The sequence below is a fragment of the Astatotilapia calliptera genome, chromosome 7, assembly GCF_964374335.1.
Source record: "Astatotilapia calliptera chromosome 7, fAstCal68.1, whole genome shotgun sequence".
Classification (NCBI taxonomy): Eukaryota; Metazoa; Chordata; class Actinopteri; order Cichliformes; family Cichlidae; genus Astatotilapia; species Astatotilapia calliptera.
Window position 1 is genome coordinate 68206036 of NC_137428.1, and position 245295 is coordinate 68451330.

Below are 245295 nucleotides of genomic sequence, written 5' to 3' on the forward strand. Positions count from 1 at the left end.
GGGGTGAGCAGAGAAGCCAGTGAAGTCAGTGATCACTCAGGAGGTCTGGAACTCTGACCTTTGACCCCATAGCAGAGCGGATACCACCATGGTGAAAATGTGAGAGGTTAGGTATGTGAGCCCCCCGAGCCCTGGCGGAAACCATTCCCCCCATGATGAATGGGATGTTAGCATTGACACAAATTGGCCCATAATAATGACACAAGGCCGCTAAGCACACAGACACAAAGTGACAGAGTGGGAATTACAGAATGAAAGAGCGGGCAAAGAGAAAGAGAAGAAGAAGAGATTTTAAAAAAGTTATTCAGGAAAGCATTACCTTACCCAGCGGGACAGCCGGGGAGGGGGAGGGGGAGATTTATGACCCAAGGTATCTTTGGTGTTTTCTCTCCCCTCCTCCGAACGTTGGGATTGCAGAAAGTCCTGGAGTTCAGAGGACTCCAGACACACTCAGAGGCAAATTGTGAGGCTGGCAGAGTCACGCACACTCACACACTTTCTTGCCTTTGTTGCACCTCTGTAATGTCCGTCCTTAACCGCCTTCGCTCTTTTCCTCTCGTCTTCAATCCGTGCCCAGTGACCCGAGAGTTCACGTCACCATAAAATACAGTATATGTCTCGCTGAAAATAGATGCTGCATTTGCATTGTGACAGCAGAAGAAAACACTGGCATCTCTTTTTGTAGCTTTGACATTGCATGTTTTTTTTCCTCTTCCTTTCACTAAACAAGCATCTCTCTGTCTTTTAGGAAACACATGTATTAGATTAGGCATGTTGGGAGGCAAGGGTCACACTCCTGTCAGTAATTGAAATGCGATTATGTATGAGCTAACATGATTACAGGGGTGAGGGGCTGAAGGGAGGGGGGTGATTGAAAGGTGAATGCCAGCTTGTGATGTACGGCTGCTGAGACATTCCAGAGGTAATGGAATATGAATGAGTTCCCCATTTTGATCCTGATGGCGACTGATCGCAGTTCACAGTATTTCTGCAGTCTCCAAGACTGAAAACAAGTATCAATCATCGTGGAATTACTTTAGTTTGGTTGTCTTCTCCAGTCTACTAATTTCCTAGTAAATAACAATTAATCTGGGACTGAATCAATGACGATGAATGGATGTGCTGGGGTTCGGTTGTCAGCACGATCACGTGGGGCAACGCACGCGTCGGAGTGATATCGCACGCTTTCTTCAACGATGCTGATTTAGGTCCCTGTGAGTAGCTCTACAACAACAACGCCGGACCACCACCTCTTTGCAAGATGACACCATTTTTCAAAACGAACAGTTTGCCGCGGTCGTAGTTTGGTTGTGTTTTAACACAGAAATAACCTGATTTGGTTTAGGAAACATCACAGTTGAAGTTCTACAGCTACATCAGAGATTGAGGTGTTTCTACCAGATGTGGAGACAGCTGTGACTTGAGAGGGGTTTACTTCATCAATCACTTCCTATAATGCAAATTGCTAATTGGGTGATGTTTCAAGAGTAGAGGGAGAGAGAAACAGACATAAAAAGTCATGTCAAAGAAAAAGAAAATGGAAGATATTAGTACTAAAGTTCAAACATATTCTGGTCATGTAGTCTGGTCGTTATTTCCTGTGAACGCGAGCCCCAGCGTACTGGGGCTACCATTGGGGACGAGCAGGTACAAAGCCTATATGGGTGTTTCTGAAGAAATGTTATGCTTGTGGTTTGTTGGCTTTGCAGCTCATGGTGCAGCCTCACTACTATGTGAAAGACCAACCCTAACCTGACCAACATTCACTGCATCAGTTACAAGTTAGAACTTGTGGTCCCTGATGCTGTAAAACATCATACGCTGCTGACTCATTTTCATATATTTAATAACTCCAAAGTCCAAAAGCCAAGTCTTGATCTCGGTGAACGGCCTCGCCGTCGCCTCCTGCCCTGCCCGCTTATTTGCAGGGACGAATGTAAAAGAGTATCAGTGCACCACAGATGAGCCGTTCACAGGAAAGCACAAAGTAGAAACTTGATGTTTGTTGTCAGCGCAGACTGTTTTCATAGTCTAGCCAATCAGAATATGCTATGGCCTCTTTACTTATTCATTTATATGACTGACAGCATGCTGTGCTCTTGCATTTTGAGATTATGTCATCTTTAGGTGTCTATAAGTACTGCATCCTGTTTTGTTTTCCCACTTCCACCTTAGCTTAGCTGATTTGCTAGCAGCTGTGCTGGCTTGAGGGCTGAGCCTCCAGTCTTTTGTTCAGCTCTCTTTGTCTGCCTCTCCCCATCATGCTGCAGCAGGACCTTTGCCAGGCCTTTACCATAAACATTCTGGCATTAGGCCTCCACGTTGATGTTGTGTCAACTGATACTTTCGATGTTTCAATCAGCGATGTATGTACCAGCCGGGAAAAAGTAAAAATATTTACGGGGCAAAAACATGTGAGCTGGTAAAGTAAAAGTTGCTCGCAGCTGGTTAACAGAAAAACAACCTCAAGGATAAAAACTCAGTGGACGAGTGGCGTAATTTTGCAGCTAAACTGGAGCTTAAATTAATAGTTTAAGCTGCCACCGGTCACGTCGGATGCGTCTTTTCTAGCGCGATATTTCTGCACGCTAAAACACCCTCGGAGCACTTTTTATTTAAGCGGGGGCTTAATGTGTGTGTGCCAGAGAGGTGCAGACAAATGTGGCATAAGGTAGAAGTCCATGAAAGGAAACTGAGAACAGAGGAAAACTACAAGTTACAGCTGTGTGACGTAGAGATTGCAGTTTTGTAAGAAAAACATATGCGATTATCTTTATTTCCAGTTCCAGAGAAAGCAGAGGAAAAGAAAAACAGACAAAATAAATAAAGAAGTAGTGAGTTAGTAGCAGAGGTTACTGACACACTGGTTTGTCTCTTCAGTTCAGTTTGTTATAGCAGTGTAGGCCTTTTTTGTGGGCGGAGCTGAACTAGCCCCACGTCATAAACTGTGACAGAGCGTGGCGTTCACTTTTCCAGAAATGTAACAACATGTTGCTTTAACACAGACTATAAAGTCTGTTTGTAACCGGCACAGCGACCTCAGCAAATCACAGTCTTACTAGGCTCACCTGCATTATCTTATGGTCTTTACCATTTATAACACAAAGTGACTTAAGCCGGCTGTTGTTGTGCTGTGTGCTGCATAAATAAAGTTGAACTGAATGAACTGTATCTGGCTCGCAGGATGTTAAAGAGTGAGACATGGGCCATGTATAGACTCAGTGAGCTTTGAGGGTTTCTCTTGTTCCTGTGTTTCAGTTTCACTTACTGCAGCTATGATTCAATATTTAATGGCTTTAATGGCACAAAGCACACCATATAGAGCGAGTATAAATGTCACGCCGTTGTCTACTTGTGTAGGCTACTGTGTAGGTTCTCTAAGGAGAAGAATGAGGTTTGGGGATGTCCAGACTCTTCCAGTGTTTCATCTCACTAACCAGAGGCGAAACGCTGGAAAGATTTCTTCTTTTTGTTGATGAGGGAGAAAAAATGAGTTCAACAACCTTGCAAGAATACAAAGGCAACATTAGTATGAGCACGTTTGTCTAGTTTTGGTTTTGGAGATGGATGATTTCACTTTGGGAGTTTTGCAAAACTGAAGCGTTTCCTTGGAAGCTCCAGCTCACCCAACCAGTCTCCTGAAGTGCTCCTTTCATTCGTAAACCAAGCGTGAAGGTCAAGGTTGTTCCGGATTCAAAGAAGAGAAGAGGTGTAAAACTAAACTGCCATCAAGGATCGTTCTGAACAGAACTCACACAATAATTGATCATTCTGCAGCACAAGAGTTGCACCTGACTAACCTGATGACACACTCCCCGTGAGCAGTCAGGTTACAGTGCTCTAGATGTGGCTCAAAGTGCAGCTTTGCTCATATCCGGCACTTTCAGAATCAATACCTTCAGCAGACATTTGTTGCGCCTTATTCTAATTGGGTATAAGAGATCGTCACATCTGCAAAACCCCGAGAGAGCACGCCTGCAGAGGCGCTGCAGATAGTCTGATAAGAGTAAACTCATCACAAGCTGGCACACAACAAACAGGTGCAACCAACAAACACAGGAACTGGTTGTTTTTTCCCTGAAACGGGTCGCCTCCTCCAGCTGTCAGTGCTACGCCATCGACTGATATTCATTTCTCTTCCAGATCAAAAATAGTTTGGCATTTGTGGGGACGGAATTTCCTCAGTAACAGTGGCTGAAGAAAAAGTCCCCAGCATTCTCACAGATGTTTTACTGTAGCGACTTGGATAGCCTTGATAGCTACTGAACAGTTTTCCCAGTCTTTAATTTTTACATACTAGTATATTAGATCTAGTACTCGTAGTACTAGTGTTTGTTTTTAAATCTAACGCTTGCATATCTTCTAAATTGCACTGGATATACACCAATTATCGTCTCCACCTGGCACCACCTTCCAAAAGATTATGCTAGACCACGTATGCCATCATGGCAGTGGCACCGCCTGTTGACTGGAGCCTCCCTCAGTGGGACAGGGTAACCTCCACACCTCCAAAACTCCTCAGGAACCGCTTGATGAATCAGGAAATGACTCCCTATACTCCCCAACGGTCCAGAACTGAAGGGCGAACGCACCAAAGCAAAGCTATCTGCTAAGATTGAACGTTCCAGGATGCTCTTCTGCATACCTCGGCTGCAGCGAGCGGCAGCTTGAAGTACTCTGATCGTTGTTTGATTCCCTCTGACATCAGTAAGACATTTTTGCCCAGAGAACTGTCACTAACTGGATATCTTTTCAAACACTGTGGGTCTGTGGGAAAATCCCAGTCGAGCAGCAGTTTGTGCAACACTCCACGCCTGCATGCCCAAACGCATGGCGCTGCATTAACAAACCACTGAGCAGGTGTACCCAATGAAGTGTCCATGAGGACTGAGAGATATTCTTACACATTGTGAAAAAAGGAGTAAATCATTTAATAATGTATTATATACTTTAATGAACACACCGCTGTTCCCGAGAAATATTTTGAAGGTGATGTGTGTTTGGAGTGTGTGTCGTTTTCCTGTGGCTGATCTGTTGCACAGTATAATTACCTCATTTTCTTGAACTGCACATCCAGTTCAGGGTTGTGGCCGATCGAACACGAGAGCAGATCCACACAGTTGAATAATACGTATGAATATAGAAACATTTTAAAGAAACGAGCGGTGGTCAGTGTGTATTGTTTGAACTCATTTTGTTTTCCCTGTTGCACGTTTGTCTTGAATAATTTCACTCACAGTGATCGGTCAGATTTACTGTCCCACAAATACAAACGGCGTGTTGAAACAGAGGCCACAAGGACATCAAATGGAAAATTTCCAGTCATGCTTGTATCTGCTGCTCAAGTTGCTCACACCCCCCTGGCATGTGATTTCCAACAGCCACAATACTACAGCCACCGACGGGTGGAGTGAAAAACACCGATCATCTGGATACGACACAATTGACCGGCTGAAGCCTCGGGTCCTGGCGTTCACGTGGAGCTCCTTTCACCGTACCAGCAGACCAAACATACGCCCCCGTGACAACGACACATGCTGTTTTGGCTTTCACTGATGTTAAAGGCTTGTTAGCCGTTCACATTTCAAATATAATCACCGACAGATTGCTGCCATCCTTGAAATTCTATAAAAATGATATTAGCGCATCGGTCCTCGAGCTGTTATGTGAAACCTTTTCAAAGCTTCTATTTATTGTCGATGATTCACCGTCACATTTTGGCCAAAGTAGGTCAGCAGGCATCTCGTAAACTGTGTTGTGTTTTATCCAAAATCACAGAGCCCGTGTTTGTTTGCTGTTTTTGCTTCTTGAATAGTTTCAGATTAAAAAAGGCGAGTGAGTATTACGTTAATTTAAAGCGACTGCAGCCTTAATTTGCGCTTCTTCACTCTGCCCTTCATTAATGTCCTGCGTTGAATTTTACAGTCACTGTTATGCAGGCAAGTTTAGTCGTTTTCCTCTGAGAACTCCTCAAAAGTGGGAGTCAGCAGCACCCCACGTACCAGTTGTCCCACATTAGACGTACAGTATAGATACTCTGACCTCTGCCACTTATTGTGGACGAGGGATTATTCCTAGTGGGTCTCCTTCCTGCTCCCATTTATCTTTCTTTCACCTCCTGATACCCCCAACCCCACGCCTTTGCTCTCTTTCCTTCTGTAATGTCTCAGCTGTTGCCTGCAGGCAGGGCTCTCTGACTGAGTGCCTGCTCTGTTATGGGTTCATTGGGCTGGTATGCAGCAGGAATCTTTGGATCAAGGTAATTTCACACTGTTCAACTTTTTCCCAGGCTGTTAAGCTTCCCTTTACCTTTGTGCCACTCAGAGAGCGAGATAGGGAGCGACACATGTAGCCGTTAAACATACACAGCGGCTCAGAGGCTGACGCCACCGGCAGAGCCGAGGGAAAGGCTCCACAGATACGGCCTATAAATTAAAGTCCGACACCTCAGTTTCCCAAAAGGATCAGATTATTGCAGGCCGATCCAGCGTGGTGGTGGGGAGTGCAGTGCACATTCACGTACGCCCCCTTCATTCGTCTCTATCACTGATCACTAAGAAGATCAGACACTCTGTGAGCGTGGGTGTGTGTCGTGTCTGCTTTCCTATTTTCGTGCATTTCTCATCAGATGTTTCTGCTTCCTGCAGCTTCTCTCTCACACGTGTGATTTCTGCATGAAGCGCTTCATCCCAAAGCAGAGCACTTAGTGTTGTTGTTAGTGGCAGCAGACAGACGAGCACCTGATGGAGCCGAAAAAGGAGGGAAACCCTCTAATTGTTGGAGCAATCTTGTGCTCCTGTGCCATCTGTTACCATCTGCAGGAGAGATATAGAAACAAGGGCAACAGAAAGCAGTACTAGACGCATGTGAGGGCTGCGTACGCTCAGGTGTTCAACATATTTGTGTTTTGGGTTTATTTTTAATGGCTTGGGTTATTTTTGTAATGGTGTAGTTATGTTTTTTCATGTTTACGAGCTGTGCCATCTGTTTGACAGACTCGGCGTAAAGAGGCAGATTTTCTTTGTATTGGGAGCAGTGTGTGAATCATAGGTTAACTACTTACTGGGTGATACTTATTGACTCGCTCTGTCTGTTTGTTGTGCATTTGTGTATTTTCTAATATTCAAACGCATTCGGGCTTTGCTGACGAGCTGTGAAATCTCTTTGACCTCTAGTCCTGTGTGTTTTAGTCTAAGCTTGTTGTGATCTCAACTGGAAGTCCACAGGATGTTGATCCTCCCGAAGCACCAACAGACACAATTTTAAAACATTTTTGGGCAGAAAGTCCTTGCATTCTGTTTGTATCAAGGCTGGATTAGCAATGCCTTTGTTGTTGCTGGGCATAGTGAAAAGGGGGGAGCGATAGGATGGAACAGTGATGCAGTATCAGCAAGCAGCTGTTGAATGAGTGACAAAGTCAAGGGCTAGTGATACGAACATGGGAAAATCCTGGAGGAGCTGGAGGGGAAGAGAGCGGCAGCAGCTGAGGCAGCCTGAGTGCATAAGAATTCAGTGTTGCTGTTACGCAGAGAAACAGACGAGAAAGTCATGAAATATTCACATTATTTAGGAGCTGGAGCTCAAGACCTACCTCTGTAGCTGGCTTATTTTTCCCCAGGCTTGATGACAGTATTTGAGGTTGTTGGTGGGGTTCAAAAGACGGGTCAAGCATGTGAAGGGGGGAGGGATGGAAGCAGGGATGGAGCGCTGGGGTGGAGGAGTGGAAGAAAGATAAATGAATACCAGACGCTTCATGTCTTGTGTAAACTGAAGGTCTGCCCAAATCTGCCAGACCTTATTGTTTCGGTGACACACCTTCCATGTCACAGATTCTATAGAGAAGCGTTTCAGTCTCATGGCAAGCTGTCACTCATACCTGTGATGGGTTTAAAAGTAAGACGGTGTTTAGTTATTAATGGTGCTTTGGCTTTGTATTTTCAGCTGTCCTGCATGGCTGATTGTCTATGAAGAGATAAGCAATCTTTTTCAAAGGGGAAATGTCACTGTATTCACCCGAGTCTCTCACCCGAGTCTCTCACCCGGGTCTCTCACCCGAGTCTCTCACCCGAGTCTTTCACCCGGGTCTCTCACCCGGGTCTCTCACCCGAGTCTCTCACCCGAGTCTCTCACCCGAGTCTCTCACCCGGGTCTCTCACCCGAGTCTCTCACCCGAGTCTCTCACCCGGGTCTCTCACCCGAGTCTCTCACCCGGGTCTCTCACCCGAGTCTTTCACCCGAGTCTCTCACCCGGGTCTTTCACTCGGGTCTCTCACCCGGGTCTCTCACCCGAGTCTTTCACCCGGGTCTCTCACCCGAGTCTCTCACCCGGGTCTCTCACCCGAGTCTTTCACCCGAGCCTCTCACCTGACTGTTTTGTGTCGCTGCTTTGGCAGGACAGACAAAGATGATCTTTTTCACATTATTACCTTCTGTACCTGCTCTATTTTAAAAACGGCATCCAGAAAGTACATTAGCCTGTGGCACAGGTGCCATACGAATACAGTTTGGTGCCTGATGAGACGAGCAAGGTTGTAGTAAGAAGAGAAGAGAACATTTCCCTTGGTCAGTGTGTACACCTGAAGTGGATGTCATCTTTCCAACATGTGCCTTGTTTAAAGTAATGATAATTCCTGCTGTCTGCACTCACTATGCAGCCGTAGCTGTGACGTAAGCCTTTGGGTGGAGAGAGATTTCAAAATGATTTTCTTTTTCATGTTGTCCTTTCAAGTGCCCAAGAAACACTTTGACATTGTGTTACTCAAACTAAAAGGATATGTTTCACCTGAAGGAGCTGCTGGTGGTGAAATCATCTTAAAAATGACCGTTATTGGTGTTACAGTGTAATAATAATAATAATAATAATAATATAATTCTTATACTTATTAGTGCAACAGACAGCGTAACAGGGAAATTATTCACGAGTGGATACAAATACTAAAGCTGATAATACACTCTTCAGGGTTACTCTGTTTGAAAATTCAAGATGGCTGCCCTTTTAAAGATGGCTGCCCTTTTAAAGATGGCTGCCCTTTTAAAGATGGCTGCCCTTTTCACAATGGCCATCTACTCGCTTTTTTGTGTATTTTTAATTCAAAACAATTAAAAAGATTTACTTAAAAGGACATCGTGGTGTCGTAGCAGAGGGAGCACTTTGTTTCCTCGCTGTTTATCCGTCGTTCACTCTTGGGTTGATCGTTAAAGGTGGCTTACAGGAGCCAATATTTAGAGCAAGTTGTCAGCTGTTCGGTTAGCTGGTGATGCTGGTTCCTCCAGTCTGCATGTTGGACAACATGCTAAGATCCAAACCGTCCCTGATGCATTCAGCAAGGTGTGCAATTTTCCTTGCATGTAGTGCAAGTCCAGTTTATAAAAAGTGCTTTGAGTGCTTGGTAAGAATCCGGTCTTTAAGTGATGACGTATGAACCCTGCTTCCAGGTCCAAACTGTTCTGCGTTTATTAAGGCTGTTGTGTTTTTAACATGCTTTGTATCTTGTTCTATTTAATCTGAACAAGCTCCTAAAAACAGTCAATGATCCCTGTCAGCCTCTCACTTTTTATTGCTGCTATTCATTTTAAAGCTCAGTGTTTAAACCCTTACGATGTAACTGCAGCCCAGCCCATGCAGCAGTATATTAATGACTAACCTCGTATTGTGGATGGATTATCTCAGTTGTTCTCCTGCTGAAGTTTGGTCCGTTTACAGCATCCTGCCATGCGATTGCATTTGTCCCTGACCACCAGAATCCCTCACGTTAACTTTTATCGAGTGGAAAAAAGTTAGTGTTCATCCTCCAGCTTCACTGTGTTTATGCTAACATAGCTGTGTCGCTAGCAGTCACGTAGTGCATCATTATATACCAGGTAGCCAAACTTCAGTAACCCTACAAACATCACTGCTGTTTAGTTTTCTGTCTTCATTTATGTTGGAAGTGATAGCAGAGCTGTACGTTTGAATGCTTCAGAAATCTCCCAGTCAGAACTAGAGATGGCACGATACCACTTTTTTATGTCCGATACCGATATCATAAATTTGGATATCTGCCGATACCGATATGAATCCGATATAGTGTTTTTTAATCAACAAAACTGGTTTTTTTTAATATCTTGCTGCATTTTGTATAAGTTCATACTCAAGTTTAAAACAACAACTACACTAAAGCTATTCTGTTATACCTGTATGCAAAAAAATATATATTTCATAGTTCAGCAATACTGATCAATCTAATAAACCTACACCATCCTCCCTATTCTGGTATTTTAAAGAGCACTTAGCGTAAATATTAAGCAACCTAACTAATAGGGTTCCAACTCCCAGCAACAACAAAAATAAATAAATAAAAAATAGGGAACCACCCCTCACGCTCCACCTCATGATGCTTAATCGACGTAATCAACCTTAATTTGATGCAGTGTGGAAAAAAAATGCACAGAAATCAATTTTTTTTCAAGAAATATTAAATAGATTCAACATCTTTCTTCAACAAAATTGCAGACTGCACAGATGGTACCTTCCCAAAGGAAAAAGTACTATAGCTTACTAGGGTATATTAGACTTAATAGTTACTATATACAGTAATTGACTTCTATTCATTTTACATCAAATTAAAACTTTGGGTGTCAGATTCGGATAATTATTTATTAAAAGCTCGACATTTTAAATGAGAATAAGAAAGAAAAGTATGTCTTTGTGCCCCCTTTTCCCTGTTAATGCCCTATCGGCCCCCCTGGCTAAACTTTGCTAGATCCGCCCCTGCACAGTTACCAGCCGTCAGCTACGTAGAAAAAGATCCTCGAGTAGAAAGTAATATTAAATAAATTCTAACAACAGCTGATCAAGCTTAAACGTGCTGCTGTTGTTCAGCCGCTGGTTTCCTCTTTCTGGTGCAAAGTGGGCCAAAAACAAAGACGGACTTCATGATTGAAGTCGCAGCAAGAAGAGGCAGTCGCTTGTTAAGCTTAACGCAGGAATGCTTTACAAACATTCAGAGATGGACTTACACACTTGCTTTACTTCTCTCGGGGATAACTTTGTCGGAGATGAAATGCCGGGTTGCTAGCGAAGCTCCACATGCTATCCAGACCACCGACAGGTCCCGCATGCCACAGCTGCTCTATCACGTGATGCATACTGCTCCGACGTGCTAACGTTCTGAGGTGAGTTACGGCGTGTTGCAAGTTTTGTGAGGTGCTTTTGTGATATTTAATGGATCGGATTACATTTTTTATTTTTCTCCGATATCCGATCCAGTAATTTAGGTCAGTATCGGACCGATACCGATACGTAATATCAGATCGGTCCATCTCTAGTCAGAACATGCTATATCATCTTTAGGTGGAAACTAGCGAGCTAACTTCCTGCTAACTTCTAACTCTGTTAAACTTCATAAATTCTGTTTTGCTGGATGCCTGGATGTTAAACCTGGTAGAGCAGCCACACTGATCATTTTATTAAAGATGAAAGAATTTAGACAGTTTGTAACTCTCAGTGATGCTGCAGTGTTCGTTTGACTTTGGGACCTGGAAATGGCTAATGACGTCAGACTTAAAGACCGGATAGGAAAAATAGGATTCCATTCAATTCAATTCAATTCAATTCAGTTTTATTTATATAGCGCCAAATCACAACATAAGTCGCCTCAAGGCGCTTCATAGATACAGAGAAAAACCCAACAATCATATGACCCCCTATGAGCAAATGAGATTCCATTTATGTTCCGGTAAATCACTTGACTGAATGGCTGATTCAATTCAGTTTTATTTATACAGCGCCAAATCACAACAACAGTCGCCTCAAGGTGCTTTATACTGTAAGGTAGACCCTGCAATAATACATACAGAGAAAAACCCAACAATCATATGAGCCCCTATGAGCAGCACTTTGGCGACAGTGGGAAGGAAAAACTCCCTTTTAACAGGAAGAAACCTCCAGCAGAACCAGGCTCAGGGAGGGGCGGGGCCATCTGGATTATTTATGAATTTACACAGACAATTAACAGATGTTGTTAAACCCAAAGCTGTAAAACTCAGCTTTGGGTTCAGTATCGACTGTTTTCGCTCAGTTGATGCTGATTCTGTGCTGGAAAAGTTATCTGAAGGCAGATAACTGGTAAAAAACAGTTTAAGCTTTACCCAAGGTAAATGTGTAAAGCACTTTGGGGTCCTTAGGGACTAGTAAAGCGCTATACGAATACAGGCCATTTACCATGCATTAAATTTTGAATCTGAATTGAATTACAAAGCACTTAATTGCTGCTTGATGAATGTTTAATGTCTAAAACAAACTGTTTGAGTCACAGGTCCATAACAAAAGTAGAAGCAAACAAGTCTTTGTGATTGTCTTGAATTTTCCTCGAGACCAAGAACCAAATTTTTTTTCCCCTAATATAAAAATATAGAAATTAGGAGTAGAAAAAAATTCTGGAAATGATGGCCATCTTTAAAAAAAGGTAGTCATTTTTATAATTCAAGTGGTTAATGAGGTTTGTTTTAATTAATGACACCAGAGGGACAAACACACAAATTTTGGTGCTTATATCCACTTTTATTAGCTCGTTATCTGATGTGTGACATAGTTGCCTGTCTCTCTCGGTCATATTAAATTTAGAACAGCTGATGTTATGAGTTCCTAATCTAGATTATTATTGTAGCTGTATGTGATGTCTGCACAGATACACTGTAGCAAGTCATGTTCTAACTGTTCACAAAGTTTTACACTGCCTGCCGCTGCTGTTCTGTAAGAGTTGTGAATAGCAAAGCATCATTAGGTAAAATAATCAGGAGCTAATGGAGTCACACAAACTGTGTTCACATGGTAGTTTGTAATATCTACATATGTAACAGCCCTTCATTTGGAAAAGGGAACGAAACATCTTCCTTTGGGATCTACCTCGAGTTTCTTTCGATGTTCCTTTTCCAGTAGGAAGGGCTTTCACTTCTCCCTGTCATTATACATGAGCGCAGCCGAAAGATGTCAGAACACAATTCCCGTTTTTTTAAACAGTTATTAATAAGGCAGTGTTTCAAAGAGATGAGGGAAGTGCGGGACAAGCGCTCAATGCCAAACCTGCGTCACTGTAACATTGTGGAGTAATAAAATCCCACAGGTGGTCAGAGGAGACGTTGTGGACAAACTTCAACAGTGACAGCTGCTGGAAATGCATCTTATATTGTTTCTAAATGGGGGGAAATGCCCCCAGCAGATTAAAAAAAAAGAGTTTTCCTTCGTGATGCTGATGCTGCTCATCCTGACTGATGGAGGCTGAGCAGATCTTCACCTCCGATTTCTGATCATCTGATTTAAGATCTGCTGAAATTTAAGGCTTTGTGTATACAAGTCGATTTTTTCAGACGTTCTATGACATTTGTGCGCTTCTAAACAACCTTTTTAGGCATTTTTCATGAATGCAAAATCATTTAGGTTTATATTAGTTTCTGACATTTTAATCTGAAGCTGGTAGCAGTAACTGATGTTTGTGCTTTGTTGTGTTTTTTAACGACCTGATGGGTCAGCGAGATTTAGCAGAAAGCTGGCATTTTTTGATATTGTATCAGCATGTTTCATTTCAGCCAATAAACAGTTTGTGATTTCTGCGACTAGTCGGTTGGATGATAGTTTTCCACAAAGCTTTGCATGCAACGTGGTGCTTTTTTTATCATGGATGAGCAGCTTCTGTCCGTATTGTTGTTCTGGCTCACACATCTGCAGTTATTCAACCACAAAAAAATACTGCCAAAATGGGGAAATATGGGTGCGATAAACAAATGACATGAAGTGATGTATGAGTGATGTTTTCATCAGAATTCAAATGTGATTCGTTGCTGTGACACAGTGGTTGTCAAGTTTCAAACTGAAAGCATGTAAGAAAAACCCTTTTCATGCATGTTTTTGTGTCAAGATTATTGTTACGTAACTCATGTGCTTGGCAGTGTTTAAGGTTGTGATTGGCTCGTGATGCTGCTGTCAGAGAGGACTCCTTGGTTCTTTGCATCCTCTGTCAATTCAATTCAACGTATTTATTTGTAATTAACGGATAAATCCAAAAGGTTTTGTCTCAAGCAGAGAGAGATAAGGATGCTGAATACTCAAGTCAGGACTAATGCTGCCATTTCACCTACTGACTGTTTCTTTTATTATTACAGATTGAACACCTTTGTTATGTCTTTGTGTAAGATAATAAATTTTATAATAAAAATCTAATCAATTTGTTATGCCAAATTAGTTTCTCTTTTCCTGATTTCCATCTTTCTAAACATCCCTCTGTCTCTTCTTCTTTTTTATTTCAGTGGAAATGTATCCTATCACTTCATAACATTTAAATAAAAAGGAAACCAAACTGATTTGATATCCAGAAAATTCAAAAATTAGCATTTGAAAATTATAATAATGAAATGTTTCATTTTATTTGTGTTGTTGTCTTTCAAATAATTAAATCTGTCATCTAATTTTAGAAAAGCTACCAGATTTTAAGCAATCAAAAAATAATCTAATATATTAAGAGTGTTAATACATTATTTAAAAAATAGACTAATAAACATTTTCTGGATCAATTATGTTTGTAAAAAAAAGAAATATATATAATCTATATATTAACAGTTTAAATACAGGTATACAGCTAATTAATACATGTCAAACTAAATAGACGAAGATGGAATTTAACAAAATGTCTTTGTTCCATCACATATGCAGGATTCCTGTTTCTTTAAAGTTTTTACACAAACATGATGATTTAGAGTTACATCATGTCCGATTATTGTCTCATTCTAGTCATTTTTAAATGTTATTTCATTTGACTTTTACAGAAGGTCTCCTGTGTAGCCATTACTGACCTGTTGATGTACATGTGTGTTTGGGGTGTTTTATTTTGTTTTGTCTTCTCACACACCTCCAGAGAGCTCATTTGTCTGGGCAAAAGATTCACAGGTTGTTTTTTTCTTGGTGATTTTAGTTTGGGGTTCATGGGGATGTAGTCTAATTGGACAAATAAAAAAAAAATTTTTTTAAACAGCTGTTTAAGGTATTTTCTGTTGTTTTAAACCATATATATTAGCATTTCTTTGAATAAAAGCTGCCTATAAATATCTGTTATTTCTAAATAAATATTGGTAATAAAATATATCAAAGTTTTGTTATATCTGCTTTAGACTGTTTACACAATATAACACCTGCGATGACTGGCAGGTTAGTAGAAAGCACAGTGTGCCTCATCTCAAAGGGAGAGCTGTTTAATTTCTCACTCGTTGTGTTTTACTCCCAAACTGTCAGATCTCAGCTGCTGTCATTTCATAACTCAGTAGGAACTTGTCAAATTCCCCTCCGACACTTTTCTTGTCTTGTGGGACATTTTTCTGAGCATCAGATTCCCATCTTGATGTCGGTAAAAGAAGCAGATAAAAGGAACTTCGGGGCGCTGTCATTATCGGTTGTTGGCTGCTCTTCTCTGCTTGTTGTGATGGTGATTTAAAGTGTGAAATGCGCGGTGATGACTCACTGGCCGATCCTCGTTACAAAGAGTGACCACGTTTCTTTTAGTGATGAATTAAATGGGGATTTTTATTTGTATTTTTTTTTATGAAAACAAAGGATAAATGACCCGGTGGCTCCTGAAAATTTGTTGTTTTCTGTTATTTTATTTCGGTAAATTTCATAGACAAGATAAATGGGTAGTTCCCCGCCGCTCGCTTCGCGAAAATAATAATGTTGATAAAACGCAAACCACCGGACTTGTCCCGTATCCTCGGGATGTTTTATTTAACTTAACTGAGCCAAACATGACATTTCAAAGTTTGAGGCAGCACAAAAGATTTTTGCTCCGACAGATATTTCCTGCAGTGTGCAGCGCATAATTTTCAACAAACTTTTAAAACATCGCTACTTATTGATCGCCCCCCTCCCGGGGTGCTTTTGCCTGCCTACTGTCGCCACTCCTTAACGTTTCGAAGTTGCAGGGCGGGTTCCCGTTTTATTCTGGTGTGATAATTGAATGCTTCCGGGGAGAGAGAAAAAACACGCTCCTGCTTTTGCTGCTTCTTCTGAACTCACTCAGAGGAGCAGTTGGTGTCACTTTTCGGCAATAGAAAAAAATAGAAACTCATCTGTTGTGTTAACAGAGTAATATGTTGGTACTTCAACCGCGTAAATGATGGAGTGAAGGGTGTGAAATGCTTTTCCACTGAAGTAGATACATGTTTGAGTCATTATGAGTCTTTTTTGGTTATTGTGTGATCTGAAAACACTTTAACACGATTGAATCGACTTCTTTTCAGCCTTCGTGTGTGGGTGGGATTTTTCCCCCCACTTTTTTCAGAGAGTGGTTTTTTAGGGATTGAAGAATGTTTGTGTGGGTGTGTGATATTCAACAGATCTAACCGCTGATTTGAATTAATGCCTCACCTGTAACAAAGAACAATCAGACGCGTGGTGTGCTGAGCGCAGCTGATAGGACTGGAGTACCTGTTTGGCCATATTCTTGTTGCTCGTTCTTATTTAAAACTGGCGTGTTTGATAAGAAATAATGCAACTTTGTCTCTTCTTATCCTGTGACAAGGATCCTTTTTGATCAAGTCAAGAACATATTTGTGAAGGTTTTTCTGCCTTGATGTAACTTAAAACTGTCCATTTTAAGTATGACCCATCATAAAGTGCAGATATTCGCGTTTTTCAATTGAGAATGTCTATCAGTCAGGATCAAACGCCTTTAAATTTGGTGTTTATGATTTTTTTTCTCAAGTGAGAATGATTTGTGGTGATGTCCCTGTGCGCTGACTTCTTTCATTTCAGGCAGTTGTTTAAAAAAACGTGACAGTTTTTAGGGGGCACTAAACACTGCAGACGCCAATGAAATCTGCCCAGTAACAATCGTACAGCCTCATTCGAGGGCTGAGGAGCTATTGGCTATGCAAATAGGAGGAGGAAGCAACTTAGACTGGAAAAAAAACTTTAAAGAGACATTTCCACCACTTTTCTCACAAGCACTGCTATAGAGCCAGCAAGCTTCAGATGGAAATTAACAGCTCTAAAGCTCTGAGGACTTTACAGTCCCCAGTCTTCCCCTGATGCAGCGATGTCTCGTTTCTTTCACGGCTCGCTCTTTGAAGTTGACTAAGAATGGGACGGGGATTAACATATTTACCCATGCAGATTCTCTTTGTGACTGTATGTGAGGCTAAATCATTTGGCAGTCATTTTTTTAATTATCTGCTCAACGACTTACATTCTCGTTTCCACCTGCTTGTTTTTCCATGTAAATGATGACAGAAGTCTAATTAAAAGTATATAAGTGTGTGTGTGTGTGTGTGTGTGTGTGTGTGTGTGTGTGTGTGTGTGTGTGTGTGTGTGTGTGTGTGTGTGTGTGTAAATATATATATTCATATATATATATATAGTGATTTTCTTTCTGTTGATATTATTTGTGTTGTGCAAATCCAGCGCGTCTCATCTTTGTGTTATCTTTAACAGAAGATTATGCAAAAGAAAAAAAAGTCAATGCTGCTAGAAATTTCCTAGAAAGTTATCTCATAAACCACAAGCAGCTTTGTGGCGGCTATTAAAAAAAGTATAAGATGATGTGTGTCCGTCTATGTGCGCTGGCGGGTTTGACGTCTATGCGGACGCGCGCGCGTGTGCGTGCGCGTGCATCTTTAAGTGCTAACTTGTATTTATGGCTGCTTGCCTACAGTATCTACATGCATCACATCTGCACCAAGGTTCACCGAGTCCATTGCAATGCAATGAAAAAAGTGGCAGACATCAATAAATTAGTTCTCTCATTGGCTCCGTAATCTGAGCTAATATACAAATTATTTTCACAAGAGGGCTCTTGAAGCACTTTATCAACTAAAGCTGACTTCTGGGAGCCTTTTGATGCTGAAAATATGTGCAATAATAAAGCAACAATGAACATATTGTAACAATTCTATATCCTGATTTTGTAACGATCATCATAAGTTCATCAGGCACCAGCATCAACAAGAAGCCCCCCAATAAAAATGCACGCAAGGACTGTACCTGAATGCACTGTCAGTAGGCTAAACGCTTTAACGCAGCCACAGGAATAAGTCTAATTGCCTTATTTGAACCCCAGTTAGTAAAATAACGTGGCCATAGTTGGATGGTGTTATTCTGTGCTTGCCCCTACACTGCTGTGCATCTGCATCTAAAATGCATCAAGTTTGGTGAAAGTTGTCTTTCACAGCAGGGCAGTAGAAAGAGAGACTGGAATGCAGCTTGTTGTGTCTATACAGAAGTAATGCAGTTGCGTCAGTGGCGGACGCAGGGCAGGCTAAATGCGCCTGATCTTAGGCAGCGAAAGTAGAGGCGAGCTGTGGGGAGAGAGGAAAAAGTTCTCAACAAGGAGAGGCAGGACTACTCTTACGGAGCCCCTGCAGTCTCGCTTTTTATGCCTCTAAAAGACTTTTCCTGCCATCTTTTTGCATTTTCGCTCTGCAACACGCCTTTGACGTCTCCGAAAGCGAAATCCTACTTTTTAACTTCAGTGAAAACACCAGCACCATGGAGCTGCTCTGCCTCGAAATGGACACCATCATACGAGCTCGTCCCGATCCGAATCTGCTGTGCGATGACAGAGTCCTGCAGCGCTTGTTGACTATAGAGGAGAGGTTTTTACCCCAATATTCTTATTTCAAAGGCGTCCAGAAAGATATTCAGCCGTTCATGAGGAGAATGGTGGCCACTTGGATGTTGGAGGTATAGCGAAACACCGAGTGCTGACAAGACATATTATTTCCGTGCTCGACTTTAAAGCCTCTCGATTTGTTTCATTTCTTTATCGAGCAATGGTTGAAATATTCCGAGGAGCACATATGGCATACGACTCATATTTCCGACTGCTATTTCCTTATATTATTCGTCGGTGCCGTTTAACGCAATTTCTTTCCATTTTTAAAGTCCGATCGCTGCGTTTACGAAAGTGGCAGCTGTGCCATCTGTGGCACCGGAGGATTTCCTTTATCTGCCTCACATGGTGTCTGCACATGTTGCCCGTTGATTATTTGATGTTATTATTTTAGATAGGCTGAATATTTTTCATGCACACGTATGCACTCCCCCAATTCAATGCTGACTTGCGCTGTATCGCCATGTTGGTTTTTATAGGAGTGCTTTTAAGAGGATTTACAGTGTCAAAAGCAAAGTAACAGCGCGTAAAAACCGTCGGTAATGACAGAAGAGGGTCTTAGGTGTCCACCAAATACAGACTCGATCACAAAAAGCGTTGCGATCGCTTTAGATATCTATTTAAATGTCGGGAAGGGCGAGGGCCTTATCGCTTCTTTTGGTCTCCAGTGACTTGCCGAAGATTTCTGTTCATTTGTTGACGATCCGTCAAATATTTCCGGTCAACAGCCTTCTCTAAACAATCTGCAGTCTTTCCTCTTTATTTTCATGTAAATATTGTCAGAATCTGACGCACTGGAGATTTTTAATTAATTTTTGAAATAATTATATCGGCTCGGCGGTGAGGCACGCCACACCAGCCGCTTGCGACTTGCCTCTTATTTTGACATTTTCTTGATATTTATCGCGCATGGATACGGATAGGAATTGTCGGATATGATGTGGAAGAGTCTGCTGAACATTATGGTGTGAAGAAAGTCGCTCCAGATAATTTATTTCTATTTTTAAATATTTTATGAAAATATGACGACTGTTTTAAAAAAAGTGTGTTTCCGTGTGCTGCGCTTTCCTGGTGTTTTTTTGGCTCGGCTGATTGTGACTTGAATTCATTTCTTAGTGAATGAACTGCAGGAATGCGAGTCTATTGAGAGTATGTGTCTTAAAGTTATTTCAGTCTTTGTGAAATAATTTCTTTCGAATTATTTTGTGATGTCGCAACAGATCTGGGCTGGGCGCAAATTCTTGGCTGAGCCCCAACTATGTGTGTCATTGATTTTAAATGTGCTCTTATGTGATCACTCTTTTGTTTCGTTATTTCACAAAAGTTTTATATACGTTTCAAGCGCTGAAAAAGAAGTCACGTGTCGTCAACGTTGTCGCCTTGTGTGCTGTCTCCTTATAGGTTTGTGAGGAGCAGAAGTGCGAGGAAGAAGTTTTTCCCTTGGCCATGAACTACTTAGACAGATTTCTAGCAGTGGTACCCACCAAAAAGTGTAACCTGCAGCTGCTGGGAGCAGTGTGCATGTTTCTTGCATCCAAATTGAAAGAGACTCGTCCATTAACTGCAGAGAAGCTGTGCATCTACACAGATAACTCCATCAGACCACAAGAGCTGCTGGTAAGCGACAGTTCTACGTGTTTCACGCAGTTTGCAGTAACACATCTGCAGACTCACATTGTCACCATCAGCTGGTTAAACATATTACATAACTTCTTCTTCATCAGAGCAGGTTTGGAAGCCGGGATTTGTTCTCGAGTATTTCCTTCTTTAAAGGTTTCAAATGTGAGGTATACTCGACACTGTCCCCATTTCACTGAATCGGTTGTCCAGGCTTTAGACATGAAAGGCGCAGGAAGGAGCTCAGCGCAGGATTGTTCTACAAGGGCTCTCTTTACTGTATAAGACCCTCAAGGCTTTACAGTAACCTTCCAGCCTGTGCGGTGGTCTCCATCGCCATCTGCTGGTAGATATTTTTCACAGATCAGCGAGGTCATATTGAACTGGAGCCAAAGTTCTCTGTTCCTGTGAGCTAGAGAGGGAGAGACGGAGAAATTCAAGTTTGCCTTTTACAGTTTAGCTGGTGTCCAAAAATAACTGTGGATGCACACATTGCTGACGTGAGGTCACGAGTCACTGTTTCTGATTCTAACTGCACATGAAACCCACAGTACAGAAAAAGTCACCATTCTGTGTCCTGTTTAATGAATATAAGCTCTGTTGTGCTGGCAAACCAATTAATTAAGTCAGTTTCACATCAGATAAGTATTTTCCCTCCTGCTCTGTGGCGCTACATAAACATTCCTCAGTAAACAACAGCCAATCCCACCCATGTTGTGAAAGAGGCCACATATTATGATTCAGACGGGGCTGATGGTTGCAGGCCTGCCCCGCTGCCTGACTGGCGGCTCTACCCACTGAGCAGACTGCCGCTGCAGCACATTCAAGCCCCAGACGAGCTGCTGTTGATTTGTTGCTTTCCCGTAATTTTCTGGAATGACAATTTCATTTGTTTAATGAAGGTTCCGACTCCGAGCCAGCGTGTTAAAGTTCCAGTTTCAAACAGCTTATTTTGAAAAGAAAAGCAAAATGCGCTGCTGTGGCTGGAAACTCGTATCATCTGCATGCAGTGCTGCACTTGACAAAAAACCGTCTCTGATACCTTCATGTTCAGACTGCAGACGAAGCCCTCAGTCCTTGAACTGGTTTGCTGAGGCCTCCTTTCTGTGTTTCTGTATAAGGCAGTATTTTGGCTGACACGCAGATACAGGAAACAGATCAGCTGCTCGGGGCATGTGATCGTTTTTTTGTCCTCATCTTTAGTAAGAACTTCTTGTAAAGAGAACCACAATTTTACGAAGAAGGTGTGACCAGAGGAAGGCAGTAAGCAGAAGGAAGTGGGTGATACCAGATTGCCACCCTTGTCAGCATAAAGCATGTGTTGCAAGGTTTGTCGCAGCTATTGCTATAGGCTTTGGTGTTGCGTACTGTCATGGATGGAAAACGCCTTTTAATAGCAGGAGGCTGCTAATGATCAGACAAAAACGTTGCTGTAGCCAGAAGAAGACGGCTTTCACTTTATGAAACTCCAGATTTCATCAGGAACATGTCCTGTTTCTCAGTCTCTCAAACATCAGCAAGCTAGCAAAGCATGACATGACTGACAAAGGTCACTTTGATTGGGACAATGCATGCTGCTAGTAGGGGCGGCCATATTGAATTGTCTCATGACCGAGTCCATGTGGTCTCTCCTTCTTAAAGGGAAAATGAAGAACATCCATCCTCCCAGTCACAAGGCTGCAGTGCGGAACCAAACCGCTGACATTTTTTCCCAAATTAGTCACCAGCTCTTTCGTTAATCACCTCCTCCTCTAGGAAGTGAAAGTAACAATGCAGTCTCAGAAAAGAGAACGCCACACCTAGTATCCTCACCCCGTGTTACAGACGTGCAGATGGATGAGCACGTGTCAGCACATCCTGCTGTGAGATCTAAATGAAAGACTCAGATGCTGATTAATCAAACGGAGTTTCAGTCTTTCCTCAAGACACTTCATGTGGAAAAATATAGTAACTAAGTGCTGCAGTGCATAAATAGGATTCTGATTGATATATTGAGATAAGAGATGACATACTTAATGCTGACTGTGCTCAGCAGACATAGGCTGCTTATCCGTGTTCACTCTGCGCTCACACAGCAGAGCCTCTGATGGGCCTCTTTAGGAAAGTCCCCACATGCCAGACACCAACAGGGAGGGAGACAGTGATGCCGGGTCACCTGGGTTGGTGGCACTGCTGGTGATTCTCTGTCCCAGGCCCAGCCGAGCAGAGACTAATAACAATAACACTTAACCTCCAGATGCTCGCCGTGTATGTCACATTAACACACTTTTGGCTCAAGCGCACCTGGCTAAACAATAAAAGTGCAGAGCTGCAGCTGAAGTTGTTTTTCCGCCATCCCTTTTCTGCTCGCTCTCTCTAGGAATGGGAACTGGTGGTCCTGGGGAAGTTGAAGTGGAACCTGGCAGCAGTAACACCGAACGATTTCATCGAGCACATCGTGAGAAGGCTGCCGCTGCCCGAGGATAAGCTGGCACTTATTCGGAAACACGTCCAGACCTTCATCGCCCTCTGCGCCACAGGTAGGAAACGTTCGATTCGATTCCCTGCAATGAATCGCTGAGCCAGTCTGGACGAATTGAGTCCAAAGATGACCGTATCTTTTCCTCGATCTTTTTTCTGTCGTCTGTGCCAAATCAAACCAAGCACTAATGGCTTACGCTAGCATACTTTGTAGTGTTGTCTTTGCCGTTTCTTCTTTCAGGGCCGTGTCCAAGTCTTCTTTGGAGATCTGTTATGGGCCAGTCACAGCTAGCCTTACCTTCAGTGAGAAAATATTCTTCCTAAGAAAAGCATTAGTCGTAAAAGTGTCAGCCTCTCAGGTCTGACATCCATCGTCTGTCTTCTCCCAGCAGCCTCTGAAGTAACGCTTCAAAGCCTGATTGAGGGGGTCGAAAAGACAAACGGACAAGGGTGGAGGCAGGCAGACCATTGTCTTTTTACACTTGAGCTGAATGGTTCCCGTAAGATCAAACATGCAGGGAGGGATGGAAGGAACGAGAGCCTCAACATGATATGAAGGGAGAGTGAGGTCAAAGTGGGAAAGATGCAAGAGGGGTGAGGGGAGTCGGAGCCAGAGGAGGGTATTGTTTTTGTGCTGCCAAATCTGAGGCATGTCATGTTTTCAAATTTCCTACGTTCTCTCTCTTAACTTCACACGCCTCCACGCCCCGCTGCTGGAGGACATGATGGCGTTTGCAATAGGGCAGATTTCCCTCAGGTCACCACGATCAGAGCTACAAAGCAGGCGGGGCCACGAGCACCTTCTTCCACTGCTTCTGGGCATGCTCGAGGACTTTGTGCGAACGTTTACTTTGGATAACCGCACAAGTCATCCTTAATAATGCTCTTTGCCCCCCACAAACTGGTCAGCGACCAGCAGCTGCTTCATTTTCTCTGCAGGTCACAAATAGGAATGCTAACTAACACCCCCCCACACACACATGGGAAACACCTCCTTCTGCTGACAACATTGGGAGGAGTGTACACAGTTAGATGAATAGATACGTGACAATCGCAGCATGAGGCGATCTCCTGCACCGATTGTGCAATGGATTCAATACAGACAGCAGAGTCTGAGATGACGCTTCATTTTTTAATACTTCCCCTGTGTCCTCAGTCCGGTTCCCTCAGTTTTCTCATATCTCACTTTTTTCCTGTCTCACCCCGTATTTTTGCCAGAGGATTAATGTTTGGAATGACAGCGTGTCAGGGATCGGACCTATTCCCCAAGCAACGTTGCGAAAGACTCGGCGCGCACTTTGTCCGTAATTGCTTCAATGAGGCAGTGGAAATAAATTTACGAGAATCGTCCTCCTGACACTGTACTCTAGGAGAGCCTCGCTGTGGAGATCGCTCTGGACCGTCATCAGCCGTTTATTTGTGTACACGCTCCGTATCCAGGCAAGCACGAAGTGAGGGCAAAATGAGGAAAGATTCAGCACGAGTGAGTCAACGGTTTGGTGCATCGGAGGATCTCTGGGAATACGAGACCCGTTTGTAAAACATTGCCAGCTGTAAATCTTCGGGTTATCTGGTGAGAATCCTCCTCGAAGACGTCCTCTGAGCAGAGTTGAGAAGGTAAAGGCGCAGGAGGATTTCTCTCTCGGGAGGATTTAGGTTTACGAGCCGGTCGACAGCGGGGTCACCTGTGGCCTCGGTCCCACCGCCGCTGTCCCTTTACGGGAAAAGAAACCACGCGTAAAACCACGGCTCTCTGTTCTCGAGAGGAGAATAAGGCCTCTCGTTCCTAATGGCTCCTCTCTTTTGATGAAACAGTTCCGTTCGGGCCACTCGGTGGGATTTTGTCAGGTGGCGCAGGCTGGCTCTGTATTAATTAATAACATTGGCTGGTCCATTCAGGACTATGCAAATGGCTCAGGGGCTCAGCTAGAGACTGGGAGAAAGGAGACAAAAGGCTTGGCCCTTACATTTCATATGCAGAGCCGTGTGAGGGTCAGCGCTGCAGGGCCACTTGATAGGAAACGCCAGCGTTTCCCTCAGGCAGGCTGCCGGATAATAGCCCAGAAACAAGCTCATTAAGGGAGATTATGAACCTCCGTTCCTAGACACAGACACCGAGCACTCTGAGCTTCCTCTTCTATTCTTATTCACCCGAGTTAAAGTGGGAGAATGGACGGGGTGCGTGGGGCAGACAGATGCAGCCCAACCTGTCTGCTGCGGTCATTGAGCCCCATCTTCTTGCCATATTGGCAGGGTGCATTTTTTCTGTAATGGTATGCATGGAATGGTGACAATGGTCACAGAAGCTGATCAAAAGAAATCTCTGGATCCGGGCCAGCAGCGCTGTCCAAGAGAGACTCGACACAATGCAGATTTCGCTACAAGTTGGGATCCAAGTAATGAGCGCTCGTTCTTTTGTCTCCGAATAGTATTTGATCACTTATTGCTGGTATGTGGAAGTGTCTTTCAACTACGTATGAAGGGACTTGATGATTAACTGGTTAGTTTATCAGGACAACTAATGATTCACTAGCTGACAAACACGAGGGAACTGAAGCCGTGCTTACTTTCAACTGCAGTGTAACTTTGGTATTATTCCGTTTATTTTATTCCCAACCTCCATGTTGGGAATGTTTCAATTTAGCTTTCTGGAAACCGGCAGCTTTCGGCCTCTTTGGCCTTTTCTGGGTTCTATGAGCTGCGTCTTTAAATCGGCGACAGCTCAAATGTCGCAGCTTGATTCACAAGCCCTCTTTCTTTTGTTTTGCCTGTTAAGTCTCTCTAGTCCAGAGGCAGGAATGCTCCTTGTAGCTTCGACTCCAAGGGGCCGTGGCACGGAGAATCCCCTCCAGCCTGGGCTCAGCATTGTAAAGATGGATGATTCATCTCAGATGTGTTCAATGAAAAGAGCTTTGCTGGTGTTTGTTTACATAAAATCCCCTCCGTGTTTGATGAGTCAGAACCCGAACAAATTAGCCACCTTCTCCAGCGAATTATCCTTTCCCTGCACGCTCCGCTGATGTGAGGAATCATGTCCGGTCTGCCTGCATTGTCAACAGATGAAGCAGGAAAAGGCTTCCTGACAGTATGTGCCCAGTAACGTGACACACAGGGTGAATCATCGAGTGGCACGTCCTGAGTTCTCCTCTTCACCTCGCTGTTTAATCAGCACCACAGTATAAATCCTGCGGCTGGTTGAGTCACGCCGGAGATCGCAGACATTTTGCTTCGGCTGCTACAATTATCCCAGCAAAAAGGTTTAGAAATCAAAATCTTCCGTGTTTTTCTCGGACGTCATGTTAACCACAAAGACTAATATTTGTACTAAAGTAAATGCTTTGGTTCCAGATAGTTTGACTCAACATTTTTCTCAGCACACCGTCCCCTCATTTTTGTCTTCCTCTTTAAAGGCTACTTGATACGGCCTTTAAATGCTGTCATTGGGATTTAGTTCTTTATTTCAAAAGCAGGACGTGAACAGGGAAATATAACTGTAGGATCTAATCAAAACTACTGCGACAGCACTTTGAGGTTGTTGCAGGAGCGATACACTAAACGGAAGATTGTTTTTGCTATTCGGACGGAAAAACAAGAATCGCTCACATTGATCACATCAGATGAGACTGATGAAGACACAGCAGGCAAAGGGGGTGGGTTACAAAGCAGCTTGCAGATGTGCTACACCTGTTGGCACGCTAATGCGACTTAAATGGCGTGTCATGTTATGACAGTTGCCGAGTAGATGCATAGAAGCTGATGTGAGCGGCCACTGAGGTCAGCTAAACGTCTGACCTGTGGCTGAGCGTCACTTTGTGGCCTGTCGGCGCCGACGCGATGCTTCTGTGAGAGGAGAGCGGTGCATGGTGCCGGCTGTGCCTCGGTTTGTCTGTCAGGCACAGCTGACATCGTGTTTACAGATTGTTTATTCGTTCTTTAACAATGAGCAGGGAATTCGTGGTGATTGGTGAGGTAACGATGGAGCAGCATGACAGTATATTGGGTACAGACACTGAATTACAATAGTCCACACGATGTCATCTGAAAGGGACGAATAGCCCGAGATTTTTGAATGAAGCTTAGTCGATTTAATCTAAACTGTAACTGTGTTCGGGAGAAAAATCGCTCTCCAAATCTGTACGCTCCTCAACACTCAACTCGACCATCTCAACACTGATGTTACTCAAGACTGCAGCTGTGACACAGGATGTGATAGCGAGAGGCTAAAAGGGCAGCTTACAATTAACACACAATTCTGAGCAAGAACGTGCAACTCTCACAGGTTTGGGTTTTTTAGTTTGTTTCCAGAGTGACAGCCAGACAGGAAGCAATGGAAATGACAGAAATATCAAGTTGTTGTTTGTTAGTTTGGCATTTGTGGAAAAAAGCCGGCGTGTGGGCCTCGGCCAGCCGCGGTAGGTGGATTGTCTTCTGAGAAGGTCGTGTTGGCTGACGGTCTGTGTTGCGTTAGTGGTGAAACATACTGTCATGCCAGTCCTAAAGAGATGTTTGCTTTTAACCTTAATCAGTCAACCAAACCCCGCGTCCTCGTAACGGCGCTCCCTTAATAAACACGTTCAATAAGCGCTACATGTATAGAATACAAGAAGCTGATTTATCGCTGTGGAAAGAGAGGTCAGGGTAAATCCGTCTTTTTCTTTGGCTGTTGTTCAACTTTCCAACTTTAATTAACTTACAATTTTAATGTGCGTGGTGTGCGTTGCAGCCACCCAGATGGAGCGGGCCATGTAGGGCAGGAGAATGTGCGACCGGTGGCCCGAGGATGAAGTTTCATGGGGTAGGAACAGGGAGGAATGGAGACGAGGGGGCACAGGGAGGAGAAAGGGCCATTGAAGGGGCTGAGAGGCGTGCAGGCCGGGCCAGCCAGCCGCTGCTCACAGGGAGCTTTCCATCGCAGGCGTCCCCACTCAGCTACATACACTGTTTATCCTCAACATGAATATCAATGAGGGCCTCCTAAAATACAGCCATTCTTCCCCCCACATGCAGCAGCCACCAGGCCCGAGTGTCAGCCCGCATCGGCTGCACGCGCACGTCCTTGTTCTGCTACAGACCTGTCTTGTCTTGAGTGCGAAAAATCAGCTTGCTGCCCACTGCCTGCCACTCAGCTCTCCCACAAACCAACATCTGTGCCGTGCGTGTGTGTGGGGGGGGGGTCAGTGTGTGTCTGCATCTGAAAGCACGCAGGCATCGGCGCATTGTTTCTCGCCTGTGCCGCTGAGGTGTCTGTTGCCTCGCCTGTCGCTCTGCGCTCGCTGCACACTTACAGTAAATCCTTGTATGCCTTTGTCGTCTCAGCCCTCTATAGAAAGTTGTGCTCTTACAGCAGTGATGTAATGCCGGGGGGCTTTGTGCGCTCTTTCCTCTTGGCTCGAGGTAGCCTTTAATAAATCGCCCCCTTGGCAGAGGCCCAGCGGCTAACACAGGGGTGTATAATAAGTTCATTTATTTGTCAACACTGAGCCCACAAGATGAGAAAGCGCCTGGCTGTGCATGTTAAAAAGGCAGTGAGAGGCTGCCTCTGCAGCTATCAAAGGGCCTACCTCTTTGATTCCAAATAAAAAAAAGAAGAAGGAAGAAAAATCTCCTTCAGAGCCATCGCACGCGGTTTGCTTTGCAATTGAATATAGCAATATGTTAATGTGCAGGCTGTTTCTATGCCCCCATTGCTCACTCCTCTAACCCAGAGGTGGCCCAGGAACAGAGAAATACTTGCAGGGAGGGATTGGGGGTGGGGGGTTGGATGGGAGGCAGGAGGTGAGGGTCACTGGAGGGCAAGTCTTTTCTTCTTCCAAAACTTCACAAGGGTCTGGACGCAGACTCGAGAGCGATGTGCAGCAGAGTCGTCTAGCTCCCCCTCCTCCCACCACGCCTGCGACCTTCCCCTCTTTTCTCCCGCTTGCCTCGTCACCGCACCGTCCATCGCTGCCCTCTTCGTCTTCCTCCCCCCCCTGTCAAGCCCCTGTCCTCAAGTCCAGCCAGGGTCTTTGTGCAGCCTGTCTAGCTGAATTGGAATCGGTGGCGAGAGGATGGATGCCGCGTCCCTCATTTGGGTGAAATGAGGTGATGACTCTGGACAATGGAGTCACACTCTTCTGCCTTCCCTCTCATAGGCCCGCCACTCCATTAATATGCTAAAAGATAGGAGGGCCGCCAATGCAAACCGCTGCCTGTTGTAGCAACAAAGACGGCGGCATGTGTGCCATTCACCGGCCGTCCAAGCGGGCCATGTGTTACCCAAGAAGAAAGGTAGAAGTTGAGCAAGACATAAAGAGAGAATGCAGAAGTGTGTGTGCGTGCGTGTGCGTGCGTGCGTGCGTGCGTGCGTGTGCGTGTGTGTGCGTGCATGAAGAGAAAACCTCTCCCTGTCTGTCTGTCTCACTGTATGCCAGTTGCCTTTTCGGGCTTCTGGCCCGTTCACAAGCTGTCTCATTTGCATTATGAATGACAGCGAGGGGAGCTAACAAGGTTATTGGTCTTTGAGACGCACGCCTGTGACCACACGTGGAAAAAGGACCTACAGCAGTGCGCATTGGCAAAGGCACTGAGCCTCTTTATTCCTTCTTTTCCAAGCGCTTTTTTCAGCGAGCACACGATTTACTCAGGAGATGGAAGAAAAGGGGCCGGGCTGGGGAAAGGGGGACTGCATCGGGGTGAGGGTGGTTGCTTTTCAGCTCCTTTACAAGCCCAGTGAACCCTCATTATCCAGGCCCCTGGTCATTAGTGAGCCCAGCGTTCATAGCCGGTGCAATAGAAGGAGTATTTATTAGCTGACTGCTAGATTACTAAATCATACCGTATCTGTACCCTGCGAACTGAAACGTGCAGTAAAGAAACCAGTGGTAAATACATGCACCCACCTGACCAAAGATTGTGCTTCCTGACTTCATACGCTCGTGCTTCAGACTAACAAACTCACATTTAACTCAAACGTTTTTATTCCTCTAACAGATTTCAGATTCGCCATGTACCCTCCATCCATGATCGCTACAGGAAGTGTGGGGGCAGCGATCTGCGGCCTGCAGCTCGATTCAGCCGACCAGTCGCAGTGGGGTGACAGTCTGACGGACCTGCTGGCAAAGATTACAAACACAGAAGTGGTAAGTTCACTGTAGCTCGATCGATTTAAATATGCAGCGTGTTCCAGCGCTAAGAGGTAATACTTACATCTGGAATGTAGGGGATTTGTTGCTGAGTAATATTTTAATCAGTATGACTAAATATTAGTGACTCTGCAGACATCGGTTACATGTTATCTGGTTATCAGAGTACAAGTGTTACAGTAACTATGATTCAGTGCTTAATCAGCTGTTTCCTGCACTGGAAGCTTACTTTTGGAAGTCTTTAGTAGACATTTCTAGTGAAGTGACACATTTAAGTTATCTTATTACCACTGAAACAAACAGGTTTTGCTTTTCTCAAGTAACTGGGTTGTTTTTTTGCCCGACCAAACATGCTACTCTGTTGGAAAGCACATGGCAAGTTAAGAAATGCCACATGTTTGTTGAGGCTGTGTGCGCAACAGACAAAAGTTGAAATGTCACTGAGTTTTGGCTTCACACAGGCATATTTTAGGGGAGATTTACTGCCAATTTTAATAAAAATGAGCACGAGACTGAGCTAAAATGTCTACATTTAAAGAAATGATCGATATTTGTCAGTCCAGCAGCTGCCTCGTGTAAAGGCTCCTCTAAATCGCTCTGTAACTGACAGGAAGGCCGGTGAAGCTGTTGTGCGGCTGCCTGGTACAGTGAATGTTGCACCAGAGGATAAGCTACGTCCAAACACAGGCAGGGCCCCTGCTAGCTCTGAGATTCCTGGCTTTCATCATACACCAGAGAGGATTTTGTCTGTCTGTAGTTCGCTGCTAAGACGAGTAGCTGGGCAGAAGCGTAACCTGTGAAGTTCTTCTTCTTTAGTCCCCGGAGGGTAAGCTGTCGAGCACAGGTCCACAACCACCACCTTGCCAGGAGTGCTGCTAATACCTAACGTGATGAAAACGTCTTTTGGTTGGTAATGGCAGACTTACTCTAAACTGTGTGCAGAGTGCACAGGGGGCACGACACAGATCCCGAGCATCGGCCGTGGCATGTTAAATTCTGCCTGAAAAGGAGGCAGAGGGGGAGGAGGAGGTGGAAGAAAGCTGTTGAAGTGTGAAAAGGACACCGAGGGGGTGTTATGCCTCCCTCGCGACAATCGGGCCTCTCTTGTCTCCTCCTATGGTCCATAATGCAGCGCTGCTGGAGAGCATGGCTCCCTCTGGTGCGAGCTGTGTGAAGTCTCGCTCAGCAGCTGAGGAAAAACAAATAGTTGGCCTCAGCAGCACAGGGCCTCGGTGTGTTTTAGGCTGCTAGGTCTTAGACTCCGGGGAATTAAGTGGCGCTGTGTCTCAGCGATCAACTCCTTACATTCCTGGATTCAGACAAGCCACGGCTCGCGGTAAACACGGGAGAAAAAGCACAAGGCGCCCGTCCTAATTCAACATATAGGGCTTTAGTATGAACTGCCAAGCAAAGCTTAGGGTATTAAAAGATTTTCCTGAGATCCTCGCATCAGGCTCGTGCACCACGTGCAACACCAGCAAAAAATCTCACTGCCCAGAATTACCTGTCAGTATTAATAAGTGGTGTCAGTCCTATTTACGCCCTTTGTCAGTCTCAGCGTGCAGGCTTTGGTGAAAGAGGAAATGCTGTGTCATTTTAGCAGCGACCCTACCTTCATTTAGACTTCAGACACCAGCGAGGTGGTACGAGTCTAAAAGAGTACACGTAACATACCCCGTGTGATTTTGGCACAGCGGCTCGGCGAGCAGCGACTCGTAGCCGCTCGGCCAAAGAGCCAGGCGAAATATGAAGGCCGAGTTTCGCCAACCGCTGCAGCTGCTGCTGCCAACAGCGCCGTGGCCGACGCCACCCCCTGGTACCCCGCTGGCATGTGTGGTATCCAGAAGCTGCGGTTTTCCAGTGGAAATGCGATAGGGCCAAGTCACCATCTTTGGGCCATTGCAGGAATGCGTGTTGCCTCGCAAACACCTGGTGTGGCCTTGTGGGGCGAGCAGACGGGCTGTGTGTGTGTTTGTGTGTGAGATGAGCAGAAATGTAAGAGTTCGGTTTACTCTTCATTGATTAAAACAGGAAACGGCGGCAGGAGAGGGTTTAAGAGCACCGCTTCCCAGATTTGTTTTCTCTCAGTCTTTCATTCATCTTTTTCAGCCGGGGTCACATGCTAAGACACCGGAAACACATTTTCCCATTGCTCCCTTTGTTTTTCTTCCTCTTTTTTTAATCACAGTTATTTCCTGGGGACAAAATGCTTGTAATAAAAGATGCATTTATTACGACGGATTATATCTATTAGCACAGCCTGTGGCATCACTTGTGGTGTTTCAGGCATGCGGGCTAAAGAAAGGGAAAGGTCACATTTCTATTGTAACTTGTGGAAATTCAAGTCATGTGGTGACTTCTTATTTCCAGCGTCAGCCCCGGGATATTTTGTTTTCAGATTCCCTGAGATTCGTAGTGCGTCCCTGCCTGTGTGTGTGTTTCAGCTGTCTGACCACCAAATCCTCCCAGAGTAGCCAACACTGTCTTGTGTGGTACAGTCAGCAGTTAAAACACATTCCACGCTTCACACATTTCTTCCTTTTGGTTTTGTCTGTCTGCACGACTTCCTCCCGCTGCCAGTGTCACAAAGGCCGCCCAGGGATACAGTGCATGCCACGATTTGTCAGACTGACAGGCTGTTGCAGTATGATGCATGTTTGGGGTGGGCAGAGGGAGGACTATGACTACAAGAAAGGATCAGAGGTGGTCATGTGTTTTCCGGTTTGAGGCTGCAAAGCAAGATGCTTAAGTGCAACGCTGTGTCCCGTGGTGAATTTATTCAGCGCTGTTGGCCCCTTCATTGTCCGAGTACCTACAGCTTCTGTGGAAACAGCATCGGTGTTTCCAGTAGTCGCACACTGAAGTCATTAAAGGTTCTCAAAGCCCACGGGGCTTGGCGAGGGATCCGAACTGCCGCTCTAAAGAGCAGCGCAGATGGGGGGGGAATGTCTTTTAAGAAATGAAGGCGTGCATTCTTGCGGTAGGACACAGGCAGTTCCTTTACATGTTCGGCGTTTGAGTCCATTTTCTCACAGGAATTGAGATTTTATGACCAATGAGGCACATGTTGGTGGGAAGACTTTGCATGTGTGCATGAACACACCCCCACATTAGTGGCCACCCTCTGGAGAAGATTAAGGGACAGACTCTGGTGGGGTTTCCTCCATGTCAAAGCCAATGCTGAGGAAAGTGTTTGCCCAGAGGCGTGCAGCCCAGATCAGTCAAAAACTGTTAGAATTAAGACGTCAGGGGAGCTCTCACTTAGTATTTTGGTAGTGGCCTTGTAATGGCTTCTTTTTTCACATAGTATATAAATCCTCTTCCTTCTGTTATGTGTCGTGCTGTTTGACCTTTGACATTGTGACCTTTAGCCACAGCTCCCTGAGAGCAACTCTGACATGAGTGAGGGCCCGGTTCCTATTTCATGGAGGCTCCGCTGCACCAGAGGCTGTAACGGGCTGGACTGAGGCCATCAGGTTTAAATTAGCTGTAAATTTCTAAAGAATGTCTCAGCGCTCCACAAGCGGTACATTTTCACCCGTCTTTTCAGTCATGATTCCCACTGACGTCTCGTGCTATAAGGCGCAGGTCATGCATGCATGTGCGTGCACAGAGCTAAAAGGAAGCAGCACGGCTTCAGTTGTTTTTGAAGTGTTTTACCACCAGAGGGCAGTGTTAGCTCTCTGTTAGGGACAGCATTTTGTTCTCAGGCCAGTTTCTCAGTCAATCAGCTCTGCAAAGTACACTTGGCATCTTCTTCATGTGCGTTATTAATGGTTGGTCACCTGCACCTTATGCTTCACTGTTGTAGTTTTGCAGCAACACAGATTTTTTTGATTTCATATGTCATCATTTTAAATCTGATAATTAGTTTGAGCTCCTGGGACTAAAGATCCTTTGAGGTACTTTAGGTATTTAATGACCCTCCTTAAAACAGTTTGACCTTTCTCTGACGCTAACAGCCCATTCAGCACTCTTTTACACCAACCCCCCCTTCCTACCCCCGTCTTACTGCGCTGCACTGTAGCACTGTCTCCCGGGGAAGGATAAGAGGCCTTGGTGCTGTTGAGGAGTTTGTCTCCCAGGTGGATTCTCAGTTTTCCTTGGTGGCCTTTGATGGTGTAAGTCGATGCGGCTGGGTCTCAGATGGATCCCCTGCAGGCAGGCGGGCGCACAGACTGGCTCTCGTTAAAAAAGCACCACCTTTGTGTTCCCACAGGAGGTGGATGTAATTAACATAGCTTTAATACTACCTGTGTTTTCAGCCGCCGTTGTCAAGACGACTCCTGTTTGGGTTTTGTGTGTTTTGGGGAACAGCAGAGGTGGTGGGTGGCTGGATGGGGGAGGGCAGAGGTATGCATGCGAGTGTGCGTGTGCATGCCGGTGCATGTGCGTAGGCTACATGAGGACGATAGTGATGGTATTCGCTGCACAACCCCGGTGGGCTGATGTAATGCTTGGGTCTGGCCCATGTCTGTGGTCTTTTGGAAGCAGCAACTCGAAAGTCAGCTGTCATTTAAAATCACAGCGAGACGCCGTCATCGTGGCCGAAGCACTTTCTGAACAGCAGATTGATATTATAGGGCATAACATTTGTGTTACATGCTTGATAGAAAATTCAAAGGTTTAACTTCTAAGTTTAAATTGTAAGTAACAGAATTGGTTTGCTCTTTAGTTTCATGATAAAGTCTCGCTTTGAATGTGCCCGATCGTACCAAACTGGAACTCTGAGTTGATGAAGAAGCAGGAAAAACGCACTTCCTTGACTGCAGATTTAAAAAGATTGATGTAACCTCTCGATTGTCTTTTGCATTGCAGGATGTTCTAAAAGAGTGCCAGGAGCAAATCGAGCGCGTGTTGGTGAGCAGCCTACGCGAAGGACGGCAGCAGCAACAGCAACAGCAGCAAACTCAGAGAGGCCCGAGTGGGAAAGGCCTGGACGAGCTGGATCAGTCCTCCACCCCGACAGACGTCCGCGATGTCAACTTGTGAACCACCAGAGGGCATCATTGCACAGGATTTACAAAAACAAAAATAGAAACCAACAAAAAAAACTCAATTTTCTTAAAAGCAGAAAAAAAGAACAAAATGTAAAAATGTTAAAAACAAAAGACAGCAATGCTTGCTAGTTTTTTTTTTGTGTGTAGATTTTCTGTTCTACAAGTCGAAAACACCTGCTCGCAGAATAGATTTTCGATGACGTTATAGCATAAATGCATCAAATTTGATCCGAGATGAAGCTCTGTGATGCCTTGGATATCCAGAAGGGAAGCCAATCATATTTGCATTCTGCCTGATTGTATAGTATGATCTTTTAAGTTATATTCTAACTATAGATTGATAATGAGGCTGAGACGGAAACTATTTGGAAATTGCGGGATCACCCTGGGGCTTCTCTATCGTTGCGTTACGAGTACTGTCACCGTTACGTTTGAGCCGCTGAACGAGCTCCTCGACTGTTGTGTGCTGAGTGTGCGACTGAGGAAGCCGTGAGACTATTTGCCGAAAGTGGGTGGATCGCATTATCAGGGAAGACCCGGGATGATGATAATTATCAGTAGTATTAGTAATTGTTATTATTATTATTATTATTGGACGTCTTTTGAAATTAATAGTAGAGATCAATAAGCTCCTTTTGTCTGGCTGCTTGTGCGTGTCAGTTTGTGGATGCAAGCGTGTTTTTGTGTGTGCGTGTCTGAGTGTGTGCGTGTCTATGTTAACAGTGATTCTACAGCGAAAGGCACTTGAATAAAGTCGCAGGCTTACAGTTGTGTATTTAAAGACAGCGGAGCGAGCCGAGGCTACATATACTTTCTCCATCCGTAGAACTGGGCATCTACGCTACGTCGCTGCCGTCGTGCATTAACAGTGTGTCGTGATTCGTTGTTCTCCAACAATAAACCTGTGTGCGTGGACCACGAGTGAGACGACAGAGGCCGTTATCTTTCTCGGAGGTTATGCGAGCCGTTTGTTCATTACTGCCGTTCCGATAACGAAATATCGCACGTTTCTTGTGTCTGGATGGAACGTGCACAGCATGCGTGGCACATGTGAGAGCAGGAGAGTCTTGAGGAAAGTTTCGTTCTTCTGTGTCGGTGAGCGCAGAGCGAGACGAGCGCAGGCTGAGGGAGAGGCACAGCACCGGGTGGCGGGACAGAGACGGTTTTAGTTTTTAGTGGTGCAGAAGTTTGCTGCTGTGTGGGAGACGTGGGCTTTGTACAGCCAGTGGCTGGAAGATGACGAACAATAAAATTGGTATCCGTGGCTGCGTCAGTAACGGATGCCTACAACGACACACAAAGATGTTCCTGGTTTTCCGTTTACGTGGAAATGACACGAGGAAGTAAGACCGTACGCTGCCAGGTCACGCGTTGGGGAATCTTTTGGGGCGGGGGGGTTGGGGGAGGGGTAGAGGATGACAATAACTGTCAAAGCTCATCTGGAGTACCGCATAGGGTTGTTTTCAACACCCCTGTATGATTTTAATGGCAAAGCACTTTGCAAACATGCTCCCCAGGAGATGATTAAATTGAAATGGACGGTGATTGGAGGTGAACAGATGTTTCATTTTTTTTTCCTCATTAGCCTTTTCTTTGGTTTACTTTGAAGGGCTGGTTTCCCAACATCAGTCATTTGCCTTTAAAGGAGGAGTCAAATTGAAAAAAGGCTTCCCGCGACTTTCCGCATAAGCACATTCCAAACAAAGAAACAACATTCCCAGTCACGCAAATTGCAAGTTGATCCTGAACAAATAAGAGCATGAATTCACACAGCTTTCTGATCTGTGGGCTCGAGTCGATTTTCTTTTACAATGTCAAGAAATGATTTTGTTTTTACTTGAATTTTTCTTTCTATTTATCTGCATCACAGCCAGGGAGGCAGGGCGCTACCAGCAAGGGTGGTCTGAACATCCAGGTTTGCACATGTTCTTTAAAGGGCCATGAGGTTTGCAATGTTAAGATAAAGCAACGCCTGTGTTTAAAAAAGAATTTGTGTCGCAGTGGTTGGTCAGTTGTTGTTTTGTTGTTGTTTTCTTTCCTTTATGTTTGTTTCTGTTTATGGTGCTGGCTTCCGTAGCGCCCGTCCAGGCCAGTTGTCTGTCAGTGAACACATTTCCCCGGTGAGCTTTGCTGCTTCGAATCATTAGCAAGGGGATTCATCTGCCAGGCAGACAGCAGAACAAAGCGAGACGGCTGATTTTGTTTTGTTTGGTCACGTGGCTTTGTCACAGCAAGGTGTCTTTGACTTCTTTTTATTGTTTTTCCATGACCATGTGTAACTTTGCTGAGTGTGAATGTGGGGATCGGATGATTTTCAGTAAAACTGAGCGATTTCATGACCCGTTTGCCAAATCGTCCCCCATCTGAATATTTGGTATGACCCCTTTATTTTGCCTGTTTTCCTGACGTAAGCTCTCTCCCAAACTTGTGATTCCTCCTGCAATATGTTGTTGCATATGTTCTATTTTGAGACCACCTTTGTCAATTTGTGTTTGATAATATTTTACGGGGCGACCAGACCCACAAAGGGTTTTTCTAAGACTTAGAGATACTGTATTCCAAAGTGAAGAGAGGACAGAGGAGGACTGAAGACATCGACAAAAAAAAAAAGTGTCAATATTTTATTGTATTTTTTGCGCTGCTAAAAGCTATGAATTTGTTTCATTTATACAAAAAAATAACATTACTTAGTTGTGATGTGTCACTTGAGTGTGCTGCTATTTTATAAACATTTGTATTATAATATAATTATTTTACTGCTTAAGAGATACATTCAGAAACCGAAGTAGATGGTGATAGAAGAACATGAAACGAGTATTCGACTGGAAATGTTCATTGTACAGTTTGACCGTTTGCTTAGATAGCATGTCTCGTTTTCCCCTTTATCTATTTTTGCTCTCCTTCTTCAGTCACATTCTGCCCATCAGTGGTATTTCCGATACCTCAAGATTACTGGATTTTAAAAAAACGCAAAATTCATCAGCTATACCTCTGCAGTTAGGGAGCCTGAAACGGAGGGGAAAGAAAAGAACGACGTGTTCTGTTGCTGTTTTAGTTGGAAAACGACTCGCTCGGTGAGATGGGGAAACCGGAAATATGCAAGGCTTCCACTTGGACTCTTTTGGAGGGGGAGCGCCGTGACGTTGCAACAGCTTCTTTGAGGATTTTGTACCGCAGATAGTTCGAGCATGTTCACTACTGTCCGTGTTGGTGCTACATCTGACTGTGTGCAAGCGAGGGGCAAAAACAGCATTCCTATGATGGCCAAAGTACAGTTCTTGCTTTATATAACCACAATCACTATGAATGTCATTAAATATCGATTCTGTATGTGAGAAACGTGTGTTTTGGTCTAAAGATATTGTGTGTGCACCACTGGAACTCCCGCAGAATAATGGCTCGAGCTGACCTGTGGCATCCAGTCATACATTTTCTGGAAGTTTCAATGGTGCAGATTTCCCTTCAAATCGCCCGCTCTCCCTCCTCTATAACTCATATCATGTACCTCAAATGTCTGTTGCACAACCTCTGTTCAATAAACGTCTGCTTTAAAGGGTGTGACACCACATCAGCTCACTATTTCCCAGGCCTGTGTTCCTTTTCAGCTGTGTGTCTGTCTCCTGATCAGGACATTAGTTTGTCAGTCAGCAGCGACTTTAACTGCATCAGTGATGATGATGATGAACCTGGGACAATATGCACTCATCCCACCAGAATTTCAAGCAGTTTCTGCAAATGTGTATGAACCTGTTGATCCAGTCATGCATGCATAGTCACAAAACCAAAACGGGTTCTGGTCCTACTCCTCCTTTGGATCTGCTGCAGATTAAAAGAACCACAGCTCATGTGTTGGATGCAGTACCGTGTACGGTGTCTCCGCAGTGGAGCGTCTGAATCCTGTAGGGCTGCAAAATGTGAGGTGTCGTGCATCTCATGGATGCTTGAACTTGGATGCAGTGTCCCTTCAGGGAGAGATGGCAGAGGCGGGGCCTTGGAACCAGTACCAGCGTCTGCTAATAAAGAGGCAGGTAAAAGGAAATACAATTTACATAACTGGTGATTTTAAAAAAACAAAAATAATGCATTGAAAGCCATGCAAGACTAAAGTGCAATATAAGACTGGGATACAGTGTAGCCAGCAGTAAAGAGTAAAGTAACATGAAGACCTACAAATGTGATGCGTTGTGAGCCGTGTGTGTCCTGCTCAGCCAGCAGCTGCTGTTGGAGAATGTCGGAGTAATTAGGGAAAAGGGGAGGGGAATCTATATGAATGTCAGGAGTTTCCCAGAAGAGGCGCACAGTAACAAGATCATAGTAATCACTTCTCTGGTCAGTGGGCTTACTATAAAGGCACGTGTGGCGATATGCTTTTCCACATGTTTTATATTTATATGTTCTAAGAGTCGGTGCAGTCCACATAAGTCTCAAACTCAAGCCAGTATCTTTACTACTTATCCTCCAAGATTTCTAAAAGTCTTATTTTTAATTATTACCATAACTATACAGTTCCCCTTTTAGATATTCAGAGAAAGCAGCTCTTTGTTTAGAACAGTCATTGGACTTTTTGCACTTAGTTCTCATGTAGTGTGTCACAAATCACCTTGCTGCCAAGTGAAGTTCTGCTGAGCAGCTACAGTGCTCAGCAAATGTATTAGACAACCTTTCATTAAAGCAAGAAAATGTGTATTTTAGAAATCTGTTAAAAACTTGTTCAAAATCTAAATATTATATTGTTATTTATCAGGCAAATAACAATCTGACATCCAATCACAACAACAGTCGCCTCACAGTGCTTTATATTGTACAGTAGACCCTACAATAATACATACAGAGAAAACCCAACAATCATATGACCCTCTATGAGCAGCACTTTGGTGACAGTGGGAAGGAAAAACTCCCTTTTAACAGGAAGAAACCTCCGACAGAACCAGGCTCAGGGAGGGGCGGGGCCATCTGCTGCGATTGGTTGGGGAGAGAGACGGAAGACAGGATAAAGACATGCTGTGGAAGAGAGACAGAGGTTAATAACAGATATGATTCAATGCAGAGAGGTCTGTTAACACATAGTGAGTGAAGAAGAAACACCCAGTGCATCATGGGAATCCCCGGCAGCCTACGTCTATTGCAGCATAACTAAGGAAGGATTCAGGGTCACCTGGTCCAGCCCTAACTATATGCTTTAGCAAAAAGGAAAGTTTGATTACTTAACAGAAACTTAAAGAACAGTTTTGGTGTTTATCAATATTGTTAATTTAGGGCAGCTGTGGCATAAACCTTACACACTGTGGTGTTTTTCACACACAAATGTGTCAATGTCAGGGTCACAGGTTTGTTGACGGCAATACAGCGATAGTGTAAAAAAACTGACACAATAAGTGAAGTCCTTACATCGACACATTACCGTTTTTTAAAAAATCTGTCAACTCACGCTTAAAAACAGAAATGTAAAAGAAACTGACACGCAGCTTTACAAAGGTCAATATTTACATATTTGTAACATTTGTAATCAGGAGCATGTTACGTGAAAATTGTAAATGCATATATGCAAGAAATTTTATTACAATAAATTCCTTCCAGTTGTTTTTAACATCTACGCCAAAAAAAATCACGTTCCCAGTTGGTCTTTATTTTAAATGTAGGCATAACATTATTAGTATAAAATAATTATAGGATTTTCGATATACATTGTCCTACTATAATACAATTTTCCTTTTTTTTATAAAATTAAGTTATCAAAAAACATTTTGGACATTGTTAGCATCATATAACTGCATACGTGGGATTTAAGTTCACTCTGTCTTCCTAAAATTATGACAACAGGCATAATGGCTGGTAATATGCAAGGTCAATATTTATGCTAAAAACATGTTTTTCTCAAACAGAAACTCTGACCATCCTTTGCCTTGGATAATATCCTTAGTCCAATCCAGGGCCGTGCAGAGATGTTTAAAGGGGCAGGTGCTCAAAGTTAAAAAGGGGCACCTAGAACCAGGCTGAAGAGCAACAACACGTTCATGAAGAATCTAATATGGAAACGCATCAAACTATATCACTGTCATCAGGTGGGGTCAATGCAAAGCAAATGTATGTTTTTGTCATGGTCCCCGTGTCTGCCCGGCTGACCCAGGTTGGCTATGTTTCTTGTTTTCCTTTCCCTCTCGCTGTGTGTCGCCTGGGCGGAGCTCATTGCGGGCTCCCGCCCCTGGCCCTCGCACCCGTGGCTCATCACTTCACCAGCGTCCACTACTTAAGGCAGTAGCTGGAAACATCTCATTGCTGGACTACTGAGTAACCTTGGATTCTCTTTCCCTTGGAGGCCTGGGCGAGCTGAGTTGCTGGTGTGTTGTGTTTTTGGAACTGTGTGAAGAGCCCCTGTTTCCGGACCTCCCCTGTGCCCCTCTGGATTCCCCCCTCGCTCTCACCTGTATATAGTTGCACCTGGTGTTGTGTGTTAATAAAAGGAACTGCATTTAGCTTCCCTTGTCTGCACATGAGTCCATCCCGCCTTGTGACAGTTTTACTGATGGATACAATGTTGCTGTTGAGGAGTTGCTGCTGCTGGAGGGCAGGGCCGTGTTGATCTGAGAAGGTAGACATTAAAGAGTCCACAGGAGAGATGGTAGCCGATTAAACAAGTTATGAGATAATAATAAAATGTAAAGAATGGTGACAGCACTTGGAACCATAAGACAACAAAACTGTGAGACGTAAACTCGCTCTGCCTGCGACTCACTCTTTGCCTCTCTTCCATCTCCTCGTCTCATCTGTCACTCTCCACTTCCTGTCCATCTGAGAACGAGGCACAAACTGCTACTGAATTAATCTATTATTGAGTTATCCACACTTAAAAACTCCTCCACCTAATCCATAATAAAGTAATGATAGAAAAATGTTAGAGAACGAAAACATTGTGTTTATTATTGTTTTTATACTTGAATGCAATGCAACAACTGGTGCAGGTGTCATTGTGACCTGTGCTCTTTGTAATCCAGCTGCTGACGGATCCGCTGCCTCACACAGCGCCTTCTGTCACTGTTTCCTCCTCGTGTCCTACAGAGCCTGTCTGGACAATATTATATCATGAGTAATAATTCAAAGAAATCTATACACATAAAACACGCACATACAGTGACATTTTATACCTTCTCAATGATTCTGTACATACTATGGCCACAAGTTTGAATCATAGTGCTGATCCAGAATCCTTCCCTTATTGTTTATTCCTAGTGCTACAATAATAAAGTAACGAGTATAAAACAATTAAGTAATAAATATAAAATAATGTATTTATGGCGATTCAGTTTGTTTGACTATCCACTCTGTGCAGGCAGAAAGTTTATTAAATGAGATACAATGTTGCTGCTGTAAAATCAGCATTTTATCATATTTGAAATATAAATGTAATATAATCTGTTTCTTAATGCATTTTCTTTAAAAACACGTGTGTGTGTGTGTGTGTGTGTGTGTGTGTGTGTGTGTGTGTGTGTGTGTGTGTGTGTGTGTGTGTTTTTAATCATAATTATAATAATCCATAATTATGTGGATATGCATATTAGATTATTCACAATCTAATAATTTATCATTTATATTATTTATATTTAGTGAAATATAAGCCTTCCTGAAAGGTTTGAGGTCGCTCAAACGGCAAAAAATGCGCGTGCTCTTTCGAGCTCATTCCCGGCTCGTAACCAGCGCGCTCTGCCGTCAAGTGCGAGGATTGGTTAATGATAGTCATGTGACTGATGCAAACTGTGATTAATTGTTAAATATTATTGTTGAGGGGCACAGACAGGAAAAAGGGCACCTGGGGCACCCATCAGGAAAGGGGCACGTGCTCAAGCCCCTTCCGCCCCCCACCCTCTGCACGTGCCTGGTCCGGTCCATGATGATTTTTTGCAAATGTACCGCTCCTCCTGTCACTGACAGTTGCATTAGGTGCTTTTACACTAATATGCGATCTTCCTTACTGATGATGTTACGCATTAAAGATTTACAGCTCCTACTCCGACTGTTTGAAGTCAGCACATTTTGAGTTAAACAAGTTTGCAGCTTTTCAGAAGCTTGAGGCTTTGACACAAACTCAAAGTCACCAATTTGTTTACAATTCAGCCTTTTTTTTCTGTTGACACAGAAAAGTGCAGAATCTGACAACTTCCACGTGTACATGAAAATATGACCGATTTGCATGTGGCCCCAGAAATAACTGATATCCTACAAACAGATAAACATCCTGTTTGTTTGTTTCTTATTATTTACTATTATGTAATTTTAGCTTTACTTTAGGTACTTGAAATATATTTCGATTAAACAACTTTTGTACTATAAGCTACCTGTGTAGTAGTATAATGTGCACGTCTAAATCTTTTGTAACCTGGACTCTCTTTAAGAAAAACTCCCAATCTCAGTAGCTGCTCAATTAATCTCCCCTGGATGTCGTAGTCAGTGACTGATCACAGGTGTGTCGACACCTTTCCAGAGTTCATCTTCATAATAAGATCTGTACCCTACAAGCGTGCAGTGGATGGTGTCGGGCTAAATATATCTGTGGGGGTGATGCGCTTCTGTGGGCAGCTGTAATTTCACCCTGACGCCATAAACCAGTGTTCCCATGTTCCGTCACCGTGTGAGACTCGTGCAATGAGTAATGCGTCTTTACCCGGTCTCTGCCTTCCGCAGCATGAAAACGCTAACATTTGGGCTGACCCTTGTTCGACAGTAAGTTCATCCGACGATAATATATGAAGTTCAGCACCACAGGGTTCCGAGGAGCGCGACTTGTACTTTGACAGACTTCAGTCTGTCGTGTTTGGAGGGGTTTTAAAACGTGTAGCAGTGACGGACTGTTTATTTCTATCGTGGTCTTAACCGGAGTTCACGGAGAGCGGCTTCTAAGCTGAAACGAGGAATATATGATAAGAATATATGATAAGACTGTGACTCTCCCAGCGGGTTTGTACCGTTTGTTTAGTCTGTGCGACGTTTCACGATGGCCACCAGGGGGCAGAATAAACGCGGAACAATAAAGGTTCATTCATGTACAAAAACAAAAAACGGATTTTTGTGGGTCAAAGGTAAAACCACTTACACACACCACATATTGTCCGAAGATACCATGAAAATAAAATCAAAATTAGCAGTGCAGACTCCAAATGTTTGTTGTCTTTGTAATTTATTTGCAGTTTGCGTGTCACTGGGGTTCAATCTGTAACTGAGAACTTGTGAATTTCTTTTTATCCTGACATTTGTTGATTTATGCATTTATTTTGGCCATTTTGATTAAGTGATTCAAAATAACTGAATCATCAAAAAGACGTGTTAGTAGCCAGTCGCCATTAAAAGTATAAGTACAGCTTTGGGCATACAGAACGTCATGGCTGTGAGCAACACGTAATAAAAGATTTGCATTCATGTGGTAACAGATGTGAAATCAAACGAGTGCCTGTTGAGCACCAAACTCTGTCAGTGTTATCTCCTGTCATTTATTTCCTACAGTGGGGAAACTCAGTACAACAAAGATGGTCTGCTGCAAGGTAAAGAATGATTCTAAATATTTGTTTCATTAGAATAAAATTACTTGTTTTGGGTAAAAAAAAAAATAGAATAAGGGAGCTGCTTTATTCTAATTTCCCCTTTTCCTTCCACCCAGGCCAGGCTATAGACGCACCTTTGTCTGAGGCTGGGCTGCAGCAGGCAGAAGCTGCAGGGCGATACCTCGCCCATGTCAAGTTCACCAACGTGTTTGTTAGCAACATGCTGCGGGCAAAACAGGTAAACTATGAACCTTATACAACAGCAGTGTAAAAAAAAGCGTCTGGCCTTTCAAAAGATCCAGTTTGATTGATTGATTTTATCTTGTGAGTCTGTGGATTTGTTTCTGTGTGTCATAAAAGTTCACAGGTGTGGAGATGAGATCTAAATGAAGGCTCAGTTAGAAGATAAATGCAGTCGGACCTTTGAACACTGAGCACTTATGTAATTCTGACTGAGTACTCGTGGCAGACTTATAAAAGCCACCCTCCTCCTCTCTGTAATCAGATTACATTTTGTTTTTGTTTTTCCATCCAGACCACCGAAACAATAATGAAGCACAACAGCAGCTGTTCCGCTCTAGAAATGGTGTGTGACCCTCTGCTTATAGAAAAGGCGAGTGACCTCAAAACTTACGAGAAAACTTATTGATCAGATGTTTACGTGCCAATGAATAAGTTGATCTTTCAGAGCTTTGGGATAGCTGAAGGGAGGCGGTTACAGGACGTCAAAGACATGGCCGAGGCGGCTGGTCAGACGTTTCCAGGCTTCACACCTCCGGGAGGAGAGACGCAGGAGCAGGTGAGGCTGAGGTTGTCTTATTGTAAAAGGAGAGAGTCTTGGTGAAATTCTGGATCACTGGTAATGAAAATAATATAAAAAATAAATAATATTCAGGCCTATTGCCAAGACTGAATTATTTACTTTCTTTTTATTCTTGGGAAACAACAAAATGCTAAAAACAAAAAGATGAAAAACACTCACAGTTCTATTGTTTTTCCACTCTTCATCTCAAAAACAGATGTGGCACTGGTGATAAACACGGGCCATAAAAGTCACCCTATTGATGTCAGGTCCTTGCATCCCTGCTGATTATCTGGTTTTCTGTTATTTATGTGACATTAATAACATCTGTAATCTTTTGAACCCGACCCCTGAACCATAGAGCGGCTCAACATACCCAGGGTATCTTTCTTTTATCTGGATACACGCTATCATCGGCAGTAAGGATAAGCGGTCACATAAAGCTGGCTGTCAACTCGTTTAGTTACCGAGGGTTTCCCACCCGCATTCACATGAAAGATGTGGTGTTGGCAGCATCTGACCAATCACAGCTATGCATAAGAATACCAGCAGTTGATCAGCTGATTTTACAAAGAGAATTATATAATAGCAAAAACATGAAGAAGTTAAACACAGCACAGCAGCGTGAGTGGAAGAGCACTTTAGTATTAATAGTGCTGAGTTAGTCATCAAAACATGGGAAAATATGATGGATTATAATCAACTGTTTGATTAAATAAATGTTTCATCCTTTCAGCTGCAGCCTTGGTTTGAAACGCACATTTGATATAAGGACAGCAAGTGGGATACAAATAGATGGGATCATGTGTTCATGCTTTAGTTGTAAAACTGTTTGCAGCCAACAGGAAAAAATAAGCTCTATCTAAGAATGTATATTTCGTACTGCTCAACAGGGAAATGCAAAGATATTAGATGCTGCTGAAAAACTTTAGACCCTCACAGTGATGCAAATAGAGAATCGATTGGTCAGCTGGTCAACCGGACCTGCTTTGGAGCAGGTTAGCATAGGTTAGCGTGGACATACAGAAAACCCAGGGTTAGCCCTGACGTTGCCCATATAATATGAAATCTTGCTTCTTAGCACAGGCCTCTGGTTTTATTTATTTATTTACTTCATGTTTGTGTGTTAATGTGGTTCCTGGTAACACATCGTGTATAAAGATCAGTCACAAAGGTGCATTTGAGTACTTGGTTCCAGCACGATATAGCCATAAAGTTTTACAGTTGTTTAGTTAAGATTAAAATGAAGTCTCGAGTTCGAAGTACTCACAGGTCACGAACTACAACATTTTGATTCCATCGCAGAATTGTCTGTAGATTATTTCTTTCCTGAGTTTCCTCGTATCTCTGTTTGCTCTCTTCTTCATCTTCAATCCATCCTCTAACGCTCATCCAGTTCAGGGCTGGAGCCTATTCTCTGGACAGGTCACCGGTCTGAGCAAAGACAGAGAGAGACACAGAACTGAGGCTGCAGTGCTAACCAGCTCACCGCCGTGCTGCCCAGTTCCTTTATATATTCCTTCAAATATGTTTCTGATGCAAAAGATCCCACTTAAGCTTTTTTTTCTAAAGTGGGATCTTTTGCACATATTACACTAAAATTAAATCTTTCCGCACACTCTGGATTGATACCAGGTATCTTGGTGTAATGTACACATACTTCCACTAGGTGGCAGGAAGCATTCACCTCCTAGCTCTATAAAGTTATGATTAGCATATCATTGTCTTCTTTGCATGACTGAATGTCTGAACTGAGTGTGTGTGTGTGTGTGTGTGTGTGTGTGTGTGTGTGTGTGTGTGTGTGTGTGTGTGTGTGTGTGTGTGTGTGTGTGTGTGTGTGATAGGACAGGATGTGAGGAGGAGGAGGGGTTGTTGGAGGGAAGGATGTTCTATTTCCAAGATACCTCGTCAGACTTCGTCCATTATGTTCTAGCTTGGACATGAACTCTGGTCAAATCCAGGACGTGACCAGCACATCGTGATGGTGACGCTGATCTTCAAATATAGATTTGACACAAGCACAGAGCACTCAAATCCTCTGCAAAAGGCCTGCTCCCTCCCTTTTTTAAACAAGTTGCAGGTTGTTGCATCAGAAAGATGTGCAGTTTTTATACCAAAGGACGTGACTATGAAAAAAACGACCTTTAACCTTTATCCCTCAGCGCCGTAGGAAGCCTGGGTCTCATTCTACAGTATGTACAACAATAGAAGCAGGAGAACTTTTCATAACAGATTTTTGCTCTGCTCAGGTGAAGATGCGGTTCAAAGAGTTTCTGGAGAAAATGCTTCAGCAAATTGGGGCCGAACACTTCAGCGAGAGAGGGCAGGACGACTCGTCGTTACCTGCTCCGTCACAGACGACTCCTACTGAGGGGAAGGCCGACGATGGGGTCAAGGATATCCCCGTCCATGCTTTGGTGGTCACCCATGGGGCTTACATGTGCATGGTGGTGCGCTACTTTGTGGAGGAATTGCACTGCCGCTTACCTCTGGGTTCTGATCAAGCACACGTGTTCTCTCTGAGTCCGAACACGGGCCTTTGTCGGTTTATAATAACCGTGAGGAAACAAGACGACGAGTTCATATTATCAGGGATCCGCTGTGTTTTTATCCACAGAGGGGACCACGTGAAACGCAGATCGTGACCTGTTACGTCCTTTTCTTAGGGTTCGTTTAAACAGTAATTAAAGCCTCGGATCGTTTGTGTTGCAGGAAATTTCGTCATCGCGTTGTTATTGTCTGGCTGTTCGTTGCTACATACGTGGGCGACTCTGTGGTTTAGCGAGGCCTCGTTTCTGAATTTCTCCTGTAGGGGTCCAGAAATCTGCACAAGAACTCGGAGTAGTGTTTACTCTTTGGAAATCAGTTCCTTTCCCATTGTTGTGAATTAACACTTGAGTCAACAAGGACGGACGAATGTTACGAGCCCATTAAACTGTGGAACGCGTGAACGGACTCTGTGTGGCTGTTTTTCAGTCCACACATTTATTTAGAGTAAAAGCTGCTGTTTCTTAGCTAAAGGAGTCTGTGGCGTGTGCGACTACTGAAATGCTTTACTGATGTAAAAATGTACGTTTGCACCTGTGATGGTTCTTTCCTGATAAAGTCGTTTCAATAAACTCAGCTGGTTGTTATTTACTCATCTTTTCATGTTGCGTACCTTTAATTTTCATTCCTGTAAGTGGGCTTCATTATTTAGGTCATTTTAGTTGTTTTTGTTCGGTTTTGCTGCCTTCATGAGAACTGTGTGACACTTATTGTCAGTAAGATTTTAAAAGAGTCTTTTAATCTTAAATCACTCAAATGCTTTCAGCTAACTGGGACTTCCACGTTTGCAGATCCCGTTTATTTTCGTTTGACAGGCATCTTAGAGGAGGAGGACGTAATCTGACAATAATGCACATGAGAAATGTCTCAGCCGTGCGTTTGAAAATGACTCATCTTCTGCTTAAAACAAGAAGCAAAAGATGTTCCAGATACTTACAATTTATTTTATTAACATCAGAAATGATACACCAACCAATATATATAAATAATAAAACAGTAGGCGAGCAAGGACGTCATTAAAACAGCTCAATAAATAAATACGTTTGTATTGCTGTGACTGTTGGTGTCCAGCACCTGATACATTTTTGACATTTTTATGGAAGCTGCATACAGGAGATATTTTTTCCCAGTCACAACAGCATCATTCGTCTTTTTGTTGTTCTTGTTGCTGTTTTTCAGCAACACTTCAAGAGTTGTTGGATGATTTAAACAATTATTTGAACAAATATTGACATATCTGACCCAGAGGTTCAAATTCTCCTCACCAAAGAGGTTAAAGGACAGCAGCAAACTGGACCAAACTTATGTCGAGTGTTCCCAGACCATTATCTTCAAACAGGAGACCTGCACGAGCCCCTGTGATGTAACTTGGTTTATGAGTACATACAAAAGGGTTAGCTCCATAAAAACTCCAGGAAGGTCAGTATCTCCCCACCCAGCAAAGCATGACTTTACAAGTGCAAAGGCACCGTTTGAGTTCATTAGAAACGTGATCTTCCTTTTTTGGGACGGTGCAAACTCCTCAGACGACCAGCAGATTCAAAGCCGCTCACTGTTACTGTCAGGCAGCACTGACATGCTGCCCACCCTGTGAGAAGCTCACACACCATGCATCAGACACCGAGACATAACCTGCTTACGTGTAGATATATGCATATATAAATAGCATAGATGTGTTTTAATATTTTGAAAAAGACAATCCACTAATTCTAGTTGTGGACCTGAAGCAGACACTGTTTTACTGTCCAACCATTTCACATCCCAACAAACAAAAACAGACACCTGCATGTGCATCACTGAAGCGACGGCTGTTATCTGTGTCCAATAAACTTTTGCTTTGGAACCGACTTCAGCCTCGACGACTGTGCAGAGTTTAGATGTCAGTTTGGCCTCTAATCAACAGGTCTTTTCAGACCTTTTCAACCAGGTCTAGAAATAAGGGACTACGGTTTCTATGGCTCTTAATGGTCAGCCAGATTTATCCCGGGAAATATCTTCTATGGATGAGTGATGCTGCGCGACTTAGGCTTGGTCTGCAATGTTAGTCTTCACAGGGCTTCCAGGCGCGTTGGGCTGTAAGACAGACAGGGGGTCGTCGCAGGAGGCGATGGTCTCTTTAGACACAGCGCCTGTCTGAGCCTGTTCAGGCCGAACGTGATCTGCATCTCTGAGATCTTTTCCAGAACGTGAGGGATTTGCTTCTGTTCGTAAAGGATCAGAGGGGTTCACCTCTTCGCTCCTTCTCTGTCTTTTAACCGAGGGATTCAAGAGCCTCTTCAGCGGGGCTAAGTAGTGTTCAGGCGGCTCGCCATGTGCCACTCGCAGATGACCTCCTTGTAGTCTGAGCAGCCTTCTCCCGCTTGTAGAGTAAAACACATGATGGTGGCTTACTAAATCTAACCAAATGTCCTGGAAGAGACAGTCTTCTCTGTCCCTTTGCCTCTGTTTGGTAGAAAGAAAATGTTTATGGTCTGTTTTTGGCACTTTGTGACTTCATTCAAACTAAGAACATCTAAAACAATACTCACAGATATGTACAGCTTTCCCTTAAAGTCCATGCAGATGAAATGCTTTCTTCTCAAATCAAATATTGACACAAAGTTGCTGGAAGCTGTTCTCACAGGCAAAGTGACTGAAAAAAAAGCACATTTTCTATTAACAAATGTAACAAGAAAAATTATTTGATTAACAATATTCTGCTTTTAAATTTGAAAATATATTTTGAAGTTTATAAATGTACAGAATTAATCTCAAACTTTCTTTTTTGTTTTGTTTGGTTCAGTTTTTCTCTGATTTTCCTGAACTTCCTTTCAGATCCAAAGCTGATATTTACCCTCTTCAAAATCAAGTAAGCAAAGTCGGTCATACTTAACATTTTCCTTTATTATTGCAGAGGATTGTCTGTATAAGCGGTTCCAGTTGTGTGTTTATATGCAGACTTACCCAGAAAGCCGCTGTAAATGCTGTGTCTCATTGGTCCATTCAGCACAGAGTAGAAGCGTCCCATACCGGCAGATGGATCTGCATTTGTTGCCGCGTTCAATCGACCCTGCTGATGTTGAGCTAGTTGTTCTGAATCCTGGAGCCTTGGCCTACAATCCACTGGTACAGACACATGTCCAGCAATCAGGATGACTAAGAAGGAAGCCAGTTGCATGATCGATGGCAATTAAAGGCCTTCTAAAAGCACGAATGTTCAGGATGGTATGTGGTCCGCTACTGGAGGAGGAGAAAGTCCAACGGGTCTATTTAAACAGAGGGTCAATAAACTGGCTAACTCATTTACCAAAATGACTCCAAGCTTGGCTGCAGCAGTTAAGGGTTGCCTAGATGCAATTGAAGTAAGCTGTATGGAAACACGATGCATCACACATGCATAAAAAACAGTTTTCTCCCCTACGTGGAAGTAAAATTTCTCATGTGTTCAAGTTTAACTAACAAAATCTAGCACAGAGCTTAAAGTCTAGAGATAAGAAAGTGCAGAAGAAGAAATGACTGACGGTCATTCTTTGACATTAATGACGGGTTTTCACAATTTTTGCTCATATTTCTTGTTACTTGACCTCAGGTGTTGTTAGAAATGTAACATTTATGAAAGCGTTATATAAAGATCAATTAGATTCGTCTAAAATTGGTCGTTTCTTAATGACTGGCCCTCTGTTGCGTCACAGTATCAGGCTAAATGATTTATCCTGTGCTTATTATTAAACTGCACACACTTCCGCTGCTCTCGTTATCTTTTACAAGAGTTCCCGCCCTGTAATTATTCCTGGAAAGCCTGGCCTCATTCTTATTCATGTCTATTTAAAATGGAAAAAAAACTTTCAAACTCAAACATCAAAGGAAGATTACATTTGAATACTAATGTAATGTTTATTGAAAATTGTGCAGATGATCTGCGATTATATGGCATATATTTATAGCAGAAGCTATATAAACTAGCAGTATGTCACATATTCATGAGGAAAATGAAGATTCATGTTACTGTATGGCCTTTAATGAAATCACACACTATTCAAACTGATGCTAGTGTTTGTTTTTGCTTATATTGTAATTGGAGAAAAATGATATTTTTTCAGATTAAAATTTAAATGAGATCAACATAAAGGGCTGCTGTATTCTTGACCCATTTTCTTTGCAACTACGCTTCCACACCTGCAAAAAACCAAAAACATACATAGTGTGCCTTCCTCTTCACCAGGAGGGGGCGCTACATACTGACTCATGAAAAAGACTTTGGCTGCAGGTTCAACATTTGCGCTGGTACTCGGATTTTCTCTGGTCTTTGCCGTCATTCCTGTCATGCGCGTGTGAAGTAACTTAGATACAATAAAATAAAAGATTCGCAACAGATTTTACAAAAACGTATTTTATTATCGTCTCAGGAATACAGTTGACTGCTGTGCACAGCACATACGTACAAAAATAAAAGGAAAACCATTTGCAATATATTATTTTACTTACTCATCATCATATTTTTCAGAAACAAATGATTGGAGAAGTCTGTTGTTTCAAACTAATTTACAATCATTTCAATAATCGGAACTAAGGCAGAAGGTGAGGTATATGTTAAAAAAGAGGGGGTGGACTCGGAGGAAGTACTCTCCTTTCAGTGCAGGAATAGAAAAGTGAGAGAGAAACACAAAGGCTGCCGGTGGCACACCGGGAGTCTGATCCCAGAGCCGCCCGCAGGCCTCCGGTTCCCTACGAACCGACACGTTTTGAAACCAGCTGAACAGATATATAATGAGCGCAATGGCAAAACCCAGACCTGGATCCGGATCCTTAATCAAAGGGGTAAGACAAACCTAGTCCGTTCAGAACACTACATGCATAATGAGGACTTGAGGAAGTAAAGGTTGAGGACCTTTTCTCCGTTACTGCGGTATCATACAACCTTTTATGCCTCTGAACAGCAACATGCAAAAGTCGTACAATTGCGACAGTAAATGTTTCCTTAGTCTTAGAAAGTAAAAACCAAGCTTAGTTGGTGTGTGCACAATATCGATTTCAACAGAAAGCATCATGTTGGAGGAACTGCTGTGGCGTTCCTGTTCCTGCAGTGCTGACAGTGTCTCTCAGGGCCGTACAGAAACTACTCGTCATCAAAACCACGTGCTTTTATTCTTTCGCGTCAGCTAACTGCTTCTGCGCTCCATTAAAAACGCACCTTTTATATATTTTGGATAAATTAGCAAAAATAGCTCTCTGACCTTTTCCTCATGTGGTCAGCCAAGAGAAAAAGCTACATGTGATCATTGCTTCGATGGCTGATCGCTCATAATGACAAATAAGATGCTCAAGGCAAAATCCCCCACAGACACTTATAAGTGGTGTATTCAGATACACACATGACATCCTGGGCATTTCAAGTTGCTCTCTTGGATCACAGTATTCAGAAATAAGCATCCCCTCTCCTGGAAGCGTTTGATTCTTTTTCACGAGGCCTTTTGCTACATAGCTGTTGTACAGTCAGCGCTTTTCTGCTGCACGCATCCCTCAACTCACTGGCTTTGCTTCCAGTCGCTCTCATCTTTGTCCTCTCCGTTACTACCGTGCGTCAGTTTGCACGGCTGGACAATGCCTCGTCATTCCCGACTTAAGGTAAATTGATCATCGCTACAGTCGTTCTGGCTGAAACAGAACAGGACAGGAGTGTGCTCAGTCGGACACATGCATACGTGCTTACGCACACATTCGTCTCTGCTACTAGACAGAAGCTGGAGCTTAAAGGGCGCATAAACCATTGCTCACAGACATTCTGTCAGTGTTTAAAAGGGCATGAGGTAAAATATGATAACATATCTACAAGTGCCTCGCTACTTCCTTTTAATCATATTTCACCGAGCTGGCCTTATACTCGTAGCATAATGAAGGTCAAAGCCAGCTTGATAGCACCTCCTTCCAGCATTTAAAATACTTGAGAAGTTGCGAAAATCATTAGTACTTTCATTGCACATTACAAGAGAACTGTCGTTGTTTTCATCAGGAAAATGGCCTAACAGGTTTTAAACTTTAGAAAGCAAAAATGACGTGGCTGAAACGCAGCTACACGAATAACACAGAGGGCAAATCGCCCACGCCTCTGACCTTTGCGCAAAAATGGCTCAGATGCACAGGATTCTCAGGTCCCTGCGATGACCGTCCAGTCTAAGATTAACTAACAGGAGACCCACGAGTCTGCCACGCAGGTATTTCACCCGATATTATCCACATGTTCGTCAACTTAAACACTCAGTGATTCCTCTGTCCATCTTAGCTATCGTTTGCTTTGTTTGCTTCTTGTGCCCTCTCGTTTCTACTATGGAAAATTACAGTATTAGAAAGAGGAGCATGAGAGGTTGTTAAATTCAAGTATGATATGCTGTATATGAACATCACTAACGTAACCCTTTGGTTCAGCTCATATTCGGCGCTCTCCTGTGAGACTCAGTGACCAATCTGAAGAATGCATAAAAACTCTGTCATAAACGATCCGCTTTATCTAAATATCAAAAACGGAGACACCGTAAGGATCGTTTGCAAATCCCAGGATCTTGAACTGAGAGTAAATGTCGCTTTTCACTCGATTTATTTCGAGTTAAAGCAGCAGACCGTGCCTGCTCTGTAATTTTACTCAGCATGCTGCTTTAACCAACTTCATCGTCACATAAACTTTGCAGTGTAGAGTAAGAGGCCTGATGCAACAGACGGCACCGACTTGAACCGGGGGAAATGTACAGTAGGCAGAGATGGAGGGTATTTTGCGTCATAGTGTTAGGTCTATGATATTCTGTCCCTCCGCCATGTAAAGGAAGAAAACAGGCAAATCCGCATACATGATGAAAGCCAATGCATAAACATTCACATTTTCAGTTTGGACTGATGATCCGGCTACAAAAACTGTTCAAACGAACCCCGGGATTGTCAAAGCTCCCTTGGAGGTGATGGCGACTCCAAATCCAGCTTTCCTTTTTAACAAGAGGCTCCACTGGGTCCTGTGCAGCGTAGAGTCTCGCTTACTAAATTGATCTAATTATGGAAAGAAAATAAAGTGAAAAAACTTCTGGCCCTCTAGGAATTGGGCTAAAGCCCCCCCAGTGGTGTCTGAGGGAGTGATGACTTGCGTATCATTCCTATTTCTGACTTGAGCACCACATTTCTCGCATGCAAGGGTAAGGGGGGGCCGCAAGAAGGAATTCAAGGCACCGCCACCTCATGACAAAGCAAGAAGAAAACAACCGTTATTTTTTCAAGTGCTCTAGTTGCCCTGACCGTGACAGAGACACGCAAATGCAACGGGTGGGAAATGTCTATAGTCCTTGATAGATGACGACGACGACAACAAAAACAAACAAAAAAAACCTTAGAAGTAAACAGGCATTCTTCTGTGTAAAAATTTCATGCACACATTTTCTACATCCTTGGGACACGGTGCTTTGAGGTAATAACAAATCCATTTGAAAAAGATGAGCTGTCATCCACCGACAGGACAAAAACTCAACCAATTCCAGCAAGCACCCATAAAACCAGAGGGGACAAACGACGCCTCTCCGTGCCCTTCATATCATAAAAGGATGAAAATCACAAAAGCAGCAAAGAATGGCATTTTTGATCATTTCTAATACAAAGTAAACTACCCAAATATACATATAAAGTTTGAATAAATACTATCAGATATAACTGTGTTTCTTTATTTTATAGTCCATTTTTGTCTTTTTTGTGTTTGTATGTAGTATACGGTATTTATGTTACCTGGGAGATAATCCACATGTGCAAATACGTTTGTTATTGCCACTTTTTGCTCGTCATATTCGGGGTAGGAAGTGCGTTACAGTCATGGCAGTTGTGGCCTTGTTGCCCCTCTTCACGCGGCCATGCTTGCTGAGTGCGATGTAGGATCCTCTGTAAACCAGAGACTCGTAGGCGTTGTAATTGTTCGCGAGCAAGCTCTCCTTGAACTTGCATTCGTCGTGGAAGACTGTCTGGAGGCGACAAAGAGACAGGACATGCTTTACAACGAGCTGCTCGACACAAATGCAAACAGAGACACAAGTTTGAAGCTTAAATAAGACTGTGAGCAATGAACAGTAATAAAAACAGTGAAATCTCACTGTTGTGGGTTTTAAAGAATCATTTTTTCAGTTGTTTGTGTTACTTCGCTGCAATGCTGTGCACTCAAAAAATGATTTTTGGATTTACTTTAAACAGTTATGTCAAATCCAATTCAATTTTATTTATACAGCTCCAAATCACAACAACAGTCGCCTCAAGGCGCTTTATACTGTAAGGTAGGCCCTACAACAATGAACAATGACCCCCTATGAGCAGCACTTTGGCGACAGTGGGAAGGAAAAACTCCCTTTTAACAGGAAGAAACCTCCGGCACAACCAGGCTCAGGGAGGGGCTGCTTCCACCTGACTGTGTTTAGTAACTATAAAGAATTAAACGTGTTTTACTCCAAAATGCTGTCCTGACTAAATGAAAAGCCACTGCAGCTCTGTGGAACCACCCAGCGGAGCTTTTTTAATGTCAGCCGGTAACTTGAAAGCTCAATAAGTCATTGAAGGTTTCAGGTTTTTATTATTACCCATACTAGGCCTTGCTCCTACTTTCTGCTATCAATCTGATCTAACTCCAAATCTTGCAAGTATTGCTTTCTGAGATGCAATATTTCAGACCTAAAACCTCCAGCAAATATTCTCAAATAAATAAAATAAGAACAATTTTGGAGACAAAACTGCTCGTCTTTGAATATCTGACACTGTGAAATATCTGACCCTTCTCTGCTGTGCTGAGCTGGCTATGCATGACTTGCACAGTGTGCAACTGTCACACTCGCCATCAGAGACCATGTGGCCTAATTCAGTCTCTTATCAGATCATCACCATGCTCTCAAGCTAACGCTTCATCACTCATGACCAGATAAGTGATTCACATTCTGTCTGTCAAATATGTTTTCCACAATCACATTCATGTGTCAGCAGGGCTCCACTAAACATAATGTTCCTTCCCGCACCACTCGGAGCTAATAACTGTCATCAATGTGCTTAAAAGCAAACCGATCACGTCAGCTCAAACAAGCACGTGTTTCCTGTCTGATAAGGTCATTAAAAGGATGGCATGTGGGAGAATCTGATAACAGCATCGACCAAGAGTCGTTTCTATGCCCCACTTTTGTTTATAAATAAACACAGAGCAGATGAGGAGTTCAGTGACGAACTAAATAAAAGGAATGTAAACTGTGCTCTAGCTACCATCACATTGGGAATGTGAGGTCATTGGGCAATAATAAGATGCACAAGCTTGAAACTCTGATTAAGACCCAGAGTACTCCAGTTATCCAAGTCAAGCAATGGAGGAGATGATGGAGTTGCAAAACACTAAAAGGAAGAATTATAAAGCATCTGATGAGGTCCTCAGGCAATAAAATGCTCAACCTCAGAGAATCAGAGGATATAAAATATATCAAATACAAGACTTGAGCTGACAGCTATCAATAAAAACCCTGATGAAACTCAGAGGTTTCCATGTGTCACCTTGCTTGCCATGTTGAAAGAAAACCTGCTCTACCTCAAGGCATCTTCAGCGCCTTTAAAACACTGAGTCATTTTGTTTTATTGGATCCTGAATCCATATTTTCAAAAGACCACAAAGGCTGTTGAGGAGAACAAGCAAACAAAGTCATGAGTAATAACTGCCAGGAAACTCTTAAGAACAGATTGTCTTTTGTAGAATTAAATGTTTAACAAGAGAAATAAAGTGAACATGTTTGAAGGGCAGGATTATGGAGGCCTGTGGAAGGTGCTGCCCATGTGCCTCTCAACATGTGTGTGCTGCGCCATTTGCCATTAAAATCGATTTTCAACTGTGCTGACAGGTTTCTTGTCACCAGGGGGGTTTCCCTCCTCCTCTTGCTCTCTTTCTCTCTGACCCACACACACACACACACACACACACACACACACACACACACACACACACACACACACACACACACACACACGGTACAGCCCTGTGATCTAAATCCCTCATCTGTTAACCTCATCATTATTTACCCATCGGCCAACAGGCCTCGCACACTTGCTTTAAATATAGCTTTAGAAATTCCTGATGAAACTGAAATATAGGTTTCGCAGGCCGTAGCGTGCAGCTCCCCTGCAGCCACATAAGGCAAGAGTCTCTTTCCAATTTATGACAGGCAAACAGAAAAAAGGCGGATCGAGCTCCAAGTGCGTCCTGATTTCAGGATCCAATTAACCAACAGTGCTGAACAATAAACGAAATACTGTGCATACCTACCGTTCCGTATAACCTCCCACGGCTGTTCATTGCGACAAACAGCTCACTCTTCACTCCATATAGGCTCACCACTCCTCTCTCCACCGTCGAGATCTCTATTAGACCTGATACATGACAAAGATGCGTTACGTTAGAGTGAGCAGTGAGGTACATACCAAAGGAGCATCCTGGCTAAGTGCGTGCGTTTTGCCACTGTAGCATTGTGCTTTCTCTGCGTCTATGGGTGTAACCTTGCAGGTTGCTGCGCAGCATGCCGAGCCTTTGTTCTGCATCTTTCACCCCATCTTCCATTTGCATCCAGGCGCATTAATTTAGCGCATTGTGGTTATCGCAATAATAGCTGTCCTAATTGCACGGCGTGCACGGCTATTGGTCTCCCGGACCGCCCTCAGAGGGCTGCGTAAAAATAAGTTGTGTCTAAAAGCGTCCATACATTCGTGACATGGTTGAGCTGGAGGAGGAGGGGGAGGAAGAGGGGTTTTCAGTACTGATGGATACGTGCTTTAACAGATTTGTCTTTGCCGTGGAAGAAATTCAGTTCTCTCCCCGACTCGGATGAGACGCGATCATGCAAATGAATAGAGGGGATAGACTAGCCTGCTCATCGCAGATCCATGCTTATTGACCGTCTCTCTTTTATGTCTATTGCATTACATTGGTGGAGATATAACTCACTGTACTGGTTTTCATTATGTACACCGTTTATCCTGCCGTCGGGGAGGATCTGAAGGTGAAACCCGATGCCCACGTTGCAGTAGAGCCTCCGCACTCTTTTGATGCCCAGCAGATAGTCACTCTCCCAATTCAGCTCCGGTTTCTCTCCGGAGATCCCGAGCACAGAGCGCGAGAAGAGGGTCTCCCATCGTTTCTCCAGTAAAGTTGCATTTGTCCTGCTGCTCGGTAAAGGGTACGCTGACACGATCCCCAGCAGAAAGCCCAGGAGAACCACTGCGGTCAGCGTCCAGTGCGGCGTGCCGGCCTCGCAGGACATACTGACGAGGAGCCTTTGCGCAACGGCCATCCGGTTTACCTTCGGGCCACGTGGTCAAAATTAATGACCCTAAAAATACCGCTCTTCTTGTTTTGCTTCCTTCGGCATGCTGACTGAGGGTTATTTTTGGAGCACAGATCAGTGCTCTGGGCATGAAACGCAAGCCCCGGTGCAGACGAGGAGAGGAGACGGGAGAGTGCGCGGCAGAGCTGGAGGTGATGGTGATGGTGATGTTGGTGGTGGTGGTGGTGATTACCATGTTTTGCAGCTCCCCCGCGCCCCTCTCTCTCACACACACACTCACTCTCTCTCTCCCTTTTCTGACAGCCTCTCTCTCTCGGTAAGAGTTCAGAATATTGCGCTCACCAAAAACCCTTCAACCTCGCCAAGACTATCGCATCCCTAGATGACATCATGCTGACTTCACCCGCAGGGTTATTGCAAAGGCAGAAAAAACAGCAGGTCTGTGGAGATGTGAGGGGGATAGCTGCTGTTTCTGCCTAACTGGAAGAGAAGAAAGCTTATTGGCGTTCCGCGGTATGGGACGCGACGGGCACTCGGGCTGCTCCCAAATTGGGTCGGTGGTCATATGTCTACCCGATCGCTTCCTTATTTAGAAGGAAGGTGTAAAAACAGGCCCACTTGTCACCGGAGAGCAATGACAGGGCTCTTGTGCTGGTCGCTCTTCTTTCCTGCCACGTTTAAGACTTTTCCCCAGCAAATCTAGGCTTTTTTAAGCCTAAACTGAAATGTCAGCTGGGCCAGAGAGCCAGCGGGGAGCTCGCACCAACAAACGGCAAAGATCAAGGTTCAAGCCTTCAGTGCAGGCTAGCATCCGCCCCCCTGACCTTGAACAAGACACTGAGCGCCTCTGAACTCAACAGCACGACCGGGTAACGGAGGCCCAACGTGTCATTTTAATCATGTCAGGTTTTTCCACGTATACCCTAAGCCGTGCATTTCTCACGGCGCATTCGTGAGAACTACGAGGAGCACTGGAGAGGCCCGTCACGAAACGGCGCACATTGTCGGCGTGCCATTCCGTGTAACATGAAAGCCTGTCGTCTTTTCCATGTAATGGATAATGCCACCAACAGTATGTCCATGCGTCAGTGAGCCCAACGCAGCTGCGCACCAACAGCTCTCTCGCACACATCAGTTCCCCAAGATTTCCAAAGGATGGCACCATTTCCAAGTTCATTTGTAGCGCTCATGTCTTTAAGCTTCGGCTTTGGCAGAATTGTGGACGCTGTAAACGGCTCATTTAAATAAATGATCCAGAACTTGTTTCAGATTTAATTAAAGAAACGCTTCTGACCTCTGTCATGTAATGTTTGATTTTTAAACACTGTCGCATGAAGGACCAAAGACACCACCTCATTGAAAACGCAGATCTTTTATTTTGTATAAAATCTATTTGGTAACTGCACATTTATACACAGCCTGACAGGTGTACAGTGAAAATGATATAAACTCTGAAATAAGTAGCTGAAGTCATGTGATAAAACAGAAAATCAAACACAACTTCTGGCCTTAAATCACTAAGTCACTTTGTTTTAATACAAGGAGAACATCTCCACTCATCCAGTTACAGACAACTGCAGTTAACGGAAACTGTTTATTGACCACTGATGAGACGTATGACCCCGACGAATCACTGCTGACAAAGGACACGATTTCTTAAATGAACCATGAAAACAGAAAAAGAAACTCAAACCATGTCGCTTGTGTAAAGGGCTTAACAGACCTCAGCAACGAGCTCTGCAGTGTCCCCAAAGCCAACAGAGGGGGTGAAATGGGTAATATTAAAATAAATTACAGCTTTATGAATGCTTCTATAACACATCTATACAAATAATTTATTTTCACAGAAAGAGCCTTCACCCCTGCACCTGTGACAGATGCCGAAAAAAAAAGTCCAATAGTTTTAATACATGCTATATTGTAATAGAAGCATAATAAATAAATACATATGTACAAAACATGTTTGGAAAATGTACAGGCACTTGTAAAACAACCTTTCAGTTAATGCTAGACATGGAGGATAAGTCGATTGCTTGGCAGTAATGTCAACATGACAAATTCTCTGGTCTTCCATGCAGGAAATAGGATCCTTCTGTTGTACCAACCGAACAGTTTGTGTAGGATCAGAAAAGAAGGACTCAACACAAATTCTCAGCAAGAACTGACACAAACATGGATTCTTCATCATTTGGCCAAGATGATGCTCCGTGATGTAAAGCATTATTCAGGCTACTCTTTCCTCTTGCTGTCGGTGCAGCAAGAGAAGAAACAAAAAACTGCATTTGAGTCATACCAACTATTACTCTCACACTTACTCATGACTTCTTGCAATCTGTCCTCCATGTTATGCATACATACAAACACGCACGGCCTCCATCGCCCTTGCTTGCATGATTTTCAGTAACCAAATGTTGACATGCACTGCATAACTTTTTGGGAGATGTTTTCCAGAACGGTTGCTATGACGTGGGCATCCATAAGACATCACTCTGCGTGTTTACCGTTCACGTCTGGGATTATATAACAAGCCCATCTGGATGTCCTAGATTGTCATTTAAAAAAAAAAAAAAACAAACTTAAACGGGGCTTAGGCAACGGGGAAAGTGTGTTATTATTACTCGACAGGATAAGCAGTCCACTAGTCTAGATTACCTCTCTTGATTATCTACACAAAGGACATTTGATGCGATATTCCCATTCAGCTGAACAGCCTAATTGCTAAATCATCACAGTCAGAAACTTCACTTCAGCACGTTGCATAACAAATTCCCATAGGGATTATACAGTAAAAATGTATGCAAATATTCGCAGTAAACAGCACTAAAAGATGGCACTAGACGAGGAAGGGAGGGATAAGAGGAGACTCAGAGTATAGCTCACTGACTGCTGAAAGAAAAAAAGGTCTCCTAATAAGGCTTTGGGCCAGAACAGGCCTTGGCATTGCCGCTCCAAATCTTTGGAAATATACAGCAGGAATGAAACACCCTGACGGTGCACGCGATTGCCGTCTACCACTGGTACAAAATTTCCCATAGGTGTTAAATAAGGATGAGATGCTGTGACTGAAGAAAATAAGTCACATTTTCACCTTTCGGTGACTCCCACATGCCATCGTCCTCCTGGACGTGACCAATCCCAGGAGGAGAAATGGATACTGATGGCCCAACAGAACTACCACATCCCCATATGTACCCCACCCACGTATGGAGTTAGTTTACTTATGGTGGAGACTAGACAAGTGTAATGACGAAAGCACATTTGACAGAAAAAAGGTCGATTATAAAGTAGAAAGATGATGACATTTAGCAGGAAGGGACGGTCTAATAAGAGATCATACAGAGTTGGCAAGACCATCTCTGGAGGCTCTCAAATTAATGAATAAAGTAGCATATTTCTGAAGAAACCAATTTGTCTGTTCTGCCATCTTGCATTAGATTGACTCCCCCCCACGCTCACCTAATTTAATTTTAAATGTCATTATGTAAGATGACCATTATGGAAAATGCCTTAGTGACAGTGAAGACGAGTGAGCAAAGACAAAAACCGACTGCACTGTGTAAAACCGTAGCTTAAGATAATTAAAAAATACGATTCAGAAAAGTTAGTTGGTGTATTCGAGGTTGACGGGTTGTACAGTAAATCTGTTTGAAGGTACCTGAGGAAAAAGGTGGACAGAAATTATGCCGTGACAGTTTTAAAGAGACACGTCTGTTGAATTCAATAGGTTTCAGTACACACTGTACCTCATCGGACCTGAGCAGGTGGTGACTCTTCTGGTAGCAGATAATTCCTGCTATAACACGGCAAACGGCTCCTGACTTTATCTTCGGTAAGCCAGTTTCACATGCCACACGCTAACAGATATACCTTAATGCAGAGTGTCGCTGAAAGCAAAAAATTTTTACTAGCAAAAGGCTTTCTGGGAACAGTAGTGCAGCGAGTACCACTCGTGGAACCTGAAGGGTTGATTATTGGCGATCCCATCACTCAGTTTCTGAGGTCCTTTTGGTCAAAGACAATCTGACTGGCCAGGTAGATGGCGACAGCTCCAAAGATGGCAGAGCAAGCGATATAGGCAGTGACGGACTGAGCAAACTGAACAATCATGCCCATGAAGAGGGTGGGGAAAACCTGAGAGAGGAGAAAGGTGCTGTCTAAGATGGCAAAGTCCAAGCCCACACCGCGTTTCTCAAAGCCCGACTCGGCTTCGTCCTGCTCGGGGGCGTTGGCACTGTGAGACGAACCGTTTTGGCTTTGCGGGCCGGGGTAGTACTCGTAACTGTCCTGGCTGAACAAGGCGTGCCTGTAAGGAGGCCCCGTTTGGTGGTTCAGTCCACCCTCCTCTTCCACAGGAGTCAAATACACAGAGTCCCGCATGGCTGTTACACCGTTTTTATGTCTGCTTTTGGTTATTCTTTTTGGCATGTAGACCTGAAATGAGAAAGGAATCATTGACTGTAATCATCTAAAACATGTCTTTGAATATCCAGTTCTTACTTCTATACTTACCTCCATCTCCTTGTGGTAATGGCAGGTGAGTGTGTAAGGGAGGATCTGCAGTGTCGCGTATGCATAGCCAGTGAGAGCTGCCATTACAGTGACCAAGACGACGCTTTTGGACAGGCAGATGACCAAAGCGGAGACTGTGAAGCTCACCATGCTGCTCAGGTAAACCCACCGGGATCCCAAATGCCGAACCAAACGACTCATAACCAGAGAGAAAAAGGTTGAGGTAGCACACTGCAGGAACAGGCCCATGCTGCCCATACGGATTCCTGAAAGAAACAACAGCGTCCAGAAAGTATAAGAACGAGCAAAACGAGTGAAGGACGATAAAAGATGGATTTATGTCATCAGCTGCAGTCGAATATTCTGCACTGACTCCTTCTAGAAAGCATTCTAGTGAAAAAAAGTGCCTTGGAGTGACGTTTGCTGAACTCTGCAGCACGGACACCTAGTTTGGTCTGACTAATCGTTACACAGCATCAAGTTTAGAATAATGCTGAAAAGAGACACACACAGGCTGACCCAAGGCATGGGCTGTTTGGAGGGGGTGTCACAGGCTGACCAACAGCAAATCTTACTCACTATTGTCAAAGTTCCTGAATCCTTCCTTAGTTATGCTGCAATAGGTGCAAGCTGCTGGGGGGTTCTGGGTGTTTCTTCTTCACTCACTATGTGTTAATAGTAGTGCTGTCAGTGTTAATCTCGTTAAAATGACGTTAACGCCATAACAATTCAATTTTATTTATACAGCACAAAATCACAACAACAGTCGCCTCAAGGCACTTTATATTGTACAGTAGATCGTACAATAATAGATACAGAGAAAAACCCAACAATCATATGACCCCGAATGAGCAAGCACTTTGGCGACAGTGGGAAGGAAAAACTCCCTTTTAACAGGAAGAAACCTTCGAAAGAACCAGGCTCGGGGAGGGGCGGGGCCATCTGCTGTGATTTGTTGGGGTGAGAGAAGGAAGACAGGATAAAGACATGCTGTGGAAGAGAGACAGAGGTTAATAACAGATATGATTCAATGCAGAGAGGTCTGTTAATACATAGTGAGTGAGAAAGGTGACTGGAAAGGAAAAACTCAATGCATCATGGGAATCCCCGGCAGCCTACGTCTATTGCAGCATAACTAAGGGAGGATTCAGGGTCACCTGGTCCAGCCCTAACTATATGCTTTAGCAAAAAGGAAAGTTTGAAGCCTAATCTTGAAAGTAGAGATAGTGTCTGTCTCCTGAATCCAAACTGGAAGCTGGTTCCATAGAAGAGGGGCCTGAAAACTGAAGGCTCTGCCTCCCATTCTACTTTTAAATACTCTAGGAACAACAAGTAGGTCTGCAGAGCGAGAGCGAAGTGCTCTAATAGGGTGATATGGTCCTACTGGTGTTGGCCAGAGGGGCCGATGGCGCGATATGGCAGCCTCGCTTCTGTCAGTCTGCCCCAGGGCAGCTGTGGCTACAACTGTAGCTGCCTCCACCAGTGTATGAATGTGAGAGTGAATGAATAGTGGTATTGTAAAGCGCTATATAAATCCAATCCATTATTATTATTATTATTATTACTACTACAAGTAGGGCTGGGCCATATCATACCGTTCACGGTAATACCGGTATAATTTTGGGCAACGATAAGAAAATGAAATATTGTGATAAAATATGGGTAAAATGTGCAGTGCCTTTGTTTTCATACGCACATGGCGGTGACGCAGAATGAGAAGCGCGAGAGCGGATCGTTGAATGAAACGATGAACCAGAACTGGTTTGTAAAAATGCTGCAGCTTCACTGGTGTGGAACTGGTTTGGCTTTCGTCCGTCAGATACACAACAAAGCACTATTTTTGGTAGAGCATGCTAGCGGGCCGTCGTTATTACCGTGTTGTTTGGAAAATACGGCGCACTTAAAATCAATCCTTTGATTTTTCTGAAAGTCGACAGAGCCCCTTATAATCCCGTGTGCCTTATGTATGAACTCTGGTTGTGTTTACTGACCTCGAAACGATTTTATGTGCACGGCGCTCGAAAATCTGTCAAATGTTTCAGTACGACTTTGCTGAGCTACCAAGCCGCACCGCTTGATGCATTGTGGGAGCATTACGGCTATCGTAGGCGGAGCCTCGCGGAGTGATACGTACTGTGCTTCAACATGATATTACCGTACTGTGTGTGTTTAACCTCTTTTTAAGTGTTGTGGATATTATACATGGTTATGCTGAGGATGTGTCGGCCAGTTTCCACTGGAAACGCCTTTTGGTTAAACTGTCAGCGAGGAATTTGCACTGTTACATTTTTATATAACATTAATGCACATAAAAAACAGCTGCTTGTTTAAGTGAAAATACATTGATGGGTTTTTTTTTGCACTAATAAAGTTGTGGAGTCGTAAAGTATTTTGTCTCGTGTTAATTATATCGTCAGTTATATCGTTATCACAAATTTTCAAATGTATATGGTGATAAATATTTTTGGCCATATCGCCCTGCTCTAACTACAAGGTCATTAAGAGGAGATGGGGCCTGATTATTTAAGACCTTGTATGTGAGGAGCAGGATTTTGAATTCTGGATTTAACAGGAAGCCAAAACAGGAGAAATCTGCTCTCTCTTTCTAGTCCCTGTCAGTACTCTTGCTGCAGCATTTTGGATCAGCTGAAGGCTTTTCAGGGAGTTTTTAGGACATCCTGATAATAATGAATTACAGTCGTCCAGCCTGGAAGTAATAAATGCATGAACTAGTTTTTCAGCGTCACTCTGAGACAGGATATTTCTAACTTTAGAGATGTTGCGCAAATGGAAGAAAGCAGTCTTACATATTTGTTTAATATGTGTGTTGAAGGACATGTCCTGGTCAGAAATGACTCCAAGGTTCCTCACAGTGTTACTGGAGGCCAAGGTAATGTCATCCAGAGTAAGAACGTGGTTAGAGACCATATTTCTAAGCTTTTCAGGGCCGAGTACAATAACCTCAGTTTGATCTGAATTAAGAAGCAGAAAGTTAGCGGCCATCCAGGTCTTTATGTCTTTAAGACATTCCTGCAGTTTAACTCATTGGTGTGTGTTATCTGGCTTCATGGACAGATAGAGCTGGGTGTCATCAGCATAGCAGTGTAAATGTATGCTATGTCTTCTAATGATGCTGCCTAAGGGAAGCATGTATAATGTAAACAGAATTGGTCCTAGCACTGAACCCTGTGGAACTCCATAATTAACCTCAGTGTGTGAAGAGGACTCTCCATTTACATGCACAAACTGGAGTCTATTAGATAGATATGATACAAACCACTGCAGCGCAGTACCTGTAATACCTACAGCATGTTCTAATCGCTCTAATAGGATATTATGGTCGACAGTATCGAACGCTGCACTGAGGTCTAGCAGGACAAGCACAGAGATGAGTCCACTGTCAGAGGCCATAAGAAGATCATTTGTAACCTTCACTAAAGCTGTTTCTGTGCTGTGATGAACTCTGATACCTGACTGAAACTCTTCAAATAAACCTCTGCAGATGATCTGTTAGCTGTTTGACAACTACTCTTTCAAGGATGTTTGATATACCATACCACCTTTATTTATAAAGCACTTTAACATAAAACCAGAGTTCACAAAGTGCTGTACATGCTAAAAGCATAAGTAAAGAAAATTAAAATGAGATAAGATAAAAGAAATAACTAAAAAACTAAAATAAATTGAAACATGTCAAAACAAATTGAGTCAACCCCTCTAATCAATGCCAAAGGCTTCAGCGAATAAATATGTTTTAAGAAGACTTTTAAACTCAGAGAGAGAAAAGGCCTGCCTAACATGCAAGGGTAGATCATTCCACAACTTTGGAGCAACTACAGCAAAAGCACGATCACCTTTAGATTTATACTTAGTTTTTGGTACCTTAAGGAGCTGCTGATTGGCGGACCTAAGGGAACGGGGAGGTGTATATGGTTGTAGTAGCTCCGAGAGGTAGGGGGGGCCAGGCCATTAAGAGATTTAAAAGCAAATAAGAGAATTTTAAAAACAATCCTAAAATATACAGTGGAGTGAAATTAAAATTGGGGTAATGTGCTCAAACTTTTTTTGTTCCAGTTAAAAGACGTGCTGCAGCATTTTGCACAACCTGCAGGCGCCTAATGGACGCATCACTAACCCCAAAATAAAGTGCGTTACAATAATCCAGCCTAGAAGTAACAAAGGCATGGATTACTGTCTCAAAATGCTGTTTCGATAAGATAGGCTTTATTTTGGCTAATTCCCTCAAATGAAAAAAGCTAGATCTTACAACAGCTCTGACCTGGCTTTCAAGTTTAAGATTTGCCTCTATTTTAACTCCCAGATTAGTGATGACTGGTTTAACATACTGTGCCAGTGAACCAAGATCTATAATAGTGGCCTCAGAAGCGCCACCAAAAACCATCACTTCTGTTTTCTGTTCATTAAAATGTAAAAAGTTCAAAGCCATCCAGGCCCTTATATCATCAAGGCATCTGAGCAGCGGGTCTACTGAGAAGCCATTTATCTTTTTAAGTGGGAAATAAATCTGGGAGTCATCGGCGTATGAAAGGAAGGCAAATCTCTGTTAGCAAGTTAGCGCGGATTGCCCCGTGCATGGGGCTGCATGGCACTAATGCATTAACGACCTAACCGCGCTAACGCATCAACGCCGTGCAGCCACACGGCGGGGACAATTCGTGCTAACTCGCTAACGGAGATTTGCCGCATTAAGATCCAGTCATCCACCCATTCACACACACATTCACACACTGGTGATGGCAGCTACATTGTAGCCACAGCCACCCTGGGGCGCACTGACAGAGGCGAGGCTGCCGGACACTGGCGCCACCGGGCCCTCTGACCACCACCAGTAGGCAACGGGTGAAGTGTCTTGCCCAAGGACACAACGACCGAGACTGTCCAAGCCGGGGCTCGAACCGGCAACCTTCCGATTACCTTACCTTACCTTCCGATGAGGCGACTGTTGTTGTGATTTGGCGCGGTATAAATAAAACTGAATTGAATTTAAATAATGTTAACAATAAGTGGAAATTTTTAACAATGTGATGCATCTAAAACCAGAGAGACAAGTCTTGATATTACAGGTCACAGTAGACAGTTTTTCAAAAGCAGTATATAATGATTAGAAACACTGTAAATATAATTTTCTAATAATAGCATTGCCCATTTAATTTCATCCTCTCGCTTTCAAAATATTAAAATGAAAACATTTCCATCTTTATAAAGATTCTCAGAATTGTTTAGTAATGAGATTTGCTGCCCAGAAAAAGGAAAGAAGGGCAAAAACAGTCAGTGGTAAGACTTTATTTTAAAAAGGACTTGCTTTTTATGTTCCCAGTTTGTCCTTCCAAGTTTCTCATGCTTAACCCTTTAAGACCTACCATAGAACCAAGTCCGCCAGAGCTTATATTATATTTTTACATGCTGTGGAGCCATTTTTGGGAGCATTTCAAGTTGATGTACATCAATACAACCATTATAGCCCAGATTTTAATACCGTAATATGTCTGCATTAAGTGCATAGTAATTACATAAATTGCGAAAAAAAAGTGCAATAAACTGCAAAAAAATTTAAAAATCGTTTTTGTTTTTTTAACATATATTTCTAGTTAGAGAAATTTAAGAGGCTTATCCCTCAAAACTGTAAATACAAAAAAGTTGCACAAAATAGTTTCCCACCACAAGAAATTTATTTTGAGTGTCTTCATAGTTTTATTTTTGAAATACACCAATTTCTATATACTGCAGGAAAAACGAAAATAAATATTATAGTGCAAATTTGCAAAAAAACAGCATATACATCAAAATAAACTATTTCCAGCAGTGCAATATGAGTCCTCAGCATCCCAGAAACGACACAGAAAGTCATAAAGTCAAACATAACTTTTGGGGCAGGGATAGCTCAGTTGGGGCAGGGATAGCTCAGTAGGGGCAGGGATAGCTCAGTAGGTAGAGTGGTTGCCCCATGATCGGAAGGTCGGGGGTTCGATTCCCCTTAACAGCTACCCTGAGGTACCCCTGAGCAAGGTACCGTCCCTACACACTGCTCCCCGGGCGCCCAATGGCTGCCCACTGCTTCACTGAGTGAATGGGTTAAATGCAGAGAGCAATTTCCCCACGGGGCTCAATAAAGTACAATAATGTACACACTTTCTTCTTCTAAAAAAAACACCAGTATAGGCTCATGAGGCCCTGATGGTAAAAAACTACATTTCCGCAAAATGACGTCACTTCCGGTTTTGGCCAGGACATGGCGGACATGCGATGGTTCGCCATGTCCTGGCGGAAGTGTAGGAAGTGTTACAAACAGCTGATCGGATCGGCAAAGCGTGTTTCTGGAATATTATGTTTTTGTTGCTGCAAGTGCTTTTTATGCAGTTTTTGCAAAGCTATATGTGGAAGTAAACTGTGACTTAGGACAAGCTAATGGCATAAGATGCAAGTACAACTCCTCCGGTTTCATATGCAAACAATTTTATTGCGCTAGCTCACATGGTTGCAGTGCTACCGGGATTTAAAAATAGTTACGCAAAACGGAGCGTGCAGAACACCGGCTCCAACCGGCTTTAAAGGGTTAAATGTCTTTATTTATTTATTTCTCCCAGCTGTGGTTCTGACCTCCAGGTGCTCTTGGTAAACAGTCAGGGTCAAGTTCAGTAGCATAGCAAGCAGCAGCTAACTTAACATGGAAGAGTATGTTTATGATATTACTCCTGGAAAGCAAAGTTAATGAGCTCCATTTTCAAACACTACCACATGTAATGAGCACTAAACTGTAGCCCTGACAGATAAGGGAGGGAGCCAGAATGCTACTGAATCAGCTGCAGAGGTGGGTAGTAACGAGTTACATTTACTCTGTTACATTTACTTGAGTAAGTTTTTGAAAAAAAATGTACTTTTAAAGTACCTTTTTTGCACAATACTTTTTACTTTTACTTAAATACATTTGTGAAGAAGAAACGGTACTTTTACTCCGCTACATTTGCAAAATTCGACTCGTTACTTTTTGAAAAAGTAATTAGTTTAACACATTAGATAACATGCTGCCAGTGGAGTTTCCGGTAACTTTTTACCAATCAGATGTGGCCATGCAGTCACATGACCAGTTTGAAACTGTGGCGGGCAGAGCGGCCCAAGCGTTTCAAAGTAGCGACACACGTAAAGAAGAAACATGAAAACATGGCAGAGCCAGTCGTCTACGCTAGAGCTGAAGAGGATGAACAGCCTTGGCCTCACATACAAAGGATGTTTCTCTTAAAAGCAGCACAAAAGAACAGCTCTGTCTTCAGTGAGAACAAAACAACAACTTTTCAGCGTGAAACAACTCAGCTCGTGTAACCTGAGTAAGTTTTCTCTAAATATCTTTTAGCTGTGGTTAGCTGGATGTCAGTCTTATGTTACAGTAGCTGTGTCCAGCTCGAGCTGCGAGTCATGTTTTCGGCGCTACGTTGTAGTGAGATAAGTTTGTGGGTGTTTTGTGCAGCTTCGGCTGTCTTTTTAACTGCTCGCTGGTTAGCTAGCGTGAGCTGTAAGCTAACAGCTAACCTGGTTAATGACGCTAGAGTTCCACGCACATGCAAACAGCTCGTCTCTACTGCTTTAACTGTTAAAACAGAAGGCAATACTGCGGCTGGCAGGGTTTATTATGTGAAACAGCAGCTTGTTTAGTTTAAACAGTCTGCATTAAGCTGGGCAAACACTGCGATTTTTTTCAGTCACGTTATTCAGCTCCTGCTCAAACTGTACAATTAAATCGCAGGGGTTAGAAGTTCATAGGTCACGATGCAGGTCTCACACTATACGGCCTGATGCTCTGATGCGACCTGTGCAAAGTTCTCTTTGCACAGTACAGCTGATTCAGCTGTACTGTGCAAAGACAACTTTCTGTGGTACAGATGTTACAGATAATGCACAGTGGTTACTCTTAAGAAAAAAAGGGGGCCATGCAACTGTAATCAACACAGATCACCGTCATCCGGAGGAACATCTGCAGACAGAAGGATGTGGCGTAATAACAGTCGCTGCATTTCGGATTAAACAAATGAAACTCAGACCTCAGATATGTGTGCTTTGGCCGTCTAGTTGACTTGAATGAACACGCTCTTTGTGTGCCGATTCCTTGACATTAATGCTTTTTGAGTGTGACATTCCTCATGGTCCAGCAAGCACCGGGACTAGGAACAGGAGAAAATTAGAAAGTAAACAAAGTAAAGAATGAAAGAGGCGGACAAAGAGGAGTATGAAAAGAATGTGGATGGATGGATAAAAATGTCAAATGAGAGAGGGCAAAAGGTAAAGGGGGGGGATCCCCAGATTTAAGGATACATTTATAGTATATATGGTAGCGGTGTCGGAAGGACAGCTAGACAGGTTTAGCTACCTGTAGTGAACAGGTGATTTCTTACTGGTTTAGAGTAAATTATATTTTCTTTAAGGTCATAATGGTCATTTTTCTGAGCATATTTGTGCTTCAGATAAAATGTTGTACTTTAAGAAAACACATATTTAGAAGCAAAAACTTGTGCGAGAACTCTTAAATATTTATTTGATATTTATTGGGAATCTGCCAAAAAGTATGGGAACATGTACTTTCAAGTTATTTTAAATAGATAATGGCCGCTTTGACCTACTTTACTCAACCAAGTAGGTAAACAGGGGGGGCGGGGTGGAGGTCAAACGCAGGGTATACATTTTTCTGGCTGGATGAATCCACCAAATTACATTCCAGGACTGTCAGAAGTCTGTACACCGTCAGTTGTTGGTTTGTGAAGTAAATGACGAGGAGGTAACTAAGAAATCTCCCCATGGAGCCAAGAAGAGGCAGTTTCAGTTGACCCATCTCATTTGTCCCGTCCCCAGCAGCAAACCATTCTTACACCCAGATTTCTTTGGTGGGACCCCAGCGTTTACGGCTCTTGTCCAGATATAAATACAAGTCAGCTGGAAGACGCTCCGTTCAGGAGAGAAGCTACAGGATTCCAGAGTGATTGGTACCAGTGCTGCAGAAAGTTGACGTTTCCAGTAGTGAGTGGTGCAGCTCTATTGATCTGGTGCCAAAGAAAGATGCAGAGATTTTGTATTGAATTCAGATATTTAAATTCCATGTCTGACTTTGATCCGTGCTTCACGCCTGGAATCGATGATCTGTTAGGAAAAACATCCTGGACCTAAACACATCAGCACTCTGAACTAAAGGATATCGGCAGCTGGCCTCAGCACCAGAGGTAAGAGAACTCACAGCCTTCGAGGGTATGTACCCGTTTAGTTATATCATTGGCCTCCAGGGGGCGCCAGCCACATTTCAGTGACTGAATTGCTGAGCGATATGTCCGAATTTTCAGTAGAATATCTGGATGATGTGGTGGTGTACAGTTGGGACTGGGAAGAGTAAATAAATCCTACAACATAAAGCCTCTTGGGTTGGGCATCAGCCCTCGCCGCTGCACAGGTACCCATAGAGTACCTGAGCTTTGTTGTTAGTTAGGCAGGGTCAAGCTACAAGCTGGGAAGTCCTTTCCTGTTCCACTGAGAGGAAGGGTGAGCTGAAAGGCTTCATATGCCTGGTTGGGTGGTACAGAAAATGTACCCCCCATTTGCAGAGAGTTGAGTGACTTCACCAAGAATTTAGCCCCTAACAAGGTACTAAGGTAATGGAGAAATGCACAAGAGCATTCAGAGATCCAGGCTGTTCTCCACAGCATTCATCGAGCCATTCATCCTGCAGAGATGCGGTCCTCCTACAAAGAGGGAGGCCAGTGTTATTCCTCTGTTGAAAGATGTTGGGCAGAGAGGTGAGGTACTTGATGGTAGAAATGAGTGTTTGGCAATGAAGTGGCATTTGAATCCTTCAGATATCATCTCTGCTTTGATGCCACTTCCTCATGGAGACTGATCATCACGCCCCCCAGTGGCTGTCTCATGTGGTGGCTGACTGACTGACTAGAAAAACTGAGTAGTGAAATCTTTATCCCTGCTGTAGTGAGAGGAGGTAATGAAAATGTATTCCATTACTGCTTTGCTGCATTTTGTTTTAGGTAATAACATTTTCTGGGCACAGCTGCACTTTAGGAAAACGTTTGCACATTAAAAAGCACAAACCCAGACGTCAGAACACGCGTGGGCTTGTATGGTTATATGATCTTAAAGTAAATAATATATTTGTGGGTGATGATGGTGACAGTTTTAATAGCAGGCTATAACAGAAAAAAATGTTACATGGCTTAACTGTCAAATTAAGTAAACTAAAATTAATTCAAATTTCATTTGTAAATTAAATGTTTGATAAATAAAAATAACTAAAGTTGGTTGGCACCAAGTCCTGCCTCTGCCTGGCATGATTGGTCACTCGGGTCCAATCAAACAGCTCAGCAGCTTTCTGTGGTGGGGACCCTTTTGCTGCGTAATTTGCAGTTTTCTGCACAGCGCAGCCCCTCGTTTAGAAACGAGCTTGTCGATGTGTTTGGCTGGTCTTTCTGTGGTGCCGCAGTGACTGTTGCTAACAGTCATCTAAAACAATGAAGAAATATTGCAGTAAATGGCGTTTTACGACAGCAAGAAATAAAAGCGAGACTGTATTATGAAACAATACATTTTTTTATATTGTCATCCGATATATTTCGGCATATCGCACAGCCCTAAGCAGGAGTGGAGCACAATACCTGAAATTTTGGAGTGGATTTACTTGACATGCTTTAAAAAAAAAAAGAAAAAAAAAAAAGGTAAAACTTCACAAAACGCTCACAATCCTATCTGCAGTGTTGTATCGGTGTGTTAGTCTCAGCCATCGTTTCTGTCTATATCAGATACCCTGAGACAGACCAGAAACGGATGCATGATAACAGATACACGGGATTCCAGGTCAGCTGTGTGCCACGATGACAAAAACAGGAGGACACGTCCTGCATCCGATTAGCACAACGAGCACCGGTAATCAGCTATTTGTGCATTTAGGACTTTTTTTTGGCAATGCCATACTGTCTAGAGCTACAAACACATTTATAAAGATGCAAGACATAAATCTTACATCATATGCACGTAATGTAAAAAGAGGAATCTGACCTTCATCATATCTTTGTTTGGACACACTCCCTGGTAATGCACTGGGCACGCCCTCATAAAGGCCTTCACCCACAAAGTCTGTGTAGAAAAGCATAAAAGACATGACAGCCATCCAGCTGCAGAGCTGAGCCACGCACAGCTGCCTCATCACCCGTGGAACGTGGCAGTAGCTCCTGTAAATGGCCGGCGTCATGGACCAGCATGTCCTCAGTAAGCACATCAGGGGTCCAGACTTGAGGAGCCTCAGCTTGCACTTCAGCAGGTAGCAGCACGAGCGTGGCACGCCACACCGGCCGGCCTCCATCACACCGGTCCCCGGCTCCAGTAGAGATCCCGACTCTCCCGCGCCGCTGTTGGCACAAGAGGGTTCCTCGGACACCTTCATGGTGATTAGCACACTGGAGATGAAGATGAGGATGAGGAGGGAAAAGAGGCACTCTGCTTGGCCTCCCAAGTAAACAGAGAGGAGGCCGTGACTCCAGTCCAGCGCAGGTAGCAAATAACCCACACAGCCTCCCAAGCTCACCATGAAGGAGAACATGGCAAAGGCTTGGCTGCAGTCCTCCTCATCCCGATACAAATCTGACAGAAGAGCCTCCAGCGGTGTGAAGCAAACTTGTCCACAGAAGTCAAGGAGCCCAACACCAAGGATCAGGAAGCCCACCTGGAACACGGAGGAAACGCAAGGTTATATGGAGGACACAGTCTTCAAACGAATAAACTCTCGGGAAGAATTTACCCTTTGTCTGAAAAACTCAAATTCAAACAAACATTTCACACACCTGGAGCGTGCGGCCACCCCATGCAACGCGGGCTGCCAGGACGTCAGCGTGGGGAATAATGAAAAGCGCCAGAAGGACTCCCATCGACAACAGCCAGATGAAAGGCCGCCTCCTGCCGTAACTGCTGTTGCACTGGTCACTGGCTGAGCCGATCAGGGGGATGAACAACAGGCCAAGCACTGGCCCGATGCCTGCAGGTACAACCAGGCAAACACAGAAGTCAGAGATCATACTAACAAACCATAAGATGCAAAGACAAAGCATAAAGAAACACAGACAATGTTGGGGAAAACATGTATTCACAGATGTCGATGTGGCGGAAAAATCAAAACCAATCCCTATCAACTCAAACATGTCTTTGCCACAAACACCAGTATGGTTAAAAGATACTAGAACTGGTCGAATGGAGCCAGATTTTTACTGGTTGCCTTAGATTCTTTGTTATCGACCTCAGGGGTGAACTGCATGCGTCTCTGCCATCATTAATGACTGCTGAGGTGACGGTTCCTACAGATGGCTCGCTGCCTGAAGGTAGCAGTCATCCTTCACACGTGGCTGGGTCTGGCTAATTAGAACACACCATGAGACGCTGGTCCACACAAGATCTAATGTGATGAGATCTCAGGGCTAGATTTTGACATTTAAGAAGGTGCCCCGTGAAGTACTCTTACATCATTTCTCATCAAAAGGAATTCGTGCGTGCCCAGTGGCCACGCTGTCCTTCATTTAAGTGTTTACAGAACGCACGAAAAATAAAAATACACAGAAGCCTGTTAATCATGAACGCTGTTCTGCAGCACCTCTAACGTGACACGTGTGTGTTAGAGTCCGGCGTAAAAGTAAAGCAGCAAATATGGGGAAGAAACTTAAGGTCAGAAAGACCCGAAAAGATCAATTCTACCACCAAAGAAACAGGTCATCGCTCTCGTTCCTCCAAACTGATCCAGCTTAACCGCAAGTTCCAGTTTCTGCAGAAAGTCTGAGCTCTGGTGGATCTGTGCCCTGCACCTGGAGGGTGGTTGCAAATAGCGTCTAAGTTTACGCTCGTTTCAAGTCTGATTATCGGTGTTGACTTGGTCCCCATTAAGCCCATCCCCAACGTAAAGGCCATCGCCCACTGAGAAATGCAGACAGGCTCTCAGAAAGGAGCCTCAGACTTGGAAAGTGGATGTTAAACGACAGAGCCCCAAACGTGGGAACACTTTTCCCAAGTTCGCCTGACTCTAATGGCTCTGAAGTCGCCCTGTGAGTTTCTTACCAACGGTGGCACCTTTGTCTCCAAAGAGACTAACGTTCAAAAAGTAGTAAATGGCCTGCATTTGTATAGCGCTTATCTAGTCCATAGGACCCCAAAGCGCTTTACACTACATTCAGTCATTCACCCATTCACACACACTGGTGATAGCAAGCTACATTGTAGCCACAGCTGCCCTGGGGCGCACTGACAGAGGCGAGGCTGCCGGACACTGGCGCCACCGGGCCCTCTGACCACCACCAGTAGGCAAACACGGGGTTAGTATCTTGCCCAAGGATATTTGGCATGCAGCCTGGGATCGAACCACCGACCTTCTGATTAGTGGCTGACCTGCTCTGCCACCTGAGCTACAGCCACCCAACATGGACACACAAGCAAGATCAATTTGCACTCTTTCTGCAGTTTGACAAGAAAGTGAAACATGAAGAGAATTCTTAAAAGCATGAACTGAAAGGAGCCACTTAAACTGGGAAATGGAGACAGGTAGAACAAATACGCTGCTGCCAGCGAGTCTACCCTTGATCACATTTCTCCCTCTGCAGCTGTGGAGGCCCCTCAAAACAATCCTTATCATCTACAGCTGGAAGTGTCACTGCATCACACATTCCCCACTCACTCTTACCTCTCCTAAACACAATGCAAACTCCAGTTTAGAAACACGCATGTGTGCTATGAAAAATAGCCAATACAATGAATAAAAAAGCGTCACATGTGCTCAACTAAACGTACTTACGATTAAATGCTAAAAAGCAGAACGCTCTCTGCCCCAGTAAGAGAAACTAGAGAAAGAAAGTAATTACTGTTGGATGAAGCAACCACAAATGGCTATTAGATACAGCAGACAGCAGCCATCGGAGAACTTGACACTGCTGCTTGGGGAAATTAGCTATAAGCCTCCCAAGACACGATATCCATCTTCATTCAAATAACATCCCAGCACTCCATTATAATACAAGCATATAGGAATTAGGTTGAAAGCCATTTCCAGATTGGCTTACGGCAGCGTGTTTGAGAGCAACGCTACAGTGAAATCATTTTTCTTCATATCACAAGCAGCTGTTAGAGAAGTGCAAGAGTAGGAGGGGATATTGTTTTATACAGCTGAATGGCCATTTCTGTTGTGCACTCTGAGCCTTTTGTTACGGTGGAATTATATCTATCATCAGTACAGTCACAAGGCAACGTCTCAAACAGACGCCTGCAGTGAGGACCACGGGAATGCCATTTGCACTTACAGGATAAAGCAACTATTCATATTAGCACACAGTACAAATGCTAACAGTCCAATCAGACAGGTAAAGTGAATAACAGTGATCGTCTCTTTTTCCTCAGTGGGGATGTTACTTTGTCACGTACGACCCACCGAAACGCTGTTGCAGACTAAAGGTCATGAACTCGTTTTTAGTTCGTAGTCCACATGTCGAACAATTTCAACTAAAGTGGGCCTTCCCTGTAAGCGCAGTCACCGAACCGGCTCATTAATGCAAATATCCAAATAGCCAATGCCATGGCAGCAACTCATAGTATTTAGGCATATACAGATGGTCAACATGGTATGCAGGCAACCCGCTGAAGTTCAAATCACCAAAACTGGACAACAGAAGATTGGGAAAATGTTGTATTGACTTCTGCCTGAATTTGGCGTCAACAACATTAAAGCACAGATACATGGAGCCTTGTATCAACAGTGCCGTTGGTGTAATGGTCTGAGTATTGCTGGTGACCCTGTCTACACCGACTACATCCTCTGATGGCTTCCAGCAGGATGAAGCAGCATCCCGCAAAGCTCAGACATCTCAAACTGGTTTCTTAAACACGACAACGAGTTCACTGCACTCCAATGGCCTCCACAGCCATCAGATGCCAATCCAATAGAGTATCCTTTGGGATGTAGTAACGCAGGGGATTTGGTCCATTTCAGCTTCACCACCTTTGGCTGAAGCTTCCAACGATTCAGGCTACGTCCACACTAATGCGTTTTCTCTCCGTTTTGGCCTCCCGTCCACGCTGAGACGGCGTTTTCACTCAAGGAAAACGCAGCATTTTGAAAACGTATACATTTGAAAACTGTTGCAGTGTGGACAGCGAAAACAGAGACTATCGAAAACGATGACGCATGTTAGTCATGTGATGCAGTCATGTGACTAATTAAACAAAGATAGCGGAGGGCATTATACAGCAGTTGTTTTGTTTGAGTTTAATATCAGTCTGCATGCGCTCCAGAGAGCTTTTCTTCAAATTCTTTAATTCTCACTCGCTTTTGCAACTTTGTACTTTTGTGTTACTCGCAGCAACAACTCCACCTCATTGTGAGTCCATTTAACAAACTCGGTGCTTTTCCTCAACATTCTGCCGCGACGTTTCAAAGAGCCGGAAAGTAAATAAGCGGCAGACAGAAATGAGGCAGGTCGAATCTTCTTGCATTTCACGCATGCGCAGGACTGGAACGTCAGCGTTTTCGGCCTTTTCAATGTGGACGCACAACTCTGAAAACGACTGAAAATGCTAGTGTGGAGCGTTTTCAGACATAAACACAGTTGTCAAATCTATCCGTGCTGGTGTGGACGCAGCCTCAGACCTGTGAATAAATGTATTCATTTGAAGAACTCCTCAAAGGGTAGTGCTAACGATCTCAGGGACTGATTACCAACCGGCTGCCAATCAAGGTGAACTTTTAGCTCGTGTTCCAAGAATAAGAGAATGCTTCAAATCAAATTATCGTTAATAATAGATCCACATTAAATGTAATTTGCCTCATTATAATTTAATAATAGCATCTTGACATTCACCCAACACAGCTGAAACACCTCTGCACCCTTTTGGAAAGAACGCGTTTGTGTGAAGAGCGGTTACATCCATTACCGTCATCATCATCAAAGGGGAAACATAAGCATGTCATCACTGTTTATTAGTTTGATTTCGAAATGAGTGTGAGCTGAAGAAACTGCGGGTTTGGAGAAATGGCCTTTTGTCTACCACTCTGCACTACTGAGCCGTCGCCATCACGCCTCACACCAGAAACGGTATCGGTTATAGGCAATAAGATCATCGAACCCTACACTCGTGACACAACCTATTAATTACTTTCAATGAAATCAGTCCCGGTGGGGAAATTCCTGCTCTCCATTTATACATTTTGCAGGTCCAGTGGGCATTTTGGAAGGTCCTTACACACCGGCGTGAGCAAATAAGCCTCAAATACATACAGCACCAGAGGCAAAGCCAATTATGCTTTAGTGAATTGCAGTGTTCGTCAAGTTACTTGAAAAAAGTAATCAGTAACTAATTACTGATTACTTTTGAAAATAAGTAATCCCATTCCTTTACTGATTACTTATTTTCAAAAGTAAGTTAATTAGTTACTTTTAAAAAAAACAAAAAAACAAAACAAAACAAAAACAAAAAAAACCACGATTTACAACCTGAATAGGTAACAAAGCGATAGATCTTTAAACCCAATTCTATTTTCTGCATAATCCATCATACAAAATGTAATCAAATGGGAAAAGCCTTTTTTTAAAACTTGATTTATTAGTTGTAATCTTTTAACTTTATGCATCAAGCAAAAATTAAATTATCTGCAACATTCTCTGACTGGAAGAAATTAGTTTAACATTTAAACCTATTTTCTGCACATTCCAGCACATAAAATAAAATATTTTTTGTGTTTACACTCAGTCTTTCAAATAGATGCAAGTAAAACACAGCAGAAAATAAATAAAGTCAGCAGCCCTGTTGTTCTATTTTCACCTGTTTAGCAGGAGTGGGGCAGGCGGATGTTTGCCGTGGTGCAGGTGTGCCGCAGCGGTCAGTGGAAGAATCTGGGAGTTTCTCATTCCCCTGGTAGCGCACTTGGTGCTTGTTTTCTTCCCGCGCACAGCGGGCACTAATGTTTTTGTCACTTTTTACAGAATCAAACTCAAAGTAAGGTCAGTACTTCCACGCTTTAAACGCTGCACGCTCATACTCTCTCCTGCACTCCATATATGATCCATTGTTGATCTGCACACAGCTGTTGTCACGAACGTCGCACTCGCTTACGTCACTGTCATGAGACATTCTCGCAAAAAAAAAAAAAAATCAAAAAAAAAATCACGGTTTTAGTAACGCAGTGTGCTTACGGGAAAGTAACAGTAATCTAATTACCTTTTTTGCAATAGTAATCCCTTACTTTACTCGTTACTTGAAAAAAGTAATTGGATTACAGTAATGCATTACTTGTAACTCGTTACTGTATTTTCATGTAAGCAACAAAGTTGGGTTAATATGTTCACATTACAGTGGCTCCAAACACTGAATGAAGCAGCTCTGTGTGTCTGACGGTCTGGAGGACGTGGCTCTTCCTCCCACAGTTCTCCTCCCTGCTGCCTGATTGCCACACTGACAAAACAGGTGAGTTGACCACTTACCTCCATAAAGACCTCAATTATGTTTTTATGACCTAAATGGAAGATGGCTGCCCCGACGCGTACTCGCACTCCCATGCTACACCCCCCACTGTGACACACAAATTTAGCTGCCACTGGATCTTATATACAGTGCTTCTGCAAAAATTAATGCCGATAGCTTTACACTACAGCAAAACCTACGAAATTCACAGAAACCCTGCTTTTTGTCCTTTTGATCTTCCTGCAGATGCACAAAAATTATGTTTATTAGTTTGCAACGTATAAAGTGTCACAGAATCGCTGATCAGTGTTTCCTTACAGTATATCTGGGCCGAAACACCCAGGTACTATTATATAAATTATATACTATATATCATATTATTATTGGAGATAATGTGTCATTCAGAGTTAGTGGACTAGACCAGCGGTCCCCAACCCCCGGGCCACGGACCGGTACAGGTTCGTGAGTCGTTTGGTACCGGGCTGTGAAAGTTATGGTTTTCACGGTTTTTATCGCCGCTAATAAAGTTACACAATTACACAGTGAATTCGCCTTTATTATTATTATATTTACAAAATACCACAGTTTTTGTTTTGGTCGTATAATTTTATTTTTTTATTATTTTTCCGCTGCACCTTAAAGGCCGGTCCATGGCGCTAAAACGGTTGGACCGCTGGACTCGAGCACAGTCTCCTATTCGGTCCTTGCCAACCAACCAGGCCTAGCTCAAGGCAAAAACCAATGTTTTATACTGGTCTGGTTTTTGTGTTTGTTTGGGTTTTTTTGTCAAAAACACTCGGAAACAGGAAATGCTCATTATTAGTCACTCTGAACCAGCCATCGAGGAGATAGACAGGACACGCAGCTGAAACCTGCAGGGTGGGCGGTCCCACCTTTGCCTTTCATGTTTAACAGAAAGAGATGAAACGACGAGAGAGCATGAATACGTGTACGAGAGTGAGGCTTAAGTGCATGCAAACACCCACACCGCGAGGTGCCGAAAAGGCCTAGTAATTAGCTTACCTAGCACCATGGTCATGTACCGCTCTTCTACTCCAGCCTCCAGCAGCAGTGGAGGAACGTATGTGATCCCAGCTGCCACACAGATCTCCAGGCCACAGGTCAGGGAGTTCAGGAGAACAAGACGCCAATGAGACCTCCATCCAGGCATATTTACAGAGGCTGGGTCGCCTTTCCTTCCCTCTGGGATGGTCACTACTGGGGGCAGGGAAGGGGGGAAGGATCTGGATAGGGACAAAGGGGGGGATGAGGGGAAGCAGATGGTGCCCCGGTCGGACCTGAGGACTGTCGCAAAGGGACAGCAGCAAAGACACTTTGATGTCTCAGATGACCTGGAGGATTCATCCTCTTCTCAGCATTCTGGATCTGAAGAGCAAAAGAAAAGCTTTCAGTGCACAGTCACATCATGACCATCGTGCAGAAATTACCAGTTTGAAAGCTGAAATAAAACCTGAGCAAAACCGATTATTCACAGGATGACACCTGTAAAGCCACAGATGTCAGTGGCTTCAGGTTACACAGGGGATTATCAGCATCCTTGTAACAGAACACAACCTCAAACAGGTTGCATTATATGTTCCAAAGACACGGAAATGGCAGCAAAAGTCAAAAAGCAATGATGGATTCTCTGAGCTCTTCACCAACAGCTTCAGGGCAGCACGAACAACAACAGGGAAAGCAGATGAGTCAGCTGGAGCAACGTGGCAAACCATTTGCTATGCAAATTACTCTCTGCTGTTTTCCTTGCTCGCTTTTTTCCGCCTCGTTTTAAAATATGCCAGAGATGTAGAAAAAAATTAACCATTAGCTTTCGGAAAAGTTGAATTTCTCTTTTCTTACTATCCCTCACCACGACACTTGACAGGAGCACCAGTATTAGCACCCACACCTCCCGGAGCCTACACTGTCATTATTGCATTATTGAGCTCTGATTGGAGCTTTAGTCACATATTCTGCAGATTATTGTTGAACTCAATGAGCAATAAAAGATCTTTGCTGGGCAGAAAGGATCAGGCAAGATGATCAGTCGAGTCACCTGTAACGTATACAACACGTCATCCCATCACCTAACATAACGACGACTGAGACAAATTGTCGGCACGTTACGCGTTCTGAGGCGTGAGACGGGTCAGAATGAACCTATACATGTGTTTTACATGTGACATGAAAATCAACCTAACAAATCGTCATGTATGTTAAATCTGTTCACGTCCTGATCCTGAATCACTTTGGAAAACACGATGTAGTAGCGTTAAGCTTACGCGAATGGACAGCTGGAGTCTCTGCTTGAGCGTGCCTTAGCGCCACGAGCGGCTTTCTGTTGGATTCAACTGACAACCCAGAGCGTTTCATAAGGACTTGGAATAGCACCTTTCGCATTAGCATGTGACGCCCAGGGGCGGGGCAAATCATCAGTATGTTACGCGTTGGGAATGATAATGCTCTGACTGTATATGGCAGGGGTGTCCAACTCCAGGCCTCGAGGGCCGGTGTCCTGCAGGTTTTAGATCTCACTCTGGGTCAACACACCTGAATCAGATGTTTAGTTCATTACCAGGCCTCTGGAGAACTTGAAGACATGTCAAGGAGCTAATTTACCCATTTGAATCAGCTGTGTTGGATCAAGGATGGGTCTAAAACCTGGAGGACACTGGCCATCGAGGCCTGGGGTTCCCCAACCCCGGTATATGGGCTCAGCATGCCAGACACTACTACAGGATCCAATGTGATGCCAGATAGAGGCAGACTGACAACACCGTCATCGACAGTTTGGTCAAGTTGGTGCTTTTAGGTTCAAAAGAACAACAACTGTATCCTTATTGATCACGTTGACAGACGACCCAAACACACATTGAAGCATACGTTCTCCAACATGTTTTTAAAAGTTGTTTAATTCTAGTCAAATCATAACAGCCTCGTGAAACTCTCACTTTCCCAATCAAACAGCATGTATTCACTCCATATACCTGAAAGTGCTCCAATCATTCACCCGAACATGCCGATAAGGCGACCAGTCTCTCAGTGTTTTGAACTGAGTCTGAAAACCAAAAGCAGAATCTTACATAAACTGAAATATCTGGAAACAGCAGAAGAGGCAGATTGATGAAAGTCCTCTAAATAGAAAACTGCCATCCATGAACATCCATGTGCAGATCGCACTGCTTCCTGGAGCAGAAAATAAACAAAAACACAACCAAGAGAAACACTGTCGTCATCATCCACCAATGAGACGGTGTGTTCTGTTAAAGCAGAGGGGCAGAGCACGAATGGTCAGAACAGCCACAACCACAAAAACAAGGCGCTATATTTGCATTTAGTGTGACATTTATCTGCCAATGCTGCCCATCTGTTCACTCCCAGCAAACAAAATGGATGTGATCATCTCAGACGAGACTCGGTTAAGCACAGATGGGTTCAGTCGGTATTTCAAGGACTTTCCACTTTGCTGGGTGGGAAAAAAACCCAAAAAACCTCTTTAAAAAACAAACAAACAACAAAACATACAGCATACACTATTATATATTGTACATATATTTATTAGTTTCAGGTTGGCCATTCTTGTATTTTGCTCGTTTGTGTTGTTGTGTTTGCACATCTCTGTTGCTTGTGGGGCTCGCACACAAGAATTTCACTCGCATGTGCTGTGCCAGTGTGCCTGCACATGTGATGTGACAATAAAAGTGATTTGATTTTGATTTGAAACAGCTGATAAAGACATAAAATAGTGGCCAAGCCATTTTCCCCACCAGTGGCTTTTGAATAGTATAAGGTGTTAGCTAAGAGGTCCATTTAAAATCTCTGATGCCTTTCACATCATTACAAATCAGGGACATTAACTGAATGCTATCAACACCACTGCAAGACTTCCTCAGGCATTCATACATTCCCATCTTTGTCATTATGACACTTTTGATATAGAGGCTCTCTGAGAATCTGAAGGACAATGCAACAGTGTTAGCAGGCCGGGCCGATCAGGCGCCCGGGTCACAGGGAGAGAGAGGTCCATTTCACACCCGTCAGATCTTATTCCCACCCAGCCTGGACGCACTGAAAGACACTCATCAGGGGACCAGCCTTTGCCCCTGGGCCTGTCTGGCCACTACAACCCCCTACCAACATTCTCTGTGTGTGTGTGTGTGTGTGTGTGTGTGTGTGTGTGTGTGTGTGTGTATTTCTTCCTCATCCTTCCTCTGAGGTCAGCTTTATCTTTGACCTGCATTCTCAGAGGAACCTTCTGACATCTTTATGGTTCTCGGTGTGAACGCCTTCCACCGCAGCCCCATCTGACTCTGTTAGACTGAAAAAGTGGCAAGAGTACAGAAATCTGATTTTCCCAAATGCGCGTCAGATTACAGTGTTTTGGAAATGAAACTGTGTCGAACTAAAGAAGGACTGCAAGACAGCAGTGCAGAGTGACATTCATTCATGCTCCTTAACCTCCTAGGACCTGCGTCCACCTATATGGACATCCCATTTTGTGTTATTTAGACCAAAATACTTAATTTTGCTCTATAAGGGCCTGATATCCACTTACGAATATCCTCATATGTGGCTCTCATTTTTTTTAGAAACAAAAATAAGGTTAAAAAAATCTCTCTCTCTCTCTCTCTCTGCCCAAATATCAAACAAATTCAGTTTTAAAGCAGAACGGAGCTTTCAAGCTCTCAAGTCTGCATGTTAGGGAGAGGGGACAAAGGAGACACACACACACACACACACACACACACACTCCACTGCTTACTTAATGACACCTGACTCTACAATGCATTGCAGTCATGACCTTCATCTTCACGTAGCCTCGGAGACACAAAGGCACGCTTAGGCTGTTAGACAAATGACTTTCCTGCTGCTCACCTGACAAATAACACAACCGGAGCCAGACAGGTGACGGCGAGGAGATGGAGGCTGGTTTACTGTTGTCAGCTCTCCTTTTGCTCCATTACCAATTCCTATTCAGCCTCGCCCCCTCCCAACTCACAAAAATCAGCCCTAATGACTCCGAGTGGTATTCTTAGAATACAAAACAGCCTTTGTATACATTGTGCCAGGGAGAGTAATTTAATAGAGGGAGGTATTAACTCCAGACTAAATGTTTTGATGCAGGATTCTTATAGACTGTAAGATACAGGAAGCATGTTTGGGTACGAGCGGAGGGTCTCGCAGCAGATATCAAGGTTTGTAAGAGAAGAGCGGAAGGAATTGTTTTGAGATGACATCACAGCCAAAAACACAGCGGAGGCCGTGGCTGCAGAAACAGCAGGAGGCTCTGGTTGGCTGCTTGGCTCACGCTGAATGGCTGCAGCACTATAGCCGCTCTGCCTCTCCGGTTCCTGGACATTAATGGACCCAATCGTCCGCACTGAGAGACAAGCAAGACCAGTCTTTATGCAGACCGCTTGTTTGGCCAGCAAACCTTTTTCTATGGCTCTCTCTGTAAAACAAGACAAAGTTAAGCTGGACCTTTACTTGGTCCTGGAAGCTGCTTAGAGAGGAGCACTGTAGAAAAGTAGCAGGTGAAAAGGAAACAAACAGGTTACACCTGGAAGGTCCTCGAGGTGGGCTCCCATCAGACATGGGATCGCTACAGAAACAAGTATCAAGAGGCCAAATTAGACCCAAATTATTGGATTACCATCCCCGTTTAGGAATTCAAAACGTGCACCAAGATGAGATCAAGTAAAAAAACCAACATACTTTTACTAAACAAATGCTTCAATCTCTTCTTTACACGTCAGTTCAGATGGTTTTGCTGCTTTGCACATTAACTGGCATTTGAGCTGCTTTGGCTTCCTGATTTGCGTGACTTCAACACTCAGCACGCGAAACCAAAGCCTTTCACAGGTCCGCTAGGGTCAGAGACACGTAAAGTTCGTGGCCACACAGTGAGTGCAAGGGTCGTGCGGACATCTGCGTGCCATTTATCGATTTGGTGACGTGCATGTATGAGCTTTATGTTACTACGAACCAGCTGCACATGCGTCACAGGTGAGTACGAGGGAGCGACCGCTCATTCAGTCCTCTCCAACCGTCCACGTCTGCATCTTCCCTCAGCATGTGCATAAGCATACATTATTAATTTGTCTCCAGGGGGTAAATGAGACTCTTCTTCATCCTGGCGTTGTTCCCGCTGGTGCAGGGTCCGCTCTTCGGCAAAGGTTTGGTTCTACATTTGGTTCTGTCCGAAGCGTCCTCAGGCGATGCGTTGACGGTCTTAATGTCTTCCTTGATTTTGTCCATCCACCGTTTGGCTAAGCTAAAGCTAACACCACACCGGCTGCCTTTACCCAGTATTTTTCTCGCCAATGGCCGTTCTCTGGCAAACAAAATGGATGAGATACGGCTCTCCATCACTAACAACAGACGGATTATGGACTCAAATGTCATGTTTTTCACCGAAACATGGCTGAACAACAGCTGCCCGGACAATGCTATCGAGTTAGCAGGACGCCACACACACCGAGCCGACAGGCTAGCAGATGACTCCGGCAAGACCAGAGGTGGAGGTTTGTGCATTTATATTAACAATGCTTGGTGCATGAACTCCACTACTACTGAGAGTCACTGCTCACCTAATACGGAGTTTTTAATGGTCAAATGCAGACCTTATTATCTCCCCAGAGAATTCACTTCGATCATACTCACTGCCGTGTATATACCCCCCGACGCTAATGCTAGGTTGGCCATGAAAGAACTTTCTGCAGCCATTAACAAACACCAGAATAAACACCCCGAGGCTGCTTTTATTGTTGCTGGCGACTTCAACCACACCAACTTAAAGACAGTCCTCCCCAGATTCCACCAACATGTCTCCTGCCACACCAGAGGAGACAAGACTTTAGACCATGTGTATTCCAACCTGGCTGGAGCCTACAAAGCCACACCCCTCCCCCACATTGGACAATCGGACCATCTCTCCCTGTTCCTCACACCTCGGTATTCACCACTCATCCAACGTGTGAAACCTGCTGTGAGGACAATTAAAGTGTGGCCAGAGGGGACAGACGCAGTGCTCCAGGACAGATTTAAAAACAAAGACTGGAATATGTTCACCCACACAGACCTGGACCAGTACGCCTCATCTGTACTGGATTACATCTCCAAAACCACAGACAGTGTCACCACCCAGAAACGGATCACCATGTACCCCAACCAGAAGCCTTGGATGAACCGGGATGTTCGTCTCCTCCTGAAGGCCCGCAACACCGCCTTTAGGTCAGGAGATGCACACGCCTACAGCACAGCCAGGGCTAATCTAAAGAAGGGCATCAAAAAAGCCAAACACCATTACAAAAAGAAGGTAGAAGAACACTTCTCCAACTCCAACCCCCGACGCATGTGGCAAGGACTCCAGACCATCACAGACTACAGGACCACCAAACCCTCCCCCGCATCCTCTGATGTCTCCTTCCTCAACGAGCTCAACAACTTTTATGCTCGTTTTGAGCGAGGGAACCCCACAACCACAACCAAAGCAGACATGACGCCAGACCACCAACCTCTGACTCTCTCCCCCACCGATGTAGGAGCGGTGCTGAGCAGGATCAATGTCCACAAGGCTGCAGGTCCTGATGGCATCCCCGGGCGTGTTCTCAGAGCGTGTTCTGGGGAGCTTGCAGGAGTGCTCACAGACATATTCAATCTGTCCTTGGCCCACGCTGTGGTACCGGCCTGCTTCAAATCCACCTCCATCGTCCCGATACCCAAAACCTCCAACCCATCTTGCCTCAATGATTACCGCCCAGTAGCACTCACCCCCATCATCACTAAGTGCTTAGAGCGACTGGTCCTAGCACACTTCAAATCCTGTCTCCCCCCCACCCTGGACCCCCACCAATTCGCATACCGCCGGAACAGGAGCACAGAGGATGCAGTCTCCATCGCAATGCACTCTGTCCTCTCACACCTGGACAACAACAACACCTACGCCAGAATGCTGTTTATAGACTTCAGTTCAGCATTCAATACAATCCACCCCTCACAACTCATCAGGAAACTGACAGACCTGGGTATCAGTTCCCTCATCTGCAAATGGTTACTGGACTTCCTGACCAACCGCCCCCAACATGTCCGGCTGGATAACCGCTGCTCATCTACCATCACAATGAACACCGGTGTACCACAAGGCTGTGTGATGAGCCCTTTCCTCTACTCCCTCTTCACCCACGACTGCAGACCTGCTGATGGTTCCAACACCATCATTAAGTTTGCAGATGACACCACGGTGATTGGCCTCATCAGTGACAACGATGAGGCCGCCTACAGGGAGGAGGTGGATCGTCTGGCTGAGTGGTGCGACAGAAACAACCTGCTGCTTAACACCGAGAAGACCAAGGAGCTCATCGTGGACTACAGGAGGAATGCTGACCCACATCCACCCATCCACATTAAGGGGACGGCTGTGGAGCGTGTGAGCAGCTTCAAGTTCCTGGGAGTCCACATCTCCGAGGATCTCACCTGGACGACCAACTGCTCCAAGCTGGTCAAGAAGGCTCACCAGCGCCTCTTCTTCTTGAGGACTCTGAGGAAGAACCACCTGTCCTCAGACATCCTGGTGAACTTCTATCGCTGCACCATCGAGAGCATCCTGACCAACTGTATAACAGTCTGGTACGGGAACTGCTCTGCCTCGGACCGGAAGGCGTTGCAGAGGGTCGTGAAAACTGCCCAGCGCATCGCCGGAGCACCACTTCCTGCCATAAAAGACATCTACAGGAAGCGGTGTCTGAAAAGGGCTGGGAAAATCATCAAAGACCCCAGTCACCCATCACATGGACTCTTCACCCTCCTGCCCTCTGGGAGGCGCCACAGGAGCCTCCGGACTAAGACCACCAGGTACCGGAACAGCTTCTTCCCCACAGCTGTCAGACTCCTGAACTCTGCCTCCTGACATCTGACCCACGTTAAACTCATGGACTGAACATACACACACACACCCACAATGGACAACTGTACCCTCAAACACAATAATAACATGGACTGAACCACCATTCACAACCACCAGCACTTTATATAGCCTCTGTAGAAACTATCTACACCCTCACTTATCTTAACTGCACTACTGTATAGCTCTGTGTAAATAATCATTCTGTACATTCGATAATCTTTAATCCTACAACTGTTTACAACTTGCATAGTTCCCATTTCTGTATAACTGTATATCCCAGATTCTGTAAAGTTATTTATTTCATATTCTGTATAGTTTTTCATATTTATATCCTGTTCATATCCTGTACATAGCTTGTACTCACTACAGCCTGTACATACTTATAGTTATAGAATATTCACAACATACTTCATACCGTGTACATTATAACATACCATAATAGACCCATTTCTGTAATATACTCACATATCTATATTATTGCTAATATATATTGTAATATATCTATATCACTAAAGCACTTCTGGATGGATGCAAACTGCATTTCGTTGCCCTGTACCTGTGCATGTGCAATGACAATAAAGTTGAATTCTATTCTATTCTATTCTATTCTTCAGTCTGCCTCGAGGCCGGCGTCCTTCTGGGTCGATCCTCATAGCCGTTTTTGCTACAGAGTTCTCATTGCTTCGAATCACATGTCCGTACCACCTCAGGCTCAAGCATCTGCAGTAAATGATATTGTAAACCTATAAATTAATGAACATACCACAGTCAGTTCATTCGAATTTTAAGCTGCAATCCAACAGTTTGACAGCGAGCCCACACTCGGCACTTGCTCCAGACTATGTGCAGTCTGTGAGCCGTTTGCTGTGTAGCAACAGATGCGTCAGTGACATTTTCCATTCAGCCCAGTCTTCCTCCTGCAGTCGCACCTCAGAAAATAAGAACTCGACAGCAGTGGAATCAAGTTTATTCTCAAGCAAGTTTATTCTTAGCTGGCTGCAAATTTAGTGATGCCACGCAGCTGCATTTGTTAAACGACAGTCCAGCTGTGAACAACAGGATACTCTTCTGTACTGTGAAGAATTAAGAGGCAAAGGAGGGCCAACCCAGTATTAGCTAGGTCTAAGTAAAAAAAAAAAAAAAAGCATGTCATATTTTAATATGTATGACCTAACAAATATTGAACATACAACCACAACATCAGCAGCTATACCCGATCAGGTCGGACGTGAAGCTACAGCACAGCTGTGCAAACGCTTTCAAAATGTACAATTTACAGCACACAGTACAACTCACTGTATTTATAAACCAGGGAAAACGTCTGAATTCACCAAAGAGGCCTAAAAGTCTTAGAACTGAAGTTTGAGACCACTTTACGTAACCGGCTGAAATGAATCGTCGAGCCTTAAAATGCCAAAATGTGATTTGTTAGTCCACATCGCCCAGCTCATATCTCGTGTAAACAATTATTCCAAGACATCAGAGATATTAGATACTCTATGCGATTACAACAACCTCCTTTCATCCCTTCTTCAACGAGCATTACCGGGTGTTGTCATCCAGATTAGCTATGCTAATCCACCGGCATCATTCTCCAACTTCTTTGCGTTTGATTTGGATTTTCAGCCTGTTCCCAACTCTGACCCTCATTTCACTGCAAATCCTGTGACCAACCTCTTCTTTTTATGCAATTTTAAAATTTTAAAAAAGGAACAAGTGCAAAGCTTTGGTGCAAATAACCCCCCCAGTTTTGTGCAGCCTGAGTAAAAATTACAGTCAATCACCGTTATTTTAAAATGCTGGTTTGGTGAGAAAATGTGAGTACGGGACATGCATCTTATATTTCAGCTGGAAAGCCAACCGAGTCTCATTTCTAGAGGGTAAAAATAAAATTCTTTCCGTTCAAATCTCCACATAATTAGGACAATGACTCAGAAGAGTCTAGACTGAAAGGATGACAAGCAGACGGTTCATAGCTCGTGAGAGAACGACGCTGTAGGTTTTCCTTCAAGATTTATTTTAATAAGAGACTAATTTCTTCTGCTAGGAACAAAATATGTCGTCACTATGAATTCTTTTTAGGATTCGTTCCCTCCCAGCACAGGAACGCATCTTCACACCAGTAAGATCCAACCATGGAAAGAGTGGAGGAGAGCACCAGTGCTCACCACACCGAGGCCAAAGATGATTCACACAGCTAGAGTGAGGTCTCACAAACACACTGTTACGACGCGGCTCAAAGCCGCAACATAAAAAAATGAGACGAATATCAGAGTATGGGTTTTATCTTAGAATGGAAAACCAGGTTGGCTAAAATGGCTGCTGTCACCAAGGCAAAGACAAGTGAGCTCCCTGGGAGCTTGCATCAGGTATGCTTTTATCCACACCTGACTAGGTGTGGCCAATTAGCACCAGCTGAAAACATTGAGGAGATTAGGGGCTGCAGAGACGTAACACCTCCTCCCTCAAAAGGGTTCCTCTAGGACCCCTAAATTTATTACAAGCCCCTCTGAAGCCTTCAGGTCCTTGACCCACAAACCTGAAATAAAAGTAAAAGCTACCAGAAGCACAGTGTTCACATTATAGTTGGCATCTTTAAGCATGGATGCCCCTGCATGAGGATTTGAAGTTGCCACACAACAGTCAAACCCAAAATGATGACCTGACCTGCTACAACACAAAACCAAAAGTAGCAACAAATAATCACAACCAAGTGATCTGTTCTCTCCACCACACAAATGGTCACATACGAGTGGCCCTATACCACAACAACTTACTTTAATCCACAAGGTTCAGTAAAGAAAACATACTAGTGACCACCCACAAATGGAGAGCTATGGCCACACGACGACCACGTCAAGGGTGGCTCAGCACCCCTCAGTGTTATTGCCATCACCTGGCCAACAACACTCACAAGTGATCCAACAAAAGTAGCCATATTCCCCACAACACTAAAGGTCACAGCATAAAACACTCACCTCATGAGGATGTCATTAGCATCCATCAACACTGACATTAGATGCGCACACAGTGTACACACTATGCCAACTTAAAAACGACCTACCTGCCTCAGCTACAGACCATAATTAATGAATGGTCTCAAACCTCTTGCCAACCCATATGGAAAAGAAATAGTAAAAACATACATGATTTACTCATGAAAGTGGCCACTTTCATATATTTTTTTAGTAAGTATCCAAAACATACAAGTTTCATTATATAATTTTTCAAGGGATCTTATATCTGTTTTCACCCTTGTATGCTTTTCATACAAGTTTCACACAAGACAGATACAAACTTTATAAAATTATATATCTATCTATCGATCGATAGCTTTGTCCAGCTTTGTTGGGGCCATCGAGATAGATATATATATATATATATATATATATATCTCTCGATGGCCCCAACTGACCGAGTGCTCAGTGAATACCTCAGGCAGCAGAAACCCAAGAAAGAGGAGGGAGACGAGGAACCATCATGGAAGGACAGGCCCCTGCACGGTATGTACCACCGGCAGATAGAGGAGGTGGCTGATATCCAGAAATCCTACCAGTGGCTGGACAAAGCTGGACTGAAAGACAGCACAGAGGCACTAATCATGGCAGCACAAGAACAAGCTCTGAGCACAAGATCCATAGAGGCTGGGGTCTATCACACCAGGCAAGACCCCAGGTGCAGGCTGTGTAAAGATGCCCCAGAGACAATCCAGCACATAACAGCAGGGTGCAAGATGCTAGCAGGCAAGGCATACATGGAACGCCATAACCAAGTGGCCGGCATAGTGTACAGGAACATCTGTGCCGAGTATAACCTGGAAGTCCCGAGGTCAAAATGGGAGATGCCCCCAAGGGTGGTGGAGAATGACCGAGCTAAGATCCTGTGGGACTTCCAGATACAGACGGACAAAATGGTGGTGGCTAACCAACCGGACATAGTGGTGGTAGACAAACAGAAGAAGACGGCCGTAGTGATCGATGTAGCGGTTCTGAATGACAGCAATATCAGGAAGAAGGAACACGAGAAGCTGGAGAAATACCAAGGGCTCAGAGAAGAGCTCGAGAGGATGTGGAGGGTGAAGGTAACGGTGGTCCCCGTGGTAATCGGAGCACTAGGTGCGGTGACTCCCAAGCTAGGCGAGTGGCTCCAGCAGATCCCGGGAACAACATCGGAGATCTCTGTCCAGAAGAGCGCAGTCCTGGGAACAGCTAAGATACTGCGCAGGACCCTCAAGCTCCCAGGCCTCTGGTAGAGGACCCGAGCTTGAAGGATAAACCGCCCGCAGGGGCGTGCTGGGTGTTTTTTTCTATATCTATCCATCCATCCATCTATGATTTTTTTTTTTCTTCTCTCCATATGGGAAGTTTGGTGCCACTGGTTTACTATGTGCAACTCCCAGCCTAAAATACTAAAAAAAAACAACAACAAAACTTTACCTGTCTGGTCTTCAGTGGTGTACCGGGCTTGAGGCAACTTTAAACGCAAACTCAAGGGTAGGCAGCAGAGCGGGGTACAGTTTCCCACCAAACCCTGAAGCGTACCCCCACCCAGGATAACCACCAAACACAAACTAAAACAACAAACAAGTGCTTCGATGGAAGGGCAGCACAGCCACTCAGCTGAAACACACTAAAGGGACGTTGCTCAATCACACACCAGTGGAGATTATTGTGGACTTCAGGAAGCACACAGCTCCACTCCCCCCCATCATCCTGACTGACACCCCCATCACCTCTGTGGACTCATTCCGCTTCCTGGGTACCACCATCACCCAGGACCTGAAGTGGGAGCCCACCATCACCTCCGTCATCAAGAAAGCCCAGCAGAGGATGTACTTCCTGAGGCAGCTGAAGAAATTCAACCTGCCAACACGGACGATGATGCAATTCTACACTGCAATCATTGAGTCCATCCTCACCTCCTCCATCACCGTGTGGTACGCTGGAGCCACTATCAGGGACAAACAGAGACTGCAGCGTGTTGTGCGCTCTGCTGAGAAGGTGATTGGCTGCAGACTCCCATCTCTGCAGGACCTGTACACCTCCAGGACACTGCGGCGTGCAGCTCGGATTAGAGCTGGGCGATATGAGATTTTTTTCATATCACGATATGTTTTTTTCATTTCAGGCGATAACGATATCTATCACGATATCAGCCAAATAACTATATTTGTAAGATTTAAATGTGCCGTTGCTCACAAGTAAAATGTGAAATAATCAGCAGCTTGTTTTTATTTAAATATTTATTTCCCATAATAAGTTCAACAGGGTAGATGTACTTAAGGAACATGAGACTTTTTCCGATAGATAAAGGCAAATATTGCAAACTACACAAAAGGCAGCCGCTAAAGCGTTTAAGTTTCAAAATAGAACAAACGAAACAGACTAAATTGTCAATTCCACTTAGAAACAAAATATTAATTCTAAAAATAAATCTTAGTTTGTTTTACAGAAGAACAGACAAAACTGACTAACTTTTGTCAATATCAAATAAACTGAGAACTAAAAGGAAATTCTCAATCTCTCCTTGTTGTATAGCTGAGCTTTTCAAACAGTTTTAACAGTTACTTTAGTCTGACAAAAGCCGAATGACGAATTAGCGCTTCCAGTCAGAGACTGAGGCTACGTCCACACGTACACGGGTATTTTTGAAAACGGAGATTTTCCGTTTTCGTTTTAAAAAATAATCCCGTCCACACATAAAGGCAGAAATGAAGGAAAACGCTGCTATGAACATGCCAAAGCAGCAGGTGGCGCTAGATTCCTAACCGTGCAGAAATGTTGGCCAATCAGAAGTCTAGAAGCCTCGGTGGGAAAAAGTAAACAAAGCTGGGGCATAGAAGCAGAACCGAGTCGTATGTGTGGAGGGACAGTAACTGTGTATATGTAAGCATTTAAACACTGCAGAGAGTAGAATTAACAGTATTGTAGAAATTCATTTCACCGAAACAATAACGCGGCGCACAGTGTGACGCATGCACCAGTTTATTGTATTTCCAGACTTGCTTTCGGCACAATTTACAGTGCACGCTACTCTGTTTTTTGTCAGACTTGAAATAGCCGAAATACCTTCACACTACGGAACTTCTATGGCTCTTCCGTTCGACAATCTCTCCGGCATTGGAACCATCATCTGTTTTCTCTTCGGTCACGCTCGGTTGATTTTTCTAGTCGGCACACTCATTTCCTCCATTACGCGCTGGCTCCATTACCCGCTGGCTGCTTCCCAAACAAACACACGTGCGGCTTGGCACTTGTGCTGTACGTAACAAGTCACACGACGTGACGCTGCGGCTGTGATTGGTTCGGCTCTGCGCTACTGAATTTGGATCGGCTGACCTTTTTTTTTTTTTTTTTAAGAGGACAAGAGCGGCGAGGTCTATCGCAATAGCTTAATTTCTCTATCGAGTAAAAGTTATATCACGATACATATCGTTATCGTTCTATCGCCCAGCTCTAGCTCGGATCTCAGCTGACCCTTCTCACCCTGGACACAGTCTGTTTGACCTGCTCCCCTCAGGCAGGAGGCTCCGGTCCATTCGCACCAGAACCTCTCGCCATAAGAACAGTTTCTTCCCCTCTGCTGTTGGACACATGAACAATAACCATATGACTGTTCCCACCACTAACACATGACCCTACGCTGTGTCACTGCATCATTCCATGTTTGGCACTGATCACCACCTGCACTCATGTATATATCTATCTACTTAGCACTTTTAATTCTTATTCTCATTTTTATTTTCATGTCTATTTAAGCTTAATTTATAACACTATGTTTGCACTGAAGCACCGCAGCAATTTCCCAATGTTGTAAACCCGCTCAACATTTGGCAATAAAACCCTTTCTGATTCTGACCATGGCAGCCTAACCTAGCCTGCATTCCTGCCATGTTCGCTTGGTGTGTGTGTGTGTGTGTGTGTGTGTGTGTGTGTGTGTCAGTCAGAGGCTGGGGGTGAAGGCTGTGCCTGTGTCCAGAGGAGGAGACCAGCTATGCTTCGGGGAGGTGACCGTTATCTCAGCGGCTCACAGAAACAGCCAAACAAAGAAGTGCGTGAGCGTCCAGCTGTGACGCCTCCTGAGGCTGATAACGTCTCCTCTCAAAGCCATTACAGTCAGAAAAGCTTTTCTGACTGGAGTCAGACCGGAGTCTATCCAAACGCTAATGTGTTGTCATTTAATCTTGATCAGGCGTGTTTACATTCAGTTAATACTGTTGTCATGCTGTAATTAGGTTTCATTAACAGGTAATTAGCAGATTTGGGTTTTTCCCGTTCGACCACGATGCATCGTGTAAACAAAGAGATTTACAAACATCTTGATTTCATCTTGATTTTTACATCCGCACTTTATTCCAGCTTTTCCACTGCATCGCTGCATTAGTGCCCAGTGTTTACCACTTGGTTTAAAGTTTAATTACAATTTTAATGTCATGTATGAACACTTTAACCTACATGCAAATATTAGATTTTTTTAATTGACAAATGTAAATGTAAATTTAAAAGTCAAAATGGAAAGCCTGTAATTATGGATGAAAAAATAAAATAGAAATGCACCTGTGTATTAGGCAGCTGCTGAATATCGTGGTAAAATGGCCACTGAAAACAAGAGCTTTGTCACTTTTTGAAACGTGCCACAAAAAAAACCAACAAAAGAAAGCAAACGTTAAAGATGGAGAAGGTTACAGACACAATGCTCATCTGCTTAAAAATGAGTGGAAACCTTTGCAGCAGTGATCACTAGTTATCAGTTATAGAACAAGCTGTAGTGCCATTAGTCAGAGCCAGCTATCTTCCTAAAGATGTCAACACAGACAGCGCACTTCTTGCACAATTTAACTCTAAAAAAAACAGACAAGCGACGTCCTCGGATTTGGCACAGAGGTCATCAGTGAGAATCAGTTTCTGTGAAAATACATGATTGTGTAACATTAAACCCGCATGCAGAAAACGTCCAGATTACAGTTTGCTGAAGAACTGGAAGTGTGATGACACAGATCAGATGGGGTCTGCCGTGTTCCGTCTGAACTTAACCAGGAAAATCCCAGTGACTGGAGAATTCCCACAGTGAAGAAGAGAAGTGGGAGTGGGATGACATGTGGCTACATGAGTGCAAAAGGTGTTGGAGGGATGACATTTATAGATGGCACCACGGCTGCCTGTGGTTACACAAAACAAAAAACACCCCACAAACTTGATATGTTGAGTTCCAGCGTCACTGACAGAAGAAGATTCCTGAGTGCAAAACACCTCCCGCTGAACAACGGCATCCTTCATACCAACAAGTCAAAGTGAAAACAAACAGGAACCAAACTGACTTCAGCTGCATCGTCTGCAGATCCACAAAGTTTCATGTAGCAAGTCAAATCTCTTTCTTCTTAATTTTACATGAGGGCAAAGATCCTGTTGTTCAGAAGTAACTTCAGAGGATACGCACTTTTGAAACGTTTGACATTTAAGTAACTCTGCGCCCTTTGCTGCACATAATATATATTTTAATAAAAGAATGTTCTTCAAAAATCATAAAAGGTCACCAAGACCTTCAGTCAACAGCATAACTTCAGTTACAGTGCAGCAGAGCTACCATTAGCCAAACAGTAGCTACAGTTTCACTTCACAGACTAACATGGACACAGCACATTCAGCCAGGCTATTAACAGCATCTACAAATCCAGCTGTCATTCAGAGGTGAAAGCACCAATATTACTCACTAGAAGCCCCAAAGACGTGTTCGCTGCCACCTGGCCGGGAAAGGCCAGGTAACAATGCATGAAAAAGGGCAGTAATAGCAAAATAGCATAGCCATAAAAGAGTAGCAATTAGGCAAAATTATACTCACCAGTGAAAGGAGAAAAACCTAAAAAGGTCCATCTGTAGACGTGTATTGCTGAAAATCCATCATCTAACCTATTTTAAAAGCTATTTGCAGGCTTTGTCTGATCAACACTTGTGACTCACAAAGCTCATCTGTACTGATGCTTCCAACCACCTGCTTCTAGCAAGAGTGGGACTTATTTATCCTGCCTCTTCCCATGTCTCCTGTTCCCGCCGCTCTTATTTAGCCCACCTCCTTTGCATCTCTCCCACCCTTCCACTTTTCCGTGTCTCAGTCTATAAGGTGGGAATTTGGAAAATCCCAAGGCACTTGAGGAATCCTGCTGGTCTTTGTCTGCTTGGGTTTGTCCCCAAACTGCTTCTCAGACAAAAACTAAAACCTGAGATGTAGTGTTAACAGAGACGCACAGCAAAAGAGGCATTTAGGAAACAAAGAATGAATTGATATCATCTAACAGCCCCACAATGAAGCCACTCCCCCAGCTCTTCTCTCTCACCGTCTATAACCACTCCCTAAAAGTTGAGTATTATACCCCCTGACCCAGTATCATGTTCAGCCGCCTATCAGGTCAGGGGGCAGCTCTCCCGCCCTCTCTTATTACCACCTTTCAACCAGCCCAGTCTTAGCTGAGCTCATACCCCTGCATGACTACTTGTCTGTGGATTTCGTTAATATTTCTTGCTTCACCAGCTCAGCAAAAGCCTATTTGAGTAGACAAACACACAAAGTGCACATTTTCAGGGAAACACATGATCAGGCGACCACCCGGCCAGTTGCCATGTCTGTACCAAATGCCTGCAAGCCAAGACCAGCCCTCCACAGAAAAGCTTTTAAAACAGTAATGTCATTAGACTCCAAGCGACTTTAAGGAATCTCCATTTTTGGAGCGCAGAGCCTGATCAATAGAGCAGAGTGCAGGAGAATGGCTGCTGGCAGCACTTCCCTCTGCAACAGGACCGGCTTCCCTGGAATTAAGACAATTCTGAAAATCCCATTTTGGAAAGAGGCCTGGCCTCACTTACTCAGCTTCTGTCCCGACTTAAACAAAATATTTTGTCCTCCTGGTTCAGATATATTTAGAACTCCTCACAATGCACACCAACAGTGTCCTTTCTTTAAAATAGCTGCTAAACGTAGACCATCATTACTCTGCAATTACCCACCCAAAGTGCAAACACGCATGGGCTGAAAGCACACCATCCAAGTGGTGTAATAATTAACCGGGAATGAAAAACACCAGAGAAAATGTAGCAAAACACAGAGAGGGAGAAAGGCTTCCAACCCAGGTCCAAACATACCGGACACTTTTTTCTTTAAACAAATGAATTTATCGCTCCACAAGATGATAAAGCAAACTTTGCATATCTCTAACGGTTTTTCCCCTCCCTTTGCTGTTCTGCTCGAATCGCTAACAAAAGTTTTTTACATCTATCTGCAGCTTTGGCTAAAAATGCACGAGTGCTCCGAGCTGACCGAGAAAGATTTAATTCCACAGTAGCCTTTTCCACAAACCCAGCTTCCTCCTGTGCCAGTCAAACCCAAAGTGGCCATAATGGGCTATGACACACGGCGCCCAAAACATTGTTTCAGAAATAGATCTGGAGGGCCACCGCTCTTGGCGTGTAGCAGCAGGTACCCAACAAAGCCTAAATGTCACCCACATTATACATCGCACGAAGGATGGGAGGGATCGATCAGTCACTGTGTGGTCGCACAGCAAATTAACCTTTAAGTAAAGACGCGATGCTGATGTTTAACCACAGAGCGTCCATAAATGCGCGGTAGCTTTTAACGTGTAGAGTCTTCAGGATAAGCATTGCTCCCATCTAAGAACACTAGACGGCTAACATCGCCAAAGCTAAGACAGCATAGCTGGTCCAGATCTGTGTAGTTTCTCAAAGCTCCCACCAGTGTTTCATTTCCACAGAATGTCCCAGCTGCCACGTATGGCAACATTTACATTATAATGTTGGATACCATTAAAAGGCCAATCGCATATTGCAAAAGAACAATTACTCATGTCAGTTCCTGCATCTGAGAAGAGACGTGACACCCAAAGGAAAAAGGTTTCCGTGCTGGAGAATTTCATGACATGAGAGGCAAAAATTTATTTTTCAGGTTTTTTCGAGTTAAAAAAGAAAAAGAAAAAAGACACATTTTCATGCAAGAAGGAAAACTGAAAGATTTAATGATGCTCTTTTAAACATGGATTTAATTTCAAAGAAATCAGAGCAAGTGTGTAACAATTAAAAAGTTTAAGTAACAGCCAAAAACAGCACTGGTAAAGACTTTGCTTACTGTGTGAACAGACAGAACAGAAAAGCAGCAGAGTAGCGATGGATCCAAACAGATCTGAACTTTATACACTGTATTTAATAAAGTGACGATTCATCCATAGAAAAATGCATCTTAATAAATCCACCATCGAAAACGACCCTGAGACCACCACAAACTGCACGACTGAAACGAGCAGGAAGATCACATCCAGAGTTCAGTTCATATTCTGCAATTACGTTTTTTCTTACATCAAAATCGATTTGCAATCAGAATCAGTCGGCGCCAACCAGCTGGATCCAGTCCGTCCCTCTCCCTGTTTACTTAAGGGCAGTCTGGTCAAGCTGCTGCTGCGGCCGCTCTCGATGTCATTCAGCTGCCTCGATTCTCTCGTCCCAGGGTCGAACTAAATCCACCGTCTGCAGCTGGTCACTGCTCTGGGATGTGCTGTGAGCTTGGAAGGAAGTACGTCCAAGGATGAGGATTATTGCTTTGTTATTTATTGTGCTACTTATCAGTTCATCTGAGGACATGCCTTACTGTGGGCACAAAGTTAGAGCAGAGAATGGGACACAGTACTGGTGAGAGCGACAGATCATTCATAGTTAGGCTTAGTTTTGTAAAAGGACAGAAACACAGCAGCGTTTGGATGGAGAGGCTTCACACGAGTCTAAATTCAAGAGAGGAATTTCAACCAGGCTGCAAAAAGCGTACTTAAAGCACGCCAGTGCAAAAGTGTAGCAACAGTGGTGTTAGTGAAATTATACCCTTCACCATCTTTCCTTAAAAACAAAGTGTCATCTTCGCATTCATTTACTTTCGTTCTTGAACACGTACAGCACGTGAAGCAGTCTTCCAGGTTGTACTTTTTACAATGACTAGTATCTAAAGTCCAGCTATTGGACAATAACTCTTACTTATATGTTGCTTTGAACCATTACAGATGCATTTCTTGTTTTAGTGGCTAAAGATGCACGCAAGCACAGGATGCAGAAGGAAGGAAGCATTAACTGCTTCTGTAGTGTGCAATTGTTTTTTTAACAGTCAACAAAAAAAGGGAAAGTCCACATACTTAAATGCTGGGATGGAGTCGGTGACGGACTTGCAGGAAGTCGTGGGCTGAGAGACAGAGCACCAGGAAGCTCCTTCCAGCTTTTTCAAAAACTTTGTGGTAGTTTTGCGAGGAACGCCAAGGTCATGAACCTACAGCTGCGGGGATACAGTTAATGCAGCAGTCCACCGAGGACTGACAGACAAAAGGACAGATGGACACCAACAGGTCCATCTCCCTTTTCCAGCTGTTGTAGGAGCAGCAGTGGCCCCAGGGTGTAATGATTAACGCCTCAGTCAAATGCTGCACAAACCAGATGGTAAAGATAGATGAGAAGGGCAAAGTCCCTCGTCTCTGCAGCTCTGCACCCACAGACAAACCATCACTCTCCACATACGATTAATCCTGTGCGCACACAGTGTTTAAATCATTTTTAATAAACATGGAGCCGTAGTCAGGAAGCACTGTGCCGTAAAACTGTAATCACATAGCCTTTTCTGTGCAAACATAAAAGAGCAGCATAAAAACATAATTACACAAAAGGCAGGCTTTTATAGCATCGCTATTTACTTTCCAAACCTTAAATGATGACTAAAGAGCGAGAGGCGACTTCATATATTCTGGGGAGGAAAAAAGAAAAAGAAATGTCCGGCGTCGACTTGACAAGAAAAATATCCCTGCTAACAAAAGAAACATGCAATCAGGCGAAATCTTTCCTTCCTTCGTTCTAATCGTGCCCTCCAAAGTTCAGTCGGGACGCTCGTTATGAAACGAGCTCACAAACAGGACATTGTGCATCAACAAGGGTGGACGTTTCTGACAAAAACACTGGTGTGGCGAGAAAACAGGCATCAAAGCACTCACATGCACGCTGACTCAAATCATAAGCTGGCTCTTTTCATAAGGCACAGAGCATCTCACATATCAAAGGTCTCCCTCGAACACTCAATAGCATCCCCTTCAGCTCGCTACATGAAAGAGAACACTGTGGTGTCTTATAATACGCCGTTTTCCCCGTTCACAGGGCCCAACTTCAAACATGGACAAAATCAAGTAGGAAGCCTTTCAGTGTCTCTGTGGAACGGAGTTTCCTGGAAGTTTAAGTCAGAAATTATCAGGAGGCAGCAGGCTCATTCATAATTTGGCACACTAAACGCCTTACTAGACGTGCTCCATATAGACCCGCCATCACACACACTCGCCGGGGCTCCTGCTTTGCAGAGTGCGAGTAAGTATCACGAACATCTGGCCAAGCCCTTATCACCATGGGAAAAATGTCTAAGGAGGCTGTGTTATCCCTGCTCCAGGGTCCGATTTAGATTGTGTCTGCGGTTCAGCAGCCATAAACTGTCATAGCTGTGATTCTTGTTAATGGGAATCATGAACAGTGATTGTTAAGCGTTTGTTCGCCTATTTCATGAGAGCTAGACCTGAGGCTGTTTTGCCTTCAATGCCATGCAGCCTCGCTCACGCCTGACCCACGTGGGCAGAACTAAGTCAAGTCAGAAAATGAAATTAAGCTGGCAGAGGAGGCGTTAGAAAGAAATGGCAAACAGACCGGGTGGGTGTCAATATCAGTGACATTCACCTGGACCGAGTGTGTTGGGGGGTTCAGGTAGTTTCATTGGGGCCGAGGTCAATTGCACCAACGAGTTGGGGAATCCTTTTCTTAATGGTACTGCCACGTGAAGACATTCGTGGACTCCTCAGTGAAGACCTTTCATTAAACCGTGGTTTCTCTCCGACTCACATGACACAGGGTGGCAGGTCTACCACCTGAGGTACTAACAGGAAGGTTGGTGGTTCGATCCCAGTCTGCTCCAGTCTGCAGATACTAGCCCCATGTTGCATCTATCGGAGTGTGGATGTTAGTTAGGAAGCACTTTAATAAGAGTAGAAAAAAGTGCTTGGCTGAATGTACAAGTTGTGTAAAGCCCTTTGAGTGCTCAACAGAGTAGAAAAGCACTATATAAGAACCAGCCCATTTACATCACTACAGGATTTATTTATTAGACTTGGCACCTTTGTGATATAATTATAGAAAGTTGTGTTCAGACAAACGACCACCAGCTCAGTGAACAGTTTAAATGATAAATGCAGAAGGTGAAAGAATCTACAGCTGAGCACAAACGTGCATTTCAACATGTGATATAACATGAAGCCGTTTAAAGCAGCGTCGTGCAGACGTACTACGATTCCTCGGACAGGAACCAGGGATTTTTTTAACCTTAATGGCAGAAGATTTGAAGCAGGCTTTCATGTCTGAGTCCTTTTGTCTGATTAGTGCACTCATGCTCCCAACTCCCATTACTACCTGACTCTGACAATACAAGCAATGACTCATTCAGTAGATTAGCAAAGGAAAAAATAATAAAAATATTCGTCAAGCTTCCAAGTGCACCGATTTGTGTTTAATGAGGGGGATCACGACTGTGCACACACTGGTCTTAACTCATCTGTACAGCTGCACCCCACGGTGTCGCACCTCAGCTAACCCCACACACATTACACACATTATTATTAGATACCACTACAGGCCGACGTAAAGTTCAACGCGATAGAACGAAGCTGGAACTTCCAACATGCAACACAAATTCATAACGTCACATTACAGGCTCGAGTTAAAACTCCAGAGAGTCAGTGCACAGAATTCCTTCATTTCCTAACAAGACTTAATTTCACATCTGCAAGCAGGAACATGAAACCTAGTTTTGACATGCAGACACACAATGCAAGACTTTTACATTAATATTACATGAAAATGTTCCGTCCACAAACATGCACGCACAAAGGTTAAAAGGGTGGTTAGCGCTACGTTGTTGTGTTTCCTGTTCAGCTGACAAAGGATGAGTAACATTACTTTAACATAATGATCATTCCTATCAATCAACAGGATCCGAGACAAAAAGGAAATCTCACTAAGACTCCCACTGGGAAATAGGACCAGTGTCCCAGAAATGAGATGGCCCCATCAGATTAACACAGAGGCCTGAGAGGGGACTGGAGTAACAGAAACAGCTTAGACATGACAGGCAGTTTGTGGTGAAAAATCGCAGGAGGCACAAAAACTGTCCAGCAGTCAATATAATGACATTATGAGAGGACAAAAAAAGGGCTTAAATTTTATCTAATGTTTCACAACATCTCAGGAAAGGGAGGCATCAGGAGAATTGTGCTTTGCCTGCCATATACGAAGCGAGAGCCACAATTAGGTTTCCATAATTCACTAAAAAAAAGCCATACAGTTGGCATATTTCACAGTGAATCTGAATGACAAAAATACTGAGCAGCAAATTAGGATTAAAGAGAAAAGCATTTGGCCAAGCAAGCCACTAGAGAACTGAACCAGTGCCAGTGCACCCACACACTCCGGCATGGAGCGATTCCATGCCAGCCCGGAGAGAAGACAGGGAATACTCCTTCCTTTAATCAGACAAGATATTAAAAGAGCATCGATAACCTAGATGCTTGAATTAAATATGTCTTCACCTTCTCAAATCAAGTCAATCCGGCTACACTCCGAGTGAGGTCATGAGAGGACTCGGATCCTTAGAAGAGGACGATAAAACAAACGTGCTGCAAAAACGTTCCCAGCAACATCCCAGAGGAAGCGGCAGTAATGTGAAACACAGTGAACGGGCTGAATGATAACCATGTCACAAAGGTGACATTCCTAGCTGGAGGGAAAGCCGCCGTCTTTTCTGTAACTCGGGCCCATTAAGGTAGTCTGTATGCGGTCTTTCTTTCTGGCCCGGCTCGCTGGGGAGCACCATTACAGGGAAGCAGTTTGGACTTTGACCCCGGTGCCTGCAGAGAGCTGGGAAACACTTCTGAGCTCCTCTGCTTCCTGTCAGTGAGAGATGCAGGAATCAGACAGGTTCCTTAATATTCAGCCTTTTCCCTGCTGTTAGTGGTTACGGGGGCCTAACGATGTGCATTCCAGCACTTGTGCGATTTTCACAGTCTAGGAGCAGGTGTTGCTTCGCTTTTGATTGGTGGTTGTTGTACTCCAGAGAAACACATACCAAATGAAAGAGGGGGGAGAAAAATCTCACACTTCCCCCTCCCTCCCCATCAACTTTCTTTTGCCATTACCACTTCTCTGCCCCCTCCTGTTTCAACAAATGAGCTCACTGTTTTTACAATGATTAGTACTTAAGGGACTTAGCAGTAAATGTACGAGGTGTAAGTGGTATGAGTGTGAAGACAACTACACAATACACAAATTCATGCAGAGACAAAGAAAATAAGACAAATAAGAGCGCCAGCATGGATCCTGTCAGTGCGGCTTCAGTGACGTGAACCCCCCCCCAGGCTATTAGTCCCAACTTAGATGAAGGTTTCAACCAACTTCCTGCAAAATCAAAAGGTTTGTATTTTCCTGTTTATAATGGACAAAACTGAGACAAAGCAAGAACTGGAAACGATCGAAAAACAGTTTGGGATACAAACACACAGAACTTCAGGCGCTGTAAGCAAACACATCCACATAACAACGCTTTCCCAGAGCGTCTCCTCGGATGTGAGGGACGATTTCAGACTGTACCTGTGACTGCTGGCAGCACACGATGCTTTGAAGAGGACAGAGCTTAAGGGAAACAAAACGCCTTCGAGCAAATGCTTTTCAGACTCAAACCATCAGAAAAAAGGTAGGAAATAAATATATGTATCACACCCACCACGTAATCCAGCACTCGTCTTTGAAAGCATATGCAAGAGCTGAAAAGCCAGGTACACACAGGAAGAACAGAAAGCACACCAAGCCGGAGCTAAACAGCCTACGAGCGATTAGAACTGCAAAGCCTTCAGTCTGCCTAAGTAGCTTGGTGTCCTCGACGGTGGGCGATTATCTTGCGCTTGGCTTTGGGGGGATATCAGACTGTCAGGGCGCAGTTAGAGAACAGCCAGCTGGTCGTGGCATGGAGAAGCGTTTCTATCACGGTGGAGCAGATGAGCAAAGCTTTCCTGGGGGCAACAAATAAATAAGAAAGTTGCAAGTACTAAGAATATAACTGCTCTGAGACCAGCCGGTCAACCGTGACGACAGCCTGCCACTGATCGTTAGCAGACAAACTTCTGGGTGATGTCAGTGCAGCAGTAAGAATTTACCGCTACTATTTCACAACCCTTATGTGGCAATAAGCTGCGCACACGTGGACGCAGTTTAATTTGATGCCGTTTTAAAAGCAAAGAAACAGAAATGACGTGTGACAGGATGAAAGAGAAGAGTCCAGTGTCCAAGGCGGAGTGACTACCAGACCTAACGCGCCCAAGAAGCGGAAAGAGGTCTTTGTGTGACCGCAGAGTCACGGTCATGGGTTAGAGCGCTTTAACCTTCTGATCCTCTGCCCTCCTCATGTGGATTCTGAACCTTGAATTTTCTCCAAAAAACCAGACTCACACAACCTCCCAAAAACATGCGAGTGGAAACTTTCAGCACCAAAGAAGTTTACTTGGTATAAAGCGTTGCTTAATTTCCTGGTGCTACATTCCTTAGATAAAGAAATTACTATTAGCGGGCTGTAAAAGTGTGATAACATTGTTCAAACAAAAAAACAAAAAGTCGAGGAATCAAAATCCAATGATGGCTGAAAAACAGGAAACTAAAGAGGAAAGCTCGTGAGGCTTTCAGCCTTAACAGCTGATAAATCAAAGCACACACGTCTAGTTCCTGAGAGTCACCATCAACAAGCTGATGGCCGCACTGTGGAAAATCCCATCTGTTTCAGGCTGAGAACACTTGTCCATACAAGACTTGTCTTAATATGATAGGGCAGCTTTTAGAGTGCCTTTACGGTCCATGACCTCACTCTGTAGCGCGCGCACACACACGCGACATTAAAAAAGGAGTAACGAGAACAAAACCAAAGCCCAGGAGTCATTCTTTTGAACGTTACCAGCCAATGCCACATCCAGCTGGAATACTTCGTAACTTTCCACACGGCGGTGTCCGCAAACGCCTCCTCCCCCATCCATCCATGTGTCAAAGCAGCGGGGTCTCGTCAACACAGCGCCAAACGCTTACGGCGAAGGTTTTGGTGTAGACACGCAGCGTTGTGTCGGCCGGGGAGAGAGTAAAGTTACTGCCACCACGGCACTTGGCACGGCATCGGTGTCCAGGGAGCCCGGTGGCAAAGTGGCGGTCTGCCACGCAGAGTGGAAAAAACTTCCAGACAGCACCACGCTGCTGAACCCTGGCTAACCGCACACCTTTTAGCCGCAGGCTCGAGCACACACCGCCTCACACCTACCTCCGTTTCCAGGTCAGCTGTATCACGGTCTCCGGCGTGGTACGACTCGGGGACGCTTGGGTCAAATTTTAAAGCCGCTGTCTGCAGTTTCGACGCGGTGAACAACGTTGCAAGGCAGCCACATACAAAGAATAAGTTTCAGCACATAGAGCAGCCGACATGTGATAGATGTGTATCACACACGAAAGCCTTACTGAACACAGACAGAATCGCGCTAACAACTCGTTTGGGTGCAAACTTAACCGTAAGTTCCGCGGAGCTCCGAGAAATCCATGCAGCAACTTGCTCGCTCCCGACAGCCCCTGTTGCTTAACTTGTAGCGAGCCAACTACCCAGCTGTGACAACCTCCGTCAAGCCAGTGGCAGCGACAGCGGTAACTTCCGGTTTGGAACTTCGAAATAAATGTAGCAAAAACTAGAATAACACGTTAATGACAATTTATAAAACAAAAACGCCACACAAAAAGAAGATTTCGTTTATTTTATTTAATCAAAGACCTAAAATAACAAATACATTCTTTGCTGTTATTTTTAAAGCGTTTCACAAGAGATATTCACGTTTTTATTTTTTTAAGCAAAAAAAAAAGCATCTTCCGGTAGCAGCACCTGTGACGTATGATTTTTCTACTGGCGCTCTCGGGTTTGCTCGTTTTCATGTTCAGCATTTGTCTGTTAGCATTTTCATATCATTAAAATTTCTGTATATAAATTGTATTTAATTTTTGCCATTTCCAACCAACTGTGGAGAAGCCGAGAAGCTGCGTGTAACAGCTGACTTACCCTTTAAATTCAAATTCTGTCACATACGCAGTATGACACGTGGTGCTTATTGCTGTGCAGCAAGAATTGACCGTAAGATAAAGGGTATAGTACAGTAAGTGATATTTATGTAAATTACACCTTTACTTGACTTTTTACTTTTGCAGAGGATTGTATATTACATCATCCATTACCAATCACCGGTAATACCAGTGTAAAATAATATTTCTGATTGTTATCGCATCAAATAATGATGCATTTTTATGCATGTAATTACATGTTTGTGACTGTACACACACTTTGTACAGCAATTTGGGCAACGTTGTATTTGAAAGCTCATTTAAAAATACATTTTATTTGCTTACTGAATGTATGCAAAAGTACTTTCAGCAGTTCTCTCATTTCTGTGCCTGGACTCTATACACACACACACACACACACACACACACACACACACACACACACACACACACACACACACACACACACACACACGCACGCTTGAGTGTGTAAATTTTCATGCATTTTAAGCTTGTGCACAATCAAAGCCTCCAAGACCAATCCTGAGAATGCTGAACACTTTGCAACACATATTCTTACAGCTTTGTGGCTTCTCAGCCTGGCTGCATGATAAAAACAGTTGCAAGTTTCAACACAGCGCCATTCAAAAATCTCATAACTCTCTCTGGGCACAGCTGATTGCTACACTGTCAACTCTTTTAATCAGCCTAATGCCACCACTGAATGCCGCAGTGGCAAACTTTGTGAGAAACTAAATGGATTATCTGTCTGAAATGGCTCGTAGGCCAACCATTAGACGTGAAGGAATGTAATTCCAATGAATGACATGGATTATTAACTTTAGGGAGATTAGGTCCCCGTGGATAACCAATCAAGAGTAAATACAGCCTGGAGACGAACTCACTAGAAGTGCATCAGTTCTGGCAGACGGGTGGGGGCACAGAAAAACTAATCCTCCAGTGCTGAAGTCTGTCAGAGGCTTATGAGGAATACACCACATCAGTGTAGAGTGTTACTTTATTAAAACATAAAAAAATGTACACAGATAAAGTAAATATACAGAGTGCACATCTAAGTGTTTAACATAAAATACAACCGAGCTGTACTTTCAGTGCCGTTTCCCTCACTTAGAATAGATTGAGATGAATTTCAATAGGCAAAACGTTTCCTCCGATAAGCAAAGCGTTCAAGTACAGTTACTCTTTTTCACATTTTTGTCTTTAGGAACAGTGCCATCTACTGTTACGCAGGTGAGGGGGGAGGGGGACCGTACACATTCACACTCCCACAGAGAGTTAGCGGCAGTCGCCTCAACTGTCTGCAATGCAGTACAAAATCACAAGCACACCGCTCATATGAGCAGCAATGCAATTTGTCACTAGGACTAAAAGAGCCAAGTCCATGTCACTGAAGCCACAGCACCACGACATCATGCTGCTAAATCTCACTCGATGGCTGAACTGTAAGATCGTCTGTCACCACAAGAAATTCTTTAAGAATTAAATATGACAACAGCAAAACTAGCATTCAAGTTTGAGCCCAGATTGGTGATTTTTTCCTGCAATAATCAACATACTGTAAAAAGAAAAAAGTAAAGATATGACAACATGAAGAGTCACAAGTTTTTTACCGTTCAGCCCACTTTACACATTTGGTTGTCTCGTTTTTACCGACTTCAAGCAGCTGAATGTGAACAAAGTTGCAGCTTTAAAGGAAAGTGTCTGCAGTGCTGGCAGCTAATGTAATAAAACGCTGTCACCAGAACCACACCCTGGAGACTAAATGATAACTGCAGCAGCTGTTTTAGCGTGCCAGTGAATCCAGTCCTCTTCCAGTCAGAGTGAGTAGCTTTGGAAGGTGCAATAATAGGATAGTTCATCAATTCTTTTGCACTGAATGCCACCATAACTTAATTGTTTTTAAACAAATGGAAGTTATCTATGTCACAAAGTTTCTATATTCATCCTAGTTTAATAAAAACAACACAAAAACCCAAGACTTTACTTGTCTTCATTTGCCCGAATGACCTGAGGTGCAACCAATCAGTGCTTGGAGGTGAGAGTAAGGGTGGAGGAGACGCGGAAGATCTGCGGCAGCATGTTGCTCAACTGGTAGAACATTTCCTCTGAGATAGTCTGTCAGTACAAAGAGACACACAGAGGGGTGACCAGGGTTAGTGGGCGGTTTGCACGGAAACATCTTCTCTCCCCGTGCTGTGATAATGGAAAGATGCTGTTTAAAGTCCTCAAAAAACAAAAGTACAGCTGAACTCTTGGCGTCCAGTCAAGTATTAACAGCCTCTGTGGCGTCCTGAAATGAAGTGAGCTCAGCAGCTGTGACTGGAACAGGGGACACACTCTAAGCACTGCCACCCGTCAAGTAAGAATGTTAAGTAATCCTAAAGCAGAAGCAGTCCCGCAAACACACGGCTTATATTTAGACACAGTATTTCTTTGAGTCGCAGACAACAATGTCGTTTCAGAAGCTGCTATTTTGAATGGTGTCTGAGCATGTAGCTGACAGGAAGCCGGTACAGTCAGAGTCCTTTGATGCCACTCGTTTTATCATCTTATCCTGTCAGCGGGAGCTCATTCTATAGGATCCACCGCCTTCCTGACAAACCGCAAAAACTCTGCACGTATAGCTTCGCAAATAGTAACGGCCGTGATTCATCCTGCACGGCAAGCTTAAATCAAAATATAACAGAAAACCTCGCTTCAAAGTTAACCCCGAATCTTTTTCCCTTTCCTTTATAACAAATTAACATAAGACCTGGATTTCCAACAAAGTGAAAGTGATTACACCTCAGTGTTGGCAAGCTGCACACTAATCCCATTGCTTATCACACATTTATGTGATTGAGTCTCTGAGCTTTCTTTTATCACAGCAGTGCAAATATGGAGCTAAAATATCCTAAAGCTCTGTAATCTATGATTTATGGCACGCTTTTCAAGCAGTCAACTCTTCGTAGTGTGCACTCGGAGACATGCACTGCAAGGCCAGGTGTGCCTTTTGTTACATTATGTACGTGCGAGGCCTTAAGTATACAATTCTTTAAAAGAAGCATGAAGCATTGCCGGAAGGCAGTCACTCAGAGAACAGCAGTGTATCCACAGGTACACGTTTTGAAGCCTGAATAACTGATCTCACCTTTGGCACTAGAAACTGGACTGTGCGTGATACACCGCCGTCCCACGAGGCCATTTCCATCATAAAACCTGCAAAGAAAATTTAGCATGAATATCACCATTCATTCTTACATTGCTGCATGCAATGTTAAGTGCAATTATTGTGTATTAATACATAATAAAGTAACACAGTATTAAGGATTCTGTATATTTATGTTTGACAGACGGTTGAACAAACAAGAAAAAACCCACCAAATGACCAACAACAGCTATGCATAACATCCATGTTACCTTTGACACATTTGAATACGAGCTCCGCCCTTTTAAGACACCACGGTATGGTCATCTCCTGCAATGAACAGAGAAGGAAGGTTGGTGTGAAATGAGACACACGGCGGTGAACTCAGACTGACGTACGACTTCATTTCAAAGACTTCATGTAGCACCACCATCACCTGCAGCGTACGAGCTCCACAGACCAAACAGGAAAAATAATGTGATCAGTTTTTGTAATGTGAAACAATGTTTCAAAAGACTTTTTGGCATCTTCTTTCATTTCTTTCAAATTTGTAACATTTTTAACGTTCTCGTATTACTTGTATCTGTGCTACAGTTCAAACATGATAAGAGAAAGAAAAGCAAACGAGTTGGTGGTGAATGATGTTACGGGTTAAAGTCACAGAACATTAGTACACAGATACTGTTTCTACAATATTACTCCACACAGAGCTGAATGCCGTCCTACACACTACAGAGCAGAGAGAACCTGTTATATGATGCGTCTTTGTGTCAAATCCAAAGCTTCTTATTAGGCAACTATGTCTAAACTGATGTTGTCAAAATGTTCTTTGTGCTAAATCAAACACTTCTATTTCCTTTCAGCTTTGAGTGTACTCCGCTGCAGTTTGTGCACAGTGATCTCATCTTGCAAACTACCTGTTCTCACTGCAAGGAGTGTAACAGAGAGTCTTTGCCACAACGCACACTCTTGTTTACTTGTACGTTTTGTATTTGGATAAGCTGCACAGGCTTTAGTGAGGGATTTCTGAATATTCATTCAGCTTTTTGGTAGGACTGAAGCGTAAACAGGAGCACTGAAGGCGACTGTGGCGTTTGCCAAACAGTTTGAGGCAAGAACAAAAGTGTTTCTTACAGCCAGGAAAATGAACACAGCAGTCGTGAAACAGTCAACGTCTGCAAAGTGGCTCCAAATGAACCCAGTTTTCAGTTTTATCTGCACAAACCTTTAACCATATATTATAGTGACACTGAGCATTTATTATGTGAACCTCTTTCCAAGAGCAACAGCCGTGCTGGATTTGGACTGTGGTCTGTAGTTCATGTAGACAAACTAAACCAGTCGTTGTAACACTACAATAGACTTGTACAAACAGGCAAACATCTGTGCTCAAAAGGGAAATGCCTGAAAAAGAAGCTGGCAGATGGAAAGTTTTGAAATGAGAAGCCTTCAATCAAGTATCCTCTGCTTCTCGAGGCTTCCAGAGCTCCAAAACTTTAGTTTTATGAATCTAAAGACTGTTGATTAGGCAGCAGAAGAAAAATTAGGCATCTATAAAGAGGCTTGTTGAACTGATTATGTTATTATTGGTAACATTACTCAGTTAAATAACCAACAAAGGACATCTAATGTGATTAAAAACAAAGAAACAAATGTAACAGACTAAATACAAGAAGTTTCACAGGAAAATACTAGAAGTGTCCGCTCGCTTCACGTCGAGGCTTTTTCTGTTATTGACCCAAACATGTGAGCACTGACTGTCGCTGTGCGTATGTGCTCTGTACGATCGGTGACCCAAATAAAGTTGTAGTCTGAGTCTACAGTTCGTGTCCAATGAGTCAGACGTTACCGTACAGGAATAAGCACAAGCTTAAAGTCAGTCTGGGTGCTGACAGTCGGGAAAGTTGCACAGCCATCAGGTTTTGGGGTTTGACGCAAGTGCAAGACCACAGACGAACCTCACAGTTTGTGACGTACCCTGTTACAACATCACTGAGTAACAATGCACTCATAGCAGTTTTTCTGGGAACCGATCCTGATTACTCAAAACCCCTTTTGCTTCCCCCCCACCTGTATCAAATAGCTGACAGTAGAGCTTCAAACAGGTAACACAAGAAAAGAAAGAAGGCAATAAAGCACGAATCCAAGACCAGAGTCATCGAATAACGAACGTTTCAGCCCCAGCCGGCTGAACTCAAACGCCTCCCATCAACATCGGCCGCTTTGAAAACGTTTCTCAGCACCATTAATCACTAAAGACCTGGACGTCTGCTGGTCCAATAAACTTGCAGTCATTTGCTCCACTAAGATTATTATATTACAATATGCAGTTTACAAGCGTTTATTCTTGCAGCTGCACTCATGCAAGCATTGAGAGCGTCTTCTTACCTCGGACATGTCGTGGACGAGCAGCAGAGGGATGGTAACGGTGGTGATGTCGTGAGTGCAGCACACCTTGAGGATGTTTCTCAAGCCCATGATGGCTGGGTCCCGGGCAGTGATGTTCCCTGATCGGACGTTGTCATCCACACACAGATGGAAGACGGCGTGGACCTCCGACAGGTTGGAGTGCCGCGTGATATAGAACTCACCTTTAGGAAGAGATGTCGCCGACAGAGTTAAAATATAAAATGATGCTCTAGAAATAATCTGCTGGATAATCACAAACTGTTTTCTTAATACCTGGTAAGATATTCGAGGGATTTCTTTCAACATTTTTGCTCTTATCATCACCGCCGTTCTTTTGAGTCTCTGTAAGGATACAGGATTGCAGAATAAAGCACAAATCAGCAGGAACAATGCTCATCACACTATGTCAAAGGGACAAAAAGTGTTAGCAGTGGATCTGTGACAGGCTTGGAAGCCAGTGGGCCTGTACGTGTACACCTCTACTCAGTAAATCACTTATGCTGTGATAAAATCAACATCTTCTATTTCCTGACAGCTTAATCCCGCTCTCATACTGCTAGCATAACACTGAAATGTCCCAGCTCCACGAGGAGCCTTTCAGTGTGAGCTTCGTGTAAAAGCCAGACTCGTACAGGCAAGTATACGCGTTTACTTGCGTCCTATAACTTTTATTTTATTGTTTGTTTGAGAAAGGCTTGAATTTTACTCATATGTTATATTATGGTATTAAAACAGGAGATAAACATCTTGTTTTCCTGAAGAATGGCTGAAACTATAAAAAACCAACCATAGCATCAAGAATAATCAAATTTATTCCCCAAGATTTCGGGACCTCCAGGCTGAGCGAAATGTCTCACCAGGCTGGTCTTTGTGCTTGCTGCTCCGCTGGGCTCTGGCGTACAGCACCACCTGCTGCACCTCCTCCAGCTGCTCTTCTAGGCAGGGGAAGTGGAAGTCTGTGCACTCCTTTGCCACAGTTGCAAAGTCTGTGGGTTGACATAGAGCAGGCCCCAGATGAACTCAAACACAGTGGAACCAAATGACTGCTTAGCCTCAAGTTCAAACTTAAAGTTAAATGAAACCCACAGTAAGTGAATAAAACACTTAAAGTTTGGCTTCTCCCAGTAAAAGAAAAGAGAAGGTAAACAGAAACAAAATATCCACGTTACAGCCAAAAACGACTCTTTGCAGGTAAAAGCAGGAATCAACATACATATATGTAACTACATTATACACCGCGTGCTCCCTGACCTCTCTTGATGCCACTGTAGGAGTTGACCCTGTTATCGACCAGGAGCACCAGACCGCACAGTGAGAAGGAGTACAGCGAAAGAGCCGTCTGCAGCCGCCGCAGCTTGGCGCCGCTGCTGCCGTGTCGTCTGTGTTTGCAGAAATCCAGCACATCTGCTCGGACCAGTCGCAGGTTGTGCATCGTCTTTAGCTGCGCTCCTGCAAATTTTTATTGTGTTAACTGTAACAGCGATCCCTGATCTGCGCACAAATACTGGGGAAGCATGTGAAGTACCTAAGTGTATGGTGAAACTCTCCTCCAGCTGAGGCTGTTCCTCGAACATCCTGGCACCCAAATCTGCGGCTTCTGACAGCTGGCTGGGCTGCACCTTAATCTCCTCGCTGGAAAATTGAGAGGGACGAGAAACCAACCCTTAGCACGTCTGCGGATTCAAGGAAATCATTTTATGGAACCGACGGTTATAAAAAGCTTCAGCTTTAGTTGCAGCTGAGGTTTAGTGGGCGAGTGGGCGTGGGTTATACAGGTTAGTAAAGTGAAGAGTTTGATCCCAGGATCTGCTAAAAAAGTTACTTCTGCCGTGGCAGGTAAACGCACACCTTAGCCTTGTTTATCAAGTTTAAGAAATATATTCTAGAAACAGACCCACGAGTGACACGTGCATTGCATTAACTATTCTCACCAGTGTCCGGTGTAAAATTTCATAAACCAGCATTAAACCCAGGAAATCAGCCTGTTTAACCAGTGTTATTATCACAGCACATATCAGATAATGATGCTGCACTCACTGCAGGTTTTCTCCTTTAAAGGAAAGAGTAAGACTCAGCAGCTGACTCTGGTGTTTATCATCTCGAATCGACTGTTTTTGGTAAATGGCCTGTATTTGTATAGCGCTTTACTAAGGACCTCAAAGCGCTTTACACATCCAGTCATCCACACACTGGTGATGGCAGCTACGTTGTAGCCACAGCCACCCTGGGGCGCACTGACAGAGGCGAGGCTGCCGGACACTGGCGCCACCGGGCCCTCTGACCACCACCAGTAGGCAACGGGTGAAGTGTCTTGCCCAAGGACCCTTCCGATTACAAGGCAAACCCCCAACTCTTGAGCCACGATTTTGTTGTACCTCGAAATCCATGAGAGTATTGTCACACACCTGAAAAGGCTAGCTCGGGTAAATGCGAGCAGAAAGTGAGGTTTCATATATCAAAGAACAAACACAAAGACAGGCTGCACTGCAGTGTGCACACACAGATACACAGAGAAGAACTCACTTTATTTTGCTGCTGTTGTTGGATTTCTGCAGGTCCTGGTGCAGTTTGACCACCCAGTCTTGGTATTCATGCTTCTGAATGCCCGTCACTTGTTTAAGCTCGCTTGCCCACTTGTTTTCGAGTACCTGTTCATCGATGACAATGTCAAACATTCAGGGCTTTAAACAAAAAGCTTACTTGAAAAACAAACCACCTGTATCTCCTGAAATGTCACAGGTGAAATCATCTTTTTTTAACCAACACTTCTATTAACACTGAGACAAACTTCCTTTCAAGCTTCCTTTCACCTGTTGTGCATCAAAGTGTTGAGAAGCTACTGCGTTCACATCCTGGTCACTCAGTGTGTTTCCCAGCTCATGCATGACTTTGTCCATTTCTGCCGCTTGCCTACAAAACAGGAAAGCATTTATTGATTTTTAACAGATTGTTGGGAAAGTACATAAACATTCATAAAACATGATAAAAATTATCTCTGTGGTAGGAAACAGATATTAAATCATCTTAAGTGTGGTTGCTTAAAGGGAAAAAAAAGATCTGACCTAATTTTAGTCCATGGAAGAAATTTGAGATGATGATCTATTTGATAATAGTTGTGTAAGAGGGGAGGGCTGAGAACTAACATTGGCCAACAAACTAAAGGCAAAACTGTTGGCAATAAATATTTAGAAATAAGACAGAAAAACATGTTCAGGAAATCCAAAGATCCCAATCAAATGCTGCCTAACACCAACCTCTCCTGAAGCTTCTTAATCTCCATGTCTCTCTCACTGATGAGCTCAGAGATGCTAACAAAGTAGTTGTGCTCCAGGTTGAGCAGCGTATCTGAGGCGGGGGAGTGGATCAGTTCATGGTACACATTGGCAAAGTCCTCATCCCAGCTGGGCTCTTCAGGCCGCGCATGTTCCAGCGTCGTCTGCAACAGTGACGGCAGGAAGCAAAACATCTTCTTGTGAAACGACAGTTGTAAGCAGTTAAAGAAGGGTGGAGGTACAGTGCTTAACCATGATCAGACTGTGAACAAGAACAGTAAGCAAGCAGCTTATTTTCAGCACAAGTAGCCAAACAAAGAAGGCAAAATACAGAGTCGCACTTTCTGTGTTATGACCTGCAAAACATACGAGGCCAGTTGACCCAGTAAATGCAAAATAACAGCACTCTTCAGTGTGAACACCCCTCATTTACACAGGCTCGAGAATGTTTAGGCAACAAACTCCATGCAAGCGGGACTGCAGGCAAACTGCTAAATGTGCGAGTGCAGCGGGAGCTGATCTCAGCGGCCTTCCTTAAACATGAAGCGAGGCATTTGGGTTTAAAGAAATGTCTCAGTGAACACACCATACACGAAACCACAAAGTCTGCTTCTCACAATTGTGTTTGTTTGTATTTATCCACAGCACAAAAGTAATGACTCAATTCTCGGGCATGTGAATATATCCCATCTCTGGTGGGAAATGCATCAAAGTAACCAAGTAAAATGCTTGCGAGAGACATTAAACACAGCGTGAGGGCTCATGTAATGAGATTTTGTTTGTTTGTTTGTTTGGGGGTTTTTCTTCGAGGGGTCCAGAACTCATGAATAATCAATTACTGCTCCAGTTCTGTTTAAATGACTTTAATGATCCATGACCGCTCCAAAGTTAGTGAGAGTGTTCAAGGACGCTGCTGTGCTGCTGCAGAAACATGGAGCTGTATTTATCAGGGTCTGTTAGGCAGCCAGCGCATGAAATGTATTTTTGGAATACCTGCCAAGCTTAAAAAGCACCGTCCATAATATTAACAGATATTTTTAACAGAAACATTTGTCCACACAGTTTTACAAATTTCTGTATTGAATCTAATCTGTTTCCTGTGTCACTGAATGAGACAGTCGCAGCACGATTCTTTATTCTAACGGCCACATGGCATTTTGAAGTTACAGTTTAAACACACAGTGTTATATAACAATAGCGACGCTTATGGAAGATGTTTTCTGTAACTAAGGCTACGTTCACTCTGCAGGTCTTAATGCTCAACTCCAATTTTCTGATCAAATCAGATTTTTTTGTCTGCTTGTTCACACGACAAATAAAATGCGACAGCAAACGTGCTCTAGTGTGAACGCTCAGAGCGGCCGCGTGCGCAAAAGAAGACGTCACACACGACGCGCTCTGTTTAGACCCAGAGCAACAGTATTGTTTGACTGATGGCCTTAATATAAAGACTTGTTTCGTACTCTACGTTTCCCACTTTTGCTTTAAGTTATAAAGTTATTTTGTTATTTACATTTGGCCTAATAATGACCCTGATTGCTGTGTTAGAGGAGCGCTGCTTCTAGCTGCAGATTTCTGTCAGAATCTGCAGATTATACAGAACAAATAAAATGTTCACGTTGTCTTCCCAACAGTTTCACTGACATCTACACGGGATGGTCAGGAAGCGTTCGCGATGTCTTCTCCGGCGCTGATAATGGCGTCTGTCTTGTGTCAGTGACGTAAAAGACGGATTTAATGCGACATGACCATCAAACAGCAGTCGCTTTCTGAAACATCAGATATGTATCGGATTCAGGACCACATACCAAAGTGACCCAGATCGGCTTTGAAAATATCAGATTTGTGCCGTTCACACTGTCAGACCATGATCGGACAGATGGTCGCAGAGGGTCAGGAAAGTCGGATTTGATGCGCTTTCGCCTGCAGTGTGAACGTAGCCTTAGTTATGGTTAGTTATAGTTAGGCACCAAACAAGACTTTACTTTAAGACAAATGATTTGTAACTGTTAATAAAATATCGTGTGTGAAGTTAAATGTTTTTCATTAAAATTATACATCCTTCAGCCTAAAATAGATAACATTAGAAACAGAAACTTGCTGTAAGGTTGTACAAACAACTAAGGCAGTAAAACTTATAATCCAGCCTCAGCCTCCTAGAAGAGCCACCTATGGTTTATATTTGAAAGGTGATTTTCAGAAAGGTTGACCTCTGAACTATCCATTCTCTTAACCACTTATCCAAAATATCTTGGCTGTCACAGAGTAAGCGGAGGGGTGCATGCTGGGCGCTGTACTTCAGCATATCCAAAGGATCTTTCAGTTATCTTGTTTCAGTTAGTCTAACATCAGCAATCAGGCTAAGCGGTCACATAAAGCGGGTTATCTACTCAATAAGTTAACCAAGGATTTATCAACCTAGCTACGATTGCATTAACACAGAAAGGGCGACACTGACAGCATCTGATCGATTACAAACATATTCAAGTTTGCTAAGGAAGATAAAACTATAACATTAGAAAACTATGAAAAGGTTAAACACATAATACAGACTAAATATAACATTTAGGGGTGCAACGATATTCGTATGGATATTGAACCGTTCGATACAGTGCTTTCGGTTCGGTACGCATATGTATCGAACAATACAACATTTGTAATTTATTTTATCAATTTTCCTTCTGACGATGCTGTCTGTGTGGAGCGCTCAGTGAATCTGTGTTCGACTACTCCGCCTAGGCTGCACTGTCCAGCGCAGATCCACTGAGCGCTCAACACAGACAGCATAGTCAGAAGGAAGAGCGCAGGGCAAGCTAGCGAGACAGAAGTTAAGCTCTCCTTGCAACATGGCAAACTGAACCTCCCCCACCCTCATTCAGATCTGGCGTTTGGAATTATTTTGGTTTTCATGTGACGTATGACCCTGAAGGTAAGCGAGTCATGGACTAAAGTAAAACAGTATGTTGGATGTGCCATGCAATGCTCAATTACATTGGTGTGAACTAGTGTGTTAGCGCAGTTAGCTCGTTAACGTGTTGGCCGTCTAGCCCCATGCACGGGGCGATCGGCGGTAGCTCGTTAACGGAGATTTGCCATGTTGTGGTGTTAAGGTCATTTCAACGAGATTAACCTGAAAGCACTAGTGGGAACACAACGAATATGACTGCACATTTACGCCGACATCATCCTAGTGCAAAGACAAAAACAACAAGCATGCTACTAACTTTAGCCGAGTCATTTAGACAGCTGTTAGCACATGATTCTCCTTATGCTGCTGAGAATATAGCCCAGAAGAAGCGGATAGTATAGCTTTTATTTTGGAAAGAGACATTTCTCTGTAATAAACTCTCTTTTCCAAAGATGAGTGATTCCTCAATCAGATACAGGGCTTGCAATATCGCTAGCCCGACGTCCCGGAGCTAGCGATTTTTCCAGTCGGGCTACCAAAATCTATCTCTGCCCTGCCCGTCGGGCTATTGTAGGAAAAATATATGTCAATGCTTTTGCATTCTTTCGGAAATGTAGCTGGGTAATTATGTCATTGGCATCGGTGAGCCACTGTCAATATGTGACATATTGAAATCATGTTTGAATTTGCGCTTGTTTTTTGCTTTCACTTTGCAATCATGCGAACTGTGTATAGAGAGCGACAGCACTGATCTGTGAGTGATGATAATTTGTGCACCAATTCCTCTGACATCGTCTTATTAATCGTTAGCTTACTATGCAAACATGACAAGTGAAATCTCCCGCAGCTTAAACATGTGAGAGGTTGATCGTGCAGAGAATCGCTGAGCTTATGTGAGTGAGTGTGTAAAAGCAGCAGGATATATATTTTAGTTCTGCTGAGCCAAATAAGACAGGTCAGGGTGAAGAAGTGACAGCCAAAGAAAAGCTTACCACAAAACGGAGAAGTTATGACAAATCAGACTATAAGGCAAAAAGAAAGTGCAGCTTTATGGTTTCATGGACAAAAGAATTTCTGTGGCTGCAATATGACGAGCTAAATAACCAGGGCTGCACATAAGTGGTCCGCAGGTGCGCATTCGCTGTCAAAATAAAAAACACGCACAAGGGTTAGGGTTAAATTTAAAAACTGTACTTTTGAGTTAAAATATATATTTATAATTTTAATAAATGACAAATTAAAAATGCATGAACATTTTTTTGTATCGAAAAAATATCGAACCGTGACACCAAAGTATCGAACCGAACCGAACCGTGAATTTTGTGTATCGTTGCACCCCTAATAACATTCATATTTAAAAGAATTAATCAAGGAAGTTACATCTAAGAATCTATGATTCTTACTGATGCCAATCAGAGAAAGGCAAAAACTTTAAGACACTCCCACTCTCCATCCAAAGGGATCTTTCAGAAATTTCTGGAGAACCGATTAGTCAGTAAGAGGTGATCGTGTACCTGCTGATCTCTAATCTATAGCATAACCTGCTCCAGAGCATGTTAGGTTTTCAAGCGTTGCCCCACTGGTAAGAAGTGAACCACCTCCTTAATTCTGAAAACTCAGGGTTCACCGTTAAGGTGCATGGATACAGCGAATTCCTGCTGTGTGGTACCAAGCGTCTGGACAGGTCACCAGTTCATCACAGGGTGGACGCACAGAGACAGACACCCACTCCACACTCACATTCACACCTACTTTTCCTGACGTGCACGTCTTTGGGCCCCAAGCAAACACACAGAAAGGCCCCAGGTGGCTGATGGATTCGAACCCAGGCCCTAGTTCACACAGTGCTGTGTTTAACACGATAAAAGCACAATGAAATGCGTTATTACCTCCACGTAAGACCTGGTCCATGCACTGGTGAGCTTGTTTACATCTACGTCTCCTGTCGTGAGTCTTTGCAGTGCCAGCTCTGCCTCTCTGTCATAATCCAGAATCGTCTCCTTCTCAACGAAACTGGAAAGTGAGTTTTTCAGTTCTAGAGCAACAAAGGACACAAAGTAGATATTTAAAAAAAGAAAGTCTTTCAGGTCTGTGCAAGCAAAGTGGAAAGTGCAACTCTGTAGCTTTGTACAAGAAATGTAACAAGCTCCTGTAATCGAATGCTTTAGTGCAGCTTCTAGCTGTCTTATGTTACAGTTAGGGCCGTGGTTATACTCAGGGAAGGGGAAAGAATAACAATCTCACCACTTTCTAAGTAGCAGGGTATTTTGTGCAGCAGCATCAGGCGTCCGTGAAGGTCACTGATGTTCTCCTGCACAGGAAGCTGCAGGGGCACTTTAAGGACACAGTTGTGTTTACCTGCCCTGAACTCGAACACAAACTCCTTCTCAGTATTGCTGCTTGCCTTGGCTTTGTTCTTCTTCATGGTCACAGCTGAAAAAACAAAACAAGATAGCAGAAAACCATGAATGAATTCAAGCCTCCGGTGCTGCGCCACTTTTACACTGTCGCATCAAATCTGTGACACAACCGATGTTTGCGCACAAAAACACGGTATTCACGAGCTACAACAAAGGCCGTAAATATTTGTAACTTAATCCCTGCTAAATAGCTGCTCAGTTTGTTAACGTGAATCTCAACGTTGGCTAGCAGTGCGGCTAACAACTTAAAGTACCACATATCTAACAATAAATAAATAAATAAACAGAATAAAAATAACAAAACACAAATCTGACAAGACGGCCACAGTATTATTTTTTCAATATCATGTGATGAACATAAAACCTTTCTAAAACTCAAAATTACCTGCGTCTGGATGAATGTAATAACGGTATTTCCTGTAGCCTTCCTGTTTATCGTTGAGCTCGCAGTCAGCTGACTGCATGTGACAGCAGAAGCAGATTCGCGGCGCAGAAGCTCGGGGGTTATTTTTATAATTTTTTATATTTCAACTCTGGGTCACCACTGATAACACATTTGTATGCAGCTCTGATAAAATTTAATTTTTGTATATTTTTTAGTGTTGGACTTTTTAAAAACGTTATTACCGTCACGAATCTGCTGACTTGAAAGATTTAACTTATTGGGATTTTTCCCTTGGGCACTAGCTCCCCCTGCTGGTTTAAAATAGTGTCGGCTGCATGGCGTGGTTATATATCAGCTGCCAAAAGGAATCTATTATTTCTCTTAACAATAATTCCAAGAAGAATAATTATTTATATAATATTCAGTATATTAATATTTATTGAGCTATTCAGAGGTGGACTGACTGGTGTGTTTCAGATCATTGTTCCCCTGCGAATTCCAACTGCGCTTGAGCTTCATAACATGAACCGACGGGCAAACACTTTTCCTCGGTATTTTCTGTTAGGGAGAGAATTTATTGTTCCATCACTTACAGCAAGTAATTCAGGTCCCGAAGCAGCAAAGCAGCTTCAGACCAACAGACTACCACCACCACGCTTAATGGGTGGTATGATGATCTCTTTTATGATCCAAACCTTCCAAAAAGTTCAACTTTTGTCTCATCAGTCTTTTTTTCTCCAAATGTGGTGAGATGACTCTTGTTTTACTTTTGATCAGCAACGGGTGGTCACCGATCTTAACTAGGGCCTGCATTTCACCACTATTCCAAGTTTTCTCCATTTGTAGATAATGACTCTCATTAGCCAAGGGAATTAGAGAATGATTTTTTTATTTATTTTATTTTATTTTATATACAGAGGGACGTGGATAGCTTTTTTTTTACTCCTTAATAAAATATTAATCATTCAAACACTGATTTTGTTGAATTTACTACTAAGAAATCAGGAAGGGATTAAAAAATTTTTCACACGACTATAAACGTCAGCTTGGACTTTGTGTAAGATGCTTGTCTAAGTTGGTGGTAAACCAAAACATTCAAATGAACAATCTGCAGTGTACAAAACTAGCATGCCGACAAAAAAGGAGAAGTACACCACGCCTTTCCCTAATGTTTTCAACCGCATGATCTTTTTTCGCAGATAAACATTTGAATTTGGTCAGGTGCCATGAAGAGTCAAATGATAAATACTAGAATATGAATCACTGATACGTGTACAAGCGCGTTTAATATATAAAAAACACAAGATTGTACATTTAATATACAGACTAAAAATATGTCGTGCAGTCTGTGGGGAAACTTATACTATTTATTTATATAACGTATATGAAGATATTTGTGTGTGTGTAGTTTTAAAGGACTTCTTAATTCTAAATAATTCTAAATACTCTATACTCTACTATCCTAGAAAGTAATTGCCCGCGCGCACGCAAGCTAGCGTAGGCGTGTACGTGCTTTGACGCGTGCGTGTGTTTTCTTCAAGTTTGAGTCAGTAAGGGTGCGTCTGAAACTAGCACTACTACATTAATCCGGAGAAACTCAGTGTTGTTGCTATAAACGAAAATAACAGCGAAAAGAATTTGCAAATTAACCTTTAATTGCGAACAATAGAACGGCGCACTAGAAACAATGTAATGACTGTACAAGTCTTGGCGCTGTCGCTTTATTCCACAATCTTTGACGATGGAGTTTTCGCAGACACTCCCTTGAATGATTGAACCGTCCCGTCATACCTCGCGTGGCCAACGGCTCTCCGCCGACTGTTCGCTCATTGAATTACCGTGTTCAGCCTGTTCGGCTTGATTTGGGGCAATAAATTGGAGAAACGCGGGTTACACCAGCACATTTGAAAGCCGTCGCGCTATCCCGGCCTTCTGCTTATCTGACTGGGCGTGCTTTCCTGGGCTCGCTGGCTGGTTTTGGTCGGGGAGGCAGGGGGAAGTACGGAGCTGGTCCCGAGTGATGATGGAGCTGGAGTCGGCCAGTAACAGAGGCGACCTGGTAGCTGTGGGGGACTCGCTGCAGCCGCAGACCCCGAGCAGGCACGAAAAGAGCCTGGGGCTGCTCACGACCAAGTTTGTGACTTTACTACAGGAGGCGAAGGACGGGGTGCTGGACCTAAAAGCTGTGAGCATGCAACCCGGGGTCTTTGTTGTTAGCTAGCACATGTCATTTGGAGCCTGCCCGCTGTCGTTACACTTTCGCTAGCTTGTTAGCCTAGCCTAGCTGTATGACAGGCTAATTCGAACGGTTTTCTTTCGTGGCACTGCAGTTTCAATACACCCGGGTTACTTTCAAACGCAACTTAAATGTTGTTTTCAAGTTTTTAGCTAGAGAACTGAGCAAAGACAACAAGTGAACTTTGAGAACACCGGTCAACTTTTCAGACTCTGCCCCCTGCAGATTCAAAGTTTAAAAAGTGGGTCAGCTTTTGTCGCTTTCTTTTGACTCGACCCTGCTGCATCTTCACACATGAACAAATTTTCTCTGATTGATAACGTCTTTGTCACTTAACGACATGCATTCACTGTGTTAGTTTCCCCGCAGCTACTCGGAGAGCATGTGTCCTAAAGGACAGTGCATTCAGTCACCGTCCTTGTTATAAGCGCTTCTGATATTACACAATGAGCTGCTTTTAGATTAACCATAAGTAACTGGGTACTTGATAATTGTGCTCTTCTACACTTATAAATAGAACTACAGTCTGAAAAGTCTAATATTGTACTATTTATACTATTTGGCTTCAAAGTCGTAAAGTTTAAAACGTGTGTTTAAAGTGAAAACCAGACTTTACCAAACTTCTCAGCTCGTGTTATAAATAGAAGCCTTTCACAAACTGCCATTCATGTTTTCTTAAACCAGTGAACCAGAAGGCAGCCTGACCAGCCAAGCATTACTTGGACTGTGTCACAGTGGCTGCTGGGTCTTAGCAGATAGATTGGCTTCATAGCTTTTGACACTCGCAGCTGCACTGTGCAATGCTGATAAAGTGCCAACCCTCTTTTTCCCCTCCCTGTCTCCTCAACTTTAATTTTCAGCAGTTTATTAGAATAGAATGGAATAAAATAGCCCTTTTATTGTCATTGTACATTTACAACAAAATTATGTATAGGTTAGTAAAGACATCAGGAATAAATGGCAAACAGAAGAGATGTATACAGTCTATAAATAAAACAATAGAAAGGCACACAATGGAGAGCAAAGTGCTTGGAGGTAGTGCAAAAATGCTATGATAATGAAACAAATTTACTGATTCATTCTGTAGTTGTGTAGTTATACTCTGTAACTTTCACACAACAAAGGACTTTTTTTCATTTTTCCAGGGATCCTGTTATTGAGATATGGAGCCATTACGAAAAAACTGACAGAAATTAGTTTGGTGCCAAAAAACAATTTTCTCCCCTGATTTTTAGGCTGAAAATAAATAAATAAATAAAATAATTGAAAGGCCATTTGCGTGCTGCAGGGTGAAGCATTTTATGTTGGGAATGTATATGAATTTATGTTACGTGAATTTTCAAATAGAGCTGTCATTAAGGAACTTCCATGAGTCCACTTTAGCCACAGGCCCTGACGATAACGCGTGGGCTTACAGTATCAGCACTTGCCATATGGTTAATGTTAGCATGTTGCACATCAGATGATTTGGGCTAGAAAGGAAGGAAGTTAAAATTATGCCACCATTTTTGGTGTGACTTTAAAAGTTTTTTGTTGCAGGGCACCTGTTGGCCTAGATACCACAGTCCCTGTCTATGCGTTAGCTACATAAGTGCTGTCGTCTGTGTTTTAAATGAATTTTTCTTGTCTTTCAGGCGGCAGACACCTTGGCTGTGCGTCAGAAACGGCGTATCTATGACATCACTAACGTGCTGGAAGGTATTGGGCTGATAGAGAAGAAGTCCAAAAATAGTATTCAATGGAAGTAAGTCCACATTTCATTTTGTTCTTCAAGTGATTGACAGGGCTTTCATGACAGAAGGATGATGTGCTTAGGTAATGATGGTACAAGCTATTTGAAACCATAAATGTTTTGCAAGAACTTGCATCACTCCCAAACCTTCCACTCTGCACAAGAGGCATGTGCTACAGATGCAGAGAGAGGCGGGCAGTAGGTGAGAACCTGAGGACTGTGGTGCCTGTTGGTGTTATTCTTTGCATGTTTGCGTTTCATGGAAGATGCTCTCATGGCGTTAGCTTCGTGGTAACGGGACAGAAATGACTAATGAACTGAAAAGTGCACATTCAGACTTTCAGTTTGCATAAATCATGAGGGCTGTAGGACTGACCACAGACCATATGCACTATAAATGCCACCTGAGTTACAATAACACCGCATGAAAAATAGAAAGACCCCGTCTACCGTAGCTGCAACTTCTAGGATATATTATAATAATATATTATAATAATATACATTAACATTTCAGTTTACTCAGGAGAGAAAAGAATATCAAAGCTTTAATTACGCATAAGTAAACTTTCTGAAATTTTCAAATCTTTCAGGTTCGGGCAAATTAATGTGACTCTGAGAGTCCAGGCTCTAATAAAAAACAGATGATCAGTGGCCAAGAGTTTTGTGTGTGCATGAAGGCGTCTTTATCTCCTCTCTGTACATAAACGTGCTATTACCGTTGTGTTTTAGGGGTGTTGGTCCAGGGTGCAACACCAGAGAGATAGCCGATAAGCTGATTGATCTGAAGGCGGAGCTCGATGACCTGGCCCTTCGGGAACACGAGCTGGACCAGCAGAGAGTCTGGGTCCAGCAAAGCATCAAGAACGTGACAGATGACTCCAACAACAGCCCATATCCTTCACTGCACAGTCTGTGGGTTTTAGCTGGAAGTGGTCTGTCCTGTGGTCAGGGATGCTTTAACACGATGGCTTTATTGAAGCTGCTTGTTAGATTGTACATTCAAATTTTATTTGTCACGTACACAGTCATACACAGTACGATATGTAGTGAAATGCTTGGACGACTGCTCGTGACCTAAAGAAAAAAATGAAAAGGCTATGAATAAGATAGGAAATAAATATGAAAATTAAAAAGGGTAAATTTAACTAGGAAGGAATAAAATATAAAAATTAAAGTTAAAAAATAAAATAACTGTACAACAAAATACACAGTATAGAACTATATAAGAATGTATGAAGAAATATAAATATATATATATATATATATATATATATATATATATATATACACACAATAACAGCAGCTGTACATTTTGTGTTTTCTAGTATTTAATTAGAGCAGTGTCAGATCTAGTGCATACCTGTGTGAGAGTTATAAACTAGTGGGTACTGCAAGGCAGGTTTATTTATAGAGCACAATTCAGCAACAAGGTGATTCAAAGTGCTTTACAGAGACATTGAAAACAAAAACAAAAAAAAGCATGATTTAAAATTGATTAAAAAAAACAGTCGATAAAATCAGTAGTTAAATGTAAGTTTTGAAATTTAAGCTTAAAGTGTGGATTTGGTGCTTTATTCAAATGCAGCTGAGAACAGGTGAGTCTTCAACCTGGATTTAAATAAACTGAGTGTTTCAGCTGATCTGAGGCTTTCTGGGAGTTTGTTCCAGATATAAGGAGCATAAAAGCTGAATGCAGCTTCTCCGTGTCTGGTTCTGACTCTGGGAACTGATAAAAGACCGGTTCCAGATGACCTGAGGGATCTGGATGGTTCATACTGGGTCAGGAGGTCACTGATGTATTTTGGTCCTAAACCATTCAGAGCTTTATAGACCAGCATCAGAACTTTAAAGTCTATCCTCTGACGGACAGGCAGCCAGTGTAAGAACCTCAGAGCTGGACTGATGTGGTCCACTTTTTTGGTCTTAGTGAGGACTCGAGCAGCAGAGTTCTGAATGAGCTGTAGTTGTCTGACTGATTTTTTTTAGGTAGACCTGTAAAGATGCTGTTACAGTAATCAAGCCTACTAAAGATGAATGCATGGACTAGTTTTTCCAGGTCCTGTTGAGACATCAGATCTTTTATCCTTGATATATTCTTGAGGTGATAGTAAGCTGACTTTGTTATTGTCTTAATGTGTTTTTCTAAGTTTAGGTCTGCATCCATCACTACACCCAAATTTCTCGCCTGGTTTGTGGTTTTTAGGTGTATAGATTGAAGTTCTCTGGTGACCTGTAATCGTTTTTCTTTGGCACCTAAGACTATTACCTCAGTTTTGTTTTTGTTTAGCTGGAGAAAATTGTGGCACAACCAGTCATTGATTTCCTCAATGCATTTACCAAGAGCCTGTACAGGGCCTCGGTCTCCTGGTGACATTGTGATATATATTTGTGTGTCATCTGCATAGCTGTGATAGTTTATTTTGTTGTTCTTTATAATGCTGCAGGTTCATAAATGTTACTCTGAGCAATGCCAAAGATCTGACGTGATTCAGCTGTGGGTATTGGCATACACTGCCAGTCAAAAGTTTGGGCACAGCTTATCATTAATGGTTTTTCTTTATTTTTATTTACATTGTAGATTCTGACTGAAAGCATCAAAACTATGAATGAACACCTTGGAATTAAGTAGTAAAGGAAAGAAGTGTGAACTAACTCAGAACATGTTTTATATTTCAGATCCTTCCTAACAGCCCTTTGCTTTGATTCCTGCTTTGCTCACTCTTGGCCTTCTCTCCGTGAGCTTCATCAGGTCGTCACCTGAAATGGTTTCCAACAGACTTGAAGGAGTTCACAGAGATGCTGAGCACTTGTTGGCCCTTTGCCTTCCTCTGCACTCCATCTCATCCCAAACCATCTCCACTGGGTTCAGGTGACTGTGGAGGCCAGGCCATCTGACACATCACTGCATCTCTCTCCTTCTTAGTCAAATAGCCCAGACACAGCCTGCAGGTGTGTTTGGGGTCATTGCTCTGTTAAACATAAATGATGGGATGGCATGTTGCTGCAGGATGCTGTGGTAGCCGTGCTGGCTCAGCGTGCCTTCAGTTTTGAATAAATCCCCAAGAGTGTCACCAGCAAAGCCCCCCCCCACACCATCACACCTCCTCCATGCTTCACCTTTGCACAAAAACACGGCAGGTGGAACCAAAGATCTCAAATTTGGACTCATCAGACCAAACCACAGATGGTCTAACGTCCACTCCTTGTTTCTCAGACCAAACAAATCTCTTCCGCTTGTTGCTTTTCCTCAGTCGTGGTTTCTCAGCAGCTATTTGACCATAAAGGCCTGATTCCCACAGTCTGCTCTGAACATGTAGAGATGTGTCTGCTACTGGAGCTCTGTGCGGCATCTATCGGGGCTCTAATCTGAGCTGCTGTTAATGATTTCTGAGGCTGGTGACTCGGATGAACGTATCCTCAGCAGCAGATGTGACTCTTGGTCTTCCTTTCCTGGGCGTCCTCATGTCAGACAGTTTGATCGTAGTCTTGATGGTTTTGGGGGACACATTCAGAGTTTTAGTGTTTCCTGGACTGACTGACCTTCAGTTCTTAAAGTAATGATGGGCTGTTGTTTCTCTTTACTTAGCTGATTGGGTCTTGTCATAATATGAATCCTAACAGTTGTCAAATAGGGCTGTCAGCTGTGCACAACACACCTGATGGTCCCAACCCCATTAACAAGGCAACAAATTCCACAAATGATCGCTGACAGGCACACCTGTGGAGTGAAACCATCTCAGGTGACGACATCATGAAGCTCGTTGAGAGAAGGCCGAGTGTTTGCAGCGCTGTCAACAAAGCAAAGGACGGCTGCTTACAGGAATCTAAAATATAAGACACATTTAGTTATTTATCAGCTTTTCCTTTGCTACATAATTCCATAAGTCTTGCTTCATATATTTGATGTCTTCAGTATTTATATAAAATGTAGTAAAAATAAAGAAAAACCATGAACTGAACAGGCGTGTCCAAACCTTTGACTGGTAGGTTGGACTACAGTCGGACTCGTGTCTGCATTGCACAGTGAGCTGCAGCATAATGAAAGACAACCATAACCCTCTATATTAGTGTTCAAAGGTCTTCAGAGAGTATGAACTACAGGTGAAGCATTTCTTCCGTGACTTTTAATGTCTGAGGAAATTCTCCTAATGATGTCACAAGGTGTTCGGGGACTTTCTGAGGGCGTCTAATAAATATGCAGTTTAGTTACAGATGTAAAGGTTTCTTCTTTCAAGCTTAAACTTGAACTCTTTCAAATACTCATTAAATGTCTGTCAGTCATTGTTAGTGTTTGTGTACAAAGGTGTGCTGTTGAGAACACTTGAGTTTGTGTGCCAGATGTGGTTGCTGCTGCACTTAACACATTCATACTATGGCCTATGTAAAGCACGAAGATCTCTGTGGAGCATTTAAAGGTAATTGTTTCGCACGCTTGGATTTGCAGGCATTTCGCTCTTTCACTCAAAGCAACTGTTCTCACTCGCCACCTCCTTCCACAGGTGACACTCTCCTCGCCATCCGTGCTCCAATAGGCACACAGCTAGAGGTGCCCATACCAGAATCTGTAAGTGACGTCTGTGGTGGATTTTCCTCTCTCGGGTCCGGTTGTTGTTTCGCTCACGTCTCCGACTGTGCGTGTGTGCAGGTTCTCAACGGACAGCGAAAATACCAGATCCGTCTTAAAAGTACATCTGGTCCCATTGAAGTTTTATTGGTCAATAAAGACCCCTCCAGTGCCTCTCCCGTTGTTTTGCCCGTTCCTCCTCCAGATGACGTCCTACAGAACCTCCCAGCTCCAACACCTACCTCCCAGTTGCCCACTGCCACCACACAGGTCCATTTTCTCTTTGTTTAGTGAGTCTGAAGTGCCAATAATAAGAACAGTGATCTTATACTAGAGTACTGGACCACCTTTGTTTGTTTCCTCTGCAGGTCCCTAAAACAGCTGTTGCTCCTCCCACATCGGCCATCCAGACAGCAACGGGTAAGGAGAATCGAGTAATCTTTTAATTGTCCCACACGGGGAAAATTGGTTGTAACAAATGGCGCCTGGAACGTTTCCTCTCAACACCCACACCGTTTCCTATCGTGGTTCACATTTTGTCCAACATTATGTCAAACTATGTTTTTGTTGTGTGATTCTTGCCTTTATCTCAGAGGTGACAGCCACCACAGCGCTCAGCCCAACAACCGAAACGCCCGCTGCAGTTACTCAGCAGCTGCAGTCGTCCGCCTCTCTGGACGGTCCCGCGTCGTCTTCTGCCTCTGCAGGATTCGAACCAATGAAGTCAGGTCCATCTGAGTGTGAGTGTTACCCCTGTTCTAATAAAGGTTTGGTTACAGTTGCCTGCGACACTGTTTTATTATTATTATTTATTTTTTTGGTTGTTTTTGTCTTTTCTCTGTAGTGCTGGACTTCTCTGAAATGTTTGACCCAACAAAAGGTAAACTTCTCCTGAGCTTACGTAGCTACATTATTGGTTGCTGTACATTGAACGAGTGCATTGGAAATATTTACCAGATCCTGACGTTCTGGCTTCTTGCAGAAGTTGACGTTTCCTTAGGAACGTTTCTGCTGATGCAGGCCACTTGTCTTCATTCTCCTGCAGACTTGGTGCTTTAAAAATGTCTCTTGATTTTATTGTTCCTCTGACAGAGATCATGAGTGGTGACCTGCTGGAGGACTTGATGTCATCAGAAGGTATGTTTGCTTACAGACGAGCTGGGATATTTGTATTTCTCAGATATTCCCAGAAAGATTCCAAAGTGGAGCGTTTGTGCAGGAAAATCTTAGCCCGAACGTGTTTGGGCTCATTTGGACGAAAGCATCATTTATCCCTCGAGAACCAGTAGAGCTCAACTGCTGAGATGACTCTACAAATATCTGCGTTCTGTTTGGAATTGAATGTCGAGCTGTTGGAGAAGAAGGAAATTGCAGTGAAGGATTTTTGGAAAAAATGATTTGCTTGTGTATTTCTAATTTATACCACGCTGTAAGGTGCCTGATCTCAGTTCTCTATAATAGGTCTCATGTATTTCTCTCTTTCACCCCCAGTGTTCTCTCCTCTCCTTCGCCTGTCACCTCCACCCAGTGACCACGACTACATATACAACCTGGACGAGACAGAAGGTCTGTGTGACCTGTTTGACGTCCCCATTCTCAACCTCTGACCTCCGAGATTGTCGTCAGAGCAGGAAACAGTTGGCCCAAATATAATCGACCCTCATTTTATCCGAGTTTTGCCCCTCCCTCTCCGTGACGGTGAAGGCGGGAGAAGGTGCAGGACAGCCATCCCCACCTGAGGAGCATTTAGGGGCACCTCTGCACTGACACGATGAGCTCCAGCTGAGCTCTGATAGCAGCTCCATGTGCCGCCTCCTGAAGAAACGCAGGCGAGAACAAAACGTTTTACTTACCGATTTTCCAAGGAAAAAAAGAGTCGGAATTATATTTTTGGGGGATTTTTATGTATCATAAGGGGTTACGTTTGTGTATCGGCTGCGTGGGCACACTTGATGCGAGCGAGCTTGTGTGTCTGTGAGTGTGTTTTTGTATAGACCGATCTCTTAAGTCAGAAGTCTCCGGGATTTAAGAGAAACCTTTTACTATCAGGTTAAAAGTCATGGCACGCTAAGTTCATGCATGACGTCACTGAGTCCAAACAGAGCTGGTTAAAATGCACTGTCCTCATGTACATAGAGAATATATATTTTGTATTACCAGCGCATTAGAACTTCACAGAGAAATCATTTGCAGGTAAACCAAGTCGCCACACTCAGTTAATCATACCATGTAATCTTATATGAACTGCTTTCTTTAGCATAATGGGACATTTTCAAATCCTTCAGAGTTTGAGTGTTTTTTGTACCAGTTTCATGATCTTAATGCAAAACTAAGCCTATTTAAATTTGTGATACAAGGAATCATGGACCAAAAAACATCATTTAATTAAACGGTAAAACTTGGTGCTTGCTAAAATCAAAAATCTTCTGCAAACTTCGCTGTATAACTGACTTCAAGCTGGTACTAGTGCTTCTAAACTTGCAATTTTCTCCTTTTTTAAGAAAATCGGGCTCACTTTAGTCATTAACTCCTGTTTGTCAGAGGACAAACTCCCCTCTCCTTCCAAAATGACTTCTTTCATTCATAACGTATGTATATCAATGGCATCATTTGTATGTAAAAGGCATTTTTGATGTACTTTTTTATTGCTGCAGTGAAACGTGTATTTCTTGAATTATCCTTGTTTTTTTTTTTTAAGTGTATATGTGGCACAGATCCCTTTTTCTGTAGTTTTAATGGTTTTTGTTGTAAGCAGAAAATCTGCCCATCACTCTAAATTACACCTTTCACCTTAGTTTATTCTCTCTGCGCAAAGGACACGTAAGTGCTTTCTTCTGTAAAATCATTTCAATGTGTAACATCCTGTTTTACCCTGGAAGACGTGTGTTTGTACAGTATGTGCTGTGTATATCTCCCTCTACTGCTTGTATAGAATAGCATTTATTTTTTATACCAGCTAGATATATTATTACAGGATTCTTGCCACTGATTCTGAGCTACTCAAGAAATTTATCGACAAAACCTGCTTCAGCAAAGCATCCTTTCCCGTCGTTGCACTTTTGACGTCACTGTGGACAGACTGGTTGCTACTCATCCTCTCTTCGGTCGATATCCAGTTTTCGTGTTTTGGACAGTGTCGTGAGCTGCCGGGGTTCCAGCAGTGGTCGCTGAACAAATTGTATCCATGTAAGACTCGAGTATGCAGTCAGTTTTTAACAGGATCACAATTGCTAAGCTGTAGTTGCATCAAATGGAACACAATAAACACTTAAATATTATTTGCATGTTTTTGAGTGGCTTGTTACTTACTGGTCGTTTCTTACAGTACACACTTGATTTATTCCAACTGTAACTGGTAACCTGATTATGAGGAACTATTGAAGGATAAAAGTAATGGGATTCTGGGATTAGGCTCTTAGACTACTGGTCAACACATAGTGGACCATCTGCATAGAGTATCCTTCTATTATGTATCTGCCATATGGCCTTTAAAGCTTCTGCACATTGTGATGAAAGTAGAGAAACTGAGTCATAGCAGCCATTTGATAAACATACATCCCATTTTATGAGCTTCCTGTTGGCTCTCACTCCCGCTTATCTTCCTCCTCGCATTTCGTGTCAATTTTACTGCCATCTGTAAACAAAGGCAGAAAATCTGTGGAGAAAGTATTTCGCATATAAGGGGAACATAATATCTTGATAGCACTTTATCAGGACAGGAAGGTCTTTCTGCTTCCCTTTTTTCTGACATTAATCCTGATACATACAGAAGTCTTTCTGCTGGACAATGAGGCGACAGCAGGGGGCGGCTGCAACCAGCTGTACGCCACCGGAACTTTGAATTCAATTTTATGTGCTAGTGAAGAAATGTGAAAGAAATATGATAGAAGTCACCATAAGCAGCAACGACACCTCCGGTATGTACGTTGTTTGTGTTTCAAAGTAAAAGCACTGTATCGCTCGAAAGAAAAAAAATGTGACGGTCAAAGGTTTCCTGCATGGACAATAAAGTAGCAAAATATAAAATAAAATATGGCGTTGGTTATTGTTCCCATTTTAATTTTTCTCTTCCTTATCTCTAGTTTTATTTTCAATTTAAACGTTCAATTAATGTGAAACGCGGGAGGGGTATTATTGTGAAAATCCAAATCGGAAACTGCTCTGTTAATCAGAGACGATTGACTCCAAAAAAAAAAAAAAACCCCAGAAAAAAACGCTCGACCAAGAGACTCCAGCCGACCCGGAACTTTTAGGTCAACTTATCACAGTTAAAACTTTCTGCAGAGACGCTGGTACAGATTTTGTCAGCGGTCGGATGTTTTTGTAGGGGAACACACCTCCGCGGACCGACTCGGTTCCTCCTGAAGAGTAAAAAAGGAGCTGCAAATGTTTCTCGGTCCGACTGCGGCGGTTCCTGCAGGATAGTAGCTCTTGACTCGTCTTCTCATACCAGGTAGGAGGCATTCAGGGAAAAAGAAAGCTGTGCTCACATTTCTTTCACGACTGTTGTGTTGACTGTTTCCAACACGCTGTGGCTGCGCTCATATCAGATTAGCTGCACTTTTAACTTGTTGCACTGAGTGGTTTACTTTAACTAAAACATTGTTTAGCTGCTAACTTGATGCATGACTTTACTTAACTGACATGTGCTATATGTAAAGCACAATTGTCTTATTCATAATTATTATAAGAAAAACTCCGAATATAAGTGTTTCTGTGTTTTATTTTTATTTTAGAAAGGCAGCTTCCAGTTTTCTCTACCATATAAATCCCTTTTCTTGGAAACCTGTAGCATTTGAGATTTACCGAGTGTATGTGCGACTCTGTCAGGTCAGGAATTTCAGGCAGCTGAGCTCTTCCCTCCCTACATACACACTTCCACAGTGGGTAGGGGGGGTCTGCCAGTCCAGGGGGTCTCAGACAGACACACACACACACACACACACACACACACACACACACACACACACACACAAAAGCTCTGAGCCTGCTTGTGGTTTTAAGCCTAACTAAGCAAACTGCTCACTGAATATAGACGGTGACAGCTGAATGTGGTGGGACTCTAATCTGTCTGACATCATCTCCTTTAAATGCATTTACGCTTTTAATGGTGCGCAGCTCAAACTCCACCTGTTTCAGCTGAACAGTGAGCGAGTGCACAGAGATGTACTCTTTGAGTTCTCGTCTATTGTAGCAGCTAGAACTTCCCATATTATAACGACCTGTTTGTTGTTGCATTTCTAACAACTTCCGTTCAGAAAAGCAGAAAATTGTATCTGATTGAACCCAGCAAGGCTGATTTTTCTTCTCCTTCTTCTTTGATTTACACATAATTGGGTTTGAGTAACTGCTGGCCTGTAAAATGAACCATGTCTTGTCTTTGGCTGTCAGATGGAAGCAGCTATGATCCATATGTATTACACTGCTGAGGCTTCGGCTTTTTTGTGTCTTTGAAAGATTGGCTAATCTCTTATTTGACCAGTTGTTCAGGTTATTAAAGGATTTTTGTTAACTGGGATCATTACATTTAGAGTACTAAAGTTAAACCTCAACTTCTCTTCTGTTTTAAGCCAGACAGTGGGTGTGGTTTCAGCTTCCACTTGGTTAATTCTGGGGGGCATCACGAACAGGCACAGACAGGTACAGACTGAGGCAAGCACGCACTGGTGGTTAACCTCTGGAGCCTCACATGAAAGCTTCCCTCTTTTCCTGAGTTCCTGAGTAAATGAAGCAGCTTACACAGTTTTGCTGATCAGCAGCTTTTTAACTTTCGATACAAGCAAGTTGGGTTTAGTTAAAAATGCAAAAAACATCTTTTAGTTCATCTTTCCTTGTCTGGGGACGTTAGTTCCCCTAAAGAAATGGTAACTTCTATTAATGAGAGGTTTTAATTTATTCTAATTTGTATTTCTGCCGTCGTGTTCCTGACCACTAATGCATTAAGTGTAAAGCTGTATAAAATCAATTCAGACACTTTAAAAATACTTTGTAGGAAATGCTTAAAGGATTAGCTTAAGTTGATTCTTCTTGGACGACAGGAATGCAGGCTGATCTCCGCCCTGGTCAGGCCACGGTGAGCTCTAGTCTGCTCAGATTATATCAATGTTCAAGCTTCTGATCTAGACGAACTGTACTGTGGTGTTCTATTCCTGTCGCCGGGCCACATTTGTCTACAACCTCTTTTCCTTCTTTCTGATAGATCGTATAGTTTGCTTATAGATGCGACAGCAGCATCGCAAAGCTGTGAGCTCTGAATGCTCTGGTCTACAGATTATCCTTGTACAGTGCCACAGTGTCAGATGAGTAGTACTGGGTTGAAGCCCCTTGTGCCTTCAGAACTGCCTGCAAAGATTCATCAAGGAGCTGGAAACACTCCTGAGGTTTTGGTCCAGCTGCAGATCCATGATGCGAGTGTCGCCTTCGACCACATCTCCACGACGCTGTGCTTGGACTGAGATCTGGTGACTGTGAGGGCTCTTTGGGTGCCCTGAACTCACTGTCATGTTCAAGAAAGCAGCTTGCAATGATTTGACACATGACACAATGTCCTGCTGCAAGCGATCATCACAGGACCTGTACGCTGTGGTCATAAAGAGCTGGACGTGGTCTGCTACAGTACTTGCTGCGGCGTTTAGACGATGCTACCGAAAATATCGCCCACATTGAGACTCATCAGACCGTGCAGCATTTTTCCAATCTGCTGTTGTCGAGCTTTGGTGAGCCTGTGCGAGCCGCAGCCTCAGTTTCCTGTTCTTACCTGACAGGAGCGCCACGTCATCTGCTTCAAGGTCCGACGTGTTGTGCGTTCACAAACTCTCTTCTGCTTACCTTGATTGTGACGTGGTTGTTTGAGTTACTGTTGCCTTTCTGTCAGCTGGAAGCATTGGCCCTTATCCCTGAGCTCTGGCATCAGCCATGCATTTCCTCCCAGAGAACTTCTGCTCTTTGTCTCTTTGTTTATGCCAAGTGGAGACGCTTGAGCAGAAATCATCTAAAAACTGGCTGATTTGAGAGGAAGTGACCCAATTATATCTGATGACGTAAATGATGCCAAGCAGGTAGCGTGTTTACTGTGAGTGCCATCCTCTCTGTATTTATCATCACAACATCGTTATCCTGCTATTATTGTAAATCACGACGCTAGTCAGTGTTGACCTGATGATTGTGCTTACTAGGAAAAAGGGAACTTCTTCAGGGGTTGAAAGACTCTTTGTGCCAAGTTTCACTTTTACAGCGCTTTCTTTGACTGATGTACTCGTCATTTTTTTATTGAAATGTTGGATTTTACACCCAGACCTGAAATTAAGTTCAGTTTCCACTTGCAGGCTGATTAGGAAACTGGTGTAGTCAAAGCTGTACTATATGACGCAACTCATGTGTACTTGTTTGGTTAGTTCTTTGAGCCAAAGCAGTAACCACAGCAAGTAGCCTACATGGGCTCAGTTTCACATTCTTCATTAAGCAGCTTGGACAGCTCAAAAACCGCAGGTACTCTCAGTTATTGTTAATAAAAACCGTAGCGTGACAGGTTGGCCTTTGAATTCGGTCACTCAGAAGCTGAGTAGGCCTCAGTTTCTATAAATCTCTATTAAGATTAATACTTTATTTTCAAAGGGAAGTTGACCTTTGGCACCACACCAGATCCAACATACCCAAACAGGTTTGGCCCTTCAGACTTCTCCTTCCATCTAGTCCATGTCAATTACCCCCAAACAAAGATGGATGTTTGAGAGGTGACATCCAGGTATCGGCTGCATTCTTATCGTCACTTAAAACAGCCCTTTTTTCTCAGACGGCGCCTCAGGGAGGCGAGGAGGCCTCGAAGCATGCGGTTGTTGTGACAGCAGTGGGAGTGTTGCTTTGTTAAAAACTGCGAGCTTTCTTTTTGAGGCTGGAAGTGACAGAATGCAAAAAGCATCCAAGAGATCGAGCACAGGCTGGGCTGTTAATCACACCGAGCCAGTGAGCGCACAGAAGACTCAACATCAGACTGTATGTGTTGTCCATGTGTCGACAGACTGAGGAGGAGGACGAGGAAGGGTTTGAAGCGCAACAGCAGCTTCTTCTTTATCCTCTGGGAAAAGTCTATCGGAGCCGAGGAGGAAGTGAGAAGAACGATGGAAGGACTGGAGGTGCCTGTACGGGCAGGAGGTCACCTGTTTCAGCTTTACTCAGCACTCCATAAATAAACCGTGAAAGAGGAACCGCCGTGTTCTGCAGCTTCACGTGTAAAACGGTTGTTGGATCAACGCGAGGCAGCCATCAGATTTACAGACTGTCAGCTCTCGTTTTCTTATTCCACCTTTCTGTTGTCGAAATGACGGAGACTCGTTTTTTGTGCAAACTCGAGTCCATTTTGGTCACATGGTTTTTATATATGTTCTTAAATGGGACTCAATGTATTTCATATAAATCCCACAGGTGCCCAATAACTCTGTTTTCCCGTTAGCAGCTGAATAGCGGTGTAACCAAGAGGTGCCATCATGCCGCAGCAGAAGGACATAGTGAAGATAGCCATCCAGATGCCCGGGGCCTACCCCCAGCTCATACAACTGGACCAGGTAATGCACACATTTATACAACGTGCACACTTTTAACTGATAACGTCCGTCGCGCTCTGGTTGGTTAAAATAACGCAGTCTGTCACACTGAGTGTCTGATGTGCTTCTCTGATGTCACGTTTGATCTACCTCTAAACCACAAGAGGACTTTGTTTCCCTCTGCGGAGCATCTTACCCAATTTACTTGTCTTGGTAGAGTTGAAAGCCGTTTTCACACGTGCACCGCAGCCGTGAACAATGCCCTGCGATCGTGCAAACGTCTGATGCAGCAGGACTGAACTAAGCTTTCTTTAATGCGTGTGATCTGACTGTTTCTGTGTGAGACAGGTTCAACGAGCTCGTCACTGTGACCAGTCGGCTCGTAGTGACGTCGTCGCTCTCTCGATGCTACGGGACAACTTAGAAGAGTGTCCTGATCTTATGTTTCTGGCATTTTGGGAGTTTTTGTGTGAGAAAAGATGAGATGGTGCAGGAATGATGGCGCATGAGGACCTGGCAGAGCTGTGACCCTCAGCTCACATTTTACACCTCTGAGTTTGTTGCACCGTCAGCATCGTGGTGAATATAAACCTGCTCGGTGGAATCAAACAGGGGAACCTGAACCACTTTGTTCTGCAGCCGTTATGAACACATTTCATCAGAGAGTTGGTCAAAATGCGAAGGCTCTGATTGGACTCCAGGTTGTGACATATTTCAGTCAGGCTGCATCAGGTAATTTGGTCGATTAATTCTGCCCAGGTTGGTTTTAGTCCAGTAGTGCTGAGACTTTCTGGCACGTTCATAGCAGCACTCACGCTAATGAGTCAACGCCAGACCACAGAGACGTGCATTCATCTGAACTATGCTGGGCATTTTCTTGCTGGGGGGGAATAAAAAGGTGTCACCATATTGGCCCGTGCGTCTGTGAAGGCTCCGCCCACTCCTGCTTGTATCAGTTCAGAGAGAGAGAGAGAGGGGGAGAGAGAGAGAGAGAGAGAGAGAGGGGGAGAGAGCGCTTTGGCAAAAGGTTTTAAAAGGGGAGTTAATTATGACTCTAGAAACTGAAAGACACTAATAATACTGGCACTTTTAGGTGTGTGTGTGTGTGTGTGTGTCGATGGTGATGATCCCCACTTCCTTACCGCTGTGGTTTGAAACAGCTGCTATAACATGACATGTTTAAACTAGCTGTCAGAATAACGCTTCGGCTCCCGACTGTAAACGTGATGTAAGACTAACAGTTAAACTCAAATGTTCCCACTTCCTGCTGCATCCTACATAAACTTCATGAAGCACATGTTGATATAATGTCACAGAAGTCACGCCGCTTTCATGCGTTTCTCAGTGATGCTGTGGAAACAGCTGCAGCTCACTTTCTCCACTTTCTCCCTGCGTCTGCCTTCACTTCAAATTTGCACAGTGAACATGCACCGATGTGAGTTTTCAGCTTCCTTTCAGTCGCTCTTGTTGGCGACTCACATGACCAGACTCTGCGGTCTGTCTCTTGCTTGCTCGTGCCTCGGGAGTGACTCTTTCACGTGAACGTGTTGTTATTAATACACTTGTTACTCGTTCTGGGGTTTGTGTTGATATGAGCCATAAAGTGTGAAAGCTTTGTGACTAAAGTAAAAAGTGTTTCATAGCAGTGATGGCTTTCTGTGATTGTGGGGAAGTTTTCCATATGTTTCCCAGAAACTTGGGGGAAGTTGTTTCCTTGCGCAAGACAGTTAAGTCTAGAGTGTACAGCAGGGCCGGCTGTGAGGTCTCTGAGTTGCACACTAGCGTAGGCTTAACCAGGTTCCCAGCCAGCGCCTTTCACCCACTATTTGAACAGCTGATAATCTCATCGGGATTATTCTTAGAGGAACTGTCACAATAAGTTATTCAGGAGTGTTACTTTGGGCCTTTCTTGACACAAAATAGTTTCGTTTTAAATCGCGACCAATTCTACCTCGCCAGGAAAACTTCCCATTGGCCCGAGCGTTTCCAGCAGACGCATCTGATTCGTTGACCCTCTTTGCTGCCACTAATGACAGACTGTCCACCGGGTCAACCACAGAACCTGAAGACATTTTGACAGGGTAACCACAGGGCTGACCACTAATAGCAGGATAGCTGAGAGGCAGACATGGAAGTAGTCTGGCTTTTATTTCCGTACAGAGAGGACTCTGGGCACCGAGGGCAACATTGTTCACAGAGTGTCGGCGAGCTTTCCTCTGCCCAGCAAACAAGGTTTCCAGCCAGCGGGAATAGTTGTGGAACCGCGATCCCATAACAGCATGTCATTACTGAAGCATGAATTCGGCTCCCCGACAGAGAAACATAGTAGTTGTGCAGCAGGTGTGTGTCTTTTATGCTGCGTCTGCATGCATGTGTGACTAAGTGCTGCTTTGTTGTGTCTCTGCAGAAAAAACCTCTGTCTGCTGTGATAAAGGAGGTGTGCGACGGGTAAGTCTGCGATGGAGGTTGTTTTGCTTGACATCATCGTGCTTCATTGGTCACACTGAAGTGTGTGTGTGTGTGTGTGTGTGTGTGTGTGTGTGTGTGTGTGTGTGTGTGTAGATGGAATCTCCCCGGGTCCGAGAACTACGCCCTGCAGTATGCTGACGGAGTGCAGATGTACATCACCGAATCGGTCAGTCGGCAACAGTCAACACAAAAACGTCTGTCGTTGGCTCAGGTTTCTGCAAAAACGTCAAGTACCAGACCCGAGTCAGCCTTCCAGATGTTTCCATGGTTACGAGATAAGCATCTATCTCTGCCACTAGATCAGTGAATCACTACTTTGTCAGCACTTCGCCTGCGTTTACGAGCGTCTCCCTGGAGCTCAGTCATCAAAGACGAGCGTGAAACAGGAAAAACAGAAGCTAAAGCGAGAAGCAGCTTCACTCAGATTCCTCTTGAAAGGTTGCTGCTGAAGCTTTCCTGCTCTCTGAGATAAGACTATCATCCCATCAGGAAAAATGCAGACGAGGCTTCTGCAGCTCCTTTACAGTTAGCGTAGGGATGGTAAGCTTCAGGCTTTTGCAGTGATCACGTAGTTAAACACACATGTTTCAGTTTAAGGTTGGCTTCTTGAGGAGTCTGTGGAACAGAGGCGGTCTAATAATGGTGCTGATTATTTCCTGCTTTTAGTGGCAGACTTCAGAAATGTGCATGTTAATATTATCAGCAGTCAGGTGGTCGGTGGGTTGGAGCCCAGGCAGGGCCCGTTGGTTTTCTCTGAGCTGTTTCTCCGACCACCAAAAACCGCTAACGTGCTGGGTTCATCCTGTCTGCACAGGCCAGGGGCAGCCTCACAAAACACAGACTCGATTGCAAAGATTTTACTTTGTGCTTAATAAATGTTAGGAAGAAGAACAGCAGAAGCTCTTGGCTGCAGCAAAGCTGCACGGCTCATTTGTAAGTGGCACGACGAACAGGGACTGAGACGCTTTATTGGAGATGAGGTGTAAATTTGGGCTGAAATATTTTGTCACATCTGTGATCACGTGCATTCAGTCTTAATGTTCTGCTCTAGACTTAAAAGCCAAACAGGGTCACGGTGCAAACAGCAGCCCGAGCCCCAGACGGCCCGCTAACCCCGTTTTAACGTTGGTCTGTTTGGCCTTTGGTAAATAAACAGTACATATGCAGGATGAGTCATTCTTTGATAATGTGAGGAATGAGCTTCTCGTTGACGTCTTGAGCCTCTGTGCCTGGATGTGCAGTCCTCTGATAGACACAGATTATGTTTGGTGTTCTTCTTAAACCTTTTCTCCGTGTCTGCCTGCTTGTTTGTGTGTCGTAGAATCGTCTGGACATTAAGAACGGCTGCATCCTGCGTCTGACCAAGGCACCGGTGAGTCTGCAGCCTGTTTCACCTTCTTCTCCCTCTAACACAGCGAGAGGCTACGTTCTGCTACGTGCTGACCAACTAGAGCTCCAGAAGTCTAAACTGTCGCATCAGAGCTCGATGGATGACTTTTCTGAGCCGGTGTGTTTCTCTGTGTGTGTTTCGTTGGCGTGGATGAACTCAGGGCCGCTGCGCGGAGGATTTGTTCAAGGGTATCCAGAGCTCAGACGCAGGCGTGCGCTGCGATTCGCTGAAGGAACTGGCGAGCGTTTCAACAGACGTGACCTTTGCTCAGGAGTTCATCAGCCGAGACGGACACCTCTTATTGGTCAAGATTGTAGAAGACTCTAATGAGTTAGTATCCTCGTCAGATATCACCGACTGATTCATTGAAGCTCTTTTCTGTGATGGTAGCAGCAACACGATTGGCTGAGCTCTCAGCGATGCAACGCTTTACTGTTACTGACTTTAAAGCACCAACGGCATCACTGATCGTGTCCGTGTGAATGTCTCATGCTTGCCTCTTTTTACTGTGTCATTCAGGAGTAATGTGATCATGACGCACACGCTGACGGGGTTCATGGAGCTGATGGATCATGGGATCGTTTCATGGGAGAACCTCTCTTCTGTCTTCATCAAAAAGGTCCCCGCTGCTCTCCGCACGCCTCTCGCACGTTTTCCGAGTTTGATTTTCTGAAGCTCACGTTTCTCCCTCAGATCGCCGGCTTTGTGAACGCCAAGTCGACGGACGCCTCGATACAGCAGGTGTGCTTGGACATCCTGGAGAGCATGGTGCTCAGCAGCCACAGCCTTTTCCTGCAGGTCAAACAGGAAATCACCATGGAGAGGCTCATTGCTCACCTGCAGGTGTAAGTAGTTTATCACGCAACAAGTCACACTCGCTTGGTGTCTGTTGCATCTTAAAGTTCAAAATCATTAATCAGCATCATTTGCTTTCGCTTAATCTGGCACAAAGATATAGTGTCATGTGAAACGCGTTCGAGTAATGCAACGAGGTCACAGCATTGTTTCTGTAACAGGAAGTTTTAAATATGTAAACTGTCCAGTTTTTACTGCACGAGTGCAGCAATACGAGAACTGAAATCTGTCAAAGGAGCATGCACGCATTTCCATGTGGCTGCAAAGCTGTAAAAATAATGTTTTGTGTGTCTCTAACCTTTTTCAGGACAAATCAGCAGATACAAACCAAAGCCATGGCCTTACTCATGGCCCTGCTGCAAACAGCCGGAGACTCGGACCGAAAGGTGCCTCTGCTACTTTCAAACCTTTCATGCACTTCCTCTTTTCCACACTAGTAAAACTTCAAAGCTTGCAGATGATCAGGTGTTTTAGTTTGGCTCGCAGTTCGTCCTCGGTGTCTGCCTCCAGGCAGCACCGTGCACACTGTTCATCAGCAGTAACCTTAAAAGTTTGGCTTTTCTATCGCAGGATGTCAGATTCAGGTGCTTCTTCACTGATACTCATACATGTGTCCTAGTGACAGCTTTTAAGGATCAAAAACATTTAAACTTGATGCTTTGTGTGAATATGTGACCTTGTGAATCTGTGGGCTGAAAGTATGTGTTAGTGTAGCTGATGTAGGCGTCCCTCAGGTAAAAGGTGGCTGTAGTTCTGGGCCACAGCAGAACGGAGCTGCACTTGTTCCTGGAATAATTTCATTCTCTTTGTTTTTATCTCATAATCTGAGGAGACTGTAGCTGCACATGTGCCTCGGGGTGAAGGACAGTTGCTGTTCATGCGTGTCAGAATCCCACAGGCACCGTCTGCAGACAGTCGAGTCTTTCTGCGCCTCTGCTCCTCTCTCCATGTGCACAAACGGTTCCTTCATTCGGCTCTTTTCTCTCAGGCTCTCTTTGTTACTTCCTCACTTTTACATCAGGTCAACAAACCCACCCTTCTTATCAGCAAAATAGTTGCGAACAAAAACGCGGTTGAGTCAGAGATGCACGTACCAGCAAGCAGCGATTTCGTCACAGAGGTCAAAGTCCCTCAGGCTGATCCTCCTGCCTTACGCTGCCTGTCGACACTGTATCGCCACCCGGTGGTAGAAGCAGGTCTCTGCAGTCCAGTGACACACGCGCTCTTCTTGTTTTACAGGATATGTTTGATTTCCTGACTAAGAAGAATGTCCGCCAGTACATATATAAGGTGAATCATCTTCACGTGTCCGATCACGTTTCACAAATTCTTTTAATAATGATGAAATATAAAATGTATTCATGTCAAATGTGTGTCTCTGGCAGAATATAATCCACAGTTCTGGTTCAGTCCAAGACGAGATGGCCCACTACCTCTATGTCCTACAGTCGGTTACCTTGAATCTCCAGGAGCCCCGCATGAGGACACCTCTGGACTGTTGCAGCCAGGTGAGCCGCAACACAGCGGGTCAGGTTTCAGGGAGCTCGGAAAGAAACGCGTCCGGACTTTAAGTTTCCTTGAAGACGTTTAATCTGAGAAGCTTCTTCAGGTGTAAGAGTAAGGCTCACGTCCAGACGCCTTTCTTTCCGAGCTCCTTAGACTACGATGACCTTCACAGACATGTTAAAGCCACGCCCGGTCGGCTGCACATTTATGTTTTTACATTTATAATCCTGAAATCTTATGAATAAAATACCGTTTCTAATGTTCTGTCGCGCTCAGAAACGTAAAGATTCTAACAGCCCACTGTGTGTCTGCCTGCTTTCACCTCAGGAACAAAGAGACATCCTTCACGGTCTGAGGCAGGCAGCGTTCGAGACAGAAAGCGAGAACAGTCTGAGTCACGAACGACGGCGTTCGCTCTGTGCTAAAGAGTTCAGGAAGCTGGGCTTTTCTGTAAGCGTGAGATCATACACGGTAACTGTTTGTCTGCCAGCTTTTCTCTCGTTTATATGTGACACTTTGTCTTCCTTCCTTTCAGAATAATAGCAACCCCGGTCAGGACTTGTCACGAACGCCTCCTGGTCTCTTAGCTTTGGACACCATGTATTACTTTGCCACACGTTATCCCGACGCCTACAGCAGGGTGAGCATGACTTATCTGCAGTTTAGTTAGACATAGAAAACCTCTGCTGGTGCATGTTAAATGAAAAAATGATCGAGTACAAGCGGCTTGTTTGTTACATGAGCTCAAAAATCAGGTGACTGCATAATAAACGCTCAGCTTAGTTTCCGTTCTGTCTCTGTCGTCAGTTTGTCTTGGAGAACAGCAGTCGAGAGGACAAACACGAGTGTCCCTTTGCCAGGAGCAGCATCCAGCTCACGCTCATCCTGTGTGAAATCCTTCGGATCGGAGAGCCACGTCAGTCTGATCTCTTACGCGCTGCGATCTCTGCTCGCTCTTGTTCGAGCTCTAATTTATTTTGTCTGTTCACAGCCTCGGAGACGGGGTCCGACTACCACCCCATCTTCTTCAGTCAGGACCGGCTGATGGAGGAGCTTTTCTGCGTCTGCATTCAGCTGCTCAACAAGACCTGGAAAGAGATGAGAGCCACACAGGAAGACTTTGACAAGGTACAGCAGCAGAGGCGCTCGCTTTGCTAGAAGGAACTCAGTCCTTGTACACCGGGCAGTTCTCACATAGACGGGAGAGTTTGCTCTGGTCGTTGGCTGTGGCAGTGTGTGAACCGGTGACGTGGGGTACGTCAGATCCAAACCGTCCACGACCACATGTGGGATCTTTGCTAAATGCAGTGACAGTCAGTCTCATTTTCCCACGGAGTACTTGGAGTCATTTGCGGTACACCCAACCACATAAACGCTTCCATAAATCAGAAAACAATGAGTGGAATCGAGCCGGTGACCAAACTGAAGTGAACGGTGGCTTTTTGTAAATTCTTCTATGCGACATTCGTCGTTTTACACAATAGCACCATGAGTTGGAACGAAAACACAGCTCTTCATGTTATATACGTTAGATGCATGTGTGTGGTCGGGAACAAAACACTTTATTATATTCATAGCACACAGTCATACATGCATACGAGTGATGTGTTTAGCAATCGTGCACTCGTGGATGCATCGGAGGAAACTGTGGTTCAGTGTCCAACCCAAGGATGCTTCATCGTGCAGACCGGAGGAGTCAGAGAGGGAACCGCTGGCTCAGGAAGTTCAAGAATCAAAGAACGTTACCTTATTTAAATATAGTCAGGCAGACAGAGGTCAGTAGTCCCAAAGTAGTCCCCCCCCACTGCGGGTATTTGTGCAAGCTATGCTGGATCTCTTCTGGTGAGCTTTTGTTCAGGAAGTAGAACAAATGTGGTGAATAGACTGCTCCACAGTTAATCCCATTTCTGCCGAACAATACAAATCAGTTGCACTCTGAATAAACGGGAGTTGAAATCAGAGTTCAAAATTTCAATCCAATTTTATTTATACAGCAACAGTCTCCTCAAGGCGCTTTGCATCGTAGACCCCCGACCTTTTTTGTGCCACGGACGGTTTAATGTCAGACAATATTTTCACAGACCGACAAACCCAACAATCATATGAGCCCCTATGAGCAGCACTTTGGCGACAGTGGGAAGGAAAAACTCCCTTTTAACAGGAAGAAACCTCCGGCAGAACCAGGCTCAGGGAGGGGCGGGGCCATCTGCTGTGATTGGTTGGGGTGAGAGAAGGAAGACAGGATAAAGACATGCTGTGGAAAAATGCTAATTCAGAGGGCGGGGAAGCCAACACTTCTTCATCTTGCCCCTCAGTTGATGTTTCTTATTCGAACCGCTGCAGAAAATTGTGGTCAAAGCTAGAGATGACCCGCCAAATTAAAATTGAGGCCAGTGTGCAGCATGTAATTTAAGGTCCGTGGAGAAGCCGCAGAGTGCAGGTGCTCAGAACTGGACTTCCGGGGAATGATCTGAGAATAGCTGCACTTTAATCCCTGTGGTCATGTGGGTGACCTTGCATGGGTTGAATGGGAGACCTTGAATCCATTAAGGCCCACTGGTGGACTGTTTTGATCACACCTCACAGGGTGTTTCCACTCAGTTATCTTAATGAACTGTGACACAAGTAAATAAAAATGCTGATATAGTAAAAATGAAGCACAGAGAGACTGAAATTTAAAAGCAGAATGCTTTAAATTCAATTTTAAATGTACATTTGTCTAAGTTTGTATTTTGGTGGGTTGGATTGGTTCTCCTTCCCCGACCCGCCCCCACACGCACAGTTAGCTTTGTGGTTTAAGCCGAGCTGGCGGCAGAGCGCTGTCATCTGGGAGAAATACTGAGAACTCAACAATCCTTCATCCACACAGTGCTCATAGAACTCTGTGACCTTTTGACCTCTCCGGTGCACGCCAGTGTCCTGTGTGCCAGACCAGCAGACTGGCCTTTTGTTTCTGCTCGTGTCCAACCTCCCAGGGTGCTTTGAGGCAAGGACAAAGCAGCATTAGGTGGACAAAGAGAACCGCGGCGAACGGCAGAAACGGAGGGAGAAGGAAACGAGGAAAACAAAGCGCCCAGGGCATCGGCAGTAATGACACGACAACAGAGGGGAACGTAAAACCTCTGGAAACGATGTGAGAGGGAGAGAAGGAAAAGGTTCGACAGGGAGCAGCAAAGAAGAAGGAAAGCTGAGGCTGTGACGGCGATATCGCTTATTTAGGTTTTAGTTGCATGTGCGCCTCCAACATTAAGAAATCTCCTCAGTCCAGCTGTGTTATGATCTGAACAGCCGTCCTCCGCTAACACACATACGCACACTTAGCGTCCATGAACACGCTGCCAAACAGAGAGACAGCTGCCGTCGCTCCTATTGGCCCGCTGAGCTAAACGACAGAGGGGCCGGACCCGGCTGGGCGTGTGCATGTGAGCACCGGGGTGTCTGTTTACCAAACACTCAAAGGCCTCTGCTGTCATAGGTGATCTCACTTTGACTCCGCGTCATCCCCGTCACGTTTCTGCGACTGACCGAGGGTGAAAATTGAAGCCACGGTTTTAAAATAATTGTCTGTTGAGGAGGAAGAATGGAGGTAAGATAGTAGTTTTTAACTAACTGGTAACACAGAGGCCAATATGAAGTATTCTAGTACAGAAGTGATTCATACATCAAAGGCTAAAAGGTTTTTTGTTTGTTTTCAATGTGTGACACTAGAAGCTGTTAATAAATCGTTACAATGTGTCGATTAGATTTATTGTCGTTACACGTGTATAAACACACGGCAATGAAATGCAGTTTGCATCAATCAGAAGAGCAATAGGAGCAGATTGCATACAGATAAGGGCAGAATAGAAGGTGGGAACAGTTACGTACAGATGCGTACAGCTGAGTGGTAAACAGATGTACAGTGGTGGGAGTGCAGACCGTGTCATGTGATTGCTGGTGGACGATGAGTTTATTTTGGCTCTGAGGACGTGAGCGGGGAGCCGCGCTGTGAAACCGTAGACGCTCGTTTCGTGTTCTGTACGACGGTCTGGATTTCACAGATTGTGTTTCCACTGCTGCGGGACAAAAACGACTTCGCTGTCGTCTGCAGTCACAAACACTTTGGTCACGCTTCACATTCTTGGAGGACATTTGTGAGACCGAGCGATTACTCTGAGCTTTGAGAATGAGTCGAGGCTTATCGACACTTTAGACGCTGATTGTTTGCAGTCAATCAAATTGGGCGTGAACAGGAATGATCTAGGTCAGCTGCGTACATGTGTGGGTGAGGGGGTGTGACCGCAGCAGCGCAGAGTTGGCTCGGTCTTTTAACACTATTGATTTTTATATAGATTTTCCACTTTTACGACTGAGGGAACCATAGATTTAACACGTATGTCACTGCGCTGAGGGTCACCTCCCGTCTCTGTGTGAGCGTCACTTTAACGAGTAGAAACACAGACTGAAGCACGGAGCTTCAGAAAACGCTGGGCAATTCAGTCTGACCACCATCTCAATAAAAACAAAGAATAAAGTAAAAATTGAACTAAAGAAACACTTTACAGGTAACGATAGAAACCAGTCAGTCTGTCATCGAGCAGCACGAACCGTTTCCCACACAAAGACGACGACCTTACCAGTGTATGTATCAAGACAGCTGCTGGGTGGAGACCGCCCTCACTAACTCCTGATGCATGAACATTTTATTCTGTAAGCAGAAACCGAGAGCTCGAGGGGGTTTGCTCCTAACCTCAACCCCCTGAACCCCACACGACCGACAGGTGAGCTGTGGACAATAAGAGACGGGACAAGAACAAACTATTATTCTTCACGTTTAACATTCAGCAGCTTAATAGAAGAACGTGAAAGAATTTGAGGAGCAGTTTTTGTCTCGAGGGTGCGCGAGACTCGAGCTCGAGAATACTGCTAACGCTGTCCCTGTTACTCACATCCTGCTCATCAAAGCAGCGCATACAGAACGTGTTGCAATAACAGAATGATAAAAATTCTATCAAATATTCTTAGAAACACTGAAAACTTTCAGCTTCTGCAAAAATAAATTCTTTGTTGTCCTCGTTTAACCGCAGTTTCTCGTGTTTATATCAGATTTAAGCTGCGAGTCGAGCGTTCCCAAATATTTACACAACTTGGAGTCTCACTGTGTGTGATTCTGGCCTTCGGTTTACCGCCATCTTTCCTGTAACCAGTGATTAACTCCTTAGTCTTAGTCACATTAAGGTCAAGGACGTTATGATGGCACCGTTTGACAAATGCAAGCAAGGCCATCGTGTGAGCGCGTGCGTGGAGAGGATATCGCACTGATGACTGAGCGGCTCTGAGTCTTCTTTTGCCCACATGAAGGAATAATGTTCAACCATTGTGCACAAACGTGTTAAATAGGCAGGCTGACATGCCCTGGTTATGTCAAAGCCAAGCCGTGAAACACCAATCCCTATCACACCAACAGCATGTCTGTGCTCCCATATCTGTCCTCAGGTGATGCAGGTGGTGAGGGAGCAGATCACCAGGACTCTGTCGAGTAAGCCGACCTCCTTGGAGCTCTTCAAGAACAAAGTTAACGCTCTGAACTACAGCGAGATCCTCAAACTGCGGCAGACGGAACGACTGCACCAGGAAGAGACTCTGGCTCCGCCTGTGCTGTGAGCATCAGCAGGTTTACGTGCTGCGTACCGGTCTGTGTTAAAGGAGTTGCCATGTGCACCAACTGTCCTATAGTCTGTATAAACAGATGTTTGTCTATCTGTAGGCAGGAGCCAGGTCTACTGGTTATGGATGAGTGTGTTGTGCAGTCACGTTCGAGTGGGCACACATGGTAAATCCATCTGTACTGCAGGCGAGCCGAGGCCCACCGCGGTGTGATAAACGGATAGGTTGTTTAAAAGCTGCCAGCATTCATCGGATCAGATGAGCGCCCACTGCTTCCCAGATTGACTTCTTGCCTTTTACAGTTGAACTCATTTACTTTCTGCATGTCAGAGAAATGTCGAGGTCTGCAGTTCCCGCCGTGTAGCATCCCTGGCTGAATGATGGTCTCTTATACTGATGCTTCAGAGGTTTTATTGGAAATGTTTTTATTGAAACATTCAGTGAAGACACCGTAAGAGCTAGGAGCAAAACAAAGCCAGCAATATTAATACCATAACATTAAAGGAAACACATTTCCCCTGCTCACATATACATATACATCAAATTTACATCATTCAATTCATTATATCACCTCACTAACTTACAGCTACACATAAAGGTCAAGGTTAACAACACAAACTCTATTAAACGACATGTTGGTTGCACGTAACTTATTCCGTTAAAGGAAACATTAACAAACCTTGTGCCACTGTCAGCCAGGTACTAATTGGCAAAGGAAACGTACATATTTTTCACTTTAAGGCACACTATTTTACCATATCCTAAAAGAAACCTTACTAACAAGCCCTTTAACGGTTTTGCGCCAGTTTCCTGTTTCAAAATAAAAGCCTGGATTTCAAAATAAAACCGAAGTACCTTTCAAACAAACGTAAAAATATTTACCAAATTTAAAGGTCATTTACACGCCGTCCGTACTGATTCAGTCATGCAAAGATCAGATTTGTAACAGAACAGAAGCTTGAAATAAACGAGCTCAGGTTCAGTGTGTTTGTGATCCACACACAGTTCGGCTGAGCGTCCCGTGTGTTGACCCCACATTCTGGAAACGATTCAATAAAAACGGAGTTTGTGGTTTGTTAAACTGTCCGATCAGCTGTTCTGCTGACGACTCCAAATAGTTTCCACCCGTATGGAGCAACCAGCAGGTCACACTGGTGTTTGTCACTAAACACTCAGTGTAACAGAGTTCTGCTCCTTGATTTTTGATTAGATTTGAATAAATGTCATCTGGGCAATAGTGACGGTTTATGTCTTAGAACAACGAGAAAACTGCTTGTGACGTTTTCAGAATAATTTTATAGCTCTTTGCTGCTTTTCTTTCCAGTGAACTCAAAGAGCGGCTGAAGCCGGAGCTGCTCGAGTTGATCCGGCAGCAGAGACTCAACAGGCTGTGTCAGGGCACGATGTTCAGGAAGATCAGCAGCCGACGCAGACAGGGTGAGAGCGCTCACAGGCTCGCGTGCAGCGAACGGCAGACTGGGCGTGTCAGGCTAACCCGCGTCTTTGTCTCTTCAGATAAACTGTGGTACTGTCGCTTGTCGCCCAATCACAAAATGCTTCACTACGGCGATGTGGAGGAAGACACGGAAAATCCACCAATAGAAACACTGCAGGAGAAGAGTGAGTTCAGTTTTTCTACACCAAATGGCTCGAGCCATATTCATGCTTAGGTTTATCCATTAAAATTAAATTGTGAGAAACTGTCATGTGTGGAATTCCAGTTTATTATGCTCATTGATTAATCTTAATAATCATCAAGCATCAGTGCCCAACAAACCCTGATACAAAGTGCAGAACAGTGCAGGTGTGTTGAGCCGCTGATCAATTCAGTTTTATTTACACAGCAACAGTCGCCTCGAGGCGCTTTATATTGTAAGGTAGACCCCACAGTAATGCATACAGAGGAAAACCCAACAGTCTTTTTTGGTGACAGTGGGAAGGAAAAACTTCCTTTTAACAGGAAGACTCCTCTGGGAGGGGCGGGGCCACCTGCAGCTACCGCTTGGCACTGACGACTCTTTGTTATTCAAAACAGAAGAAGGAACTAATATGACTCCGACAGATGGTTTTTATTGTCTGAAGTATATTAACCATATGTGTGTTTTGATGCTTCCTCTTCAGTTCCAGTCGCAGATATCAAAGGCTTGCTGACGGGTAAAGACTGTCCTCACATGAAGGAGAACAAAGGCAAACAGAATAAGGTCAGCTGTTTCACCTTCTCAGTACCATGGTGATCACCTCCTGCTGTAGGTGGTGTGGACAGTCAAGGGAGAAATATGGAGAGAAACTAAACATGGCTTGAGGAAATAAGATGCAGGTCCATCGATGGGCACAGAAGGACCTCCCTCACTCAGGGTATCTGGGGTCACGCTGAGGCGTTCCCAGGCCAGGTGAGAGATGTGGTCTCTCCAGCGTGAAGTCCTCACCCAAGCACACTGGGATGTCTCTGATGCTCTCGAGCTTCTTTCTGTTTAACAATGATTCTTGTTACTGGTGATGATTGATAATAAGTGTGGACGGGGGAATGTCTCACTGAGCTTTCTCTGTAGGAGGTCCTCGATCTGGCATTCAGCATCACGTACGACGTAGAGGAGTACAGCCTGAACTTCATCGCCCCGTCCAGAACCGACGTGAGTCTAAACGCTGCTCCGTTACCTCCTTCAGTTTCTTTGTGATATACGGTGAAGAAACTAAATCTAACCAGCTTCCACTACGTCTTCAGTTCTGCCTGTGGACGGACGGACTGAGCGTGCTCCTCGGCCGGGAGATGAGCAGCGAATCGATGCGGAGTGAGCTGGAGATCCTCCTGTCTATGGAGATCAAGCTCCGCCTCCTAGATCTGGAGAACGTTCCCATACCCGACAACGCTCCGGTCGTTCCCAAACCTCCGAGCAACTTCAACTTCTGCTACGACTTCAGCCAGACGGAACAATGAGCGCGTGACTGTGTAAATATGTGTGAAACGAGACGGTGTGGGCGGAGCTGCGCGTGCACGCGCTTGTCATCTTAATCGCAGATTTATAACTTTGACGCTTGAGTTTTCTTATTTTAAACATCCAAGTGAAACGAGTGAAGCAGGAACAAGGTTGAGACGCCGTCAGTGTTTGTGTGACGCACGTCTGCTCCTCCCTGCACTCAAACCTTCACACAGGTACCGAGCAAAATGTAATTCAATCCTTTTTAATATAACCACTCAAGTAATGGTACTTTACACTTGTTTTACAATCATTTTATATTTTTGAATTCTCTAAATGTGTGTGAGGAATACTGCGTTTTTTAAAGAGGGCATTAACTACAACACGGTACGTCGTTTATTCTCCAGCACATCAGACATACAGCAGGTGTTCAGTGTTACGCAGCTTCATGCACCTGCAGGCACTCGTCTTCATGTGGATCTCAGCAGCTCTGGAGCAGAGATGCATTAAATGATTTTGAATCGTTGTTGCAAACAGGCACACGTCCCTCTGTCACAATCACACGGTACCACATGCGTTGGATGACTTTTGGCTTTTTGGATCAAATTTCATTGTAACTTTAAAACTGATGCTTTTTGTCCACGGCTGGTTTTGTAATGTGAGCACTCAGTGGCGCCACCTGGAGGAGCTACTGGGGAACTGACTGATTTCGTTTCAGCACAGCTGCTCCACACTGACACACTGACCTCTGGGATAATGTCCACGTTGAATCATGTGCTTTGATTTAATTCACATGAATAAAAACATTTGATTTATACAGCAAAAAGCCAAACTTTGGTTTATTTATAAAAGACACCTTTGCACACTTTGGTCCATGATGAGTACTCCCTCTGTCTCAGTGCTACAACAGCGTCCACAGTGGGCTGGAGTGGAAATGAAACTCGCTAGTTTTGGCATGATGCGCCCTTTCCAAGAACATCTGACACTATCATTTTTGAAAAGCAATTAGTGATTAAAACCCTGATTTACTTTGTTTTAATCTAAAAGATGAAGTTGGGGAAACGTTTTCACTCCACAGCTTTAGCAGCATCAAAGTGTCCCATCCTACATCCTGCTTTTAACAACATCACTGAGCAAACAAGCAAAGACTGCCAGCATTAAAACAATAAAGGAAATGGAGCATCGCTGGCATCGGTCTACAACAATCTACGTCTGTGACAGCAGTAATTCATTTAAAAGCACCTCAAAGAATTTAAATATAAAATTTTCCGAACAGTAAATACATGAAATGCTGACTACTTTCTTCCTCCTGTGGTGCTCGTGTGTTGCCGTCTTCGCCTTCCTTTGAAATCTTTAAAAATAACCTTTGGTCCAAACTGGTGATTCCTACTCCACACAGGAGCAGATATTTACTCGAGAGATGACATAATTAGGTCCTGCTGTAAACTTTAAAGTATTTTTCCTCTCTCGCACAAAATACTGACATGTGCCAAAAGCTCAGCTGAGAGCAGACTATAGTCAGCAGGTTTTCTTCTTTTTCAAGTCCCAGCAGCCTCTCGGGATGTTCACTCAGCCTGTCAGAGGCTTAGGCTAAGATCAGCCCCACCTATGAACTTGTAGTGGAGATTCTCCAGGAAGGGCAGCTGTGTCTGGAGGAAGTCCACTGCTGCTACGGAGATGTTGTTGCACCTGGAGATGTCGAGCGTCCTCAGACGTTTGCAGTGCTGCACCAGGAGGAGCAGGGATCTGCGGGGTTTAGAGTGCAAACAGTGTAAGAATTTGATGGCTTTCCGATGAGCTGCAGCTACTTGCGAGGCGTGTGTGCTAATCACCTATCGGTGATGTTATTACAGCAGGAGAGGTAGAGATGTTGCAGTCTGGGGAGGTAGGGCGCAGCATGCGCCACGCCGCGGTCGCTGATACCTGGGCAGTGGCTGAGCACGAGACTAGTGAGACTGCGGCAGTGACGCGCCGTCGACACTAAGCTGTCGTCTGTGATCTCCGGCAGCATGGAGAGAGACAGATGGTGGAGATCTGGGAAACGCATCACCTGAGAGAGGAGAACAGAGCTTTTCAAATATTTTGCATTCCAGACTGGAACCTTCTGCTGCCCGTCCTCCTCCTACCTGAGTGATGCTGCTGTCCGTCAGTTTGGAGCAGGCAGAGAGGTCCAGTTCCTGCAGCCTGCTGAGAGCTAAAAGAGAAGCTCCAGCCTGCTGTCTGAGCTGCTCCAGGTCATTCGGAGTCACTAGCTTGGGTCGCTCCTCGAAAGGCAAGCGAGGAGGCTTGAAGAAGCCCATGTTGCCAAAAGTCCGGGTGAACCTGGGCCCCTTGTCTCCCTGTTAGAGCGAATTATTATAACAACCACACGTGCTTAGAGCAAAACAGACACAAAGCTGTGATTCTCACCGTCTCCTCGTCAGGCTCACATTTGGCTCTTTGCACCATTCCCAGCAGACCCCAGTCTGTCACTTCTTTACACCAGCCGAGCCGCAGCACCACCAGCTTCTGCAGGTAGGTGGCGACTGCGCACACGGACAGGTCAGTCACATTACTGCAGGAAGTCAGGTCAAGCTCGCAGAGAGTGTCCCCGAGCAGCTGGGCGAGAAAGAAAACTGCAGGATCCTAAAAGAAAGGCAGGAAGCTAAGATTTTTCCGTCTGGTTTAAACCGAACGAAGCGACGCAGACAATGACCGACCCTGATGTAGGTGCAGCTCCTGAGGTTGAGCGTCTCTAGCTGTCGTCTGGCAGCATCGGATCCCTTCAAGCCTTTCACCATCTCTGTTCCATTGATGTGCAGACACTCTGACAGGTCCAGAGAGCGCAGGGAGGGCAACAACAGCAGGTCCGACAGGCCTGTTGGTAACACGATGTTAATCACATGGAGGCAGTGCGATGAGCTGCGAGCGTGAAACTAATAACCGAGCATCATAAACTTGCAGTTCTATTCAAATAGAAAAATGCTGATTATTTCGTTTGTTTTCCCCTTAAAGCTGCTTTTAGTTTGTTCCATCATCGTGATTACGGTCACTCCAAAGATAATATCAAATATAAAAATGATCACACTGGGTGACAATTTCAGTTAAATACACAAGAATGTGCACGGGGGGAACCTTTTTCTGTGATCCTCCAGTCCTGCGACAATGAGAGGTGTGTCAGTGACCTCAGACCTCGCGCTATGGCCTCCACAGACCTGCTGGTCAGCTCCGTGCAGCCGCTGATGTCCAGTTTGAGGAGGCTTGGCTGGTGCTTCACCAGAACTTCCACCGAGTAGTTGGTCAGCTCCTTACAGCCGTGCAGGATCAGCTCCTCTAAAAACAAACCCTGAACCTGCAACACAGAATTACAGCTCTCAGTGGAAGTATTCTTAGTGATGCTGAAACTTGTGCTGTGCCAGCATCCCGACCTGTGCAACAGTGCGCAGCGACTCAGGGGTGATGGATGTCCTGCTGAGGTCCAGAGCTACGAGGGTGGATTTCTGCTCCATCAACAACCTCCTCAAGTTCCTAAGCGACAGCAGAGCTGAAGAGTCCTCGACGGCCCCCACCGGGCACCCTCGATACGGGTCAAACTCAAAAGCAATATGGCAGCCAGCCAGCGAGAGCCGACGGAGACGCGGCGTGCATCCGGTCAGCCGGTTGAAGGTGAGGTCAGACAGGTAACGGAGGTCAGACAGGTCCAGCTCTTCCAGACCACACAGTGCTGACCGCACCTGGAAGCAGATTATGATTGCTCACATTTTTATGACACCATAAAAAAATAAAGATTTTTTTTAAATTTCTTGTTTGAATTGTTCAGATTGTTTATTGCCCGTCTCCACCCACCTGCTGTCTGTGCTCCTCCCTGGAGAGGAATGCTCCAGACATGAAGAGGCTGTCCAGACCTCTGAGGTCCAACCTGCGGAGGGAGGAAAGCCGAGGGAGCAGGGCCAGCAGGGAAGCCTCTGTTATGCTGCTTCCAGGCAGGGCCAGGCTCTCCAGTTTAGGGCCCAGGCAAAGGCCCACCTGAGGAGGAAGCAACACAAAACAGGAAGGTTAGCAAAGGTGTGTGTGTTTAGTGGGAAACTCTGTGCTTACACGTTCACACACACAGACGCACATGATTGTGATAAGCATGAATTATTAAGTAATGACCACAGCTGCTCTGAACTTTGGCGTTCATTTATGGCCTGTCACGTGTTTATCCTTATGACAGGAAATTAAAATAATAAGGCTGTGATTGAGATATATATAAAAATGTTAAAACAATGCTAGTGTTTTTCTAAGATGACTAGAGTCCAGACAAATCCACTGTAAAAAAAGTTTCCATTGCCCGGAGGTGTGTGAATTATGTGAGCCTACCAGGAAGCGTATGACTGCTTGTTTGTGGGTTTGTCATCACATGACGTCAGGAATATAGTTTCACAGAAGGAGCAATGGATGCTGAGACATTTTTGGGTACTAAACACAACAAAAAACCACCTGTACCCCTAATATGTGTCAGACAGGAGCTGTTTAATTCGTCAGAGTACTGCACCTCCAGCAGCAGCGATCTGGAGATGCTGAAGCCATCGAGCTGGCTGATTATCAGGCTGCAGCGTGGCTTTCGGCCCAGACCCCTGATGAGCTCCAGGGACGAGGCCGAAGCCGGGAAGCGGAAGGTGATGTTCCTCTGCAATTTGAAAAAAACACAGTTAAAATGTGCAGCCACCTTTCAATTCATCGTCTCTGTTGTGGTCTGGGGAGAGTGACCTGGAAGCGGGGGTCCTGGCTGGCACTGTACCAGCTACGGCAGACCAGCGAGGCTTCCTTCCTGTCTGAAGCGTGGAGAAAACTCAGGATGTAAACTACGACCTGCAGATTGAGACAGAAATGCTGGATTAGATTAAACATCCGCGAAGAGCTCGATCCGAACCAGCTCCAGCGAGAGCACACTCGACAGGTACAGCAGGTCATGCGCAGTAGCTGACTGCCATTAGAACACTGTTACTGTAGCTCACGAGCACTGCGTTTGTATTGCACTCACCTCCACGGGCAGCGCAGGAGTGTCCACTGCGTCCTCCCCATCGCTGTCTCCCATCGTCCAGACCATCTGTGACTCAGCTAGCCAAACAGTAGCTATCGTGAACTAAGTTTAGCCTTTAAGCTAATGCGTCCACAGCACAGAGAAACGGTGTCGCCCGTGAACTAATAATTACAGCTACAGCTTTCCTTTCATTACAAGCTGCGTTACCTGCTGTCGTTCCCCTGAAAGCTCCTTTACGTTAGGCTCTGTGCACGCTCAGTCCCTTCAGGTGCGATCAGCTGACCGCAGAGGAGGCGCTGATGACGTCAGGGGGCGGGGCGCTGTGTTTTTTCCAGCACGCTTGGTACCGACGAGCTTTGATCTGATTTGTTTTTGACGCTTTGACCTAAATGTGTGGAAAGTGTTCTGTTTACCCCACACAGACGATGGTGCGGCCCAGAAGAAGCGGTTAGCTGTTAGAGCCGAATCAGAAAGGCTTTTGTTGCCAAATGGTGAGCAGGTTTACAACAGTATTGCTTCGGTACTTAGTGCAAAACATAAGTAAGATACACTTAAATAAACAAAAATAAAACTTAAAAGTGCAAAGCGGATCGATATATACATGAATGCAGGTGATGATCTGTGCAAAAATGGAACAGATATGACTGTGGGTCAATAACACGCCGTAAAAATACTAAACATCCGCAGTGAAAGTTAACGTTTGGAAAATCTTGCAAAAACATTTAAAATGACTTCATGCAGAAAAATGTCCCCTGTATGAGAGAAGACCGCAACTTTACTGTGGGGATTGGCTGTTAAGAATTAATTAACCCACGTATTGACCTGCAGAAAATAAAATAAAAACAAAGATACTAACTAGATTTATCATTCAAGCCCCTTTCCCCCCAACAAATACTACAAACCTCCAGTTTAATATCAGTAAAGTTAAAATATGTTGGAACAAACACCAGCAAGTAAAAATGTCAAATTTGTTCTTGATTTGAACCAAGAACCAGATCCTGGTCTGTGGTTAGTGTTTCAACCACCAGAACTAACTGGTTTCACGTCCTGTTGTTTCCCGTTTAGTTTCGGTCTTTTTTTCTTTTTACCTTTATGACAAGTCAAAGACAAGAACAGATGCTAAAATATGACGAAAACTCATTTATTTCAATAAAATTTACTCGAAAAAACAGGCCTTTGTCGATGATTCCTTTCTATGGTCTGGCAGTACGGATCGCTGGCTTGTGGCTACAGTTAGCACATCTATACAAAAGTACTGCTGTGCGATTATATTAAGCATTTACAGCACAAGTGAAGCATTTTGCATTTCTACAGTTATTGCAGTCTTGTGACAACACAACCAGCACAGTGACTTAAAATTAAACTGTGAGAGCTAAATAAATACAAAAACAGATATATTTACATTATTGTACAAAACAAAAGAAAACATAAAAAGATCGACCATAGTGAGGTTAATTCCATCAGTAGGCTGGTTCTTAGTACATAGTAATAAACTGTTTGCTTTACAATTACACATGTATCATGTATCAATGTGTAAAATATGCTGAAGTTAGGAGATGTTGCTACAACCTTACCCAGTATCTTTGTTCAAAACAAAACTTACACCAACACAACAGAGTCAGACATGTAAGGCATCTTTCAAGTTTACAAAAAGAATCCGTAAACATTCAGCAAACAACAACAGCAAAAACATTTTCTCCTTTCCTGTTTCACAGAAAGACAACAAGTTCAATCCTGCAGAATTTACTCATCGTAGCTACAATGAATTTACTCACATAAACTCAGTGCAGACGATGAAAATGGGCCAGAAATCGTGGGACTGACAGTTTCCTGTTACATTACATGAGCTATAAAACTTAACTAGTACAATGTGTTAAATGCATTAGGCTATAATTATAGATATTATTATTTAACGATCATTCAAACTATTGAGACCCTCCCTGAGTTTCTTCCTGTTAAAGGGGAGTTTTTCCTTCCCACTGTCGCCAAGTTCTTGCTCATAGGGGGGGAATCTGATTACTGAGGTTTTCTCTCTAATATCATCGAGTCTTTCCCCTAAAGCGCCTTGAGGCAGCAGCTATTGGGATTTGGCGCTATACAATTGAAAATACATTTAAATAAATAGAAAGTAATCACGACTTTTTTTCTTTCCTCTTCCCGTTTCCTTCATCATCACTGATTGGCTCCTTCGTGACTGTGTCGCTGTAGCACTCAGAGGGTGACTGAGGCATCGCAGAGTACCGACACCGGGAAGCAGAGCGAAATGTCGGAGAGCCGGCAGACATGGGTGATGGCGTGTCCACTTCCCTGTCAGGTTCCAAGCTGGAGGCGGGGGATGGAGGTGGGAGGGGGGAGGAGATGGACGGCTGGGAAGGGAAGAGGAGAGTAAATAAATCTTCTATTCAAAGTAGATGATTTGCTGGGTTAGCTCAGGGTTTGAGCATGTTTACCTGTAAGGAGATGCTGGACTTGTTCGTCTTCTCTTTGACTTTTGCCAAAACGCCTTTAAGTCCCGACGATCTCTCCGTCATCTCAAGAGCTGCTTTCAACAGTTTGGGCGTCTCTGCCCTGACAGGAGCTGCTGGTACCAGAGGGGGTTCCTTAGCCTCTTCTTTAGGTTCAGGTTTCTTTCCTTTGTTAAGCATCTTCCTGTGTTTGAGACAAGGATAATCCGGCTAACGACAACTGTAAGCAGAAAAAAGGGGGAACTCGAGCTGCCCTGCATAGTCATACCTTCTTGGGAAAGCAAAATGTTTTAGCGGTTTTCCAATCTGGTTTTAAACCCTTTCATAACACTGAATCAGCCCTTTTAAAGGTTTTCAATGACATATTTTTAGCTACTGATGCTGGGACTGTGCTGCGTTTGATACAGTGGATCCTTTTACTCTCTCCTTTGGAGCACTGGGTGGGCATTAGGGGCACAGCACTGGAGTGGTGAACTTTCTGTGTCGTCCTCCCCTCTTGTGTGGTGTCCCACAGGGCTCAGTTCTAGGCCCCCTCCTCTTTTCTTTATATCTGTTTCCTCTTGGTTCTGTACTGAGAAAGCACAGCATTGCTTTCCACTTGTATGCTGATGACTGTCAGATCTATGTCCCTCTAAAGAAAAAAGGCAGATTCCACACAGCCCAGTGTGTTAAACCAGCTGTCACAAACCTGGGGGTCAAAGTGGACTGTGATCTGAAGTCTGACAGTCAGATTAAGGCAGTGGTAAAATCTAGCTTCTTTCAGCTGAGGCAGCTGGCTAACATAAAGCCAGTTCTTTCACAGCAGCACTTTGAGACAGTGATCCACGCCTCTGTTAGCGGTCGGCTGGATTACTGTAATAAAATTCTTTTAAACCTCTCCATGGCCTTGCCCCATCTTATCTCTCTGAGCTAAGATGTTGTTTTCTTGCTTGTTTTCTTTTAATATAGGGCTGTTTTAATTTTTATGTATTATGTGTTGTATATATTTATTAATTTTTGCTGTTTTCTGTTATTCTTTTGTTTTTAACTGATTTTCTGTACAGCACTTTGGTCCTGTGCTGGGTGTTTTAAAGTGCTTTTGGATTGATAGCTACTTGAACTGATGATGGGTGGCCGACAGCACCGGAGCGTTTGATGAGCTGGCAGTGAGGGGAAATCATACAGTACAGATACAGGACAAATATTATTTCTATTCATATTCAACCTGGCTTTCTTGCGCAGCAGTTTCTTGGACTCTGGATAGTGGACCAGGATCTCATTCAGGTCTTTTTTGTCCAGGATGAATAGATTGGCAAAGCCATGAGCAATCACATTGGCTGTGCGCCTGTTACCACCGCCGACTGCAAGCAAGCTACCAAACAAAGAGCACTGTGGTTAAAAACAGCATTATTTAAAAGAAAGGTGCATTTTTACATTTAGGAAAGAGGAATTTCTCTATAAGTGTAACTGTTTGATTTGATGTATAAAATGGTTCTGGGACCTTGGAGTGTTTGGCTCTGTGCTTGTCTGCATGTGTGAAAACACTGTAACTCTGTTTGAAAACTTTTACTCTTAATTGTGCGCCACGTCTTTACCTGATTTCTCCAAAGACTGATCCTGCTCTAAGAGTGACAAATACAGTCTTCCCATCTGGGCCTCCAACCACCTGCACCTCTCCAGCCTTTATGATATACATCTCCCGACCCACCTCGCCCTTAGACAAGTGAAATACCCGAGCCAGGTGATTAGACAGAGATCAAGCAAAAAACATCAAGCTGAAAATATTTGACATGATTCATACACCAGAACATGGAGAAATAAGCACATGTACCTTTTTGCAGACATAATCCCCCGGGAGGTAGACGACAGAGCGCAGGCTTTTTAGCATGTCGAAAATCATCTGTCTGTCACAACCCTGTCAGGAGGGAGAGCCAAAATAAAACAACCTGGCGTCACTTCTCCAGATGCATAAAAGTATTTTAAAAAGGGAGATTAAGTGAAGCCTACCAGTATGTTCTACATTTTGTATTTCTAATTCCTACCTGAAAAAGAGGGACTTTGCTCACAATGGAGTAGCTGACATCTATCGCTATGTCCAGACGCATTTTATCTGGCAGCTGATTCAGCAGCTCCTGCTCGTCTGGACGGTAAAGGAAGAAGCAAAGGGTCAGGTGTGACTGAAACATTGCATGCGTAAGATGAATGCAAATATATCACGTCCTCCTCACCCAGCATGCCTTGTGATTGCCAGGTATAGTTATACCAGGTTTTGACCCGGTTCTGGACGTCTCTCGGGATGCGGTAGGAGGACATGTATTTAATAGTGCTGTCCATGCAGCTGCGGTAGTAGGTTTGACTTGCTGTAGCTGCACCGACAACATCGCGCATCTGACAGACAAATAAGCAAAATGAGGATTATTAGTGTCCCGAAACAATCACAAGCTTTTAATGTTACACACGTTTGCCCCCTTTCTGATTTCTATTTCGATATTTGTCACATTTAAATGTTTCAGATCATGAGAGCAGCCCAGACCATCACGCTACCACCACCACTGTGGACCGTTTGTATGATGCTCTGTGTTAGTCTTACACCCGTCCACACAATATTTCCCCAAAGTCTTGACAATCATCCAGACTTTTTTTCACTCCTTTGGAAGCTTCACCCGTTACGTCCTGGTCTAGGAGTACAGGAGCGCAACATAAGGGTTAAAAGGAGAGTGACCCCGGCCCGGTCCCCAAAGTATGGAAGCCCGTTTCCGCCACTAAAAAAAAAAAAAAAAAAAAAAAAAGGATCCATAACTCAAAATTTCGAGTTATTTTCTCTTAATTTTGAGTTACTTTCTCGAAATTTCGAGTTATGGATACTAGCTTTTTTGTTTTTATTTAGTGGCGGAAACGGGCTTCCATACCAAAGCCATATCCAGAAGCCAATTTACAAGTTAAGGTGGTTTTATTGCTACCAAAAACCAAAAGCTTTAACTCCGGGGTGAACAAAGGCCAAAATAACAAACAGAACAAGCTATTCCAAAAACGGAGGTGCTAGCAAACACAAGGCAAGCGCTACTGCTAACTCCCTAACTGAATAAACAAGAGAAGGAAGGCAGTCCACGCCTTCTGCTTCAGAGCCTCTTTATAAGTGAAAGCATCTACACACTGTATACAAAACTTAGCAATTCTCTGAAGTCACACACAGAAGTTTATCACAGATAAAGGTTTGGAGGCGGAGGACGGCTCTGCTGCTGTCAGGGGGAACAACTGCTGGAGAGAGTTTTTAAAACAGCCACTTGATGATGGAACCAATCAGCAGCTGCCAGCTCTCCAATCAGGAAGGACCTGCAGAGACTCTTAAAGGCACAGGACACACAGAACAAAATCCAGCCAACGTGATCCAAAATATGGCCAGGGCCATAACACACCATAGTTCCAGGCTCTTTAACGCTGGAGTCCCAAAGCCTTAGAAATGCACTGTAACTCTTTCCAGACTGACAGGTGCCGATGACTTTCTTCATGTTTGTTTACATCGTGCAGTGATGAGCTGCTTTCTGTTAGCGGACTTCGCTTTGTCAGACACGTTCCAGTGTCGGCCTGGGTGCGGTTAGTGAAACTGAACTCAACTGTCAGTCGCAGTTAATTCATCATTTAACCAAGGGTCAAATACTTTTTCACACAGGTGCAGGTAGATGTTGGCTTTGTTTTCATCATTTAAAAACTATTTTATACTTACTCAGGTTATCGTTGTGTAAAATTAAAATCTGTTTGATGACCTGAAACATTTAAGTGTGAGAAAAATATTTGAAAAAGAAATCAGGAAGGTGGGCAAAGACTTTTTCATGGCACTGTACATGAGGCGCACGTGTGCGCCTACCTGTCCAATCATGATTGAGAAAGCAAAGACTCCGATAAAGTAGTTGATGAGTTGGAAGATGATCTCAGACAGGGTGGTGGGATCTGGCAGACCCCCAATGGTAATCAGGGTCTTCACTGCGAAGTAGTAACAGCGAATGTAACTGAGAAGAGAAACACTCTGTTCTTATCTTCAAAGCAGTCATTTGGTTAAAAGACACATGGCCGCTACTAAAAACAGCCCACCAACCTGTTACCCTCGCCATTGTACACCCACTGAGTCAGTCCCAGTCCTATGAAGTCAGAGATCCAGTAGTAGAGACAGGCATTAAAGTGCAGACAGTAAAGAAGATAGGTGGTGGTACGAATCACCCTAAGAGACGGAAAACACAGGAAAATACATGAAATGCATATCTAACAGCAGATTGGTTCTGTGACTCGGTAGCTTTGTATGTCTCTTAAAACTTTATTTCAAAAAGGAAATGAGGACAATGCAGTCACAATTTTTCCTGCCACTCGAGTGCTAACATATCCGGACACGACCAATGCAGTGTGACGCTGACCTGTAGATATAGGCTTTGGTCAAGATGGCCTCTAGACGATCATTGAACTCAAAGAAGGACTTGATCTGCAGATATGGAAGGAACATATTTGTAGAGCTTAGTATTTGAAACTGTGACGAAACTGTAAATGACTGATTCCTAAAACTAAAGGTGATGTGGAGCCCAGGAAATGAGCGAGCAGTGAGATTGTTGGAGGAGACGTTCGGTGTGTGGTGTCAGGGTTTCACCTTCAGCAGCCGTGGTAAGCGGAGCAGAGGGTTGATGCCAGTTTTAAAATAGAAGAGCTCAAGGGGAACAAGGCTGGCCACATCAAACTGAAAGTGAGACGACAGGATCTCACTTTAATGACTGATTCTACCCTTTAAATGCAAAGAAAACACAACCTTTGACATGTACCTCACTTTCTTAATGTTTTACCTTAAAACGTTTGGTTTTCATGTAATTCTTTCTCATCTCCTTTTGGTCACACTGTAACAAAAGCAAAATGTGCACAATTATACTCTTAAACTACAACAAGTGTCCACATTACTCCTTTGACCCACTCACCACTATGTCCCCTCCACGCACAAACTGCAGGCGCGGCTGAAAAACAGCGATGTCCAGGATGTAAATGAGGTCACACAGGTAGTCGGTTAACAGCCAGTAGTGAATGTTGTCCGGGGTTTGGTAGGGGAAGGCCCAGCGCACCGGGATGAACCACACGTTCCAGTTCCAGGCCAGAGACACCAAAAACATCCAGAGCACGTACATCAGGTCTGACAAGAGGAAGAAATCAGGGAATTAAGTGAGTGGACAGTTCACAGAGGTGCAGAGTGTAGACCAGGAGAGACTGGATCGGTAACTAAGAAAGCATCAGCTACCACCATGCAAGATCCAAGTGCTATTAAAGAAAACATGCAAAAGAATAAGAAAAGATAAAGTCTCACAAAGAAAAGTAAATGATTGGAACACAGGTTTCTGTAAAAACAGGACAATGCAGTCGTTTGACCTTTTCCCAAACCTCACATGATGTCATGTTTCTCGTGTTCTTTTCCTTTAAAGATAAGAATCAAAGCACTTGATAAATGCGTGTGGGGTTGTTTCTCAGAAATATCTGGTCCGATTTGTGTGGCTTAGCCTGTGGGTGTGTGTGAGGTATGATTCCAGTAACTGTCCAGCACAACACTGAAGGCGGTAGAGGGTGACGCATTCGCTGGGTTCTCACTGGTGAAAGGGTCGATGCTGGCGGGGAAGCGGAATCGCACACAGGCTCGTATCCACCGAGGTGTTTTCACCTTGCAGCAACGGCCAGGCTGCTCCTCCTCCGTTCCGCTCTCTACTCCTCCTCCTCCTGACGGACCTGCTTGCGTCTCGTTCTCATCTGGCGGCTGAGCTCCAGGAGCAGGCTGAGGAGCTGGAGGCTGAGGAGGAGCTGGAGGAAGGAAGAGCCAAAAAGAAAGAAAACAGTGCCTTCAAGACAGGATTCAGCAAAGCTTTATTACCTTCTTAGCATTTGGTAGACATTTATATAAATACTGGAACAAATAAAGTGTTAAAGGTTTATCCACCTGTAAGCAGACCACAGGACTCTACAGCTGTTTACAGGGTGCCACAGATGACATGTTGGACTTTAGCACAGGTAAAAGTGACACAAAGGGTTAGCTCTGACCAGCTTCTCACTGGGTGCTACAATAACAGATGCTAAATGTAACTAGAAGCTGTCGTGACAACAAAAGAGAAAAATGCGATCAGCCTGTTGTCAGAGGTGTTTGTGGCACACGTGTGCACACAGACCTTAGTTTGGTTTTATTAGGATCCCATTGGCTGCAACATTTTAGCAGCTTCCTGGGGTCACAAATCTTTATACACTGACATTTCTCTGTAAAACAAACCCCCTCGCTAAAAACAAAGCACTGATTTATCTGTTTGTCTTTAAGACTGTGACCTACAGGAAGCTACTTTGGGAAGGGCTTAACTACATAGTGGGATGAATGAGGGACACTGTGGGTAAAACTCTGTGGGTGGCTGAGGAGTGGGTGGCAGAAGCTGCTCACCTGTGTGTGACAGTCACTGGGCAGTTTTATGTAATTTTATCAGTCTTGTGTTTGAGTGGCAGCTTTCATGGCTGTGCAAGGCTCGAGCTCTTCGTACCTGGAAGTGAAGTGCACCGTAACATCCACACACACATGCTACTATCCACATACACTGAAATGTACCGGCAAATCTTTTTGACTTCTTTTGTTTCTCGAACGTGTGTCAGTTCAGTTTGTGTGCGAGACTCACAGGTGATAATGCTGTCTTCATCCGAGCTGTCTGGGTCGATGAGTTTCTCCTTGGCCTTCTCCGTTCTCTCCTTAAACATCCTGACGAGCTCCTGAAGCCTCTCGTTGACCACCGTGCTGGTCTGACTGGCAGAAGATGCTGGACGTTCTTTCAGACTTGGACACGGAGACATCAATTTATTTAGATGATGCCGATTTTTCTTATTGTAAATGTCACTTATTTATCTTGGTGTGTGCACGCTCACACGTCATCTGTGCTGTGCAGGCTGGACTGGCTGGGCCAGGCTCTGACGGGGATGCTTGCCTCTTCATCGTCATCCTCGCTTTCAGAATGAAGCCTCCTGCTGTCAAAGTCAGGCAGACGGGGCAACTTTGAGACTGTGCTGCCTTAGTCACATTATTCTCTTTATTTCACACAGGAAAGCCTAACATCACTGCAGATTATGGAAAAGCTACATGCAGCTATCCATGTCAATGACTGTGAAAATAGAAATGATGACTGAATAAATAAGTGAGCAAGGACTCAGATGGGAAAGTGCACGGATAAAATATTAGAAAGTGGATGAAAAAGCAGCAGGACACCAGTAAGGATCGGATATCTTACATCTTTGTCCAGACGCTCCTGCGATTCCTTCCACTACTGTCAAACAGAAGAACGGCGTTTCAAGCAGGGAAAAACACGGAGTTAATCCAGGACACAGATAAGGAAGTCTAAATCACTCACAGTAATGTGACCAGCAGGTGACACAGTGATGAAGCAGGATTGTGATGCATTTGTTTATTGACTTTTGCTACGTTATGAAAACAACCAAAAGCACAAAGCCGTGCAAAAGTAGAAACAGTGCCATCACAGTTTACAACAGAACATCACAAGACACAGCAACACAAAACAGGAAGCGCTCTTTCCAAACCACTCATAAAACAAACTGTTTTCTGTGTTCTGCATAAACTGTACGTGCCCGTTTCCTTGTGTGCGTAATCTTTTTGGCAGCTTTCAGAGTTTTTACGTGCAGAAAGGATAGGATATGTTTCTGAGTGCACACACATTGTTCTGCAGGACACTAAAATACAGACAAAAGCAGCAGCAGTGACTCTGGAAAGACTGCAGAGCAATAAGATGGACAGTAGGGGGCAGTAGGATGAATCACAGAAAGCATAGCAGACTGTAGGAAGTGTGAAGCATTTCACTCCAAAATGGAAAATGTAACAATGAAAGACATATGTGACAATTCTGACAGCAAACGCCTTTTATGATGAAACAACTGCATTTCTGTTTTTGCTGCTACAAATATTTGGATGAAAATGCTTCACATGACAAAGAGAAGCTCGCACCCAGATCATGTATCCCAGTGAGTCTACTTCTTATTTCTGTGTTATGAGATATAATGGCAGGATTGCATATATGCTACACAAATACATCTATAGTGTCATGGTGGAAGTGGTCACTGTTGGAAGAGCGTGCACAAAAGCCCCAGGAGACAATTCAAACAGGATCCTTACTCTTTATCTCCTTTACTGTAGATGCAAAGCGTAAGGAGAGAGAAAAGGGTTAAAAATATTTAGTTGAGATGAACTGAGATCAAAACGTGAGTGCAAAATGTTAAACGTAACACACACTAGTCTGTTGATAACATACAACCAAAGCTGCATTTACAGACAGAGAAAACAACAATATTGATATTGTTCAGCATGAACGGTACGGCACTAATCTGCCCCCGTACCATCTGATTACAAGCTGCACAGCTGCTCTCCTCTTTAGGAGGACGCGGCATCCACGATTTCCCAACACGGGAAAGACAGCAGGACAGCTTCTTATCTTCATCGTTTAGTGTATCTTACAAAAATAACATCTAACAACGTATTGTTAAATATTTAGTGTTTAATTAAATCTTACAGCGAGTTTTATAGAAGCCAGTCAGTTAAGAGCATAATTATTTTAGTTAGTGATCATATTAAAAATATGGATGTTTATGCAGTTTTACTGCTGATTCAGTCTTCTGCTGTGAATTTGTAGAGCAGTGTTAATCGTGTAAACCATGTCAGTGGATGGTGGTGTTTATGAGGTCAGCGTTTCACATGCGGAGCCATCCATAATGGAAAAATGGAAAATGTTGCCCCTTTAGTTTCCCAGCTCGTCACTCGTTGTTGTGGCCGTGAAATGTTTCAGAGTTTTTTAGGTAAATTAAATTGTCCCTCAAGCTTTTCGGCTTTGCCGAAACAATTGTAATAGCTGTAAGGAAACACCTCCCTCCAGCTGCTCACTGCGTCAACGCGACGTGCAGTTACATCCGTAGGCTTTGCACCTATGGGATAGATTTAAAGTATAAATCCCCTGTTAGCTCACCTTTGACGACCTGAAGGGGTCACAGGAACAGTGAGGGTTGTAAGCTTTGGGTCCTGTGGGGTGAGGATTTGGGGCATTTGTTCTTCCCCTCCTCCTCCTCCTCCTTTTGCTCCTCCTGCCCTCTCATGATCAGAGTCAACATCCTCTACATTAACAGCTGGGCGAAGGCTGATGTTGGAGCTCTCTGGAGAAACAGACATTTATTTTCATTTAGTCAAGGCCAACCGCATCACTGCAAACAGGCAAAACTGATGCTGCAACGTGAGCGTCACGAACTACTGAAAGTACTGCAAAACACAAAACAAGTAAAGCAAAAGACAAAGCAGGTCACGAGTATAAGCAGGAGCAGGGCAGGCTGGGAGAAAGGTCGCGACCTACAGCGGGCTAATGAAGAGGATTCACGCGTGAACTAGGCCATGTATAGACGCCCTGGTAGTGAAGGACTAGTTTACTAATCTTGCAAGCCAAACAATCTGGTTAATCTGGCTCATGATTCACTGGCACACTTCTGTCAACAGTCATTTGACAGACTTCATCAAAGTGATGAAGAAAATAGATGGCATCAGTATATTTCAGTCCTTTGGAACACCTTAGCTCCGTGCGGCTCTTTACCTTACCCGTCTATGATCTGAGCAAACTCGGGGTCAGAGGTGAGCTTATTCGAGGAACGACAAAGCAACACAAAAAGACACAAAAATGTACTTCAACAACACAAAGAGCTACTTTTTTTACCCTGCACAGACTCTCGAGCTAAACATCTGAACTCAAGCATCCTTTACTGATGGTTCGTATTTGATTTAGTGTCAGATACCTGCCAGGTTGATTTTAGAGTCTGTCACATATGACGAGACGGCCGTTTACTCGCATGCAGTATGACTGAGTTCAGGATGTACAGGGAGTGAGAGGACAGTGAACGCTACACTGATGTGGATTCACCTGCAGGTCTTATTGCTGAGATGTCTGAGTCATCTTCGATGAAGAATGCTGGGTTAGATAGACCAGACAGCTGATGTGATAGGGGTCCGGGTTGCTTGGAAGGGGAGCTGACGATGGGCGGCAGGCGTGGATAGGATGGCACGTTGGGCAACTCGAGGATGCTGCCGTTAGGGGAGGAGGGAGAAGGGGATCGGGATCGCAGCTGTGGATGATGAGGAGGAGGGAGAGGGGAGTGTCGCACGAGCCGGCTCAGTTCTACATCGTGCTGACTGTTGTCTTGTTTCTGTTTTTGCTGTTGTTGTTGTTTCTTAGGCATCTTGAGGCATAAGGCTGTTGAGGTGGTTCCGAATGTTCGTGAAATACTGCTGCGCCAAGCTCGGAAACCGGGAGAGCTTCTGCGGGACGTTCGGGAGGCTTTGGGAAATACCGGACAGACTAGGGCCCACTGAGACTTCCGAGCTTTGGGGCAAAAGCTCGGTGAAAGTCTGGGCAATATTTCGGGGAACTTGTGTGAGTCTGATCTGGGAGAGCTCTTGGCGTATCTCTGGGGGTAGGGTGGGTAAGTACTTGGTAAAGTCAGAGAGCCGGGTGGGTAGTTTAGGCACCGAAGGTATTTGGGGAGGAGTGATGCCGTTCTCTTTGAAGAATGCGTTGATGTTGTCGAGGCACTCGGAGGTGAAGGGAATGCGCATCAGGCAGCTCTTAAATGCATCGCAGCTGACTGGAGCTACAGAGAGAGGGCGACAGGCAGATACAGTAGGAGAAGGGCACTGCTGGCAATCAGACAGTCAAGAATGACAATATCAGACTTCTGGTCTCCAGATGAACTCTGCAGTCACACTCAAGCAGTGAATGAATCGACTATTTAAAGTCCAAAGAGATGAACTGGCGTTACAGTCAGATAAGCAATCTGAGACTTTCCTGAAAGACAATAAGAAGACGGTACATACCACCGCAGTCATCCCCAGTAGCTTCCTCCTCCTACAAAAACACACGCACAACAGTTGGGAACTAGTAACCAGTTATCCGATGAACATTATTATTCGATTTCTTGATAGTAACTAAAAAAAAATCTTTTTAGCTGTACTGAGTCAGTCGGGCAGTTTAGCATGACAGAGTCAAGAGTAACGCAGTGATACGGCCCGGGATGTCAAACGTTACTTTTTCAGGAGCCTTGTCAGCGTTAGCAGTTTGACCGACGTCTTCGTTTTTCTGCGGCTGCTCAGTGATGGGCTCAGCTTCTGGAGGAGCTTCTGGGCTCTTGGTTTCTGCTTCTAGTGCTTGTTCTGGCTTAGGCTCAGAAATCTCCACTGGCTCACTGCTCGGAGGCGGTGAGGTCGAGGCTTCTTCCTGCGGCTCTAAGATCCAATAAGCAGGGGTGTCACACTCAAATACACAGTGGGCCAAAATTCAAAACTGGAACAAAGTCGCGGGCTAACGTTAATATGAAAAAAAACTTCCTCCAGATATAAGAATGAATCTTTTCTTATGGACTCAAACAGGTTTTGCTGGAAAACTGAATATGGAACAAGCAAAGCTTAATACTAAACAATATATACATTAGCTGTATAATACCAGTAGGCCAGCTCTGATAGTCATTTGGTATGGCTTCGCAAATGTAATTAGGCTGCGGGCCAAATTTGGCCCGTGGGCCAGAGTTTGACACCTATGATCATACACACAGCACAATGTCCTGCATTTGTAAATACTGTTCAGAAGAGTGTTGACGTTACTTAAAGATGTCACGCTGAATGAGAGAAACTCCTCTTAATGATAAAAACATTTTTAACATATATTTGAATTGCATCTACCTGGCTCGTTGACGGTGGGCTCCTCAGTCTCAGCTTTCTGCTCCTCCTGGTTCTTCCTGCAGAACAGCACAAGAGAACGGGTTGTTGGGCGGCCCAGGGACAGGGAACACAGCTGTCCTCTTATGGTGACCCAAGTCACAGCCAGAGATGGGCAGTAACGCGTTACTTGTAACTCGTTACTGTAATCCGATTACTTTTTTCAAGTAACCAGTAAAGTAAGGGATTACTATTGCAAAAACGGTAGATTACCGTTACTTTCCTGTAGGAACGCTGCGTTATTAAAACCGTGATTTTTTGCGAGAATGTCTCACAACAGTGACGTAAGCGAGTGCGACGTTCGTGACAACAGCTGTGTGCAGATCAACAATGGATCACATATCGAGTGCAGAGAGAGTATGAGCGTGCAGCGTTTAAAGCGTGGAAGTACTGACCTTACTTTGAGTTTGATTCCATAAAAAGTGACAAAAACATTAGTGTCCGCTGTGCGTGGGAAGAAAACTTCTTTTTACAGCGAAAAAAACCCTAAACTTCCAACAAGCACCGAGTAGCTACGACGTAATGGGAAACTCACAGAGAAACTGCCGTATCCTTCCACTGACCGCGGCACACCTGCACCAGGGTAAACCTCCGCCTACCCCACTCCTGCTTTACAGGTGAAAATAGAGCAACAGGACCGCTGAGTCTTTGACTTTATTTATTTTCTGCCAGAGGTGTGGACTCGAGTCACATGACTTGGACTCGAGTCAGACTCGAGTCATTAATTTTATGACTTTAGACTTGACTTGAAAAAATGTTCTAAGACTTGTGACTTGACTTGGACTTTTACACCAATGACTTGGGACTTGAATTGGACTTGAACCGGTTTACTTGAAAAGACTTGATATTTTACCCCAAATATAAAATTTAACATGCATATTATATAGAGATTGAAAATGTGACGTCATTCACGGGTAGAACCGCAAAGGATTCTGGGAACTCGTGGCAAGCGGTACTAGCGCACGCAGACTTTCAATTAAAATCAGTCACACAGCGATAAAAAGAAACACAAAAATGTCAAGAAGCTGTTGTATTATTAACTGCAATAGCCGGTCGCATGACAGCCACGGGAAGCCGACGGGTAAAGAGATCGGTTGTTATCGGATTACGTCGTTGAAGAGAAATTGTTCGAGCCATGTTTCCGAAGTAACAAAGGCGACTGGATTGCAGCCATTCAAAGATCAAATATAACGTCCCAGAACACTCCAGCTCACAGGTTAGTCTGCTCCAAGCATTTACACGAAGGTCAGTGTCTTTTAGTACTTAATGCGTCATTTTCATAACATAATTGGTGATATAGGTTACAAGCAAGTCTGGCGCTGAACAGAAATTGTCGCGCTATGCTCCTTTGTTTATTGTGCATAAATAGTGAATTGTCCTGACACAATATTGCGTTTCGCTTCTGTTATTATGGTACATTGACAAAAACATATACTTTTATTCACAGGATAAAACAGGTTTTTTGTATCACTAATTGCCCAGTACGATTACAGCATACAGTATTATTGTCACTGCTACATTTCTGTGATGCTACCAGAAATTATTTCCACTACTAATTAATTACCGTTGAGCTCAAAGGTCATATTAATAAACGGTTAAGGAATGTGTATTTATGACGACGATTTGTGAGACTGGTAAACTTATGATACGTACGATGGTCTTTCGTTCTACACGGTGCATTTCAAGGTCCTGCACCCATCCGTCGGTAAACTGTACCTGGGCTTGTTGCAGTGACCTGAAGTTACTAAACTTCATGAGTGTATGCACTCACTCCAAGAACCGTATAATTATAAATATGCATATAAATATGCTAAGATGAGATAGCTGACTTCATCTAACTAGCAAATGTTTTCCAGGCTACGTTGGTGATACAGTTTTTTTTAATGTGTATGATATTTTTGTCATGCGATTTTAAAGCCGGTCCTACAACCGCATCCAAGAATAACATGCAGCTTATCTCAGAACTGTCGGTGAAAATTATTCTTGGAGCTAGGTTTAATTGAGCTGCATTTTAAAGAGGTGCAATTTCACAATTTGTGTATATTTTCTAAGTTCACTATTTTGTCATGTGTTGAGAAAAACACAGATTAAAAAATTACATGGTCTAATATTTACATTTAGCATAACTGCAACATTATTTTTTCGTTGTTTTTTTTTTAAAGACTCGAAAGGACTTGAAATTCAAAGTTTCAGACTTGTGACTTGACTCGGACTTTTACACCAGTGACTTGAGACTCGACTCTGACTTGCCTGACATTACTTGAGACTTGACTTGAGACTTGAGGATAAAGACTTGAGACTTACTTGAGACTTGCAAAACAATGACTTGGTCCCACCTCTGTTTTCTGCTGTGTTTTACTTGCATCTATTTGAAAGACTGAGTGTAAACACACAAATATTTTATTTTATGAGCTGGAATGTGCAGAAAATAGGTTTCAATGTTAAACTAATTTCTTCCAGTCAGAGAATGTTGCAGATAATTAAATTTTTGCTTGATGCATAAAGTTAAAAGATTAAAACTAATAAAACAAGTTTTAAAAAGAGACTTTTCCATTTGATTACATTTTGTATGAGGGATTATACAGAAAAAGTAGAATTGGGCTGAAAGATCTATCACTTTATCACCTCTTCAGGTTGTAAATTGTGTTTTTAAAAAGTAACTAATTACTTTTGAAAATAAGTAATCAATAAAGTAATGGGATTACTTTTTGGGGGAAGTAATAAGTAATTAGTTACTGATTACTTTTTTCAAGTAACTTGACCAACACTGGTCACAGCTGGTTGTGTTGGCAGATTCTTACAGTGCTGTTATTGTTAGCTGGACACATACTGCAAATGAGGATTTGGACCCTAATAGGCTGTAAACTGAGTGTGTGAACTGCTTATTGTGGAAGTCAATTTAATCGTAAAGTTTAGGAGAGGTTCTCCTCTGTTTTAACGTTATGAGATTACAGCAAAATCACATTTCATAGACTTCAATTATGATAGTTCCTGCTATTTATTTTTATATTTCAGCAGGTTCCAACGTGACACACATAAACCAGGTTACAGTCATTTAAGCCGTCACGCTTTTTACTGGATATCAGAAATATTTGTTGTGGATGAAGAAACTTCAGCTTCTGTTTTCTCTCTTTGAGCACAAATTTACCGACTTTGTGACCACCTGTAGCAGAAAAGCTCACTCTGTACACGAGTTACTGTTTACACATGAAAAACGTTAGTTATGATAAATAGAAACTCTGTAAGCTTTACCGTCACGTTTTTTTAAATAGGCTGTGTTTACCTTTATTAGTCCCGACAGAAAAATGTCCACCAGCATCGACACGCGTTAATTCGGCTGCTGAGACGCATAAACTGCATCAGGTGGTTTTAGGAATATGAGAAAAACAACGAGGAAAAGGTTCTGTTCCGATATGTCCGTCCATCTTTAATCCAGGGACGCGGAGCAGCTGCAGCAGGTGCGCGGGGTTACCGGGGCAACAGCTGAGAGGAGGAAACGAGGCGGGCGCGCGGAGGTAAGAGGGTCCGCTGTTGCCAAGGGAAGCTGTGGTTGCTACGACACAGTGATGTGATGCAAAGATCACATAACGAGAACCCGCGGGATTTGGACCTGCTGATAACAAAATGACCGCGCTAGTGTCGTAACAGAGAGTGATTATTTATTTCTTTATGTCCAATATCGATGCTTGTATTGATAAACAGACTCTAGTCAACAAGATTTACAAAGGAGTTGAGCTACATGTCACCGTGTCTGCGCTCTGTTCTGCGTTATAATAAACTGTTATGGTAGATTTGTTACTACTTCTATTGCCCATCTTGTACTGCTGCTCACTCCTGCCACTTACATGCAATTACGTGACTCCCCGACACACACACACACACACACACACACACACACACACACACACACACACACACACACACCTCAATACCCGTCACTTTCTATTTCTCTCTGTAAAGTTTAGTTTAGTGCTCAGAATGTCTTTATTTAAACATGTGTACATTTATATGTATAATAGTCTGTTATACTGTTTTATACTGCTGAGAGATTTGTTGTTGAGCTTGACACATTTCATTGCAATGTTGACCCTGTGCTAACTTGCATATGACAAAGAAAGCTGAAACTGAAACTCCCTTAAAAACCACATTTTTAATGTCAAGATCACTTTTTACGCGGATAAATAAAAGGACATAAAATTCACTTTGCTAGAAACTGATGGTAGCACAGGCCTGCAGACGTCCACACATTAAACTGCCCAAAGGTATAGAAAGTAATAAAGTTTATGAAAATGCATGACGTTGCTGGAAGATGCAGTTACACACTATTCTATGTGTATTTATTAGTAGAACATCCTTTATTTCCTATCAAATAACCTAATAAAGTCCTGACTGCAGCTTAAAGTAACCTGTATATTATATTGTTGCATTGCTACTTATTTTTCAACAAGCTGCTGGATCAATCGGGGGAACAGCAGCAACAACATCAGCATTTATGCACATCTGCTATGCACAGCACAAGACTACTATGATATGCACGGTGACACAGACAAAGTCCTACAACGACGTTAACAACCAGGAAGCTCTTATTTGAATTCTTACTCTGGGGCTTTGCTGATCTCCACCTCGCTCTCCTCTTCTAGCGGCACCGGCAGCCTGGTCAGAGTGGACATGGAGCCTCACGTCAAATCACAAACAGGCTCTCGCTGCCAAAGCTAACCTGAGCATATGTTCAAACTTTTGCTCTGGGTACACCGTCTTACTCGGCTTCAGGCTCCTCCAGGAGCTCTTGACTCCCCAGCGAGAGCTTGATGGACTGTCCCTCACTGGCCATCTGTCTAACGGCCATCTCAGCTGTCTGCCTGGCAACCTCTTCAGCCATCCGGGCCATCTCCACCCTCTCCTGAAGCAGACTGAAGGAAAACAGGACAAAATGCTTGTGCTGTGAGCTAAATATCATTTGATGATAAAGAAAATCTCGTGCCTCACATTAAATCAGGTTCATTTCTCTTTGTTGGCTGTTTTCATTGTCTTAAGGTGTTAAATATGACAGCAGAGAATATCTTTAAAAAAGCATCCAGGTGCTACAATGATGGATGTAAACATTCAGTATCTGATAAGGGACGCAGCTGTTTCTCTTCATTTGTCCGCCATCCTTACCGCTCCTCCATGGTAGCCAACGCCACCCCTTCGGCCTCCTTCTTGATGTTTTCAATAAACGGCGTCCAGCGGCCTGTCTGGGTCTCTGCATCTTCCAGAGATACTTTTGTGGCACTCTCTGACGGTTGTGGCTCCGGAGGGGCGGCGCTGCATTTCTGTGACTCCACTGAAAGCGACTGTGAGGGTTGTGTCACTTCCTGTTGCTGCTGGGGTGCAGGTGATGGTGGAACCAGGGATGCGGACGGAGCTTGAGCTTTGGGAGCATCTGCACATTTGTGCTGGCCCTCGTTGTCCGACTCCACGTCTTCCAGCACCATGTCTGGTTTGAGTTTGGCTGATGCTGTGAGAGGGCGATAAGCATGAGAACTGTTTGGTTGGTAAAACTGGGGGATTTAACCTTAACTAGTATAATCCTGTTATAATTCTATTGGGCTGCGAGGATCGTCAGCTGCGATTTCATTGGTGGTAGGAAATGTTGTTGTTGTTAGGATTCGAAGACCTCTCAGTTATCGGTGTTATTGATGAAAGCGCCACAAAATCAGTTCACACACTGATCCTTTATTATTCTCACTTCATGCTTCCATTACAGTGTTTACTACATTCATTTGCATGACAAGCGTGCTTCTCTTAAATCACAACACACCCCCAGGCCACATTTCACAGTTCAAGGCTACACAGCAGATACATACGCAGATCAAACCAGCCTCACGCTGCAGCTCGTCTTACACTGAGTCGTGCAGGCTCTGCTTGATGTTAAGTTTTAAATATACAGCAACATGACCAAGAACCAAACTGAGCTCAACTTTCTTTAAGCAAAAAATCACAAAATATTCTGAAGAAACAGGACTAAAATTAAATACGCAGGTCCTTTAGAGACACAATAATAACTGAACATAGCTGCCATTTAATCATCATATCAAGGATAAAAAGGTGTGTAACTCTATGGTAGGTACGTCAGGATTGTTACAGTGTCTCTTGCTGCTGTTTTTTATAGTGAAATGGCAACACGAACATACGACGCACCCTGACGCAGGGAACGTTACAGTAATGTCACAGCCCGTTTTTGGAGCTGCAAATGTAATCTCCAAACCATGACTGGACATCACTGTTACAGTCATTTAAGAGAAAAAAAGCATTGAAATGATTTTGGGTGCACAGCCTACAGTAATTTCAAGCAAACGGCGACTTCTAAAAGTAATACTGTAATACTCACAGGAAATGTGAGTATTACAGGATAAAACACATTTTCTGTGTTATATTTAGTTTACATTCATATTAAACTGCACAGAGTACAGTAAGGTGAGTTTAAGATATTACTATGTTCATGTGTGTTCATTCACAGCTGCCTATAGTCCCTATTGTCTGCTGACAGTTCAATGAGCCTATTGGTCTATCTGTGCGGGTCAGAGCATCCCCCAGTCGTCTCCTCCTGCTGTTTAAGGGGCTCGCAGCACCTTCCCCCCTGAAACAGAAGGAGAAGAGGGACTGAGTTAGGCTCCGACCGTCCGACCAAAACACCTCTTCATTAACTATAAGGAAAAAACAAGAAGCTGCTTCAACAGAAAGCATGCATGCAAGAGTCTGCAAATGTCACACTGATGCAGAGGAGCTGTTCAAAATCAAAATAGAGTTTTTACTGGTGATGAGACGGGTTCACTCTGTTCTGTTCTTTTCTACAAACTCTACGCTCTTCTCTAGAATTAGAAAACACAGAATAGTAATCCAGCTGATTGAACTGTGAACTGTGGCGCTCAGGATCCAAAAGTACTGACAGGAAAAACTCACCTTTCTGAATGAGTTCAGGTACCGTCTGAAACAGGGGACACATAAATCAGTAGATGGCAGAAGAAAAATCAGGTGTCAGGGTTTTGTTGTTTGTTCCCCACAACTTACAGTAGCTTCATCCTTGGATGGAGAAACAGGCTGCGGCATCTTCAGACCCAGCCCTGACACAAACCAGTTCACCACACTGTGGAGCAGAAACCCAAGTGTCAGGAGTGTGCCGCACACTGTGCAAACACATCTACCACGAGCAACCCCCAAAATGCTGCTTTGCTAAAAAGGAGGCACTCTCAAGTCCCGCTTCATCCACGTGGATGTTATTCAAGACTTACCCAGAGGCCTTGCTTTCAGTATCCAGTGAGATTCCACTGAGCGATTCAGGCGGCGGAGACAGAACTGTGGAGCAGACAACATGAAGCACTTTACAAAAAATATATCCTCAAACAAAGTCACAGTTTCTGGCTGTTAAACTGGGATTTTCAGGCTTTCTTTACTTTTATCCAGAGAGGTGCAGGAGGACTTGGTTGACGGTTCCACGGGCACAGCACCAGGGGGCAGTATGACCGGCTGAGGAACTATCTGCTTTATCCAGGTCACCACACTGAAACAGAGCGTGCAAGGGGGCCTCCTGAACGTCTGCAGAATATTTAACTCGGTGATTTGTGTCATTAGTGTGTATTTAATATTAGGACGCCTGTAAGTGTTTGGGGAGCAATTCAGACAACGCGGTGCAGATTATTCCTCGCTACGGCTGCCATGTGTGCACGTGGAGCAGGAGGTGGTTTACACTCACTTGGGAGGAAAGTGAGGGGCCAAACTCTCTGTGTCCTCGTCGTCTGACACCATCTCCACCACAGGGATGTGGGGAAGTGGATCGGAATCTGAGTTTAAACCCCCCCACAAACATTTCATTCATGCATTTTGTTATTAACTCACTGCATAATCATCAAGGGTGATTTTAGAAACATGCATGCAGTGTGTTTGCATGATTGTGGAACGTACCTGGCATCGTGGCTACGTCGTACACCTGGAACAGCAGACAGAAAGAGATTAAAAGAAGCCGTAACACAGAGACGATGGCAGGTGCAGGATGTCGGTGTTGTTTTGTTTATCAGTGTTGGTGCCCTGGTTTAGATAGCAGTGAAGGTGTTTAACAGGATACCCCCCAACTTCCTTTATACCCTTGATCCTTATATGCGATTAGTCTTTTAAGCCTGTGGGACAGCATCACGCTGCTTCACAGTGTGGCTGATTTAACTGTTCATTGAACTCCATTAAACACTCAGTAAGTTTAGTGTTGGTGTTGTCGTTTCCTAAAGACAAACATGCTGCACAGAGACGATGTGCTCATAGGACAAACTGACACTTTTTAAATGTTAAATATTCTCTGGCTTTGTTTTCTAACCTCCGTGTGCTCCTCGTCCTTCGAGTCCTTCTCAGTCTCTCTGTACTTGTCGTCAGGCTGAGGCAGCACTTTGGTCAGACCCTGAGTGACCCAGGTGATCACTCCAGACCTGACAGGGAGGCACGATTTCATTTGATTTCATGCGAGTTCATTATAAACTCAGCACATGTTCAGTCATACTGTACCTGTCTCCATCTTCTCCGGACTGAATATATAGAAACAAAGAGAGAAGAATAGAAAATAAAATGAACCTTAAATAAAACAGCTCAGAAAAAGTGCATCTTTACACCAACAAAACAAATGCAATGATTGTGACACACTCGTGTGTGTTGGTTCATCAGTCACATGGTTGGCGAGGTGATCATGAGGAGGTCCTTCTGCTTTCTTATAGTAATTTGAACTAATAACTGTACAAGCTGCACAAACTCAGCTGATAAAATAGCTTCACGTGAGGATTTCTTCATGAGAAGGAGCCACAGTGGTGAGTTTATGCATGCTAGTGTCGCTGGAATAAAGCTGTTCATTAGCCTCATTTACAGCAGCTCCTTAGGACACGAGCCCCCGGCAAACTGTGTGAACATTTGGTGTTGGAAAAAAGGTGCTCTGTTAGAAACGCCTTGAATGATGATGTACCTTATAAAATATTATTAAACTGTGCTCAGGACATTTCCACATCGTAAGGGAGACGAGCAGCTTAGATTCTGTGTTTTATAGATCATCTCCTACGACTACGACTTCACAGAAACTCACTCCAGTCATCTGCAGACTTACCTTGGCTTCAGAGTTGGCTCTGCTGAGTCGGGGGCTGCCCGCAGGCTGTGGGAGCGCGCTGACAAACCCATTAGAAAACCAGCCCAATACTCCAGTCTGCGCTTGGCTGTAAAGGATGCGCACGCAGACAGGTAGAAGTCAGCAACTGTGCACGCCGCGAGACACAAAGATGCTGATGGACAAAAACATTTACCCTTCCTCTGAAACCTCGTCTGCATCTTTCAGTGCAGCTGTCTTCACTGCAGCTGCAGGAGAAGTTAAAGACATTTGCTGTAGATCCATGTGCACGTATAAAGATAAAGGTGGAAATAGAATAAAAGGTTACAGATAATCCTCACCCGCTTTATTTTTGGTTGGCTGCAAGGAAAGAAAACAGACTGTTAATTACTCTGTGTGTGTGTGTGTGTGTGTGTGTGTGTGTGTGTGTGTGTGTGTGTGTGTGTGTGTGTGTGTGTGTGTGTGTGTGTGTGCTGTCGTACAGCATCAGGGGTCTTGGCAGCATCGTCTGTCCCAGCATCAGGAGGCTGGGGAACCACTTTCACCACCCAGTTAAACATCCTGTTGAAGTAAAACACAGAAACACACAGTCAGCCTCTTAAAGAGCCGCTCATCAAACACGGCTGATGGTCCTGATGATAATGATAATAAATCAGTAACTCTTTACTGGTGGCTTCATTAAAGCAGCTTCTTCAGCTGCCTGAAAGAGACGTTCAGCTGCTTCATTGTTGCTCACACACTGTCAGCTCACAGGAGAGACACCCAGAAATCAGGATCATGCATGCCATGCAAAGCCCACACAGAAGTCAAGAGTTAGAGGACGTTAGGAGGCAGGACTTTGTTCCAGCAGCAGCAAACCATAAGCTGCTTTAGCGAGAGGCTCCGCGGGGGGTCGATCGCTCAGAAAGGAAGAAATGTGGGAACGAGAACATTTGAAGCGGCCTGTGCGCACGACTGAAGATGGAGTGTCTCAGAGCCTCCAGGAGAGCCACTGTGCTGACTGATCTCACTCATATATGCACGAGTTATCCATATTGTCCTCGGTGACAGTTCATCAGCCCACTGAGATAATCCTCATCAGCAGGGGGGAGACGTCAGGAAAACCGGAGGATGTCCTGCACCGTGATCTCACCATCCAGGACACGAGACAAACGCTGGGATTATTTCTAAATGTCAATCACAAGATTGTTCTTTTAAAACATGCGTTTTAATTTTCCTTTGTCAGCATCACTCGAGCCTGGCTGAGGGGGCAGCTATCAGTGATGGTGAGCTAACGAGGGCCGGTCTTAAAGATTCATTCATTCAGCTGCATCTACAGGTTGGCTCTAGACACATAATACAGCACAACAAAGGTCTGGTAAAGGCTTCACAGCGCTCGGAGCTGTCGCGTGTTTTCAGCAGTGGGAATCGTTTCAAGGAAGAATCCTCTCGTGGATGATCCACGGAGAAGACTTCTTTGAAAAACTGTGTGAGCTGCTGTCGTCCCCATCAGCAGAGATCAGAGGCGCCTCTTCTCAAATTTGTGGCATTAAATAGTGCAACTCTGGCCCCAAGTAATCTACTAACTGTCATCCTCAGTGCCTAGGATCAACTCATATCCTTATTATAAATGGTCCCTTCACTTATAAAAAAAAAGGAAAGAAAAAAGAAAGAAAATAGTTCAAGATTATAATTTAACTTTGATTGTATTTAGATTTTTATTTTTTAAAGTTCAAATTAAAGTCCCGGCTTCAAACGATCTTTAAGGAGGGTCACACGCTCACTCAGCACAGGAAATGAAACCACATTAACTTCACCGGTTGTCTGCTCCATCAGGTTTTAAAGCACCACCTACGTAACCCACAAAGTTCCACATTTCACTGTGTACGTGATAACAGAGCTGCGTTGCTTACCTGCGTGCCTACAGGTGGTTCTGCATGCCGGTGGTACACGGATCTAGAGTGTGGCACAGCCGGCGCAGGTCTGCTGAGATCTTCACAGCGGATGCCCGCGGGGCTAACGGGATTAACCCGCAGCACCTGAAGGTCAAGGCCCAATCCCAGACCGTGAGCAATCGCAGATTAACGGCGAGGAAACTTCTCCGTAACCTATAAACTGCTGTCACGGGAAAACACGGAGCAACCAGCAGGTGGTGGATTGTTTGTAACAGAAAGGGGAAAGGTCCCTTTTCTGTCAGATCACAGTCGTTTAAACATGTGAGCACATGCAGCAGAGACTTCACCTGAATCATAAACGAGTGATGAATTCAATTCAATTTGATTATTAAAGTAACTAAATTTCTTTCATCTTTGCTTTTCACAGGAATGTCGATCATTTTGGATTCGTTCTCACTATTCTGCTGATTAAATAAGCTCCCACACTGCAGGGTCACTGAACTCAGCTGCTCAGCATGTGTGAGTCCTTCATCGTGTCAGTGCGTAGTGAGGGATAAAGCGTCAGGCTTAGAAGTGTATTACTGATGCAGTCATAGATTGGAACGACAGGAGGAAGAGGAGTGAGAGGAGGAGTGGTCAGCTTTAGTCTGCACTGCCCTGCTGGGTGTTTCCTGTGAGTTTATAAAACTTCTTATATTAAGTTGCTCTACATTTGTTACGTCATGTATTTTACTTGGTTGTGTTTCCTCCATGACAGAAACCTATGACACCACGAATGAAGTGAGTCGCTTGATCATCGTTGCCGTGTTGGAGCACTTTCACCTTTTCCCATCCACGTCCGAGCTTTTTCAGCAGTCTAACAGTTTCGCTCTGTCAGCCTAAATGTCACTGAATCAGTAAAAATATGAAGAGAGCATACTGTGTCTTTAGGCCTCTGTCGGCACTTCCTTCCTCCAGACTTCTGTTTATTGAACATTTTCAGACTCAAAAGTTCCACGCAGATGTAATATTTATAGTAATTGTGAAAAGAGTCGCAGTTATCTTTCATAATCTTATTTGTTTCATTATATTCATCACATTTAAATATGTTTGTAAAATCCCAGCTGTAGATCAGACTGGTAGGCATGGATCCACTTCTGTCAGCAGTCAAAGGCGGTGGGGACGCTCTTGCCCTTATTGTTTGGACACCACAGCCTAGCGGACTATTGTTGCTGACGTCCATCCGTCTATGATCAGTGTGGGCATCTTCTGATAGCAGGACAAACACAAGATGTCACAAAACCAAATCATTTAAAACTGATTTCTTGACTGTAACAGTGAATTCGCTGCACTCGATGGCCTGCACGGCCTCCGGCTGTCAATCCAATGGAGCGTCTGGTGAAATAGGAAATTCCCATCACGGATGTGGAGCTGAGAACCTGTGTGATGCTGTCAGTACAGTATGAACCAAACATGTCTGAAAACACCTTGTTGAATAATTAAGAGCCCAACCTGATGCCTGAATGTGTGTTTGAATTAGCAGTGAAGACTTTGAAGTAAAAATCACTCCTTATCTTAGAATAAGGTCAAGATGAGGAAAAGTATGAATCCTTTTTTTCCTATTTCACTATTTTATATCTTTTATCAGCTGGAGCCCAAACTGTACACCGGCCCTGCATGTGGGACTCACAGCCCGATCGAAGCAGTCACATCTATGAAAACGACGCCCACCAGTGAGGCATCATCGGTCGGATCCAACACACTGACACGAAGGTAAGGCGTCCAAAAACAGTTCAGATGCTTCTGGTCATCACTAGTGTACAGTGTAGAGGATGCTGGTGCACTGACACTTGAAATGGGGATATTTCAGCCTTTTTTGCATTATGGTGTCATTTTTACTCGCCAACCTGAGGAAGAGTGGTTGCAACTATAACAGAGGGATTTAAGAATGAAAGCAGAAAGAAAGGAAGGTGGACAAAGCTAATGAGAGGATTGGGAAATAGGTATGAGAAAGAAAGCACGGCCCGATGCCAGAGGGTGATTAACGAGGATTCAGGACAGCCGTTGTTAAAAAGAAAACTGGTAAACAAGACGTGGCGTGTTGGTCGCCCCGGCTGATGGCGTGCGAGCTCTAAGGTGGAGCTGAAAAAGAACAACTGCAGGAAGAGGCAATTTTATGGCTATCAGATTCATTTGGTTCAAAGAGCAGATCGTCGGTCTGATCATCCAGGTAAACAGACTGTCCCTGGCAGGTGGACAAACATTCACCAGTTCAGATAAATGTCCATTTAAAAAAGCCTCGTGCTGCATTTGAGAGTGAAAACCATTTATGGTGCTGATGAAGCAGAAGGCAGCAGGTAGATCTCATTATCAGCTCAGCAGGAGATAAGCTGAGAAAACAGGCTGATGACACAGAGCTGGGCCTTGGCTGGACACAGTACTTCCACACTGTCCTCAATTCTAATTGAACAGCTGGATTAGACCCGGTGAGGCGGCTGGTTTGGGAAAAGATGAGGTAGGAGAGAGCACAGGGATACACAGCTGTGTCCAGCTGGGACACCCCCCCCCCGATTTGTCATATTTGAGTTAATCTGAGAGTCAAAGGAAAAGAGAGAGCAGCTGAGGAGTGGATGATCTGTGACGAAACTAATCCTCATTACCTCTGACATCAAGGTGCTCTCATGTACAAGACAAAGGAAGTCACGCAGGAGCCTCATGCGCACACACGCGCGCTCACACACGCGCGCGCGCGCACACACACGTGCAGAGCTCAATACTTTGGTCCTTTACTCAAACCAACAGGAAAAACACTGAAAAAGGATCAAAGTCAAATTTCATATGCTTAAAAAAAAAAATACACAACTGCAAATTTACTTACTGCGAATATTAGACGAGTGAAACTGTTAGAGGTGGAGCTCGTTTTCATTTCCATCATTTTATCGTTTAGAGCAGCGCTCTCCAACCTTTTTTGCGCCACGGACGGTTTATGCCCGACAATATTTTCACGGACCGGCCTGTAAGGTGTCGCGGATAAATACAACAAAATAAAACTAGTACCGGTACCGAAAAAAAGAAAATTTATTCATAACACACGTGAAAAGACCGAGGAAAACCGAGTAAACGATAAAACGATAACAAAATAACGCTGAAAACCGATAAAAACCCCGAAAACCAGACATTTCACACCTGAGCCTCAACTCTCGCGGCCCGGTACCGGTCCGAGGCCCGGGGGTTGGGGACCGCTGCATTAGACCGCAAATAAAGTTGTGATTTACAAAGTCACTGCTGACTTTAGATGTAAATAAATGCAACAAAGATATTTCATTTGAAAGATTCTTATTATTCAACATCGACATACATTCATAATATTAAAGATTTAAGTAGGAAAAAAAATGCAGTTTTGTGAGATCAAGTTTTCACCATTTCCTGGAGCAACGACTCCCTCTTGTGGCCAAAAGTATGAATAAAACTGCTGAACTTGAAGTTTCAGACACAGCATGGAAACACGCAGCAGCAAAGACGACTCGTGTTGCTTTTTATTTGAGTTTTATGTGAAACCTTTAATGTACTCTACACTGGAGTGCACAGGCCTTATCGAACATGCCCTGCATGCATCATCATCATCATCATCAAAAAAAATCTACTGCTGCTCTAACAAAACATCTGAATGCACACAAAATGTGCAAAACTACAAATGATAATGTAAAAAAAGTAAGAAATCCTTTCCCCGTACTATCTATATAGTTCTTTAAAAAACGCCGCCGCAGTATCCACAGGAGGGAAAACAAGTCACAACGAAACTCGATGCAAAGGTTAACAAGTTTAAAATGCTGATCGATGAGCCGGGAAAGACAATAAGACGAGATCCCGTCCTGCAGATGCTTCTGTGGATTCATTATCTTGTATATGCTTGAGCTGACTTTCCAGAAGAGTGGAGGAGAAAATGAACACACCGGGGAAAATACATGAGTGAAAGAAAGAAAAGCGAGCAGAGAAAAAGCAGACAGTCATCTGTAGCCGTGAAAACAGAGCGCAGCAGAAACAAGAGCTGAAAAGGAGAAGCGGACTCGAGTGGCCCAATGTAGGTCAGGAGGCACAACGCCAGCATTGCTCCTCCTCTAAATCCTTCTAACCTCCCTTTCTCCTTCCTTCCTTCCCTCGCTCGCTCGTCCTTTTATGCAGAAACCTGAGGAAACACTGACAGAGCCCTCCCTCTCCTCATCTCCTTCCCTCTCATTTCCCTTCTACTCTTTACTCACCGCCATCACTTTTTATAACTCCCCCTTCTGCATTTTTCCCGACTCCCCCGCCTCCCCTCATGCCTGACGGCCCTAAATCTGCAACATGTGGCCTTAATGGAAACCAGACCCTCACCCATTCAGGCCTCTCCCTCGTAGACATAATTAGCTTTAACTCTGTTTAGCATTAAAAAAGCAATAGAGACAAAAAGAGGACACAGTTGCTTTTTCACTCTCCACAGGCTGACACTGCAGATTTTATAAAAGACCTCAATAATTCTCGACAGCGCTCATAAAAAGGCGAATAAATCCTAACGCCGGCACCGGCCGTATATCAGCACGTCTCCGCTGGGATCGTGTTTGTAGCGCTGCAGTCTGCAAGAGGCTGCGGCAGGAGGAGGGGAGGCTGGAGCCTAAGTGTCTGTGCACGAAAAGAAAAGAAAAGCTACGTGCTGCGGGTGGATGAGCGAACATGCATGCACAAATCAGTGCAGATACAAGCTGTTTTTGAGCTAATGTGTGTCATGTGTGCAGGAAAGGTCAGACATAATGGGCTCAGTGGGAAGCGGGCAAGTCATGGACACGCAGCTGTCGAACATTCCTGCGCTGTTGGAGGACGAGCTCGGCCTGCAGAGACGCAAACAGCACAACAGAGACGGCAAAGTGCAAACGATCTGTTCTAAACAGAAGAAACGCTGCTGAAGCATCTTCATTAAAAAGCTTGTTCTTATTAATGCAAGCAAACGTGTTTATGTGACGGTGCTTCTAATATATGTGCTCGAAAGACTTGGTCTGCATTTACACTACAAATAATCCCCCAAACGTCCTCAGTCCAGTTGGAATTGATGCAATCACACATCCCTGGTGAAAACTTATTTTAAAGAAAGGGGTTTTTTGGGGGGGGGGCCTTTTCAGACTTTTGGAAGGCACAGAGAGAGGCACAGTAGAAAAACCTGTGGCCGAGCTAAAGCTCCACAGGCGCTGAATTCACAATTTTTTTATCACGTCACACGAGCAGTGAAAGTTCTCCCAATGACTAACGGGCCCATCGTCAGCTTTTTCAAAGCTTCTTTTCCTCTAACGCCAAAAGTAAAAACTGGGCGGCTGCACCAGATGAACGACGGACACCTGAACTCTCTTCGACTCGAGCGTCACACCCAGTCCTGCAGCGAGCGCTTGCAGTGCACCAAGGCCCTCGGTGTCTCTTTGTTCTGAAGAGTCCTGAGGATGGCATAGATTAGGACGAGGATGCACAGGATGAGCACCAGGGGAACGACCACCATAATCAGGGTCATGACCTTTGATTCATTGTCAGCCACAGCCACGACCACGTTCACGTCTTTGTCCTCCTCTTCCTCTGTGCTGTCAGGCTTAGCGGTCTCCTCTCGCTCCGAGTTTGCGTCTCTGTCTGGCTCTTTGTGCTCGTCTTTGCCTCGGTCTGAAGGCTCGACCGGTTTGTCTTCCGGCTCGGCGTCTGCGTCGGGCTTCGGGTCGGGGACCCCCACGCAACCCATGAAGTCCTTCAGGATGGAGCGGGGATAGCCTTTGTCTGCTTCGGATCTGCGATTGTCAAATCTCCAGTAGTTGGTGCCTTTGTAGAAATAGGTGTAAGCTGCACGAGGAGAAGAAAGGAGACATTTTCACTTGATGCCGATTATACAGCATGCACAGTGCTGATGTTTGGGAGCAAGCCCCCCCTCATGTGAATAGAGCCTTTCTGGCTGTAGACCATTATAGAGTCAGATCAATCTAACAGGCAGTGAATGTACGTAGTTATCCGTACAGCTACAGCTAGCTCTCACAAACAAGGAAGAGGCTCCGTCCAAAGATACCAAAATAAATTCACTCATCGCATCTTATTAGTCAAATCATCAAAAACATGAACTTGTGGTTTTCCAGGGTTACGTGCCGACCTCGTCGTGTTCAACAGCGAACCTGCAGAGGCGACCCGCGCAGATTAATCCTGTAACTGTATTTTGTAACTTGGTGCTATGAAAGAGTATTTCCCCCTCATGATTTTGCATTATTGTCACAATGTTTCAGATCAAACAAATTCTAATAACAGAAACTTTTTCAGAAGGTGGACTAATGAATAAACTCATCATTTAAAAACAGTCTTTTCTAGTTACTCGGGTTACTTCTCTCTAATATTGTAAACTTGTTTGATGATCAGAAACGTACGAGTGCGACAAACATGCAAAAGAAAGAATCGCTGCACATTCAAAAGGTCGTGTGCGAAGACTCACACAGTGTGCCGCTTTGGTGACAGCCAGGCCTGACTATATTAGTCAAGTCTGCCAAATTATTGGATAAAATAAAACCAAAATGCAATAAATCCTTTGAAATCTGTCGCCTTTGTGCACTTATTGACAACATGCTGCATGAATAAGCACAGATTCTTCTCTGTGCTGCACAGGCTGCCTGCACAGCGTCTGGGTGGAGATGTGATCCGACTCTTACCGAGTGCATTCAGAGCTGCTCGGACACAAATCTCATTTCCAAAAGGAAGGACGGGCCAACCCACAGACCAGCGCTCTCCTTCCTCTCTCTGCTTTGTTGCTTCACTGCTTCCTCCAACCTTTCCTTCTTTCGCTCCCTCCACCTCCACCCTGCTGCTCTGTCAGGCTGTTCTCTTGCTTCCAACAGTGAAGGCGAAGCTTTTTATGTTTGTTGTGATTCTCATAAACCGAAGCTGTTGGATGTTCCCACTGCTAAAATAAAACCCGGGCAAATTGCTCAATTTAAACTCCTGACTTACCCCCATCATCGCTGAGGAAGGCTCCTTTAGGGGAGGGAGGGATCCTGCCCCATCTGCTAATTGGTTTGGGGAAGTCGCGGTCTGTGGTCCGTGTCTCCTCATTGTATCGCCAGTACCTGCGAGACAATAAGACGTATTAAGATGTCTACGCGGCGTTAAAACCTCCGCGCTCCGTGTAGCCGAATCATACCTGTCTCCAGAGAAGAAGTACGTGTGCCCGTTGGGCTCCCACCAGATCGCTGTGTCGATCCCGTGTGGAGGAACGCCTTTTCCATAGTGATATAAGGGCTGTGGGTACCCTGGCATCACGTCAGCCTCCCTGAACAGCCAGAATCTGTCACCTGTAGGCACAGATGGAGACGACGCTTTGTCCAAAGAAACAAAAGCACACCGAGTCGAGCTTTCTCGCACAGCTCGTGTTTCTGACACGGCCAACAGAGGGAAGAATAAGGCAAAAGGTAAGTCTGAGGAGAAGAAAGGAAGATGAAAAGAAGCTCATGGTCAGCACACATGGTGTACACCAGCAGGTTTACTCACTCCAGAAGAAAAGCAGAAAAGACAGGCGAGGTTGAAATGGCATGCATTCACACATTTTCCAAGACTTCCATATGTGAGGGTTGACTCCTCTCCTAAGCCTAATCTTTGGACACACTTTCAGCCACTTTCCGCTTCTACTGCCAGGCTGCTGCGCTGCGCTCCAGGCCAATAAAATGTACTGAAGTGTCCGAGCCTGATCAGAGATCCTGAAAACGCACAGCAAAGCACCACAGCTGCTCACATCTGGAGCAGCGCAGTCAGAGAGGCTGATGTAAGCCCCTCCACCTCTTTCATGAGGCCGTCCGGGCTCAGCTGGAGCCAATAACAGCTGCCACGCTGCACAGGCCTGTTCAAAACACCCAGTGAACTCACAAACACACATTCATAAATGCAAACTCGGTGCTCTCGTTCAGTTTGCAGCAATCGTGTCGTAATGTTTTATTCTTTTGAGGGGAGTTTTTTCTTTTTCTGTGGTGTTTTAAACATTTTTTACTCAAATCCGTGTGATTCAGAACCTTGTAAATCAAGTTGTGCAGGAGACGAATGCAGAGTTTGCATCGAACAGTTCATGTTACGCTGCTCCTCAGAGAGGACGCGAAATGAGGAACTAGAGCTAAACTAGAATAACGTCGAGGCGTAACGCACTCGCTGCTCAGCAGGTGGGCGACGCTTTGTGGAAGTGGCTGGTTTTATTTGGAATAAGCAGCTGTGACGTACCTTTAAAAAAGACAAATTTGCCGTCGTGACGTTCGTACGCTGCGTCAATGTCGGTGGGGAGACCGTTCCAGAATACAGATATCGGCATGGGGTAATTATCGAGGACGCGGTTCCTCCGAACCCGCCAGAACCAACGACCCTGCAAAAGCAAAACAACGATGCACGTCTTAGTTACTTTCCCTCGCATGACTCGAACATTGCAGCTGTGAGCAAAGCCCTGTTTGTTTACCTTGAAGACAAACATCTCCCCCCTCAGCATGGTCACTGTATCAAAGTCTCCATCGCAGATGTCAGGGGGCTGGTTGTCTGGCAGCTTGGGAGGCCGAGGAGGAGGAGGGATGTCTTTCCGTGGAGTGACGGGTTCTGGCACAGGCGGGGATTGGGTGGTGGTGGAGGTAGGGAGGATGGGAGGCGAGGTGGGACCGGGGCTCGGTTCGGGTTGGGCCGGAGGATCCGGGTCGGCGTCCGTCGGGACGCGTGGGGCATCGGCTGGAGAATAAGTGGTGGGCTCTTCTTCTGGGACAGAAGGGGAGGTGGGGGAGTCGACGCTGGGTTCATCGTCAGGGGCGAGCGGAGAAGTAGGCGAAGCATCTGTGATGAGGGGAGGACCTTGGGGGAAAAAAAGAGGCAACAGGAAAGGCTCCAGTCTGTGTGGCATTAGACATTAATACTTGCTTTTATTCGCTTCCTTTCGACTAAATACTCTGCAGCAGAGCGAACGCAGTTTTCCATTTTGTGACCGACTGTCACTCTGCTGCTGCTCGTTGGAAAAATCTGCTGGTTGCTAAGAGAGGAAAACACACAGATAAAGTCAGTTATGCAATAGGTATCAGCTGATGGGCTCCAAGATGCGTGGGTTACACTGGACCAAAGGCTTTGCTCAGAACACATCGAGGCCAGTATGTGAAGAAATCCACCGTCTGCAGCAAAACAACAAAAGCTCAGTGCTGCCAAACGAGAACTGAGGCCATCGCAGCACAAAGATACTGTCATCAGTTTTCTTCTTTTAAATTCAGCTGTGTTTCAGTGGAATAAAAACTTCACATTTACAAAGACCCTAGTCGGCCGCTATCCTCACAGGAAGACAGCGGGCGTGTCTGCGTCTCTGCACAAAGAAAGGAAAAAGCTCCAGGACGAGGCTGACTGCCCGCCGATGTTACAACATTTTTGGCTCCAAAGCAAAATACATCCCAAACCCAAAGATGTCAGCGAGTCTTCTCAGCAGCATTCACTCGTAGCCAATCAGGAGGAAGCTGTGAGCAAACACCATAACGAGCAGCACTTGGATTTATTCGGGTCGTGTGTCTGACCACACGGTAAACGTTCGCTCTTGCTTTAAGCTCAGTTTTGTATCAACCATCTCCAGCTCAGAGCGCTAAAAGCTCCGAGCTGTTACTCAGAGGCGGATTTATATAAAACAGCTGATGTGAGAGAATCAAACGTCACGGGATGTAAAATCAAAACAAGCGTGAAACCTGCGGAAAATCCTCGTTTTTATCTAAAGCAAAAGAAATGCAAAGTTCATAAATCATCAAGTGTGAACAATTCACGTCTGTGGTTTTAATGCAGCGCGATACGCCGACAAACGGCGTCTGTTAATCAACAACGCCATCTATTCAGGAGGAAGAAGATGGGCTCATCATACTGGAATGCATGACATTCTGCATCTGCTGCTTCCTGCATCCTCTGTAAGGATCCAGATGTGACGTGAGAGCGATGACTGACGTTTGGCTCGCTAACAGCGCAGCGATCAAAGCTCAGCATGGAAACAGAAGATGATGACAGCCCTCTGAGGATGGTGAGCCCGACAACACGGACAATCAAGAATAGATGGAAAGGCTTTCGCTGCAGGGGTAGGGCAGATTTGAAATGTTAATCATGAAAGACAAAATAAAGTTTGGGGCATTTGCTTTTAGATTCAATAGTGTTTTTCCATAAATACTGCTAATATGCATTTAAGTAGCCCCAAACACTGCACTGGACCGCTGTGCAAGGATTCACCATGAGGATAATCAGCATCATTTCTAGTAATATCCATAATTTCCAGAGCACTGTGGGGTTTCACATCTCTTCTGCATACAGAGATTTAGAAGCTCTGCAGCCCAAAGAAAAGAACATCTCATGCTGGTAGAAATAACTCTGTATCACCAAAGACATCCATAGAGCGCGTTCTTCTCACCATATATGTGCTGTATGCCTCTGATGTCATCCTCATGGAGCGTGAAGTTCTGTGTGTGGACCCACTGGTAGACAGGAGCCATTGTGGCTCTGGGGTTATCCGAATGCTGCAGACCCAGAGCGTGACCGAGCTCATGAACCGCAACCAGGAACAGATCTATACCTGCGAGAGAGACAGGCGTAGCTGTGGGTCATCTGCTTTGAGTGTGCACAACAAGGAAAATGCACATTGCTTTGTGGTTGGTGCGCACACAAACGAACACAAAAGGCACTGAGAGCTCTCGGCCCAAACATTTATCACTGCGGAGTCAAAGCGAGTCAGGTCACCGAGTACGACCGCATCCTTCCAGGTTGCCTCCCAGCTGATATCGACCAAAACGGCGACTGTTCAGAGATTAAGTTGAATTTCTCACATAAGCAGAAAAAAACAAACCCACTGACCTTTCGGGTTTTCGTTGTCCAGTGTCCAAGGCTCATCTGAATCAAAGTGCGTGTCCCCACCTATTCCCGGTCCGGGATAGTAGGCGTGGGCCAGAGACCCACCCTCGCCATCGAACAGTGACATATCACCATGGAAACCGGAGGCAAACAGCAGCAGGATATCGGCAAGCTTCGTCTGGCTGCTGTTGACGCCGTGTCCAGGTGGTAGCTCCTCAAAGGTGAGCGGCGTGACTCGTCTCCAAACACCGAAGGCTTTGCGGATCGCATCGTACGTCCGTTCCTCTCCCAGGGACGGGGGCATGTTTTGGTCCATTATACTGAAGTCAGAAATAAAATCGTATCAGAGCTGCGGAGCACTTTGATTTATTGCAGTCTGATTGTTTCATTTGGTCTGGAAACCTGTAGGTGATGTGATCTTTGTCCCAGCGCTGCCCAGTCAGAACGTAGCGCTTCTTCCTGTCAACCAGATCCTCGGGCTTTCTGTCAGGGAGGCCGCAACGAGGCCGCCGCATGGCCCTGCGCACACACACACGCACACACACACACGCACGCACAATAAAGGATTTCTCAGTTCCACATTAAGCTGGATGAGATTAGCTTTCTCATTCTCACCAGACTAACCTAGAAACGTGTACAGTCAGGTCCATAAATATTGGGACATTTTGGGCTGTATACACCAGCACAATGATTTCAAATGAAACGAACAAGATGTGCTTTAACTGCAGACTGTCAGCTTTTATTTGAGGGTGTTTACATCCAAAGCAGGTGAACGGTGTAGGAATTACAACAGTTTGCATATGTGCCTCCCACTTGTTAAGGGACCAAAAGTAATGGGACAATTGGCTTCTCAGCTGTTCCATGGCCAGGTGTGTGTTATTCCCTCATTCCTCCAATTACAATGAGCAGACAAAAGGTCCAGAGTTCATTTCAAGTGTGCTGTTTGCATCTGGAGCCTGTTGCTGTCAACTGCCAAGATGAGAGCCAAAGAGCTGTCACTATCAGTGAAGCAAGCCATCATTAGGCTGAGAAAACAAAGCAAACCCATCAGAGAGACAGCAAAACCATCAGGCGTGGCCAAAACAACTGTTTGGAACATTCTCAAAAAGAAGGAACGCACCGGTGAGCTCAGCAACACCAAAAGACCTGAAACAACTGCGGTGGACGACCGAAGAATCCTTCCCCTGCTGAAGAAAACATCCTTCACAACAGTTGGCCAGATTAAGAACACTCTCCAGGAGGTGGTGCATGTGTGTCAACAATCAAGAGAAGACTCCACCAGTGTGAATACAGAGGGTTCACCACAAGATGGAAACCATTAGTGAGCCCCAAAAACAGGAAGGACAAATTAGAGTTTGCCAAACAACATCTAAAAAAGCCGTCACAGTTCTGGAACAACATCCTGTGGACAGACGAGACCAAGATCTACTCGTACCAGAGTGACGGGAAGAGAAGAGCATGGAGAAGGAAAGGAACTGCTCATGATCCTGAGCATACCTCATCGGTGAAGCATGGCGCTCGAAGTGTCATGGCGTGGGCATGTATGGCTGCCAGTGGAACTGGTTCTCTTGTATTTATTGATGATGTAACTGCTGACAAAAGCAGCACCATGAATTCTGAAGTGTTTCGGGCAATATTATCTGCTCATATTCAGACAAATGCTTCAGAACTCATTGGATGGCGCTTCACAGTGCAGATGGACAACGACCCAAAGCAAACTGCAAAAGCAACCAAAGAGTCTTTGAAGGGAAAGAAGTGGACTGTTTTGCAATGGCCAAGTCAATCACCTGACCTGAATCCGACTGAGCATTTCACGTGCTGAAGACAAAACTGAAGGGAAATGCCCCAAGAACAAGCAGGAACTGAAGACTGTTGCAGTAGAGGCCTGGCAGAGCACCAGCAGGGATGGAACCCGGCGTCTGGTGATGTCTGTGTTCCAGACTTCAGGCTGTGATTGACTGCAAAGGATTTGCAACCAAGTATTAAAAAGTGGTTCTTATTCTGTCCCATTACCCTGCCCTGTTCACCTGCTTTGGATGTAAACACCCTCAAATAAAAGCTGACAGTCTGCAGTTAAAGCACATCTTGTTCGTTTCATTTGAAATCATTGTGCTGGTGTATACAGCCAAAAATGTTAGACTTGTGTCGATGTCCCAATATTTATGGACCTGACTGTATATCGATGCAGCTCTTGGGAACATTCCCCAGCCGGCTGCTGTAACCTGGACTTTTCAGCAAAGTGTGGGCGGTGTTGTGGCGCTTTGCACCATTAATTCACAGTCAGAGTTCAAATCCTCTGTGGAGTTTGCATGATAGTGGGTATAAGGGGCTGGGTTTATTGGCAGTCCTAAATTATACCCTCCCCTCTTGCCCTACGATACCCGGGACAGGCTCCAACCCCCTGCCACTGTAAATTGGATAAGTGGAAGAAGATGCAGATGTATCCCTCAGTTTCCAGGCTTTATGAACAGCTAATCTAAGATGCAGGTCTTTGTAGTTTCACTACAAATCTACCACACAGACACAAACTGACCGTCTTCACACTTGACAAGAAAACCACAAACAGCGTTTCCAGCCGAGAATTTGCAGTAAAATTATTTTGAAAATCTTTGAAGGAAAAGCCATGCTCGTATTTGGGATTTGTGCCTGGAACTGTCATTCCATCCATCCCCCCCCCCCCCCCACACACACACACACGTTGAATTCATAATATGCAAATGAATAGAAAAAAAAGTCTATACAATATCCCTGAGCTCTCTTTGTGGTCACTGCTCTCAGCACATAAAGAGCTTACGCGAGCGTAGCAGAGTCCACCTTCCCGGTCACCTCCAGTCCATACAAGCGCTGCATGTCGCTGATAGCTTTGGACATAATCTGAGCCGACTGCATGGTGGACATCTGCCTGCTGGCTTGAGACAGGTAGCCGAATTTACGGAGCCATGCCTGCGTGGAAGGAAAATAGAAGAGGTCGTCAGATTTCCTTAAGATAGCAGGTCTCTGTGCTTGTGCATCAGGAATGCATGGTGTATACATGAGCGTGACAGCCCCAGCTGTTGGAAGAGCAGCATCTGAGGAGTCGGGAGGAAAGAGAAAGTAGAAACAAACCAGATGGCTTGCATTAATACCAGGACATTCCTGCTCCTTCGTTCCTGCGGTGACAGCCAAGACGGGGAGAGAGGACAGAAACGGGAAAACGGACATTAAATAAATTGCACGTCAGTCCTGTGGGTACACCAGCTAAACCTATAGCTCTGCATGAGTGCCTGAGGCCCCTGCTGAATGAAGCGTCACATGTTGTGAATTATTCTTCTTCGTTTCATGTTTGATGGCACTGAAACTGAGCCACGAAGTCACAGAACAGGCAAAACAGGATGATGGCTCCAGATGGGTGGGGGGAGGGTCCTGATGTTAGGTAACATGTGCCTCAGCAGGAGAACACGAAAAAACCCACATGCAACGCGGCTTCATGCGTGCGCACTGAGACAGAAAATCCTTCGAGGGTCTTTGCTAGCAGGACAAATCTTAACCAATCAAATGTGTCGTTATGAAGCCGGACGGGCCAAACCTGCCAGAGAGAAACTTTCCTACAGCAGTGTGGTTTACGTGACAAGTTTGAATAATGTCCCTATTAAACCTTTAAAAGCTTAAAAACACATTTAATTAGCCTTCGTGTTGCGTTTGGGGGATAAACTCACTAATAAATAATCACAGGTAACACAACACAAAGTCATTTCCAGGTGAGTTTCAAACTTTCACAATGACTGAGTTTCACTCTGCGGTCTAAAGATGCCGCTTCAGACACATTGTTACCACTCAAAGGAAACACTCGGGTCTAATCGTTTCCTTGTTGACGGACGTCGGTCACACCTGCAGAGCTGTTATCTGGAAAGAGGACAAAGGTCAAACGAGCTCCCGCTGTAATCTGTAATTCTGCAGTGAGACTGTTGAAAGCAGGATGATTCGTTTCAATGTGCAGCAACAACGATTTAAATAACAACATGGCAGTCTCCCCCCTACGGAGCCTTCAGCGTACCTCGGCGCTGAAGCGTTCTTCCTCTGGGTCATCTGGCACCGCGCTGCACAAGACCAGGGAGAGTAAGGACGCGGACGTGATGATCTGAGCCCAGGTTTGTTGGGATGTCATCCTTCCCTCGGACGCAAAGACTTGTTGAATGGCAAATATCAAACCAAGCCGCTTCCTCCGACAAGCAGATGCTTTTACATTTAACTCCTGCGGAAAGTGATCTATCGGGCCATTATTGTTCAGCTGAGAAACTTAAGGCACATTTAAAAGCCCGAGAAAACAAAGTGTTTCTACTCCATTCTTGGTCGATCCGGGACAGCTTCCCTCACGGAGCATCCAAGTGTTTGTTTCCTCATACGGAGCTGATGCAGCAGAAGTCCTTGCCCCTTTCTGACGGTCACAATGGCTGATCGGCAGCTGAGGAGAAATCCTGCTGAAAGTCACAACTTCAAGCGTCCGAGCACCGAAATGAGCGCATGAAAAGTAAAGTACTTGTTGCGCCGTTTCTGGGGTTACTGCAAAAACCGACCGCAGTAACCCCGCAAAAATCAACCCGAGGGAGAAACTTCACTTTTCCCCGCTGCAGAAATCGACTTCTTTACGTTTTAACCGCGCAGCATGCCTGAGCCCATCATCGGACAAAAGAATCCGCCATAAAATATCTGTTACCGACTTCCTGTTAAGACCTCCCCCTCATGGCTCAACAAACCTGACCCCAACAAAAGGCCACACAAGGTAATGGTCAGTCTGCCCTCTGCTGCTGTGAATGGGACGCTGCAGCAGGTCCACGTGACCACAGCCATTTAACTATAGAAAACACGCGTCGTGTTATTTCAAGTCCTCAAAATAAAACGATTAAAATTCGCTTTTTCTTTAACAAAATTTCCAGACACTAGAGTGACGCGCAGTGACGTCACAGATATTTGAAGCTACAGGACAGTTTCATCTCATCTCCATACAATTTGCTGCCTTCATTAATAGAGTTACGGAGAAAATTAGACATTGAAATATCTAACATTGCATTTCTAATGTTAAGCTTTCCTAACAACACTCAGCCTCCAGTTCACAAACTTGCCATAAGCCTGGTTGCTTTTGTTAATGATGAGCCCACATGTGTCTGGATCTCAGTTTATGCAAATATAACAGAAGTTAATCTCTTTTGGGCTCACGAGGCATCATCTTAGATGAAACTTGATTTTTGCTTAAAGGTCACCAGTTCCTTCTGCAGCCATGCTTTCCTCAGCTGACACCCACAGTCTGTGAGAACACTTGTTACGGTCGTCATAATAATAAAACAAAGGAAAAAAAATGCACATTTTAATGTTTTATTTGTGCTGCCAGCAGCATTGTCATCACTGCTCCTCTATTTTCGCTAGCCTCTTTCTGCCAGCCTTGGCCACAGTGATGAGGATGACGAGGAAGAAGCCGAGAGTCCACACAGCTGCTACGGGCAGCACCACCGCCAACAGTACGCCTGAAACAAATGTGAAATTTAAAGAGAATGAAGGGACACGTTTCTCATTAGCAGAAACCTGCTGATGCTACAGGAGCAGCAGGCAGAGTGTAAAGATTGATATAGAAACAGGAGCTTACTGGACTGAGATCTGTCTGGTACTTCGATCCTGATGGGGCCATAGGTGAGGAGACCCTGAGCGGGGTCGGCACTCACTGCTTCTCTCTTACTGATCGAGTTACAATTCTGAAAAAGAACGATGCTCCTGAGAAAAGTCAAAGATGATGAGACGGTAAAAACGATGCACTTCATCGTGTCCACACACTCCTAAATCGCCCTCAATAATAATAGCAGCAGCTCACGGGAATGCAGGACTCGTGGTCGTCCAGGTCACACAGCTGTACGGTGCAGTGCAGGTAGAGGTCGTGCGGATCTGCTGAGAAGCGAAACATGTCGAAGCTGTAGCGGACGGTGGACTTCTGCCCATTACGTCCAGACTGTCCCTCGGTTATATTAAGGAAGGAAACCGTTTGGTCCTTCACACACCTGGATGAGAGAAGTCACTGGATGTGAGGAGTTCATCGTTCACGTGCCAGAAACAACACAAAGAGAAGTTCTGACCCATTCTGAAGCAGGAAGTGAACAGATCCCTCTGTAGAGTTTGGCTGGGGATACTGTGTGGCCCAGCACTCGTTTACTCGGAGCAGAAATAAATCTGCAGGCTCCATCATTGTAACCTCGACATATACCTGTGCAAAACAAAACAATTCACTTTAATTAATATTTGGTTCTTCAGAAGGCACTTAAACCAAGACGATTTTCTAAGAATAAATGTCAAAATTCCCAATCTTCTGATTTGATTCTTTGATGGCAGAGAAAGGATTGACCTGCTAATCCCAGTTGAGGTCATCTCTAATGGGAGCGCGTGCTTACAAAGGCAACATCAAAGTCAAAGCCACCATCAGTGTGTAGAACATTAGCTGGGACTAATTTCACCCCGAGCATAAACTCGGCTAAACGTTTCGTCCCTTTAAACCTCATTTTCAGCATTTAGCCTGAACGGTCAAACGCGTGGTTCTCCAACTCAGTGCTGGGAACCAGTTGTGGACAACAGAGCCACACAGGTGAGGTGTGGAGGACCAGAAATATGGTTTTCGTCCAAAAGCCCTGAGCAACCCCTCATTTCTTGATATTTTGTTAGGAAAATAGGACAGATTTATTGAAACGTGCAAACATAAATGGAAACATTTGAGGCAAAGAGAGTTTCTACATCGTCAACCAACCTTCAAGGACATTCAGAGCTGCTCTTTGGATGTTGGCTGCCTTTTGTTCCATTGCTTCAGTAACGTTAAGATCTGGAGGCCAATCACCAACTAACCATGTATACTGTCACTGCATTTGCAGTTCTTGGATTCATGTTGAAAAATGGAGCTGCTGCCAATCACAAGCTTTGCAGATGATAATGTAAATCTGATGGTACTTTTCATATCGTTAACGACTTTGACAAGATCATCAATACTACTGAAACCCAAACCATAACAGCCTCCGTGCTTCACAGATGACTTTAGACATCCTGGTGTGCTGCTCTGACCTCGTCTGTAGAGACTGATGATATTTGGATGCATCGCTCCGTGACGCCTGTTGCTACCGTTCGTGTACCTTGGCACACCTCAGGTTTTCCCTCCCTTGTAAATGCCTTCATGACAGCCGCTCCACCACAGAGGTAAACGGCTCATGAATTACTCAGCTGAAGAACCAGATGCTTCTCTCAGGTCTTCACTGGATTCCCCCATTTTTTAAGGACATGACTTTCATGTATTGTTCATCTGCTGCAGATATGTCTTTTAGCCCGGCCAACTCGTTGTGTCTTCCACCTCAGTACACACACACACACACACACACACACACACACACACACACACACACACACACACCTCCAAGATGTGCAAACCTCCCCCTCAAACTGAGCCTTCTTTTCTGAGTTTGAGGTGACCCTGCACACCACCTCCCCCTTTACCAGGGCGTTTGTGTTGTGTGTCCAGGTGAGATGGACGGCGACGTGGGTGCCCAGAAACCTGAAGGTGGAGACAGATTCCACCACTTCTAATGGGACCGGTCTGTGCCTCCTTAAGTCCATTATGAGTTCGTTCAGCTTCAGGTTGTTTTCTAAACACCAGCGGGACAGGTTCTCTACCTGCGCCCTGTACGCCGTCTCATCTGCATCAGAGATGAGCCCAGCCACGGCCATGTCATGGTCAAGCATGCCAATGAAACCCCCGTGATGTTTGCCATTTATTCCTGTTTTCTACCATCTATATTGCATTCTGGCACCGTTGGTGTGGAGCACCCACAATTCTAGTGTACACATACAATGACAGTAAAGGGCTATTCTATTGCATTTGAACCAGGGCACATCAGCATTGTAACCTGTGCATAATCAAACTGCTCTTGGGCAGCTTCTGTCCAAGATAACAGATCAGCATTTACAAAACCACCACCCAACAGTCTTGGAAAATGGCACCACCATTGCAGCTGGCATCATGAGTCAGACCGTGGTCAGGCGGGCAACAGTGCTCAGGATCTGTAGTTCTCTGTATCAAACAGACTGATTAATAGGGTTTTGTTCATATCTGATGGCAACAAGTAGAAGGGTTTAGTGCTAAAATCAATCTGAGCAATATTTCTACAGCCCTGAGTGCACGTTGACTAGCACTACATGTACCTGCTTAGCTCAGGTGTTGCATAAAGGCAGGCTGCATCACAGCACAGGTGAATTTGAAACCTGCTTCAAAGAACCAAAAGTCCATCCTTGTGTCTAAGCATCAGTTTCATCTGTGACTGGTTAAAATCTTAACCCACCTTGTCTCGGAGCTCAATGGTTGGAGAGCTTGTGTAAGGTTTAGTGTAAGTGTGGTCTGTGTACAACATCATCCGTATCTTGGCTTCAAGTTCGTCTACTCGCATCACCGTCTCGCTGCACGTAAACAGAAGAAAGTCAAGAAAGGCGGGTTGTTCGTGGCTCTGAATACTCAATGGACAGAAAATCATTAACTCATTGCAAAGACTTCAGCAGACGGGTTTCAGAGGTCCATCAATTGAACAGACTTATTACAATGCTCAAAGGCAGCTTAAAAAAAGAAAAGAAATGTGAAGTACCATGGATGGAAAAGATGCGTTTATTTCGCCCCTCACCTGGAGATTGGTGAAACTGAAAAAGGCAGACTGACTCTTCTGATGAATGGATACATGCACGTGAAATCCATCCTGATAACTGGATCTCTAATGATGTTTCCAGTAACCCGAGGGTCTGACCTCACACTCAGGGAAAACCAGATGTGAGTTACATTTTTCTGTAAGGGGACAATAAAAGAAACAAAACATTGAGGTGCTCATCTTTTTCTAGGCTGGCGCAGACATTAAAGGAATTGTGCTCGAGCTGCACCTCAAACGGCAGTCCTCCACAGGTCACGTATTTGTGTTTGGAAACCCTGAACACGTAGTAGGGGACGCCGTCGATATGCTCTCTCTTAGCACCACAAGATTTGTTTGGCAAGTGAAGCGATTCCAGCGGCACGCCGTGATACTCGAAAAAAGCTTCCGCTGCTCTGATTGCTATGTGGTCTTTCCCACACATAACCTTGAGATGTGCATCTGTAAGAAGCAAACGTCAGCGAGTCTCTAACATAAACACGTATCAAAGGAAACGGCTCAGTTGGTGAATCGCATCCATCTGAGATTCCAGATTGTTCGTGTAAATGAGAAGTTTGATGCACACAAAGGTTAGCCATGGAGTCCCACAAGGCTCTGTGCTAGGACCAGAGATGGGCTGTAATCCGATTACTTTTTTCAAGTAACGAGTAAAGGGATTACTATTGCAAAAACGGTAATTAGATTACCGTTACTTTCCCGTAGGAACGCTGCGTTACTGCGTTACTAAAACCGTGATTTTTTGCAGTGTCTCATGACAGTGACGTAAGTGAGTGCGCCGTTTGTGACAACAGCTGTGTGCAGATCAACAATGGATCATATATCGAGTACAGGAGAGAGTATGAGCGTGCAGCGTTTAAAGCGTGGAAGTACTGACCTTACTTTGAGTTTGATTCCATAAAAAGTGACAAAAACATTAGTGTCCGCTGTGCGTGGGAAGAAAACTTCTTTTTACAGCGAAAAAAACCCCTAAACTTCCAACAAGCACCGAGTAGCTACGACGTAATGGGAAACTCACAGAGAAACTCGCGGATTCTTCCACTGACCGCGGCACACCTGCACCAGGGTAACCCTCCGCCTACCCCACTCCTGCTTTACAGGTGAAAATAGAGCAACAGGACCGCTGAGTCTTTGACTTTATTTATTTTCTGCTGTGTTTTACTTGCATCTATTTGAAAGACTGAGTGTAAACACACAAAATATTTTATTTTATGTGCTGGAATGTGCAGAAAATAGGTTTAAATGTTAAACTAATTTATTCAAGTCAGAGAATGTTGCATATAATTAAATTTTTGCTTGATGCATAAAGTTAAAAGATTAAAACTAATAAAACAAGTTTTAAAAAGAGACTTTTCCATCTGATCACATTTTGTATGATGGATTATGCAGAAAAAGTAGAATTGGGCTGAAAGATCTATCACTTTATCACCTATTCAGGTTGTAAATCGTGTTTTTAAAAACTAACTAAGTAACTAATTACTTTTGAAAATAAGTAATCAGTTACTGATTACTTTTTTCAAGTAACTTGACCAACACTGGCTAGGACCACTACTTCTCACGTTAGACAACATTATTAGAAAACACTGCATACACTGAAACAAAATGACATCAGTTGTCTCAAAGGCCTGGATGAACTTCATTTGTATTCCATCGTTTCCATTTTACTTCTCATCGTTTTTAAAACTAGTTTTCATTGCAGTTAGTTTAAATGTCTTCTTACACCAAGCTTTCTGTTAGGTATTTTAGTACCATGGGAGCATTTACTGGATATTGTTTTATAGTGACATTATACAGGAAAACTCTGTCATTCAATAAGGCCCCTTTGTTTTAGTTATTTTTCTCTTTGACCCAAGAATTGATGTGTGAGAATCACAGGCTGGTACAAGGTTGAAATACCACAGAGATCACTCCCTCAGCTACATTAGTTTCTTAATCTTTTAGACGCCTGTTGAAGGCCAGATGGTTTGTTTCAGATTTCACTAATGTAAGAACTCTTTATTTCGTGCCTTGAAAATATGTCGCTGAGATAATCACAATTGTAGCTGAACTGATAAACTACACAAAGGATGCTTCTTCACCCAAGGGCAGGAAGACGCTGCCTTATCTTGGTCTGTACTGGTTTAAACTGATAATCTGCTGTCTCATGAATTTTTCCCTCTATATAAACTGTTGTACTTGAGAATAAAGTTGAGTCGATTTGGGAGGACAATCTGAAGCAGTCTGTTTTCTTGTTCTCCCAAGCTGCTCCCGAGCTCGTACTAACACGCTGAATGGCATGCTTGAATGTTACTTGAGAATATATTTGACTGTGTTACAGACTAAGGGACATTCTCTGCTGATAGACGTCCACGCCTCGGAGGAAGTCGATCCACGGATTAGGCCCTGGAAACCGTTTCCTTCACTTTCGTTAACTGTAATAACCTGGGTTATATCCCACCTCTTGAAACACGTCAGATGACAGGCAGCCCTGTCATTGTTTGCTAGTTACAAATGTGACTATGCCTCAAGTTTCTAGTAGAAAATTAGGAAAAAGTTTTTCCACATCAAACCATAATTTGACTGAAGATTTCTTAGGGGCAGTGCGCAGTACTGTAAAACACCAAGTAAAAATGAGCACACCTTCAGAAGATTAGATTAATTAACATCAGGCTTTGCTGAATGAGATGGCAAGAAACGTCACAGATATTGACTTTGCTACATAAGAAAACACGAGCCTGCGATCAGGAGAAGCACCGTTAACAATGCGGTCAGAAAAAGAAGCATCTACACTAGTCGGGAGAAAGCTGTGGGTGGGTTGTTGCATATCAGCATTTTAAAGTAGAAGAACCAGGGAGGGGAGATCCAAGTTTGTGGCAGTAACAGATGGAGAAGCAGAAGACAGAAGGGTACTGCAGAGTGAAACGTGGTGGAGGAAAAGTTTAAATCTGGGCTCGTTTTGGCTACTCTTAAGTTGTTCGTCCTTCAGAGACACTCCACCCTCTGGTTTGCTTGTTTGTGGATAAGGATTCATACACAGCAGTGGGATAATGAGCCAAACACCTCGATCTTTGTGAAATTGGACTATCACGGGCTGCCCTCCAAAAAAAACAACACTACATATTTATGTTGGAACAAGACGTGGAAGTGGGTATAAGAGGACTTGCAGAACAGTGTCAGTGCAGCTAAATGCATGCTATCACAAACCAAACGCATGATTCGAAAACTCATTTTTCACAATGACAAGCTTTGAAATAATATTCTAAGAGATATTAGCACCGGGATCAATCTGAGAAGCTGATCTTAGACAAGTATACATTTTTGTACTTGTTATGATTTAATCTCCAATTCAAAAGCCCTAAACACAATCAGCCCAACTCAGCATAATTCTGGGGTGCATTCAGTTTCTCTTTGACAAAACTGATGATGAAATGCATTGAAATAAAAGAAAAGACAGGAGAGCCTACTTCGGTCACACTTGTCAGCATAAAAGCCGAGAGCACATTTGCAGCTCCTCTGGTCTTTAGACAGGACGCATCTTGTGGGGTCGGTGCAATGCTCCACACTGCAGGTTCCTTAGAAAGGACACAGTAAACGAACTTGATGAATCTCCACGCTGAAACACATCTCACATTTTTTTTTAACCTTCTTACCCTCAACCCCGTCCAACGTGAACCCGAGGAAAAGCAGCAGAGCCACGGGAAGCTATTTTGGAGGAAGGATATTTCCGCTTTTACTCTTTTTATCCATCTTTCTTTTCTTTTTTACACGAAAGGACAATAAAGCTGTGGATGTTTCACCCGGGCCTACCTTCAAGCCGGTTAAGCTCATTGCAGTAACGATTTGTGGGTATATGCAGGACACGCTGGCGTTATATTTGCAGTCAAACGAGACGTCCTTCTCCGCTCCGTCGTTACTTCACCTGCCGGTCTCCAATCAGGAACACCTGCTGTGTTTTTCCGTGGAGGGTTTTGGAGCTTTAACCCCGCTGTTTGAACCCCGCGAATTAATTCGGCTAAATATGTCATGTTTAAAGTATCAAATAAGTTTGAACACTCAGCCCCACCACGTCGATCTCCTGCGTTTTATTGATTAACATAAATAATATTCTGATAATTGATTATATTTACATTTTATAGTTTCACGGTTTCCCTTAAAACAAAGGGAAAGAAAATAAAAAGAGGCAAAACACAAACATCTTTTTTTAGTTCCTTCGTGGATGTGCTGACAAAATTGGTTTTATATATCGAGGTTTCCAGCAGAGGGCGCTATTGCCGCCTCAAACTAGTTCCGTGCTTCGTCATCCCCATCACCGTTTACAGCAGTGGTTCCCAAACCTTTTTGCTGGGCCCCTTTGTTTTACAAGAAAAAATGTTCCCCACGCGCGTGCACACGCACAAACACATCCTCCAACCACACGCGCTCATATTTTGCTCCATTGCGGTTTATTTCACACCTCAAACATTTAGTAAACAATTAAAAAACACAAGTAAACTGCAATAAATTACAGGTGGTAATAAAAGAAACTACTAACTCTTTTATGCTGCGTCCGCACCTACACGGGTGATTTTGACCACGCAGCTGTTTCGTCCACGTAAACGGCGTTTCCAATCACCGAAAACGGAGATTTTTTTAAAACTCCTTTTTTGCGTTTAACGTGTGGACGAGGAATACAGAGTTGGTCACGCAGCGTCAAAGGTATGCGCCTTTATTCACGTCACGCTGTGGCCACGTTATTGTTTACAGGAGATGAATCACAGAATGATAGAGACGAAATACTGTTAATCTGACTGTCTGCAGGTTTACACGCAGTTACTGTCCCTTTGTTTACAAAGGCAGAGGCGTCACAGTGTCATTATTTTACACGTACTTGTTTTTTTCCTGTGTAATAATGTTCAACATTGCTGTCAATACATTTTTAAAAAGGTTGGTGAAGCCAAAGGGAAGAGTTGCTTCACCACATTTTCTAGTCTTTGGCTTAGAATGAAGTTGGTTTGGAAACATATTCAGCGACGCTTCATCTCCTGCTTTGCGTTTCTGTGGGCGCCCCGTGCTAGCAGTGTCCAAGCGTTTTGTTTTGACCCCCCCACACTTTGGGAAGGTCTGGTTTACAGTATGCGTAAAAACGCCGCAGTCACTCAGGTGACTTAAAGTTCGACTCTCTACTAAAGTAAAGACTTTGAGCCAGATGCATCTGGACACTGGAAAATCACTAAAACCACTTTGATTCCATATTTGGACCACTGCGGGCACAGAAGGTTTAGTGTCAGCAGGTCAAAACAGTGGGGCTCCTGCATGATGGGCCTGTGGTTGGAAATATCTGTGTCTCCAGGGAAGCCATAAGTGGGTCAGTGCATTTCCTTCTGTTCCAACTCGTCACACCCCGAGGCTGGGGTCCATACTCTCAGGCATCACTGGCCAGGCCTCCCTTCTCTGCTGCAGAGGCACGAACAGCACCGAGGAGCAGGTTCTTTGTCTCTGGTTGTTCAGAGCTGTACACTTCATTTTATTATTCCAATCTTCAGTTTTGCAAATTTGAGTAGATGTGACACGATGTTACAAAACCTCTGAGGAAAAATCGGCTGAAATCCAGCAAAGAGCAGAGGCCAAAGATTTTGAAATTACCGATAAATAATGGCTCGGCACACGTCACATTTTGGTTTAAGATGAAATACTGTTACAGTACAAAGATGTCCTCTTTTTACACTGTTGGTAATTAGCTTTAGATTTACAATGTAGCCATGTGTGCTCTTGTCTTTGCAAGCAGAAAAAGAATCATTCTGCTACATTTGAAATGATCTGTTCTGTGCTTTGATGCTTCCCCTCTAGCTGTAGGTAATACAATCCACTGTGTTACTATAATGTCAGTCAAAGAGAAAAGAAACATACTGGACTTTATTAATGGACCAAAGAGGGAATCTTATGCTTTACAGCTCAACGCGGTGAGTTTATGGAAGATTTCATCAAGCAGATGTACCTGATATCAGAGTGAATTTGACTAAAATAACTGAAAAAGAAAGAAAAAAAAATGATCTCGGCAGATTTAACTGACAAAAACGCGATCATTATTTTCCCTTTTCAAAGTACCGGTACACAAATGATCGTTGTAGGACTGAAGACTTGAGCTCTCCCAGCTCTGCTCCGTCTGGCTGAAGCGGGTCCTCGTCTCGTCGGCAGCGGTGCAGGGCCACCCTGGTGTTGTGAAATAGCCGGGTTATAAGAGGTGTGTGTCATCGGCCTGATTCACAACACCAGCTGCGGCACACACACCTGAGAGGCAGATCTTCGGGTGACGGAGCTCTTAAAAACACGCACGAGCATTTTCCTGAGAGACTGCACCGCCCAATACAGTCTAACGCGGCCCTGACGACGTAAGCAGGAAAAACATAAGGAGGCGATAAAACAACAAATGCAAAGGCGAGACAAAAAGACGCTCGAGCACAACAGCGTGGGCCTCCTGTACCGTTCAGCTCAGCTGTGTTTGTGACCACGAGTGATTCCGACCCGTCTGCACAGTTATGTGGAGCAGCAGAGACAGAATGAGCCTCCATCTGTGTTCTCTCAGGCCAGACTGAAGGACACAGAATGTGGGCCACAAACAGAGGAGATGGAGGGCCAGTTTTTCTAGCAAACCTCAAGCGATGTCTGGTTGTGCTGCTGAATGTTCAACAGGGGCTCCAGGAGGGGCTCGGTCTGAGTTCAGGTAGCTTATAAAGGCAGGAGTGGTTAAGATGCTGTTCTAAATGCTGGCCGGAGCGCGGCCGGGCGATTACGGTGCGCCCTTACAAAAGATTTGAAGGAACTTTGCATACAAACGTATCACAAAGTTAAACAACGTCCACATTTTTAGTCAAAGATTAGTTTTTGGTTTCTTTACTAATAAAATAGTTTAAGACTACCTCCTTTGAAAATACGCACAAGGAACGAGCATCACGAGGACGCACTCGTTCTGCAGCGTGCGGTAAAATGTTTTGTTCCACTGATTTCCCCTCTGATGGAAACAGAAATATCCCCCCCCCCAAGTCCGATAGCTGAGCTTGAGCCAACCAACCATCTGCCAGGGGACAGGACGCTCCACAGCCTGTGGAAACGGCACGGCTATGGCCTGCGACACTCGGGACTGCGTAAGGCTGAGAGGAACGGTCTTGTTTCGTTTCCCAGGGAGACGATTCAATTAGATTTCACCTGATTTATTCCCTCAGGGGGGACATGGAGCATTTCGAGTCTGTTGGGTAAAAAACAAAAGTGTTTGCACCTTCTGTTTTAGACGAGTTCACTCTCAGGATGTGTTCTCCAGTATTTCCTTTGTGCGAGTTAATATAGGTGCGTGATGACTAATGTGCTCAAGCCTGCGTGTAACGGCTCCCGTATTAAACACATATATCATAATATTGTCACAACTTTGACAGTAGCACTGAAATAAAATGAAGCCAAATGAGGAAAAAAAGGAAGAAAATGTAACGAAACATAAAATGTTTCAAAATAAAAAAGACGAACGAAAAGCAAACTTTTTATTCTAAATCATCACAGATACAAATATGAAACAAAACAATGGAAATAACAAAAACAGACTGACAGGATTTCAGATGAGCAAAAAAACCAACGTATGGCTCAACATGGCGATGAACGCCGCCGCTTTTACACAACAAGATGGCAGGTGAGCGTGTGAATGAGCCGGTCTTCCCAGAGGTTTCTGCTCATCGTGTGTGTGTGTGCGCGTCTCAGTTCATCAGTAACTCCATCTGCACCAGTCTCGCGTTGGTGTCCCCGGCCATGTTATAGGGAATCATGCCAGCGAAGGTGATCAAGGCTCTGGCCTGACCGCGCAGTTGCTGTTCAGAGAAGAGATGGCGTGTTAACATAACGCATCAGTGAGACAGAATATTTAACAACCAGCGAGCTGGGCATAGACTAGCCGGCTCGACACAACCTAAAATCCTTCTGTAGACACCAGCTGCAGTCAGCAAGCTTCTGGGTCACCAGGCTTTCTATGTCTGATGTAAGTAGAAGTGAAAAGGTAGAATCCAGAGGAGCGACGGAGACGTACTGACAAGGGACGAACGAGAAACTCTGCCAAAAATGTCACATGAATATATTCAGTTTGCCACTAAATGTGCTCGTATCAGCTCAAATATTTAAAGTAAACGGATCTTTGTATAAAAACAGAATGCGTTAGGTTCAGATCTACCTATAAACACACGTCTTTAGTGCTGTGCTCATTCCCTCACCGTGTCTCTGTCCTCCATGGTCCTCTGTGGCCGTCCCGGTGTGCCGGCTGGCGCCCCCTTCAGGCGTTTGTACTGCGTGTAGAGGATGTTCATGGTGGCCAACAGCACCTCGGACAGGTTGTGACGCACCTGGAGGAACAAAACGACATTTAAATAAAGAGAAAGCAGAGAAGTGGAGCCCATATAAAGACTGAGTATCGGTTTTGTGTCTGGTGTCCAGAACCGAGTCGACACCTCATCGCTGAAGTTCCTGAAAGCCGCCACTCTCTCCTCCACGCTGTCCTGACTGAGCGGAAGAAGCTTTAAGCGCTCCATCACCTGACAGAGAGAGGCAGCGTTAATGTGACGAGGCCGCGTGCGTCTCCCTTCATGTCTGTTTGTTCATTTTCAGAGTTGCACTCACATCATACGCTCTGTCGACGTGCCCCGCGTGGTACTCGTCGAAGAACGTCATCAGGTCTAAGAGCAGGTAGAAGGTACTATCGACCGACTTGTCTCCTGCTACGCCCTGAGAGCGATACCTGCAGAGGGAAAAGAAAAGGTTACGGAGGTGCGTGTGTAGATTTTGACCAGCGCACGGCGTGTCCGTGTCCTTACCTCTCGGCGATGGCCACGGCGGTGTTTTTTAGCCTCTCCTTGTTGGACTGAGGCGCGCTGACCTGGGCGATGACGGGACTCAGGAGCCGATTCATCAGCTCCAGCACCTTGTCTGAGTTCTACGCAGAGACACACGTAAAGTGAACGAATCCCAAAGCGACAGCTCTGCAGAGATACTGCGCAGTGCACGGTCTGCTCACCTTGGCCAGCTCGTACAGTTTGACCGCCTCCTCAAACAGACCTTTGTTCTCGGCCTCCAAAGCCACTTTACTGATGATAGCTCTGGTGTCCCCAGCAAACTTATCTATGACTCCGGGCTAGACAGGAGAGGATGGGAGACGGGCGTGAGGCTGAGAGAGGTGCAGTCCTGACAGTAACAATGTGCCTTCTGTTCTATTGTGTTACTCAAACAAAATAAAACCCGTCCTTAAAGTCTGACTGTCCATCAAAATAAGTCGATGCATATTTTTAAGTAAGCCGTTAATACAGAAGCTGCACATCTAACGATGCGCCGTGACGCATTTAACATTGTCAGTCGTGAGTGGGACGACCCGTGACAGCAGAACCGAGTGCTGCTGAACGGGGCGTGTTGAGACATGCGGGACTCGTGCCAAAGGACCCCCCCAGGGACAGGGAAGAGAAATTCAAAGCAAGACGAGGAAGACATGGGTAGACAGTAGGTGAGGGAGGCAGGTTATAGAAATAACCATCGACCAGATGACAGTGAGCCGAGACATCGGAGACGTGTCCATCGTCCTACCTTCCTACTGCCGTCCTTCTCCAATCTGCCCAAAAGCATGTCGAACTAAAAGAGGACAAAGTACAAATCACCACATGACAATAAATACATGAATGCAACATCGTCAAAGTTCACATGTAAACTTGTTTTCCAGGAGAGATCAGTTATTAAAACCAGACAGAGCAACACATTGTTCTGAATCTAAAATTCACTCCATGCTCCTCACACCTGTTTTTATTACAAACATTTGTCAAACGTTGCTTTAACATATACCTATTTTTCATATTCTTTAAGTATTTTTTAAACACATGAGCTGTTTCAGAGCCAATCGTATTTAACGAGGACAACACCGGGAATCATGCAGGTCTCATCTGCCCTGCGGGAAGCACAGTGAACCAGCTCTGCTCTTCTAAGATGTTCAACATCAGCTCATCTGTCACCAGCGCAAAGCTTCTGTGCTAACGTTCGACCACAGAGTAAGACGGGCCGCCCACCTCTCGACTCTCAATGACAAGTTCGCTGACACAGCGCATGAACATGTTCTCGCCCTGGTTGTCTTTTTCATTGCTGCAAAAAAGAAGAAACATGAATTTAAACTTGGAGCTGTACAACATATCGTGTGTGTGGTGCAGGGCGAGAAATGTGTTTACCGCAGGAAGTAGAAATACTGCAGCGCTTCTCGTGGATCCGTGGACTCAAACTTGCGAGTGTAGAGCATGAGCAGGCGGATAAAATTGAGCCGACGCACCATGGGAGGGTCACCGGGCTCCTGGCTCACTGCGGGGACGATGTGATCAGTGAGATCGACAGGAAATAGAATATGCATGTGCATTACCCTACAAAATAAAGGTGATACTCACGTAGCTGAGCGCTTTGACCGGTGGACTTCAGCAGCAGCCGTAGCTCATACAGGACCAACGCCACGTGCACGGCGTGACTCCTGAGTCGCTCGACTCGAAACAGGAAAGCCACCGCCGCCTCAAACTGAGCCGTCAGGAACAACACCTGGAAATACAGGAAGGGCTGCTGGCTCGCAGAAAAATGGGACTCGCCTGCAGAGAAGAGGCGGAATAAAGACGGCAGGTGGGAAAATCAAGTGTCTGTGACCAAAACCTGCAAACAAGTTCAGGAGGAAACGGGTCGCGCTGCTCACATCCACATGAACATAGTAAACGAGCGTTTCCGATCACTCTGCGGAGATGGATGGAAGTCACCTGTGTGGGTGTTTCACCGTCTCAGACAGAAACTCTGCGCTTCACAGAGCTGTGCACATGGCCACGTCCGGCTTTTTTAAACATGGGAGGAGAAATTTAAAGACGTTTTTTGAGTGCAGGTACTTAGTCATCAAGTTTACTTTTTAATTATAATTCCTAATCCTCTTGTTGGCTGAAAGTTTGAGGAGGAGAGCAGGGTGGACCATGTCAGCCATTTTACAGCCTTATCGCAGACTCCCAGCGTTTTAGTTCAAAACGGGAGAGCGAGGGAGAGAGGAGGCGAGAGGGGGGGGAGATGAAGGGAATAAAAAGGACAAAGGGGGAGAGATAGGAGTGTGGGTGTGAGAGGGGGGAGAGGGGGAGGGCGCTGCAAACAAGAAAAGAGAAAGAAGAAATGCACAGCAAAGAATGTGAAAGGACAAAAATCAGTGGGACGGCGATAATAGAGGACGGGGCTGCAGGAAAGCAGACGAGCCCGGCACCGGCAGCGTGTGAGAGAAATGAAGACGGGTTTTGGGCTTCGTGTCCTGCTGTGAAGCAAGATGGAGGACAACGAGGAACGCTGTGCCAGACAACCGAGGGAGGCGAGCGGCAGCGAGAGAGAAAGCAGAACGAGGCTCCGGGCTGTGCTTCCCACCGAGCAGCGAGGGCGGGAAAATGGGAGATGGACAGAGAGAGGGAGAGTAAGAGAGAGCTCCGAGTCTTATCTGAACAGAGCAGGATCAGCCTGCAGAAGGCAACACCCAAGGGAGAAAGCTGTGCTTTTCTCCGTCTGTGGGAGGGAAGGCCTCCTTGCGCCCTTGCACTTGTGTCCCGGACATGTTGAAGTCTTACTTTAAATCGATTCTGGATGAAGAATCAAAGCGTGTCTGCTGGTGCCTGTTCACAGGCGTGAGCAGCTGACCCACAGCTCTCTTTAAGGCTGCTCTCAGCTTTCTGGTGTGCAGCTCCGTGCTCAACACCACGCATGCCCCAAAAAGTGCCCCGAGTCTCTCGCTGTAATATTAATTATGGTGAGACATAAACTCGGCCCAGTTTGTTTCGGGCACTCTTAACGGCGTTTGACCCATTTTCATCTCCCTGCTTTAAGCTGAGGAGCTTTGCTGACGGTGTTTGATGAAGCCTGTGGAGATGTGGTGGTAGGTGTTGGTTAATTTGATGCAGGTAGCTGTAGCGCTTCCAAAGCAGGAAAGTCTCATCATCATGAGCACAAAGATGAACGACTGCTGCTATTTCCACATTTCCAGGTTACAGAAAAGAAATCAATTCACAAACAGACTCGTGAACTTTTGTTCCTGCCGACTATGACGAAGCTCTGAGTCACACTTGGCTCGTCGTCCATGGCAACAGCTGCTGAGGCTTATGGGGAGGGTAGTACTTCGAGCTGTTGGTACAGCAAAGAGAAGCGAGAATATTCATGTGCAGGAAACAGTTGAAATATTCATCGAGCGATTAGTTACACAGGAAAATGAATCACTTCTCTTTAACGATCACCGATGTTACTGATGAAAACTTCACATGTTTAGCATTTAACATCTATATGATGTTTTAAAGATTGTGAATCTGACATCATGTAAGAACACAACGAGACGCTGACAACAATAATCACCTGATGAAGCAAATCCTGAAGCGTGCTGTGATTTGTCACCAGCACACACACATTACAGGTTGTGCACCTCGACTCTGTGCACAGAGGTGCTCGCACCATCGCTAATACGTCTGTTTGAACATTTTAACGGCTTAAACCAAACCAGCACTCAAGGAAACTCATTTTGATGTAGTTAAAAAGGTTTTAACGGACTCAAATTTAACTTAAGATTTTGTTTCTCAGACGACTCGCTCCTTACGAGGGACCGGTCGTCCGTGTGCACGCCGTCACCCTGCGTTCTACGTGTCCGCACAAACATGGATGCAGTCTCACAACAGCACGAGAGGCAAAGAGCAAACAGTAACCCAAATAAAATCTGCATCCCGGGAGGTGCAAACAGCTCGGCCGTGCAAGCCTGTGCTTGTTCCTCTGTGCTCGGGCAAAGAGATAATGGAAAAAGAGGAAGGTGGAGAGGCAATGTGATGCACCGCAATTCTCAGGAAACTCAAGTTCATATATTTGTAGTTATTTCGAGAGCTGAAGGAGAATTTCAGTCCCCTACCATAGTCTTCCAGCAGCTGTTTCTGTAGCTGTGGCAGGGTGAGTCTGTCCTGAGGAGAGCTGCTGCCGTCATCATCGAAACACACCTGGTTCAGCTGTGGGGACACAACGCGACGCACATTACGCAAGGGAGCAGCACAGCCCCGAGATATCAAACTGGGACGATGATCTCTAACCGACCAGGATCAGGAAATCGTGCCTTTAACCCAAAAACAGCAAACCAGGGGAACGGTACCTTAAGCCAGAGGTAGTCCTCAGTCTTGTCTGCTATCTCGCCGTGGTTGTCATTGATGTCGCATTTCCCAATCATGCAGTAGACAGCTCTCTTGTATGGATCGGCACAGTTTCTCAGCACTCTGCGGTAGTGCAAGCGAAGCTTGTTCTCTGAAGTCGGGGAAAGTCTAAAGAGGAAAACCAGATAAAACGGGAAGCGCGATAAGACCGGTTTGACCTTCAGGACTTCTCTGTGTGCAGAGGATGAGAATGAGCTGAGCAGAGCTCACCGTCTGTCAGGACTCTTCATGTACTCCTGAAACCAGGTCTTGAAATCTCCCAGCTGATGTTGCATTCTGTTCACCACCTGCATGGCTGCATGCAGGTCGCCACAGCGCAGGCAGTAGTAGATCACAGCCCACACCGGGTGGCCTTCTATCTCGCCGTCCTGTTGTGCAAATTGAACAGAGTGGTCGTATTATTTATTTATTTTGCAGCCACTGCTTAATTCTTCAGACGGTCGGAGCTTCGCACTGCAGATGTGACCTGTCAGCCAAACAGACTCATCAAGAATCAGTGAAGCAACGGTGGGAAATTAAACCGTTTGCACCTACCAGTCGCTGGCTTTTAGAGCACAGGTGTGCATGACCAACTGCATGAATGCCAAAGAAAAGATAAACTCTTAAATATAAATGACATTTCTGATCAGCCCATCAGATTATTCTGATTAGGTACTCATGCACCAAGCCTGGGTCACCCTGCACAGACAGTATTACTGCAACAGTGAGGAAAGCAAATGAGTGTGGTAAAGGTTATTCAGGTAACGACTGGAGTGGAAATAATAAAAATGCAATCCAATGCAATTTTTAAAAAAGTGATGAGGCCTGTAGGAAAGTTAAATAAAGCTGCGTGTTGCAGGCTTTCTTTATTAGCCAAACATTTAAACAGTGTATACACGTGTGGTACCTGCATGCCAGGCAGAGGCCCTGGTAGCTTGATGTTGAGGAAGCTGCGCACTAGTTGGTATGTTCCAGGCACCCCTCCTAGTTGGGCCTGATGGAGGTTCCCAAAGACAGTCACCATGGTGTAGTTTTTATAACTGGGAAAGACAGAATTCATATTTATGGTTCATCCATCCATCCATCCATTCACTTCCGCTTATCCTTCTCAGGGTCGCGGGGGGCGCTGGAGCCTATCCCAGCTGTCATAGGGCGAGAGGCGGGGTACACCCTGGACAGGTCGCCAGTCTGTCGCAGGGCTAACACACAATATTTATGGTTCATTCTAGCTTAATTTCAGCAAACTGTAGATCCATGCATGTATCCACAAAAACAGGACCGGCTACCTGTTCTCAAGGAAAGCAAGTGCCTGGCGCACAAAGGCCATTTGCATTTCAACACTAGTGCGACTCTTCAGAGTGTCTTTGGCTGGAACCAACAACACGTCTGTCATCTGCTTCACCATCAGCCACAACTCTGACACGTTCTGGAGGAACGAGAGAGAAAGAAAGGTGCGTTCATACCGAGTAATCTGTTACATCTGTCAGTAACAAGTAACTTCAGGCTGATACATCAGTGAGAGATCAGCGTTCCTACCTTGTCGTCCAGGCTTTCTGCTACTGAAGCACATAAATCTCCCAGATTAGGCTGAATGTGACCGTTCACTATCTTCTCATTGAAAATGTAGATCTGACGGAGAACAAAACGGAGGCAGGTCCACAAACTGTTAAATGCTCGTTTTATAAGGAAATGTCAAAACTTTCATATAAACTTAGCCTCCGGTTAAAAATGAACCTTTTTTTACGACCACCGAGTGAAATGGTTCACAATAAAAAACAGCACGAAAAGTATCAAAATGTTGACGAGGTCGTCAAAGAGGATCACGAAAATCAGACAAACGACGCCGCACGCAATGTGTCGACACATGGTCGAAGTAATAAAATGTGGTGCAGCGAGTGGAAGCGACAGAAGGTCATCCTGGATGATGCTGGGTGGAGCGCTGGGGCGGGGACACGCGCCCCCTCTGCAGAACAATTAATCCATATGTTTGATCTGCAGCTTCCAGGCTTTGCTGTAACCCCGTTTCAACCAAACCATCGGCCGACAGCTTCATGTTTAACAGAACACAGCTAGAGATGATTATTATTATTATTGCTACCAAGCTCTGCGGCGCTGTTTGTATTAAAACACACTCTGCTGATGTCCTCCTTTTCCCCTTCATTAGATCCCAGTATGTAATCAATACACGTTTCTTCTTCTTCTATGCATTTATTACATAAGAAAAAGCAATAAATAACAGGCATTATTAGGCATTAGCACAACACATTTTAGTGCCACTAAAAATGTATTTCCCTTATAGTAACATTTGCATTCAGATTTTGCAGCGTTAACCTGATATAAAAATGCTTCAGTAACAATAACCTGCTGTGCAAAATGCCACAATATGAATGCACTGAAAGGTAATTTGCATAAAACAGGAATGTTGATGTGCTGTGTGCATTTACCTGAAATTTTCACACCAAAATAATTAGACTATCGGGGACCCACCTGGCGTCCGTAGGCCACCTCCACGCTGTCCAGCGCACTTCTTCCTGGAGCGGTCACCTCACTCACAAAGCTGGGCTGTAATGGACCGCAGGTCAGGTGGTAAGCAAAGACAGAAGTAGATCAGTCGCGTGCTGCTGAAACGTTTGTGTCTAAACAGGAGAACTTTTGCTGCTCATTACTTTGCATGTTGAGAGTCTGAGACAGGAGGACGTCCTGTCCCGACTGATTACTGCCCGCCTGCTCGACACACGCTGGGACACAATCCCACACAATAAGATCAAAGTCTTGTTTTTGTTTCTTGCTCAGGGTGATGATAAAAATAGTGTTTCTGAGTCTGAGATGAAAACGCTAGCTTGTTTGTTTTAGTTGAGCAGGTAGACAGGTAGTGTGTGGCGTCACAGCCCTGACATGCTCTTTGAAGCAGACATATTCAGTCCAAGAAGTTTAACTGTGTTACAAAAATGATGCTATCTGTAAGACCTAATGAAGCGGGAACGATGCAGCACTTGACAGTTCTGATCTCCACACAGCAATGTTTCCTTCATACTCAAACGAGGTCACGATTGATAAATCCACCGTGTTGTTGACACACCTGCACGTTAACTGAGACACAACCTCTGAATTTATTGTTCATAACTACAAATGACAGATTCATGAACGCATTAAAAATGACACAAACATGGACCGACTTGCTGCTGCAAAATTCATTTACAATGTGCAGGTGCCACCATGAGCACCTATACGGCTCCCTGTCCCGTACCTCCACGTCTTGACTGAAGTCCAGAGCGTCTTCTCCTGCTCCCAGCAGCGTGTGCAGCACTCTCTGCTTCACCTGCTCCCACTGAACCAGCATCGACTCCCGATGGTACTCTTCAGCCAGCAGGAACGTCTGAACAAACGGCGATGGGAAGCAAGCCTCCAGTCATATTCGAGCGTGCAGAAAAACACAGTTCACTGGGGTCAAGCTGTGTTACAGATGCTAAACAGGGGATTGTCCTTAACATGGTCATCTCTGCCCCAAGCACCAGCTACTCAAACCCTCCCGTTTGTGAGTGGTAGCAAATCACAAATAAGTTGGCTTAAAGTCAAGATGACCTTAAAGTTGAAGGAGCTAAAACAATGCATTTGCCAGGCAGGATGAGTGGAGGGGTCTGCACTGAGCTCCATCATCCAAAAAATAAGAAGCGCTAGAAACGAGCAAAATAATTTGTCCTTGTAGTACAAGTACGTTAATCCACATCCACGAGGTAAGATGAACATCGCACACACTAAACTGGATTTAACAGCAGACCCCTGTGAAGACGAGTCCACCAGGACTCGGTGGCGTCTATTTTAACCCTCCACAGAGACTTCAAAGTGAGATAATGGGAACTCGAGATAATTGAATCTCCAGCTTAGGGAGATGCAAATCTAGACTAAAGCCACCATTTACTGGGTTAACTTGGTCAAAGCTTTAAACAATTTAAAAACGGCATTAAGTCTAAAAAGATATTAAAATTGTATTTAAATCGTAAGTATAAACGTTCCTGGTCAGCGACACATCGCAGTAATTTAACAATTTAAAAAAGCAGTTTCATGTTATACATGTATTACGTTCTGTTATCGGGGCTTTTTCCTGCCCAAATACCTTTTTGGTTTTAGAAGCACACAGCATGCAGCAGCTCCAGTGGTTACTGTAACATGCCTGCCTGCCCTGCTTTTCATGTTGATGTCAAAACTAAAGCTACGAGATAAAAATCTGCAGGAACATCTAACACCCACGTTCTTTTTAATCTTCAGTGCATTTGTTTTTCCCCACCCTTGCACATAAGTCCCTTTCCTCTCTCGGGGAGCGGAGACAGATAATGGGAACGGCAGCTAATTAAACGAGGGGCCTATTAGCTCTGCACATCAGGGAAGCCATTTCAGAACCATTCCCCAAAGGTTCACACCAGAAGGACTTTTAGATCACAGCGAGCAGAAATGACTAAAAATGTCGTTTTTAAGTGTTCGGTATTGTGATGTGCTGATGCTACGAGACAGTGAAACGAATGCTTTTGTAAACCTCGGTATATGACAAACAAACACACACTGTCTGTGACTGTTGGGACTAATTATGTCATCTTCTTTTTTAATCATCTAAAGAATAAAAAGTATAATCGCACTCGGACGTGCGCCCTGCAGGCCTGCGTTACTCTAACAGTGCCTGTGAACTAGTTTCCTACACTGCAGGACTAAAGACTGCGAGGCCACGAGACTCTGGACAGATACCGACCCTGCGGCGAGACTCCTCGATGGCGGACAGGAGGGCGTTGTCCCTCTCGTTCTTCAGGAAGCCCTGCAGACACACAGACAGATGTGGGGAGAAGAGGAGTCACGGTGATGAACACACTGTGCATCATGTTCCTGTTGGCTTTGGCTTACATTAACACGTTTGTCAATGCAAAGGTGCACTTCTATCATGTGCAGGTAAGTACTGCCGCTAACCTTGAGTTATTCTGCTTTTTTAGGTTTATATAACTGCAAGTCGTGCAGCCCTGCCATAATAGCTTCTTAGACTGGAGGAAGGTTGTTCCCTTTGTCAGATAACAGAATAATCATTTACTGGTGACATTGTCTGACTTTAAATCTGAAGCAAGCAGGATAATTCAGCCTCAAACCCCCAAAAGCAAGCAGTTGATCAGAGACAGCTAGTTTCCAAAGCCAAGGACGGTTTATTCAGCTCTTAAGAAGCTGAATTCGCTCCTGTCCTCTCATGTGCGTCTATGTCCAAATGCTTAGCTCAGTCCAATTTCTACCTCTTCCTTTTACAAGCTCACACACACATCACCTCTGCCTGACGCTAAATGGGCAATTTGCATGAACACCTTTCTGAAGAACTGTCAATAACAAAATACCATCAAGTAACTCACAACTAAGGTACAGCAGGCTTACCACAGGTTACCGATCCGAACTGGATCAGTCAAAGAAAGTGATTATTGGATTTTACGTGCTGATTTTTGCTGACCACTCTGTGGGTGAGCCTTTTTACCAGTGAGAATAAAAACAGACACATAAAATGTTCAGAAGGTTTATTATAAAGAAAAAATGAGCCCTATATAATCGTATAGTTGTACTTCCTGTAATACTGCAGCCTTCTTGGACACGCACACAGAACTTTATCTCTTTTGGCTTTTTCACGGTGTGGCGTTGGTTCTGCGATGAGCCCACCGACAGTTTAGCAGACTGACGTCTACGTGCTGCTGCCGTTTACCGTCACCAGGGGGCAGTGTCCCACGCAACCCGCGCAGACACGAGAGAAGTTATAACAGAAAGAGCAGAGAAATGTTCGCTGCTCTTTTCATGCCGATGTTTGAAAATATTTTCTTTACGCTTTTTCACACTTCTCCCGTTTATGTACGACCTCACTTTTCAACCAATCACAGTTGAACCTGTGTGTGATTTGCGGCCTGTCCGCAAAGCATGTCTGCGTGGGTTGTAGCACAGGCAAACACCTACACGCACCAACAGAACGTGCTACTATAAATCCATGTAGGTGCACTCTTAGATAAAGCAAGAAATTTGAAAACATTGAAATATTCATTTTCACTATTTAGCTCCGTAGATTTATGACAGTATTTCAACTCTGTTGGCTCTTTGGGTCTAAACATTAGGAAAATGTCTTTTCAAGAGTAAGTTACAGCTTAGCTATGCATGATGAAAATGTGCAGAATGCTAAATTTGACTATGAATAGCACAACCTGCCACCACAGACATGTCAGTAACTGATTATCAGTATTTGTATTTCTCCATGTTAATCATTTCTGGGCTTGCAAACACTAAACATCTGACACTACATGTGGAGCAGTATTGATATCTTTTGGGTTTTATTTCGCTTCAGTCTGTCAAACAACATCTTTATAACTAGCATATTTTCCATCTTGGAAACAGCTGAAACTACTTATATTGTGACATCTTCAAAGCTGCAGAAGAAGAGTTCCCGTCACAAAAGATGATGTCAAGATCCAAAAAAAGTCTATGCAGAGGTCGGTCAGAAAATAGGACAGAAACGTTTCCTGCTGCAGTCGCTGCAGGTGTTTGAGTTTACGTGGAAAATAACCAGTGGCTAATCTGGTTTTGTGCTACAGTTGACTTTTAGAGACGTTGTCGTGTTAAACCGTAATGGATCGCGTCTCCTCTAAAACGGGTCAGTACCGCGTCACTGAGTTTAAGCCACAGCATTCATTCAGGTCAGTGTAAAGTGACAGAGAAAGACATCATTTACTTCCTCATATTACTGTGTGAAAATCTAATTATCTATGACAGATTATCCACTGCAAATTAAAGACTTGAAAAACTGGTGTTTGCACGGCTGACAGCCAAGTTAAAGGTAAACTTAGTGAACTTACATGCAACACCATTACTCTGGTAATTAAGAAAGAAAAGAAGCGACTCCAACGTAGCCCGTTTATAGCAGCAGCTCATCCCTGCTACCCTTAGCTTCCCTTTCCTGCTCTGTCCCTCTCTCGTTTTTTCCCCGTCTCACTTTCCCAGGAGAGGCTGACAATAGGTCTATATTTAACCACTCAAACCAAAGAAGAGCTCAGGTCAACACTCGCAGGAGAGCTGCACTGGAAAAATGAAGAGAACAGAATGAAACGTTCACAGATCAGAGGCTGATTGCGATGACTCCAAGTGTTCTTGTAAATTGGAGAAAAGGCGATGAGACTGACGATCCTTACAGAAACAGGCAGGGGGCGGGGCTTAAAGCATCTAAAACTACGGCGGTACATTGGGCACCGAGGGGGAACTGCCTCGTCATTTTTCCTTCAGCAGGTGGCAAACATTTGTGACTGATGTCATTATCAGTGCTGCCAACCACTGGCCTATACATTACTTTTTGTGCCAAGTGTAAATTGATGAGTTAGCCAAAAGCTGAGGCCAACAATCCCATTTATCTGACATGCAAATGATTTCTGTCTTTTTGGCTTTGGTTGATAAATCACTAAATCAAATATGAATATTACAGCAGTTAGATATCTGATAAAAAGGACTGCTGGTAGCTGGATACACTGTTTCCCTCTTCACCACAGGGGGTGGCCAGTTTCACGTAACTGCTCCTTAAAATGTTTGAAGCTTCATCGCAGGCAGGCACAGCATCGCTGTCGCATATAACCTCCTTATAATTTTGATCAGCACTACACAGTCCGAAGATCTGGCACGTTGTTCAGGCCCAGACACCGGCGTTTCGCGCTGACTAATCGCTGCCAATGTTTTAATTCCTCCTCGTATTTGTTCCCAAACTGTAAAAATAACCATGAAATAGAGAAACGCATTTAAAAAAGCAACGCTGAAGCGTTTAGAAGTAAGAAAGATGAAAAAACACATTTTAATAAATGTGCTTATCACACTCGATGATGCACTGAGCACTGGGGTATCGGCGTATCAAAGATGCACGTTTCTTTTGCCCCACCCCTGTATTGTGTATCCTCAGAGATCTGCAACCTGCTGTGAACACCCACAGCCTGCTGGCCAGACAGCCCAGAAGCTTCTACAGGAAGAGGAGCACTGCCACCGAAAATTATTTGATCATGGTTGATAAATCAGGAAATACTGATGGGGGTGGGAAGAAAGGTAAAGGCGAGGACAAGTCGGCCTTCAAATATAAATACAAATGATCCAAGTTCCATTCTTTGTCTCCAAATTCATCGACAGTATGGAGATAATGTGAAAGCTCGGTGCACATTTGACTCTAAAAATATTATTTTCTATACGCCAAAATGAAACATGACTAAATTTTAGCATACAGTATAAATGTGATATTTAAAAAGGTTTCTCTTCAAACTTGTACGCATGCTAAATCTCTGTGCTGGCATACAGGCCCCCGTCTCCACTGCTAATGACAGTCACGCCATCTACGCATAAAGGTAATCTTATTTTATACTCATTCAAATCAGAACATCTGAATTTTCACTCTTTTGAGCCAGCTTCATGCTTATGACACTATACGAAAAATATTAAGATACCGAGCCGACGCAGAAACGTGTGATTTCCAGGAATCTAGAGGTTACAGAAGGGCACGTTCAACGAGCTGACGGGGAAAAGCCTCACTGTGGAAGTCATTATGAACCAAAGCAAAAACATTTACCATGACAGAATGAACCGACCACTGCCTGAGTGTGTGTGTGTGTGTGTGTGTGTGTGTGTGTGTGTGTGTGTGTGTGTGTGTGTGTGTGTGTGAGAGAGAAACCCCACCCTTTCACTCTTTCACTTCCTGTGTGGTGAAATAGAAATAAAGAAAATGAATAACATACATTTATAACATGTAAGTATAAATGATCAGAGTGCCTCACATTCACAAATGACTCAATCATCTCCATCATCATGTATGTCCGCACACACTGTAGCACAGCAGAGAAGACATGACAAAAAGTAAGACGCACAAAGCACATACCCATCAGTGAGTACATGTATATGTGTGTGTATCCATGTATGTATATGCAATACTCACTCATGAGGAGAGCCTTTCTGCCTGTCTGGCAGACAGACGAGAGGGCAGGATGAGACAAGGAAAAGTAAAAAACTGGTTTTCAGTTCTTTGTCTGAGCCTAGGTACGTGGGCTCTGACAGCCCAGGACATTTGCATCGTCTCTTCGCCTCTCCATCCCACCGTGTCACTGTGCCAGGGCAGCAGCAGCGGCCGCCATGCTGGGGCGTGTTCCCTGTGCCCCGTCGAGCCGGCATGGCGGTCCGCTCGCAGCCTTTTCCCCGTTCAAAGCAGGCCAGTGACTCTGGTGCGTGAGCCGGAGAATCGAGTGAAAGTGCCACATCAAGACTCGCTGGAGGTTGTTTTATTGTCGGAGGGCTGTACCAACTGAGCGCTCAGACACAGGGGGAACCCGCGAGAAAGAACTATGGATTCATATAGAATATCAGTTCCTGCCATCACCTGACACCCCCCCAAACAGCCATTCTCCATCCTCTGTCTCTCTCTCCATCTCTCACTTCGTCCTAGCATCTCTGACGGCCCTCCCTCAGTCCCACTCATTTTCTTCTTTTTTTATCCATCTATGCATCCTTCTTTTCTTCCCTCCTTCTCTCCTCCCTCCTTCAGCTCAATGCAATTATAGTAATGGATTTTTTCCCCCTCGGTTGATGGCTTCCGACATCCTGTCTCGAAATGAGGCTAATCATGCTCTTAAGGGTCATGTTTAGTTAATGAAGGGTTTGGGAGGCACATGGGGAGAAAGGGGATGGGTTGGTGGGTGCGTGGGGGGTATTCCTATATGCAGTCTGTCTATTATAGTGCACACGTGCACACACAAACAGCTTCAGGCATGTTAATCCATGCACTTCCGGAAGTTTTGTGCACATAGTCTCTCTCTCACACACACACACGACTGGATTCATGTGTGCAGGCAAGCAGACAGGGATGCACGCAACCACGTGCAGACAAATCTATGCTACACATTCATTCATAAATACACGGTTCAGACACCGTATACAGCAGCGATCGATAGCGCCTGACACACAGGCATGCAATCTCAGCACACGAGGCTTGTGCACGAGAGACACACACATCGTGTGAAGCTATGTCAGGAGCGTTCGTGTATCTCAGCAGATGCTCTGGGCTTAGCCAACTGCGTCCGCTGAACGCATGCCATCACTGCTGAGGGATATGTGTGTGTTTAAGGGCTGGGGAGGGCAGAAGAACAGGAGAGGAAGAGAAAGGATGTAAATGGGAGAAGGATAAAAAGCAGAAAAATGTGAAAATATGCAATTTAAGAGAGAAAGGGAAAAAATGAAAGCAGAGAAGCACGTAGAAAGAGTGCGATGTACGAAAAAGGAGAAAGAGAGCATTGGCAGAGAAAGATGGAACAGTGAAAAGTGAGACAAGGACAGGGAGACGGAAAAATATTGAAGCCGGTCGCCATTTTTCTACCCGCTCTGCTCTCTGCCTTTCACTTCTACAGTTTCATTTTTCTGCTCTTTTCATGTGATCTCTTCTCTTTCTCTGCTTTGCTTTGATTTTGAATCCTTTCCTGTTAATCCTTTGTAAGCACTGATGGGAACACAGGAAACAAAAACATGTAAGCAGACTGCACTCTGATAAAGACCCTAAACATGAGATGTAAATATATTCACGTTTGGAACAGACTCAGCCTCATCTAACCAACCACATAATCTTACTAAATATGAAGTTGTCCATAGTATGTGCAATCTAAAAACATGCTAATTCCTGCTAGCAGCTCCGACGTCCACGAAGCCCAAAATCTAAGACGAGCTATACGGCCACAACCTATAGGAGCGCTTCAGCATATATACAGGCGCATCATTCACACACCACTGCCCTCTACATGCACGCGTGTGTGAGCCGCAGAGGCATGTACCAGCTCACTCATGCGCAAACACACACATTTACACACACACACTCATAAAAACACAGCACATTTTCCATTTCCTTTGTGTCCCGTCTATCCTGGAGAACTGCAGCCTCTACTGCCTCGCACCCCTTAAACCAAATTAAACCCAATCTGACGCACTGAGGTCGGGTTGGTTGAGGAGCGAGGATGCACAGATGGATGATGCACGAGGCACACGTTAGAGGTCCTCGGTTACATTTGGATACATTCTTTGATTTCAGGGTTGCCATGGGTGCACATGCATGTGTGAGTCAGCAACGGTAACGAGGAAAATGTAAAGCGTAGATTTAAATTGAAAGTTAAACTGATGATGAAAAGTTGGCTGATGAATAAAATCATTGACAGACTGCAGATGAAACACAACAATATGTGATTGTAAAAACGGAGACTCTGTCCATGTGCAGCGATAATATCTGGGGTGTTAGTTAAATATAGACAGGCTACATCCTTTGTGTGGTTATAGGAATGCATCTGTACGAACAATAACTTCTGCAAATAGTCTGCTGTGAGACTGTGACAAAGAAAAAGTCTAATATAAAGTGTATCGTGACAGGAAAGGAAGCAACAAGATCAAAGTTTTAGTAACAGTAAACTAAAGCTAAACTTCACTCCTAATTAATCAAAGCTAATTAAAAAATAACAAAAATGTGCACTGATTTCGGGGATGCTTCCATTTGAGTAACTCCATCACGTACAAACACAGGTGGTGCTGAAATGTGTGTTTGATCTTAAAGAAGAACATTTGGGTGTGAGATTGAACTGAGCAGCGCGAGAACGTGACAGAGGTCCTGAAAGTGGCGATGACAAACGCATATGTTAGCATTTACACACAAAAGGCTTGAGTCTCCAACGATGATGACTGAAGAGCGAACGCGGCCCTAAAGAAAGTGTTCTTGTCACTGTAACAGTGACGAGAAAACGTGTTGTAAGTACTGCAAATATAAACTACTACAGTCTTTCAGAGTTTTATTAAATATTTAATAAGAATACTCCTGTTACTGCACCAGCTGTGTAATTATAGAATAAACCATTTATTTCTTTTCAGTAGACATTATTTCCACCTTTCTTTCCAAAGTAACTAAGATTTGAGCGACTACATCAGTGCATTTGAGCGTAAATTGCAGGTCAAATGTAGAGTCTGTGTGTTAAGAATACTCTGGAAAGGCTGTTTGCTTTCAGCTGTTCAACAAAGTGCATCAAACAGCTTCTTGGTGATGCCTTCTTCATTATCATCGTCATCATGATCAAATAACCTCTCTGCTCCTTTGTGTATACTTGATGATATAAAGTGGCTGAGACTGCCATCAGTTAAATGGAGGGGGGAAAAAGCTGAGCTCAGTTTCTCTTTTCAATGGTTCAAATTTAAACTACATTTCTTCGTTGTTTCCTTATTCTGGCTGAAATTCTGCTTCATTTTTGGCACACTGTCATGGAGCCAAACACGCCCAGTTAAATGAGGTTCACAATTAGTCACAATTTGCAATTAAATTCAAACTGTGTGTATGTGACGTTATGATCTTCATTAAAAGAGAATTTCCCATGGGGGAGCAGACAGCTTTCTAAATGACTACTCACCTTGGTCTGCCTAGATTAGCTTAAACTGTTGTAAAGCAACTAAAAAGGCTAAAACATGAATCTTTTTGATGCTGCTAAAGACTAGATTTACCTTTAGTTTGGGGGACGGTAGAGTAGAGCATCACAACGTTACGATTTAAGACCAAAGTAAACAACTATTTTTGGCAAAGGCTCACTGCGCCACTAAACAGAGGCTTAATGGAGATGGTGAAGACTTTGTTTAAGCTCCATTATGCAGTTAGCCTGGCTGTCCAGAAATCATCCTATATTGTGCTTATAGATTACACATATATATGAAAGACTACTGTGTGCAGTCTATGCATCCAACAATCTGACATCTGGAGTCCAATCCTGACTCAACAAGCTGATCTACGGAGCCGATCTTTTCAATTCTCTGCTGTTCTGGGTTTACCTCACAATGCCTCAGCAGCAGAGCTCCAGAGGAGGAATACAGCTTATTAGTTTAACACTGGTATCAGATAACTACTTGGCATCAGCAGATACCCACAGCAGCATCAGTATCATATGAAAAACTGTACAGTGCACTCCATTAATTTTCCATTTTTGATCATAATTATTTATACTGAATATGCTCAGCGCAGGGCCCATTAGGTAAATGCCAATACAACACTACTATCTCAGCTGACTTTCCATTTATCTGACCAATTCCTGTAATGTGGCTGTTTAAACTGAGCAGCTGTTTGTCTGAAACAGCTGTGGAAAATTTCTCCTGAAATAAAACGTAATGCAATGTCATCTTCTAGACCCAGAAGAGCAATCGCAGGGAGGCAGAGTGCTCGTGTGTGTGTGTGTGTGTGTGTGTGTGTGTGTGCGTGCGCGCGTTCACCCTCACACTGCCAGAAGCTAAGTGCTTTTCCAGTCAGTGAGTGAAACCCACCCTGGCCAGGATACATCTGGCCGACCAATAAGAATAAAGAAGATTTCAATGAAACAGAGAAGAGGCTGGACTGCAACAGTGGAAGAGAAAAACCACAGAGATAAGAAAGGAGGGTGATAGAGTGGTGGCACATGTATGTGGAAACCTGATGGAGAGAACAGATACAGTGGAGAGAAATAAGTAACCAATACAGGAGGATTAAGCAGGGTGGGAATAAGGGACGGAGAGAGCACTCAGGGAGCAAAAAGTCTGGTACTCAACATTAAAAGAATACTGGGCAACTTTGATATTGCACTTTCAGACTTCTAACAGAACCTTTGTTTTACATTTAAACCTTCTGTCTCCAATACCGTCAAAACAGTTCAAGATTCACGTGTACCACAGGAGCAAATGCAGCTTTGAGCCTCCAGCCTAAAACAAAGGACAGAAGCGCACGATAAGCTCACTTTGTTCCACCTCCCTGCATCACAGTTTCTCCATAACTTGCATAATCTTCAGATCTAACCAACTTCTACTAGAGCAGCATGGCCTCTGGCAATCCATCAGACGTCTTCACGCTCAAACCTGCCAAACTACAAGACAGTTTCACACACACATAACACAACTACCTCCTCACGCCTGACTAAATGCGACAACATGCCAACCATGTATCCATCACAAATGCTATTAATTCTGTTCAGCTCTACAATCGTGTACACGCACTCAGTCACAGCACAACCTCCAGAGCCACATCTATACATTATGTGACATGCACTGCTTTTACATGGGTGAAAGCTTTTTTAATTCAGTGCAACTCCACAGATGTAGTTTAGTGTGACTGATGATACATGTCATCATATAGTAAAGTACAGTCTAATGAATGTGCAGAAAGAAAATATGATCAAAACTCAAAGTTAAAGAGAATAAACAGCACAATGTGACCTTGAAACCAATGAGATTTTCCATGAAAGTCATTTTTCTTGACTGTCCACAAAAACAGAGCCTGTGGGTCACACAGCAAACCCAATTTTCCACTGGAATAATTAACTCATTGGCTTTGTGTACTTATTTCTGTTATCTCTTAAATCTTTGTTCTGTTCAGCCTCCAGTTATAAATTTCAACATTTTCAGCCTTTAACTAACAAACTTCACACTTGCTCAGTTTTTATCAGGCTTATCTTGTCAGTGGGGACAAAATGCAGACTTATTATCTACAGTTAATTACTTTCAGACCTTAGCCACAAAACAAATTTAATCCTCACTTCTAAATGCAGTGAAATATGCACATGCTTATTAAAAGACTAGGTACTAGTTTCTTACCATCTGTCAATGGAATATTTCTTATTTCACTCCACAAAATACCTCTCAGTGCTCTCAGTAGTAAGCGAGTCTTCCTCTAGTGAACCAGTTCATTTAGGTTAAAAACACTGCATTAGCAGCTAGCTAGCAGCTAGTTTATGGTACCTGTATGTAGGGCTGCTCGATTATGGCAAAAATGATAATCACAACTATTTTCACTGAAATTGAGATCTCAATTATTTGACAATATTTATTTAACAATAACAATGTGTTGAATAATGACTTTAAAAAATAATATAAAACAGTGCAAATACTGATAACAGTGCAAATGTTTGCAGTATAAGAAATAAATGAAAAATGTAAACATCTGTGTTTAGTGAGCTTTGCAGTGTTGCTCTGTGGTGCAGCTACACTGTAGCAAAGTTTACACACTGTGTCTACTTGATCCACGTCTGACTGAACCCATAATGTTTCCACACCACTGAAGTTTTTTTTACCTCTTTTCAACCAACAGCAGTCACTCTCCTCTCCAAATAACTTCTGCTCAGCTTCCCTCGGGTCCTCTTAATCAGCGGTCCCCAACCCCCGGGCCTCGGACCGGTACCGGTGCGTGAGTCGTTTGGTACCGGGCCGCGAGAGTTGAGGCTCAGGTGTGAAATGTCTGTTTTTCAGGGTTTTTATCGGTTTTCAGCGTTATTTTGTTATCGTTTTTATTGTTTACTCGGTTTTCCTGGGTCTTTTCACGTGTGTTATTAATAAATCTTCTTTTTTTCGGTACCGGTACTAGTTTTATTTTGTTGTATTTATCCGCGACACCTTAAAGGCCGGTCCATGAAAATATTGTCGGGCATAAACCGGTCAGTGGCGCAAAAAAGGTTGGAGACCGCTGCTCTTAATTGTTGTGACACGTGTTCGAAATGCAGAGAGGTGCGCTCGATTTGCCACACGGAGCAGCGCGAGAGTAAAGCACGAGGGAGGGGCTAATAATCAGCTCAGTCATTTTTAATGATCGTTGAAAGCCCAGATCGTAATCGAGATTAAAATTCGATTAATTGAGCAGCCCTACCTGTATGTCCGTGTCTTTGACTGGCTCCAGGGGCTCAAACGTGGTGGCAGCGCTGAGACTTTCTAGTCTCTGAGAAATGTGGAAGATGTCTAAACCTCTGGAACCAAGGAGGATGGACCTGAGGTGAAACAGAAAGGTGATGAAGAACTGACTGACAAATAACTGTAGTTGCTCCACGTGACCACTAGAGGTCGCAGAACGCTTTACCACCGTTACAGAAACCACTGATGTGAACTGTTACGCATCAGATCAGGTGTCATCACATACATCACAGAGAGAATTTCAATCTAATATCAATGCAGTTTTAAAACTAATACATTAAATCCTTTAAATATCACTCAAGCTTATTGATTAAGGAATATCTTCTTTAAATCTTTAAAACCAAACATATAGTTTAGAAATGAGTGTGTCTATCATAGAGATTAATGGGAAACAAATGAAAAATGATTTTATACTTTACATTTTATTTACATGAGAATATATTGCAGTAGATTATACTAAATCTGTCTGTTATACTAAGTCTGTTATTGTGAAACGTGTATTATTATTAGTAGGATTCTTACCACTATATATAAAAAGGAACTCTTCCCAGGCTCTTTTTTTCATGTTGATCTTTAAAAATTAGACCTGATGCCTTGTGTGACTGTTTACCACCAATTTAGTTCCCTAATAGCCCGTCCCTTTCTTTACTGGTATTGGGATCTAATTACTTTATTTATACAACTTTGTACACATAGATAACCATTCATTTGTTATCAATTACCATTTTTGCCAGTAGCAGTAATATTATGATTAACAGTGGGACATTTTCTGCCTATCTGCACATACTGATGTTCATATTTCATACCGTTCTTGGTTGTATCTTGTTATTTTATAGTTCAGCTTTATTTTGTTGTTTGCTGGTTTACTCTGTGACTACTAAGTGTTTTTGTTTCCACTCTTATAGTACTGTGCAATAACAGAAACCACAAGAATTTCCCTCAGGAAAAATAATAAAGTTCTATCTTATATTTCTTACGCTTTTACGTCTGCAGCATCTTGGGAGGTGCGGGTCAGGGTGCGGGATCGAAGCCTCTCCCCCGCCTGCTGGATCTCCTGAAGGTTCCTTTCGACGTGAGGAAGTTCAGACACTGCTTCGGTCTCAGCAGCCAGCTGCTCTGCCTGCTGCAGGAGCTCCCCAAATCCCTCTGTATCCATGCTGCTATAGAGAAACAAATGAAGATATTTACATGTAACATCATCAGAGGTGAGATGACTAGTGTACAGTGGTTTGGGGAGCTATAATTTTAGGGTGCTCACATCCTTTTGGGGGGAAAAAGGTATAATTGGCCTGGACAATTTTGCATAAATATGTTGCTGTTATTTTAGAAACCTAATCAACATTGTACCTCACCGACTAAAGGTTTTGTATGTATTATTTGTTGTTCATTGTCAATCCTTAGAAGAAGGGACTGGGTTAAAATGTACTGCAATTCCTCAACTGCGTGGATGGAGATTTACACAAATTCAGAAGTAAACGTAAAGTGAGCACGTAAACGTTTCAGACGTAATATAGCTGAGAACTGCCACAACAACAACAAAACACGTTTAGGACTAGGCCTAGTCGATAACATACAAACTGTGAATAACATAAACACCCATGTATATAAGGACATACAGCTGTGAGCTTTCGGACAGTTGACAGCAACACCTGGAGCGCGCGCATGGAGCGCTGTGGTGTTAGCTTAGTTGCTATAAACTCGCTTTAGGAACAGCAACAAAAATGTACAGTTTCAAATGAAACTTAATTCCGGCTGCTGTGAAGTGGCGTGATGTGAATCACGATAAAAACATGTTTGAATTCATTTTATTTTATTGTAGTGCTGTCCTTTTGGCTAAGCTTCGTTAGCATGCTAACATGTAGCTACAAGTCAGAATGAATTACACTGTGCAACGTTAGCTAGCATGCTAAGCTGCTATTATTCTTACATATGCTCAGTGTTGCGTTAACTCAAAAAGTTCATTTTGATGACGCGGCTGGAAGCAACTACACTTCATACCTGTTGTGTGAGGTGGGAGAAAATACGGTCCTGTTTATACTCCACGCGTGAATGTATTTACAGTTATCTTCTGTTACTCCGTTTCTTCAGCACGCAAGTACATTATTTGCCCCGACCGGCACTTCTGGAGTCGATCGTGATTGGACAATCCCGCATCCCTCCCGGAAGTTCTTCTTCTTCTCTAGTTTCAAATATTAATGAAGCATATCGTCACCTACAGTCATAATTTATTATCATCATCATCATTATTATTATTATTATTGTTATTATACATACAACATCTCCCACCCCATGCAGCAGACTGTGACAGCACTGAGCAGCTCCTTCAGTGGGAGACTGCGGCACCCACGGTGTGGGACGGAGAGATTTCGCAGGTCTTTCCTCCCCACTGCTGTCAGACTCCATAATAAAGACTTTAACTGATCAAGCACACACATCCATACATATGCAATAATACTAAGTGCAATAATCCTTTCTGTCATCGTTGTATTTTTACTCAGTTGTATATAGTATTTGTATTTGTATTCTATTTTTATCTTATTGTATATTTATTTTATTGTATTCTACTGTATATAGTATTTTATTCTATTCTGTACAGTTGTGTACTGTATTTATTCTTATTGTATTCTAATTTTTGCCTCATAACTTTTGCACTGTCCACTTCCTGCTGTGACAAAACAAATTTCCCACGTGTGGGACTAATAAAGGTTATCTTATCTTATCTTAACACTAAGTAGTAGGATAACTCTTCTAAATATAGGCAGAAACGTGTACAGTATGAAAAGCTGTTCTCGCTTTTAGAAGTATTCTTTGTCAAAAGTTTCAGTATTAAAATGCTTGTTTTGTTACTGTAATGCTTACTTGGGGTGGCTGTGGCTCAGGAGGTAGAGCAGGTCACCTACTAATTTGGAAGGTTGCTTTAGCCTGTGTGAAAAATATCCTTGGGCAAGATACTAACCCCAAGCTGCTTGCATGAATGTGATAGAATTTGTGTAGGAGAAGCATAGAAAAAGAGTACATGAACAGTGTATGAATGGGTGAATGAGGCAATATGTGTAAAGTGCTATGAGTACTCAGTTAGAAAGGTGCTATATAAGAACCAGTCTATTCATATGGAGTTGAACTACCTCTATGTGGGCATAGAGGCAGGTAGACTTTTGCTCATAGAGTCATGTTGACAAGTTTCAGTCATTTGCTGCAGCAGCAGTCCTTTATCAAATAAAAAATAACAAGACACGCAGTTGAAACCTCAGTTAAGATATCTCATGAATTCGATGTGCAGTTAAACGTTTGTACAGTGACAGAAAGCAAAGTGTCACTGGTCCAGCTCACTTAAAGGCTACATGTGACCCATTGTGTAAAATTAAATTGTTATCCCTGTCTTACATAGTCTCAAGATTCAGCTGTTGTCTGTGGGGAACAGGCATACATTTAAACTCTATTGACATCATTTGATTTTTATTTATCTCAATTTTGCTGCTGCCTTGGGACAAAACCACAGGCTTCAGGTTAAATCACAAAGATCAGATGGGTGATCCACACCTGCTTCCAAGCTGCAGTCTGTGGCTTCATCAGGAGAAATCTGGTCATGTGGCGCACAGTCGCCTTGAGCTACTTTGTTATATAATACAATATGTATGATCCTATTATACAACAAAAAGCAGACACAGAAAGTGAGGCACAGGGATTGCATTACTCTTGAATACAAAAGTACAGAAATCTGGAAGCTATGCCGAGTCTTCCGCTGGTCCCAGGGATCATCAGTTAACCTCGTGACTGGAAAAACTCACATGTGAGAGAGAAAAACAACCAGTGAGGACAAATGAAAAAAGACCCAGTTCACATTGATCAGTGACAAAGATCACAGTAAGCATAAAAATGATAAGCATACTGTGTTGGATCTCAGTAACAACAGTTTGTACCACAGAAGAAAAGTGCAAATGTAGCCAAGTTATTGGTTTTAGTTGTGTCTCCAATTTATTTTGAAGCTGTTTGTTTTCATTACCATCAGCATCCAAAGCCACAAATACTTTGGCTCTTCTGTCAGTGACGTTGAGATCCAGTCCAGGCGACTCATTGTTCTCCTAATTTGTCTTGTATTTTGTGGCCTACATTGAGTCTGGTGTGCTGGTCGGACACTGCCCCAGTTATTCTATCTTCTCATTAATCACAGGATCTTTTTTTAGCATTTGGGCTCCTCAACAGTTCAAGGCCTCGTTTGTTGTCAGTTTACCACCTGAATCGTGGAGCCATGGTGTATTAACAAGCTGCTTCATAAGACACGAACCATCATTGGTCAGAATCTGGAGGCGTGTCAGTCAGTAAGAGACAGAAGTCACCAAACTTTATACCAGGGGTAGGCAACCCCAGGCCTCGAGTGCCGGTGTCCTGGAGGTTTTAGATGTGTCCATGATTCATCACAGCTGATTTAAAGGGCTAAATGACTCCTCAGCATTTCTTGAAGTTCTCCAGAGGCCTGGTAATGAACTAATCATTTGATTCAGGTGTGTTGACCCAGGGTGCGATCTAAAACCTGCAGGACACCGGCACTGGAGGCCTGGAGTTCCCCACCCCTGCTTTACACGCTCCACACCACACAGACAGCAGAGCCTTTCTGTGACAGGTCCACAGACCTGCTCCATATTTATATTTCTGTATTTTTGAATGCAGTCTGCACGTCTTTATTGCCCAGTGTCAGTCTTACTTTTATCTTAACCTTGTATTTATTTTCTTTTTATCCTGTTTTATAAATAAAGATCTGTCAGCTTATGACCTTCCCCATGTGCCTGTGGAACTTTAATTTAACTCTGTTATTTATTTTTTTATCCTACTGCTGCAACACAATCATTTCCTCTGTGGGATCAGATATTTAAGGAACTCTCCTGAAGAGTTTGGAAGAATGCTCTAATCCAGGGGTGGGGAACTCCAGGCCTCGAGGGCCGGTGTCCTGCAGGTTTTAGATCTCACCCTGGGTCAACACACCCGAATCACATGATTAGTTCATTACCAGCCTCTGGAGAACTTCAAGACATGCTGAGGAGGCCATTTAACCATTTGAATCAGCTGTGTTGGATCAAGGACACATATGAAAGCTGCTGGACACCGGCCCTCGAGGCCTGGAGTTGGACGCTCCCACAGCTTTACAGATGCTTTCTTTTGAACTATGCACTGATAACAAGTTGGATAATCATCATATTTGACCTAGACTGACTACAAAGATTTTCCCAGATTCTTGGCAATGTTGTTCCTAAATGTTTCACCCATTCTGAACACACAAGTCTGAGAGTAGTGAACCCTCTTCTCTATCTTCAGTCTCTCTGGAATGACCTCTTTTTGTGCCTAATCATGTTACTAACCTGCTGCCAGGTCCAACCTGAAAAGTTTCACTGGCTCAAATAAAAATGAGCGAAAGAAAATAATACAATAAAAAAACTAACGATGTTTGTTCTGATGTGTTTGTAGCTTCAAAATTACATTTTTTAATTAAATATTTGGTTTGAATTATACACAACTCAAAACTGATGGTGACAACTTTACCTACAGGCTTCCGTTCATTGAGCTGTTGCTAATAAAGTTTTCCCCCTCGTGTGGGCTGACTCTTTCAAACAGCCGAAGCCTTCTGTGAGGTTTAAAGCACTCTGCTGGTGATAACGACAACAACAAAACACTTTTTAAAAAATACCAACAACAAAAAATGTTTATTTTGTCTTTTCCTGTATGTACAAAACATTATGACAAACTAATTTAAAGGCCAGATCACATTCTTATGATACTCATCAGTCCTGTACACCGAGTCCCAGGCAGAGTCTCCTCAGACTCCAACTATTTGAACTGATTATCAATGAGAGTGCCCTTCATCTTGGCCTTCTTGGCCTCCAGCTCAGCCAGCTCCTGCAGCCTCCTCTTGCTCATGCCCTTCCTCTCCAGCTGCTTCTCGATCACTTTGGCATTCTGGGCATAGGAGTCCGCCACCTCCCTGGCCTCGATCTCCTCCTCCTCCTCGTCGATGGTGGAGACGGTGACGGAGCTGAACTTGCCCATGTCTTTGGTCCGCTTGGTCATCATCACTCGGACTTTCTTGGGAGCCTCGGGCTGCTTCTGGCTGTAGACGCTGGTGTTGCCGAAGCCCTGCCCGAACTTGACCACGGCCCCGTCCACGATGAAGGTGGCCGGGTTGTTCTTCTCCTGGTGCTGGTAGAAGAGCAGCAGGCCGCATTTGCCGCACTTCTTGCGGTACTGCCTCTCGATACCCTCGGCTCTCTTGATGTACGTGTTTTCGTCCTCCTCCACGTTGCAGAACTTGTGAGCGTGTTTGGCGGCGTCGATCACCCGGGCTTTGTCCCGGGGTCTCATGGGCAGCTTCTCCAGCTGGCAGTCCAGGACCAGAACCATCTGGCCGCACAGGCAGTAGTAGACGTGGAGGGGCTTCTCTCCGTCGTCGTACTCCTCCCGGTCTCTGGTGTCCGAGCACACGACGCTCCTGGAAACCACCTTCGGCATGTTCACACGCGTGGGTGTATTTTACTACCAGGACGGGATCAGAAACACCGCTACAGCCAAACTTGCCCAGAAAATAGAAACAACGCAATAGTTCCTGTGTGCACCGACGATATTGTTCCCGCGAGAAACCCAAGTGCCGAATATTTGTTCCGCCTTCACAGATCGTTCCGCGAAACTCAAAATAAATAGATTTTATTACAACCCCAAACCAAGAAATACAACTTTATTACAGATTAAACGTATGTATGTAACACTACCTCACAACAATAGTGCTCTTTGCAAGCACCTCCAGGGCAGGTGTCCTGCAGGTTTCAGATCTCACCCTGGGTCAACACACCTGAATCAAATGTTCAGTTCATTACCAGGCCTCACGTTGAGGGGGTCATTTAAGTCAGCTGTGTTGGATCAAGGACATCTAAAACCTGCAGGACACCGGTCCACCCTTGGGCTACAGTAACAGAGCAGAGGAGGATCCTCTTTGAGCCAGCACGTAACAGGCCATGATTGGAGGTGAGGGGAAAGACAAAGGATCAAGAGCCTGCAAAAAGGATATTACGTATTTGCCCCCACCCCATTCAACTAGGCAAACGGGCTAATAAGTTTAAATTCCATTTCTGGTTAAACGGGGCAGACATTTTCAGTCTGCTGGCTCACAGCCACGTGTAACAGTTCTGGACTAATTTTATAGCAGCTTTTGTTCAGTTCAAGTTACAACTTCAGTTTTCCAAATGCTAATACGCCAGCTAATGCATTTGGACTTCCAACTTTAGATTTGAGAACAGTTTCTTTGCATCCCTGCAAGAGCCTTTTAAGTGGGCCACACAGTTTAGTAGCAATCATGAGTCAACTTTAGTCCTTATTCCAAGATGAAGATTCCAGCATTACACAAAGTACCACAGAGCGTGACCAGAGTGAAATGATGCACTGACATCAGCTGAATTAATACACCAGACAGGTCATAGCGTCAATAAACATGTTTATTTCAGACACCCAAAGACAAGTACAAAATCATCCGTCACCATTTCGTGGACGTGTAAATTTATGATTAGTGGCAAATAAATGACTCCATAATTTCAGCAGAGAGCTGATGCTGCAGACTCCTCACTGGCAGCAGCTGGTGTCGCACGTCTTCCCTTTGCACACGCAGCCAGAGGCGCATTTGCTGCAGCCGGATGGGCAGCAGTCGCAGCAGCCTGCAGTGACAGACATCATTACTGACAGAACACAAAGAAAACTACAGATCTCACTAAAGCAATTCGAGCCGCTGCGCATTTTGTTTTTTTTTTAAATGGCATCAAATGCGGAATTTTGAAGAAATGGCGCATGACTATAAGACACAATCTTCACACTATGCATGTTGGGAAGATAAACAGGAGCGTAACATTAACAGGTCGACAGATTACTGTTTGCTGTGCTGTGAGGTGTTAGACTTACTCTTCTTACAGCTCTTGCATGAGCACTTTGTGCACGTGCAGGATCCTCCGCAGTTGCAGGTTCCAGCTGCACATAAAAAAAGTCAGTTGAGTTTCATGTGGTCCGCTGGTAACAAGCAGCGCATTAAATAGCCTTGTTAAACAGCGGCAGGAATACTCACTCTTGGCGCACTCGCAGGGGTCCATTTCTCAGTTGATGGCTCGTTCAGAGTGATGCTGGCGTTGCTCTCGTGTCTTCGGGACTTGAGTGAATGTTGTGAATGACGGTGTAGGAGTGGCTGTTTTATAGCGTCCTGGGAACAACAGAGCCGAGTGCAAAACACGCCTGTCAAGCTACACGCAATCACGTGGTTAATGATTACAAAGAGGTTTGTGCACACGGCATGGTCCAACCTTTCAGCAGCGGGAACAGAGAGATCCTCATAGCCAGATCTATGGCCTGCTGCCTGAACATTATATAAGAATGTCAACTCCTGGAGAAATTCAAGCATGCAATTAATTCATGTATTTAAACAGAGGAGAACATCTTCAGGCTACACGGAGATGTGAACACACGGTCACAAACGCTCACCAACACTGATTCATGTAGAATGGGCTACATGAAGTGCGGGTCTCCAATCAGAACGTCTTAGTTTTATATGGATGGAAGTGACTCTCATATTAACCATTTGGAGCTAATATGAGAGGATGTTGGGTGGATGGGCGCACGAATGATCACCAACACTATTATTTTAAAAATTACAAAAAAACTTTTCAGCATCTGCGAAGATTCTTCACAGAAAACATTTCCGTTCAGTATTTTCATAACAAACTTAACCTCATACTTGATTAATTGAAACTAATACACTCTATGCCGGTATTATTTTGACAGTGTGATCATTTCATGGGAGTAAACATCCACATTAAATATCCTAAATCCAAATCTAACCGCTCATTAAAAAAAAATAATAACACATGTAATATATCGTGTGACTCCTCAGTTTTGCTCATTTTTTTATAATAAAAATAATATAGTCATCATGTTGTTGAACAACTGCAGCGGAGAACACGGGGTGTTTCTGGCGCTGTGCACACGGTGCAAACCAGCTGGCGTCTGTCTGCCGTCGGTGTCGAGCTGCACCCGGCCGCTCGTGAGCAAACCGAAGCAAACAGGCTATTGTAATATGCTGCGTTCACGTACCGTGTGCTATCGGAAATACCGGATTCAGCAGCGAGCCGTGTGCATATGGCACGTGAGACGTCGCGTCTCCCCACAGAGGACAGAGAAAATTGTTGTGCATTGTTGTTACACAAAATATATATTTTTTTAATAATAGCAGTCTTACAAGAAATTAAACACCAAAATCGCACAACGCATAAAATATCCGTGGGGAAACATCGGTGCGCAACAATAAAGAATCAAACAGAATAGGCGAGCTTTAAAAGAAGTGCTTTGTCGGTATGTGTGAGTACAATAGAACAGAACAAAATTAATCTCGGCTTCCGTAATCCTGGATGCTTCGCACTTGGTTGCTTAGTTTTTTATGTCTATTTGTCTATAAAGACGATCTGTATTTACAATTCTTAGGTTTTCCATGACGGGAGCGTGAAGGCAGCATCATTCACTGCACTCGACACAGTCACTGGAGTGTTTGTCCATTAACATGTAGTTTCTAGAAAGAGTGTGTCAGCCGATGTAAACCGCAGGGAGCGACGAGCGAAACGAGCTTTAGAGATGAGTGCTACTCTTCTTAGCGAAGCAGCTGAAAATGGCAATTATGAGGGGAAAAATCGGTCATAATATAATAATACTGCAATTAGATTCAGTCCATCCATTTCCTATCGTTCATCCAGGGTTGGGGAGGGGGCAGAGTACTCCGGTCTGCTAACACAGACCTACAAATCAAGAAGAAGAAGACACTTTAAATAACTCAATTACCTGAGCTGACTGTCCAAAAACATTGGTGAAAACAGAGAGGGGAACTACTGTGCTTTCCCCCGTTTCTTTTTGTTTTCTTGGACTCTAGTGGAGTCCCAGCTATGTTCACACAACCTTCTGTGCCTGCACAACTTTTCATTTAGAGTCATCAGACCAAAATGTCTCTGGGGACAGAGGACACTTTATAGGACTTGGAACAAATTGAATGCTTCTGTCTGGGATGCAGTGTTACATGTTGGTGCAGTGATTAGCAGCAAAGTCCAAACACAGGTTTGTTGGTTTAACTGGTGATTCTAAACTGGTCACTGTGTGATTGTGAGGATGAATGACGTTGTTGGGTCTGTGTTTCCACAAGCCCGGCTAGTTTAGAGACTTATTCATCATGAAGAAAACAAGACATAACAGAACATCTTCAAGCGGTTTTTCACTCGCTAACGAGGGACGCTTTGGTCAAGAACCAGCTCTTGGAGCCCACGCTCCTGTCTCCAGCCCAAAATCCTTCCAAGAGCAGCTTCCCTCACAGCTATTTATTGACAAACTGTTACAATACACATCACAGCACAAGCACCTCCCTCTGTAAAACCCCCTTCTAAGACAAGGCACTATATGTGTGTATGTGTAAGCACGTATATGCATGTGCAAGAATGTGTGTGTGTGTGTGTGTGTGTGTGTGTGTGTGTGTGTGTGTGTGTGTGTGACCTCCTGCTGACCAAAAGGGTCATAAAAGCAGGAAGCTTACAACAGAAGCTTCTTCTACAATAAAACCTCCCCCAGCACAGAGTGGCTGGAGAGGTGGTCAGGATCAAAGGAATGTCTTGAACTCAGACTTACAAATTTAAGAAGCCCAATGACAACATTCAACAATTAGACTTAACAGACGTCCTTCTCTCTCCCAGGACCCCAAGACTACGCCATGCTGGGTCATACATGTTTTGTTAACCCTTAAATGAAACACTGCCACTGAAAAACACGTTTGCATTATTTACGGTTTAAAAATGTCAGTGCAGCAGTGCAGTGTTTCAGCCACTGTCTGAAACAAGCTGTTATAACTCCGCCTCTGTTTGGCCTACGTCCTTTTGATTGGCTGCTTCTTACAAGCAGAAGTTTTGAACAGCTGCTTTTAGGGATTTTTGTTCTCCTAGCCACAGCTGTGTGACTGAGATCACACCATCAATATAGTCATGTCATCAAAATAAGGCCATCCCCTCACTGAAACACGATGTGGTAAATGGCCTGCATTTGTATAGCGCTTTTCTAGTCCTTAAGGACCCCAAAGCGCTTCACACTACATCCAGTCA

General features: G+C 44.2%; 14 protein-coding genes across 32 annotated transcripts; 4 read left to right on the forward strand and 10 right to left on the reverse strand.

Moving 5' to 3' along the window:
* The first annotated feature begins 18190 nt into the window (after window positions 1-18190).
* ccnd2a (cyclin D2, a) lies at window positions 18191-38409 on the forward strand. Of its 2 annotated transcripts, none has more exons than XM_026176727.2 (5): window positions 18191-18703; window positions 20034-20249; window positions 22609-22768; window positions 29679-29827; window positions 34649-38409. In XM_026176727.2, the coding sequence occupies exons 1-5, from the start codon at window positions 18509-18511 to the stop codon at window positions 34820-34822; spliced, it is 894 nt and encodes a 297-aa protein (XP_026032512.1). In that variant the 5' UTR covers window positions 18191-18508; the 3' UTR covers window positions 34823-38409. The 2 variants fall into 2 exon arrangements, with proteins under 2 accessions (XP_026032512.1, XP_026032513.1); XM_026176728.2 differs by lacking the exon at window positions 18191-18703 and adding an exon at window positions 19553-19597.
* A 4956-nt stretch (window positions 38410-43365) lies between these two features.
* tigara (TP53 induced glycolysis regulatory phosphatase a) lies at window positions 43366-48304 on the forward strand. Of its 2 annotated transcripts, none has more exons than XM_026176735.2 (6): window positions 43366-43545; window positions 44323-44360; window positions 44477-44598; window positions 44896-44946; window positions 45049-45159; window positions 47412-48304. In XM_026176735.2, the coding sequence occupies exons 1-6, from the start codon at window positions 43475-43477 to the stop codon at window positions 47805-47807; spliced, it is 789 nt and encodes a 262-aa protein (XP_026032520.2). In that variant the 5' UTR covers window positions 43366-43474; the 3' UTR covers window positions 47808-48304. The 2 variants fall into 2 exon arrangements, with proteins under 2 accessions (XP_026032520.2, XP_026032519.2); XM_026176734.2 differs by having other exon boundaries at window positions 43367-43545; window positions 44896-44973.
* Window positions 48305-49419: 1115 nt separating this feature from the next.
* LOC113027156 (fibroblast growth factor 23-like) lies at window positions 49420-51003 on the reverse strand. Its single transcript, XM_026176736.2, has 3 exons — window positions 50653-51003; window positions 50238-50341; window positions 49420-50151 (listed from the first exon to the last, which is right to left on the reverse strand). Exons 1-3 carry the CDS (start codon window positions 50864-50866, stop codon window positions 49732-49734), a joined length of 738 nt encoding a protein of 245 aa, XP_026032521.1. The 5' UTR covers window positions 50867-51003; the 3' UTR covers window positions 49420-49731.
* Window positions 51004-52062: 1059 nt separating this feature from the next.
* LOC113027158 (fibroblast growth factor 6) lies at window positions 52063-60320 on the reverse strand. 2 transcript variants are annotated; one of them, XM_026176738.2, is made up of 3 exons: window positions 58667-60320; window positions 57992-58095; window positions 52063-55673 (listed from the first exon to the last, which is right to left on the reverse strand). In XM_026176738.2, exons 1-3 carry the CDS (start codon window positions 59010-59012, stop codon window positions 55497-55499), a joined length of 627 nt encoding a protein of 208 aa, XP_026032523.1. In that variant the 5' UTR covers window positions 59013-60320; the 3' UTR covers window positions 52063-55496. The 2 variants fall into 2 exon arrangements, with proteins under 2 accessions (XP_026032523.1, XP_026032522.1); XM_026176737.2 differs by having other exon boundaries at window positions 57988-58095.
* A 39-nt stretch (window positions 60321-60359) lies between these two features.
* LOC113027154 (solute carrier family 45 member 3) lies at window positions 60360-108683 on the reverse strand. 7 transcript variants are annotated; one of them, XR_013910165.1, is made up of 7 exons: window positions 98743-98891; window positions 82023-82385; window positions 75356-75546; window positions 74574-75237; window positions 63516-63781; window positions 62750-63437; window positions 60360-62661 (listed from the first exon to the last, which is right to left on the reverse strand). XR_013910165.1 is itself a non-coding variant. In XM_026176730.2 (7 exons), the coding sequence occupies exons 3-7, from the start codon at window positions 82168-82170 to the stop codon at window positions 62994-62996; spliced, it is 1713 nt and encodes a 570-aa protein (XP_026032515.2). In that variant the 5' UTR covers window positions 82171-82385; window positions 108316-108396; window positions 108559-108577; the 3' UTR covers window positions 60360-62993. The 7 variants fall into 7 exon arrangements, 6 of the variants coding, with proteins under 6 accessions (XP_026032515.2, XP_026032514.2, XP_080160101.1 ...); XM_026176730.2 differs by lacking the exon at window positions 98743-98891 and adding exons at window positions 108316-108396; window positions 108559-108577 and having other exon boundaries at window positions 60360-63437; XM_026176729.2 differs by lacking the exon at window positions 98743-98891 and adding an exon at window positions 108559-108683 and having other exon boundaries at window positions 60360-63437.
* Window positions 108684-110094: 1411 nt separating this feature from the next.
* Window positions 110095-123768, reverse strand: ferry3 (FERRY endosomal RAB5 effector complex subunit 3). 3 transcript variants are annotated; one of them, XM_026176741.2, is made up of 14 exons: window positions 123637-123768; window positions 123076-123264; window positions 122721-122866; window positions 117906-118087; window positions 117462-117561; window positions 117175-117299; window positions 116177-116283; window positions 115903-116100; window positions 115509-115637; window positions 114925-114993; window positions 114631-114833; window positions 112515-112572; window positions 112246-112313; window positions 110095-111230 (listed from the first exon to the last, which is right to left on the reverse strand). In XM_026176741.2, the coding sequence occupies exons 1-14, from the start codon at window positions 123713-123715 to the stop codon at window positions 111138-111140; spliced, it is 1746 nt and encodes a 581-aa protein (XP_026032526.1). In that variant the 5' UTR covers window positions 123716-123768; the 3' UTR covers window positions 110095-111137. The 3 variants fall into 3 exon arrangements, with proteins under 3 accessions (XP_026032526.1, XP_026032524.1, XP_080160098.1); XM_026176739.2 differs by having other exon boundaries at window positions 117906-118117; XM_080303972.1 differs by having other exon boundaries at window positions 117906-118120.
* Window positions 123769-125277: 1509 nt separating this feature from the next.
* Window positions 125278-135446, forward strand: e2f4 (E2F transcription factor 4). Its single transcript, XM_080303977.1, has 11 exons — window positions 125278-125821; window positions 127507-127616; window positions 128334-128494; window positions 131975-132019; window positions 132104-132168; window positions 132250-132438; window positions 132537-132588; window positions 132762-132908; window positions 133013-133048; window positions 133261-133305; window positions 133660-135446. The coding sequence occupies exons 1-11, from the start codon at window positions 125657-125659 to the stop codon at window positions 133773-133775; spliced, it is 1131 nt and encodes a 376-aa protein (XP_080160103.1). The 5' UTR covers window positions 125278-125656; the 3' UTR covers window positions 133776-135446.
* Window positions 135447-136371: 925 nt separating this feature from the next.
* Window positions 136372-156315, forward strand: elmo3 (engulfment and cell motility 3). Of its 2 annotated transcripts, none has more exons than XM_026176743.2 (21): window positions 136372-136621; window positions 140618-140729; window positions 143116-143156; window positions 143271-143343; window positions 144499-144549; window positions 144728-144897; window positions 145087-145186; window positions 145261-145412; window positions 145730-145808; window positions 146662-146712; window positions 146808-146930; window positions 147256-147378; window positions 147464-147568; window positions 147736-147844; window positions 147920-148056; window positions 152404-152567; window positions 153899-154011; window positions 154090-154194; window positions 154696-154775; window positions 155124-155204; window positions 155297-156315. In XM_026176743.2, exons 2-21 carry the CDS (start codon window positions 140652-140654, stop codon window positions 155507-155509), a joined length of 2148 nt encoding a protein of 715 aa, XP_026032528.2. In that variant the 5' UTR covers window positions 136372-136621; window positions 140618-140651; the 3' UTR covers window positions 155510-156315. The 2 variants fall into 2 exon arrangements, with proteins under 2 accessions (XP_026032528.2, XP_026032529.2); XM_026176744.2 differs by having other exon boundaries at window positions 140621-140729.
* On the reverse strand, window positions 156301-160791 carry fbxl9 (F-box and leucine rich repeat protein). The gene is made up of 11 exons (XM_026176747.2): window positions 160495-160791; window positions 160221-160322; window positions 160006-160140; window positions 159315-159494; window positions 158897-159202; window positions 158604-158820; window positions 158189-158346; window positions 157899-158114; window positions 157616-157828; window positions 157322-157539; window positions 156301-157235 (listed from the first exon to the last, which is right to left on the reverse strand). Exons 1-11 carry the CDS (start codon window positions 160558-160560, stop codon window positions 157067-157069), a joined length of 1980 nt encoding a protein of 659 aa, XP_026032532.1. The 5' UTR covers window positions 160561-160791; the 3' UTR covers window positions 156301-157066.
* An 828-nt stretch (window positions 160792-161619) lies between these two features.
* On the reverse strand, window positions 161620-186300 carry LOC113027163 (uncharacterized). Its single transcript, XM_080303312.1, is given in 38 exon segments — window positions 161620-162860; window positions 162945-163143; window positions 164164-164310; window positions 164534-164652; window positions 164770-164853; window positions 164981-165078; window positions 165167-165326; window positions 166804-166945; window positions 167032-167154; window positions 167345-167409; window positions 167572-167658; window positions 167762-167812; window positions 167891-168099; window positions 168549-168755; window positions 169607-169761; window positions 169851-169949; window positions 170210-170245; window positions 171950-172133; window positions 172886-173192; window positions 173194-173612; window positions 173836-173866; window positions 174047-174243; window positions 174697-174752; window positions 179332-179385; window positions 179493-179642; window positions 179890-180229; window positions 181675-181699; window positions 181783-181858; window positions 182004-182091; window positions 182166-182272; window positions 182465-182552; window positions 182674-182698; window positions 183077-183185; window positions 183262-183281; window positions 183848-183953; window positions 184041-184117; window positions 184327-184405; window positions 185737-186300. Coding segments are annotated over 37 exon segments (4752 nt in total). The 5' UTR covers window position 184405; window positions 185737-186300; the 3' UTR covers window positions 161620-162626.
* A 2716-nt stretch (window positions 186301-189016) lies between these two features.
* Window positions 189017-201355, reverse strand: mmp15a (matrix metallopeptidase 15a). 3 transcript variants are annotated; one of them, XM_080303970.1, is made up of 11 exons: window positions 200597-201355; window positions 199689-199712; window positions 199358-199506; window positions 196966-197082; window positions 196567-196883; window positions 196127-196288; window positions 194177-194556; window positions 193948-194086; window positions 192884-193034; window positions 192694-192809; window positions 189017-191547 (listed from the first exon to the last, which is right to left on the reverse strand). In XM_080303970.1, exons 1-11 carry the CDS (start codon window positions 200705-200707, stop codon window positions 191087-191089), a joined length of 2127 nt encoding a protein of 708 aa, XP_080160096.1. In that variant the 5' UTR covers window positions 200708-201355; the 3' UTR covers window positions 189017-191086. The 3 variants fall into 3 exon arrangements, with proteins under 3 accessions (XP_080160096.1, XP_080160097.1, XP_026032534.1); XM_080303971.1 differs by lacking the exon at window positions 200597-201355 and adding an exon at window positions 200259-200309; XM_026176749.2 differs by lacking the exon at window positions 199689-199712 and having other exon boundaries at window positions 200597-201330.
* Window positions 201356-201898: 543 nt separating this feature from the next.
* zpd (zona pellucida glycoprotein d) lies at window positions 201899-209653 on the reverse strand. 3 transcript variants are annotated; one of them, XM_026176751.2, is made up of 10 exons: window positions 209034-209653; window positions 208877-208928; window positions 208691-208798; window positions 205483-205691; window positions 205233-205390; window positions 204900-205014; window positions 202662-202789; window positions 202403-202586; window positions 202181-202286; window positions 201899-202061 (listed from the first exon to the last, which is right to left on the reverse strand). In XM_026176751.2, exons 1-10 carry the CDS (start codon window positions 209052-209054, stop codon window positions 201940-201942), a joined length of 1203 nt encoding a protein of 400 aa, XP_026032536.1. In that variant the 5' UTR covers window positions 209055-209653; the 3' UTR covers window positions 201899-201939. The 3 variants fall into 3 exon arrangements, 2 of the variants coding, with proteins under 2 accessions (XP_026032536.1, XP_080160102.1); XR_013910166.1 differs by having other exon boundaries at window positions 202043-202061; window positions 202181-202305; XM_080303976.1 differs by lacking the exons at window positions 208691-208798; window positions 208877-208928; window positions 209034-209653 and adding an exon at window positions 206125-206279.
* Window positions 209654-211087: 1434 nt separating this feature from the next.
* Window positions 211088-236298, reverse strand: nup93 (nucleoporin 93). 3 transcript variants are annotated; one of them, XM_026176754.2, is made up of 22 exons: window positions 236147-236298; window positions 235126-235308; window positions 234108-234225; window positions 223164-223226; window positions 221670-221798; window positions 220910-220984; window positions 219959-220051; window positions 219709-219848; window positions 219330-219462; window positions 218654-218811; window positions 218386-218551; window positions 218152-218245; window positions 215648-215839; window positions 215438-215564; window positions 215282-215354; window positions 214809-214853; window positions 214249-214365; window positions 214049-214167; window positions 213855-213972; window positions 213686-213769; window positions 213452-213580; window positions 211088-213055 (listed from the first exon to the last, which is right to left on the reverse strand). In XM_026176754.2, exons 2-22 carry the CDS (start codon window positions 235302-235304, stop codon window positions 212945-212947), a joined length of 2463 nt encoding a protein of 820 aa, XP_026032539.1. In that variant the 5' UTR covers window positions 235305-235308; window positions 236147-236298; the 3' UTR covers window positions 211088-212944. The 3 variants fall into 3 exon arrangements, with proteins under 3 accessions (XP_026032539.1, XP_026032540.1, XP_026032541.1); XM_026176755.2 differs by having other exon boundaries at window positions 235126-235305; window positions 236147-236292; XM_026176756.2 differs by lacking the exons at window positions 234108-234225; window positions 235126-235308; window positions 236147-236298 and adding an exon at window positions 227379-227689.
* Window positions 236299-239814: 3516 nt separating this feature from the next.
* steep1 (STING1 ER exit protein 1) lies at window positions 239815-240827 on the reverse strand. The gene has a single exon (XM_026177120.2). The coding sequence runs from the start codon at window positions 240644-240646 to the stop codon at window positions 239969-239971; it is 678 nt and encodes a 225-aa protein (XP_026032905.1). The 5' UTR covers window positions 240647-240827; the 3' UTR covers window positions 239815-239968.
* Between the last annotated feature and the right edge of the window lie 4468 nt (window positions 240828-245295).

Bases quoted from the DNA above. Each gene is read 5' to 3' on its own strand.
- ferry3 (XM_080303972.1), bottom strand. From the start codon at position 123,715: ATGCAGTCAGCTGACTGCGAGCTCAACGATAAACAGGAAGGCTACAGG. The intron at 112,314-112,514 runs GTAACATGGATG...TTTTCTTTGCAG, and splicing joins CGTATTCAAATGTGTCAAAG to GTTTTATGATGGAAATGGCC. The intron at 111,231-112,245 runs GTGAGATCAGTT...TTGTACTGACAG, and splicing joins TCCAGTTTCTAGTGCCAAAG to ACTATCTCAGAGGAAATGTT.
- mmp15a (XM_080303970.1), bottom strand. From the start codon at position 200,707: ATGACATCCCAACAAACCTGGGCTCAGATCATCACGTCCGCGTCCTTA. The intron at 194,557-196,126 runs GTGAGAAGAACG...TTTTCCCCCAAG, and splicing joins AGGCATACAGCACATATATG to GTCCTCCCCTCATCACAGAT. The intron at 193,035-193,947 runs GTACGTCACAGC...CTGTGCCTACAG, and splicing joins CAAATTTGTCTTTTTTAAAG to GTGACAGATTCTGGCTGTTC.
- steep1 (XM_026177120.2), bottom strand. From the start codon at position 240,646: ATGCCGAAGGTGGTTTCCAGGAGCGTCGTGTGCTCGGACACCAGAGAC.
- fbxl9 (XM_026176747.2), bottom strand. From the start codon at position 160,560: ATGGTCTGGACGATGGGAGACAGCGATGGGGAGGACGCAGTGGACACT. The intron at 160,323-160,494 runs GTGAGTGCAATA...CTCAATCTGCAG, and splicing joins CTCCTGCGCTGCCCGTGGAG to GTCGTAGTTTACATCCTGAG. The intron at 157,236-157,321 runs GTGATTAGCACA...TAAACCCCGCAG, and splicing joins TGTAATAACATCACCGATAG to ATCCCTGCTCCTCCTGGTGC.
- nup93 (XM_026176754.2), bottom strand. From the start codon at position 235,304: ATGGATACAGAGGGATTTGGGGAGCTCCTGCAGCAGGCAGAGCAGCTG. The intron at 219,463-219,708 runs GTAGCCGGTCCT...TGTCTTTCCCAG, and splicing joins CTTGCTTTCCTTGAGAACAG to TTATAAAAACTACACCATGG. The intron at 215,355-215,437 runs GTAAACACATTT...TCTTTTTTGCAG, and splicing joins CAGTATTTCTACTTCCTGCG to CAATGAAAAAGACAACCAGG.
- elmo3 (XM_026176743.2), top strand. From the start codon at position 140,652: ATGCCGCAGCAGAAGGACATAGTGAAGATAGCCATCCAGATGCCCGGG. The intron at 143,344-144,498 runs GTCAGTCGGCAA...TGTGTGTCGTAG, and splicing joins AGATGTACATCACCGAATCG to AATCGTCTGGACATTAAGAA. The intron at 147,569-147,735 runs GTGAGCATGACT...CTCTGTCGTCAG, and splicing joins ATCCCGACGCCTACAGCAGG to TTTGTCTTGGAGAACAGCAG.
- tigara (XM_026176734.2), top strand. From the start codon at position 43,475: ATGCGTCTTTACCCGGTCTCTGCCTTCCGCAGCATGAAAACGCTAACA. The intron at 44,361-44,476 runs GTAAAGAATGAT...CCTTCCACCCAG, and splicing joins CAAAGATGGTCTGCTGCAAG to GCCAGGCTATAGACGCACCT. The intron at 45,160-47,411 runs GTGAGGCTGAGG...TGCTCTGCTCAG, and splicing joins GAGGAGAGACGCAGGAGCAG to GTGAAGATGCGGTTCAAAGA.
- e2f4 (XM_080303977.1), top strand. From the start codon at position 125,657: ATGATGGAGCTGGAGTCGGCCAGTAACAGAGGCGACCTGGTAGCTGTG. The intron at 132,439-132,536 runs GTCCATTTTCTC...TTTCCTCTGCAG, and splicing joins TGCCCACTGCCACCACACAG to GTCCCTAAAACAGCTGTTGC. The intron at 132,589-132,761 runs GTAAGGAGAATC...CCTTTATCTCAG, and splicing joins GGCCATCCAGACAGCAACGG to AGGTGACAGCCACCACAGCG.
- zpd (XM_026176751.2), bottom strand. From the start codon at position 209,054: ATGAGCTTAACCGGCTTGAAG. The intron at 202,790-204,899 runs GTGGGTTAAGAT...TGTTTTGCACAG, and splicing joins CCATTGAGCTCCGAGACAAG to GTATATGTCGAGGTTACAAT. The intron at 202,587-202,661 runs GTCAGAACTTCT...TCTCTCATCCAG, and splicing joins CACTTCCTGCTTCAGAATGG to GTGTGTGAAGGACCAAACGG.
- ccnd2a (XM_026176727.2), top strand. From the start codon at position 18,509: ATGGAGCTGCTCTGCCTCGAAATGGACACCATCATACGAGCTCGTCCC. The intron at 18,704-20,033 runs GTATAGCGAAAC...GTCTCCTTATAG, and splicing joins TGGCCACTTGGATGTTGGAG to GTTTGTGAGGAGCAGAAGTG. The intron at 29,828-34,648 runs GTAAGTTCACTG...TTTGCATTGCAG, and splicing joins AGATTACAAACACAGAAGTG to GATGTTCTAAAAGAGTGCCA.
- LOC113027158 (XM_026176737.2), bottom strand. From the start codon at position 59,012: ATGGCCGTTGCGCAAAGGCTCCTCGTCAGTATGTCCTGCGAGGCCGGC. The intron at 58,096-58,666 runs GTGAGTTATATC...GTCATGTATCAG, and splicing joins ACATAATGAAAACCAGTACA to GTCTAATAGAGATCTCGACG. The intron at 55,674-57,987 runs GTATGCACAGTA...TGTCGCCTCCAG, and splicing joins GAGGTTATACGGAACGGTAG to ACAGTCTTCCACGACGAATG.
- LOC113027154 (XM_026176729.2), bottom strand. From the start codon at position 82,170: ATGCCTGGATGGAGGTCTCATTGGCGTCTTGTTCTCCTGAACTCCCTG. The intron at 75,547-82,022 runs GTAAGCTAATTA...TTGTACCTGCAG, and splicing joins GTACATGACCATGGTGCTAG to GCATCGGGCCAGTGCTTGGC. The intron at 63,438-63,515 runs GTAAGTATAGAA...TTCTCATTTCAG, and splicing joins ATTACCACAAGGAGATGGAG to GTCTACATGCCAAAAAGAAT.
- LOC113027156 (XM_026176736.2), bottom strand. From the start codon at position 50,866: ATGCAACTGGCTTCCTTCTTAGTCATCCTGATTGCTGGACATGTGTCT. The intron at 50,342-50,652 runs GTAAGTCTGCAT...CTTTTTTTTCAG, and splicing joins CATTTACAGCGGCTTTCTGG to TCACTTTGCCTGTGAGAACA. The intron at 50,152-50,237 runs GTGAGTATTGTT...TCTACCAAACAG, and splicing joins AGGGAAAGCTGTACATATCT to AGGCAAAGGGACAGAGAAGA.